At 42.0% G+C, this 288,358-nt stretch overlaps 1 protein-coding gene and 3 long non-coding RNA genes across 6 annotated transcripts; 2 read left to right on the plus strand and 2 right to left on the minus strand.

The window, feature by feature from the left end:
* Positions 1–2,970: 2,970 nt before the first annotated feature.
* LOC128076338 (uncharacterized) lies at positions 2,971–24,248 on the minus strand. The gene is made up of 4 exons (XR_008204355.1): positions 24,015–24,248; positions 23,147–23,208; positions 3,406–3,589; positions 2,971–3,201 (listed from the first exon to the last, which is right to left on the minus strand). It is a non-coding gene; the product is annotated as an uncharacterized LOC128076338 (long non-coding RNA).
* A 172-nt stretch (positions 24,249–24,420) lies between these two features.
* On the plus strand, positions 24,421–34,308 carry ETAA1 (ETAA1 activator of ATR kinase). Its single transcript, XM_052673814.1, has 6 exons — positions 24,421–24,692; positions 26,264–26,401; positions 26,994–27,070; positions 28,586–28,704; positions 29,040–31,111; positions 33,057–34,308. Exons 1-6 carry the CDS (start codon positions 24,464–24,466, stop codon positions 33,176–33,178), a joined length of 2,757 nt encoding a protein of 918 aa, XP_052529774.1. The 5' UTR covers positions 24,421–24,463; the 3' UTR covers positions 33,179–34,308.
* LOC128076344 (uncharacterized) lies at positions 26,328–192,730 on the minus strand. 2 transcript variants are annotated; one of them, XR_008204357.1, is made up of 3 exons: positions 95,347–95,578; positions 53,554–53,642; positions 26,328–26,433 (listed from the first exon to the last, which is right to left on the minus strand). It is a non-coding gene; the product is annotated as an uncharacterized LOC128076344 (long non-coding RNA). The 2 variants fall into 2 exon arrangements; XR_008204358.1 differs by lacking the exon at positions 95,347–95,578 and adding an exon at positions 192,645–192,730 and having other exon boundaries at positions 26,329–26,433.
* Positions 120,967–124,223, plus strand: LOC128076329 (uncharacterized). 2 transcript variants are annotated; one of them, XR_008204351.1, is made up of 3 exons: positions 120,967–121,095; positions 121,903–123,545; positions 124,044–124,223. It is a non-coding gene; the product is annotated as an uncharacterized LOC128076329 (long non-coding RNA). The 2 variants fall into 2 exon arrangements; XR_008204350.1 differs by having other exon boundaries at positions 121,903–124,223.
* Positions 192,731–288,358: the final 95,628 nt, after the last annotated feature.

Raw genomic sequence — 288,358 nt, forward strand, 5'->3', positions numbered from 1 at the left:
GAAATTCATGCACGGTTTTAAGCTAAAATTCAAATTGCTATTCACAGATCAGCGTCACAATGATGTTTATTAACTGCTGCACAAAAAGCAAATCTTCTGAATTTGTGGAATTGAAAAAGGACGCGAATGAACAAAAAACACACTTTCAATTCTATTATAACTTACTGCAGAGCACAGAAAGGAAATCAGCACGTTTCGAATGTTTGTATTTATGCACCTGCAGCTCAGAAGAGTTATGAATACAACAGGGATTCTCCTGTTACCCTTTTTACTTTCATCATTCACACATTTGCAAACACAGACCTTTCAAACCTCCAGGGCAATGACAGTGCTTCCAGCTGCACAGGATCCACCGGTTTTCTGAAGGCCATGGGGACGGACAAAAGGGTCAGCCAGGAGCTCTCCCTCAGCAACCACAGAAGTCTCTGACCTTAGGGCTCAGCTCTGCACGTTCTAAAATCACAAGGCACTTAGGGTTCACAGAGGCAAACACTCGAAGGATGATATCAAGTAAAGGCCTCCGAGTGAACAGAGGCACATGAACAGAAAACAGCAGGTAGACCCCTGCACACAAGTCACCCATGTCTGGTGGTACACAAACCCCACCAGTGCACATTACACACTTTGAGCATGTGGCACTCACTGCTTATTCTGCTCAGACACAGGTAAAGTAGGCAGAACTGACCAGCTTTCAGGACATTCCTTTCTCCTTTGGTCTTCAGACACAGCACTGCACTCTTTCCTTGTGATCTTAAATGTGCAGCAGCACAACTGCACTGACTGGTACAGAAAGCACCCAGATCTCTTCTTTGCCTCCTCTTTCTGATGAGGAAGCAGGCAGTGCAGCAGCAGGGGCTTCTCGTGTGAGCTGGGAGATGTAAGTTTATTTCCTCAACACTTAATTATTTCCCAGACACCCCAGCCTCAGATGGGGCATTTTAAAAGAGTACCCCTTTTGTGCTTCTTTCATCACATGGCTATTGGTATCTATCAAGCTGTTGGAGGCTTCTTCTGAGTAAAATCTACAAGTTCTGGAAAGTACACAGGACTTCTGATGGTCTTGCTAGCTCCTTTGATGGGATTCTGCTTCTGATACGCTCTCTAGCCACCATGCAGGTGTGTAGCACAGGGCCCTGTTCGAGGAGGCATGTGCCATAGCACCTTTCCTTTTCAATGTACTTGTCTCTGTCCTGATTCCTGGATCCCCTGCCCCTAAGCACAGGCTTAAGCTCAAAAAGGACAGCATAATTTCTTCCCTTTTCCTTTCCGTTCATACACACTGCTCTCCTAAGTGAAATATCACGGATCAAGACTGCCTACGACACATAGCACACATCTGGAGCTTTAGAATAGCAAAGTATAAGGCTGGTGCTCTGTAACAAAAGGACAGCTTTCCATGCAAGACAGCATGTCACAGGATGCACGCAGCGTCACAGCATGCTGATATATCAGGAGACTTCCTTCACAGTGGTTCAAAGTTTGATGTGAAAAGACAGTGGCTAACGTGGATTCCGTTCTAACTAAAGTCAGGCTGTTAGCATTATTTGAACATGGGGTTTTTAATGTGTGGTTTAATACATCTCTACTTTGTAAACTGAGCGCTTTTCAAAGAGAGCTCCAGAATCCAACAGAGCTGTCTTTAGGGGGGCTTTGATCTTTCCAGAGCACCTATCTTGTGTGTCTGTAATTGCTCTAGTTTAACAAGGCTCCATAGCACTTCAAGAAAAAAAAAAAAAAATCCTTTTATTAAGGCTGTAAACCTAAGTGACCGCAGTGATGGAATGTGCTGCTGTGGGTACTCCGTAATTCCCCTGGAAAAAAAAAAAAAAGAAAAGAAAAAAAAACACAACAACACAAAAGAAGAATCTTCACAATGAAATGAAATGAAATATTTATAAAACATGTTGCCAATGTCCCAGGTGGAATGAAGAAGCCTTGTGGTATGCTGAAAGGCTTGATCTTTCTAAGTATTATGAATGCGGATTTAAATGATTGGGTGAAAGCTGAGGAAGTTATGGCTGAAATTTTGGCTAAAGATGACAGCTCTGGGTTTCAAGTTGCACAAAGCAGTCTGAGGGATTAAGCCAACAAAACCCACTCAAAGATATCCAGTTTCAAAAAGGGTAATCTTTGTATCAGTGATTCACACTCAGACAATGGTGAGGATTCCTCATTACTCTGACTTTGCCATATTAATCTTACTTTACAAATACATGCAGTGATTTATATCATGTTTAATTAACTGATTGAGGGCTCCTGTGGTAAAATGGCATCACATTAAGCTCTGTCCTTATGGCAAATGCGAATCACATCTTTAGCCTTGCAAGAACAAAATATCATGGGATTCACTGATGACAGGATGCAGGAATCGAAATAAGGTCCCTCCTGTTGTTTGAGAATCCAGTGAGGGTGGTTGCCATATGCTCATCATTTCCAAGGGAAAAAAATGACAGGATAGAAGAAAGGACTGCTCTAGTTCTTCCAATATGTTCAAATCTCAGATGAAAATGATTGTACAGCAGTTCTGTACTGAGGCCAAGTTTTACATGAAAGTGCATAGCAAACTTTCAGAAAGCTTATAATGAGAGATTTTTTAATGTGATTTTTTTTTTTTTTTTTTTTTTTTTTTGTGTTTAAATAAACTGTGAAATGATTCCTTTCTTCAGGAAAAAAAAAAAAAATCAGAAAAAAAATGAGCTGAAAAAAAAAAAAGAGGCTTCTTTGCCAGCAACATAAGACAACATAAAATTAACTTAGCTTTTGCTATGAAGAGTTATTCCCCTCTAGCACTCACAACCTGTTTTTGAAGATAAAAACTACAACTGTTACTGTTTGATAAAATTAGATGGTGTATATAATATGCTGTTACCATTAACAAGATTAAAAGCCTTGTTTATATTATTGCAAAGTTTCTTAAAATTCAAAGAGCATTTTATTTATAAAAGCTGTCGTATTAAGAGACCACACTTTTTACACTAACAATGAACCTTATACCCAGTAAATTCCCCAGCTATTGACAAATTATATTACTTGAAACAGTTTGTTCCCAAGAATTCAGTGGATTTTTTGCAATTTGTTTCTATGGCAAAGAGGATCGGCAGCGGAGTGGAAGAAGCAGGCTTCAAGTTTTGCAAAGATTTGATGAGATTGCAGCAGTGTTTTCATTCCTCTCTTGGACCAAGACTTTTTGAATGTTATACACTGGTATGAGAGAAGGAGAGACAGTGTTTAAAAGCCTGGTAAGTAGAGCAGCTGCTTGGTGCTGCCTGCTTTGCCATTCTCCCATTTTACACAGTGTCTTAAGCATCAGGTTAGCCCGACACATTCTGTCTCCAGATCTTCTGCTAGAGCTGTTCCACTCTGCATAAACAGTTAAATGCCACAGCTAACGTTCAGGATACTCACTCTGCAAATCTCACGTTCAAGTCTCTAGGCCTGAACCTTGATTTTCCACATTCCAGGTGAGTTCCCCGCCGGTGGCGCTACCTGATACTCCAACCTTGCCATCTCCTCCTGGTCGCGACCAGAAATTCCATCCGACGGCTGACAAATCTCTTCTGATGAAAGTGTCTTTGAAATCGATACCTGCCTGCAAAAAAAAAAGTTTCAGTTTCCTCAAACCAGCCTTTGCAATCAAAGAAACGGAAAATTCCCAACCCCTTCTAACCCTTCTGCTGGTGGGTAAAACCACGCCACCTATCTGGATGGGCACATGTGGCAGTGCAGCTCAAACAGAGGGGCACCTGCTTTGCCTACAGTCACCCAGGCAAGCCACAATCCTACAAAACGTGCTCAAGAGCTGGCTGGGTAACACCGTGCTCCTGTGCCCCTCTTCATCCTTTATCAGAAGCCAATGTGCTTCGCTGCTGCTAGAAACATTAGTATGGTTTTGTGATTAGAAAGGTTATATACGCTTTGCAGCCAGCCACTTTATCCTGCCCTTGTTCAGATCCCTTAAAACTGAGTAGAAACAGGGTAACTATTTGCCCTTTACGAAATACATAAACTCTGACTCTCATCATACATCTTTTTTTGAATTCCACCACGTAGCAACTGCCTCCTTCCTTCTCCCTGCCCCCATTACCACATTTGATGTTTTAAAAGGTTTTGAAATTGTTTTCCAAACGTGAAGCACTAACAGGATATAAAAACCAGCTCGGTTGGTACTTACTTAGGAGGATAACTGCTATCCCAATAACGGCAAACAAACGTGTAATGTGTCATACCTTCTGTTCATAATTTTGAAGCTCGCAGTGATTTTAACACCTGTGACATCAGCCCACAGTCAATTGTGATAATTTATGAAGGTACGGGATGTATTTTTAAATATAAAAGGTCATTCAGTAAGTATTTTTGAATTAAGGAATTCACCACAATTCACGACGCCTTTCTGTGAGATAAAAAATGTGTCTCAACGTTCTTCATTCTAACACCACGCCAAAAGCACCTCCACAATTGATGCATGTAGAAGAGAATGCTGATTCTGAATGACCAGATGTTAAGAAACAGGTACAGGCACATTAATGAGATAGGGAATTACTCTTAAAAACTATTTTTAATTGTACTGTTTTAAAGAGCACTTAAATGTTTAAGAAATATTTATATGCAACATAAAATATCCTCAGCAGTTGTGTGATTAATTATTTTTAGACTATTTTTAGCATAAATTAACTATAAATTAAGATCAAATATTCTGGAGGCTGGACCGTATTTCACCTAAAAAAATAGTTTGCATTTGGATTGTGTAATATTTAGAATAGGGCTTTCAGCAGTGTAAAGAGTACCTTAAGCCATGTGAAGGTCAAAGTAAACCTTCATTTTGAATATTTCAAATTGTTATACTTCTTGCTGCGAGATAATATGACATTTACAGTAATTGCTGAAATTCCAATTGCTTTCAGGAAATGCTGCTTCTTCTGCAAGTTGCTAAAACACATGAAGGTGCATAGGACATTGCTGGAGACAGTTTGCAAGGAGATGCAATTAAACGTGAGTTTGATGATACACAAGGTACTGGACCAACATTAAAAAGACTTTCTCATGTTTGACTGTTTACCAGTTTTGTCTTTAAATAATAGTCTTCTTTTGGCATGTAATGTATATCTGCTTGCACTAAACATAATTTATGAATATTTTAACACATGTGTACTCAGTGGGGTGTATTATCATACTGATATAAATAGAATTAATGAGCAGTCAACCTGCCACATGTCATGACATATGACAGGGCAGCCAGAGCATGGGAATAATTCTTTCTGTTTCATATTAAAGCTTCTTTTCCCAGTTGAATTTTTGTTCCCAGATGCCAACAGACCTAATTTTCTAAGGACAATTTACAAAAATAGTAAGAAATGACAAACCTGGACTAATTTATCTTGGGTCACTTCAAAGAATGCTTATTTTAATGTCCTTTTTAATGCACAAACAAACAGATGAGAAGTTTCAGTGAAATGCTAGATTTTTTATACGGAGGGGTTTGATGTCTGCCTCAGCTTTCATTCCCAGGAAGCAGGCATTTTATTTGTTGCTGATTTCAGATTTGTTTCAATGTCATGCTATCTGTTTATGCTGTTGAGGGACTAAAATACAGTAAGCATCTAAATGCAAAGATGACGTGCACGTTCATTTCAGTGCCAAAGGAAATAGAGATGCAGATAATATTGATAATATCACTTTCACCAATGATTTGTTCAAGTTTCAAAGGCTAGGTAACAATCTGCTAACCAAGACTAATCAGATTTCTTTTAATAAAGACATAGTGCAAGTTGACAGAATGTGCAAAATATAAGGCAGGGCCATATTCCTGTTCGGCACTTTATTTTATAAGAGAAAAAAACTGTAAAATCAGTTCTGCTCACAAAATGTTGTTTGTCTCATTAAAGGCCAAGGGTCATAATAAAATGACCAAGTTAACAGTATTGATCAGATTCCCAGCTAACATCTTAATAAAGATAAACTTGAAAAGTTTTCTTCACAGTCAAGAATATTGCAAATGTTCTCTGATGCTGCAGCACTGGGGTGCTGGAAATAAACACAGCAAGATAGGGAGTCTGCTTTTTCTCTGTTTCGGTTTGAAACCACTCTTTTATTCATCTCAGTGCTCCTGAATCTTTCAAGTCATGACTCATGACTCGTTCTTCATCCTTAACAAGACAGTCTCCTAAAGATGGATCTGGTTCAGGTTCGAAGATGTAAAAGAAGTAAAAGAGACTTATCTCGGGACAAGGAGACCCTACAGGTTCTTGTGCCTGGTGATCTTCACGGCGGGGCAGTAGCATCTCTCTTGGGAAATCCAGCTCTGACACACTCAAAGAAAAGGGGCACCATCTAGTGCTTTTTTGGAGGAAAAGCTGCTACTGCTGGTAGGGGTGTAGCGGGGGGAGGGACGCACAAGGGCAAGGAGAAGAAATGACACTCCATTTTTTTTTTCAGAAGACAAAGAAAACCTGTTGGCCTGTTTCATCTTCCATTTTGAGGCACTGCAGTATTTAGCTCCAGGCTGTAAGTAAAAATTGTCAGCTTTCACAAGGTGGAAGGAAAGAGTCCCAACAGCTAAGATAATATATACAATTTAAAAATGGAAGGGGGGTTGGCATACAGGTATTATTCTGCTTAATAGGTATTTCTTCTGTCCATTAATGCACTTTGGCTGATAGGGAAATGTTTTCCTCATTATACATTCTCTCTTTTATTAATCTAAAGGAAACCCTTTTTAAGTCGTTTTTCTTTCATGGGAGACTATGTTGTGCTGTTAATATTCCTGGCAATGTTCTTACAAATAATCTGTCCAGATTTTATCCAACATAACAGAGATTCTATGAAAATAATTATTTGTAACACGAAATCCTTTACAGTGCAATAAGATCAAGTTAACTAGTGATGCTGCTAGGAAAGAGCTTGGGAAGTTTTATCTGATTGGCAAAACTGGATCATATCTGAGTCCAAGGGGGGAAAAAAAAAAATGCCCTTTGATAAAATGTCACAGTAATGAAGTCTAATTATCTGAATGATTTTTGAAACCTCTTTGAAAACAGCTTGGGGGTGGGAGGGTGGAATATTCCCTTTTGTTGTAATTTGGGAATTTTTTCTGAAGATTGTGAAATAGCAGCTCAGTACTGTTTAGCTTACTGTTACCATGAGTTGACAGAAGTCGTGCTAGTCAAACTAGTTACGTGCTTGGTCAAAATAACCACTGTTTCAAAGGTACATCTGCACCTTGGGAGTGGCGGGTCAGGAATGCTTGTTATGAACTGCTGGAGCTGCCGCCTTCTGGACACCCAGAACTACCATAACCCTGCTCTGCACCAAAGCTCAGGACGGCAAAGAATCAAACATGTTGATGCCCTGATCCAAGCAACAGAAGTTGCACAGTGAAGATCAGTGCTCATTTTTGAATTTTCAGGCCATAATTTTGGATTCCCTGGGTACTCTAAGCTCTCAGTCAACTGTGTTCTGATAAAAAGAGAGGATCAGACCCACATGCATGACTAAATAAACAAGAAATATTTCTGCTAGAGTAGTGCTGAGCAAAGCAAATATGTGGCTTGATGAGTAATTCTCAAAGGGAAGCCTATCCCAGGAAACAAAAACAAAAATATCTTTTATGTTCATATAGAGCTTTCCTTGCACAGTTACTCATGCCTGTAATGGAGACGTTTTACAAAAGAAAAAACAGGTGTAGAGTTAAGGGATCTGACCAATGGCAGGCAAGCTGGAAGCAAAATATCACATGGAAGCAAAACTGTCACATGTCCAGATCCTCAACAGGACTAGAAACAACTTGTCATGGAAACCATTCAGGACTGCTATGGCCTGCTGGTCTGACCCGAAGCTGAGGAACCAGACTTGAGACATACTTGCTCCGCAGCCCTCAGTCTTGCACATCCAAGTATGGCCTGACCCACATATATGCTGACTGCCCTTGTCTTCAAGTAAAATCAGGAGCTCAGGACTGCTGCTATTTGGGCCGTGGGCTTCAGTCCCCTTATTTTAGGTACCATATTTTGAAATGTAACATTTAACCCCTCCTTGCCTCGGCTTTCGCATCTGTAAAACTCGATAGCTATGCCTACCTTGCATGGGTGTCAGGAAGATTATTTCAAGTCTCTAAAGAACTTTGAAAAGGAAAAGCAAAACAAACTGAATTTATCTATTATTTGTCATTTTCTATCCCATAAAATGGAAGTCAGATGCAGCCTGGGCTGTGAGCTATAACAAAATGTTCACCTAAGCCTTTGCTATGGCTCTGATGCCAAAACAGCCAATGAATTCAGCACGGCTTCACAGGCAGAAGGCAGCTCCCTCACCTGCTGACGAGGCATCACCCTGAGCCAGTGGCAAGTTAACATCTTAAAGAACCGCAACCCTTACTAACCAATCATTTTATAATTTTTTATTATAGTCTTTATCTAAACTGTCAATACAGTTTACTGTGTATTTCCGATGATTAAAAAAAAAAACTCTAACAAAATAATTCCTCGAGAGGGAGCTTACTCCACTGGGAAGAAAAAAAACCACAATAAATACCTCTCTGGAGTTTTTCTTGGTGCAGAATGTACCTCATTAGATTTCAGGCAGACACAGTCTTGCCTTAACAGGTTTCAGATCTTCTAGAATTGATTAGATGAGCCTATTAGAAAAGTCTACACCAGTTTCTTTCTACACTTGTGCTCGAAGAATAACAGAGGGCTTTGCCCATCATGTCTCTTTTCAAAGAAGCAGCCACTTGCCTCTCAAGCTGGGTACCTTCACCAACTCTTAATGTAACTTCAAGGTTTGTTGTTTTTTTTTGTCTGAAGCTTTCTCTCCATTTTTCTCCACTCTTCGCAGTCTCACTTTCCTGGATGCTACAGTTCAGTGAAGCCCTCTGGTAATGACAGCACTGGAGTGATAATGTACTTTCCCGATTTCCCGTTAATAGTAGCACTTGATCCAGCAACGGGTGCCAGCTCAGTGGCAGAAGGATGCTTTAATATTTTCTAGAGGTAAAAGGACTGGTTCAATTTACAGCCCTGGCTAATTCAGCAGTTTCACTCTGTCTTGGCAGAGAAAAAAATGTTTTAGTTAAAACAAAGCAAAAAAATCCCCCTTATTTCTCTCCATTTCATGCCAAAGAAGCAAAGTACAATTGCTCTTTTCTCCCTGAGGAAACGTGTGAATACTGTACAATGCAATGAAGGAGTTAAAATAACTGAGGGGAAGGAGGGGAAATGGGGAGGGGGGAAGAGGGGGGGGAAGATACAGCAGTATTAAAAACAAAGCAGTTTGTTTTTCTATTTTAATAAGAGATACATAATCACAGACCATCCAACAACACACGTATCCTTGCCGAAGAGCTGCTGATATTCTACATTAACCTTTGATAGCGAGAAGTGTATTACCCCTACTGTTTTCCACAATAAATTATGTTATATCTGGCATCCAAAGCGCTAGGAAGTGTTCAGCCAGCTGGAAGCACCAGATTGGCCCAACATCCCTAACGTTCAGATTATAAATAAAGGGTACCTCATACTGCTGCTATAACAAAAACAAGCCATGAGGAGGAAGGGCAACTTCCCCCCTGCCCACAGAAGCAAAGGGCGTCAGTTGGGGAATGGCAGAAGAGGAATTCAAGAGGGCAGGGTTTCTGCAGTGAGAGGCAGCCCCCAGCACGTCTAACCTGAGGCAAAAGCAGGACTCCAGGCAGAGAACTGAGACTTCTCCTCTCACATCTTTACTGACGATTTGCACAGAAATAATGCCAAGAGGAAGTGTATCTGGATCTGCGCTTGCCAAACGGTGTAAGCACACAAACACAGGCTCACACATATGCGTGTCTGCCCACTCTTTAGGCAGCATTGCCTGTTCTCTTCCAGTCATGAAAATAATTAGCTCAGCCACAACTTCGGTTTCAGAGGATGTGGTGAAATGTGCCACGGTGCACGCTTCTCCCACACTCTCTAATCAAAGGACATTATGGCCAGGGCACATAACGACATTAACATAAAGGATGAGGAAAACCCTCCCTGGTACGGTCTGGAAGATGAAGATATCAAATAGGAAAAAAAAAAAAAAAACGAAAAACAAAGATGGTTCCAAGACTTAAAACCCAGTGATTGAAAAGAGCTGTAAATGGTCCTTTCAAACAGTTTGCAGTGGGTCCAACTGTTCTCAAGGAAAGCACTTCATTAACTTGAGTGGGTGTGTAACTGAACCGGTGCTGGGAGCTGCTAAACCCACTCTACTGCTGGAAAAATTAACCTCATCTATTTATTTTAAGGGCTAGACTATGGTGGTCCCTGGTGAGGATGTAATGGGAAGTCGGACACAAGGAACTGTTCTCCTCACCACTCCTTTTCAGTAGGGGCTGGCCACAGCTGCAGTCCCTGGTGCTCTCCTGAGGGCGAGAATTAGCCCCAAATTGGTATATTCTATCTTCATTACTCCAACTATTACCTAAACAAGGCTATATGCTTACTTACTTAAGCTAAAGAATGGAAAAAAGGAACTAAAATTAAGGTTAATAGAACTGGATAGAGTAATCCCCATTTACTTTGCCCTCACCACAGATGCTTTCCCCTTCTGCCTTCAGTAGATGTTTTCCTTCAAAACAGTACTTCTTTTCTCTCTTCTTTCTGCTCCCTTTTTTATTTTTCTTTATCTCGTGCCCTCTTCCCTCCCATTGCTGTGGCTGTGTAACTTCCCCTGAGTGTACTCTGGGTGCAGTTTGAGACTTGCGAAGGAAGATGCAGGAGGGCGTACACTCTGGTCTGTAACACTGTGGGCAAGGGCTCTGAGGAATTACACTGACAACAAAATATATGAAATTATCAGTGTCTTGTCATGGATCTCACGAACGAAAGAAACTTGAAATCTGACAAAGAAACACTGCTTAGCCTATCCTTCAGTTGGGCCATCCCATATTCTTAAAAATTTCATTTAATTCCCCATTAGGCAACTGAGGCACTGTCTGAAATTTATCAAACCTGTTGGATTGTTCAGACCTGAGAAGGTTGCTGAGATGAAACATATGCTGCAGAATCAATCAGGTGCCCAGATTTAATTCAGGAACATGGGTGTATTTGTGTCTCCCAGGAGGCAGAGGAGAGGCTACTCTAAATGCAGCAGTTGTGTATTTGTTAGTGCCTGTACATCCCAAGTTTAGCCCTTTGCATCCTGTAGGAATCAATGCTTTCCACTGAAAAGGTGGTTGGTTCAGATCCAGTTGTTGGACTCAGTTCTTTCCTGTTATTTTTCTTTGGTTTTAAGAAATGATGCTCCATCCCAGAAAAGGGGCATAGGTTTATCCATTCTTTCTCTAAGACTCGTTATACCAGTATGAGATTTTTGGAAGAAAAAGAGAAAGGTCTGAACAGAAAGAGAGAACTGCAGCACTGCTTCCATGCTCTGTTTTCGCTGTCAGAGACAACACACTGCACAGCTTGTTTAAGGATTCTGGATAGTGTAGTCCCAGCAGACATTTCCTGTACTAAAATGTATTCTCATTAGAGTCACCAAAAGGGAGTACTCAAAACATTACTTATCTGCACATAATCACTATATCACGCCATGTATCCTTTATTTTAATTCCTACTTGCTTGCTAATTACCCACCACGCTGAAGGTCTCACAACTGCTCTCCTTTCAGCAGCTTTGTTTGCAAAGTGTCTGGCAATAATCTCCCAGCAGTGCATTATCATGCCCTTTTCATCACACTATTTAATCAATAGGGTAATGACCTCATATAAGCTAGTTCCAGGACCCAGCCATGCCACGCTAAATAAATGAAACAAACAAAACTGTGGGCTATGTGCCGTCTGATTTACAAATCTGGACACCAATAATTTCTGCAGTAAAATCTATTATAATATATAGAAATTGGAAATTCTTCACATCTCTTGCCAGAAAAAAAAAAAGATTCTGCAGTACTATGAGGATATGACTGGTTTCTTTAAGCAGACATAATTGTAAAACATGTGTGTTCTTGGTCAAACGTTTATAGGAAGATTTATCCTGATAACACTGGAAACAACACTTTCCCCCAGTACATCACGTCATCGCTTGGAAGCGATGGAATGGTGACCATCACAGCTAATGGGATGAAATCTCAGGCAGCACCAAAAAGTAGGGGTTGGAACCTACTTTTCAAAAGCATTTTTGTTCCAATGAGCAGAAGGAAAGCAGCTTCTCTCCATTTCCTGAGCTGTAAACTTACAAAGTGTGGTTCGCTTTGATTTTGCATCCCACGGTTGGATTATACTCTGTCTAATAAAGCACATGTGAGATGTGTTCAGTAATGTGAGAACTCTGGAGCATATGTAGCATCGCTCTAGTGTGGCAATTCTCTCATCCAGGGGAACGGGGGTGATAAACTGGGGCTGTCTGCTCCTCCTAGCCATCAGTTTTTATAATACCAGTAGGAATCTCATTTTAGAAAGATCTTCATCTTTGCATCCTTCTATTTTTGTTTGGTTGGTTGGGTGTTTGGTTTTTTTTTTTTGCAACTAGATAATGAAAAGGGAGAAACATAACTGCCCAGCTGGCACAGAATGACTGCATAACCCATGCTTCCTTAGGAGAGCCAGGGCAAAATCCCCATAACAGCACAGAAGGATCAGCCCATGCAAATAGGATGGTTGGGATAGGAAAATTTTCTTCATAGGTGTGGAAGGGTAATTCAGTGACAACTAAAAGCACAGGTAGGCACAAAGAGGAGTATAAACCACAGTATTGTGTTACCATGGCAGTCTCACCGTGCACCGCTTTCACATGAACTGAGATGTCCTCAGAAGCATCGTGAGAGAAAAATAATGGTTCTTAATCTTGTTTTATCTCAAATATTAACTGAAGCCAATCTACTTCGACTGAGTTACCTTGAGACAAAATCTTTACTGGAAATTTCTCACTGAAGCCACTTAAATTTTTTTGGCACTTTCCTTTTAGGTGTGTTATGAAAATGACAATGTGCCAGTCATCCAAGCTGTCAGCACCAGCCAAAATCTGTTCTGAGGCAGAGCAATTTACACTTGGATGAACACCTCCCAAGAAGTAATCACATAAATACCTTCACATTGTGATGCAACTCATGGCTGGATAGGTAGCTCCTATAATGAGCGTGCCATCGTCCCAAAGACATGAAATGGCTTCAGTGCAAATGTTCTGTTAAGCTGATGAAGAAGCTGTTGTAGTGCTAACTATGCAGCATGCCTGTGAAGCACTTGCTGTGTTACAAGACATCAGTTCTGGAATATAAAACTGCATTTTGCAAAATATTGTCTAAAAATGAATAACACTAGTTTGGCAAAGTAAGAACCTGAAAACGTCAACATTCCCAGCCTCTTAATGAATGAATCTATTTGCCTATCTGGTGATCTGGCCATTGTGAAACTATGATGTTTACATTTGACTGATGCAGATGCAGAAATAGTGGAGAACATTGAAAAAATAAATGAGAAGACTAAATAAGCAGAAGAAAGAAAACACCACATATCTCCAAGGGAGATGAGCTACATGCAGCATAGGCAGTCACACTAGGTGTTAACTGCTTCCCTAATATTTACTGGGAAACTCAAGAGTTACACACTGTAAAATATCACCATTAGGTAACATCAATCTTCCTTTCCACCCAAAATCTGTCCTTGGATTACCCAGGAAGAAGGACACATCACTGACTTATATCTCTAATCCACCTTAAATGAAAATAAATGATTCCTTCCTACATGACACTGCAGCCACAATTTTTTAGGTACAAGAAACTCATATGCACCTCCTGAAACAAGTCACTTCTAAAATGGCAACATCTCTCCAACAGTGGAGTGGATGCACTGTCATGAACTATGACACCTACTGTCTTTCAGGTCAAAATCAAGCAGAAGGATCAAGCTGAGCAGGACAGTTTTGACTTGCCTTTACAGTTCACCACTTTGGTACCAGTTAGCTTACTGTGCTGAAACTTGAAGTGCCACCAGTGGGTTCTGAGTCACCTGGTGACCTAAATAACTCAGATGGAGTTTCAAGCTTCTGGATAGTTTCCTTGGTTCAGAAAGACTCCATTGTGTACATTTTCTCCTATGGAATTTTTATGAGTTGCTGGCAGAAATCCTTACTCCAGAGCATCTTCCTCATGCAAAAGATATTACACTGGGAAAAGAAAAAAAAAGTTGGAAAGTTTGCTATCCTTGCACTTCCTATGTGCAAGAAGTGTTATTGCTTTCCCTTTAACCCTGGAAGTCTCTCTGCATGCTGAAGTCAATGGGAGACTATGGTCTCTCTGTTTACTTTCAGATGTATTTCTTTTACAGAGGAAAAAAAAGAAGGAAGAACCAAAAATGAGGCAACTTTTCTTCAGACATTTAAAAGTGTTCTGAAACATGTGAGTTTAGAAAATAGAGACACAATACATTTACAAGAATTTTCATTCAAAGTGCTGAAAGAAAAAGGCACAATACCCATCCATCACTGCAAAGACAGCGAATGGGCCATATGGATTGTATGGTAAAGCCTTCTGAGTTGTAAGATAAGGCTCTAAGTCATCCTCAGATCTATCCCTGACTGATCCAGGAGAGCTGAAGCACTTCATAGAAAAGCTCACCTGATTTAGATAGGATGGAAACAAATGAACAAAATGTCCAAGACATCACTGCAATACATTTTTCACTATTTGGATGTGTGTCAATATTAAAGTGGAAAAAGTAGGAATTTGATAGAAAGACCTGATAGAAAAGCAAAAGAGGCATATAAGTGATAACTAACCTGATAAAGAACTAAAAGGGATAATATAATTATAGCTGATCCATATGGGTTTCTGGAAAATAGATCTTGTCAAGCTAACTTGATATCGTATTTTGATGTGATTACAAACAGGACTGCTAAAGGCAACCATCCTGATGGATGCCTGTATGAGAACTGGCTCTGTAACACACCATAGTTGGACCAAAAAACTAAAAAGCATAGAAGACAAGAAATCTGTATGTTCCCATTACAGCCTGTGGAGACAAACTGGCATTTTTGGAAAGCGATTTATGACTCTTTGGTCAAGTTCACTATGTCTTCCTGTACAGGTCTCCACCTCTCTCCATTTCCTGTTAAGCACCTAGAAAGCTACCAGCGATTAGCAGCTAATTTTTGGGTTGCTAGAATTTGATGCAATGAATCAGAATGGCTTCTTAAACTACCTACCAACCACACTGCAGATGTACATAACCCATCACTGTATGACTGGGTAAGTCACTAGTACCATAATTGGTTACTGGCTGATGGACTATTTCTTCTTTTTTTGTTAAAAAAAATACCAACAATCATTTTCACAATATTTACAGTGAAAATAGAAAATGGTAAATGATGAAAAAGACAGCTTGGTTAGCTAAGTGCAACCAAATGCTACGCGCTTCAGGACAGTCAGCAGAAGGCCGAGGATCTAGGAACTGCAATAATGAGACAGATTTAATGATGGAAGACTACTCCAGGAGAAAGAGATCCTACAGGGAAGTGGAGGATTGGAGAAAAGCCATAGCAAGTAACCAGATTACTATGAATTTCTAGTGTGGTGCAATAACAAAAGCTACATTGTTTGTACATCGCCAGACGTACAAATAACAAAGACAAATACAGAAGTGACGTTATCTTATTTGCCAAAAGTGAAACAACTGGTAGTTTGATTGAGCTCACAGCATTGTTTTAAGAAATACTGTGAAAAAATCCACAGATTCTGAGGAAGCCAGAAGAACATTTACAGTATTAGGAAACACGTCTTATTGCAAGAGACTCAAGGCACAAAATCAATTAACTTATCAAAGATAAAGTTAAAGAATGATTTGATCACAGTCTACAAGTGCTTACCACGGGGAACAAGAAAATGATCATAGAGGGCTCTTCAAACTAGCAGGCAAAAGTAGAATCCAAGGGCTAGAAGTTACAGCAAATTCAGTCTAAAATAGAGGCATGAATTTAACGCAGGCAGGGAATAACTTGACATTACTTGCCAAGAACTGTGATTTATCTACCAGCATTGAAAAATATATTTTAATCAACAGCTGGCCTTGTTAAGAAGTGTACACTCCTATTTGTAAGCTTATTACTATATTCATCCTGTGAATCCCAGAAGATTTTTGTGGAGAAAAAGAATGAATGTTTTAGGTTGGAAAGCGTTCACTATGGTTCCGTACACAGCCAAGAGATTGCATTTCCATCTGATCACCAAGTCTCAGACCATCTCCTGTGAAGCTTGCCTAACTAATGCACCTTCCTACCACACTATGCAAATTTTTTGATTAATGAGCACTAACTCAAAGTAGATTGCTCTAAAATTACTAAGCAGGAAGAAATCATAATTTGCAATTATCCCTCACAGAAATACTTCAATACAATACTTTAGAGTCATTTTAGGTGTACTATCGTTTTCCAAATGTAAAGGTAAAACACAAATCACAATATGGTAAAGATCTCTTAGTAGGCAATTAAAAATTAATCAGCTAATTAGATCAAATGAACGAGAAAATAAGTCTCAGGAAGACATCCATTCTAATTAACATAATATTAACCTACAAAAGACTTGTTCATACAAAAAAAAAAAGAGATCATCTTTATTTCAAATACCAAACCAATCAATAAAAGGAAACAAACAGTTATTTCTTACCTTGTTACCCCCATGACCAAAGCCAAAAGGAAATGACAGTAATAGTGAGTCAACTGCCTGTGCAACTGTATTCATTTCTTATTTCTAATCTTGTTAACTATTTGAATCCACAATTTGAACGGTCTTGTATTCAATTTATGGAGATTCTACCTATATTTTGCCTCTTCTGCGCTTGCTGTGTCTCTTAAGAATCTCGCAGGTACTTAAAACTGATGAGACCCAAACTCCCACCCAGATTTCTCCTCAGCTAGGTGATTCCTAACTAAAGCACAGGACTTTACTGTAGAGATGGAGGATCTTAAAATAAGAAGAAAGTGGAGAGATTCTTAAGTCTATGTCAGGGATGATAACATATACTCTCAAAGAAGGAAATAACATTATAGGACACCTTATTGAATAAACCTGACTGGTTAAGCGGAAAGGCTCAGGCAATCAGACAAGGAATTGGGCATGGTTGAACCTAATTAGATAAGATTGCATAGATTAGAAATATCTGCAATTAAAGGACAGTTCCTAAAATATTATTTCAAATGTCAGATTACTCCAGCCATAATCGACCATCTTAACCTTCAGTTGAGAGCCACAGGACAAGTGCCACAGACTTGGAGCTCTTTGGGGAGCTTGCAGCTGGAGAGGACCTTGCCTCCCAGGCACTGCAGTGTGGCAGCTGTGTGGAGGGCTCCTAGCAGAGCACACTAGTTCTACATTCTGCATCTCCTTACAGACATCCCATAAATTACCCAGGTTCAGCCCGGTGACCAAGCTAACACAGCTCCCCTGCCCATCTTGGGACACGGGTGCAGTTTGAGACTAATCCAGAACTTTCTAGGAGCTGCATGGAACTCACTGCACACAAGCCAGGCTGGATCAACTGCATTATTTACTTCTGCAGATAAATAAATAAAAATCTTGGAGGATGTAATGGTTTAGAAGCAGGTTGTGCAAACCAATTCCACAATGAATGTATTTCACTTTGATCACCCCTTCCAGCCCATAACAGAATTGAGGCAGTATTTTGTTTTGCAGAAATTAGTACCTTCAAGACCTGCAGTGGATTTATTATTTCTGCTAGAGCTTGCACTTTCTTTCTGATCCACTGCTGTAAAATCCAGAGGGACAGAACAGCACAGAAAATTACTGCGAAGATGTAGTGTGACATAGGAAGAGTCAGACGCGTTATGTGTGAACAATATGACAAAAGGCAAAGCCATCTGAAAATAAATGAAAAAATTAATAATCAAAAAGGGTGTCTAATTCTTATCTGGGCATTTGTTTGCTCACTCTATGAATTAGGACCATCAGGCCATAGCGTGTAAAGCTGGAAGGGATCCTGGGCCCAGAATTGTCCTGCTTGAGGAAATGACCATTTCGGGAAAAGAAATGGGGCCACCCATCTCTGTGGTCACCACAGAGCAAGTTGGAAACGTAACTTTGTTATGCTTCCCTCTTGAAACCAGAGTCCCCAGCACTAGAAGGATGCAGAGCTGCTGGAGCAGAGTCCACAGGAGGGCAATGAAGCTGATCAGAGGGCTGGAAAACGTCTCTAATGAAGAAATGCTGATGGAGATAGCCTTGTTTAGGCTAAAGAAGGCTCTGGGGTGACCTCATGGTGGCCTTCCAGTACTTGAGGGGAGCTTATAAGCATAAGGTAGACTGACTTTTTGCATGGTCTGATGGTGATGGGACAAGGGAGAATGGCTTTAAAGAAAAATAGGAGATTTAGGTTAGATGTTAGGAAGAAATTCTTTACTCAGAGGACAGTGAGGCCCTGGTACTGCTGCCCAGAGCTGTGGGTGCCCCAACCCTGGAGGTGCCCAAGGCCAGGTTGGATTGGGCCCTGGGCAGCCTGAGCTGGTGGGAACAGCCAGCCCATGGTATGGGGTTGGTGCTGGATGGGCTTTAAGCCATTAAACCTAAGATATTCTATGATACTAAAGCTCCACAACTTGAAGCCAAACCTTCATATCCACCCCAAGCTTGGTGTTGTCACAGAAAAAAACCAATAATGGCAGTTAGCTCACACAGCACAGCAGTTCCACAGCGCAGGCGTTGGGTACTGGTCAGAGGCTGTGAATCCTTTCAGAGGCGACAAGATTGCTGCTAAGAGAGAATGACTTCCAGTCACCCCAACATTAAAAACAGCAGCAGTATACACTGCATAAGAGTCCTACATACACATGCACCAGAGAGAACTTCGTTGTTATGCATTTTCATGTAAACTGCGGCTTACACTTAATAAGATACAGGCTCAAAGGATAATGTAAAGGATTTATGAAACAAAAGCCTGGAAAAAAAAACGAAAGAAAAAAAGCATTTTGGTAACAGAGTAACATTAACTGTTCTATAAAGCTATGAACACTTGACATAAAATTATCCAGAAACTGCTGAGTCTGTTGGAGAAAAACAGAGAATGACTGAACTTGGAGAATTTCATAGTAGTTTGATCACTGATTCCTCAGTAAGCTGTTTAGGACTGCAGGCTAAACATTCTCCTGGAACAGATGTATCAATCAAAAGCTAAGCCTACTTCAAATAAGTAAGCACTGTCTATTTTCTTCTCCAGAATGCTTGATCAAAAAGCTGTCTTCTCTGGCCATTGATTGCTTTGTGTTTGGAAGCTGCCTGAATACTTCACTGATTTTAGCAGGTCTAGATCTTCAAAGACAGGTCAGTTTTTGTCAGTGATGAAAGAAATCATCTACAGCATATAAAGTAGATTAATGTTTGTCAGGCATTTCAAACAAGGCAGAAACCTATTCTTTCCTGTTCTTTAAAGAACCTTATGACTTGTTTTCTTATAAGGAAGGGATAAAAAATTCCAGAAACTAAGAGAGCAGAACAGAAACCCTATTTCTCACTCCTTGATAGTCTGCAGTTATAGTACAACAGGATCAACAGATTAGAAAATGAAAAAGGAAAATGTTGCTGCAGTAATTTTTATGAGTAGTTTTTGATCTTGCCCTCATGATGATTGCCTTCACATATAAACAACGAGATAGCAGAGGACACACCTCAGCTGAGAGATCACCCAAGAGAACGTCCTCACTGTACAGTGAACAGGCACGAATGAAAAACAGTAAAAGGTTCTACAAGCTTGACAGCAGGACCAGGTGCAGCAAACAGGTGAGCAGATGGGACGTGGCAGCTTCAGCTCCTCCTGGTTGTTCTCTGGTGCAAGCCAGCACCCGGTGCAAGCCAGCACCAGGTTGAGACGCCTGGGTTACCCGTAAGTTCCAGGGGGAGCAGGCAATGAGGTGCCTCCAGGCAGCAGGGTTCTGAACCTTGTCCAGATAAGATTGAAAGCAGGAGTTCTACAAACAGTGGTGTCTGCAGTCTTGCACCGCTAAGAAGCAGGCCCTCGATGTATTTCACTCTGAGCACCAGAGAAGAGCTGTAGAATTAAGCCTACATTACAACAAATACCTAAGCTGAGGCCCTCCCAGTGGCTATCACCAGCTTTCTGTAAGGGGCATGTACCTCTAGGACTCCCGACAGACCTCTGCAGCTTGTAGCCTGTTCACTGCCTGACCTAATTCTTCAAAATGGCTGGCCCATTTTGGCTGACAATTTACTTTAAATGCCCAGACACCAAGCAATGGAAAATTTCCTTTAAATGCCAGTTAATGAGCAATGGAAAATGTCATCACGATGAAATTATGCAGGTACTTAAGTACTCTGCTGGATCAGGCCTTTGTGAGCTACATTATGCTCTCACATTTGACTAGATTTCCTGAGTGTGATAAATAAAATCAGACGAACCTCTATGATAAAAGAAGAAAAAAGGAGATACATGTATAAATTTTAAAGCTCCTTTGGTTCTTGGTTGGCATGGAGGAAAGAGGAAAAGAATGCAAAATCATAAACTAGGCTATGCTTGTGTAAATTACTCTGACATTTAATAACTCTCTACTAAAAATTCTCAAGCAAGGCTACTTCAGATATTTTTAAGGTCATGTATCATTTACTGTCTAGGTCAATTTATGCATCAGCAAAAAGGGCTGCAAACCCTTCTGGACAGCACTTTAAAAATAAAGGTATGTGTAACTGCTTGGGCCATATTTTCCTCCCCAGTTTCTGCTCTCTGAACATTTCACCTTGGAAAATTAAAGTAATAAGTGAAGTCAGTATGATATTTCAAGGCAAGCCAAGGACAAGCTTTATAACCGTGCTATCAAAATGCTATTAATAAAAGCAAAAATACACGCACGATGCCTGTGTTCCCCCATGGATGGAAAAAATTATTGTCCATTAAGTTAACATTTCAGATACCCTCTCAGTTTTTCCTAAGGTCCCAAAGAAGGCAACAGAACACATATCTCTTTCAGTGAACTTGTATAAAGTATCTGCTGTCATGTAGTGCTCTATTTTAGTAAACACTCCAAGGCTTCTTAAGAGAATATATGGATGAGTAAGATTTCTGGAGGGAAAAAAGGGGTGGAAAATTGTAGCTAGAATTTTTTTATTTTCACTAGAAGTTTTATACCAATACTTTAGTTTATTTTTCTTTGGGTTCAGAGAGCTGTGTTTATTCATATGTCTCACCTTAACCCTTTGACTTCTCTTCACCACAGCACACAACAGCTCCATGCTTATTCCTAGGACAACCATAGAATGGCTTAGGGTGGAAAGGGCCTTAAAGCCCACCCAGTTCCAACCTCTTTACTATATGCTGGCTGCTCCCCACCAGCTCGGGCTGCCCAGGGCCCATCCAACTTGGCCTTGGGCACCTGCAGGGATGGGGCACCACAGCTCTGGGCAGCACTGCCAGGGCCTCACTGCCCTTCTCAGTAAAAAAATTCCACCAAACATCTAATTTAGATCTCCTCTGTTCTAGTTTAAAACCATTCCCTCTTGTCCAATCACTAACAGCTCATGTAAAAAGCTGGTCTTCCACCTGTTAATAATCTCCCCTCAAATACTGGAAGGCTGCAGTGAGGTCTCCCTGGAGCCTTTTATTCTCCAGACTGAGCAAGCCCAGAACACATGCTGCACCAAGAACTGTTATCTACTTCTTACAGATGGGAAGCCAGATACAGTAGGCATAAAGCAGTGCTGCACAGGAGCATCCAAAGCAGCTCTGAATGAGCAAAGCTGCCTGGGAGATTTCAGGCACATAAGTCACCTCATTCAATTCCCCTCTGCTCATCTCCCAGCATCCCTGAACAACACTCTGCAGAAACACAAGGCTCAGAGCAGTCTGTACCGTGCAAGGAAGTGTGGCCAGAGGCTCAGGATCTCAGGACCACTGAAATTTGTTGAAGATGTCTGCAGAACTGCAGATCATGTAGAGTCATGCTATAAACTCAGACACATTTGCCTTTGGTAGACATTTGCTTTTGCATTTTGTTTTTGTACACAACCAAAGAAACAGGCGGATTCTGACAGGTTTAGAAAGCCCATGGTTTTCCTTGCTGCTTGCCTTGCCAGAAGTCTAACTGCAGAAACAGAGGAGAGACTTGACCCATTTATCAAATTTCTTTAGGTACACCATACAGGCAGATTCTCAGCTACATAATCTCTAACTGTTCCTTCCACAGGAGAAAACATTTGATATTTAAAATACTATGTAATTGTATTGAGTCCCAAGTTTGTACCCAACTTTTTAAAGCAAACTGCCCAAGGAACAGATGGCTCAGCAAGCTTTAGTTGTCACCTGGTCTCAAGTGCTCCAATTGCACACACACACACACTCACACACACAGAGACATGGCAATATAAACTGAGGTAAAAGTAAAGGACCAGATAGTTCACTTCGAAAATGTCACAAGGTATTTCAAAAAAGAAAAAGACACTATTTGCCAAATTGAATTACTCATGATACCTTCTGTTTTATGACAAATATTTTCATTGAAATCACTATAATTATTTTGCCTTTTTCTTTAGTTCTAGCAAACATGAAAGATGAAGTATAAGAAACAGTCATTTTTCTCTGCTAGTTAAATTAACTCAAAGAATGACACACTTTGTAAAACCTCACACTACATATTCTTCCCATCACAGAAAAAAATGCTCACTTTAAAGCTCTGTGCTCAAAGGATTTTAGAGGGAAGCATTTTTTCACTCATACCTACAGTATTATAATTACAGTGATCAGTATTTCTTGGGGAATTTCTCATATCTTCCACGTTTGTTTCATTCCTTTTCAAAACTTCCTTCATAAAACACAATTAAAAGTTCTCAGGCAGTTGACAGAACTAAGAACGGAAGTAACTTTATTATTCATTCCCTCTCCTCCATTATTTATCCTTCTTGAGGTGAAAGTAGGACTCACAACTGCAGCACCAGGAGTTTGCTGCGAGTCCCTGGAACGCAGCCTGCTCACAATTAGCCACTGATCCAGCTGCTCGTACCACAACAAGGGAGTGTAAACTCCCTCCTCCTTGAGGCTACAGCTCCGCAGAGAAACCCTTCAACATCACAAACTTCCACCATTAAGTTTCTCAACTGAATAAACAGCATCAGCTCCGAGCTAAATTCTTAAGCTGCAACAAAATAAATACCCACTAAGAAAGCAGCTTTTTTTGGCATCACATACCTGTTGAACTTTTCTGTATGGTGCAGATTTTGGTTTTGGCCTCTTCTCAGTATCCATCTTCCCTGGAAACAACAGGGCAAGTAATTTAAGGTGCACCATTCTGGTATATGGGATAGGCAAGCCATCTTTGTACAAGCGTTGTACATCACAGGTTTTAATTATTACATTGACAAACAGTGGTGAAATATGCCATGCAGACCATTACCATACTTTACACCAATGCAAGGCTCTACCCATGCTGGTGTTAGTACAAGGCAGTACTCACATTCACATCCAGCTATGGATTTTGAAGCCTGATTCTACATCCATTTTTTCAGCCTGCTCTCTGATCTGCATTTGGTGGGTACAACACCAGTGATTACTCCGAAGTCACAACTTTCTGCGATTGACTGCGATAGTTTAGCTCTATGTGTAACAGTTCCTCTGTTTAATGCACGCTACTTAAATTTTTCCTTGTTAGAAAGTCTTCCATTGGCATTAATTATGTCCACAAGGACAGAGAAGTAAAAAAGCATATTGCTTGCCTGAGGCCTCGGGTGGAAAGAGGTTTCCCAGTGCAGGGAATCAGTCTTTTGTGACTTTAAAATTCCTCATACAGCTGATCCCAGACCAAAACCCCCTGCTCAGCTTATAAATGAAGCGTGAGCCCAAAGTGCTCCAAACTGATTAAACAAAAAGCAGGCAGGCAAGCAATTCACAAGCAGGTCTGTCCTTGACCTGTCTGCTTGGTGGGTGTTTATGCATTTACACTCAGTGGGCTGCAGAGGAAATATCCACCTTATGACGTAACACCTACACGTGCTTTCACTTTTAAATAACGATGTAATATCACAGCCCCTCAGGAACCTCACGTCCGTCCCTTACCTACCAAATTTGGCTTCTGGCAGCCTCTGTTTGCCAGCCCCAGCTCCCACGCAGGGCTGGAACCGCTTATTCCTGCCTGATTTTTGTTTTTCCCTCTCTGAGGGCGCTCCCTGCACACCCTGAGGACCTCAGCACAGAGCTGGAACGCACGAGAGAGGCTGGCAAGAGCCAGCGCGGGGCACGAGCCGCCGCCGAGCCGAGGGTGGGCGCGGGACCGAGCTGAAAGCGAGGGCGCTGCTTCCCGCCTACACGGGCTGCGGGGCGGCCGCGCGCGCGGCGCGAGCACGTTGCAAAGTTCTCTGCCGCGTCCGTCGGTCCGCCCTCGCGCCGCAGGACCAATGGTGGCCCGGCGCGGTGCAGCGGCGACCAATCGGCGCTGTCCCGGCGGGCTGCCCGGCAAAATGGCGGCGCCGGTGGCGGCTCGGTGGATGCCGCGCCGCCGTAACGCTCGCCATGCCTGGTAGCCGGCGGAGGGAGCCCTGCCCCAGGCTCACCGCCCTGCGGGGGCGGAGCGGCGGCGAGGACGGGCTCGGCCGGCGACGGCGGCCGGCGGAGCGTCCCGCGGAGGAAGAGGCGGCGGCGGCCGGCGGAGGCGAGGAGGGCGGCGCGGGCCGCGGCCTGCCCGCCAGGGATGCGCCCCGGCCGTCGCCGTCGCGGGAGGCGGCGGTGCGCGGCGCGGCAGGTACGGCGGGAGCGGCCTCGGCTCTGCCCGCCCGTCTGCGCGGCGAGCAGCTCCCCGCGGAGGGCAGGGCCTGGGAGGAGAGGAGCCGCGACGTAGAGCAGCTCGCAGGGTGCATCTGGCGTAGGGATGGCGTGTTCTAGAAGTTTTGCAGGCGGTTCCGTGTGAAGAGCAGGCTGAGGCAGCTGGGAGCTTGTTGTGCGCAGCTGTGTCCTTGTTGTTATCAGCCCCACCTGGAGAGGCACAGAGACGTGTGGATGGTGCACCTACAGGGAGTTGGGACCCAGAGCCTTTCAGGGGCCTGTGAGTGTTTCGACCCAGACCAGTGTTATACAGTCTTTTACTGTGTGAGACACAGAGTGAGGCGGAAAAAAACATAGCTCTACATAGCATTTCATTAACACACAGTACTCCTTCGGGTAAGAAGATAGGCAGTCCTCATATTTAGTGTTAGATGCTGGGCATCCAGCTGTCAGCATCCTGTCATCTGTATGTGATATCACCATCTTGTCCTGCATTAACTGCAGTGGAAAGAACCCATCCTGTAAGTAAAGAACCTCGATGACTGTGAGTTTGTTAAGTGCACCCTCAGTAAGGTTGCAGATGACACCAAGTTGACTGGAAGTGTCGATCTGCCTGGGGGTAGCGAGGCCCTACAGAGGGATCTGGACAGGCTGGATAGCTAGGCCAATGGGATGAGGTTCAACAAGGCTAAATGCCAGGTCCTCCACTTTGGCCACAACAATCCCAGGCAACGCTACATACCAGGCTTGGGGCAGAACGGCTGGAAGACTGTAGAGGAAATGGACCTGGGGGTATTGATCGATGCTTGGCTGAACATGAGCCAGCAGTGTGGCCAACAAGGCCAGTGGCATTCTGACTTGTATCAGAAACAGCACTGCCAGCAGGAACAGGGAAGTGATTGTCTCCCTGTACTCAGCTCTGGTGAGGCCGCACCTCGAGTACTGTGTCCAGTTTTGGGCCCCTCACTGCAAGAAAGACATTGAGGCCCTGGAGCATGTTCAAAGAAGGGCAACAAAGCTGGTGAGAGGTCTGGAACACAGGCCATATGAGGAGCAGCTGAAGGAGCTGGGATTCTTCAGCCTGGAGAAGAGGAGGCTCAGGGGAGACCTCATTGCTCTCTATAACTACCTGAAGTGAGGTTGTAGTGAGCTGGGGGTCGACCTCTTCTCTCGTGTCATTAGTGATAGGACCAGAGGAAATGGCTTCAAGCTGCACCAGGGGAGATTTAGGCTGGACATAAGGAAATACTACTTTTCTGAAAGAGTGGTCAAGCACTGGAATGGGCTGCCCAGGGAGGTGGTGGATTCACCAATCCTGAAGGTGTTCAAGGAACGTTTGGATTTTGTGTTGAGGGACATGGTTTAGTGAGAGCTATTGATGATGGGTGGATGGTTGGACTGGATGATCCTGTGGGTCTTTTCCAACCTTAGTGATTCCGTGATTCTGTGAAAGCATCTCCATTGTGCCTCGCCCTGGGTCTGTTAGATTCTGAGTTTCTTCACCTGTGTGTTTGTTATCGTTTAATAAGGATCACGTTTCTGTTTACACAGAGCCATGTTTACATAAAACTCCAAAGAGATCACTGAGTAGGAAATCCAGAATACCCACCTTCAGCTCACCAATTAATGACACTGATATACAGCAAGAAATCTTTTGGGATCCTCATTCACCAATTGCACGTGGAATAGGTAATATTAACAAAATTCAGACTTCAGGGTGCCTGTCAAGGGAATGCAATTGCAATGTATTAGAAGAAGGGAAAAGACTCTTCAGCAGGGTCTCTTGTGACAGAACAAGGGGAAATAGTTTCAAACTAACAGATGGGAGATTTAGATTGGACATAAGGAAGAAGGTTTTTACAGTAAGGGTGGTGAGGCACTGACACACGTTGCTCAGAGATATCATGGATGCCCCATCCCTGGAGACATTCAAGCTAAGGCTGAATGGAACTCTGAGCACCTGATAGTCCTGTAGGTTTCCCTATTCATTGGAGGGCAGTTGGACTGCATGGCCTTTAAAGATCCCTTCTAAGTCAAATGATTCTGTGATAAAAGTCCAAATTTATTGGAAAAATGCCCCTTCTTGTATCGTGACAGCACCTGGTGAGTCCAGAGGTGTTTGGTTTGATTTTACTTTTATTAAAATCCCCCAGATTCCTCAGTACAGTGTTATATGAACTTCGGACTTCATCAAGTGTAATTTGAGCTATAATGAACTTTATAAATTGTAAAGTTTTGCCATTTTTTAAGTTTTTTTTTTTTATTATTATTATTTTCTTAGGCAAAGGAAAAACCAAACAGCTTACCAGTAGATGTGCAGTAGAAATTTCAGAAATTGTTAATAGGATTGCTCCTCAGGTAATTGTTACTTTCTAAAACAATGCTCTGTATATGCAGTACTGAAACAGAACAGTGCTTTTACTGAAGGCTCCCTTTTAGTTACAGTAGTCTAACATACATGGCAAGAAGCAAGTGTGCAGATAACTAGAAACATGTTTATAAAACTGGCTTGAATTATAATCATAAGCTCAACATTTGACTCTTAAAAAAACAAGATGTATGAAGAAAGTGGACTAGTTGCAGCTGCATTTAGGAAGTTCTACTTGCAGAACTCAGCTTATTGCCCCTGATCTTAGAAGATTTATTGTGGTTTACATATCCTTAATCACTTGTGCATTAAAAGGTATAGTTTCTTCACATACTGGATTTACTTGGCAACATCTGACTCGGATATCTAAGAGAGGCTGCTCAATGCTATAAATGCAGTAAAGCTGCACCATTATTCTAAGTAATTTGTGTTTTTTACTCCAAGGTCCACACTCTTGACGTCTCTTTCTGGCTGTCAAACTGACATCCACAGCCTGCAAAATGAAAAGAAGATAGTCTTTTAATAGGAGTCTATTGTTTGTATTGTACTAGATGGAAGAAGAGAACTTGTCATTCCTAGTACAGTCTGTAGAATGTGGCGTGCCAAAAATGCCTGTTTATTTGACAGAGCCATTTAAATGTATTTGCTATTTTGAATATTTGTGAGAAAGGAGAATTAAAAATCATTGATAAGGGATGTCATTTCCTTTTAAATGACTACAGTTCTATAATGACTATAAATGATATCATACTGGGTTTGCTAATATATATTGCTTGCGTTCTTTTTTTCTTGAAAAATGAAACATACTGAAAACTACCCTGATAGTCAGTGAAGTTCAAATTACCTTTGTTGGCTAACATGCAGTCACTCCTCACATTCAGTATTTGGCTCTGGCCCTGTACTCACTGTACTGCTGCAGTGGTGTATCTCTTGGATTTAGGAATTCAGATCCCAGCCTGAATGTTGAAGCTGTAAAAAGAGCTCATTCCATTTCTAAACATCCTTGATTTCTGTTTAAAGGCTCCTTTCTAAGAGTTGTAATGGAAGAAGTCAGATTTTTTTTTCCATACAAAATATGATCTGTTTCAAATTCTTCCATCTGTTAATGCTGCTGTAAGTGGATAAAGATAAGGGTATCTTAAGTAGCTTCTTACTTGTGTACTAAAGTAAATAAACTAAATCACAGCTTGTAATGTGAATATTGCTGATTATTCGTAAACCTGACTGGGAAGCAAATATAGTATTAGATTTAATCACCAAACTAAAATTCAATTATTTTAATTGAAGTTTCAGCATTAAATTGATACAATTAAACTGATACAACTATCAGTTGACAGTGTTGGAGTAATCTTGCTTAGCTTGTATTGGTTTAGCTCCCATCCTTGGCTTTCAATAGATTTGATCCAATTTAATTGATTTAGTAACGTTAACTAATGCAAGGTGTGTGCCTAGTCAAATCCTTATCTGAAATCAAATTGCTAAGCATTATAAATCTAATCATCCAGGATGAAAAAGCAGCCTGTAATGAAGGCTCCCTTCTGGGGACGTGGATTGGTGAGGATGCTATTCCCTGCACACCTGGAGTAGTAAAAGTGCGAGCCAGGACAAAGTTGTGTTGTACAAGGTAAGTCAGAGTTTTGCCTTGCCCATTGTAGCTGGGTTTTCATGTAAAAAGGCTATGTGGTGTTTCAGTATGCATAGTGAGCCATGTGGTTGTGTATTAGCATACAGAAAGATTTTAACTTTGCAGTTGCTATCTTGTTAATTGGGTGGTTATCACTGGGAGTTATCTAAAGGATTGCGTGCATTGAGAGCAGCAGGATTCAGTCTTATTCTCAGTAGTTGTTAAACTAGTGAATAAACAGCATATAGGGTAGCTTAGCTGAACTTAGCAAAACTTTCTCAATAGGTCTGATTCTCTTCTCTATTTTATTTTACTTTTGTGTTTTATTCATCTAGAGATCTAAAAATAAAAAGTCCTGAAGAGGAGCTCATGAAGTTGGCCAAGGAATTTGATAAAAATCTGGTAGAGCTAGATGCTGTTCATGAACAAGAGAAGCTTAGTCATGGCTTTATCCAGACCACCTCCGAGTCTTTAAATGATCACAAAGATGAATCAAAAATCAAGAACCTGAAATCGCTCCTTGATGAGGTTTCTGCAACAAGTACTGCTCTGTCTCTGAAACCAGTTGGAGAAAGCACTGGCATCCCTACAGTAGAGCCTTGTCAGTCTAGCAGTCAAAAGTCTATAGACCTTGAGGCTGAAATAGCCCTTCATGCTCTTTTTGATTGTTCTACCCAGAAGTGTAGTGGACAGTTAAGCCAAGGGCTCTCAGGTATTTCTCTAAATAACAGTTTCTGTGAAAACAAAAGTATCTTGGAGATTGACCACCTTCCTGAGCAAATTAAAAACGTGCAAAATGGCAGATCAGGTGCGTGTCGAAAAGATACCCTACGTGCACTAGGAAGTGTGAAACAGGCTTTTCAAAAAACTGATACTCACATGCTGACAAAAAAAAGTTCTTCTTTGAAGACAGAATTGGTGGTCTCCAGTAAGCCTGGAGTAGTTAATGATGATTTTGATGACTGGGATACAGACTTTTTGGCAGATGACTCTTTTGTGATGCAAATAACCCAAAATCCCGAGTTGATAAACATTGAAGAAGCTCCACCAATTCCTATAAATCCATCTGTGCAGGGTTCCAGTGATGCCAGCAGAACAAAGGAAAGAAGTAATTCTACTTCAGTAATTTGTTTGGAGAGCGTACACAAATCTAACAGTTTCCAGTTTTCACCTTTGAAGCATCCTAGTAAAAATGCACAAAATGTTGCAAAATCTCTTTCTTTACAAAAGCCTTATAATAAGATGGAAAACTCAAAGATGGCAAGCATGGATTCTGCTTGGAGAAGTGCCCCCAACAACAATTTTAACTGTATTCCTGTTTCAATGCAGTCTCAAGCGAAGAATGGAAATGGAACTGTTGAGCCTAAAGGTAACCTTGTTCCTCTTTGTCCTTCAAGATCTCATTCTCGTAGACCTCAGACTGAAAAACCAGGGAATGACACACATGTTGTTTTCTGTGAGTCAACCAGTGTTTCTACCAATACGAAACCTAATGTCAATACAGGTCACTTAAATCCAGCTGAAATACCAAAGAAATGTCCTCTGTCATTTGATGACTGGAATGAACCAAAATTCTCTGATGAGGTTTTAGACATGTTTTGTGAATCTGATAGTCTTTGGGATGCAAACTGCGAGGACGATGAATTATTGTATCAGGTATGTGATGATGTAGAAAAGCAGACTCAGAACCACGAAGTTAAACAAGGAATCGAAAGAACTAAAACAATACAAGGAGCCAGTATTCAATCCAGATCAAATGCTGACAGTGGCTTTGCAGCATCTAAACCAGGACTATCTGATCACCCCTCAGCACAACAAAGAAACGCACAGCAGGATGGTCGTTCACTAGACAACTCTAGGAACTTAAGGGTTACACATGGGCTGACTGCAACAGGGCACGTAGCAAACTGTAAAAACGTACTGAATCCTCTAACAGCCACCTCTGGTACTTCAGCGAAGAGTAAATACACACTGTCAAAAAACTATCATCAAGCTGCTTCCGAAGATACTAGAAGGAGTGCTTCAGGAAAATGGCACAGGTCAAACTCTGTGCCGGCAAAAGAAACTAGTTCTGAAGCAAGCCCAGCTAATGCAATAAACATTTTTTGTAGCAAATCGTTAGAGAGCCAGCATCTTTTGTATAATGCAGGAAAGATGCCAAATAACAGTTCTGGTAACAGCATGTCACTTCTGCCTTCAAAGTTTAAGTTTCGAAAGACTGACAGTTCTCAGAGAGCTCTTCATGTAGGGCCTGAAAATCCAGGGAGTCATTCTGGCATTGGAATTGCTCTTCAGGGATTGGAAGGAAGTAAGAATCAGGTGAATGTGACCTCGCACAGCAAGCCTGAAAATACAAAACCACCTTTCAAGAGGCACCTTTCAGAGTCTTTTGCATTGCCTACATCAGGTGCGTGCCTTAGATATTGAATCACTGCTGAACTGCTTTTCTGTTGTTATTTTTTTCCTCATTGTGCACAGGAAGTTACAGGATAAGTTTATACCATGTTTCAACTTAAAATAGATTTCAATATTTATCCATTCAGTTTAGGCAATAGTAAATGTACTAATGAGAATTTGGAAGTTGCTTTCTCCAAACTTAAAACTGTCTTGACACATTTCTTGAATTCCTGTAGTTAAGGACTTTTCTTTCCTATTTTTGTTCCGCTTCTCAGAAATCTTCATACTCCACAGGCACTCAGAACCACTAGAATCAGGTATACTCTGATGGCAGCACTCAGCATACTGTGCTCTGAGTTACTTCAAAGCATTTTGGTACTCAGTGAGTGCTGTAGTGCAAGTCAGTGCTTGAATTAGCAGTATGTATTGGGAAAAAAAATAAAAAACATTAAAAATTATTTATCTCAGCCATGATTTTAAAACCCCGGTTTATGGTGAGGCAGGGAAAAGGCAGCAAATGATACAGAATGCCAATTTCTTTTTATTGTATGCCTGGAAATTGGAACCTCGAATCATTCTGAAACCGAGGCGTGTATTGTTATTTGCTCTGTGACCAGAATTGCCAGTGAAATATTCCTTGTGTAATCAGCCCAAACACTAACGCTTCCTTTTATTTACCCTCCCAGATGGTCACTAGACCAGACCATTTTGAAGTGGTCTGCAATATTCTAAGCACTGTTATTCGCTAGAGGGATGTGGAACAAGCCAAGTTTCAGTCAGTCCTCACTTTCTCTTGACCTAATTGCTTGGTAGAGTATTTATTAGTACTAATTTTGATAAAATGGGCCTTTTGAAGTGTACTGTATCAACCTCAATTGCTAGGAAGTGCTGTTATAAAAACAAAAAGTAATTCCTGGAAACCATCAGCCAGCATTATGTAAAGAAGCACTATTTTATCTTTTCTGTACCCAGCAAAGAAGTAGACAAATGGAAATAAACCATTTTGGATGGGAGGGGGGGGGAGTTAAATCGTCATTCTGCAGAATGCTTTAGAGAATGTATTTATGAAATAGAAAGTGCTCTCTTAGCTTAGATTTTATTTCCAGAGAAACAACAGAACTTTCCTCTATCTTAAGCTGTTTGTGAAAAGACCTTGCTGCAATGGAAGGCTGGGTATTAAGCAGTCATTGCAAAAACTAATATGTAATGGACATCTGTAAATCATCTTTTCTTAAGAATCAAATTGAGCCTTTGTTGTGTTTATCCAGTCTGGAAAACTACTTATTATGAATACATTAATTGAAAATGGGTGCATAAAAATGGTAAAATTCTTGACCTGAAGAATGATGGGAGCCTTCCTGTTGGTTCCAATGAGGTCAGGATTTTATTGTACAGGAATTTATAGTTCTGTAACACAACATATAAAATATTACGTTTAGCTATCATGTTCTTGTCTCCTTTGACAATTTTTATTGCTCCTTCTGACCTTTTTTCAACCTTTCTGGTTTTATTTGTGTGACACCTGTACTATATCTGACCCTGTGTCTATACCATCTCGATGCCCATCTCTCTAACTCACTAAATTGTAGAGCCCTTTTCATTCCAATAGCCTTAATTTTCTTAACCCACTGCCGTCTCCTGTGTTGACTCCTCGTGTCACAAGGTTCACTTGAAGGGCAGCCAACTAAAATTTCCTTGAAGCAAATGTCTGCACCCCCCCCCCATACCTTCATTGTGAGGTAGTAATCAGCAGCACTGCAAAGGTCATGCATCTTATCCCCCTTCTGCCCTGGGGACAGGATAGATGGGCTTGGGTGCCTGGCATGTCACAATAGTGTGCTCTTGCTATGTATCTTCACACACTGAAAACAGATGAGTTGAAATAAATATTGGAAAAAACAAAACAAACAAAACAAAAAGTTGTAGGGTCCTAAATGTATGTTTTTTATTTACAGTGTCTATGGTGGAACAGAAACACAGAAAATGTTCTCAAGAAGAAATTGAAAGAAAAAAACAAGAAGCTCTTGCAAGAAGGAAATCCAGAATGCAGGCGTTCTTAAAAGATGCTTCAGTTTGACTGGAGTTTCTAAGTTCTTGGGAGGGCAAAGTTGTAACGATGGAAGGCATTTTAAACTGCACCCACGGTTGCTGACAGCAAGCTTTTCTTATTTCGTGATGGAAAAAAAGATCCCGATCCCGAGCCGTTACCAGGATATCAGTGGCATTTAGTCTTAATTAAAACAAACCTGTGGGAAACGTGTAGTCCCACACTGTCCTCAAAACAATGAATTTCCAGGCTTTTTGAGTTCCCATTCTGTTAGGCATTGAACTTACATGCTCTAAAAATCATGACCACATGAAAAAAATGGTGCACGCTAATAATTAAGAGGCTTCAAAAATGGGCTGTATGTATTTTGGCTGCATTTCTTTCACTGGAAATATTTTAAGCTAAAGGATGACACTCAAAGCACACGCAGACAATGCAATGCTTGTGTTTGCTCTCAAGGGAAATTTCTAAAGTTTGAGTTAAAATAAGTGCAAACTAAAAAAGTCATAGAAATGAATAGATTTTGGAAGCCTTGATCTGTTTGTTACCTTTAGGCAAAAATAGTGCATGGTGAAGAAAGGGTTTTATATACAAATTTCATGAGGTGAAATAACAGCAAGGGAAGAACGCTTTTGTTTTTAATTTCCTCTACGAAGAGATGGAATTGTCCTACCTAATAAAGCTAGTCCATTTTTGTTTCTTAACGTGTGTTACAAGCTAATTAGAAAGGGAAGCCTATGTCATTGTACCAAGCTGTAAGCAATACAAAATACACCAGGTGAAATGTCACCAACTGAGAATCAGTTCAGCATGATGGTTATACATATTCTTCAAACTGAAGTCTGTTAAAACATAATAATGCAATGTCATGTCAGCTTAACGGGGGCTGATAGAATTCTCAATGTGATAGATGGGTGCAGAGCTCAAACTGCAAAAAGTGCCTGTGGGTAAGCTGTGAGATGTTTTTTAACTGAGGGATGCTTACATGTAAACATGTGACACTATGAAAAGTGACTGTGATTTTCTTTGTAAATAACTAACTTTGAAATGTACCAAAGGTCAGATGAAGCTTTTGGTTTCTGTTAAATGTACCATTTTTGTAACTTTGGAAAATGTAAGTATTGTATATTTGTAAATTGTTATTAAACTTCTTTTTTTTTTTAATATTTCTCTAGTGTGTTCTGAAAAATACTGGAGAAATTGGCGCAATGGGAATTCTCTATTGACTTTACCTTACAGTTTTGTGTTTTATTCAGTTACTCTACGCCTCACTTTTCTACCTATAGTGGTAGCAAACCACTTCCCGTGGTCAGTTTAAACTAAAAATCCTTTCCATAGGATGCTTAGGTGGTTCTAAGCATGACCATCTGCAGTTGGGTCCTGGAATAAATACTCTGCTATGTTGTTTTTCAAACTACTGAAGGTGCTTTTGTATTAACCACCATCGTTGGTGCTAATTAGTGCATTATAAAAATCAAATCCTGATGTCCACCAAAGATCATATTGGTGCCAAATGAGCATTACTTGCAGTTTCTGGCTGCAGTTCCCTGTCCTGCCAGCTCCAGCCGTTGCAACAAATGATGAGTTGGATCAGCTTCCTGAAAAAGTTAACCCAGAAAAAATGGTTTCAGCCTTTCAGAAAACTTCACCACAATGACACACTTAACAGATCAGATAACATAAAATAGCGTGCTGTGGAACCTCTGCTGGCAGTGTTCTAACAGTTCAGATTTGCAGGTCCATATGACAGACACATGAAACCCAACTAAGTCATGGTTGCAAACATTGTATTTATCCCAATAAGAGTTTGATGATGAAGGGATCTCAGGCACAGGCAATAGTAAGGCACTGGGGCTGTCCTGAAATGATGCTGGTCTGACCCAGCACTTGCTCATCCTGTTACTGATCTGACCATCCCACTTGTCCTTGGAGCTGCAGAAAAGACCTTAGTGCACAATGAGGGGAATTCTGTTCTTAGAAGAGATATGCGAAGAGCCCTTTGCAATTGGAGGAAGATGCAATCAACCTTTTGATGAATTACTGTCACTTGCTTACCTGGTCACTTCCTATGTGCTGCATAACCATGATTGAAGGGTATTTGCTAGTAAGCGTGAAACATCTTTTTGACAGTTTACAGCTCGTGCATCTACTGCTCTCCCCCATTAACATAATCATTACAGTCGGGCTTTGACTTCTTTTCATAAATACCTATTTTTTGGCATAGATGCTCCAATGCAAGGCCTTTAATTTGGCCATTGTTAAACACTGTTTTCCAAATAGAAATCACAAGTTTTTTGGGATCGTGGTTTCTTAACTGCTATCAAGACTAAATAAGATTCTTCTGGTCACACCCTTACTATCCCAAAATGCCCTACTGTATCATCTTCCAATTAACAAACTAAAGAGTCTTTTTGTGACTTCGTGCTATTAGAAACAGAGAAATTGTTTCTTGGTTTAAAATTAGAACCTTTCTATACCACTTTTATTGGAATCTCTGGTCAAAGTGAAAAGCAATTACAGTTTCATTGGTGGACTCAGTGAAGGCAAAAGCAAGACTCATTTTGGCATAGGAATAACTACAAAGAATATCAACATCTACAATATCAACAGCAAAATTCCACCTGCTAGGTACTTTTATCTCAAAAAAGAAAAAAAACCCACCACATTCATATCCTTCCTAGAATACTGAACACAGAGCAGCCCAGCAGGCAGAGCAGTGAGGGCCCTGGGTTTGCTCAGTGCAGAGCAGAGGAGCTGAGGGGAGGCACCATGGTGGCTGCAGCTCCTCACAGGGAGTGGAGGGCAGCAACGTCGGGTTTGGGTGGTGCTGCATGGAGCCAGGGGTTGGACTCAGTGATCCTTCCAACTTGGGATATTCCATGATCTTAAGACATGGCAGTGGGCAGGCAAGAGCTCAACCTAGCCTAATCCCACATTGAACAAACAGCATCGTAGGGGTACAGCTACCCCAATGGGCACAGGCCAGACAGAGAGGGCAGCTCAGACTTCAGGTGCCCAAAGTGCCTTTCAGTTCTGTGCTGACAAAACCAGCCATCAGCTGAACAGAAACTGCAGGGCTGTGGTGCTGGGCCCAGCCAGCTGCTGTGATGTGCATGGGCAGCTTGGAATCTACGTGGACCAGATGAGAAGCACAAAACCTGCATCCTTCCTGCTTGCTGCCCTGGTCCACCCCTTCTGCTCACCCTGAGGAAGGAAGGGGAGAAGCAGCCCCACAACCCAACAGATTCTGCACATTTTGCTCGGCACCCTTCTTGGCAACCCATCCATACTGCGTGTGCCAGCCTCAGTCATGCAAGCTCTTGTCTCACTGCTTGCAGGAAACAACAGTTCTTCATTAGGAAAGTATCTACATGATTGCAATTAATTAATACACATGTACGTGTAAAAAGTTTGGTATTTCAATAGCTGGCATTCCGCTATGAAGCCACATCTTCCTCCAGGCAAAAAGGACCTATACGAATAGTAACAACAATCTTAAATACAACCCAAATTAAATTATGACTGTCATGTTTCATTATAAATTAATTTATGACTGTTTGCTTAAGGACTCATCTTCATTTCATTCAGAGCACAGTAATTTTTACATGAGCAATCAGAAGGCTTCAGTTTAAATGGAAATGGAAATCCTGTATGTCCCCATACCTGAGTATAACTTTTATTTCATGGGCTTTGAAATAATCTTGCTGTGAGGGATGTTTCTCACTAAAATACAAGGATTATCTTTTTCAGCTAAAACCTGTGCTGATTTTTTATTTTACATAGACAGGTATAGTGGAGTAAAGAACCTATTCATCATTATTCTTACCTATATCTAAAATTGTATATGTTAGAAAATACATCTATTCATACACAACCTTTCAGTTCATGCTGGTGAATGGACCCCGTTTAAAGCATTTGAGAAATTTGGTGACTTTTTTTTATTGCGTTATTTATGTCAGATTTTCAAAGAGGCAAGAATCCAGCAGCTCTCAAAGTTTTGGTCTACAAAGCACAATTAATCTTGGGGCTGCACTTCAGGAATGTCAATGTAATCTTATACTATGTGCACCACTTATTACATCTAGACCTTTATACCCAGAGGAATAACATAGATGAATTCATTGATTATATCTTTTTTTAAGCCTAAAAAGAGCTACAATTTGTCAGGAAAGAATAGCTGGAAGCAACAGATAGTGACCTAAATAGTAGAATTCCAAAGATAAAATAGAAGAAAATGAACACAAATGCTTCATTGTTTGAGAGCTGCATTGTTTGTACCACACTCCAGTGAATCCAGTGTTCGTAGAAGAGGCCATAGCAGATAGAATCTGTGGAGCTAAAAATGACAGCCTGAGTAAGTAGCCATCAAGGATGAAGCCAGGAGGACTCCGGCAATTGTGCTGTAAATCATAACTGCAATATTTGCTCAAAGCTCCGGTTCCTACGCATGCTTGTTTTTGTCAGAACAGTCAGAAAAGTCCTGCCTCATAAAACACTTAGGAATACCTAATGTACTGTTCTCGTGGAACTAAATATAAATTTCTTTGACTATTGTCTGCGTGTAACGGCAGCATGGCAGCCTGCAGACCATTAAGGGCCTGATTCTCCTCCTGCTGCAATTTCCTTCCAGCTCTGGAGGTAATGGAGTGACTCAGGCAAGCAGAGAATTGAGCCTATTGCATTTCATTATTGTAAGTAGTTCTTGTCTTTAGCACATAAATCTACTAAAACAGCACTGCGTTTATCAGAAATTGTTTACGCACATTTTTTGAAGTTTCTGATGGAGAAAGGTTGCATTTATAATACAACTGTTAGGAATCTTGTCCTGTTAAGGCTTCCACGTCAGACTTCTTGCCCCTATACAGAAGATTGGAGCTATCTCCTAGGTTTCAAATTTACATTCACTTCTGGTTTAGTTTAGTTCTTAAACTCAGATATTTTCTACGGCGTAAGTCATCCACTCCTGACATTTAAGGATATGGCATTTGATGTGGTAAGGCTGTGCAATCTGTAATCTGTAGACGTTGAGGGGGATATCTGGCCTGCCTTTGAAGGAGGCGTGCAGGGTGAATGAGAAAAGCAAGACCATATATGCTGTACAACAATCTATGCATGTGAAATTTATGAGAGGCTCCACATCACTGACAAAAATTTATAGAGATAAAGAAAGTTTGAGTAAACTGCATTAGAGTGTCAAATCCTGATAATATAACTCATTAAAAAGTCTATCTAAGTAACAGTTTTCTAACAGATAACCACACAGATATGAAGAAAAGTTGGAGGACAGCCTGCAGAAAGAGTTATGGAGGTGAGTGGAAAGAAATTTGGAGATGGTTTAAGATAATGTCAATCAGAGCAGACCAGGTAATGACAAACCCTTTTTTCACTTTCTTGAGAAAGTCTGAGGCTCTAACAAAGCTACATAAAACACCTGTTAGTTATAAAAATGTCAAACAAGCATACATTTGGGAGATGGAGAGACTCAAACAGTCATGCAAGGAGAGAGAGATTCTTGGAAGACGCATCGGATATATATGTCATCACAGCAATTTGCCTGTCCACGTTCCAGAAGAATCACAATTGCTTTTGTGAGCACTGAAAGTAATCAAGCCTGATTTCTTACAAACTAATTAAGATTCTAAAAGATGAATGTTGCAACTGAAGATTCTTCAGCTGAGTCATTTATAGCATGAGAATGCAGCATGGATACCCAAGTGACTGGTAAGAAGGAATGCACACCTGAGCTTTTCTGGAGATAAAGGGATTTTTTGAGACTTCCTTTTCCATCAACTCTCTCTGTTCCATCAAGGTTCTAAAAACCATCATTGTTTTTTATATTCTCTAAAGGACTCCTATCTCCTAGTCTGCTAGTGAGATTTCCCTATTCCTTTCATTCAATGGTAGCGTTGCACTCATGATGTCTTCAGCACATAGAAATAAAGATTATTGCCAGCCTCCAAATTTGCCCAATTTTCTTTATTCATAGGAAGTCTAGGGGTTCACTAGTTAGTAAAGAAATCGGATATTATCTTTGACCTAGGAACAGGAGAAGGAGGGAGAGGGCCTGAGGTTTCCATCCCCCAACAAGCCTTGTGCAGTACCTTGTGCCTTTCTCTGCACTTCCCCCAGCTATCTCCAGGCTGGCAGAGGCTGTTGTCAGTCTGGCTCCTCCATCAGCTGAAACCACCAGCCCAACCCTCTTATACGTATGCATGCACATTTTAATTAATTTTCCATTGCTGAATATTCATCAGATAAAATGAAGAAGTAAATCTAATTCTAAAATGATGCTGGCTTCGATACTTACTGCAACTTAATGACAACTTTAGACAAGAATTTAATTATGCAGAGCCAAAATGCAACCCACATTGCATGAATGTACCAGGTGACTTATTTTAAGGAGTAATTCAGAGTGTAACTTTTAGACTGCTCCTCAATATGCACTTAAATCAAAACATTTTCGATGATGGAGCACATTCTTCAAAACTGATTACAAAAATAGCCACCTCACTAATGGAATGATTTTATGTGTTACAGTATAAATAACCTGTGAGGACACTCTTGGGAAGTTACACTGTAATTTAGCACTGTTACAATCAGAAACTGCTAAGGAAATATTTTTTCTTTGACTTGGACCTACTTTTTCTCCTTTATGTTACTTAGAAACAGTTTTGTAAAGGACAGTTTCCATACCAAGCCCAGAAAGGGCATTGAAATCTCATGCTCTGTGACAGCACTTCAGGTGTTGTCTACATGCAGCTGCTGTTTAACTGTAACAAACTTCTTTCAATTTAAAAAGTGGCTGTCACTATGCCCTGACTAAGCAACTTTAAAAACAAATAAGTTGGCATAACACACTTGGGTGGATGAGGAACTAGCTTTGTTCTGGGACCTCAGTGCTTAAAGAGACAGATGTGAAAACACAGTGATCATTCTATGATTCTGCAATTCACTATGCAACTATCCTGTGTGGTATCTTTTTAGTGGGCACAATTTGCATTTGGAAATCTTCATTTAGGTAAAAGTATTTGTATTACAGATTATTCCAACACCACTGCGAGGTTACACCAGGCATATGCTTAAGGATACTTCCACTTTATAGATAGGCATGCCATCTTCTATGAGCTCCAAAGGCATCTAAAGAAAGATTTACACCCACCCTGTGTTGCAACAGCTCCAGAGGAACTCTAACTAGCCAAGAGTAAATAATGCCCATAACTGAAAACGCTGAGCAGCACCTCAGCTGGTGTAAATTGTCATAGCTGCTCTGTGGAGCTGGGGATGCTTTACACGACCAGAGGATTTGTTCCTCTGAATGCACAGGACATCAGCCTCCAATACATGAAATGACCTTGTGCAGCAGGAATGCACAAACTTTCTTTTGAGCTCAGTGGGAAGCATGATTTCTAACTCCAGCCCCACAGGTGTGCTTCACCTTTTATTGCTCAAGATGGGTATTTGCAATGGCCCATTGGGTAGCAGAGAGATGTCTTTTTAAGGTCCTTTCTAAGGCACATTCTGAATGTGGCTGGAAATATTTACTTGCTGCTGGAATTGCACAGGGTAAGCCACACATATTCTCAGAGCTCATAGATAAATACAGCACTGCGTGGTCATCTGCTGCACTGAAGGGGTCGTGAGCCTTTGATTAGGCCTGTATTGACTTAAAGGCCCTTCACTCTTAAACAGAATCATTTCATTTCCTGTAGAGGGAAAGCTTTATTCACTTTCAACATTTTGGCACGTTGTACTTGAAAGCAGGCTGGGAACCTGGATCGGACCCCTCCAGTCATGTTTCTGTAGCTCTCACCACTTCAATTCTTCAGCTCTTGACCTTGTCCAAACTGTATCACGACCTTGGTGCAACAAAGTCCTTTGCAGAATATAGGATATATCCATCTGACCTGAATTTCCAAAGCCAAGGGCAGCCCTGAAGGAACTGGAAGGTGACTCGCTTACCTGCAGCGCATCCACACTCTTGGCTCACAACTTAGACAGCCTCTAGATCACGATGCTAAAGTGTGCCACATGTTGAAGCAAGAGCTCTCTATATCATTATATATACTGCCTATACCAGAGGGATTATTTCTAATAATCTCACTTAACAGCCCACACATCATTATGTCTGTCCTAAGGAGCTTAGCTGTCACCCCCCCTCCTTTAAATTCAGCTGGGTGAAATTGGTAGAATAAAACAAAACCCTATGCAAAAAAATCGTCCTGCTCTATAAAAGTCCCTGAGACTCTCTTTCTAACTCCAATATAGTCATAGCCATAAAATCTCACCCAGTAAAACCCCAAGTTCTGTATAACAACTTCTTTCCTCGTCACAACAAGCAACTGTGAGTGCCAGGAGCTCCTAGCTCTTAACGGAATTCTTTCTAAACAGTATAGAGATAACAGGTTAGTTGTATAGCTGGCAAGTCCTGCTTTCAACTTTTCTTCAGGCTTCACTGCATGAACTTGTTTTTTGCTTTTTTTCCTTCCCCTAAATTGATGATTTTACATCCATACACCCCTGTAATGTACTGCCCTGAGTACCTCCCACACACTACAAATGCAAGGCCTGCGCTGCTCTCTCATCTCCACTGGTTCCAGTTTGCAAGGTGCAGACATCTGACTTCTTCAGAGCTGCTACTGGCACAAGAGAAGAGATTGCACTGAGTGCCCCTGGCCATGTCACATTTCTGGCCTGCTGGTGCGTTAAGGCCTCTGTCTGACTGAGAAAAAGGTGCACTTAGAAGTTTAGAGGCAAGTTTTAATGAAAGATTTCAGAAGCAAAAGAAAAAATTGTTCTTGGGTGACATTAAAAAATGCCTCCTTGTCTATGGAATGGCATCAGCAGAAAGTGCAAAGAGAGGAGAAATGAGACAGAGGAAACCTGTAAAAGAGAAGAATGGGAGAAGCAGTTGGCTAAATGGAGTACAAATAAATAACAACAGAACTTCAAGCAATACATTTCCAAGGGTTTTTTAATAGCTTGAATTTGTTATAGCAGGCAGTGGAGAATCTAGGAAGCTGCTGGCTGCGGAGTGGTACTGTCAAGCAGCAGTGCAGGTGGGAGGGAGGACGTAAGGAGAACCTGCAGACATCGACCTTCAAAAATGGGGGTGGCCACAACATTTTTAGCTTGGCAGCGATGAAAAAATCGTGGGAAATAGAAACAATGGCAAAAGGGGCAGCAAGGTGTGAGAACTGAGCATCCTGGAGACAGCTTAGGAGGTGATGTCACAGAACTGATAAAGGAGATGGCATCTGAAAATCAAGAAGAAATGCTAAGTAAGTGACCTTAAGAATTCAAATCACTACTGAAGTGACAGTGGGATGTATGGCAGCAGATGGTTATGAAAGCCTGGATAAGAGCATTACTGGCAGACACAGAGAGAGACAGAAGGCCACGTGCACTGGGGACTCTCACACAGGTACCTCTGCTTGGGCAAAGAGGTGAGCAAGTAGCAAAGGGAGCACAAAAAATCAAGGAGCCATCAGTAAGGATGAGTCTTCAAAGCAAAATCAGAAATGAAAGAAGAGAATTACAGAAGTCAAATGTTGGGAGGGAGAGAACAAGATAAAGATGGCAAAGATTGACCTTGGATGGCACAGGAACTTGAAAAGCTTATTTATTATAAATGAGAGGCAGCTAAGAAAAGAGAAGGTATTTAAGATAATGGGAACAAACTAAACCTCTGTGAATATGAAGATGAATGGCAGGAGGAGATCAGTGGGTTGTTACAAAGGCAGACTGCATTGCAGGAATTTTTCAATATTTTTCAATATTTGAATGTTTCAATGTTTGAAAACAGTGAAATATTTTTTCAAGACAAAGGAGCAAGAGCATACTTGAAAGCAGAGAGTCTAAAAAACAGAGTGGTTAAAAGAAGAGAATAAAAGAAGAACTGACAGATCATGGAAGACTTTTGCACTGGGTCTGGAAAATCATTGTGAAGAAGTAGGAAGAAGAGAGAAGGGGAGGATAGAGCAAGAGGAAGTGGAGATCTTCTCTGGGCTTATTTACTCTGTCCTTACAAAAGAGGACTTGATCCTGGCATGGGAAGGACAGAAGTTAGCAGCAAAACATTTCATTAGTCATGAGCAAACACAGAGGGTTTGAAGCTCCCAACCCAGTATGAACATCTGCATGAGGGGCGGCTCAGTCTCTGGAAGAAGCCCTGACCCTATTAAAGTCAATGACAAAACTCCTGTTGCCTTCAACAGAGCCAAAATTTCACCTTGTGTCTATGGCCATTCCACTGAGACTTCCAACATGAATGCCAATTAGTGCCAGTTTCAAAGGTGACATTCGTGACACGGATACTCGCTCCGCTGGGAGATGAGCTAAGATTATCACACTGAGTTTGCATAGACCAGAAAAGGTAAGTGTGACATTCCCTGTCCTAACAATCAGCTGAGGCAAACAGATGCATGCACACAGAAATAGCTCTGATTTTTAGTATTTCCAAAGCATCCTAAAAATCACATCGTTATTGATTTCAAGAAAAAGAAATAAATATGTATGAATTAGCAGCTCAGCCTCTGTGTGGCAGGTCTAAATGAATCCATTAGTATGTTAAAAGCCACACATAAAATAATGTTTAATTTATTTAAAAAGCAAGGGGTGAGCAAAAATTCTAAAAGGTAAATTGTCTCATTCTTTAAACTGAATAAGCAGATAAAAATGAGGATAGTGCATTACTGCTTAGAGGCTTTCAGAAGTTAGACTTATACAACAGCCACTGTTAGCACCTTCAGATTAACAGTTCAACAATCATTGGAATATTAAACTGAATGTGTCATTGTAATCTTGTAAAATACACGTGTGAGCATTTTCTCTAATATCTGGATTGGTCAGAGATGCAAGCAGACAGCATAAGGCAGTTCTCAGAATAGTTACTTTCACATGTCTAGATCAAAGCCCATGCAGCCACCCTTACGATTCAACACACAGTATTAATTCAACCTCCGGATAACAGCAAACTCCTCCCATTTTTCTGACCTACACCAGTTCTACCAGTGACTGCACTGAGTCAGACCTGCAATTTCCAGTTCAACTGTCTCACTTACGAGAGTAAACCTGGACTAACTAGAGGAGAGAGCCTCACTTTTGTATTTCATCCCAGTGCTACGTATATCAGAATGTTTCCTACTGGGACTAATCTTGATCTCCCATTCTGCACCATCATTTCCATCTAAATATGTCACCTGCACCATTTAGGCTTAAAGGAATAAAGGAAAACCACACCAGTATACCAACAGCAGTAATATATGATGAGGAGCAGATCAGCCACATTTCAGACCCCAGGAGACTGCTGTTTCAAGGCAAATCTGTATCTCATTCTAAGCCAGCTTCTGATTAAATATGTGATCGCATCAGGAAGTCACCATACTGCTCCTCCTGTGCACATGTTTGCACGCAGGCATGGCCTGTGAGCAGCTGACAGAATGCCTGGAGGAGCCTGAGTCTGGCAGAGCCCAGGGGCTGCAAATCCAGCCTGAGAGTGCGCTGGCAGCTCTGCATGTGGGAGCTTGCACATCACCTGCTTGCACTGTTCCTAGCCCTAGGAAATGCACTAAATCTTTCAGACTATCCATGCCAAATTCATCAGCAGCTTTAAAACGGAGAAAGAAAAACACAGAGCATATATTTACTGTTCCCATTATGTAAAATGAAAGAAAAATGAGAATGCATAACAAGGCATCAACTCACTGCTCTTCTGCCACAGTGTGGAGTAAGGCTTGCTCAACACCTCAGTGCCATTTATGTGTGAGCCTGTTGCAATCACGACTAACATGAGATGAGCCATCACCTCAGCCTGCCTCACACTGTGCCCACGCTGCTCTGTGTCTGCTCAGCACACAGCTCTTCCCCATCTCATCTGCAGTCTTCTGCAAAAAGCAGTGGTAGAGTAGAATCGATTGATTTGGTGTTGTATCAGTGTCAACACCAAACCAAAGGACGCCAAGAGCTGAACACGAGCCACTGCAGTGCTTGAAAGTCAGGCTCAGGACCAGGCCAGCAGAGGAGGGAGAAGGTTAAGCAGCTCAAGAGCTTTTCCTCACAAAGCCTCGGGCTTGGAGGGTTTCTCTTATCAAGACATGGAGTTGTCCATTCCAGCAGAGGGGTGAAGGGGGGCTGCTATGTTTGTGTGTTGAGTGAGGAGGAGATGGGTTTCATTAATCTTAAATGCCTTTGCAATTCAAGAATTGTAGCTCTGGATCAGTTCCTGTACTAACATGATTAGCAAATATTGACTTTTGAGTACAATAATAATGTGTCATCTGAAACCCTTGATAAGTAACTTAAGTACTTCCTTAGCTTGCATCTTATTAAATTAGATGAGGTACAGTTGAGACACATTACACAAAGCCATTGAAATGAGAAATCAGACCTAAAGATTTTAGCAATGATTGATTAAGAAAAGTCCAAAGTTACAATACAGGTGAAACGCTGCGGCCCATATTCTGATCTCCCATCCACCACTACAAATACAGATTGCCTTGCTCTAGTATTTATACTAATGCTAGTGAGCTAATTGGCATCAGGCAATTTGTTTCAGTATTTGCTAACGTGGGTATGTTTTCTTTGGAAATCTCTGGCTTGAGGTGAAGTCACTTTTTTCCATTTTTGCAATACCGTAATTCTCATCATTGTAACAGAGGTAAACATTCCCTATTTGTGACTTTTTGACATGCAATCCATCATCTGATTATACACAAAGGCCATAGAATGTCAGTTTTATGGAAGGTTAACTGACATGGGTTTTGAGCTTTTGAAGTTAATATAAGGAAGAAAAAGAAGCACGTCACACTTGCGTGCCTGTGAATATGGTAAGTATAACATACTCAAATCTGTTCATAAGGTTTAGTTTAAAAATGTGTACAGCAACTCAACCAAGAAAGGAGTTAAAAGATGTGATACTCCTCAGATGCAACCTGACAAATCTTACTTTATTGATTAGTTTTCAAAGGCAGTGCAGTGAGAGCACTACACTTACAATAGACTTTGGAATGAGGAGGGGGGGGAGAAGAAAGCTCCAAATGTCATCAAAGCAAATGGTCTGTGAATGTTGCTTCAAAGCTAGTCATTAGTTGCCAGGGTATTTTGCCACAAAGCTTGTAAAGAGGTTTTCCTGGAGGGGAAGGTATGACAAAATGCACTTCTTGGCAAGATGACTTCTGCTTAAATAGCAGGACACATTAATTCTTGCTTGATACATAAAATTAATTAGAGGATTAACATCCTTTATGAAATTTTGCCAGAGATTTTTTCCTTTTTACCAGGAATAGACCCCAGGCCTTTTCTGTACTCTAATGAAATTGCAAATTGACTTGTGTTCAAATGATGCTTGACTAAAATGAATAATTAAAAATGTATTGCTAACAATGAGATGGGTCAGCTGATCTTTTCAAGGATTAATTAGTTTCAAGAACCATCTTTCTCATGTAACATAGCAAAGGCCACTGCCAGAACACCTTTTTTTTTTTTTTTTTTTTTTTTCATACAGTAGTTCCCCTCAAAATCAATGGAGACCCCTTCCATTCCCAGCTACCCAAGGTTTTATTCCAGATTCAGTCTGCAGAGAGTGGGCTTTTCTTTACGGCAAAGCAGAGAGGGGCTACGCCTGAAGGAGTTGATCTGTTATTGTATCTAAAATCCAATGATCCCAATTCCTCTCTTTATTACAGCCTGATACAAAACCAAGCTGAACTGGTGGGAGTCTCCTGGTTATCTTCATTATGTTTTGTGTCATCGCCAGGAAAGTGTGCTACTCTAAGTCCCAAATACCTCCACGGAGATGAACAACGGCACAGATCTCTACAACTGAGAAAGGAGGAAGGATGAAATTTTCCATAGCTCAACAAATAAATGGAAGAAAACTAAGACTCAGGAGAATAAGGAAACCTGTGATGTACGCGTGCATGGTCTTTCATAAAATATGTTGGGATTTGCTGCTCTCCGACACGAACAAGGAGGTTCAGGAGCTAGGAAAAATGACTCAACATAAATTTTTCAGAAATAGATCAGGAATCCAATTCTCAAATTTTTCAAAAGTTTGAAGCATAATTTCCCATAATATAATCTCCAAACGCACCTATGCCGCTAATTACTTTCCATTTTCACATCTGCCATGAAAAATCCCACTGAATGTCTACCCTTTTCTCTACATGCCTTTGAAAATTGGCTCCGGGTACCATTTGTAAAAGTGACTTGTATACTGTGGCATCTCAGCCTGGCTGAACGCCACACAAAGCAACGTTTGGAGGTTAAGAGCAAGAAGTTGGAAAAAATGCATTGCTGCCGTGATTCCATCCTTTTTGGTTTTTGAGTTAGTTCGTTTTGAGCTGATTTGGGTATATTTGTGCAGTGCTGCTCTATGCTGCGTAGAAATTTTCTCGGGTACTTTGAAAACGTAACCTTTAACTTCACGTAAGGCGAGACTTACAGAGACATAAAGGTGCAAAGGGAGCGGACGATTACAGCTGAGGAGCCAACTGGTAACTTGCTGCTGACAATCTTTTTCTGAGGTCTTTCACTTTTAAAATATGAAATGCCTGCGTTACTTCCCCAGTGTGTGCAAACAAGCATGTTTCATTTCTTAAATTCCTTAATCGCCTCCTGTGTTTGTAAAAGGTCCCTTTCTGCGATGAGAATTTTCTTTAAAAAAAGGAACCCTGACATTCAATTTCAGTGTTTTCTCAAAACACTTTCTAATTCTCAAAACGCTTATTTCTACTGTACATGTCTCTGAGTTCCTGTCTCCGATGGATTTTTCAGATGTGTTTTATGTTGTGTGATGATGTTTCTAATTTGGGTGATGAAAGGTTAAAAGATACGCCTGTATGAAATTACCCAGTGGCTCCTGTGAACTAACATCATATCTTATTGAGTATGATCACTCTGTCATTTGCTTTGGCTACGGCCAAGGTTTCAGATACAGTAGGAGTACACCAGGATCCCCAGAGCCTACTGCAGAATTTGGAGGGGGGCAAAACCACATAGTTTCCTTGCCTAAGACTCGCTAGTCATGTGTAAAGAGACGATGCTCTGGAAAATGTTGTTTTTCTTTGGCTGCCCTTTAGTCAGATCTTCTCACTGCTGGCATTGTGCAGAGTCAGCTTAAAAGGTGTATTTAGCATTGAGGGATTTGGTAAATACTGCTTTATTGTGCTTCGTACTCCCTACAGGGCATTCTGAAGAGATGAATAATAAGTGTGAACAGGAAGAGCAAGTTTCCAGTCCTGTCAAATTAATTAGACCAGTGTAGACTGAAGCGAGGCTTGCCGTTAGGTAGGTTGAAAACAGGCAAAGGGAATCACTCAGGCATATACAAAAGTGTTACCCCACTTCTATCATTATTGTTTCCTTTTGAATCAGATACAAAATGTAGCTGCGTTTCGTTACCCACAACAAAACCACTCTCAAATGCTGGTCACATAAATAAAATAAGATGGATATGCAGAGCTGTGGCAAAATCCCCCTGCTGTGGCAAAGGCAAAACTTGCCAAGCAATGACGCTGCCCTTATAGCTGCTGTTTGAGAAGTGTTTCCTTACGGTATTAAGGGAATTAGCAACACCCAGACTTAATGTCATTTAATTCTGCAAATACATTTCAGAGCTTGACTCAGCTCCCAGCTATAAAGTAGTCTCTCTGATTTGCCAGCCGTGATCTTCATGATTTTTGGAGACTTGCATTTTTCCTTACAGCAGCCCAAAAAAGCCATTCTTAGCCTCATTCCTGGGCTCCAGTCTTTTCCTAAGTCTTCTCAGACAGTCATCAACATAGGAGGTAAAAATGGGTCTGATCCAAATCCTGGTTTAGTCAGTGGAACAGATTCCTGCTGAATGAAGTGAGGGCTGGATAAGATCAGTAGACCCTATTTTTTCATTCCCTGCCTCGACAGGAAGGATCTCTAAGTGCCCTTCCAAGCTCTGGTATGAAATGACTCAAAGCCTGCTTCTCCTGGAAAATACTCCCCAGACCAAACAGATCATATGATAAGAAAATTACTTCCACCTTTATCACAACCCAACTTCTTTCCCAGGTTCCCCTGGAAAGCCCTAATTTTGATTCCCCTTCAGTTGTTTGTGATAATTATCCACGTAATAAATTCCTCCCATACTTTGCGTGGGCACTTGCTTTGGTGCTTCCATACATCCTTGTATCTAAGTCCTTCCAACTGTTTGAGCATTTTAGTACTCTTCTGTGATTTCAGTACATAAATGCTTCTTTCACAAATGCAGCACATCTTGCACAGAGATGTGAACTGCTTTACTCAGTATAACACAGCAGCTATCTCTAGGGACAAGAATATTTGGGTGGGATTCACTTGATCCTTGGCATTAATCTCTCTGCACTGCTCTTCAGCAGAACAAGATGGCTCTGGGAGGCTTCTAAGGAAATCTACAGTGACTGTGAAGGCTGCACCAAAGACATCTCTCCTTACATGATGGGCATCAGGCCCTTGGAAATGGGCATCTGGAAAGGGAACAAATTACGTGCCTAACAAAATTAAAATGTTCTGAACAACTTATTGTTCTGACTTCTTTTTCAGGGAGGTGAATAAAAATTAAGCGTTTTTATAACCTTGGAAGCTCCCGTTTTGAAATTTTTAGAATGGAGAACTGTGGTTGTTGCTGCTGCTGTGTTGAAAAGTGTTACAATGAAGACGCACCAGATTTCTTAAATGAACCAACAAAAAATTCTGCTGAAACATGAATTAGATGTTTCAGTGTTTCATGCAATCCAATTTTCAGCCTTCGGTTTCTAATTTTGGTTCATAGAGAACTTCGGTCTTCTCCTGCTCACCCTGCTTTAGAACAAAAACATACCTTTCATTTGGGATTTCCAACTAAATTGAGACAGTTAGCTCCTGCTGCATCCTATCCTTCAGACACATCCTTCCTCAATCTGCATCTTGTTTTACTCTTTTAGCTTTCATAGAATACACTAATATGCACTCACAGTTTTGCTCCACTTGCCCTCTGGTTATGAAGTTGCCCCATAGGTATCAGTGCCAACCTCTGATAAGCTCAGCTTGTTCTCCAGCTCCCCATGCACTGTGCTTGACCTCATGGGTGTGGGGAGGAATATGGAAAGTCAGGCTGAAAATCTCATCCTTCCACTTTTCGGTCCAAAATTAATTTGATGTGAGCCAGTACTGCTCTGCTGACTACTATTTTGTGCCTCTGAGCTCACATTTCACCATGCTATGTTCTCGTGCCACATAAAACCAAAGTGAAGGTGCACCGCTGAACGCACTTTCCTTTATAGAGCAGAGCCATGGTTTAGGAGTTAAATTTGTCAGCTCATTGAAAGAAAACACAATGAAAAGGTGCTCCAAACTCTGTGACAGCCCTGAAAGCAGACTGTTACCACTCTCTCAGCTCCCTTATTTCAGTTTTTGGCTACTGGTTCAGAGCAACAATGAACTTCCACTTTAGGAACTACAGAGGGAAGATGGTCCGCAAAGAGAATAGCTTGGGCACTGGAGACAATAAGAGGTCTGGGGCCTGAGACTTAGAGGCAGGCGCTCCCTTCTCTGTTTTAGAGAATTTCAAAATACTTTGGTTTTCCTTCCAAAATGGAAAAAAAACAGACATCTTACAATTGCAAAACTCTCCATAAAATGGAATGATCTTTTTTCTCCCCACAGTTCCATCTGAAACAGATGGAATTTTCTTCAGTGAAGTGACCACTTAATTAAAAATATGGGATACCAAATTAATACCACTTCAGCAGGTACCGAGGGGACAAGTGAAAATTGTCCAACCTTCTCCAGGTGTTTAAGTCAGCTGTTTATTGCTTTTTAAGGTGTTTGGCAGCTGGTAAGTAATTTAAATGACGCTTGTCGGCTCCCAAATAGAAGAAATAAATGAACACAAAAGAGCAAGATTTCAATTAAAGTTCATCATGTAAAACAGGCCTCATGCCTTCCCTGACCACAGAGATTAGCTTTTGTGTCTGGAATTGCATTTCATAAACCTCCTCCCTCGACATGGAACATCTGCTCCCTTTAGGACTATTGTTTTACACCCATAAATAAAACATAAAATTACATTTTTGTCACTCTTCAGGCCAGATCTTCAGCTGGCATAAATCAATGGTGAGCAGTCAACCTCAGCAGAGCTCTGCTGACTTAAACCAAATGAGAATCTGGCCCTTGATGCTTTGGTGCTGAAGAAAATAATGGGTCTGGGCAGAGCGTGTGGGACATTGTTTATCGGAGAATGTGTGTGAAACTACGTGGAGCAAGTAACCATAAAGCATGATTGATCTCTCCAGCATATTTTAGCACTTTTTTGTGTGTGTGTGAGTGTTTACTGAAACCTTTTAGGTAGTGCAGTCTTCTCAGACATCATTTTATGTTTGAAAAGCTTTCTAATTCATAATGAAAAGTTACGCGTCGCTCCAATGAACCCCTAGCTTCAATTACTTGCTGTGCAAATGGTTGGCCTGCATTTTGACCAATGTTTATGGTGTTTGGCAATTTTTCAGTAGCTACTTTGCCCTGATATGATTAATTTCTTGCATAATATGAGGTTTTGCATGTGTGGAGCTGAAATAATCCTGCTAGGCAAAAGTGAAATAAAAGAGCTTGTGTGTTTCAGCTTTAGAAACATTTGAAACATAACATCACAATTCTAAGCGTGCCAATGATAATACAAGTTAGCCATGGATGAAGACAACCACAAGAGACATGAAGTTCCTGATGGGATTCAGCGGCATGAAAGTCATTCCTTGGCTTGTAAGGTCAGCATACTAGATCATAGCTGGGCAGCCCAAGAAGCAGAAAGCAAGAGACAAGCCTTCAGCACATCGTACGTGACTGCGCTGGTTGAAGTGAGAATGGCGGCTGTATCCATTTTCCTTCCTGAATGCCAAATCCCACTCCAAATGCTAGCCTCCCTTTGCACCAGAAGTGCTAACATGCATTAACTACCCTGAAGTAAATGGAGGTAGAGCTTGAACAAACAAATCTTCATTTAAAAATACATTTAGCTTTAAGCACCTGAGAAATCTCACTGGAGTCATGCTAGAAAGCCAGGTCTGTGTAACAGCTTCTTTATTGGATCAGAGACCTAAGCGGACTTTACAGTTGATGACTGGATAGCAACATTTGGATCTATGCAACCCTAAGAGGACAGATTTTGCTGACAGCTTTTTTTCAGTGGATCTGAGGAGAATGAGATACCCAACTCCCATTACACTCTACAGCAGAAAGATGCTTCCATGGAACCTGGTGCCCAGTTCTCTTTGGGCTTGATGAACAACAAGGGAGCACTAGCTCCCAAGCTGTCTGCCCTGCTACTGCAGCCCATAGATATCTCTGCTCTGATTCAGCTCATCATTTAATGTCTTAATGCAAGCACGCCCTCTTCACTGATTTAATCTAAAATGTTGTGCTGTAAACTCAAGAGGCTCTGTGGTGGGCAATAACTCCCATACTAACTCAGGTATGTAGAAAGTTATCCTCAGCAGAAGTTGAGAAGCGGATCACTGGAGGTGGTAACCTCTTAAACTGCCCTAGGAAGAAGCCCTAAGGTGCCTTCAAAATCCCAACCTCCATATTTTTACTTCCTACAATCACACACTTGTCACCTTAATAGAAAGTACGTCTACATTGCAAATTCCAGTATAGCAAAGAGGTACTCAGGCTGGCTATAAATGAGCTAGCCATAAATGAGCCTGCTTTCTGGCAGGATAAATTAGCCCATATGGAGCTAACACTGCCAAAAAGCAGGGTAAATTAGTCCTCTCGGTGTTCTCTGCTGTCTCATCTAGACTGCGTCCAGTATCTACAATGGTTCGTTTACAGCTAGCTTGGGTATTTCTGCATTGTCATGTGGACATACTCAGAGCAATATTATTATTATTGTTGTAACATCTACAAGAGTGCAGGAACTGAGCCTAATGTGGGTTAGTTACCTTTTACCTTTGCCTTTTAGCTCAGTGCAGAGGCTGTCGGATGTGAGAGCACTGCAACATGATTTCACCAACATTTAGGAGTTACTTTTGCTCACGTGAAAGTACACAGATTAGACCGTCATCTTGAGTTTTAACAAACTTATGGCCACAAAGATCCCTCACAGAGAAGACTTTTAGCTTGGGATTTGTTTCTGCCATTGAACCTTTTTTGATAAGCCAGCCTGTCTGGACCACTTTCTGGTTAAAATAAAAGAAACAAGAGATAGCTCATTGATCTGTCCTGGGTACGTTTGCTCAGCCTGTTTGGTCCTTGAGGTTCTAAAGAGAGCTGAGCTAGAGTAGCATTATTTAGAAAGTAACATTCTTTTTTAATGCCTACTTTATCTGTGGATCTTAAAAACACAGAATGCTTTTGATTGAAATAAAGTTTTAAAAAGCATTCAACAATTAAGAAGCGTGCAAATCCTGCCAGAAAATTACCTGAATTAGCTGAAGTTGAAACAAGTCCTGAGTACACGAAGCAGCATCTGTCTCTGAAATCTGGAGCAACGTGGAACTTCACAAGGCACCTACATGGACAAAAGAAATGGCAAATTGAGCACAGATCAATCTATACTTAAAACTTCCAAATACATTGGTAGGTAGACAACTTCTCAATAGAGACACACTTCCACTGCCAGGGAAGTGCTTAAGGCAGGATGGCTTCGTGCAGGTAGGTGAAATAAAATTAGCAACGCTAAGAAAAGCTGCAGCAGTAAGTGTGCATCTGACAATTAGCACTCATACCAGCACAGCTATCTGGCAAAAAATCACATCCAATTTAATACACACATGCCAGCAAGCCCTCTAACACCAGCTCCCAATATATCATGTTAACAGAAGTCTTCACATTTCAGAAATCCATTTCATCCAGTAGTGCATAATTTTACAACCAGATAGTACAATACATGAAAATACACTTTAGATTCCTGTTTGACTTCTGTGATCTTAATTAGTACCATGCAGAATGAAGAAGCCAACTTTAAAATGCCCCAGCGCTATCCAGTTTCTCAGTCACTGTTCTGCCTTGTCTGGGCTTTGCAGCAAAATGGAGCAGAGCAATCAGCATGCGATGAAATCTCCTTGGAAATGTGAATGCAGCCCTTTCTTTTTCTGTATTTACTTACAGATCAGCGTAGCCCCAAAGAACTATAAACAGCTGAGAGCAAAAAATAAAGGGACCTCAGAAAAGTTTTATGTCCTCCAACTATAAATGTCAGGTGGCAGTATGGGGCAGTTTATTTTTCTGTAGAAATATCTAATTTTTTTTTTTTTCCATGAAAATATTTTTCATCTCTCTCTCAAAAAAAAAACTAAAATCCACTTAAAACAACCTAGCTCAGATGTCAGAGGATGAACGAAAAGTACCAGAGCAGCCACACACCCAGAGATCTCCATAAACACCCAGATAAGGCAAAATCTTGGTGGTGTAGCCAAGAACCACACTGGGCTGGGTGACTTGAGTGGCAGCATAGGCCAGATGAAGCATCGCCTTTGTAGCCAGCTCCGGTACAAAGCGAAGCGCTGGGGTGGAGCACGTGTGCATGACTGGGGGGCAAGGGGCACACGCAACGTTTTCCAAAGGTCTGATTCCTCACGACTCTGCTTTCCCTCCCCAATTAAGGGTTGAAATGAGCCACTGGAATCTACTGTATATCCTGGGGAAATGAACGCCCTGGCTGCTTTCCAACTCCTATTTCTCTCTTTCTACAGCAAACAAACAATAGGCCAAGTAGGATGTTGTACACAGCTGAGGAAAAAAGGGGGAAAAAAAAAAGAAAGAGAAAAAGTGAAGTATTGATAAACTGAGATTAATTTTTACAAAAATGTTTATATCAAGTGCATATGCTTTGCCTCTTGGCCATTATGGAAATGTCAGGGGTTTAATTGGCAGCTGTGAATAGCAGCACCTGCAAACAGCTCAGGGCTTGTTCCTGTGGTCTGGCAACATTCTTACTTTATGCTTTAAATAAAGGCTTACTCACTGAGACAGAAATAACTGACAGTGGATGATTGATGATTGCCCATCACGCAATGGCTGACATCTACCATTCACTGAATCCATTTACAATTTCACTTCCAGATTTCATTAACAGGGCCATGACATCTAGGAACAGGATTGATACAGATGGCAGCTCAGTTACAGAGTTCAGCTGATGCTGAGCGTATGTTAAGCATGGAAAATAGATTACTATGAGCTCCAATCTATCTCATGTGGTACATTTTGGAAACCCTATCTGTTTACTCCAGGTAACCTTTTATAGTTCTATTTATCCTGCCTAGTTTCAAACCAGATAGCAATTTTCCATAGCGGAGAATTTATACTGCCATTTGCAACGTGCATTTATAAAATACTTTGGTGAAATATTAAGACAAGCTTTTGGCATTCTAAAGGTCCCCCCCCCCCCCTTCTTTTTTTTTTTTCCCTTTTTCTTTTCCTTAAGAAGGAAACAAAAAACACTAGTGCATAAAATCGGTGATTTCCCTAATCACAAATATCCTCTTCGGAGCAAAACAAATGGCTCGCTCCCACCACGCACCTGCGGGTGCCTCAAACCGCAGTGGCCGTGGAGCAAACAGCAAAGTTTCCAGCCGGAGGGGCCAGTCCTGCTCTGCTCAGCACTCCTGCTGACCTTTGCCTGCCATGGGACACCGCGTCCTGCAAATTCTTGTTTTCATCTCCGACGCCTCGCATTTGGCACGGGCTGCTCTTCAGGAAGGCTGAGGCTCAAAATGCAATTTTCCGTTTTCATTAAGAAGCTGGGCCAAATATCTGAATTGAGTTTTCAAACCCCAGAAAGCCTGGAGCTGCTCAGACACAGGACCTGAAGGTGGCTAGTACTTAGGGTCGGGGAAACCTCTGTAATTCAGAGCTGTCTTCAGAGCGAGGGCTTGGGACCCTTTCCTTTGGGATTTGTGTGGCCATCAGCACAGCGGGAGGTGGGCATATTTGTCCTGAGCAGCTCCTGACTCTTTAAAAAGTACCAAGCAATCATAAGGGACGCTCCTGAACCAGAATACTGTTTTCTAAAAGTAAGTAGTCCCAACTTAATAAACTCATACCACTATGATCCACACTGATAACAGTCACCACCCAGCCCTAAAGGCACGGTAAAAACCTGTACAACACCACACTCGAGTAAGAGCCTCGCTTCAGGGCTGACACAACTGCTCCTGGAGAAATGCATGCTATGCTATGCAAGAATTGGTTTTCCACCATTCCCAGACATCACAATCTGCTTCCCAAACTCGGACTGTGAGGCTCTCGCATCAGTCCATGACCTGCAGCAAGCTTTCAAAATCCTGCAGACACACAGCAGGCCCCTTCTCAGCTCCTCTGCCCTCTCTTCTTCCCTTTAAGCCAGTGGACCTCTGCTCTGTCCCACTTTGCTCTCGGCAGCATCTTCCAAACCCCCTACATTTGTTACTGCTGTTCATACTCTCACAGCAAATAGAGAGTGCAATGGAGATTGGTCTTACTGCAGCTCTTCAGCAGGTGCAGAGATAGCCGGTTTCCAAACTGACACTCCTAATGGCTTTCCAAAAACAGCTCTGTTTCATCTCAAAATTGGTGAGCCAAATCCATTCCTTCCGTACTTAACCAGCCTTGTACATTTAAGCCACTGCTTCAGACTCTGTACGTAATTGCATACAGTTCTTGGAAAAATACTTTTTCTTTATTATGATTTTTTAAAGCGATTAAAGATGATCACGCACAACCTCTAGAATTAACTTTGTGCAAATATTTATACAAACCTAAAGCTGTGGCTTTTTTTCCCTTTCTAGGTGAAATGTGGAAGAGCTTTTCCAGAAGAAAACAACTGCAATGTCTACTTTGACTGAAGGCAGTTGCAAAAATCAAAAGCATGAAAAGCCTCTGCTTCTTTTGCACTTGAAAAACAGTGATGCTCATTGTAAAGAAAAAAAATCATCCTTTTTCTGTACCTTCTCTTATGTGTGTCATTGACGATGGTTATAGATGACAGTTAGGGAAGTTCCGTAGGAAATTCCCCTTAGTTGCAAAAAGTACCTTTCTGTAATATGGTTGTATTTGACAGCGCAAAAAGCATTTTTAAAACTTGCCAAAGACAGATGAAAAACACAGCAATTGTGACAGAAACAGATATTCTGTGCTTTGGGGATGAGGGCCCATGTGCACCTCTGAAAAAAACTAATGTTAGGCATCCCATTTTTTAGTACTGCTACTGCAACTTTGGTCCAGACAAATGGATCTGCACTGAATTTTCTGCAGTCTCGCACACAGCTGGAGACAGTGGAATATTTTCTGCTACTCTTTGTAAATACCCCATAAAATGCACAGTAAGGAGCTACTTCAGCCTGGCATCAAGGCAGGCGGTCAATGTCACCTCCCTGCAGCAAGGCCTAGGAGCACCACTTTGAAGCAAAGCACGGGCCCTGGTGCTCCGTTGAGTAAGGGCCCAAAAATCTGACTGACACACCCCTAAGTCAGGAATAATAGGATTCCATCCCTATTTTATATGCTGAACTGCAGGCTTCCAGCTCAGATCCAGTCACTGGGGCTCTCTGCACAGCAAGCTGACAGACATAAGTACAGTAAGGGCATGACTCACCCCCTGCTTGGTTTGGTGTTGGAAAGAGGTCACACCAACCATGTGCTGTAAGTGTGTGTTTCCCCATCATCATTAAGTTACAGCATTCAAGTGACTGGATGAGACACAGACTTCTACTTCTCTGGCACATAAAACAATATGAGACGTATCACATTCAGAACAAAACAAAGCTTACAGAGAAACCTTGGGATCCGGGAGAGGAAGAGAAGCAAGTCTACAGATCTTTTTTTTTTTTCCTCTTCTTTTTTTTTTTTTTTTAAAGTTCTGCATGATCCTGCTGCATCAGTTATCAGGCAGGAGAAAGATGAAAGAGGAGTATGGAAATGCGAAATAGTGATGGGAGTGTCTCTGCTTCTGCCTTGTTACTTACATGATCAATGAAGCCTAGGGATGCTGCACTGTGCTGTATTCTTGTCCCCAAATGTCCTTCACTGCCCTAGGATAATGAGGCAGAGACAGATGCCACAGCCTCCACTTACACCCATAATTATTGCCTTCTCTGACATTCTCTTCAGAGGCACCAGTGTTCTTGTACAGAATATATGCTACCCAGAGATTGTGCTTAGAACTAAGTGCCTACATCCATGCATGAGACTTTGGGACAAACACACTCCCAGGGCTATGACTGAAGAGAAAATCTTCACTAATTTTAGTAAGCTTAGATCTTGCAAGAACAGGCACTGTGGGGAAGTTTGTTAAAGAAAGAGAAAAGCCACAGCTTATTTTACATAGATAAGAAAGATATATAATAAATGAAAGCTGCACTCGGTGGCAAGCATGCAAAAGGACTGTTGAACTGCATTTTTGGCCATCCACCATCCACCTGGTGCTCTCAATCAGGCACAGATTCTGTGTAAAAGCAGTAAACAGGTAATAAAAGATCAAGTCAAAACGCATTTTTGGAAGAGAGAGGTGCAAAGGTGAGGCAGACCCCACCACCACGCTCACCACATCGCTCCCTGGTTCCTGAGCTTTTCCTTTCGCAATTGGGACATTCCTGCAGCATAATGGGGAGTCTGGCATGAAGCTCTGCACAATGTGTTTCTTTATGATTACCTAGCAAAGTATAAATGCTGTGTTCCCAGAGCCAAAGAGCACCTATAATTTCCACTGAAGTCAGTAGAAGCTTCGGTATTATTTTAAATCCCTGACAGTAGGCTTGCTTAAATTTTCCATTTTAATTCTCTCAAAATGTTAATAGCTAACTGAAGATAGCATAAAACCATGTAGAACAGCACTGTAAATTGTGCACAAAGTTTATTAATGGACATTGGCTAAGGTGTTACTTTTCAGACAGTGTCTCCAGTTGCATCAAGAGTTCCAACTAGCTATTATAGTTGTTTGCAGCTCCTTATTTTATATTTTATATATTTTATATATTTTATATATTTTATATTTTATATTTTATATTTTATATTTTATGTTCAGCTCTACATTATTTTCCTTTAAATGCTGCATCCATACATAACGTAATAGAACACCATGTGATCCAAGGTATCCCCGTAAAATGAAATGTGCTTTGGATCTGATCCTTGTTGTTATATGGATGGTGAACATTTGATCTGCATTTATTGCAGTTGGGCTGAAGATCAGAGACAAATAAGTGTCCTCAGCAGGGCTGTTAACTGATCTTTACTTATAATTTTTAAATAGAGCCTACGTTCCCATGAACGGTGGCTCAGTGCAGCCAACTAACCATGGTCCTTCTATCATTCCACTAAAAGAACTCTCTTTCCTTTTCTGCATGGCTGTGTTGAATTCTCAACAGGGTTATCTTTCCCGTATCTCAAAGGTGCACCGTGTGGCACTCAACTGTCCTTTGGAAATGAAGGAGAAAATTGTTTTCTCCACTCCAGAAAACATCGGCTATATATCAACCCTTTTTGGGACGTCCAAGGAAAAACTCTCAATTCCCTAAGGTGGAAGGGGAAAAGATACAGAAGAGAGGAGAAATTAGTGGTTATATGACAGCCTCTTAAAATATGGTGAATTTCCACTGATTTCAAAAAATTTGACCCCAGTTTGATTCTAGGATAACATCTGACTTGAAAGGAGAGGAAGCCATTCCTCCTCTTCACGTCCTTTGTTTACACAGACTTATTGTGCAACTCATCCACGTCGCTGATCCTTTTACACTGTGAATCATGACATTTGCTTGGACCATTATGATAAAAACTCATTCATTTCTGGCAGATAAAGTCTCTGTTTTCCATGCACGCCGGCAGACAACACAGTAATAAGAACACAGGTCCAAGAGCAAAACTCTCAGAAGCTCTTCAGGACGCGCATTGAAAAGGAGGAAAAGCGTGTCAGAAGTGAAAAGGGGCCACCAAATGGGTGTAGATAAAATTCTGCTGCAAGGCTATTTTTCACTGCCAAGAAGGTGTAACAAGGCCTCAGAATTAATGAGAATTGAGGCAGAGAAGACAGTTGTTGGCTCACAGCCCAAAGATAAATTAATGGCAGATAGTGGAGTAGACAACACAACAACGTAACTCAACTGATTTTAATACAATAGCCAGAGAATGTGACACCAGAGGCCCTTTACCCAGTATGAACAAGGTGGGAGCAAGGAACCAACCTACAGGGATGGTGGCATCTGCTACCAGGTCAGCCTGGGTAAACAACCAGCTACTCAAGACAAAAGCTTCCTCGTAGTGAGCTCCTGATACTTTCCTGTGGATGTGAAAAACACCTTGTGTCTCAGTTCATTGGAAAAGTTTGTGGATGACTTATCTGTGCTTTTGCTTAACTCTCTAAGAGTGATCCTCCTGCATAAACTCATCCAGAGCAGAAATCAATAGCTCTTCAGGTGGACTGGATGTAGGTTTCAATTCTGGAAAGAATGGGTTTACTGGGATCCTTTACAATCATATGCAATCCATCCTGGTCATTTGCACACAGTCATATGCAAGAGGTTCACATTTTCACTCTTGTTAAGAAATAGACAGCTAAAGCAGGTAACCAACAAGAGCTAATGATAGAGAAGATAGAAACCCACCCAGGGTTTTTCTAAGAACTTTCCCTGCACAGAACATCATCACAAGACCTCTCCTCACAATGCCTCTGCTTTAATTGCAAGTCTCAGCATCTGCCCGGCAAGCAACTATTTTTTTTTTCCAGGGGTTCATAACTCCAGTTTAACAGATTGCTTTAGGCTGACACATGGTTTCAACTTGGGAGCGAGCATTTCTTTTATAAACAGCTTTTTCTTTTCTTTTAAATGGTGATTTCTTTTTGTGTTTGCTTGTAATGTATGTAAAATGATTTGGGATGCTTTTTGCACTTGTGTACAGTAACTCAAAAGCAGCTTTCATTGGAACAGTGGAATTTGGCAAGTGAACAGTCAATATTGCCCTCTAATTGCTTTTAGCGTCTTTGCAAAAATAAAAACGTCATTTAAAATGGCTGAGATATTTCAATTTGAAAAGTGGCTACTGAACAGGCACAATAATGGCATGGATTTTTACTCTGAGTACGTAATGCACATATTCAGCATAATGTGATCCCTAAAATATATATCTCCAGATTAGGGCAGTACTAATCATTGATTTTTATTTTTTTTATTTTTTTCAGTTCAGTGGCTGAAAAGGAAAGATAAAATCTGCTTGGCTTAATCCAAAACACTCCTCCTTTCTCCTCTTCCTCCATCAAAATCCAAAACATATTCCAGCAATGGTAACAGAAGGTCTGACTCAAAATATAATGCAATATCTCAATTTTAGGGGTCCAAAATAAAAAGTCAACTAAAAAAAAACAAAAACAAAAAACCATAGAGCTACATTAAACAACCTCAACAAAAAAAGACAAGACGGGCATGATCACATCCTTCTTCCTGTCCACACTCTAGATCACACTTCGCAGACATATGCACTACTGTGTAAGCCTTTGCATCAACTTAAGCATATATTGGTTGATTTGGAAATGCCTCAAATACGAGACTGCCCTATACCTTCAGAGGACGTGGTCCATTCACTATCAGTCTCATTGGTTTCTTAGGGCTATCAGGAGATAAATAACTCTTTACTTAAAATGTGAGTGGTTGAATTCACATCCAAGTTCTGAAGATGGATGGGAAGACATGCCCTTTCTCCATTCTGGATTAGAGTTTTATTGACGCTCTCTGTGATCCAGCAAATAACAAATCCCTGCATCTGCAACAGCTTTGATGGCAGAGCTTTGTACCAGGACAGTGAGAGCAGCTGCAGGGCAGCAGAGAGCAGCAATGTCCTGGGGCCAAGAGGGAGATCTGTGGAACTGCTCCACAGAAAGCAGGCAGCGCTGCCTGCTTCCTTTCAGCATTCCAGATGACCTTGAACAAGCCCAGCCTTTACCAGAAAGCAGCAACAGAATGCCTATTTTGTGTCCTTACACAGGTTGTGTAGACATCCACAGTCATACACATTACTTAGCAATTAAATACCCGTAAGTGGCTGTTCTGGGAGAAACTTACATACCACAAGCCTCTCTAACAGCACAATGTGGCTTTATGGTGCTTTGCACCTCTCCAAGTGACCATGTCAGCCCCTTCTTGTCAACATGAGACAAGTTTGAAGAAGTTTTTAGAAATATCATGTTTATTTTTATTTGCCATGTATTGTTTTTAACAGTCAAATTGGCACCACACTTTCATCCTTGTCTTCTACATTCATGTAGATCAAAGCCTTCATTTATGGTTTTGGGTTTTTGTTTTAAGTTTGGTGTTGTTTCTTTTTTTCCTTTACAAGAAGCTAGGGATGAGTCTATATTCATGTGACGCCAGAGCCTGAGGCTTTAGAAATCATCACAGGAATCTCACTAAACATCATGTGTTGACAGCGGTGCAAATAGCGAACATTCACTTGTCTAGCAAGATTGTATATTGATTCAAGACCGTAAAGAATCACGACCATATTTCTCTAAAAGGCAACAATAAGGCAGGGCTGAACCAGCAGGGAGAGAGCTTTGGACAGGCAGGAATTGTTCAGACCCACCCGGCTGCACCTCTGCCAGCCACCCCTTGTCCATGCAGATCCTCCACCACCAGCAGCAGGCAGCTCACACCTGGCACTGGGGTACAGCGTGCCACCGAGGCCTTTCTCTGACGGGTAATCCTCAGCTCCATTCATCCAGATGGAGTTGATTTGGCTGAACAATGATGACTGGGGTGATGGATTTTCAAATATAAATGGCACCAACACAACTCTCTCTGGCAACAAAGTCATCCTATGTTACCACTTCCACCACCTCTCCCCCAAGCCTGCCTTATAAGGAGCAAGCTCTTTCTACTGAGATTTGTGCCGCCATCAATCTACTTCTTCTTTCAACAACAAAAGAAATATGGAATGAGATTACCAGGATGGATGGCCTGGTGCAGACTAGAGAACACTCTTTTTTAATAGGGATTTAAATTTGACATTGCTTAAACGTCTTGTGCCATCACATCTCAGCTCTGTTAAGCAGATTCTGGACCGCACCACCTACTTGGCTGGGAAAGTTGAAAGCTGTGAAGCTGAAAGCTGAAAGTTCCTTCATCTCCTCACATTAGAACTGATAGGAGTTGTTTTCCTTCAAAAACCTCAAACCAAAAAGCCTGAGACCTCAGGCAAGCCTCTTCTCTAAGTCTGGGTGCAGGGACTGCTGTTTCCATTGATAGCAGATAAAGCGCAGTGCATTTTGGCTGAGGTGCTCATCTCTGGATACTGGGAAGCTAAACGTAGATTTAAAAATAGGAATCTCCTCCCTCATGAGATGTGCATGTGTTAATTTTCTTCTGCTAACTATCTGCCTAACACTGTCGATCAAATCTTGGATTAAAATAACATTAGCAACTGAGCCTGTGAGTCAGGGAAGCAACGGAGTGAGGTTGGTTCAGACTTACAATAATTTGGATTTCTTAAGTGCTTTGTGATAACACAGTACCCTGAAGAGCCAATATTTGCTCAGTAAGGGCATGCAACATGATTCTCTAATTTCCTGCCCCCCTCTCCCTCACATGCAATGACTGCTAGATGCTAGGACATGTTTTTGTTGTTTCTCAGTAATACAGAGGTAGTACTGGGAGTTTTCACAATTTCATTGTGTGCATCATAAAGAAAGCATAATTCCACTGTTATTTAGAAGATACATCCTCTGAATAGACAAAGAAGAAAAATATGGAAAAAAGACCAGCAAGGAAGTAAGTACTCTCATCTTTAAAAATGCCACATCATCTTCCACTTACAATATGCACTGCAGTAACGACTAGCTGCCATTATATTAGGTGCTGCATATTCACTGAGCAACATATATTCCCTCTTCAAGAGTACAGGAGGGAAACAGGATCAGGAAATTACCTTGAAGCTTGGTGGATGGGCTGGGAAGTCAACAGCTCATTCAGCAGCTGATTCCCAATCAAGCTGCCAGCAATTCAAGCAATTCACAGGCAATATCTTGGTCTTGGTTTAGACACACAAGAAGAGAAAGTGTCCACAGTTCATAAGTAGGGATCCAAGAAAGTGAATGATCGAAGGGATGACGCGGGTTTTTGTCTCTCTAGTTTGAAGACTCACCAAGGGCTGCACGAAAGGAATGGAATTTGAAGAGGGGCTTGAAAGAACGTGACTTTGCTGCTTAGAAGATAAACAAGGCATGAGAGCTAGTAGTAAAACATCTTTTGGCTTGTAAGAAAATGCAGAACCTTCTACCAAGTCTTTCTTACTCTGCAGAATCTCTCCTGCTAAACCAGAAAGGACTCCTCCTCATATATTTTCTTACTTAATGATCCCCTCTTGTTTGCTGGCTGTGATGAGAAGAGTATCCAAATAAAGGCCAAATACAAGGATCCAATGCCAGGTGTTACATGATCAAAGAGTAATGCCAAAATGTCAGTGAAAAAGATTATGATCAGGCAAATCAAGAGCAGAGAACTGAAATTTTTGGGGAAGTTACTCATTCCCTCCTGCCCTTACCAGGCCACATCCAGCTTAACTCACAACCACAGCTACAGAAGCTGGGTTTCCACAAAATGCTTGGGCACTCTCTCAGAAAGATCAGGGTGCCTTGAACTTATTCAACATATTCACCACTAACTGTCCAAGTTCCTATGTTCTAGCCTTAAATGACTTGCGCAGTTTCACTTCCACAAGCTTCACTCATTAGGACTGTATGGAGTGAAGAACATTTCTCAGTCTAAAGAGTTCCGAGGAGAAAATTATAGCCCCATAAACACCACTGCAGAAAACTGACCATGTATACCCAGTGTCACCCAGCAGCTACCAATGCACTCTCATCCAAAGTAAACCCCACTTTTAAAACTAAAGCCATCTTAGAATGTAGGGATGCTTTAGCTGTCCTAAATATAAAACATCGCAGGTCTGGGTGGAGTTACATTAAAAGTTACATCCATTCATAATGCCTTAAGAGGAAACTATTTCAGCAAAGATAGCAAGAAATTACAGCTCTGGGAAACAAAATAGAGCAGCCCACATCTTTAACACAGATACAGATTACATGGGGAAATATACAAGCAGAAATTCTTGCTGCTGTTCTCTTATTTCTTTAATTCTCTTTTCAATTCTTGGGATTACCCTGAGCTGCCAGCATTTGAAGATCCTAGAAGAGAGTGATACTAGGACAGCAACATACGGGGGACAGAGCTTCAATCTATGTGCCTGTGGCCAACTGTCCAGACATCTTGCAGCCCATCAGTGCAGTAGCTGAGTATCTGGGCTGCCAGATATCTGAAAACCCCAGACGTATAGATAAAAGGGGCAGTCTGACAGCAGATAGCCTGCAAAAGATAAGGCTTATCACTAAACATGACAGAATTATTTGAAATTATATTCCCTGAGTTCCTTGCTTGCAAGGTCAACAGACCTATGGACGTTTTAGAAAGACTGACCTGAGGGATAGCTGAACAAGTATCTTAAGCTCTCGTACTGTTCCTAGGGAGCTGGTAATTGTGATCCCAATGGCTTTGTCACGTAAGGGACTCATCAGATAAAACGCCCACTACTGGGAAACCACCTTTACCCACATCCAAAAATAAGCATAGTCTTCGAAAGACAAAAGGATAACTACAGCTTAAAGATAGGAAAGAAAAGCATCCTTCAAAAACAGTCTATCTATCTGTCTTCTCACTCATTTCCATTGTTTGTTATTGTCATTATTTACACTCGTATTTAATTTCCGCTGCTGTTAGAGAAACAGGTTTGTCTGCTGAAATGTAGTGGCATTTAAGAGGTAATCAAGATCTCAGAGAAGATGAGCTGCATTCTGAAAGAACATTTCACCTTCTGCTTTTGATATCCTCATTACATGAACTGTAAGACTTTATCCACCATATCAAGGAGTAAAAGTGTTCCTTTAAAACCAGCCCTTTTTAATTGCTGAAGGCTGTCACAAATGCAACATGGCACAGTCTAGTCCTGCATTTATAGCAAGTGTCTACACCCTTGGGCATTCACTGGGATTTTTTCCTCTGATATAAATACACATACAGAGGCACACACATCACACACACACATATATCTATAAATCCATTCAGGCATAGGACTATATTTATGATACAAAACGATTGCTTCCTTTTTTATACCCAGCTCATGAATAATTTGGGAAGACTGAGGTATTTTCCCCTGCATTACAAAGCTTAATTGTTTGGCTTCTTCACTTATCTTTGGCTCTGATTTGTAATTTATGTCTTTGCACAGCTTTCAGATATAGAACACTTCTTTTGTCCTTTGCCCATAACATTTAATTTCTCTCCCGCTGATTATTTATCTCTGTAATTTAAAGCTATATTATTTAATACTACAACCCATAAAGTGTTTGGGGATGCCGTTTGTATGAAAGATGCTGCACAAAATAGAACTGCATTGTCCTATGATTCCAAGCTCTTGGTACATACAGCACATACTGTTTCACAACTCTAACACAGCCATGCATTCCACATCAATACATTGTTTATTTTTTCAGGATATCAAACTGTACACGCTTTGTAATATATAGAAACAGAACTACTTTTTTTTTTCCCCCCCTCCCTCTCGAAGCGTTTGCTCTTCAGTGACTGAAGGGAAGCAGAAAAAGCTTTTGCTCAAGTAGCAACAGTGACCTCTAGTGTGCTTTTAAAATGCCTTCCATTGTATTCACATCCATTGTTCCTTTAACCTTTAGGGCATTATTTAAGAACAATTTTCCGGATAGTATTTGGACTAATTTTCTTATTGACTTAAGTCTATACCAGAACGCGATTCTTGGGCGATCTTCTTTTATCCTCATAATCTATGGGTAAAGTAAGTGTGTCTTCATTAATGACTGTAATTATCATATATAAAGTTGTCATTTAAATGAGCAATCATCTCTCTCACACACGCGCGCACACACACACACACACACAAAAAAAATTGAGCTTTATTCATAGCAGGAATTGAAATTTGGCTAAATATCCTATTTAGCTTTAAGCAGTAAACATCAGGAGCACAGATTGCATTGGTTGACAGAGTTTGTCAGCCAAGACCACAGGTTCCTCCCCCCCCCCATTTTTTTTTAACCATACTAGCCTATACCACGCACAGATTGTCTTTCAAATGAGGAATGTTGCAAGAACACTCCATAGTGCATACAACTGTTAAATTGGCACTGCTGTCACTAAGCCTATGTCAGCACTTCCAATCTAAGCTGCTATTTTCAGGAGTTTAAAATTCAGTTACATGAGCCGTTATGTACTGGCAACTTTGTGCACGTGGCCCTTCAGGGAAGAGGGTTATTCTGAACTAGGGAAGCATGTGCTGGCATTATGGGTAAATTTTAGTGCATGCATTTATGTGTGCGTGTGTCCACACTTCAGCATGTTTGGAAAGCATGCAAATTTCAGACCTCTATCTGCTGAGCTTTGTTAAACTACTTGAAAGGCAGAGATCTACTTACTTATTACTTTCCTTCCTCTTTCCTTAGACGTCAGAGCCAGCCTTTCCACATAATAAAATGTTTCTCTCAGCTCTGCTGAATTTTAAGAAGAAAAGTGAATTGTTTGTGAAGCTGGTTAATTCTGAGAGTCATTCCATGGAACTCCACACAGCTTAAAGAGAGCGGATCTGGGGAAACGTTTTAAAAGAAAAGCATCTGCAGCCTGTGTGCATACTGGCAAGCAAAACAACAGACACCAAGAGCAGCTGAGCCCACTTACACTAACAGCATCTATAACCTGCATCCTACTTCACAGCCATCGCCTGGGTGCTGATAGTTAAAGTGGGACCCTGCTATTGTTTATTCTTCAGCATTCACGTGGCACTGTTTCCCAGTAAGGCTCTGCCTGGGCCACAGCTCAGCCAGCACCTCAACCTCAAGCAAGCATTCTCAGTGCAACTGTTTGCATGCTTAATGGAGGACACATTTCAATTGGCTTTCTGCAGCTCCTATTTTACACCACCAGCCAAAAGGCATCTCCTATGTCTTTGTTTCAGAGGAAAGGATCCCTGTGATCTATCAAATCACTGAGACACGTTTTTTTAAGACGAGAACATGACAAACTGGGACTCTATCTTTCAGTCATGGTGCTGAAGTCTCAATTTTCCTTCCCACAAACGTGTGAATTAGGAATGGTGATGGCCTTAATTTGATTCCTCTGGCTTTTCTCAAGCAGTGACAGCATCCCAATGCCGTTTTTTATTTTAATTTAAAGGGTGTCTGGATCCATTCAGGGCTCAAGTTAAGGAGAGGGAAGGCTTTGTTCACGTATTTAGATGAAGAAATGAGTTTAAGAAATCCAGGAAAAAGATGTGAATGGAAGGAATTATAATTTGTAGACCTTTGATGTTTCAGCTGCATTGCTGGGGAGGAAGAAAGTCAGATTTCTGCTTGTCTAAGAGCAAAAGAAAGAAAAAAGAGCAAGAAATACAAGTTACAGAGGTCCAAGATGAGTCTCATGGATGGCTTGCACCTACATCCCTTGGACACTTGACTCCCACTGATCAAAATTAAGGCTTGGCACTGAACAAGGAGCGGCAGAGAGCACAGCAGTTCTGAGCTGGAGATGGCAGTTGTGCTGTACCTGCAGCCCCATGACTGGTCAATGGAAAACACCACCCTGCTTTTGGGCATGGCAGCCTGAAATCCACAAAAAGATTTCCTGACATTTGGGAAATATGAACAGGACGTCATGGCTCCAAAGTACTTGGGAAAAGAAAGGGGGTTTTTTGTGCCTGGCCAAACTCATGTTAGCCCAGGGAAGCAGATGAAGGCAGCTGCAGATGATCGTAAACCTTGCTCACAGTTTGGGGCAAAATTAGCTGTGATGCAAACCCTTGGCACAGGCTCTTCTTCACATCGGACTTTCTTCAGGGCACTTTCCCAAGCCAGCATCATACCCATCCGTAGTTTCTTTCCTGAGAGCCCTCTGCTGAACAGGGCTCTATCTTAATTGAAGAACATACTGCTTTTGGGTCTGCCCTTCCTCCCTAGCCACACAGAATCCTGTACCAGGCTGAACAACACCGTCTGCTGAACACCAGCTTCTTCTAACAGGAAAGCACAGCTCTTAAGAGTTTTCAGTGCTTTTCTTCTTTTCCCTTTACCCATCTGTAAACAGCATAAATTAGTAATCAAAAAGATACAGCCCTCTAAATCTTTTATGATGGTGTGAGTGAGAGTAAAACTTGCAGACCAAAGGCTCTAATACACACATAGTTGTAAAGGTCTTTGTTTAAGGATAAGACTGAAAAGGCTGGAGGCTCATCCCTCCCCTCACCTGCTCTTTGTGAGTTAATTACAATCTGAATGAGCCGCCTGTCTCAGGGTCTTTCTTCAGGGCACTTTCTCGCACAATGCCGCAGATCTACATCAATTATCTCAGCAATCTCTTTTATTACTTAGTTTTAAAATACCCACTTGCGACAAAGCTATGCTGTTGCCTCGCATAACTTGCTAGGCTGCTGGAGCACAGCTTTACCTCGTGATTTTCTTTCCTTTTTTGCTCACCTCTCAGTCAGCAGATACACGTGCATGTGTACAAGCAGATCTGGTACAACATCAAGCAGATCTGTACATGGCCAGGATTCATGCTTTAGCGCCTTGGACCACATCTAGGATAAATAATTTGGTTCCACAAAGAGGAGGGAGGGAGGGAGTCCGCTCAGTACTTTAGGAACCTTATGTCTGGACACCATTCACCTCTGCAGCTCCCACTGAGGTCAAATGACCTCTGAAGGTGGAGCTGTGCCCAGGACTAAGTAGATTTTAAGAATAAAGGACAACAAGGATGTTACAAAGAACACAAAGGGTAACAAGGTACCCAGGATGCTCTGCCTGCTGTCTTATATGAAAAAAGAGCCTGAGCTTCTCCAAACTAGAAGCCAGGTGGTTGTGCATAGCTGCAGTGCTGCACTCAAGCCCTGCTCAGACACAGGCCTGTGCTACCATGGCTTCCCATCTTCTCAATGCATCAGCAGCACAAGCAGCTTTCTCTGTATAAACATGCCAAATCCTGAAATTCTGTCTCTCTTTTTTTTTTTTAATCATTTATGGGAACCTTCCTGTCAGAGTGCAGACCTGTGGATGTCAGCTGGACTTGGTCTGACTTGTGGTTTCAATTTGTTTGCATTAAGAAGGGCTATTCTGCTTCAAAACAATGTTTCCACACCTGGTAGCAGCTTCCAGCATCTCTCAGTGATGGAAACATTAGGGTCAGGCAAGCATAGTCCTCCTCTGTCCTGCTTCCTAAAAGAAAAAAAAATCAATGGCTCCAGAAGTTTCTGAACTGGAGATTCCACTCAGTTCATTAATAACCACCAGTGGAGCTCCGCTAATACTGGGATTAGGGAATTTTATTTTGTTTTGCATCAGATTTATTCTGGTCTCCTCAGCATCCTGTGCCAATGAGTAGCACAGTTTCATTATGTACTGCGCAAAAAAGTACTTCCTTTTAAAAACAAACACACACACACACACACACTGCTTTGGTCATTCTATTCACCCTCTCATTTTTGTATTTACTAATTCCCAAGCTGAATGAGCCATGGAACTTGATTGGACCAGGAAAGCTAAAAAAGAGCACCTGAGTAGAACCACCGTAGCCCCAGAAACACATCAGCACAAGCATTGTGGAAGGAGGAAAATGAAACAGAAGTGGAAAGCAAGACAGCTATTATAACAAAAATAGCCTCATTTGCACAGACGTTTGAGTTACAGTGCACAAAGAGCTGAAGAGGTACTTCCCTGGCTTATGAAGCTATTTCTATACTGGCATGAGGTCCACAAGCACACATACTAGCACTACGTTGAAATAATGGGAAGCAGAGATGCAAGTTACTGGCCCAAAGTTAGGTAGCAGTAAAACAGCACTAGGCAGGGTCCTGCTCTCATCTATACTTGTGCAGAGCAAAGGAGCATTTCTCTGGAAAGCACACACGTCTGCTGCAGAGCTGTGAGTGCCCAAGAGCCTGCAGTGATATCTGACAGGGGAGAACTTCCCTGAGTGTCAGTGGTTTACGTTTTTGAGAAGTGGAGTGAAGTCTATATCCTTTTCTTCGTCCTTAATAATAATAACAATCTAGAAGACAATCTATTTTAACTTCATAATTGGATTGTTCCTCCAATTGGACAAAAAAGTTGAGGAGAGGGTGATGAAAAGTTCGGTATTTTAATGGAAAGGGGATAACGGAAGAATTGGAAGTCTCCTGTCCGTAAACTCAGAATGGATGTATTAAAGACTATTATTTTTCTCTTTTTCCCCGATATATGATTTTTTACCATCACACTGAGGCTATGGCTTTGCTCAAGTTCAGCATGATTTTTCAGAAAGCCAGACTTCAGTCACTTTCTAAGTAAAAAGAAACGGTATTGGCTGCAAAGGTATCAATATTTCATCAGGTCTTTGTTCAGCACTGGTTTTAGCTTTTCTTAATGGTGCACTTTACCAGGCAGCTTTTTCATACATCATTAAACAGCAGCTATAGCACTTGTGCCCTGTTTCTGATTTACCGTAGATAGTAATGTTTAAGATCACATTAAACACCACACATGCTCTCAGCTATTTGAGCAACATCACAGTAATGAACAGTCAATAGTCTTACTAAATTAGTACCCTTTGGAGCTCCCATTACTGAATCAAGTAAGTATCCTTGGTCCTCTGGTGAGGCTATTCTAATGTGAAATAATGAATTTAGTGCCTAATCAAAACTTAGGGGGTCCTTTTCCCTTCTGACTTTCAAGAGTAAATTATATCAATTATGTAGAATAGATCTAATACTTCCAGCGCCCAGGTCCTAGAAGATGCTGCTTAATGATCACCAGGAGTGATTCAAATGCCAAGGTCCAGCCACACGCTAATAAAACCAGTGAGGGAGGCAATGGGAGAAGAGCTGCTCTGATGTTAGGAACACTTAAAGAGAAGAAAACAGAGTATGAGTTCTCTTTCCAGTTCTGTCAGAGTCTCCTGACCAACTGCCATGAGAACCATTTGTATTTCTGCCTCTTCTTTGCAGAGGGGGAACACCACTCCTTCTTAACCCTAAGAAGCTCTGTACAACGCTTGTTCAGAGCACAGGAAAAAGTTTTTTACAGTAAGGCCCAGCACTGTGAAGCCTTCACCTCAGCTGATACCTAAAGTCGCTGCCGAGATTGATTTCTCTTACCTACGTGGAAATAGCAATTAAGATAAGGTATGCCTGACCAGTAAATGACTTGCAGACATTGGCCAAGACTTTAAGAACACAGGAGACCAGTACCTACCTCCCTGAATCTAAACATAGAGCACAATTCTCACTGCTGTCTCACAGTGACACCAGTTCCAATGTCTCAGTATGCATTTAGATGCCTAACTTCACATTCCTGTTTTATTTTTTAAATCATAATCCCTACATAAGCGTGGAGAGCTAAGATTTTCACTGATCTCCATAGAAACAATACAGGGCTTCGAGAGAACAAACTGCACCACATAATCTAGGAAGCAGACACTTTAGGAAAGCTGTGCTATTGGCCAATGGGACAATAGTAAGAGAGGTAATAGAAAGTAATGCCAAATTTAGAGGAAATTGTATTTGCTCTTTTTTGTCATCCATTTGCAAAGCGCATCACCTACTAATAACATTGTTAGTGTTCCAAAGCACTCTATGATTTCCTGCAAAGAAAATACACTATTTTCATAATGAAAATGTGTGTTTCAGAACAGCTCCACATTACAGCCTCAGTATTCTTTGCAAGCCACCATTCCTTTTGTTAATACTGTAAATATCTTAATCAGGGTGGCCCAGTATCACATCACTAAAAAAGTGGCACAAGCATTGCATTTCCAGCCTACCTGTAACACTACAATGCCGTGGAAAGCACAGCAACAGCAGCAAAGTCCTGGGCTGCAGCAAGTGAGGATATGCCTGTAAGGCCTCAGGTGGGCAGCATCTCCAACGAAACCCTCTTGCCTCCACTGCCAACCCTTAAATGAGGCCTGAGAAGAGGTGGATCCTGGCTCCACACCTTCTGATCGCTCAATGCCTTGCACTCACCTGAGCTCCCCTTGGTTGGCCCTGCCTTCCTACCAGGTGCTCAATGACTGGTTCAGGCTGTGACTTAGCATTTCTGCTAATGCCTGAACTGTGATAAATTCATATCACGGATTATTTTTAAGTTTCATCAGAGCTGATTTCAGTTCTAGTGAAACAATTTATAAATCCCAAAGTAGGTCCTCTGCTGCTTTCGAGAATCCCCATTTTTGTTGATACTGACGGGGTAGAAACACAGTCCCAGCAGATGACAAATTGGACGGGACTACAACTGGGAGCTCCTGAATAGAACACTGGTTCTTAAAGCTAATCTCTCAAACACAGAAACTCAAAATAGCATGAAGAATGCTGCTCTTCATTCATGCTTGGGGGTTCCTTATAGCCCTGTATGGCAAAGCTCAAACTGCATCCTCAAGTTTTCATTTCCCACAGCACTGTAATATACCAAAGCTACTGCTAGCTCTCTAACAGCATTCAGGCTACAGATACCATCATGCTCTGAGCCCCATTACCACCCCACCAGCCCATAGCTTTCAAAGGGGATTTCAAGTGTGGCTGAGCATGTTGCAAACCCAGACTCCTCTGGAAATCCCCAGCTTTGTTAGCAGTTATTAAACACGTAAGATAGCCGTATCCACTGTATGAGTCTACGTTGCTGTTTCATAGTCCACCTCATGTTCAGGAGAACAGTCAGAACTGTCATACATTGATGCTTTGATAACTGCTCCACGAGTACGTAAGTGTAATGTCTGTCCAGCCAGGATTTGCTCTATAGAAGCTATGTGTATCCTTCAAGTCAATCCAGCAGCTTGTAGTGAGTTTGTTCCACATACGCATACATAAAAGCAGCTGAACAAACCATGGATCAGAGTTGCTTCAAGATACTTCAAGACACAGCAAAACACAGCAAGGAAATACAATCAATTTATTTTTTTTTCCCAAAAAATTTTGTTTTCTTTTGTAAGAAAAGGGACAAAACCACACTGCAATGCAGGGGAGATCGCTTTTTTGCAGTGACTCCTGCACACATTGCAGCTTAGTAAGCAGCTGGCATTGATACTTCAGAAAACACCCTTGAACACTCATGTTTCCAGAAGCATTGTGGAGAGGAATGGCAATAGACACTGGTTGGACACAGACAACAGGCTGGCCATGAGCCAGCAGTGTGCCAAGAAGGCCAGTGGTACTCTGGGATGCATTACAAAGAGTGTAACCAGCAGATCAAGGGAGGTGATCTGATCCTCTCCTTCTACTCTGCCCTGGTGAGGCCACATTTACAATACTGTAAATGTCCAGTTCTGGGCACCCTAGTTCTAAAATGACAGAGATCTCCTAAAAGGAATCCAGCAGAGGGCCATAAAGATGATAACGGTCCTGGAGCATCTCCTGTATGAGGAAAGGCTGAGAGACCTGGGGCTGTTCAGCCTGGGGAAATGAAGACTGAGGGGGGGATGTGATTAATGTTTGTAAATATCTCAAGGGAGGTGGGAGAAAAATGGATGAAGCCAGGCACCTTACAGTAGTGCCCAGTGACAGAACGAGGGGCAATGGACACAAAATGGAACGCAGAAAGTTCCATATTAACACACAGAAGAATTTCTTTACAGTAAGGATGACAGAGCACTGGAACAGGCTGCCCTGAGAGGTGGTGATGTCTCTTTTTATGAAGATATTCAGGACCCATCTGAATGCCTACCTGTGCAACTTGCTGTAGGCAACCTGCTTTAACAGGGAGGTTGGACTCAATGATCCCCTGAGGTCCCTTCCAACCCCTGCAATTCTGTGATCTTCCAACCCCCTGAATTCTGTGAAGATGCTCCAGATCCTGAGTGCAGCACAAGTTACAGGGTGGCTGCACCACTGCTCATCATATGGCACAGCTGTGCCCAGAGCCACACAGCTGCAACCAGCCACAGGCTTTCACCCAATGTGCTTTGAAGTAAAGAGAAATATTATTGATCACAGCAGGCTTTGGATGAAGCCAATGCAGAGGAAACAGAACTGATACTTATCAGAAGCAAGGAGGCTGTTTTTCTTTCCTGGTTTTGATTGATTTTGTCATTCACTTGTGATTTCTTACTGCTTTCCCCCACACAAGTCTTAGCTAGAGAGTCTCAATGATAGCAATTGATTTGTTTGTTTGAATGGAGTTACTTTTACGTTTTCTATGGGCCCTTGTCTTGGTTGGGTTGAACAGTGATTCCAAACCCCTCTCATGCCCAAATCCTGCAAAGACATGTACACTGAACGTTGCAGGCAGTTGTTTGTCAGCTTGGGATTCAATAGGCATGCAAAATATCTGTACAAGTCTTTGCACGTTTGGGACCTGCAGCACTCACGGTTCTATTAATAGCAATAATTAGCACAGACAAATCCATGAAGAGAAATCAAGCCAGGGCTTTGATTCAATTGCCTTTAATTGTAAAAACAAACAAACAAATCCCTAACAACACACTTTATTACCTGAAGGTCTCATTCCTTTTCAGGGGTCTCCTGGAACCACTTCAGCTGTTTCTGCCATGCAGAACATCAATCGTGAATCCCTTTGGCTTATGCAAGCACATCACATCACTGGAGAAAATATAAGGGTTCCCTAACCTTTGTTGGTAGGAAGGTTCCTGTTTCCTTCATCCCAACACATAAATCCATATTTGCTTTTCATTTGACAAGTCTGTGAAGGGCTTGTATATCCTTCTAAACTGTCCAAGGATCTACATATCTCTCATCTTGCTTAGCAATCCCAACTGTACACAACTGTTAAAGTTTCAGATCCATCAAGCTGTCATTCCTGCTATCCGCATGTAGAGAGGTTTTGGCTTGGGTTGGAGGTTTACAAGCAAGATTAAATCAGTGCTAACATCGGGTTCACATTTAATTCTTTAGAACAGCCGTGTTCTTAAAGGATTTTGACCTCAATACGACAAGAACTCTGGGAGATGAGCTTTTCTCAGGAGCTTTCTGAGATTTGTAATGGTGGAAATCTCCTAAGGCACATCCTGACATTTTATGCCATATTACAAACACAAGACAGAGCACTGGGGATTCTGGTTGTGTCGTTGAAAGCTGCAGGAACGCATGTTTACAAACTTAAAACATCTACCCCACAAAATGCAGGAAAGCACTGAATTTTGGGGCCCAGGCCAAGGTACCAGCATTTTCATGGAGAGTGTGATGTGTTAGCAGGTTACAGCACACTTTTTTCTTTATCAGCTATGAAAGATTGCATCTGATTTAATATACCTTTTTATTATTGGTTGTGAAATGTTGTTCAAAATCTTATTAAAAAGCAAAATCTGAAAAGAAAAAAAATGCACTTCTGAGCCAAGTTCATCTGAAGTATGAGAGAGACATCTGGGAGGTTACTGCAAATACTTTATAGCAATATTCATTCATTCCAGTTTTAAAGGCATTGGATTCAATTATGTTTTCACCTTTTCTGTGTTTTCTTCCTGTCAGTGTTCTAGTGAACACGTTTGCTGGCAAGAATGCTTTCAGAGCGACTGACCCCATAGGAAGCACAGAACTGTTAGGAAGTGTTTGCAGTACATTTGATGTGAATATTCAGACTAGATGCTTGCTCCCAGCCACACAGCAGAGATGCCTCATCGACAGACAAAACCAAACAGCAGACCTTGAGCACACAGCAGGAGCAGGGCACAAGGAGCTGCTCCATCACTGCCGAGGGGACAACTTCTGCCTTCCCCAATGACGCAAACAGCGAAATCATTGCTGCCATCAGGGAGACAAGGAATGTGCTTTCAAGAGCACGGAATGAAGTGGCAGGATGACTCAAATCTATGCCCAATTATTTAGCAAAAGCCAGGCTGAGGCACGTGTGAGCATGAGCCTCCTTGTAGACTTGTGCTGCGTGCTGACAGCATTGAAAATCTGCAGCAGGCAGCCAAGGAGAGCTGGCTGTGCCAGCAGGCACCGCTCCCACGCACTCTACTGCAGAACATGGCATGCTTGCCCAGATTCTGGCTAGCCCAGGGGATTCCTATGTTGAGGTGCGCTGGGATAAACCACAACAAACTAGCAGACACCTTAGCGTAGGAGCTGTGACGCATGCAGCAGAGCAAGTCACCCCGCTAACTTTATGGCCACATCTGTAACCTTTCAGGGCACTGCAGTTCCTTGCCAGATTGCAAAGATAGAGGAAATAATGTACTGCACATGCTCGGGTCACAACAGCTGAATGTACATGCTTACAGGATTTCAGTACAAAGGGCCAGATTGTCCAGCTGGTGTGTATCAGCCTAACTCCGTAATGAGGTTCTCTAGTCTTCTATCTGTCCTGCTAATGCTTACAAATAAAGCTCAGAACACATTTCTCGGCTCAGACTATTCACTCTCCTGATAAGAATGGGAGGTATGGGGCTGAATTACCCAAAGGAAAAGAAGATTTAAATGTGTTGTTGCTCAGTGATATACACCACTGTATCACAGTTACCTCAAAAGGCATTTTTGGGCACTTCAGTCCAAAGCACTGTTTTCATTTCTTGTCAGCATGGCTAGACTATCTGCTTAGTTGGAGCTATCATAAAATCATAAGAAAATGTCTAGGGAGAGGTTGGTCTGGTGGGATCCAGGCACTTCCCAGCAAGAAAGTATTAGCCACAGAAGCCAGTGAGACTGCTGGCTACAGGGAGGAGTCCTGGAATTCGTCTGCTGAATGAAGAGAGAATTTTTCCATTTCCTAAGCAGTCCTTGTGCAGGACTATTCAGGGAACGGACTATCTCAGATGGATGGGTAAAAGAGAAGACACAGGTATTACAACAGCTATGTGCTATTTTAAGAATCTTTTACCTGGAGAGCATCTACCACTACCACATCCATCATATCCAGGCTTTCAAAGCACCTAAGCTAGGCTCCCATCCTGATGGGTCCATTGGACAAGCCTTCCTCTTTTCCTCTTGGACTGTACAGACCCCCTCTTGCCCCAGAAGATGGATAAAAGCTGGCTAGCAGCCCAGAAAATATAGCATCAGCTTAGTTAGCTCTGTATCTCTTCCATCAGCTGGACAGATCAAACAGATATTGCCGGACAACTGATTTCTGTTAGCAAAGATAGTGTAATGCAGGTTTGCATCCCTCCTCCTTTATCCTTAGATAAATGGCATGACAGAAGGGAAAATTGCTTCCTGTCCTCCAAGAAAACCTAATGGGAGGAAAAAAATCGAATATGTTCATATCATTGCCAATAGCTGTATTAACTTCAGTTGCAGCAATATGTTCTGGATGAAAGGGACAAGAGATAAAAGTAAGCAGAGATATTACCCCTCCACCTTGTGCCAGATGGATAGAGGCTTTTCTCAACCCATTCTGCTGAAAGCAACAGGCATGTCTGCAGCTCACTAGAACAACCTCAGTGAAGAATATGGGTCTGGTTCACCTTGCTAAGTCTGGGTGCATGCAATATAGGCATTAACCTCTGAGCTGTACCAAGAGACTCACTTGGTATGGACTGTCCGAAAGCAGACATCTGTTTCAGGTTGAACTGACCCTAGGAGTTCCTGTTTCTCTTCCTTGCATATAAAGGAAGTCTAGACACAACATCCCTGCTTTCCAACAAACATGCCCAAAGCTAGGTGAGAATGATCCTACTACAGGCCTTATTTAGGTGTGGAGTTAATGCTCACAGCTGAGCCTGCAAATTTTGTGTGCTGTCGTTTGTCACAGTCGCATCAAAAGACAGAATGCCAAAGAAGCATTTCTCATTCATAAAATAGAAGCCCAAAAGAAAGCATTCCTAGAATTTTCTCTACCAATCACACTTTGGTTCCCTCTTATTCATGGCTGGGCCAGAAATAACTTTTTTTATTATTATTATTTTATGATGCCTAATTAACCTCTCTTAGGATATCATTGCTTTTGATAATGTCAACCATACAACTAATACTGTGTTGCTTCATGGCAGACCAGAGGTGGCCAGGAAACACAAGCAGAGATAAGGAGAGTTGAACACTGTAACTGTGACCATATTCTCAGACACGAGTTCTCAGGTTCCTGACTGAATTGGGTTGATAAGCCACACCACTACTTTCCAGGCATGAAAAAAAGAGGGCAAAACGGTAGCAACTCAAGCTGCTAGATTTTCATTTTAATTCTAAATGTTACTGTCTCTCATTTCTCAATCTCATTTCTCTCCCTGGCAGCCAATTTCAGTGTTTTGCTCTTAGAATAAAAACAACTGCCCAATTTCACCCCAGTTTCATCTCCTCCAAAACTGAAGAATTAATCCCAGGGGTGAGTTCTGTCCAGTGACTTCCTGCTAAAAATGCAAAGTGTTTTGCAAGCTTGGACAAGGACTGCTAAAAGCAACAGGCCAGATTCACCTTGGCATTGCTCTATTCCTACGCTGTCATAATAGTGCTTTAATCAACAAGCAGAACTGGCATAAAGCACTGATGCATCAGGCCCATCATATAGAGTACACCCACTTAATCAGGTAATCAACTTAATCAGGACACTTCCCAAGGAACCAAATTAAGCCTAATGACACCAAGTGGCAAGGACTGCTGCTTAATTGGGATAGTAATTTTGCTTATGGTAATTGGGATGCCTGCAGGTGATTAAATGGTACTGAGCTAAGAAGAGAATCTCTGTGATGCTCACAGACTGGCAGTGATCTGTCTCTCTTCAAAAGGCTCTGTCAACAGTGGATCAACAAAACATAACTTTTACTGTCCCCCCATTCAGGCACTGTTTGAACAGAGAACTTTAAGATGGAAATGGAAACACTGAAACAAAAGGGAAAATCTTGAGGAACTTTTCTGGTTTGTCCTAACCCAAAACTAGATCCTGATGAAAACATAAGAAAACAGAAAACAAAACCAACCCATACTGGAAGATCTTCGTAGTTCATTAGAAGCTACTTTCTGCCAACGTGTGTGCAGCTGTGGGAGAGATGTTTCACAGCAGAGCAAGAGTTAAGAGAAAAGGCAGTATTCACACTGGGGGGGGAGGGAGGATTCCATGCAGGTCGAGAGACCTGAGTGTAAGGAGAACAGGAGAGCTCAGAGAGCTGCTTCAAAGTATAACGAAAAGTTGCCTGAAAAAGTTTAAAAACATTCTGCATAACAATGTCGTTTTTAACAACTCTAATTGCTATCCAGAGTAGGCATTAGGTTTTTTTATGGTTAAACCCATCCTTCAATTGAAATAGTTGAATTTGGACATCATAAAGTTCTTTTGAACTAGGTTGCTGATAAAAAGCAGCTCCCAGGGGAGCCAAGAGCCATAGGAAACAGCAGTCAGGAGCCAGGGGGGACCCTGCACTACTTTACCTTTGGCAGCTGCCATCACTTCCTCGTAACCAGAGATCAACACTGAGCTGTAGAGAAGGAACCATATACATAATGCATTTTGATGGGTCCTAACACAACCCCATGTGAATGTATGTGTACGTGCTACCTGGTTATCACAGCCACTCTCACTGCTGCACCCACTGAATGAAATCCTCATGCTGCGTTCACCATATTCAGCAATTGCCTCTTTGTTATGGCTTCCTGGTGTCCCTCACACACAACACTCCACTTTTCTTTCAGAAAGACAGATTTGCATCCTGCTACTGGTCTACAGCATTTTTTTCTGGGTTTTGCTATGCCTTGCTTTCATCACATACTTCATGATTCAGTGTGCTCAACATACATCTGTGTATTTTTGGGTAGGCTGTTCTCTACATGACACTTAGTACGGAACATTATAAAGGATAACTCAGCCTTACCTCTGTAAGCATTTAATCTATTTGTTCCTGATTTATTGCCTTGTCATGTTATTAGCTTCATTAGAGGAACAAAATGAGTAAGTGTGTGTTCAGTGTGAGAACAGAGGGGAAATTCAGACTCCTGTTCGCCTTTATCCAGCTGCAGAGATTCCTGTAAGAGGACTGGCAAAGGAAGAGGCAGGAGAACGAAGCCCTAGTGGGGGAATTCTTAGGTCTCTAAACACCTCCAAATGGACGGATCTCTGCCCATTTATGTTTCTCAGACTGTGCTTGAACATCCCCAGAGGACCGCCAGCGGGGAACAGCCTCCAAAGATGCGGTATTTTTGTTTCCTGCTTCCTACTGCACGCTCCAGCAGGAATTTCCCCTTCATTCCCCACCAGTTCCACAAAGCTGCAGGAAGCAGCCGGGCAATTGCAAAGGTAATTGCTCTCAAGGAAAATCTTCCAGCACGGTCAGGGAGGCCACGAGAGCGCTATTGCAGTTGTGTTTGCTGAGAGATGCCATTTGCCACGCGAACTCACCAACTCGGTGCTCACTCTCTCCCCCCATCTCTCCACTTTTGCCTGTTTTGCATCACAGACGATGAATCCAAAGTTGCACAGCAGTTGCTGGTGAGCCCAGCGAGATGACCCCCCTCCCCCATTACCGCTCACAAAACACAATAAATAAATTCTAATAAATATATCTTCAAATCAAAACCATTTTGAGTTGCTTAACCGAGTGCATATCTAGTCCTTTGTACACATATTTGTACAAAGTGTTGCCTGTAATTTTAAAGATGCTTGCCTCGGGGAGGTTTCGTTTTTCCATTGAAGTCCCCTTGATTTACTGTACGCAATATGTTACAGCTTCCTTATTTGCTCCTTTGGGACAGTTACTGACAGTAAATCTCTATTAAAATATTCTTCCATATGGTTGCATGAAAATTTTATTGCAGTGAGCCTGAGGCTGAAGGTCACAGCTGAGTAGCTGCAGTTAAGTATTGCAGTCTATGGACTCCGAGGTACATCTGTTCTGGGAGCTGGAGCAAAATTAGAATTTTACTGTCAATAGCAGTTCTCCAAAACTAGTTCCATTTGTTTACTGTTGCAGGCCCATAGCAAGGCAGTACCCTCCATATATGTGTTACAGGCCATTGTGGCTACATGATTTAAGTCTTCAGCTCCAATCCAGAATCTGGAGGTCACTGGAGAGTCCCTAATGTATATTTCATTTACGACACATGAAAATTTAATTTTTTCTCACATGATTCGACTCTATTGCTTGCTTACACCATTTTTGGCACTGGCTTCCCCGTTCATGGAAAGCTTTCCTCAGCAGTACAAATCACACAAACTTTATAAATGTTACAGAAGTATTATTTGCAATCAGCAATTCACAAGCAAGCGGCCAGCTCCAGGAACACCTTGTCCTTCACACAACGGGGTTGAGAAACCCCCTAATGCCAGTTGCCCATGCATTTTGGAGACCACTGATCCACCGGTCAGCAGGTCAGGCTCCTGTTGTAGAAATGCCCACGTTTTGTTCATCTTGGAAAGCTGTTTGAAAACAATGTTCCATTGTGGAAGACCACAGAGGATCAGAGTGTTAGATTGCTCTAAACATTACATTTAGCAATTGCTGCCAGGGTCAGCCAAATGTTAATCTACTGCTTGTATTTGTTTGAAATAAAAAAGGAAACATCTAGGCATATTTCTAAGCCCATCTTGTTTAGCAATATGACATCTATCAGAATGGCTCGGAGCCAAACCAGGCCTTTCCAATATGTGGCGTAATTTGGAATTTCTAAAAGAGAAATCAAACCTAAAATGCATCTGTGATTTTAACCTACGTTAACAATGTTTTTTAAAAGGTTACAGCATCCAGCTTGATGGCGTTGTGGAAAACTGCCAGCTGAGAGATCTGAGAAGGTCAGCAACAGCGAATTTTTGAGACATTGAAGCCTTTTAGAAAGACAGCGATTTGGAGAACAATCAGCCCAGCTCCAGGCCCTCGGGGACGTGGGCAGGAGGTGTCACAGAAGAGGACCGCAGTGCCTGTACCACTCATGCTGACCATGAGTACTTGGATAGAGGTAATTTTTTTAACGCAGCCACGAGACCAAAAGGTTGGCACAGGAGGAGATGGGGAAAGTGTAATTTCTATGTCTAGACACAAACTCTAGTCTCCTCTGAAACTTGGGCTATTGCATGCATGGCACCAGCATGAATTCATAGCCTAACAGTGTAACTGGATGCAAGGATATCATGAAAGCCTAGACGTATTGGCATTTTTTTGTTTTGTTTTGTTTTGAACAATGGCTATTTCTAGATCAACGTATATACAAGAATGTACATATACTACAAGTACAGCATGTGACACAATGCCTGTGTGGTATAAATGGCAAACTCTGCACAGCCAGAATTTCAATTTCTAGCATTGCTATTAATTGCTTGCTTAAAATTGTGTGAGAATTAACCAAGGGTTTGAGCTGTGAAGGTGCTGTCTTTGAGCAACTGCCTGGCTCTCAGTTACTGGTTCCTTCTACATTTTAAACAATGTGGAAATCTATCTTGTGCTGAAGACACCTATCATGTTTTACAGGTGAGAGTTAATACTAATTAGACATTTTGGTACTCACAGGCTTAATTAGTTCACTTGAATCTTGTTTTTCAAAGTAGGACAGACATAAACTTGCCATAATATTTTACCAAAATAGACAAGTACTGTAAAGAAGTGAAACGAATTCCCCACTGCTCTCTCCCACGCCCTGAGAAGCCGATAAAAATGATATTAGGTGATTAAACATAGAAATAAAAAAAGGAGGTAGACATAATGATAGACTGTAATGAAGTCAAACAGCTGGCAGACTCCTTGGTGAATTTGCCACCTGATGACTTGTACTAAGATCCAGGCAATGCCCCCAGCTCTCCGATCAGACGGCAGCCCCTGGTATACATGCTGAACACTGCCTCCCGTTTATTAATTGGCTTGATGGAAACTCGCTGTCTTGCTATAAGGACAAAAAACTCTACTTCATATGTGTGCGTCTGGGGAGCAAAAAAATAAAGCGACCACCTCCAGTGCTCTAAAAAACCCACAGTAATGTAAAATTAATGATCCTGAATGAATTTCGGCTAATTTGCAGATTGGGATTAGACTTGCAAACACCAGTCTCATCCAGAAGAGGTAAAGGCTTTCCTTCTTAATTTGAGAAAAATGTGTTTCAAGATCTGATTGTTGAATGCAGGAACTGCTTTCAGAAAAGGTTCCCTCTTAGTGAATTCCTGCACAAGGTGAGGAAAAAGAAGCTTCTAAATCTGCTTTTAAGGGAGGAGGGAGGACTCACAGGTGAGCTCCTGTTATCACCATCCAACCTCCAACTAACTCCCTGTCAGTGTTCAAGAGGCGTCTGGATGATGTGCTGCTTGATATGGTTTAGTGTTAGTGGAGGCAATGGTGATGAGGAGATGGTTGGACTAGATGATCTTGTAGGTCGTTTCCAACCTTGTGATTCTATGATTCTATGACATCTAAAATTCCATTTCTGTTTCTTATTAATAATAAATACGAGTCCAAAGCCAGGGCCATCTTCACTCTGATCACTGGCCATATTCCCATCAGCTCCTTGCATGCAGCATGCACACAGGTCTTGACTGCAGAGCCCCCCAGATGTGCTGCAAACAACCAGCTGTCCTGTCCCCGGGACCACTCAAAGCAAAGCATGTCCTTAAAACCTTTGGAGGGTCAGATGTGGCTGATGCCCATCCTTGCTGTGCTGTCTCTATTCCTGCTCCATGCAGGCTGCAGGCCTCTGTGCAGGCATTCACTCTACCGAAAGCAACTGGAAGGCAACAAGATCCTCAATGGCTGCTTATGCATCTTTACAAAGCAGAAGTGTGTTATCTTACAGCTATCTCCCCTGTCTGCCAGAAACAGCTTTCTACTAACTGGTAACACAATGCTTGGTGTGAACTATGAGTAAATACTGCAGCCTGCAGAATTTTTAAAGCTAGCTCAGTGCAAAGGTCTGTGTTACAGCCTATGCATATGCCTGTTTACCCATGTTTTCATTTCTTCATCTCTACACCTTTTTACACATAACAGTGACATAGGATGCTAGCCTCAAAGTGGGGAAGAACCCTATTCTCTTCTAAAATTATCCACTTTGTTTGTCTTTCTCTCTTTGAAGCACATTTTGACAAAGAGGGATGGTTTCTTGTTTGGTATTCATATTTGCCATGTTAATGATGACAACTGCTCACAGACCAGAGGAGCTTTATTCTGAGTACCAGCAAAAACAAACTAACAACTCCACACCCTTAATTCCCCTCTCAAGTTCCCAGCATCTACAGGAATAACATTTGAACAATCTCAGAAAGCACACTTTTGCCTCTCTCCAGAATTCTTTTCCTTTGAGACCAAGCCTGCTCTTCTCTTTCTTGGGACCTGCAGCTGGGAAAGAGCTCAGCCTGCAGCCAGCTCGTACAGCAGCACTGGACTCTGCCCAACAAGTGGGGCTTCCCCACAGCTCAAATACTTTTATTATTTGTCTCTGAATTGTTTTTTTTCCCTCAAGCTAAACTCTGAATCTTCCCCTTCTACATTACATCCTTTTCCCATCTGCTTGGCCCCTTGCCTAAAAATTGTTTTGTTGTTTACATTTTATCTACACCAGTATTTATTTTTACAAGTTCTGCTTGTTCCCCAAGTTCCCCAAATTCTGCTTCAAACTCTCTCCCATGCTCATCGTCAGGCTTCTGTTCATCCACCACCTCGCTCCTGTCCCTTGGCTGCCTCAGTGGCCTTTTCCTTTCCCACTCCTCATCTTCCTTCTCCACTCTCTCCCTTTTGCCCCCCAAGTCCCCAGGTCACCCTCTGTCTCCGACTCCTTCATTTTCACACCATGGACAAACCCTCTGCAGGAATGTCTCTGTCTCCTTGCCCTCTTCCCAGCATCATTCTCATAAGCAAAAAATACACACGGTTGCAGAGGGGCTTTATACATGTGTTTTGAAAGCTTTATATACATAAATAAAAGCAAGTTGGTGACTTATTTATTTTCTCAATATCTATTAAACACAGCATAAAATGCAGTGGACATATTTAGACTGGAAATTAGAAGAAGGTTTATAACCACCAGAAGAAAGACAGCCTCTCAGTAGGAGTAGTGAGGGCAAGAAACCTAAATGGTTTCAAGATGCAAATAGATAAGTGTTTGAAAGGCATCATATGATGTGGTTGCCTTCCACAGCAGGGGACAGGACTTGATGACTTAGGAAGTTCCTTTCAGTCTTAATTCTTATCTTCTTGTGTGGGCTGAATATCACCCACAAGCCTGTGCTCAAGCCTAGGGGATGGGGAAACATGGTGAAGGCTGCTGCAGGCCTCAGCGGGCTGCAGTCACTCCTGTTACAACCCAAGGGCAGAGGGTACGGGTAAAGGGCTCCCAAGTGTGTTTTAAAAGGGTGATGAAGAGCCTAGGCTGCTCACACGTCAATGTAACACGCTGCCATGCCTTCTCTGCTTTTTCTCCAGACAAAAGAGGACTGCAGCTAGGATTACTTTTTTCCAGTTTCTGAGAAGTTGCATGCCTTCATCTCAGACCATCAGGCTCTGCAGTACTCACAGAAACACAGAATTATAGGGATAGGAAGGGAGCTTGAGAGAACCCAGTCCAGAGCAGGTTCCCTGCATTAGGTTACATGGGAAAGCACCAGATGGGTTTTGAATATCTCCGGAGAAGGAGCCCCTGCCACCAATCTGAGCAGCCTGTTCCGGTGCTCTGTCACCCTCACAGTAAAAAGCTTCTTTCTCATGTTCCAGTGGAACTTCCTGTGCTCCTTTTTGTGCTCATTGCACCCTGTCTTGTCGCTGGGCACTAGTGTAAAGAGCCTGGCCCTATCCTCTTTACTCTTTAGATATTTACAATCTCTCTGTACTGCTGATCACAACCCTCTGAGCTCTGTCAATCAATTGGTTCTTAATCCACCTCACTGTCAACTCATCTATCCCAAAATTCCTAAGCCTATCTAGAAGAACATTATGGGATACAACGTCAAAAGCCTGTCTGAAATCAAGGTAGACAACACTCGCTGCTCTATCCCCATCTACTGAGCTGGTGATGACATTGTAGAAGGCTACCAGATTGGTCAAGCATGATTTCTCCTGCATGTTAATGGATATATGCTCTGCGTATAGGGTTTCAGATCAATTAACATGCTAAAACACAAAGTAAAATTAAACTAAAAAGCAAAATCCAACATCATCCCCTGGTCCCTGTACTGAGGCTGCAGAATGAAGGCTCACATGACAGCCCAGGCCACTTTGAGAAGACATCTCCCCTGCTGGCCAGCAGCCCCTGCTCTGAGCTCAAAATGTGATGGCTTAAGCCTCCACTGGAAGATGGATTTATCATTTTCAGCAAAAGGAAAACATTTTGTTTTGTAATGAAGGCCAGCTATGAGCGTTCGCCCAGGCACTCACAGCAGCTCTACTGAAGGGAGCTGACTTGTTAAGCTGTTTTAATTCACCTGCCCCAAAGTGCTGCAAGCAGTAGCAGCTGGGGATGACATGGTCAGCATCAGTGCTTGCAGGGCAAGTTGACATCTGCAAATCTTCTAAGATCTACATAACACAACCCACAAAGTCCCTTCATACTAGCTCTGTCTGTCATTTATTATTTGTTCCTTTGCCTGCAGCTCCTTTTGAAGCTTTAAAAGCTTTTGTTTTTGATAGTAAAAGGATATTTGTGCCTTGACTGTAGAAATGTCAGGCCCTGTATTGTTCAGTCCACAATAAAATATGTTTCAGTTTGATTTATTGCTCTCAGTTTACTTTGCCTTAAGTTGGCAGCATTTCCTGGTTTGGATTTTGCTGATGGCTTTACAGTTCCTTTTTCTGTATTAGGGCAGCCAGTTTTATTTCTGTTATTCCTACTCCAGGACTATATTCAAAATGACTAGAAGTTGTAGTGTTTGAAATCTGATTATTTACAGCAATCCCTAGACTTGTGAATGCATTTCCAGTAGAAGTTGTCTGAAAGCGGACACATGGACTCAATTGAAGACATGTTTTTAAAGTTACTTGTCAGAGGAATGAATACTTCTGGCTGCTTCAGAGCTTTTAAGGGCTTGCTTTTTTTATAGTCAAATTATATTTAGGGAAAGAAAAAAAAAAAAGCCAACAACAACAACAACAACAAAAAACCCACAATCAGAAAACCACAAGACCATGCAGGTTTCAAAATGCAAGCCTGCTCTGTGAGCCAGCAACAGGGACAACCAGGCCTGGGGTGAGATGGTCGCAGGCAGAGCCCTGTCACCTTCCCAACAGCTGAGCTGCACGCATGGGTCTGGGAGCTCCCTATGGCAAACCCAACCCTATGTAGTTTGTAGGCAAATCAGCCTGCTCGGATCCACTTAGCATCTTCTCATATCTTTCAAAGTGCTTATCACATGCTTGCAAGCCTTCCCACAGCCCACACAGCACTTAATGAATAAGTTGGAGAGATGCTGTCTGCCTGACCATTCGAGGCATTCTGTCTTGTGAAGTTTACTTCCCTACCTGTGCTGCAGGACTGACGACATCGTGCTGCACCCAAGTGAGATCTACAGACTGGTGTGGAAATTTCCAAAGGAGATAACCACCCTAAAATTCCACCTCAAGTCTGTCACTGTATTACCATTACCTTTTTAAAAGCACAAGTCTAGATAGACTCTAATGAAACACAGCCAGCAAAGTCCTCAGTAGAAAATAAGAAGCTTGATGGAACAGCTGGCTGAAAATACCTCTAATAAAAATGAGGCATGTGTGAAGTTTCCAGGCCAACACAGGAACATTTTCCTACTGAGACAATATATGGGACTACATCTTTCTGAAAATGTGATGTAAAGTTTATTGAAGGAAGATGTTTGTTGTTTGCTTTAATGAGCTTTAAATTGACTGTTAAAGCTGTTTCTTCAAAGCACCATTCCTATGACTGCCGCTAGAGTCAGTGGGAACTGATGGGGCTCAGGGTGGGGCTCCGGTAGTGGAAACTGAATTTTGAAAGAGATTTTCATTAAAACAATCTTCAGTTTGCCTGGCAAAGTCATGGGATACATAGCCAGGAAAAGGCATAAAGCCTTGAACACATAGATAGAGCAAACCAAATTTAGAAGGATGCCAGATTTGTCAAAATACTCCCAGCAGACTCAGGACAGAGCCAAAACCAGATCTCCATCCAGCCTTTTCATTCCCGGAGCGGATGGTGCAAGCCCTCACAACAAAAGTTCCCAAACTTTCAAAGCACTCCTCTTCCAGAGGAAATGAACACCAGACCTGTGCAAAACAAGATCCCCAAAAAGCACGGTTACTCTGTCATAAGCACACCTTTCTGTTCTGAGCCAGTGCACCGCTCCTTGTCCCAGCACAAAGCCCAACAAAGAAGCATGGTGTAGGGTGTACTCACCTTGTTTTCCATCTCTATGTTTGGATGACATGTCTTCTAACATTCGTTTTTGCTTTCTCAGTGACACAATGAAGTTACAGAGAAAATGGATAGAAGTAGTAGAGTGATCCCCCAGAGCTGTCATGGGCACTTAAAAATGCACTACTTGAAGTCACAGAAATCTGCTTTCGCTATGTCAGTAACAAAGACAGTCACACGTAGGTTGGCTCTTGATCTTGGTCTAGCTGCTTTCCTGGGGTCCTTTCAGCATATATTTGACCACCAGGCCTCAGTAACTCCTTTCAGTTATTCTATATATCACACACAGTAAATCATACAGAGCCAACCCATCAATGACAATTGATCATGGTAGCTCCTTTGGAGCACTTACAGTTTATCACATCAATGGGGTTGTCATACATGCCTGCAAAGCCTGTAAGACAAACACAACATTCGTGTTCTACACATCCTTTGCTGCACAAGCTGGGTGGCCATTTTGAAAACGCTGTACCCTCCTCATGAGCACCACAATTACCATCACTTTACACATCTGCCTAACAAACCTCTAACTGCACCATCCTACTGGAGAAACTAAGGTGGGATTACTTTTATCTGTAACCCACAGCACCTTCAGAAGGATAAGGAAGTGTTTTCTTCTGCCAGCATTTATTATTTATGTTGTGGTCACATCTTGGGGTCATGAACGAGAGACTTCCTTCACTTGCAGTTGAAATCCTATCCCGAAGCATTAATATGCTGCATTTTCACATTCCATGCTTACTGCTTAATTTGATTTCAAATGGTGTATGTTACTACAGTCCCACTGAAGTGAATGGAAAGAGTCCAATTTACACCATGTATGAAGCTGGCTCCCTGCCACTGAAAAACAAATAAAATTAAAGTTCTCAGAAAAATTTTATCACCGCGTTCTAAGAGCTTGAAGATAAGGTACCTAGTGACAAACCCATCACAGTGGTATTAGGAACAGCAAGACACACTGTGTGAAACCAGGACCACAACATTTCAGAAGAGAATGTGGGTCAGCATGTTTGGTGTGTGTCATTTGATACAAGATTGATTCTTCAGTTTCCTTTAGAAAGTAGCCTAATTGTCACTACTTGTGAGTACTTTTGTATCTTGCCATGAAAATACCCGCCAGCCCTACTTGCTATCTTCCCCTACCAGGCCACTTCAATCTGAAATGCAGATCTCAGCGCCTGACCTTGGATGCCCACTTTGAAGAAGCTGGATGAAATCTCAAACTTCAAAGCATTTGCAACTTCTGGTCTGAAGCCTGAAACAAATGACTGGCATGTAAACACGCCATAAATACCACCTTCTATAATCTCACCTTCAACTTTTATCAGGACTGAGGACACTCAATACTAAATTGATACACATTTACATTAAGGTAGCAGGAAGCTGAAACTCCAGGCCAAGCCACCATTTGTCTTAAGTAAACGCAGCATGTCAGCAATTCTGTTTACTCAATCCAAGGCTGCTTTCATTTCTTGCTTGTTTTGCTATATATTTATATTGAGGGAACACTTTCTCAGCAGCTTTTAGTCACTTCTTCAATGCATTTTATGAGGAGACAAAGTCAAATCACTATTACTTAATTAACACAATTGTGAAGACTTCACTCCAGCTACACAATAGCTCTCCTAATCTTGCAGAAGGATGCATGACTTCATTATTGAGTATATTGTTTCCTATAAACATATAAAACCCCTACAATAACAATCCCATCAGCTGAAATGAAGTTATCTGAGAACAGAATTAAACTCTAAATGACCCTTTGCTCCACTCCATAGACCCCTATTAATAATTCTAATCTAATCAGTGTGGATAAATGTACTGTTGCAGCCTATGCCAGGCACTCTGCCAGGAGGTCCTACTGCAGTCCACCCGATTCATTCCAGTCCAGAGCTTCTCTGGAGAAGATGCATCTCGCACTGAGAGGCCAATGCCTGATTTCCTCTTTTGTTATCTTTTAGTGGCAAAGTCATGTCCTTGTAACTGATAGACACTTTTCTTTGTAAATAACCCTGGAGTGACTGATAGAGCTTTTGCCAGACAAAGCCTGTAAATAGCTAGGCATTATTCATGCCAGGCCTGAGAACACTGTGTCACGGCTGACAAATTTATGGTAGATATGAGCTCACCTCTTCCACAAATATATACTTTCCCAGCAAATTCATCACATGTTTTAATGGCCCCATACTGAATTTGTCAGCTGTCTGTCCCTGCTCATTGTTTCCTTTGGATTCCTGTCAAGAATTGTTTGTTAAAATCATCTCCCTCTCCTATCCTTCAGCTGCTAGCCCCAGGAAAGATCAATGGTGACACATCTATTGATAATATTTTATATTCAGCTATTCAGGTCATAAATCATTTTAACAATGCTGATATGTTTATTGAGTGTCTGCTGGCATTGCAATTACACAGAAAGTGATGTCACTCTAAATCTTGGCTTTGTTGGATTGCATTTGATTCCTTCCTCCCCTCTCCCACCCCACTTCATAATTAAAATCTGTCACTTTTATTTTTGCAGTTGCCATATTAAAAGCAATGAGAAGTTTGGCATTTCAGAGGAGGTATGGAATCCCTGAGCCTCTGTCTCCCATTAAAACCAAATACACAAAAGCATTTCCCATTGGTATACGAAGATGCTACTTCAAGCCTGTGCAGATCCCTAAGAGTACATAGGGCTGAGTGAGAGAGCAGCAGAAAAATGCTATTTTGGCTCTCTGCTCCGACTCAGCAAACCAAGCAGAGGCCCCTTCTCTGAGCTCTGTGCAGCTGTCCGTTGTCAACCTGGCACCTCACATCACATACCAGTGGGAAGAAGACACCAATCCCCTGGGAGGGCATCAATTCGGCAAGGAGAATTGAGATCAGTTGAGAACAGGCCCCAAGGCATCCTGCACGCTGCGTCAGCCAGGCTGCCTCCTGCTCACACACTCACACACGCTGCTCCCCCTGCAGATCCTCTATTGGAGACACTTACCAGGACAGCTCTGGAAGATGAAGAGAACCATTCCTACAGCTCCTTCAGTTTACATCCTTGCATCTGTGGCTCCCGGAACTCCTAAGCGGTGCTCCCCATTGTGCAGAGGTAGCTAAGTCCACCATCCAGCTCTCTACATTTTTTTCACCTCTTAATTCATGACCACAAGGTTACACAGATATAACATTATTAAAAAAAAAATAAAAATCAATCTAGGACTTTGCAATTTATTTGAGACTGCTTTCCTCCTTAGCAAGCCTCTGCTGTACATATCCAAAGAAAAGACAGAAAGCAGGAGAGTGCTTGGCCAACAGGAAAAGTCACATTTGTTCCTTGAATGCAAAATGTCATCACTCATTAGGGAAGACTCAAAAGCAGAGTTTCTCTCAATGCAGGCAGCAGCAAAGATTTACACCATTTCACCCTATTGCTAATTTTAGTGTCTGCCCTTTTAAAACGTCCTGTAAACACACGAAGGAATGATGTGGGTATATAGAAAAGATTATTTTTTAAACGCATAAACACAATGGTTCAACAAGCCTAAAGCAGTTTTCAGTGGGATGCATATTTTTCTTTATGTACCCGGATATGCAGAACTGATTTTTTCATTACCAGAGATGGGACACACCTCTAAAAATATGTTTCAAATATACAGCCAACTACCTCTGAGGTGTCCCACTAATTTGAAACTTTTATGATCTGCCTTCACAAGCCTATAAAACTGGACAAGAGTGCTGATGAGAATTTCAGGCTGTATAGAAACACACTAACAGTTTTTCCTGTGGTACATTGGCACATCAACGTGTAGATTTAACCTCTCTTGTGGCTTTCCAGAGCGCATTGCTTCTAAAGGCTAGATTCAAATTTCATTCATCCCAGTATAATTTCACTGTGTCAAAGGATATTACTTTAGATCTACACAGACTGGATCAAGAACACAGCCTGCTTGAATTTAATGGGTCTAGAAAAGAAGAGCAGATCTGCCCAAACGAGAAACTCAGAGCTGTACCAAAGTCTGGACTGTGATCTGGCTTCTGGGTTTGCAAGCGACCCAGATACATTTACTGTGTGGATTTTAGAATAGATCTGAAAATTGCAGGAGCCCGAGCACCACAGACAAGCAAAAATTCCTGGCTGATAATTGTACTTTTGCTTTTGCAGGTTGCCTTGTTCTCCCAGTAAATGTTTCATTGAATCTTGGCCAAGTCTCAACATTTCTTTTTTAGCAAAGCCCCCAGACCAGACTACTTTCATATGTTCTCTGCCTTTCTGCAAACATTCTGTGGCTTCATAACTCTGAGAGGTATTTTCCTGATACCAGTGCTTCCATTTTCCTCAGCACTGAATTGTGAGATAGCTTATATCCTCTTCATCTACATCTTAATGGAAATTCTTGTAAAGAAGCGGGAAGCCTAGCTGTTTATGTTGGGAATGCAAAAGAAATGCACTGCTTACAGGGGGCTTAGCCTAAATTTGACTGAAGTCACAAAGAAACTCTCTGACTCTTCTGGCCCCTTAACAACTGTACATTCCATTATAATGACTGCAGGCATAAATCAGTCCTGAGTTATGCCTGTCAGATAACCAGTTAGATATCTACTTAGCCATATTTGCATTCAGCAACCTAATTTATGTACACACTCTTCAGTACCATGTGTACATAGATAGATTACAAAACTTGATACATAAAATTACAATAATCATGTTTTTCACTCTAAACTACCTCTCCCACCACCATGTACAAGTAGAAGCCAAACATTCCTACCTAAGGCAGGCTTTTAAATCTGATTGAGTTGCTAGGCACGGTGTAGATATGGTGGGAATGAGAGAGACCAGGGGTCGAAAATGTCTCCGAAAAGGTCACAGGTCCACCTAACTTTGGGCAGCTAACCACAGTGCCCACTTTAGAAGTCTAAATCATCTTAAACTGCCCTTATTATCAAATGGAGAGTCATGGTCTTTTCCGTGATGATGATTTATTCTAGCTGAGACACCTTTCTGTTCCCATTAGAGTGGTACCTGGCATTTAGGCACATCTTGTAACTGCTAAAAGTCAGATGGGCTGAATCTATACCTACGAGGTTATCAAATGTAATTTACTGGGATACAGATGCCTAAATATATCTAAGGATTTGGGTCAAGACACCTATTTCTCTGTTAGGGCTCCCTTAACAATGAGCACTGTTTTGTCAAAGGGTGTTACCAAAATCAGACAAATGCTGAAGTTTGGTCACTCACTTCTATGGACTGCCTTGACTCCATTCTTATCCATGACACTCATGGGCCAACATGCCTGTACCCCCCGAAGATCTGCCAGATCTCACGAACAGTCCCAGCTCAGGCATCTAACAAAGTACATAGAAAGCATGAAGTAAAATTTTAGCAATGATAATATATACTGGCAAATAAATTTGATATATTATTTGGCTGTATTTATTGTCAGGGGAACACAAATGTCTTTATCACCACAGATTCCAGAATATTTCAAGCACGAATGTGGTATTGTGTTTGTTTTTTGTATTTTTGGGCAGTTTCCTATACTGTAGTCATAGCAAACCCAACTCTCCAGAAGACTGTGAGAAACTTAATTTCCCCAGGAATTGTTTATTTCCATTTTAGCTTATTCTGCTAAACTTTTCTGTACCAGTTGGGGTTTCGACGCTGTTAATGCTTTTGCACTTTAAAATGTAACAGTGACTGGGAGGAGGTGATTCATTCCCACATTCACTTTGCAATAAATTGAAGCATGTGCACTGCACAATACTTGTGCCAATTCCATTATTTTATACACAAAAAAGTCATTATGTTCCAAAGTATTATCATTTCCTTTCTTCCCAGACAGTGACCGTCTGTAACACGTTATTTTGGACAGACTCCCTACCAGATTCTGGGTATTCCCCCACTTCCAGAACCATTCCTTACCACAAAAACAAAGAAGGGGAAAAAAAAGAAGTAGAGGGAGTTTGGGAAATTCAGGCATATTATACCCACAGGTATTGCTCACCTATTAGCTCTAGCTTGATTACTGATTTTCACTCACCCACTTTCCCAGGAGCAGCCTTTAGCGGAACTGGCTATCTTTACACAGCAAGTTATCTTACAGATCTCAAACAACTGCTTACAAATGGGCTTTTCCAACAGGACACAAGCTGTGTTTGATTTAACTCAGTGTATATTTATGTGACAGAATCTAACCAAGTTGGACTTTGTGCCGTAACCATAATGTTTGCACAGTTACACCTGGGGAGGAAAGCCCTCCCACTACAGTACTAACAGGATGCCAGTGGCAAGAAAGTTTACATAATAAAATCATGGCTTAAGGGATTTATACATCTGTCAGTAGAGCAGTGATGACAGTCCTCATTTGTAAGCATGGTACACAACTTCGGTGGAAATAAAAGATTAAGGATAAGGCCAAATAAGATTCCCTGCAGATAACTGCATCCTATCGCATGCCCATGCAAGGACCCTGAAAGGCACTATGCTGGGAAAATGTCTCTGGGGGAGACACCGTGTCCTGGCTGTAGACATGCTCCTCTTATCATCCAGCATGGCCAGATGTGAGCTAGCTCAAACAGAATCAGCAGCCACAGAGCAATGTTTAGCATGGCACTGGCCCATGAGCACCACTGGACCCATGAGCACGCTCCTGTGGTTCCCACGGTGATCTTGGCTCTCTCGTTTCTCCTCCACCCTTTCCTTCCTTAGATAGCCAAAACTTGCAACCCTGAGAAGGAAGAGGAGGGCAAAGGAACAAAGGATGGCATAATTACCTCCACCTTGGCACCAGCAGCAAGCTTGACATGCAGTAGAGCATGGAGCAAGAGCAGCTCACATTGACTCCAATGCCTGGACAAGGACCCAGAAGCAATGCTGAAAGCTCCTGGTTTAGAAATTTGTGGCTAGAGACAGTGCCCTTTCTTTCATCAGCTGCTATCAGACTTCCATGGCCAGCACAGGTATCAGTCAACCGTGTCAAGAATACACTGGCTTTCTGCTTTCCCAGCTGCAGCATAGAGGAGAAACTGGCTGATTCGAGGGCTGGATGGTGCGGGAAGGGAGATGCAGACAGGAGGAAGCCAAGTAAAAGGCTGCTAGGCTTTTGTAGCAAATGAAAGTGGCAGGCAATAAAAGAAGGTTGCAGGAGAGCACTGTGACTCACTTGACTGGCCAAGCTCCTCTGAATCGCCACCTTGGGGAGATGAAAATGCAGGACTGCAGGAGCTCAGTTGAAAGCCCACCTGGCAGCCCAACTCATAAAGTAAAACCGTCTGGTGGTTTCAAAGCTCCGCAGCCAAAAGGAGTATGGGAGGGGAGAGAAACTCCAGGAACCCAGAGGAGCAGCTCATGGAGACAGCAAGGGGGAGAGGACCGAGATTCCGTTGCGGATTTTCTGTCTTTAATGGATCCCTTCCTCGTTCACCCCGAGCAAGGCAGCTGGCACGTGCTATCTCAGCATGCAGATGGATCAGCAATGTCAGATGTGCAGCTGTGCATATTTAACACACAGGGATCTTATTATCTATTTGCTGGCTAGCCAGCAGCAGGCTGATTTTGGAGGAGATTGCTCACAGTTGTAGAGAGAGAAAAATAGAGAGTAGTCCACAGTCATTAATCTTACACAACAGGCTGTGCAGCGTTAGAGCCAGAACTGCTACTCTCCTGCATCTGTCCCTCCCACCAGCACTAAATCACCCTCTGGTTCTCAACCCCTCTCTGTTACAGAGAAGAAAATTGTCTGGGTTGGAATTTGACACCACAACAGCATGGGCAGCCCTGCTATAAAGAACAACTGCTCCGAATTTTCATTGGTCTCAGGTCTCTAACAAGCCTGTGGTCTTATCACTGGCCAGAGGGGAAAAAGGAGAAAAATGAAGAGTTTTGATGTTAGTCATTGACATTTTCAGGTTGGGAATCAATTTCAAGCTCACAATGAGTCCTTCTTATGTTGAGCTGTGTTCCAGGGTGCCTTGGCTGGCATCAGAGACAGAGGTATGCTGCACACACCATCATTCACTAAGCAAAGTCTGAAGTTTTTAGGTTCTCATTTAGAAAAGCCCCCAAAACACGTCTGATTTGATGCATGTGATGCAGTCCTACTGGGAGTCAATTTAAAGTCCAGCCAGTCCTTCAGGGGTTTGCTGAACTGAAGTCTATATGCTCATGCTGGCTGGAGCCTGTTTTGGTTTGTCCTTTCCCTGTATGCTAGAGCCCCAGACTGATCCATCTCCAAATTAGCAAACACCTGCAGGGCTCTCCAGGAGGAGAGACTCAGCAGTGAGGTTGAAGTCTTTTTATGTGCACAGTCTACAAGGTAAGAAGCACTGAGGGGGTCCATGGGGCTGTCCACAGGAGTAAAAGCCAGCTGAGATCAACTCATGACCAGTTAAGTTCTGCATCCCAAACACCAAATAACAACATCAACTCACTTGCCATAAACTCAGCCAATAAAGCTTGTATGCTTTGGGAAGTGTGTTTCAGAAAACAAAATCTCTGTTTTACCTGCTTATTACGTGGTACCCTCAAACAAAGAAGACTGTGTTTGATCTGGATGATAGCTGGCCATGTCAGCTCTGCAGCAACCGACAACTCATGCTCAGATGATGTATTTTGAAGCCAGAGTGCTTAATTGCAACCCATTTAGCTTCATCGTGTCAGGAAACAGGCTTTCTATTTCTAACACTCGACTGGATATAGAGAAAAATTCTCTGCCAAGAAACAGCACCAGGAATGGAGAGACAAGCAGGTATTGTAAAACAGCCACAACACTGCAAACATTCAGGATGTGCTCTCTGGTCTCTCTGGAGATAGAAGACAGCCTCACCTAGAGGAAAATCCCAGAGAGAGAGAAAGAAATTTCCAGATGAAAGCGAGGTGCTCTCGGATAAAATGGACTTCTTTGAAGAAAAAGTGCAATTCAGAAATTAAAAATATGGGTGATAGTAGGGAAAGCTTGGAGCCACTTGGAACAGATTGAACACTTTTAATAGCAAACATGTCCCATTACACACGATGTAAAAGTAAAATCATAAACTCCTGGCAAAAACTTACAATTCCAACTCTAAAATAAAAGTTACCCAAAGAGAAACATGCAGTGAGAGCCTTCATGTCCATAAAGAAAGAGGACTTTAAGCCATATCCACCTGCAGAGCAGCACAACTTTTGTCATTTCCCTCAAGTGCCTATAAAACACTGTCTTATCAATGCTGAAAACTGGCATCATCAGTAGGGCAGAGCAAGAGGGACACTAGCTGAAAGACACACAGAAAGTGATAGAGGGAAAGCTTAACTGAATGAAAAACTACTTTGAAAATAGCAAAAATAAAACTGCAAGGACTTTTCACAGAAACTGAACCAAGAAAAAAGAAAACGAAGGTTTGGAGGTATTGAAGCAGCATCTCACAATGGCATTCTTTTCCTGGACTGCTGGAAAAGCTGGCCACATTGAAAAGGATGTGATTAAATAACTCAGACTTTAATGAAAGAGATTATGTTTCTCTAGAAAGGAGCAAAGCCTCTGAAAGACTCCTTATCAGCCCATACTGCACAATGAAGAAGAGGTCAGATTCAAGTGGTACATTAGTCAAATAATACCACCTGAACATTTACTTTCAGCTCACTCTTTTTGACGAAGGCCACGGCCAACAATTACTAATGGATAAGAGAGGGTTATTTGATGGAGACCCGACATGCATTACAGCAGACACTGGCATGGTTAATTGATCAGAAGCATCATAAGTGAAAGAGTTATGCTGAAAATAATGCTGTTACCAAGCGATGTAAATGTGCTACTGGTCAGCATCTTTTCATAATTAGGTCATTTAGGAGCCTTTTGGGTCATTGATGGTGGAACAGCAGCCAAATCCCCCAAATATGCCTGCTGTGACAGATGCCCATGTTACTGTTGTGTATAAGCACTACAGGTGCTTGGGAAGAAACAGACCTTACAGCCCATAAATATTTTAGCCAGGGCAGATGAATAATAAATTGGTGAGAACAACATAGTGACATGAACTCATGTGAAACTATACCACACACTGTGAACAATATGGCCAACTGCATTAAAGCAGGACACTAGAAAACATCCTTAAGAGCTGGTCATCATTCTTCTTGACCCTGTTTCGTGGTTCCACAACAAAACCTGGCCTCTGTGCAAACACTGCAACCAGTAACAACAGAAGTGCTGGCTCTCTGCATGAGTTAAAGCTAGAATAACCTAATTCCATACTGTTGTTCATAAGCAGCTTGACTTGCAGGGAGCTAATACAGCAGCACCATGCATGAGATTTGACAGAAATAAAGGAAAAACAGCAAAAGTAGCAGGAAATACATTTCTGGTATCATCTGCTTCTTTTCCACTTCTTCCAAAGAAATAAGTTCACAAATGTTAACTTTTTATTGAAAATCAACATAATAATTAGAAAATGCCCAAGAACTTTCATCCTCAGACTTGAAGCACGCAGGCGAAATGGAAGCTAAACCCAAATCAATCCATTCTGCTTCCACATTATAAACTTGAAGTAATACTAAAGATGGCATGGCAAAATAAATGAATTAATAAATAAAAAGTCCCTGATTTTCCCATTAAAGAAAAGAATTTCACATCCCCAGAGCCTGGGAGAAAATATACAGATCGTAAATCTCCATCACTCTTCTCATTTTAAGTTCTTACAAAGCAAAATCTAAGCATCCATGTTCTTACAGCAGCTATCTCTGGTGCCATTCGAAATAAAAAAGAAATCTACCCTAAAACAATAATGAAACTTGATCACACATTCAGGGTAAAAATAATCTTTCTCCCCAGCTGGAAAAAAACTCCATTCTGCCAAACTGATCATCACGCCCGTGTCATACTGTGCCAAAAAGCAGACTGAAATTATTCAGGTGCATTCCACAGCCTTTAAGTGGTTCTGGCTCAAGCTCATCCCGACCCAAACCAAATTCACAAAAGTGAGGCATAGGTAGATGACAGTGATACCAAGCAGAGGAACATAATCACAGGGCCTTTTCAGAAATCATCTGCTAGACCAAATGCTCTTTTTTTTCCCCTGGCTCTCAGATTATAACTCACTGATTTACATTGGAATATTATTTAATTAGATCAGCACCAAATGACTCATCGTATTTTGTCACTTTAATGATTCTTTATATTTCTCCAGTTTGATGGGTTAATCACTGCCTATCACAGTTTATGGCCTCTATCTTCTTTATTGTGTTTTGCTTCCCATAAGCTATCTAAGGTGATGTGAACTTTGTGCTATTGACTTTTCTCACTCCTCTGGGGAGGTTGTCATGGAGAATTAAGCTATTGACAAATCAACAGCCGACGTGCTAAACTCCTTCTTGCACGTCATCATCAGGAATGTGGGAACCAGCCAACTTTGGTTTTGTGCAGAACCAAGCTGTTCCACCACAAAAAATAAATCCTGAAAACCTACATCTCGCAGTCAGCTCTCATTTAAAGCTCTGCAAATCTGAAGTAAAGGAGGAATCTCCTCCTTTAGCTTAACAAACACAATTTAGAACAAGTTTGGGCAGCAGAATTTAATGAATGAATTTCAGACTTCCTCCTATAGTTTTAGTCTTCTCAACAGAGTAGTTTTTGTTTCCAGAAGCGGCTGTCTTCATTAGGTGTGACTGAGCAAATGAGCTAGGCAGACATAATTAATGCAGCGCTAACCTCAAGAAGTGATGAATAACAATTATTTTTCAGATGCACTTAATAAACGTTAATTTGTTCGTTTTTTCTTCTTCGTATTGCAAATGTTGGAACTATTCTTATCATCTAGGATAATTAGTCCGTCAATAATACCTAACCAGTGAGTCAGTATGGTATTACTCCTTAATACAGAACCTCCCATTATCCTAGGAAAGATATAAAAGATACAAAATGATTTAAAAGATTTCTACATGAGCAGAAGCTAAAAAGTTATGACTTATTTGCTGAGATGTTATAGATGAAATGGAAATGTATTCCGATTCTTACTTCAAAGGCTGCCCTCTTCTCTTTGTTGGCATGATTCACTAACTTTTGTGGATACGGAATTCAATTGTGGGTTCAGTTTGAGCTTGTTGCATTCTTCATTTGTCCAAGGGCATATTTTATTCCCAAGCACACCTCTGCTTAGCTGAAAATAGGCCTCTTAATGTACCATTAAATATGTCTCCTTTTGCTCCTCCTCTAATGTTTTCTCAAATTTTAATGAAAATGTAATTTCAGAAGTGTTTTCTTCCCAAGGCTGTTGCACTGCCAAGCTGTAAAAATAAGTCCAGCTTCTTGTTGTTGCTGTGGTTGTTGTCAGAGTCGGTGGTGAGCCAAGGAACTTGCACTATATGTACTATTTCCATTCCCCATGGAGAGCTTCAGATAAGCTCCTCCAACCCAGGTTACAGAGACAGTGCCAGGAAATGCTGTAGGAGCTGGAGGGAGTGTCGGATGGTCTAGAACAGCGGAGGAAAAAGCTCCAAACACAAAAATGAAGTTTTGCAGATCCAAGTCAACTCCCTAATTTTTTCAATGGCATTATCTGCTGCTTAACTTTCAAGTATCTGGTTCCAGCACTTTACAGCCGCACCGGTTATGCCAAAACTCATCCTTTTGTCTGCTTCAAGTTAGCTGCATTCTTGCACTGTCTCCTATTTCACATCAACTGATAAATCATTCAAGCCATCTGATCACATTTGTTAATGAACTGAATTTACTTTTTGACAGCTGTGCTCCATACCCTCCTCCTCCTCTTCTGTAGATTTCAAATACGCTTAAATTATTACAGCATTATAACGCACATCCAGCAGGAGTGAGACCCTTGAGATCTTGCATCAGCCAACTCTATTAATTAAGCTATACGGTCCCATGCAGTGCAAACTTAAAGCTTGTCATAGTTGTGACCTCTGTGAAAGAAATACGACTTCTAAAGCAGGTCTGACTTCAGACACAAAAAAATTAGCAGTCTAAAAATAAGGCAAGCTGGGCTGGTAATGTGGACTCACAGAACAGTAGAGGAAGAGAGACATGGCACCTCGAGAGAAAAACTTCCATGTCTAACTGGATGAACCAGGTCTGATATATCCTCAAGGAGATTACTATTATTATTTTTTAATTCAGTAACTCTTCCTAAAATGTCACCAGAGAGAGTGTTCAACATTAGCTGGGAACTCAGGGTCAGACACGGGAGCAATCGAGGCTCAAGCACATAGGGAGGAAAAAGTCGGCCACTTCAATCTGCAATTTTCTTCTTTCCATAAGAGAAAAGCGAGTCTCTTTTTAAGAAGCAACTCACCAACTTCCCCCTATTCTCAATCTTTTTTTTTTGTAATTATTTCTTTTTTTCCCATTCTCTTTCTACTTTCCTCCACCTTCTTCCTTTTCTGTGACAGCATCCTCTTACCTTCTTAATAATCATCTCCTGTACAGATATCATCTCTAACTTTATTTTGTTAAAACCAAAACAATCCAGATGCTCTGGATATAATAAAAGAAATGAATAAACAAAGTTTATGAGTGGGAAGAGGAAATAAAAGTAATAAGCTGCATGAAAAACATCACCCTGTCCTCTCTGAATAAAATCCCTTTGCCCAGAATGATCTAAAGGAAGTCCCATACAGTCCCAGGGGAGTCTTTCCATTGGCCCTTCTATCTCAGTCTCCCACTTGCCTCCATTTCTAATTCGCCATATTCTCATCTCTTCAAGACAGTGCCTGAGCTTGACTGAATCTGACAGCAAAATGTGTCTCCAGATTTATGGAAGATCTCTGGAAGCAAAGGCTGCTAAAATCCCAGTGAGAAAGTCCAATATTTTGACGTTGGCCTTAGTCTTGAATCTGGTTGAAAATATCAAGAGTTTCATCACAAAGAACACTTAGATCTTGCTATGAATAGAAGTCTCTAGATTCTCTTTGAAAACAAATCTGCAAGGAGACCCTCCACCTGAAGCTGAGGGAAGGCAACATAGGAGAGAAATATAAATTACAGAACCATAGAATAGCTTGGGTTGGAAGGAGCCATGAAAATCATCAAACCTGTTGTGGGGGCAGGGTTTCCAACTGCTAAACCAGACACCAGTTCAGCTTGCCCAGGCTGCAATCCAGCATAGTCTCGTAAGCCTTTAGGGATGGGGTATCCACAGACTGAGCAGACTGTGCCAGCACCTTACCACCCTCTGAGTGAAAAATTTCCCCCTCACATCTAACCTAAATCTCCTCTCTTTTAGTTTAAAAGCATTCCCCCTTGTCCTATCACTATTTGCTCATGTAAAGTCAGCCTCCCTCCTGGTTATAAGCTCCCTCCAAGTACTGAAAGGCTGCAACGAGGTCTCCCCAGGGCCTTCTCCAGGTTGATCAAGCGCAGCTCCCTCAGCCTTTCTTTATAGCAGAGGTGCTCCAGTCCTCGTGCATTTTCATAGCCTTCCTCTGGATCTGTTCCAACAGCTCCAAATCCTTCCTATACTGGGGATCCCAGGCCTGGACATAGTTCTCCAGATGGTGCCTCACAAGGGCAGGCAGAGTAGAGGGAGACAATCTCCTTTCTCATTCTGCTGCCATTCCCCTTTTGATGCAGACCAGGATGCTGTTGGCCTTTCAGGCCACAAGTGTATACTGTTAGCTCGTATCAAGCTTTTCAGCTACTCGATCGCCCAACTCCTTCTCCATAGGGCTGCTTTCAATGAGTTCTTCTTCCAGTCTGTACATACATCTGGGAATGCCTCCACCCAAGAACATGACCTCACACTTGGCCATATGGAATCTCATTAGGTTTGTGTGAGCCCACTTTTCAAGCCTGTCCAGGTTCCTCTGCGTGGCATCCTTTTCTTCCTTTGTATTAACTGCACCACTCAGCTTGGTGTCATCAGCAAACCTGCTGAAAGTGCACTCACTCCAACTATCCAGGCCACTGATAAAGATGTTTAAGAGCACCAGTCCTAAAATGGACCCATGGGGGAAACCCATCACCACTGGCCTCCACCTGGACATAGAGCCATTGAGCACAACCCTCTGGCTGTGACCATCCAACCAATTCTTAATCCACTGAACAGCCCAACCTTCAAATCCCTCTCTCCCCCATTTAGAGACAAGGATGAGGTGTGGAACCACATCAGAAGTGTTGCAAAAGTCCAGGTAGATGACATCAGTTGCACTGCTTTAATAACCTAAAGCAAGAACTGCTGGGAATCCAAGGCAAGCAATAACCCCTCTTCGCTTTGAAATACCTCAGAATGTGCGACGGCCCAAGCAGAGCCACAAACTAGCATTAATCTGATCTGAAAAGAAATGTCACTGAACATATCCAAAACTCAAACAAAAACAGTTTTTCTTTCAATTCTTTGTAGAAACTTTCAAAACAGAAAATATTTGTTTTCTAATACATCATCCCACTCTGATAAAAACACATTGTCACTAAATCCCACACTATCTGAACTTTTTGTTCCTCTAATGCATAACATGAAGTCGCATCTCCAGCTCAAATGTAACTCAAACACAGCACTCTCAGGTTTTGCAGCCTTTGGCAAGTACAAGGTCTTGCCAAACAACATCCATTTCAGCTCTGTCTCACACACAAGTGACCATCTTTGGCTGACTTCTCTGGAGTTGGTCAGCCCTGGATTTGTGCTTATTTAAATGAGTGTATGAACAAAGAAATTACTCAACTGTTTTCCTTCATGTATGAAAGAATATAAGGCAAAAGACCATTATCAAATGGGTTCATCTGTCTATTTCACTTAATAGTCAGTGCAAATCTCAAGCCTTCATCTTCACCCCTTTGACCTACCCTGTGGGTTTCTCCCTGTCCTGCTATTTGGAGAAGAAGCAATCCCTGATTAAAAGATATGCTGAGACACTGGTCAACAGAGAGTGAAGGGTCTCATTTCCTCCAGCACTAATATCTCACTAGTGTTAATTGCAGTTATGGGTGAATAGGCAATACTGAAGAACAGAGAATGTGAGTGCTTTGCCATCACTGATTACCTCACATCACACGTTTAAAATGAATTTGCTTGTCCCTGCAGTCCTTGGGTCAGATAAAAAAAGAAAACTTGGGGGGGGGGAAGCTTGTTTTTACCGACAGCTACTCTTCAAAGGTCAACGATTACAATAGTTGGAGCACTGCAGGTCAGGGTTGATGTGAACCGCACCGAGAAACTCTTCTTGCCCTCCTTGATTCTGGGTTGTAATGAATGTTATCAGTTCATCTCTCTTTATAAGCCTTGAATTCACACTACCAAAAAAACAAAAAAAAAATCCCAAATCAAATAAAAAAAATATTTACAATGTCATTTCTTCTCTGCACACGCCTCTTCCAATCAGGCAGCTATGAGAGTTGTCTTTCTGGCAGCATAAACTACCATTTTTTAACAAGGTAGATGGATGCCTTCATACATTTTTAAGATTGGGACAGGATATATTTTGTGGTTTATTTATAATGACATCAATTACACTTGCTCCTAGGCAATAATTCACTCCTTTATAATTATTTATGAGGTGATTTTTACTTTTTTGAAAGTTTTATGTTTATTGATGTGTTTGGTTAACGAACACTTAAATGACATGGTCAGTTGCTTTGCAGGATGCTGGAGAACAGCAAAATCAATATGTTCTGCACCTGAGAACAATCTTCTTGGTTTTGTAGTAATGATTCCCTGAGCAAGGTCCCAGGAGCCTGAGAGATAATTGCAATTCCACATAGTCAACAATCTGCTCAGATCCATATAATCACCGTCTTCAGCTGCTTCGTTTTGTTTGGTTTTGTTGTGTGTGATCTTTGCCATTAATGTCTCTTTCTCTGTGATCTCAACTGGCTGGTTTTCCCTTCCCAACCCTCTCCTAGCTTTCATCTCCAAGCCTCACCTCTGCTGAATCCAGCCCCCTGTGTCGAACAGAGAAAGCAGTTAGCTAAGAGCTGCTTGCTGCCACTCGATTTTTCGTCGTTGATTGCTGCCTTTGGAGAATGAAAGTTCATAGCGTTCTGGATAAACATTAAAAAAAGGCATAATAAGGCTTAGCATCCCCAGCTGAAGATAACTGATCTCCTCAGTTGCTTTAATATGCAGAGTACAGGATACAGACAAGTGTTAATGGAATAATATATTCTATGGCCCCTCTGTGCTTGGAGGCAGACAGCATGCTGCACAGTGAGGGATGGCAAGCATGGTCAAGAAGCTGGCAAAGAAATTTGTCTAGAGAGTGAGAGTCCTTTGTAGAAGCAAAGGAGAATATTTGACAATATTTCAATCTCCAAAGTGGCCTGTGCTCCAGCTGTGGCATAGGCTGTATTTAGAAGGACATGATCAATGATTTAGGGGTTTTTTAAAGCAGTAATTGTAGCTTTAGCATATTTGTGAAGTGCCTCGCCCAGCAAATACACCGAGGTAATTAATCAAGTATATTCTTGAGTCAGGTTTGAATGCAGAGCACATAAGCCAAGACAGAGCATAAAAGAATAAATCTGCCAGAAAAGCCTAATAGACTTAATTCGTGATCTCTTATAGTGTGGTCCTGCATCATTTGTGATCTGCAATGCCCTCGTAAATACTCTGCAGCTGGTCCATAAAAACGTGCTAAACTGTTTCCACATCCATACCAGAGCAAGTTATTCCATGAGATCCACCAGAGCGTGACATGGACATAAAGTGGTTGGGAACCACTGTCTTCCTGGATTGCCACAAGCGTGATAAAATAAAAGTCTTTTGGGGACTGCCACAGCTTTGACAATGAGGTTTCTTCCAAACATTTTTGGAAACACCAACTCATGCAGATGGTCATCTGCCAAACATGCAACTTGAACTGATCTGTTGCCACTCACAGCAGTTAAACAACTGCATTAGAAACCTCACCTAGAGTAAGAGCATTATTTCAGGGGTTCAACAGGGCTTTCAAGTGCAGATGCTCTCAGAGCAGAGAGAATGGATTTGGTAGAAGGAATAAATAATGCTTGGAATATTTCAAATTGGAATTCAAGCAGAGACACCTGAAAGGGTAGATTTCCACACATTGAGCACCTAAGAGCCCAAAACCAGATGTCACAGCTGGACACCTCAACTAGTGAGTACTTTCAGCAGTCACTTTAGAAAACGCAGTTCTGAGTCCTTTGGTTAATAGAAAACAGGCCAGACATCTTCCCACCACTCTGCTGAAACCCTCCAAACATACTCTTTGGAAAGTTATTAACTGGTAGCTGACAAAACCAATTCTTTCCCTTCATTTACAAAAATAAAAACTGGCATCATTCTGCATTTTAAAATAGCATAGTAGTGATGTTAACATGCATAAATCAACTGGGAAGATGTTTGTAAATCTTTATCAGCCAAAGAGATATACTTACCTGCTATAAAAGAAGATAGCTGACTTTTCTACTTCCATTAACTGTTGCCAATTCTCATAAATGTAAACAGAGAATAAATCCTTTCAGTCACTGAATATGAATATTCTCCTGGGAAATTCCAGTTGACATCCAACTTGATTTACGTGCTTTAAAAAAAGCGTTTGTTTTATACGCCTAGGGTGAGCCTTGAAACGTAAGTTCATGTGTAAAAAATGTAAAGGCTCAGGCCTATTTCAGCAAAAAGCGCACATCCTTTCAGCTGCCAACCGTTCCCCACGCAGAGCAAAGGCTCATGAACTCAAGCTCACGGCATCTGCTCGGAGGAGTCTGTTCAACTTAGGTATTGCAACGCAGACCTCTGGCATCACAGCCCCTTGCCTGACATTTCCTGTGGCTCCCACACTCTGCACTGAAAGTAGAAATCTGGAGCTGAAATATTCACTGTGTTCACTCGTCTTTGCTGCTCCTCTTCCACTCCTCTTCAGGTGAAATGCCAGTTCCTTCACCCTGTCTTTTGCAGATACTTCTAACCCACTCCTTGAGTGCACAATACTTAATAGAAATCTCTCCTTTAAGAATAAACTGTAATTCTTACTAAACATAAGCATAATGAAACATATGGCTCCTATCTATATAGTATTTCCTAAATCTGAGAGGAAAACCTAACTTGCAGCCAACCCATTACCCTTCAGTGACCTGCTTCATTTTGGATGTACTAACTAAATCGTTAAAGGAATACACATCTTGCTTCACATCAAAGCCACATTAGTAAGCAAAATGGGATCACAGTATCAGGAACAAGCCTGCACTTTGGCTGTGGAGGATGATTAGGTGAGCTCTGGATTGTGGAAGGAGAAACATCACGCTGAGAAAGACTTAGGGCACGTGCATATTAAACTGATCATTTCCTTGTGTTTTGCGTCTATGCTTAATTATTTGGTCTGGTAACCAGCTCCCCAACTTGAAGATTCTTTTCTGTCTGCATACATACGAACGGAGACACATGAAAGACACATTTGTTCACTGTGTACAAATGTCCTGTGCCATTTTATTTTCGGTCTTGGGGAAATTGAGAGAACATCGCCAGACGTGTTCTCAGTTCTACTCTGCAGAGGCCTGAACTAAAATTATGACTGAAAAGCAAATGCAGTGACCTTTAAAGGAATCGAGAAGAAGCTATTTCCAGCACATTACTAAATGCTATATTTTAAAGGTTCTAACCTTATTTGCTACAAGTGTATAATATCAGGAAAACCTTGTGAGTGAAGGTTCTGCATTCATCACATAGCCCAAGTCACTTACAGAAGAGATGGGGAAAGTTATTACTTTCCCCTTTGCAGACATTAAAGTTCAACCCCCTTTCCTGTAGTGTTTTGCAGCATGAAATAAGGTTCAGGGATCACTTTAAGAATTACAGGCTCCTCGACTTAACAAAAAATACAGTTTCCTGCAAGCAACCATAGGTGCATCATCAAGCTGGGAGAGCAATTTATAAGATAGGCTTGTCCCACGCAGCTGGGGCAAGCTAAGGGGTGCTGGGTTTTGCTATCCAATAGCACATAGTGTAAACTTCATTGAACAAAATACACTTTTATGAGAATTGTAATAGGAATCGATTTACATGATACAGCTCAAAAGTAGAAGATAGGCCAACAAAAGACATGTCATAAAGTCTTGGGAGGCCACCCTTAAGCCTGGGGTTTAATTGCATCAAGTATGCTCCAAGAGTGCGTGATGGCATGTGTTTCTTCACTGCTTTTTTTAACACCCAACAGTCAACAGAGATGTCAGGTTTTGATGCTTGGAAAATCATAAAGTGAAATGTTAGCTTCACTTTATTTATCATTATTATTTATGGATTTATATCATACTTTTCATATGTGTAATGGTGCTCCACACCAAATAAATCAGAGAGCATAAAGCCTCCGTCACAGCAAATAAAGAAGGAAAGTAGGCAGAACCAGAAACATCAATAAAATGCAGAAGTGGTGAGTAAACAAGCATGGGTTTTATCAGATTTTTATAAATTTGTCTAGAATTAGCCACAGGGATATTGTAGTGTCAAATATTTTACCAGATAAGTTCCTAATAAGAAAATAAAACCTGTTAGGCAGTAGACAAATGGAAGAGGTGGATGATACAAATAGTACAAACTGGAGATACAATGCAGCTTGCACAAGAGCGTATAAATTGAGCCAGGAAACAACACTAAGAAAATATGCAACATTCCTCTGAAGGCACTGTGACATTTGTAATCATAAAGTATCTCACACAAAAATAATCTGGTACTCAAACCTTGCTCCCGGTAGCTGAGTCCCTGGCCCAGTAAACTGCAGTATGGGCTTATCCGAGAGTTTAAAATCAGGTGTATAGTTCATAGAATCACAGCTAGATATTACGTGGGAAAAACAAGAAAGGGTTGAAGAAAAGCTTTAAAAATACTGCACAAATAATTGGGGTTTTTTTACATTTCATTTTTATCAAAATATACCTCCAGTGTAACCAGATCGTATCCTTAAAGAGCTTAAGGAGTTACAGGCCCTGGATGTGCTTTAAAGCAGCACAGGAAATCACAGGCACAGATATGGTACTTGACCTTTAGTGGTGCAATGAAACCACTAAAATATATGTTAGGCTGCAAAATGCTGAGATCTTCCACCGTGAAACAAAACAGATATTGATTTTTGCTATATGCCTTTTAGTACGACAGTAAGTCAAGCACAGTTGGTGCCACATGATTCTGGTTGTTTGAGATATCATGTAACGCGTCCAGTAAAAGTCGAGAGCAGTGAGATTTTAGTGCTTGTGCAGTCTGGTTTTCTGAATTAAATCAATTAAATGAACACACCAGCAATGTCTCCCTGTGCCTCACAGGATATGAAGACCTGCACACGGTCTTCAACAGCACAGAGTTTGATCATAGGATGAGGTTCTGTTGCACGAACACAAGATGATCATTTGAAGAACTGAGCTCTGAGTTAGCCACTAGGCAGGAAACCAAAGGAACAATTCAGAAATCCAACGGAGGAGTTCATGCCTCATCAGAAAACACAACTGAGAATTTTATCTCAGGTGAATTTAGAAAAATGTGCGGATTGGCTTTTGAGATGATTAAAAATTAGCTGATCCTGAAATGGAAGTTCAGCCAGCAACATTTTTGACTCCTTAGAAACAAAAAGACTGCTTAAAAATCTTTTATAAGCTAAACAACATTTTACAGCAACAAACTCAAATGAGAACCAATTCCATCCATCAACTGCAACCCAGAACATCAAGCTGATAGCTGCAGATTCTTGAGGGAGGGCTCAGTGGTTGTCCCTCCTCCGCTCCAAGCTGGAGCTTTTTAGGAGAGGGCTCCTGTTCTCCAAATGTGGAGAAATGCTTCAGTATTTATGACCCAGCCTTGCTACCCTCCTATTCTCAAAATATATGATTTTCAAAAGCACTGATTACATCTGCTCCCATAGCTGTACTGGATGCTGTGTGAGGGCATAAATCTGAGCAGCAAGGCCAAAACTGCTTAGTGGCAGGAGCTTAGGAACTTCAGCTGACTCCACCAGGAGTCCGTGCACAGCAAGTGTGGGGAGTCAGCACCGCCGAGCATGATTAGAAACTGCCGCTGGGCTTCTCCCAGCTAAATCTGCCTCGTCCACAAATGACCACCAGAACATGAAAAAAACAGATGACTTGCCATACCTTAAGTGAAAAAATATGATTGAATAAATCCCGAGCATAAGACTTTGTGCCTAATTAGTTAAATCCCCTTAAGACATAAAAAAAAATTGCTAAAAGTGCTCTCAGTAATTTGTAATAAGATGCTTAGATAATGCGCTCACTATCAAGGGAAGTTTCCAGTTTCACTGTACTCCATTTTTTAACATCTTGGCAAAGACCTTTTTCCCTCTCTCATGCTAAAGACCTCCCATTGACACTGTAACGTTAGCCTGGGAGCAGCTGGTGACTATTTCTGATGAATGGCAGGTGAAAGGGGTTTTCATGCCAAACCAACACGCACGCAAAACTGGATTCTCCATCCCCATTTCCTTCACTTAGCTGTTTAAAAGAAACCTGGGACAAAGAAGGACTCACAACTGCCCAGGCTGCTTGGGAAAATGACACATTCACTCTTGCACAAGAGGTTGGCTTGGGAAAACATTCAGAGGGAGAGCTGCTTGTCCCTTGGCTTGGCATCTGCACTACCAGGGCTGCAGCAGGAGCACCCGTGGTTACCAGAAGACAGATGGATGCCCTTAGACTACAGACAGAAGAAAAAGAAGAAATTTCTCTGGGAGCTGACCCAAAATGCAATGGGCTTTCTTGGTAAAATGAAAAAGTAAAATCAGTGCAAAGGGCAAGTTGAAACATGAGCATTTCTCTCCATGCAGAGAGAGAAATTCCAGGCGAGTTTCTTGTTTTGATCCTATTTCCTTTCTGTTGTTGTTGTTTGTTTTTTTGTTTTTTTTTTTAATTTTTATTTAATTTAGATGAATTTCAGCTTGAAGCTTCATTTCAGAATGAGAAATGTAAAAGATTTTGGCTTTTCCTGTAATTTTTGATACAAATAATTTTGTGGGTTGTTTTTTTTTTTTGTTTTCTTTTTCGTGAGAGTAAACCGAGTGAACAACAAACACTGCCCTCTCCCTATCTACCAACACGAACCATGTGAGGAAACCCAACATCAAACTTCATATCCAATCCTTTGATCAGCGGACAGATTTAAACCACACAAGTTTAAAGTGAAGCTGCATGAAGCTGCAAAGATGCCAGAGAGGAATGTTTCTGCTGACAGCGGTGCTATCGGCCTTTCAGCGTCCTGAGATTGGAATCTGTGCTGGTGACCCAAACGTTCCGATGGGATGGACGAGGAGCGACTGCACAATCTATGGGTTTCAGTTTTCCTCCCAGTTGCTGCACGCCAAGAGTGCAAACACCAAAAAATGCTGAGTAGCCCCAATTCGCTCTGCTTTCAGAAAAATCAAGGGCATTCAGAAACAACCAGGACTGACCTCCCCCCCCATCATTTTTCGTTCTAAAGTTCATCAAAATACATTTTTACATTGCTTCAGCTTTTCTTTTTGTGCCAAGTTCCAGCGATAAACCTGCTTTATTAAACTGACATTTTGTAAGTAGTTAGTTCTGAAATTGACTAAGCCCTTTTGGTATTAGGAAAACCGTTCTGGAGGCAGCTGAAATATTAAATGAAACAAAAAAAAAAATCCTAATGGAATGGCAGGAAATCTGATTAATTTCTTTATTTTTTTCTTTTTTCAGAGCAGTGCTGATGAAGCAAGATGGCCATTTTGTTCAGCAATGAGGTAATTTGTTTGGCAGAAAATAGAAACTACCTGAACGGGGACCGAAAATCTAAACCATCCTTGAACTGAACTTCTGCAATATTTCTGAAGTTCATCTGAACTGTGTTTTCATATTCCCACTATAATTATGACTGATTGGTGCCCATACCACATTAGGATTGGCCACGAGTTGGATGGGAAACTTGAAGAATAGCGAAGTTCTGCCTGAAGCAAAGATGGTGATTCAGCTGGAAGACTATTTTCCGAGGAATCAACACCCCAGCTTAGTTACCTGGCAGATTTGGTGCAGTCACAGAGTGGATATGTGAAACTGAACCTGAGTTATCTTTCCTATGAATTAATTTTATTATCCTCTCCTTAGTCAGCTAAATTCATGCTGAGAATCAAGTTTTTTTAAGTGAATTTGGAAGTGGAGAGCCTTTAAAAGCAAATATTAAATGCATACATCATATGGATATACCACCTTATATCTGTGGGAAGATTAGGAAAATAATAGTGTTAGATATGGAGGTTGGTGGCCCTGCATGAGGCGGGGGGGATGGAACTTGATGATCCTTGAGATCCTTTCCAATCCAAGCCATTCTAAGATTCTATGATAAGGCATGCAAGCTCACATAAACACCATGTAAATTTTTCTTCCCCTTCTGCAGTTTTACACAAAATTTAAAAATTGTGGTTGCACACAGAGAGCAAATAGTCAGATAGGTATCACACCTAATACATATGTATTTTTCAGCTGAATGCAGCATTCTAAACTGTGTGCTTCAATGTCAGATGGACATCTCCAAAGAGCAATTCATTGCACCCAAAAGCCAAGCTGCCCTCTACCTGCTTACCTCTACTGAATCTAGAGGGAGCCCACAGTAACTCAAACTGTATCTAGAACCTTATTTAAGTGTTTGCATTTTGGAGGGCAGAAAGCGGGTCCTATTTTGTGGATTAAAGGCAGCTCTACTTTTGCAAAAATTGTGGGTTTTCATTAACCACCATGACTTTTGATAATTCCAAGGTCAAAAGAGACCGTTTCAGAATGTTAGTTCATCTAATAATATGCAAAATTTTGCCAAGATTTGGTTTGGTTTCTGTAGCACCACAGGTAAGCTTTTCATTATGGTCCTTTGTGATGCCATAGGAGGAAAAGTGATGACCACTATTGCTGCTTAATAAAGCTCAGCCCCTGCGTTACGCTGTCAGAGCAGAAACCCATCAGGCAAGGACGAGCTTGCATTTCTTTCTCAGGACAGATAACACTATGGTTAATAACAGAAACTGAGATTATACTGAATGGAACAAAAACTCGAACTGGGAACAAAACCAACCAATTCAGGGCACTGCAGCAAGCATACTACTATTATGGGTGACTGTTTTACCTCATAAATGAGGTTTTTGTTACTTTTCTTTAAGTATGCTTTTGGAAAAAAGCTGTTTTCTTTCCCTGCTCAGAGAGGATTTTGTTCCCCAGTTGGATTGTGCAGCAGTGTTACATGAATTTCGCCAATCAGTAGATCTAATAAAACAATATACTGAAGTCACGCACACGCCTTCTGCCCTTTAAATCACAGTAGTTAAAACCAAAACAAAAAGAAATCTCTCAGCTCTCAGGGCTGGTATGGTACTGAATCATTAATCTCTCCCAGTGGCTAGTTCAGTCTAGTTTCTACAATGTCATCGTGCACTGCAGTCCATGTCTACATCCAAGAACGCTCACCGATCTGGGAACTCTTGATTTAATACATGTTGCCACACTGCCCTTGACCTCAGAAGGACTTTGAAGTTTTCTGGCTGGAGATGAAAGTTACAGTATGTGTGGCAGAGGCGGGCTGTAGAGTAAGAAAGAATTGCTAACTCAACAACTTGTTAAAACACATATTTCCAGAACTTTTTTTTTTCTTATTATTTATTTTTTTTTTAAGCTAATAAACACACTATTTCCAGAATTTCAGTCCTCTTGTTCAGATTGATTAGATGAGAGATGAATTTGAACAGACAGATAGATTAAATCAAGGGTTATGGGTAAATTATTTCCAGTCCTCCAAAGTTGGCCTGATGGTATCCATTTCCTAGTACTCCTTACGGATTTCTGCTGGAGCGTGGCCTATAAAGCTCTGATCCCTGCACACACCTTCAGGTTAGGAATGGCAATTAGATGCGATCCGGGGATATCTTCACAGAGAGGGCTTTCTTGTTTGGAAGCCATAAGAAGAGACCAGATTCAGAAGCTACTTGTGGCAATGTTACTTTCCAAAAGAATAAAGAATTTTCAAAGGCATCTGATGCTGTGTGACCAAATCTGCCTGAAAAACAAGAGGGATGAAACTCCCCGAGATTATTGTTTGCCTCCCTGTCATATGTTCATGCTGTTTGGACCCAAAGCAGACATCTGTTGGACAGCTTAGTCATGTTGTAAAAAGGCCAGATGTAATTAAAGTGTGTAATCGTTTCTTGCCAATCAAAAGGAGCTGAAAAAGAGCACAAAGCCAGAACGCTGGATCACAGTTTTTGCTTTTTCAGAAGGGATCACTTTTTTCATGAGCAGAAGCCTCCTACTTCACAGCCTGGGAAAAGACTCACCTATAGGCAGGCAGCCTGTTAGCAGAAAAAAAAGCTTTGCCTGATCTCTCACTTTGGAGCAAGAGGAAAGGAATGTATTTTCTTACCAGCACAGAGCAGTGGCGGATCTTCATACTGCTCGTTGGCTGGAGAATATTAAATTTACACCAACAAACAAGGAGATGGGACCAGGCTTATTTCATGAGAGTCAAGGATGAATAAAAGCTTGATGCCCTTGACATGAGGTGCCTAACGCTGAATTAATCTGACTTTGGATAAAGAGGAATCAAGCAGTCACAAGTGAAAAAACAGATAAGACCACCTTGTGAATCAAAGAGTTTGTTATGGGGGGGAGGAGGGAAAGCATACTTTGTTTTATATTTCAGTGGGGTAAACTAGAAGTAAAGGACATAAACCACTGTTGAAAGAGGTTCAGGTTGGACATCAGGAACAGGTTTCTGATTGTATTAGAGGAGACTCTTAAATTAGATCTCCTGCGAGGAACAGCACACGGCGAAGCCTTTAGCACTGGGGATTTGTAGGAACAAGTTAAACAAGTGATCCAGAAAGCCAGGATCAGTTCTGCACTGGGCAGGGGTATGCATTAGATGATGAAGTCACTTGGGTCATTTTCATTCCCAACATCTAAAATTACAGGTCAAATCAAAGGCCTTCCTTTTCCTGCATCTCCTGGAAATCATTCTGTGATAATTGCTACCTCTTCTCCAAATAATCTGCATCTTCTAGCTTCACAGCAAGAGGAGTTCAGCATTGCCAAAAGACTGTAATATTCTTTAAGCAGCAAAACACTGCAACATTGCCAAGTAGGAGAAACATAATGTCATCTCAATGTCTCATCCACCAATTAGAAAAGCTCAGCAAACCTCAAATTAAGCAGAATACTTTTGTCACCCTACTAAAATGTGCTGTGATTTATGTTACTCAGGCACAGGAAACACCAGGGAGAGAAGCAATACACAATCCTTCCTGCCAGTCAGTAAACTCGTTTGTAAACAGTAATTATTTACTGCAGTGATGTCCAGGATGTACTCCACCAAGCCAGCTCCATCATCACAAGATCACAAAGAATTTGTAGAATACATTTTCAGTAACTGAAGTGCTGGCAGATACGTGGGCTGTTTGTCTGAGCATCATTCCTTTGATTCCAATAACCAGGACTAAATCCAGCCTTCGTCAGAACCCCAGAGCATAATAAGTGCACACCAGCAACTCAATTAGCCTTTTTTTTTTTTTTTTTTCTTCACCATTTTATTTTCAAATATTATTCTCAACATGTTCCTGGTCAGAACTATTCCTTACTGCTGGAAAGCACTTCCTACTCCCTGAGTACTTTACCCGGTGTTTCCCATTAACTACCTTTCAGCAGCTCCCTCCTCGGTACCATATGTAGCAGACTTGAGATGTTTCTTGAGGCTAGTGAGCTCAGCACTGACCAGGTAAAGGAGACACAGCTGGAGTTTAGGCCACCTCAGTATAGCTGCTTTCTGCAAGGTTACTCACAGTCATACTGTAAAGGAGGAAGAATTCCTTTAACAGATGTGCACATGTTCAGCAGCTACCATGAGAAGTCCTGCTGGTGCACCTGGACTGAGTGAGATGCTTAAATTCACAGGCAGAACCCAATATCAGTGGCTGCCTTTCTGCCAAAGGGCCCTGATCTCTGTACAGGTACTGATAGATAGGTTGATGAGATTTTCAAGCTCAAGAGATGAACATAATCTAGTACTAAAGCCAAAAGAAAAGGAACTATTTTCCTCCTGTTCTTTCTCACTTCCAAAAGTAAAACTGCTGTTTCCCTCTTCCTACTTGCTATATCTCAGTTCAGATGTCGCCTTAGGTCGCTTAGATGTGGTTAAACAATCTTGAAGTGTTAGTGAACTGATCAAAAAAGTCATTTTTCACACCTAATAAATATGTGAGTAAGTCTAGGCTAGTCATCAAGGCTGCCTACAGCCAATAGTGTGATAGGTATCTTCAGGGTATGATCCATGCCATCCTAAAGGAAATTTCAGAGACAGAACAGATGAATCAAACCACAGAAGTGACCATTTCTCTCCCACCAACTAGAAACAGAGTCTTTACCATTAGAGTAAAGACAACACATTTCTAGGTGCTTAATGTAAATCTCCCCAGAATCTCAAAAGTCAACCTCAAACTGAAGCCGATCTCTTGAGTCAGATCTCTTTTTTAAGGGGGGGGGGGATCAAAGCTGTCAGACTAATCTTGCATTAACATTTTTTCTGCTAGACCTTCTTATGTTACAGGCACAGAAACTGAACACCCTACCAAAACATTCTTGCAATTTTTTCAGCTCTTTCAAAAAAGTTAGAGGACTTTCCGGTAAAAAAAATCATCTTGATTGTTTCCCGCATTTAGGATGAGCCACACAAGCATCCACAAACTCATTTCAGCTCAACTCATAAGTTATTTTAGGCGTAGCCATCATTTTAGCTGTGGGAAAGTCTACCAAATAAATGGCTGATTATGTTTTAGTGCCACTCCCAAATCATATTGTGACACTTAAGTATTCTTTTGTCTGATTATCTATGGGGGAAAGCCAGGATATGTAAAGTGTCACTCTGTATTTATCAATTTATTGAACGACCACGCTGTTCATGAGCACAGAGTTGGGGCTCTGGTTTGATTGTTTTTATGTTTCTGCTCAGTACAAAGATCTCTCACTAAGAATAGCTTTGTATCACTCACGGTCTTATCTGGTCATACAGCAGATTCAGTACATCGTCCTGATGTTACTGAAGTTCTCATTATCCAGATTTATCCTTTCTAGTCACACATGTGCTCTCCTTTGGTGTTTATCTATCGCCTGGTTTTGCCCAAGAATCGGCATCCTGATGGGCACAGCTCTGAATTCAGAATTACCCATAAGCTGCAGGGAGAGATGACAGACCTGATGGGCAGTTAAGGTTAAAATGCCACATTTCAGTTTGTCAAAGACTAGTAACAGATGAAAACAAGCACAAGCAAAGTCACAACAATTGCTCCACATGGCCTTTTTGCTGCCATCTAACAAGCATTAACAATGTGGCACAAGGCATTTCACTAAGAGCTGCAATTACAAGCTTTAAAACTCAGAAACCGTTGTGATATCTTAAGAGTTTTGAGCTTTGAAAACTGATTTTCACATTTTATTTTCCTGGATGCGTGGTGGTGAAAGATCTGATAATATCTCCATGACCTCAGTCTACCACATTTCACAACAAAATGCAACAGCATCTTCATGGTAGGCAAAGAACCAAATGTTTATTATGGGCTTTATGACATCACAGTAAACGTGTAGATTTGAACACACGATTTAAAAATTTGTGTAGGTTAGTTGAACCACACAGGATTTGCCTTCAAAAACCTGAAATTTCCAATCTGTCTTCATATTCTTTTTAGTCCAAGTTTCATCTCACTGCACTTTTCTGTTCTTCCTCAGTCATGATGGCATCTTTTTAAACCACCGATAACCTGTATTGAGTATTGCACAGCACAGGGTCTTAATAAAAGAATTAAGTAATCCATCACCATCTCTTTAAACTTATATTCTGCATTCAGGCTTTTAATCTTGGCTTCTCTAAACGCTTCTCCAAAATGTCGGACCATTTCCAACAAAAAGTCTCCACTCTCCCCCAGCCCTGGCACAATGCAGCAGCTCCATTCCTTCCTACTCTACGTATGACAGTCTGCTAAGTCTGTTTTTTGACCAGTAATATCAGTCATAAGGTATGTCAGTTTCTCAGGTACAAAATTCAAGTTGCTTTCCTGTTACGTGTATTATAGATGAATATTGCAAATAGATGGCAGACTCAGCTTCTTTTTTATGAAAGCAAATCTTGCCATTCCCAGCTCTCAAACACAGCCCAACTCAAAATAGTATGGCAGTTAATAATCGTTCCTGAATTCAGGTACAGAAGGTCATTATGAGTTATATATTAGTAGAAATACTGCTGAAGGAAAATTGAAATTTAGACAAGCACAAAGCTCTCCAAAAAGCAGTCAGTGTGAGGAAAAGACCTCAGCCCCATTTAGTCCATGCTCTAATTTTTAACTAATTGGCTCTACTCCCTGGGTTAAATCTCACTTAAAAGTCTGACTCGCTGAGACAGACAATCCCATTTTAATAGGTACCAAAATGTTCTGAACTCTGCAGTTCATTTGTTGCCACCTTAAAACATCTCTGGATTTGCATCCTTCCAAAATCAATGACTATGTAGTTCTCCTATAGCCATATGAAAGTCAAGATTGTATCTAATCTTCTACACGCTCTCCATAATGGAAACCAAAAGAGTGTTATGAGGATGATCTACCCCATCTTACTGCAGATGTCAGAGGTGAAATGCCACTTCTGGTATTTCCTGTACTTCTCCATTGGCTCATATTCAGTACAGCAGGCTTCCACCAACCAGCATAAATGAGCTCAAGAAATAGCCTCACTCACCAAATAGAAATCCTCCAGGTAAATCTGAAGATGAAAAAATTCTTAATGATCTCAGATTTTAGGGTCACATTTCAAGGACATTGGGACATAGGGAAATGTTTGAGAAAGGTGGCTCTTGGTGTGATTTAGTGACTTAAATTTGCTTCCACTTTGAAAAAAATGCCTCATCTATCTTCTTGGCTGTCATTTAAACACACTCCTTGAAATAGGTAGATTTCTTATGCTTGCTCCTATGATTCTTATGCTAGCTCCTAGGCTATGAAGGAGAAAAGATTATCTGATTCTGTACTGATAAATATAATGAAAGAAAAATGACAGCAGAGAAGGCCATTGTTGGCTTCCAAAATAGTCTCTGCACTTCACAAAGGGAAGAGAAAAAGGCTTATGTGCATGGTAAGCTCCTCTATTTCACGAACACTCTGCAGCGTGGCTGTGGTAAGACTCGTGCCTGATGTACTAGCTGCTTAAGTTAGCTTCTGCTGGTTAGGTACTGCAGAAATCCTGTAGCAGGATTTAAAGTTGAGAGGAATAGGAACTGCAGCACAGACAAATCTGTGCATGTCCAGATCATGTCCTGCACATGACATGTACATTTTACTTGCATTAACTTCAGTGAGTGGAAATAGACCTTTCATCACAGTGACAAAATCTTAACATACATTTTTGGCCATTCCTAAAAAGGAACACTAATCTTTCATTAGCTATATAGAAAGAAAAGAAAAAAACAACTCCAGAATCTTCAGCTCTCTGTTTCCATGGCAGGAGCACACAGCACAAGCAGGTAACAGCCTGAAACTATCAGATCCCAGTCCCTCAGAAGGAGGGAAAACTCTGAGCCTTCTCCCACAGCCAGTCCAGGCTGTGCAGGATTCAACGGCGTCATTCCCACCGTCTTCACCTGTGTCAGGACTTCACGCTACAGCACTGCAGTTAGCAGCAGCTAGCTGTTGCCAGCATTATATTATACGTGTATGTGTGCACATGTAAGAGATAAGCATCTTGCTATAAACTGCTGAAAATGTTCCATTCGCTTCCTGTTCTCACAGCTGTCCTCTGCCCACTGCACTCACAGGTCTCTGATGTTTTTTCAGTGAATTAACTCCAAGAATTTAAAAGAAAGAACATTTCAATATGTTTTTCTGACAGGTAAGAAATTAACTGCATACCAGGAGCTATTGAATTCAGCTTTAATAGTATCAATAAACATTTCTGATTAAATTATGAAATTGATTTTATACTTTTAACCATTATGTTTTTACATCAATATCATCATATGACAGCAAATGTAGTTACTGCTTCCTTATTGATTTTGGACATGGCACTCCAAAGTACTCGTTTGATGATATTACAAAATCAAACTTGATTTCCTGTAGTACTGTAGTAACTTTTGGTCATAACTTGATATGAAGAAGCAATAATAGATGGATTATCAAGTTGTTAAAAGGTATTTCTCCTTAGAAATGCAGCCACGATTTTGCTGCCTGCTTTGAGGACTTCCAGGGCAAGTTTTGGGGCTTGGGGATTTTGTTATTCTTGTGTGCCAAATAATAAAACCTCCTCTTTCTCTTGATGAGCTATCTATCAGGTTTCTCGTGACTCATCTAAGCACTATTTATTAACGAGCAGGAACAAAGTGCTATTTATAATGCTCATTCAAGCAATCCAACAAAAACTCTGAGTTTCTGTAGCTTGGGAGCATTACTCTTGATCTCACCCTCCCCTCTGTCAGGATAATAGTTATGTGTTGGGCCACTCCATCTCCCCATAAGGTTTAATGTTCTGTTAAGAGAATGCATAATTCAAAAGAACCACTGTTGCTCTGATACATGCATAATAGTAAATCAAAGGTGTAATGTGCTGGATATTTATGTCTCAGGGTTAAGAACAAGTCTGATCAGATTAAAGAAATTTCAGTACCGGGCTTTTTTTTGGCTGTTGTAAATTTTTCCACAGGCCCTCCCATGTCTGAACCTTCCTAGGCTGAAGGACTACAAGGCATCTTCATTGATATAAACTGCCGTCATGAAAGAGGAGCAGCGAGTTGAGACCTTAAGCTGTTTTGTCAGATTGTACTTTGGTAATGGATCTGTGGGTCTGCTGCTATGTTACCCAAAGGTGTCTTTTCAAAACAGTCAGTCATGTTTCTTCTTACCTAATTATAGGGGCATCTGTTTCAAAATGCAACTAATCCCTCCAGGTTTTGTAGGCTGAGGAAAGGGGCGGAAGGGGTCAGTTGGAACTTGTGCTCTTATCCCTCTTGCAAGATTATTCCCTAATATTCACAAAAGTATTTAGAGCATTGACAAGTATTTGCCTTGACAAGCCTGTGGAGAACTTGATACACTCTGCCTCAGATAAACCATTCCCTGAAAAAAGACATCAGCAGAGCATGGGAAGTTGCTTCACCTTGCTTTGATTAAAAAAAAAAAATACAATTGGTAATCTCCTTAAAAATATTGGCAATCTAATGCCTATGGGAATGAGCAATTTCTGTAGTGCTGGTTAAACTGGTCTCTGCTCAGGTGGGCATCGTGCAAACTCTTTCCATGCAAAGATTACGGGTCCTGTAACTCTGCTGGTATACCAAAGCCAGCATAGTGTATGAAGTACGCTATGGCATGTTCTGGTGGTGGTGTAAGGGGACCTGTACTCTATTCAGCTCATGCTCTTTCTCCTTCTCTTTCCCATTCTGCCCTGTGTGAGGTCTCATGACGCATTTAGGAAGAAAATTCTGCAGTAGGTCAGCATGGGGAATAGCAAACCGGGAGCGTGGAGCAATGTAGTTTGCTGCCCTGCAAGAGAGATTTGTGTGCAGCCTTCAGTTCTGAGCTATTCCACCATAGCAGCTTTGCTGACTCTTTAAAACATGTAGCCCAAGTCTCTCACTTGTATGACACTGTTCCAGAAATCTCTTTTTATCTTTCCATCACTGACCACTGTTCCAGAACTACACTTCACAAAAGCTTCAACGCTGCGCTCAGAATTCTGCTTGGAAGGGTAAAATTATCATATATCCTCTAGACACTTGGTGCTGGAAGAAAGGCAATAGCTCAGCTGGAATCAATAAAGCTTGCTGGTTTATCACCAGCTCAGGACGTAGCTTCAGCTGCAGGCCCATGCATCTTCACTGAGCCACCTGAATCCTGCACTGGGGCTCCTCAGTCAGCAGTCGGACACCTGAAATCTCCCTGAGAACTCTTAATCTTACACAAGGCAGTGAGCACCCTCCATTTATCACTGCAGAATGGCAGAAGAGGGTTAGGATGTTCACCCTGCAAGAAGCAATTTGATTCGAGGCTTACAAGGGAAAAAGAACCTCTGAAGTCTTGGTAGCAACTTTTTTGATCTGCTTTGAGAGATCAAAAAAAACACAAGTGCTTCCCACCATCTCCTGAAACACACTGCCTGTTACAGGCAAAGATAACAGCATCCTATTAGAAAGGTGTGCCTTTGAAAGTTTACCATATTTATTCTTACAGCGATGAAAAAGGGAAGTATTGTATCCTTGTTCTACAGCAGCAAGCAACTGAGATGCCTGGGGAAAATATGCTGTTCATCTACTTTCAGCTAATGAAAAGCTGTGCATCCCTTTTCAGGTATTCCTCTGTAACTGTGGGAGGGAAATCATAGACTCATAGAATCAGAGAATGGCTTGGATTGGAAGGGACATCAAGGAACACCAAGTTCCAAACCCTCTGCCAGCCATTAGATCAAGTACTAGACCAGGCTGCCCAGGGCCCCAACCAAACTGGCCCTGAACACCCCCAGGGATGGGGCATTCCCAACCTCTCTGGGCAGCCTGTTCCAGCACCTCCAAACTCTCAGTAAAAAAAATTCTCCTTATATCCAATGTAAATCTCCCTTCCTTTAGTTTAAAAACCATTCTTCTTGGTCCTATCAGTATCTATCCATGTAAAAAGTTGATTTTCTTCAACCATTGCATCCTCAAGAAACTGCACAACTAGGATGAAGCGCTGACTGAGGAGGGAACTTTACTGAGTGCAAAGGCAAAAATGAAACTAAATTCTAAATAGTCAAAAGTAGGCAGAATTAATTACACCCTAAATAATTTTCCTCATCTCTCTCACACACAGTAAGCATGCAGCAGAACAGGAAACAAGACTCGCTCTTCTCCATTCTCACACTGACACTTGAGCCACCAGGACATTTCTTCCTCGCTGCCGAGCCACCCTGCCTCTGTCTGTTCAGCATTTATAGCCAAGGGGACGTTTCCAAGGGCTCAGCACACGAAGCAATAAAATTGGCAATTTGAAGTCGGATCATTAGTAGTCACTTGCTTTCTTCTTTGAAACCACTTTTTCCTCCAGAAGTGCCAGAAAGCCTCACTGCCCCAACAAGTCAGGGCATTTGGTAACTCATGGTCCTCTCTGTTCTTGGGCCAGGAGATGCTCAGATTGCCACTAGGCACAATTTATCCAATCAATAGGGAAATATTCTCATTTTTGGCCTCCAGTTCTCTTCCTTGTGGTTTTCCCAAGCACACTACTAAGTTAAGTAAGCACATAACTAAAGAACATAAAATAGATTTGGGGACAGATGGAGCTCAGGCTCCGAGTCCTTCCATTTTCAGGACCCACAAACAGAAGCTCCATTATTGCATGTGCACCAGTGTGCCTCCGATTCAGAAGTGAAAAAAATAGCCTAAAGTTCTCTTCCCGGGTTAGCTGAGGTTAAACAGGTGTTTTTGGTAAGGATTGCAGTTACATTTTGATTACACTAGCCCACATTCTTACATCACATAATGCAATATGATATACCCAAATGTATCTTTCAGTGCCAAACCGGGGCCCCCAGCTTGATGTTGTTCTAATTGTGTTTTTCATTAATCCCTGTGACCTCTGCAAGCATCATCAACCATATACAGACTCTCAGAGCTGAGCACTGGAGTTTCTTCAGGAACTATTTTTTGCATCTTCTCTTTACTTTTTGGTAGAGAAGAGTAAGAGCAAAAAGGATTTCAAATCCAGCTCTGAGCACGAACACCAGGAATTGTCTGAACAAACATATATCTAAAGAACTAGCTTGTTGCAGTTGGATAGTGTGTCTTCCTTAGTAACCTGATCTAGCCTCCAAAAGGAAAATCCTGACTTCTTCAGAGGGCTTTGGACCCAGCCTCCACTACCGGAATGCAAGTGTGAGGCAGTGATGCTGCTTTAGAAAGAAATGATACTGAGAGGGGTGAGGTGAGAGGCCAGTTCTTGATCTCATCCTGGAGTCACTCACACATTTCAAATGAGGCCAAATTCTCTCGCCAGCCACACCCTGGCAACCTCATGTCCTTTATGTGAGCTGCAGTAGCTCTATCTGGGACAGGATTCGACCCAGCACGCCTCCCTCCCTCCTGGAAGGAGCCCATTTTCTCCACTCTCTGGAGAGCTCAGGGCCCCAGCTTGTGGGAAACTGGAAATTTCCATGGAGTTACAGCAGGAAAAGTGCTGGCCACCCCAGTCTCAATATGTTTTGTGCAGAGGAACAGCATATTTCATTAGAAAGCATGCAAGGAGAAACTGCAGCTCGGAGGTGATTCATTGGCAATGCAAAGAGCAGTGCAGCTGAGCGGCTCTCCTGCTTTGTAGCTCTGTAGGTGTGTTTTCATGCACTATAGAAAGGGTTTGACAGATGTGCATTATTATGCACAGCAATAACTGATGTATATTAAAATGAGCTGCTCGAGTAGGGAGGAGAGAAACAATGCACCTGTTTAGGCACCTTCCCATTTACTACTTCTGCTTTACTGAAAAACAACTGCTGATTTATGCTCATCTGCATAAAAGGAAAAGACTTTGAAGATGTTTCTGCTGCAAGGTTAGCCAGGTTGGGCCTTGGTCTACCTCCAAGGCACACGATTTTCAACCTCTTAATTACTCTGCAGTTGGTAAGAGGTCCCACGCCAACAGGAGAGGCACTTTGTCCTGCCATCAGCACAGAAACAAGGTGATGCAGCTGGTCATTGGGATGGAAGACTTCCAAGCAGCCTCAGCCAAACTAGCAGCCCAGGCTGCTTGCTGTACCACAATCACCAGCATGACTGGCAAAAAGTAAACAGAAGAAATGCAGGCACAAGGTCCTCCATATGAGAAAGGGTCTGGCATAAAGCAGGAGAACCCTTCACACATCACTATTTCTGAGAGACGCAGATGAGAAGTTTGCAGACTAGAAGCACACAGTGATATAAATCTGTCTTGCAGTTACCATTCCTGTTCTGCATTATCCCATGTAATCAAAATCTGATTCTTCTGAGCACTCAATATTCAAGCATCACATAAGGGTGTCTGCAACACCATCAGTATTTCTTTTCAGAGCATACTGAAAAAGAGACCCAGACTGCAAAGTATGGTAACCCCTGCCAAGGACCAAGGGTTTCTGCAGAGGTGCCTGTGTTAGCAGAGTAAAGTGCACAAAGTGTTCTGCGACAGAGCCATCCACTGCCATGGCAGAGCAGCATGCCTGTGGTAGCTATGAGCCAATGCATTAGCTAGAGGTGCCCATGCTATCTACAGAACAGAATTTGAGCCTTTCTTATTATTTTTTTTAAATCAATAATCATCTTTTACAATGCAGATTGAAAAAATCCACATCTGAGAAAGATAGTAGAGCTATGCCCATTCCCTTATTTCCAATGAACAGTTCTATATAATTCTGGTACCTTACAGAGTTTATCCCATTTTCTCCCAGAACTGTCACCTCTGCACTTTTATACACAATTGGCTGAAAAGATGTAAAGGGTAAAGCTGCATAGTGGGCAAGAAAACAGGAATGCTAGCACAAAAACGGCAGCAAAGAGTCAGAAGAGAACAGTGTTTTGCAGGCTCTCCCCTCTCCACTCATTTCTTCCTACAGGACCCAATCCTGTACCTTCTCAAGGATGAGCAAGGAGTCACCAGAGCAGTCCCAATCCCCAGAAAGGAAGTCAGTAGGCTCAGCTGCACAGCAGCACGGCAATGCTGACTGCTGGCAGAGCTGTGCTGGGCAGCAAAATCTGAGGGCAGCAGTGGTCAGAGCATCACACGGTTGTCACCCGCACTGCGCTGTGTGGTGTTCTCAGGACAAGCAACTGTCCTGCAGCTCTGCACATATGCTGATGACAAAGATGAATGGACAGAAAACTAAGTCTAATTCCACCCTGAAAGGCAGTATACCCATGGTATGTACACAGGCTCCCTGCACTTCACTCCTCTTCCTTTTTCCTTTGCTATATGAATCAGAGGTGGGCAAGGAAAGAAATCCCACAGCTCGAGTAGGTACCTCTGTTATCAGTAGTAATACTGAGGAGTAAAGCTCAGGGAGGGTGTGAGAATAAGAGCCAATCTGGATCTGTTATTTCATGCTGTCTCCACATACTTTTCTATTTCATCCACAACAGATTATTTCTGACACTTTTAGAGGGCCCCTGGCCCATTTGCTTATTGGTCTGATCTTTACCAGCAATGAAACTAGAAGTCTAGTAAGCAAAGACTTCTGGAGAGTTAAGAGGATACCCTTTTATATTATTCACTGAAATTGCTTCTTGGCTAAAATATTCTCCTGTCAGTGCTTTTCATGTGTTCAGCAACATCTGCAGGATGTGGAAAGAACAGAAACAAACCAGATGTTGCAAAAGGTAGTGACACTGAGAAACATAATTATTACAGCGTCTCGTTTGCTTTTTGTCCTTCTGACGCCTTCATATGCCAGTAACTTTTACTGCTCAGTCACAGACCGACTCATCCGAGTTCCCTCTGAGCAGATTTACAATCATTTGTAAAAATTGACATATTCCCCTCCATTAAAGCCAAATTTCCTTTAGCAATTTCAGAGGAAAAATAGATTAAGGGAATGTGCATATTTATCTCAGCCATCAACATTTATTCATTTAGGCAATTATCACTTCATTACGCTGTCAAAGAGAGCGGGCGGGAAATTCACCGCCGCCCGACCAAGCGCCACGGCAGCCCTCCGCCACCTCCTGTGCTGGCCTGGGGTGGCCGTGCTGAACGTTTGTCACAGCGATGTGCGGGGGCTGCGGGGCCAGAAGTGGCACCGGCAGAGCCGCCACATGGGGCGGATGGACGGACAGACACAGCCTGATCCAACAGCGCCCCCAGAAGCAAACCTGCGGCTGGACAGCCGGACAGCCGGACGCCCGGCATCGCTGCCTACAGCCCCGGCTTGCGCTCGTTGCACAAAGCAGCAATTAGATTTGAAGAGCTGCTCACCCCATTAACAAAGAATGGGAGCGGGGAGGGGGGAGAAGAAGCCTTGCAGCCTTCAGAGCGCATGCCGCAGCACAGAAAGCAGGCCAGGCTATGAGGTTCAGAGCATTTTCCAGCTATTTTAACTCAGACCTCAGGAATTTCGTAGAGGGGGATCAGAAGACCCATAAGCGTTGCCAAATTCTGGGGGAACAAAGTATAACTAGATTAATATATAAATCTTATTAACTAAATGTAGTTGAATACAGTCATTTGTTATCAAAGTCTTTTGATTGTTTAACGAATTGCAACATTTTGGTCTCATGGGCTCCCTGCCAAGTTGAGGCCTAATTAAGGTGGTTGGAAATGAATAGTGTTCTAATTAGTTTAATTACTATATGATGAATTATCAAACTAATTTTTAAAAACAATGTGCAATTAGCCTTTTAGCATTCAACCCCCTGCTTTCCAAGGCAGGAAACGAAGCGGAACAGACTTGTTTTTATCCCTGGGCTGGAGGCTGAGCCATCGGGTCCCGGATGGGGCGAGATGCCCACTCGTGGTCACCCTGCTTCACTCCTCAGGCACTGCCTTGAGTGCCTTTGGCTACGTCTGTGGAAAGCACACTGTCTGGTCCCAGTTGGGTCATCGCTCCTTATCAAATTCCCAACCAGGGATTGTCCGTGTTCCTTCACTTTGTTGAGGTTGCACTGAAATTCCTGACATGCTACAGGAATGGTATGCAAAGGGCTGCCACGCTGGCTTGGTGAGGTTTTGTATTTCTACCTCTCAAAGCAGCGGACGAGGAACTCCATCTGCCCATGAACCATAAAGGTATGCAAGTTCCTACCAACAGCACGTAGCAAAGGAAAGTATTGCCTCAGTAACCACCAAAACTGCACTCCATAATGCCAACTGTACAAACGTTATTTTCCATTTTCTGAGTACATTTCTTTTATATTTGTCCCCCAAAGGCTATTTTCTGCTCTGACTACTGATCCCACTGCATCACTCCCCCTGCCAGCAAACCTTTCCAGAAATACACTTGCACCTGCATAACCTCAGTAATGTCGCACTCTTGGAAGTGAAAGCACCATCTGGTCCTACTGTAGAGGGGTTCATTACGGGAGGAGTGGCCAAAGGTCACCACCTAGCATTAGCACTGCCAGGTATGTAAGTGGAGTTTGGCTCTATTACAGCATACCTCTTTGCTGACCGGCAGACGAGGATGTATTAAAAACACAGGCACCCCCTGAATGGAATGGGATGGAAGGAAGAAGCGCAGAAGTCCACTGTAATGACATGAATCCTTTAACAAATAATCAGGTTAAAAATGATCCACTAGGTATTTTGATGAGAATGGATTTTCTCATCCTGTGAACCAGAAAGAAAATGTGGCAGTAAAATAGCTTTCGGCATGACTTAATTATCCCCAGAAAGACTTAGGAGCCTGCTCCAGGAAAGCACTTAAATGCATGCCGAACTTTAAGCACATGGGCATTCTCAAGGGACTATTCATATATCTGGAGATAAGCATATGCTTAAGTGCTCCAGCAAGACGCAGATCAAATTGAAGTCTCTCACCAGGGCCTGGACTCACAGCTAACACATCTGGCAAGGGTGACAGCGTTTGAGATGTCCCGTCCACCTGGGCACTCACAGAGTCCCCATTATCCAAACTATCTGAGTGACTCCCAGTAAATGAAAATAATCAATCACAGCCTCCTCGCTTCCTGGCTGGCGTGTAGAAAGAGGCTTTGAGTAGGTGCGTGTATCTGTGAATTAAATCAGTTTACTGAGGGAACCAAAGCAAGGAGATGAAATTGCCATATGTTTCTGTTTGTGCTGAAGCTAGTGGTCATGCTTGTTTTTCCTGGAAATTTGTTCCACAACCTTAGCCTGGCTCCTGCCAGAGCCTTCATTTATTTGTCAGCAGAGGCAAGGATCCAGCAGATGAGGCTCTCGTAAGGAAAAAGGACCGCAGGGAGCGCTGACCTCTCCAGCAACTATGGTTGAACCTACCAAAGGCTTGGATACTGACGTGGAGGCATTCAGCTGAAAGCTGTGTGCTCAGAAGGCATAGTATAAAGGTATATATTGCTAAGAACATTTGGTGATGTTTTTGGGCATAACACACAACTAAGATCCGAGAGTTACTGCTTAGAGGATTAGGCTGTGGGCTCCCATAGTTCTGCTGCTGCTCCCAGTCTCTGCCCATCATAGCTATGGACAACCAGAATTGCTAGAGTCAATCCAAAGGGTAATACTTTCAGTACAGAAGATACAGAATAAACATGTTTTAGGAAGAATACCTCTCCTCTTCCTATTCAATTCCTAAGGCAAACGGTGAGCTGGCTCTGTATGTTCCTCTCAGTTTTCCCAGTTAATTTCTGCAAGTCTGCTTCTTGCTGGACCCTAAAACAGCTCCCTGCCTTGAGGAGGACTGGGAGGCCATAAGCCAAACTGGGTCTGTCTGTTCGCTACCACAGATACATTTGGTAAGATGAGAGCTTAAAACAGGTGCACTGCCAGCCACACAAGCTAAAGAAAACACTGACAACAACAGAAAATCATTTCTGGCAATAAAAAGGTTAACAAAAAACAGTACGTATAAGGATAACTTGAACCCGTCATTAAAGAAATTCAGTTATTTAGTCAATTTTACTTATTTACAGGCTAGAAGATTAATGAGTTCAAATACAAACTGAGACAGTAATTAGGTTTCAAAAACATACTATAACACAATCAATCATTGCTGGGGAGTATAATGACATTAGGGTAGAGCCCTCTTTCAGCTGAAGTTATTAGCATGTGATTGGTGAAGACTGGACTTGAAGAGAGAGTCTACCCCAGGGTCCTGTAATAAAATGAAAGAGGAATCTTAAATAAGGAGAAACTATGTCTTTGACCCTTTGTCCTTTGTCTGTAGATGTAGAGATACTGTATTCGGGATTTAGGGCTCTGTAACAGGACTTTGGGGAATGATGGCATTTCAAAAGACAGTTGGTATTTTACTTTAAACAAGACTTTACTTGAGACCTAATATGACACAGATGGTATGTATATGTCCTCTAATCTGGTCATTGAGGCGATTAGCAGCTCCTTCCAAAGCATTTTAGATCTCTTCCTCAAAGTCTTTGCAAACACGTCAGTGTAAAGAAGGAATTCAAAATGCTATAGAACATAAAGTGGAAGAGTATAAATTTAGTCTAAAGAAAGGAACAGCAAAAACCCTACGAAAGTTAAGTTTTGATTTCATTATTGCTGCAAAGGCATCATTTGATTGGACACTGCATTAATGCATTATATCCAAAAAGTCTTTATATATTCCTATTGCAGGGAAGCTGAGTTCCTGGAAGTCAATGTCAGCAGAGTTCACAAATGAAGGGAGGACATGGCTTTTAAGATTTAGGCTAAATTTAGAAGATAGTTATATGTGCATCAGAGTAATACAGTTCCCACAAAAATCAGTGGTAATTTTCCCATTGATTTGAACAGGAGGAAAGTTAGATTTGTTTGTATAATTTTTCAAGTTCCACCTGAAAATCAGATGCTTCAAGTGGAAGGGTTTTTTTTAAAAAAAACCAACTTAGTCACACATTCCAAAATGTATTTAAAATCACATACTAAAACAATGCTTGAGCAGCCAAATAGAAATGGCCTAATTTTCAGAGATGCTGAGTACTTCCAGACTTCAATAATTTCAGTATTCATCAGCTCTTAAAACCAGACTACCTGCTTTGAAGTATCTGTATGTAGGCTTAAGTACCTAATTTGGAGTGCCCCGTTTGAAAAACATCAGCCTTAAACCCCTTGCCATTTCTCATGCATATCCAAGTAAATTCCACAAAGAACTTAGGCATCACCACCGCATCTAGAATGAAATCTTTGTAATTTCTTTCACCTCGGGAGTTCAGTGGCACAGACCCTGCATTTTGCTACTAGCATCATTCTCCACAGACATCTAGTTGCTATTATTTATTCACCGTGGTATTCTCAACCATCCCAATTCCCTAATGAACAATTGAAATGGATTGCAATAAGGATGCGACACACAGGAATAAGAAGCAGAAATGTATTTCCCAGCTTCAACCTCCTAACCTGAGGGAAGGTTATGATGGTTGACATGGCTGGGGTCAACAGCAATTGGTTCTACTAGTTACTGTCACGTAGATACTATGAATACTTCTCATGGCATTTCAGAGCAATCCTAGCAGTTGATAAATCAAATGCAGAAGAACCTTAACTCCAAATGTGTTATAAATAATCTCAAAATGGAAGAAAAAAAACGCAATAGCAAAACTATATTTCAAAGCAAGAGCGTGAAAAAATAACAACATGCAACTCCAGTCAATACAATCAATCCTGATAACAAGAGCAGTCAATGCAATTACATTTTATAAAATCAATGTATCCTCCTAATACAAAAACCAGGCAAGGAAGGAAATGAACCAACATCCCCCTCTCCATCAGCATGTGACAATTACAGTTTCACCAAACACAGCTGAACAAGGAGCAGAGCAAGTGTAAGATCCTGAAACCTTGGCAAAGAAGCCAGCACCACATAAAATCTTCAGTCTAGAGGACAAGATTTTGCCTAGCTGTTCTTCTGATTCTCTATGTATAAATCCATTTTCATCCACTGATATCACAATCGAATTCATCTAATAACATTATTTTTCTGAATGTAGGCTGCTGGGCTTCATTTTTGTCTTCCCATGTGTTAGAATTACAAATGCAAAGTATGACATTAAGCCAAGCCATATGATTTCTACTGCTCAGGTAGAACAACTTGTGGACTATCATCTCAACTTTCCTCATGAATTTAGAGCACAAAAAGCCTTGATGAAAAAAGTTGGCCTGATTTGGCTATTTAAGAACTGTTTTCAGTTGACCAAAAGTGAATTCAAGGGGATCACAAAAAACCTATTAATATCTCCATTCATTTGGTATTAAGAAAATTAAAATGTTCAACTTTCTGTCCTGTCCCCTTCCACATAAGGAACCACTACTGCAGTCAGCACAAGCGCTGCCTATGGAAAGCTTGCAGGATGAGGCTCTCTGTACTGCAAATTCCTGGGTGGTAATTTCAGATTTTACATCATTTAAGTTAGGGATGATCTGAGCCCTGAGAGACAGAGAGGCTGAATTAAGAGAGACAGAGCTGTCCCTAATTAAGAAGCAAGTTTCAGGTTTGAGAGCATCTGATGCACTGGAATGCAGCATGGCAAGGGTAATGGTCACGGAGGGTGAGGTGAGAGAAGAGCCACACCATCTAACCCTGGGTATTTAACGTGGGATTAAGCCCTTCTCCTCTCTCCAGGCAGACATTTTTCTCCAGAAACAATACAAGAAGTTTGACTCCTAGACAGGGCACCTGAGATAGATGCCCACTAGCCATTCAAGTGGTCATAGAGACTGAGAGAAGAACTATCAGGTTCTGGGTAGTAATGCCTGCCATCAGGCTCTGTACACACTTACCCCCATCACCTTCTTCCCAGCATCTGTTTGGGCAACTGTCCAAAATGAAGACGTCGTTGATGTTATTCATGCAGGACTGCAAATTGGCTCTAGCCACAGCATCCTTATGCAACAGTTGGTTGATTATTGTTGTTTGTAAACGATGAAAAGAGTCTCAGAAAACTAAAACAGAACGTATTACTTTGGTCTGTAATGTCATAACTAAAAATACAGTAAACACACTTCAAGTGAGCCATCTATTTTCCATCTGACTAATACAAAAGAATTGCAGATATAAACAATTATTGCTGTTTCATTATGCACTTGCACGCGTGAGAGCTGGTACATACTTCTGCATTTTTCTTTTTCCTATTATGGCAAACATCCAGTCTTAACACCCTTTCTCTTGGAAGAGAAAGCTGCTGCTATTATTTCCTGATATTTCCAGCTACGTACTCCATCTGCACTTTTTTCATCACCAGTGTTTTACATGTGTATGACCAGCCTCAAGTAGTCACACGATGACAAAAGTATTTGTGACTCCCTGATTTGTTACCTGCATACTTCTCTGTAGCATTTTCTCACCAGTTTTAGGATGTGCTCAGGAAATCCCCATGGGATTCTGTGGATCAGATAACATGAAAGGGTCTGTAACACTGACACATGTTGAATTGTGGACTACTACAAACACAATAGTAATCTCTAGGCATCTTCTGAACCATCTATAAAGCTGCATGCTTTGTATTGGAGACTGTTATGGCATGATCTAATGTAATACACTGAGAAAGAAACAAAATAATAAAGACTGAAGAGAAGGAAACAAAGTTGAAGAATACTTTGCCACTCTATTATTTAATATTTACCTCAGCTATATTGAGGATCTAGCCTTTCAGTACCTAAGGAGGGAGTATAAGAAAGAAGGGAACAGGCTTGTTAGCACAGTCTGCTGTGATAGGACAAGGGGAATCGGGGGGAAAAAAAATGTGGGAAAAATTAGATTGGATATAAGGAAGAAGTTTTTTACAATAAGGGCCGTGAGGCACTGGAAGAGGTTGCCCAGAGAAGTGGTGGTGCCCCATCCCTGGAGACATTCAGGGTCAGGCTGTAGGGGCTCTGAGCACTGTTGGAGCTGTCGGTGTCCCTGTTCAGTGCAGGAGAGTTGAACGAGATGGTCTTTAAGGGTTCCTTTCAACTCAAATGATTCTATGATTCTAATAAATTAGTTCTTGGAGGGGTGACATCTTTAGTTTTGACATAGTTTAATGAGTTTCATTCTGAAACTCATTGAACTGGAGCGAAAGAGATTTTCTACATAAGAATATCCAAGTTCTTCAGCTTTCCTGGTAATGCTTGGGTGGGTGTGCAAGGGAGCTGATGAGAAGCAGTGCAGCACCACATGATCTGTGTAACCCACACCATGTGGTGGGCAAGCAGCAAACACCAACCAGCTCTAGCATCCTACTGCCACAGTGTGTCACCTCTGCTATTGCTGTACTAGGTGAGGCTGACCTCAGGGAGACCTGGAATCAGCATATCCCATCTGACTTCAGTGTGCCCTGTTAAAACCCTCGGCCACCACAGACATCGACTTAAGATTAAATGTTTATAACTTACTAAAGAACCCAGGCAACAAGACCGTTCAGCTGCATCAGAAGAAGCTGAAGGTACTCATCTCCAACCAGGTAATGCGCCGCTGTAAAATATGGGCTGTGGTCTAGGTCACAACCATGGCCTGCCTCTGAGCCAGCACGGCTTTACAAAACCAGATGATAAGCCAAACAGCCACTGGGACATACCCAATAGCCATATCTTCCAGCAGCAATTTGTACAGGCTGAAGTCCCAGCGACTTTTGGCAATTCAAGTCTATCGTGATTGCTACAGCTGGGTTCAGCTTCATGGTCTCAGCAAGACCTTCAAAAACGACGAGGGTTTGAGATTGAGCCAAGCTTCTTGTCAGCGCTTCATACTTCAAGGCATTTGTATTTATAATTCCTGTTACTTAACACAACAGATCCTGGCATGACAAATCCTAGAAACTGTTATGCTGGGATCTTCGTTTTCAGGCTCTGCACCAGAGCTTAACTAAATTAGAAAGTATTTGTATGGCATCTCTGTTTGAGCTGCTGGTTGATGTTTTATGTTTTAATGTTTTAAGTAAAGTTTATTATGACAAGTCAGTGAAAGTGCTTTTAGTAGGTCAATAAATCATGGACCTATCATATCACTGGGTGACAGCTATGCAAAGCATAGAAGGAAATTTGATATTATTCCAACAAAATAGCAACTACGGCTACTTCCAGCTTAGCTGCAAATCCACATCAGTCTGTTGATTGTGAATTGAATAGGTAAATAATTATATTTCGGGGAAGGGAAACAAGGTCTTTGTAGATTTTTATCTGTTTGGCAATTCTAAAACTCCCTTGTGGGGAAAAAAAAAAAAAGATTTATTTAATCTAAAATGATCCTCTGGATGCCCACCATGGAGTCTGTTCTATAATTACCTAATGTGGAGGAGTGGGGAAGGGGCTGGAGAGTAACACAAAGCAGATGAAAAAAGAGGATAAAAAGATTTCTGAGAAGTTGAATTCAGTTTTGGCATCTCTCCAACCATATGGAAATCGAAGGGATGTTAAAAAAAATCTAAGGCAGGATGCACAGGACAAGAGTAGGAAGTTTCCCTTGTCATTACTGTCAGGAGGAAAAAAACACAACACCTTCTTATATACAACACAGCAGAACACCTGTCTGATCAATCAGGAAGTGTGACCAATTTTCAGTAGGAAAGCAACAGTGATCCAACCATACTTCAAAATTGTTTTCACCTGATGAATGCACATAAAATGTCTCACTTGGATGAAGCACAATTTGAAGGAAATTTTGCAGGGAGAAACTGCTCTTACTCTCTTCCATCCCACACTGCTTTCAATTGCCCACTACACCTTTTGACAGCAAGCGCAGCTGCCAATTGCCTGGTATGGCCATTGATGTACGTCTAGCCACGGGTCTGGACTCCATGGCTGCAGCATAACAGCTATTACATCACAGGAAAACTCACGGCTGGAAGGCATCAGGAGAGACTCATGTTGAAACCAAGCGTCTAGTTAAAATTAGACTGCAGAATCTACTGTCACGTTGCCTTCAAATGTGAAGGGTAAAACATGTGGGTTTATTCTGGATGCCATTTCTTTTCTGAATATGAATTAAGGGACTTAACAAATACTAAGCTCTCTGCAAGGGGACTGCAGCACTTAAAACTTGCAAACATTGCCGTGGATTTCCCTGATTCATGGGCTAGCTATTGGGTCTGCTGGGCACCACATATGTTGCATAAGACCTGTAAAATCAGAGAAATTTTGGGGAATGTATTTTAGTTGCTTTTTGCCTTATCTCAGGATCCAAGCCATTCAATTACTTGCTACATGTGCTTTCTTCTAAGGAGAGGAAATGCACTCCCAGTTTTAGAAGGGAATCAGAGGAGAAGGTACGATAAGTCTGTGAAGGCAGGTACAAGACAACTGTATCAAATCGACATCTTCAGAGATACCAGTACTTCATCTATTATAGCAACCTTCTTGCTCTGTGAATGAGATCCACCTGAAGTCATAGAAGTTAATGTACAAGCAGGTTCAACTGGTAGAGCAAGACTTTCTAGGAGCAAGCTCAAAATGACATCTACAAAGGTCTGTCACCAGGATTTTGTATGGGATGCTCCAATGCTCTTCCTGTGAAGGCTCAGCAGAAAGGCAACATTGGTCTTGGGGAATATGTGCAAACACACACAGTCTAGGTAAAATTGTGCAAGTTGGCCAGTGGCATTGGCTTATCTTATAGAGTGAAAATGGCAGGCTTGATTGAGGAGAGGATTCGAAAGCTGGCAGCAGGGTTTGCTCTTCCACTGCCCAGTTCAAAAGGCTGAACCACTGAGCTTGTCTGCGCAGACCTACAGTGTAGTGCCACGTCTGCTCAGCCTTGGGCAGATCACTTTCTCCTCTCCTTGCTCCAATGAATACCTTGTCCTTTTTAAAGGGATCATATGGGCCAATTATCATATGTACTCTATTTTAAAGCTACTGGCTACCTTACATGGAGAGCAAGCCTGTCGTAGCAAGTCCCTGACAACTTTTTGCACTCCAGTTGCATTTTCACGCTTCCCCGGGGAGTCAGAGTCCTACTATTCTAGGCTCTGCATACTGGGGAAAGGGCATTTTCTAGCCTTAAAAAGACTTTCTTGGTGTCTGAAACACAGATGAAGATAATACGATATCGCACACTTTGCATGTTAGGGCACTGCTCAAATGACTTGCAGACTCAGGCCTGAATGGGAAGGCTCCTAAGCAGCAGTATCTGTAATGCCATGAGGCTTACAGTTAATAACTAAGCAAAAAAAAACCAAAAAACAACTATGCCTGCAAAACTTCAGAAAATCATAGACAAAATATCTCGCATTTTGCTTGACTGAAAGGCAGAAGAAAGAAAGAGGAGTAGACAGTAAAAGATGAATCTGCACTCTTATTCTTAAATAAGCACCTTTTTCAGCACTAGTGTACTTGCAATGTATCACATGATTGGACGGGATTAATTATAATTACAAAATGAACATAATTCTGCATAAAATATGGAGTCCAGCAGTGGATTGTAAAGATCAGAGGGTAGAGTTGGTGCTAAATACAATAACAAAGGCCAAAATGAGGAATTGAACAGAGAAAGATCCCAGCAGGGGTTAAGATAAATATGACATTTTTTAAGCACATACGGAAGGAGAGCGCAGTGAAGGAGGCAGAAGGGCCTCTTAAAAATGGCAAGGGTAATTTATTGACACAAGTAGTAAGGGCATTGTTTAAGAAAAAAGAATGAAACGGATTCTTTGCCTGTGTGCGCAGAGAGGATAGGGGGACAGATGCCAGAAAGAGACATAAGTTTCCCACAGGAGAAAGAAAAATGTTTAAGGAAATCAAGATCGTGGCAGTGGTAGTGATCAAGAATTTTGGGAAACTGAACCCCCCCCACAAAAAAAAACGGCAGGAACAAACGTGATGTATCCCAAAATCTGAGGAAGAGGGGAAGAAATACTGTGGAGATGCTAAGAACCTGGAAAGCACTTGGCGGGAAGCTGTATGCGCCGGCAGAAACCTGACACTGCGCTACCATATGGTTAAAGCTAAATTCAGGTTATGGATGCCACCCAGCAAGCTGGTATTTTTGCTTCAAAGACCTTTTGGCAGCAAAGGAAATTTTACTAGCAATAAAAAGGCCAGTCGTCTTTGCTTCCTTCTTGCTTGCCCAGTTTCCCTTCCACCACCTGCTTTGTGCAAAGTTATGACCAAAAAAAAAGGGTGCCTGATGGAGAATATTCCCAAGAAGCTGTGTGGCCACTCTGCTTCCCACCAGCATCTCTCAGATCCCCCACGGTGGCTACAGGACTTTGTAGCACTCCTGATGTGCTTTTCTGCCTTTAAGTTGTGGTCTTTAACAATTCTAGAAAACAGAAGACATACCAAAGATGCAGAGAATTTACATCAAATTGCAAAAATCTGTGAACTTGGTCCATAAAAGCTACGGACCCTAAAGGACTTGGCTTGAAGTACATAGATTCCGAAAGAATTTCCCACAAACAAACATTTGAGTACATATGCTACTGACAAAATGAAGATGCAGCAATTAAATTGGGCCTACAGTATGTGTACCATATAGATGGGAACAGCAAACAGAGCAGTAAAAGTACTACCATTTGAGGGAGATGGTGTCAAAGACGTGCACTTAAGCAAAGACAGAGTCAGGCCTTAAAAGAATTTCTGGGGAATTTTGTCATACTAAGAATAGACAGTACTTGGAGCAGCCATGGGGCAGCTGCTATTCGTAGAACTTTAGAATGGCTGTTCTAAACTTAGTGTGCAAGTAGTCAAAGGTGGTAAATACTGAAGGATATGCACAGATGCTACCAGGAAAAAAAAAAAAAGCTGACTGAAGAGCACGGCCAGTTGAGGTGCTGAGTGCCAGTTCCTCAAAGGAGCTATGCTGATCTACACTGGCTGAAATGCAGCCCCTCTGTGCTTCCCTTCCTAGCAGTGAGAGTCAGCAGCTCTGCATCACGCAGGAGCATTTGTCATGGTGCATGGTTAGATGCACAGGGGCTAATCCTGGGCAGCCAGGGCAGACTTTTAAACAAGCCCAAGGGTTGGGATTGGACTTCAGATGAGGGTTTCTAGTCCAGTTAACCAGCATTACTCCTCTGAGGAAAGCTTTAATAGCACTCCCAATCAGCACAAACCGAAGCTGTAAAAGTAAAATGGGTTGTTGCCAAGCGCAATCGGATGCATTGGACATACGTAGTGCAGGTGTGGGGAGGACAATGGGGAGAATTCAGAGAGCCAGTGTGAAACCTCAGTGATCAGTGGCTAGGGGCTCTGCTCTTTGGGTGAAACTCTGCCCAGCAATCACTCAGCAACCTTTGCAGACGATAATGACATGCCTAAAATAAATAGAAGCGCAGCTGAGAAATTTAGGACAAGACAGAAATAAGAGCAGAAGCTGTAACTCTTTGGAAGATTTATAATTTATGATCGCTCCATGGCATGAGTTCAACTGTGACCTCTCAGCTGGCAGCTGTCTTTATGCTGCTTTCTCCTTCCACCTGCCTAGTGAGAAAACAGCCACCGTCTCTGTGAGCATGGATAAATCTGTCATCCTGACTTACACAATGAACTCTCTGGAGGGAGACTGAAGTAGTCCAGAGAATAAATCTAGCCCTGAGAAACAGTAGCAAGGTTGTCTAAGTTTACAGCATCTCCTTTTAACCTCTTTGGTGTGGACCTTATTGGCTATAATTATAGCTGGCACTGTCTGACATGCTGAAGCCGGGAATCTTCGGCAACATGATGGATGTTGTGCTCGAGACAAGTCAGAGCCGGACACAAAAAGCATCCGGGATAGGCCAGTGATGCAACACACAGCTCTCATTTGACATGGCAGCCCTGGGCTTTAAAGCCTTTCCCAAGGACGTCCAGGTGGGAAAAGTGATTTTACAAGAGAAAAACATTTTTGTTGAAGGGCTCATTTCACACAGATAAAGTACTGAGATACATTATCAGATTTTAAGGCCAAAAAGGCATCTTTAGTTTAGATGGATTAACAGGCTCCTTCCACTCCTACCAACCTTCTGATGGAAAGGTGGTAAACATCAACTCAGTTTTGAACCTAACCCAGGCCATAACCACATCATTCTCTGATAAAATCCCTCGAAGGCAAAGCATCCTGGCATGCTACAGCAAAGTACGTCAGACATACCGAATGGTTGGCTGCGAATGGAACTCTGTTGATAAAAAAATAAAAATAAAAAAATGATGTTATTTGTTTTTTTAAACTTCATTTTAAAATAACTTTCACCCATGGTTCCTATTAAGAAACTGTATCTGAATAGCTTAGAGGAACTTAGAACTGTAATTCAACTGTGTTGTGATAGACGGTAAATCTACTGTAACAGATAGCGAATTGCACACCAACGTGGCCACTTATCTTGAACACACCTCCTCTTCAAGGCAGCTGCCTTGAGGACACCTTTCAGACATATTTACAACATGTCTATATCATCTGTTGAGCTGCATAAAAATGGGACCTTAGTACAGAGGCAAGGAAACTGCAGTATCATACAGTGTTACTACTAGGACTGATGCCAACACCACAAAACCTCCACTGGGAAAGCCCTTTATTCTCACTAGGCTTTAGATTTATTCATGCAATTTCCTTCTCTTGTAACTCTAGTTTGCACCCAAGCTTGATATAGTCTCATGAGTGAAGAATGTCATCACATGACACCTGCAAAGACATGTTCAACTCCACCACGTTGTGGCTCTGCTATGGAGGCAGCAACAAATGGTAGAATGAGTGGGGAAGGAAAGGCTCCTAGATCTCTATCAGCACTAACAAACACCTCTCTGTCACCTCTTATCCACACTCTTGCTCCGTATACAAAATCTGGAAAGAACAGGGAGGCCTTAGATGAGATGCAAGAGCCCCGACCTAAAGAGGGGCTCACTTTTCTGAGAGGGTTTCATAATAAAATTTAATGCAACAAACAGGTACTTGGAAGGAGTCATCTTCCAACTATTTTGATAAGCATTTTTGCCATTGAGGTAGTCTACATGAAAGAAACTGTGAACTTTCAGTGTGCTTTTCTAAGGATCAAAAGCAAGCTGTCGCTTCTGTACAAACGTCCCCATCACTGGCATCAAGTACTCTCAACTTCCCATTACCTGAACAGGCGCAGGAGGTACGTGGACACATCCAGCATCACGCAGAACAGGCAGTGAGTAAAACCACACTAACTCAACAGCTTTGCACACAGTTTGCTTTTTAAACATGCATTTCCATATTGCTTAATAATCTGATTTTGAAAGCATTTTGCTAGAAGCTGTGCAAAGCACATTCCAGTAATGGAGATGTACTGTGGTTTCCAAGATTTATTTCATAAAAGCATTGTGGTAAACTTAATATCCCAGAGACCGTTGACAGCACGGCAGTGCAATGTAGTGTAACTGCCTGGTGGTTAAGGTAATGACCAGGTGGCATGTGACAGAGGAAAAGAAGGGAGAGTGAGACAGAGCTAGTGGCCAGTGGAGGTAAATTGCCACACCTCGTTGTTCTCCTGGCAGAGCTTTCATCCTCAGGCTTTTCACTCCACACACTTGCACATTTCAGATGCTACTCTTCTCTTTCCTTGCCTCCCCTCTCACGACAGGACTTGTATCCTCATTTTTCAGCCAAGGGTTTATTCCATGGCCCAGGATTACACCCGTTCCAAACTGATAAACTACACATAACACGGGATGGGAGGAAAGCAGGTGAGATGATGACTTTCCCAATATTTTCATCAGAACAGCAGCAGCAACTGTCAAGGCAGGTCAGAGCCCATTAAGTCCCTCAGGACCACATCCACACTGACTCCTTCAAAATAACTCCTCCAAGAAACTATCCTTAAAGATTAATTTGTTTATTAAAAAACACGCAGTTTTTAGAGGTTAAATTCTAACCTGAACCACAACATATTATATTCACTGTGATATCTACTATGGATCTTCATGCATTTGATGGCATTACACAACATGCTGGCATTACCAGCAGGGCTCCCTTCAGTACACTGCTCACTGTCCACTCAGAGTGCCAGTGCCTGGAGTGATAGATGGAGAGGGCACAGAGGCACAGACTGTGGTGTTACAATTGCAGCAAGCCATTTTTGTCTTCCTTGTCATTTATGTCCGAAAATGGGATATTATTGCTGGGCCTGGATACAGAAACTAGAAAGAAGTCTGGGGAATAGCAATAAGGAATGTTGTTTGCTCAGCAAGATTCAGGAAGAAAGGAAATGATCTATTTTGTGAATTGAAATTATCCCCTTAATGAATTTGGCTCACTATTTCTAGTATAAAAAAAAAAATTTACCCATACTTTATTTTTGTAAAAAATGTCAGCTGTCCAAAAATACTGAACAGCTGTCCTGAAATAGCAGATTTTCCTGTATGTTTTCTTTATGATTCAGTCCATTCCATAATTTTGCAATGAGAACTGCAGACAGTTCTATTTTGCTTGCAAGAAATATGCACAATATGGCATGTGCCTCATAATCTTCTGTGATTAATGTATAAAAACACAGTCAGAACATATTTATATGAAGGCTTGTAGAATTATAGAGATTGATCTTGGTTTCACTCACGGCCAATGGCTAAGGAGTACTTTAATCTGCTACAGGTGAAAAGGTAATGCAAACACTCTTGTGTTTACTTAGGACAGCGATTGGGAATATTTCATGCCATATTTCAAATACAAACACTCTTTGGCCGTCTCTGAGTCAAGGAAATATAAAGTCATTAGTGTATGGTTTTCTACAATCTATTGTAAATATTAAAATTACACAGGTCATTTGACCCAAATTGAGATTTCTGCCTAGTTTCTTCACAACCTTGTCTTCCAGGGGACTGTGAGAGGAAGCAGTCTCCACCATGGCATCACAGTGCCCTAAAGCCCACTCCATTAATGAAGTAGGAATGGTGTTTCAGGATATTATTGGCAGAGGCTTCAAGCCACCTAAAGACTGAGAGCAAGAGCCTGATGCAATTTGAGCCAATGAACAAGTCCCCCTTGACTTCTAAGATCAGTCTTGAACATCTTGAATCTGTCATATTTGACACACAGTTTAAGATCAACAACTGTCACCTGGGTTACTGGATTGACGTTCACATGAGATGCTTTCCCAAGCAGTCTCCAAGGAAAAACCTGCACATGCCAGCCATGATTGGTGTTCAGCATTTTATTTGAAAGCATTCTTTCATGTAGGCTTGGACTTATTTTCAGAGCAACAAAGGAAACCTCCTAGAAGGACATAAGACATGTGGAGGTCACGCAAATCTGCTCCTTGCGAAGAGCTCTTCTTCAGGAAGATCACAATTTATTTCATGTGTTTCCTCACAGGAGGCTTGAGGTTCTGCTGCAATCTGAGCTTCCAAGCCTACAGCTACGCTGTGTACTGCTTGTGCCTGAGCATGCTGAAGAATGACTCTCCCTCCTAATCCACTCAGATGAACATTATGTCAGTTTTATTCATAAGTAACAAATGATGGGGGAAAACCCCAGCAGCATCAATGTCCCCATGCATCAAGAAGCATTCAGATCCCTAACAGACACTTTCTCCTTCTTCTTTTTCCCCCCATCCAAACTTCACCATCCTTCCAAAATCCCCATATCTGCTTAATCTCTTTTTTTCCTGAGCGCCTGGGAGGCCTCAGATTTAGCAGTTTTTTACAGCTCTGATCTGTAAAACCACAGAGAGAGACTGGAAAAAAATGGAAACAAAATGAAATGAAACAGATCAAAACAATCACAAACACATTCTGTGTTTCAAACTGACATTAGATACAAGGGCTGTATCTTCACTGTCAGGTTTTCACAACCTAGGCTCCTCAAGGTAAATTTGGCTCACAACAAGGTCTGAATTAAGATTATTATCTGAAGCCTAGAGTATTTTATCTCAGTCTTGCAGTGATGAGTAAACTGTGTACAACTTATACTTCTTGTTCACTTTAAAAACCCAAGTGACCCAAGTAGTCAGTCAGTCATGAAGAGCTACGTATGAAACTTCAGGCATTTTTTAGTCCAGCGGACTGAAAATGTAGGACAAAGTTTCCATCCAGTAGCAGAAGGTTACTCTGAAACTGGAACTCCAGCAATTCATACAGGTAACTACTCACTTCAACCTAGGGTAAGTTGGATGAGAGTGGCCGGATACTAACGTACTGTAACTCAGGAGATCTGTGTGAGGTACCTGGCTTTAACAAGGAATCAAATTTACCATCTGATTAACTCGAGGTACCTAAGTTAGGAGCTGAGATCAACTCATGCTCAACGAGACAGGCAGGACTCCTGAGGGAGTCACAGAATCACAGAATTGTAGGGGTTGGAAGGGACACTGGAGATCAGTCCAACCCTGTCTGCTAAAGCACGTTCACTACAGGAGGTTACACAGCCAAGACGATCCTTCAGCAAAAAGCCACTTCTCTCTTTGTTCATAATGCTGAAGGAGAAGCATAATCCAACTGTGGCATGGATTTCTCTTGTCCACCTTGCAACTCTATGGAACACAGAAAGATACGAGCGTTTGTTTGTATCATCTGGCAGGGGACGTGAATTTTCACGTGAACACTGACATACGTCATTACACTGCATGCTGATTTAAGCAGAAGAAAAAACTTAGCAAAATGTGGGTTCAGCAAATAATAAATGTGGCACAGGTTTGCATGGTCACTTTACTCAGTCCAGCCTACATCGTCAGTGATTTAAAAACTTTTATAACTGCTGTTTGCTGGGAAATCTTAATCTCCTCCAAGCAGCTAAAAATAATGCCAGGCAGAGCTAACAGGAATGGCCTCACTTCATGCAACACAGGGCACTCTTTGCAGAGGGGCAAAGATGGGGATATCCTTAAGACTCTTCTCACTCACTGAAACATGAAACATACCCCTATTCCAAGAATGTACGGAGGACTGGAAAGGCAGCACATGCCAGCTGAGAGGAGTCACCACCTCCGAAAATAATCTCCAAACCCTTAAGCCTTTAAAAAAATAAATGAATAAATAAATATATAATATGCATACAAAATAAATGCCTTTTTAATACTGTTTCACACGAGTGTCGTCACACAGGCTTCCACAGCACTACCCCACTTGGCCCTGGAATTGCACACTTGTAGGCATTCAGACACGGCGTTGCTATGCAGGGAGGTTAGAGAACAAAGTCAGATCAAAATATCATTTCATCCCTTGGGTCCACGAGCTATTGGCTGTGAATGTAAAGGAATTATCACACGTGAGCTTACTTCTACAGGCAGCCTGGCAGGAAAGCATTTCAATTCAGTTAAAGATCCTTCACAGGGAGCAATAGAAATGTTCTTTTCTTCCAATATCTTCCCATTCCTTTTCAAGCATTTATACAAGTATTCAGGGGCTTAACCAGAAATGAAAGAAATTCATTTTAGGTTATGTGTATTAAGAGGCTCTGGGACTCCTCTACCTGTCTGACTGTGCTAAAGATTTTGTTAGCTAAGTTTTGGGGTTTTTTTAAACCTCTGGTAACTATCAGTAAATCCCAGGGCTGAACCATTCTGCTCACCTGATAGAAACTCTCTTTTCACACTGAGAAGCATTCAAAGCATTTTGAGATGTATGGAATTCAATTCCACATATTTACTCAAGACTTTAGTCATAAGCGCTCATAAACATCAGTTGCATCTCAGCTCAGTAAGTGTAAATAATAGAAATACAATGGCATCAGCGTGTTGGATGTCATCTCTTGGAAAGGAAAAATTGAGTTACATTTCTCTTACCCAGCACTTGATAGCTTAAAAAAAAAAAAAAAAAAAAAAAGTACAACGTACTGCTTGGGGAAGTGGAGTTGATTAATGGGCTGGTCTGTTAAACCATCTGCTCCTGAGGACCCAGTAGGAATCCCAGTGCCCCTAGCTGGGTCAGCACTTTTTCTGGAGCTGAGAAGTGACATTAACTCCTCTGGCCTTCGCTTTTAGGAAGGAAGAAATAGCCCATGGAATTTCATTTGCCTTGGAAAAACAGAAACGCCTTCCCCGATTATGAGCACCAATGTCAGCAAAGTTCAATAAAAGGAAGTACTGGATCAGCACTGCCTAGAAAAAAAAGAGATAATGCTACAACTCAAGAGGATTGAGTTCAAAATATCTTTCTATGAGAGGAGAATAACCCCATCGTCCTCAGAGTGGAGTATCATAAAATTAAAAGGAGAAAAAAAGGGACCTGGGGCTTCTCTGTGGCACACCGAATAAATGTACTTCCTGACGTTGTCTTTGATAGTTCGTATCAGCTTGTCACTTGGGCAAAAGGTAATGCTGGCTTAGCAATAAATGCTGTAATAATGTTCAAACCCTTTGAACTAGATATCACAAAAGCTGGGGGCAGTCAAAATGCCAAATAAAGTTAACTAAGCACTAGAGTGGAGGCTAGAGACAGATGCTGCGAGCTGAATGTCAGATCAAGGGATGAGATCAACAAGGTGCTTTAAGGAGGCATTTCCTGGTGAACTCAAGAATCCCCAGCAACCTTTGTAGTCTTTCATCCAAGCCATATTAAAAGAACAGAGCGTGGGTTTTATGAGGGACACAGCGATGCAAATGCACGTCCATTTGAACTCATCATATTTAACTGAAATTGGTTTGGCTAGCTGCTCGCTCCAGTTCCATATTTCAGTTAAAGTTATCATCAATAGGACACTGTGAAATCAGAGGGTTCAGCTTTGAAAAATTGACTTAACATTTAGTTTCTTGTCTTCAGTGTCAAGTGTTTTACTACATAAACATTATTAACAACCACCTTTTTGCTCCCTACAGAACTTACTAACAATCTTTTCATCAGGAGGAACAATTAATTGATAGTTTACTGCTATTTTGCATATGAAAAGTGCAGGGAGAATGAATGACAATCATACAAAATAGGGTTCACTGCCATCTAGAAATCAACTTCACAGTTAAATACGGTCTGCATGATAATAGTGGCAAATCCAAGCTACAACAACGAAAATGCAGCAGCTCTAGGCAGCAGAGGAGCAACAGCTGTCCAGGGTGCACAGCATCTTAAGCACTGGCACGGGACATGAAAGACTTGAGGAAGCCATGGAGGTGAGACTGCTTGCCCCTAAATCCTCAGCTCAGCAAGGAATCTCCTGTGGCTTCCACTGCCAACATACTACTGTAAACACCTGAGTACAGTCACCAGTGACATCCTACCATTTTCCAGTACAGTTCTTTGGCTGGCTTCCCAGTATTCTGCAAAGGGGTACAAAAAAAATAAAATAAAAAAAAATAATAAAAAAAAAAGGTCATAACTTTTGTGTAAAGCATTATTCTGAAATTCCAGGAGGTCAGAATTCAGATGAGGGCCTTCCTGTTACCTTTTCAGGCTCAGTGTTTCTGGGCTGCGCTAAGTCCATTACTGCAGCTCCATCACAACTGCTTCAGTGTGCAGGCTGCAGAGGGAGCCAGGATCTGGCAAGCTGGAAGATCAAGCAATCTGAATGCTTTTTTCTTTTCAGAGGCATAAATATTACGTGTTTGTATGTAAACACACTGATTTTTCATACTTGCTATTGTCACGCTGCCATGCTGTACAATAGAGACAGCAGAATAATGTAGATATTTCATTATATATAGGCAGATATATGTACATGTTTGTGTTAACATGGTACATATGTCAGACAAATCTTATGAATCAGGCAGCATTCTCCCAGATGGGAAACACCAGAAGTGGCAGTTTTTTTTCCAACTTGAATGCAGTCATCATAGTCTTGCCGTGCCTTTCACAACACTGACAGCATCGGGATGCAGTGTTTTCAGATTAGAATGATTAGCCATATGTGTTTCACCAAACACACTGAGCCAGATACCACCTCCAGTGCCCACTGAAATCCATACTGCATCAGAGCGAAAGAAGAGAAGACTCTGCCTCCGTTTACTGAGATAGATGCTTAAAGTGATAGTTTGTGCTGTTGGGAGTACAACATCTAACACTCTTTTATGGCATATCTCCCCCTCGTAATTCCTCTACTCTTGAAAACAGCATGAGACATAAGAAGAGAGAAGCAACAAAACCGTGCTGTTCTCACCTCTCCTCTTTCATGTGCCTACACATGCTGTTGCTGCCTCTTGCATGCACTGGTCCCTGTTCCTGCAGTTTTAAGTGAGTTATAAGGAAAATCTCAGCCCCATTGTGCTGGGTTCTGTAGAAATGGCACTTAAAGAAACAGTCCCAAGGAACGAGTGATTCTAACAGATGACATAAAAAATAGTGGAAAGGAGAAAGAAGAAGTACAGATGGGGCCAAGTAATAAATGCCAGAATTAGAGGAAAGGAGCCCAATTCATCCCACACAGTGCATTAATCTGAGGGCACTGTGCAGGCCTCCATTTATCTTTTGAAACCAGGGCAGAAGATAAGCTTGAGCAGCATTTTTTTTCACTTTGAATGGACAGGAAAGGTTAGAAACAAGCATTAATGTGTGGCATCTGACTGAAGTAGTCTTGATATACTGAACAACGTAGAACATTAAAGTAACGTCAATATTTATTATACAGATGTGTATTGATTGTGCAGTAAAATGATCCAAAGTAATATATGCTATAATAATAATTGAACTCCATTCAGAAAAAGAGCACTGACATGCAGAGAAGGAAAAAGAAATTGCAAAAGGATATATCAGTGTATTAAATTGGTTCACGTGGGCATCTGATTACTGAACAAATAGATGTAACTATACTGCACTAGAAATCATGCATGAGCAGAACAGAAAGAAACTGGGCCAAGTTTTTAAAATGCTCTATTGCAGCTCATTGGGTTTTACCAGTTTAGAGCAGCTGAGAAATTGGCTGTGGCACTCAACAGTTCAAGCTCTGTAAGGATCCCCATTTCCATTTGCACCCATTTATCTTTCTTTATGAATGACTAACAAATTTAGTTGTTCCACGCAACATATCAATGTAAAGACAGTGCTGTAGGATAAGGCCAAACAGCTTGCTTTGGGATTTTCATTGTCTCTGGTGAAATTGGATCCATTTAACTAAACTGGATGTATGTTTAAGTCTCTAAGCTCACAATTTATCTGCACAGTCTTCCCAGGCATCATTTCGCCTTGCTGCTGGTAACAGTTCCATCCATAGGACTGCTTAGATAGCATATTTCCCACTGCTTCAGCAGATGACTGATTCTTTCTTTCTCTTTACTTTTCACAGAGGAATGATAATGTTCCGTATTGAATTAGCAATGAACTCCCAATTAAAGACTGTGAAACCATTTGCACTTGCAAACATTTTTATGAGTACTTGGGTACGTGGTGTTGGACAAAGCCAACCAGCAGCAAAGAACTAAATTCAGCCTCTTACAGACCTGTCTGCAAATCTGACTCTGTCGGTTCTTGTAATCCTTTGCTATGCTAGTAACCATTTTCCTCCTCACAGGAAAAGCTATGCTAGTAACCATTTTCTGCCTCACAGGAAAAGCAGCAGCGATGTGCCATAGGAAGGGCCCCAGTGCTGAGCCAGTTGGAGCCAGGAAGCAGCCGTCTTGTCCTGATAAATGTTTACAGGCTGACTGTAAACTAAAAAAACATCTTTTTGTAAGCTCCAAAAAAGAATTTAGCACTTTGCAGAGCTTCCCACCACTATTCTGTAGGCACGAGTTCTGTAACACCCACACCTCCAGCCATGTCCTCCAGGCATGTCCGACCTGCAGAAGGAGCAGCCATGCAGCAGTGCCTGACAGCAGCAGCCCATACAGACAGCTGCATGCTGAGCAGACAATCAGCAGCTGAAACGAAGGGTCAAAAGGCATAGAATCAACCTTGGTGGCGTGGCTCTGAAACCGGCAAGCATACAACCCAATTCAACTAATCTTTAACTTTGCCTATATCCAGAGACTATACTTCTATAGCGACAGTACTGAAGGGCACAGTTTGAAGGGCCTGTGCTCAGAGCTGGCTAGGACATATCAGATGCTGCACAGAGGAACATTTAAACACCTTGCTTCTCCACACGGAGTGCCTCTTGTCACCCATCATGATGCACAGGTACAAAACAAATCTGACTTGGGCCATTTGCATATATTCTATATTTCTTGAATTAACAAGAATTCCAACACGTCTGCCCAAGTTGCTTCTACCAGTTAACAAAAAGCACATTCCCAAAGCAGGTAAAAATTTATCAGGAGTAAGTCCCCATTTGCCTTTGCATGAAGTTGAAGGCAAGAGTCAGCATCAAACAGAAGTAGCTCCCCCAGCTTCATTGTCCTTCTTTGTCTTTGTCTGATTTTCATGTCTTATCCTTCAGGCAGAGAAGGAATTAGGCTCGAAGACAGCAGCAATAATAATAGCCCCAACACAGCCCTCCTGTCTCCAAAAAGGACAACTTATCATTGGTATCTCTCCACCAGGGGAAAATGTTAGACTCCAAGGCTAAAAGGAAGGGGATGAAAGGTTATTAAAATAAAAAAAAAAGTACTGAATATCTGGTTTTCTAAAGGCTTAGCTATTGTCATAGAATCATAGAACTGTAGACTGACCTGGGTTGAAAAGGACCACAATGATCATCTAGTTTCAACTCCCCTGCCATGTGAAGGGTCTTTAACCACCAGACCAGGCTGCCCAGAGCCACATCCAGCCTAGAAAGCTTGTCCCATTATTTTTGTTGCATTTTTTCATATGACAAAATGATAGACAGCTAATGATTATTTATTTTTTTTCCCAAAATCTAAAATAGATGATGGTCTTCATGTTCAAAATGCTTGCTTTCATTCTACTTTTTATTACTCACTGGTAGCTCCAAGCTGGATTTAAACTTCAGACCCCAGAATATTTTCCCCAGCAAGAGTAAGACAGCAATCTCCACAAACATCACTAGCAAGAGTCTGCTGGTGAAGCTGACCTAACACAGAAGTTCCTCTTTGCTTTATGCATTTGAGGGAAATGCCATTTTCAGGGAATTTTTTCCTTTAAGTAACCGCTCCAGCAATCATTCCTAGAAACATTTGTGCCCAAGGTCTGCTTGCTCAGGTGCCTTCACAATGAGGGCAAGCCATGAGGTGCAGGAAGGAAGGAACAGTGCTCACCCAGCAGCCATACACTTTGTGCCCATCCAAACAGCACCAATGGATGGAGAAGCCTCATATGGCCCTGCGAGGAAGAGATGCTCCATGGCACTTCCTGGTGGCTCCGCTGCATTTCACAAGTGTCCCAGTAGGATGCTCTAGCCCCTACCATACTTTGAGCTGGAGCTTAGACACAACTTGGTATTTTAAGATGTCACCAAATGTAACAAAAGGAAAAGAAGAAAAGAGAGGGCGGGAGAAAAGCAGGATCTAGACAGAGGAAGGGTGCATGGTCTGTTTTGGTTTTCTTTTGAAAGGTTGTTGGGTTTTTTTCCTCCCCTGAGCCGATACTACTGGCATTTAGCTTGCAGCCCTGTTTGTATGGTGCAGATACACTAATGATTAATGATGTGCCAAGTGGTTCAGAGAAATTCATTTCAGGTCCACAGATACTTGTCAGTCCCTAAGGAATGAGAGCATTTTTTAAAACTGACCCACTAATTACCCATGAAAAGATTCAGGTAGTAGAGCACATTGGACCCTCATCTCAATGGCAGCAGCAGGTCTGATTCCAGGGAGTTTCTTATACTTCTTTGATTTTCCTGGATCAGAACTTGAAAGGCCACAGTCTAAGATCAGCTTCTGCTCCTCAGTAGTTTCCTAAATTTTCCAGATGATATTTTGCACAATGACGTGTCATTTCATGTTGTATCAATCACATTACAGTATGTCACTTAATATAGCATAAGGCAATATGATTGACACAATCTGAGATGACTTGTCACAACACAACACATCAACTGGGACATTTGTATGTTTGGGGTTTATGTACACATACGCACTACCATCAGAGATGGGGGGGTGGAGGGTAGGCAGTCTCCCTTCTTTAAAAGTTTTCACAACACTTTCGTTGCAGGGATAATACACATCTGCTACATACACTGAAGTTTATTCAGTTCTCTCTCTATGCTACCTCTAATAATAAACTGCCAGAGCTTGAGTTCATTCCAGCCCCTTCTCATACTGCACACCTTCTCCTGACACAAAGTGCCCTGTTCCCAAGAACAGCCTTATTGTTAGGGAGTGGTGTAACACAAAGGCTCGTTACAATTAACCACTTGTCCCTCGGTGGCATCTGACGCTAATTCAGCTCCCAAACAATTAATTTAAAGTAACCTCACAAAGCAATCCCTAAGCAACAGTAATTGGCTAATTCCCCTCTACTTATGGTTATGCTCATTATATTACAGACAACTTTAAATCAGGCTGTCATCGCTAGCCCTGGCTGTCACTGAGGCAATTCAGAGGGATGAATTACTGCACCCAGGATCACTTGTAATCCGTCTGCATAAGGACGCTCCATCCAGGAGCACTGGGAAGGTGGGAAATCCCAGGCTACATCCTGCAGAAGTTTGACTGCAATTCCTAACAGAGAATCTTTTCTCAATGCAACATTTAGGAAGCATGTTTGCCCTAAGATCTCTGGGCAGCAGGAATTGCAATGGTCTGCCAGAGAACCCCGTAGCTGGCCACTGTGATTTGAGCCATGTTTCTGTGTTTTCTGTGCTCTTAAAACGTGGCTATACAGCATGGCACAGACAGCTGCCAGCTATCCAGACCACGAACAAAGTTCAGTCGTGCCTGCACCTACCTCCACATATTGTGCTGTTGCCCCATGCCTCAAGTCTCCATTTAGCACTGTACTTCATAGGGTTGTTTTGAAGATAAAACACACAAATGGCCAGAAGATGCACTGAGGTTGTTGAAAAGCAGAGTACAGCAGGATTTCACGAGGTTGTTAAAGTAAATAGGATCCTTCTTGGACTGCTGCCACTTTTTGCATCTGGGGAAATAACTTAGAGTGGCAACTGTGCAGCCAGATGTTACAGAACTAGTATTTTAAGTTCTTTTCTGTGGCACATTGTGGTGCTGCATAGAGATATCAGAACGTTTGCTAAATATGCCTGCTCACGTACCTGCAGTGTCTGTTCTGATCAAGAGAATTCTGTCTTCAGTCAAAAGATGTAGCAAAAGCTCTGTGATTGGCTTAACATCTCCTGCACAGAGATGAGATGATTCTACCCTGGCATATGGTGTACCCTGACCTGACAAGCAGCTGTAGGGCAATCAGAAGTGCAGGTATCTGCAGATATGCCATCTCAGATCACATCTGAACTGTGTTGCCTGGCCAGAAATGCGATATCCTGCACTTGTTCTGAGACTGCAGAACTACATGGAGTGAAGAAGGAAACAGTGGCATAAAAAAGAGGGGAAAACTCTGTATAGCTGAGACTGAGTGGACCTCACAGCTTTCTGTAGTATTCCTAACCTGAGGAATCACAGACCTCAGAAACACAGACCATAAAATGGGAGAAGAGATCACATCCTTGGATTGTATGTGTTGTCACAACTCTCATAACATACAGCTCAGCATACTTAGCATATCATAGACACCAAATACAAAAAACATATGGAGCAGTACGACAAGCTTTCTTTTTCCTCGCTGAAGAATAATCAAAAGTTCAAAGGCAGAGATATCAACACTGAGAACTTCCTGACTTCTCCCCCAAAGAACTCATCATCAGTCCTTTCTGTGGGGCAATGCTCACTGCTCTCACTCTCTCTCTACCCCTTGGCTCAAGTAAGCTCTGTGCCACCCAGACAGAGAAATGGAATGGGACGTCAAGACAGCTGCTGCTTTCACGAGGAAATACTCATCATCTTCCACAGCTCCTCATTTTATGCAGTCCCTGCGTGTTGCTTTGCATATTAGGGAGAGGAAAATAATCTTTGGCTGAATTGCAGAAACACAAGGGAAAGAAACAAGAGGAAAAGGGATTCTGTGTACTCTGTGAACAACAAGTTAACAGCTGTATAAAGGCCACGGCACCAACAACTAAAGCCACACTGCTCTCCCTCCACACCTCCAACCCTACTGCAGGTATATCGAGTCCTTTCTCCCATAACCTGGAGATTCACAAGTTCTCCTGCTTATAAAGTGAGGTGTAAAGGAATTGTGGGTTCCTCTCCTGCCTGCCCAGCTGCATCAGTTTCCTGAGTCAGTTCAGAAAGAAGCACTGGCTGAGGGTAGACACGAGCAGCATTGAGCAGAGACAATCCAGCATCTCTGGGAACACATCTACATCCCTCAACATGCAATCACAGATTTCCCTGGGCTAGGTGCACGTTACATCCCTTTTGGTGCAGGGACTGGACATTCGGTGAGCTCTAGCAGCAGCCTTGGTCTGAGATAACAGATTCCTTCACGGCTCTTACAGAGCTGGCCAAGGAATTTAGCATGTTAAAAATAAAGATGCGAACAGAAACAGTAACTCCCCACCCCTAGCACTTGTGTTAAATATAATCTAAACTGTTATTGCTACCAGGAAAACACTGTAGATCGTCACTGTCAGGGACAGCCAAAATCTCTGGGAACTGCCAGCCAGGTGTGACCTGAAGGTTTCATCATGACAGGCACTAAGAAGCATCACTTTCCCCTCCTGTCATGTGAGTTGAGTCCACACAGAGTGCATCTACAGAAAGAAACACCACCAACTCTCACTGCTACAAGTAACCTGCATGCAAACACATGCAAATACATATGGAACACAAAAGAACCCAATGCTGTGTTGCCCGTGACGCAGTTCCCATTTATCTCAAAGGAGAATGTGGCCAAGTTTGGTCTTTTCAAATGCAATCCCAGCCACTGTGCAGCTAGCACCAAGCACAAAGCCAAGTTTCTGCAGAAGCCCCCAAAATCAGCTTATACAACACATTACACCAGTGCTGGAACAAATTTGCTCAATAAGTTGTTCCAAGCCAAGTGGTTTCCCACCCACAGGTTCACCTCACTGGGCTGAGCAGCCACTTACTTCTCCAGGGACATGAAAGTTCTGGATCTGAAAAATCTCAGAGCCAGAAAGTACACGGCAGAGCCAAACTCCAGACCCAACACAACAAACATGTGAAACTTGATTTGAACTTGGTGTGAAGGCTTCCTTCCATCCACGTGGATTTGCAACCCTTGAGTTTCTATTTTGCAGTTCTCATCAGAACAAGCCCCAGCTCTCCAAGCAATCTTTGGTCAGAATAGTCAAGTTTCACACCAGTTTCTCATTAAACTGTCACACAGAATTCCTAATTTGGGGTGACTGTAATGCTTGCAGTTACTTGAAATCGATCTCATGCACATCAAAAGTGGGTCAACGCTCCTTCAGCAGAAGAGTATTTAGGAAAGCAGCACTAATGCCATGGCTTTTGTTTAAGCATTGGTTCATTTTTGAGTTGTTAATAGAATCTTTGCAAGTGCTCGCAGGTTTGACTGCCAGCATCCTGCAGGGTTTTAGCTGAACTTAAGCGTGGCTCATTATTATATCCATAAGTGTAGCACATGGTCACAGGCTCTGCAGTGACCTCAGTAAAATTACAAATCAAGATTCAGCCTTCCATGAATTTTTCTACTTGTCCGTATTAAAATGCTAGCATCACTTCAAGGTCCTTCATATAGTTTAATTATACACCTTCAGCCTGGCATAGATAATGAGTAAACGTATTGCTATTGATGAGCGAGAATTATCACTAATATTTCATTTATACAATTTGAAGGGATAATGGAACAATAAATTCTTCTCCCAGTAAACGCAATAAGGGACAGCTCTTGATGTTGCTCTCAAGAAAGGAAAAGACTGTTCTGCCAGCAGGAGCAGAATCTGCTCCACAGACAGCTTGCTGGCATGAAAAACTGACTTGAATTAAAACAGTTAACTGGAGTGATCAAAGTCACTCAAAGGGGAGCTGGCTGGAATGATTTTTAGCTAAATATTTTCTTGATCAAAATATGCTGTTTTTGTCAAAGCGGGAACATTTCACAGAGATATCTGCTTCAGCAAAGGTTTCAAAAGGAAGATCTCTGAGGTCTGGGCTACACTGCTCCATCACTGGGAAGGAAAGAAATCATAAATGCTATCTCTTTCATAAAATTCTCTCCTGTGAAATGCTCAGCAGCCCTCACCTCTCTTCTTATGTTGGAGAAAAACATTTTAAAACCTCCAAAACTGTTGCAAATGCTGTCGCTCTCTGGCTGGCCCCACACTGAAAGCACTTGCTGACTCTGTCTGCTAGCACCGAGTATTGCAAAACTTGCGGTCTGTAAGGCAAGACCACCCAATGATGTGAAATCTGTATCTGCAACACAAGCTTCAGTGAGAGCATTAACATCACGTCGTGCACAAAGGGAGAGCAAAGGATAACATTTTCTTACTTATAATGTAAAATATTGTTGCTCATTTCCTTTTTGATAGCAGCCCAACACAAGCAAATCTAGCAGGTGTGGTACGAAGCTTAGCAGGGGAAAAGCCACAGACAGCGGCCCTACTGGTACAGTGAGACCAGCTACAGCAAGGTAAAGAAAAAAAAGCCACCAAAATCCAACACATAGCACATCTTTTAGTTTGGTCTTTTAAGCACCTTTTTTTGAAGCGTAACAGAGTTGACACAAAGGACCTGGAAGGTTTAACGTAGGAAGCAATGTTTGCACAATCAGAAAAATGATTTTGTGCGCTAAGAGTTGCAGTGAACTTTCTCTTAACGAGGTCCTCAAGGGAACGTCCAGGGGAGTCCTGGAGATAGCACCCATTTCTGCTCTGCTCCCTGTCTTCCTGCTCTATTTCCCTACCATACCTCCTTCGGCCTCTCCCACCGCACCGAGGAGCTCTTCAATCCTCCGGCACTCTCCAGTGACCTTTCAAGCATCGCCCAGCTGTCTCTGGAGCTCAGTTCTCAGGCTTCACTGCTCCAGGTTTCCCAAGCTACAGCATGAGCAGTCACAGGGCGCGATCTCATCTGCCATGTTTCATCACAAAACAACAAGCATTAACACTTGCATGAGCTTTTAGGCATTATGCTTTCAACAAAAACATACACCGCAACAAGAACACGGCAAAAAGCAGCAAACACAGGATTTGATGGCACACGCCACCAAGGAATAAAGCTCTCAGATACATCTGGGAAAAAAGAAAAAAAAAAGACACTATAGAAATTTCAAAATGTTAACTGAAGCCGTTAACTCATAATGCATTCACTAAACCTGGACTTGTTCAGGCTGGCGGAGACGCACATTGCAGAGGCACACAAAGCCATGCTGTTAGCTGCAGGGAGAGTAATCACAGGGACCCAACAGATCATAACTCCCATGATAGGGCATGAAGTGGGGGTGGGAGGGAGAAGCAATTTTCTCAGCTAACCTTGTCCCAGGCCTTTAAGGGCTTAATAAGATCATAACCAACACCTTGAATTATATCCTGAAATAAACAGGTAGCCAGAACAGAGCACAAAGCTCGAGATTTATGGGCTAATAGTGGGTGACCTTCAAGAGAAAGGTTGCCATGGGCTGTGCTCGCTGAAGTCCTTTGCAAGAGCAGCCCCGAGCACGGAGCGCTAACCCCGAGGTGATGAAGGCGTGGAGCACATGCATCACTGGGAAGCCATCTCTGCTTCCCCAACAACCATAAATGAAAGAAATAGTACCGTGAGGATTGGAACTAATGAAGTCTGGTTTCTTTCTTATTTGGTTCTTGCGGTTGATTGACTTCTGTGTCTGAGACTGCACAAATGTCTGACTGAAGGTTTTCTGGCAGCAGAAGTATTATGAGATTCCTTCCTGTGTGGATTCTCCAGTGTTAAATAACACGTGAACTCACACTGAAACCATGCTTTCAATAAAGGCTCTGATAGCATGTCTCTTCCCTATCCAGCTCTTACTTCCTCCAACGTTGTGGGAACTTGGTTACCTTTGAGCTTAAAACTTTTCTTAAGTCTCAGCCTAAGAATGAACAACACTAGAGTTCTACATAAAATGAGATATAGTGGCACACTCTATCTCACACAGTGCAGATCATCTTCCTTTAATGCTACACTAAGATAACTGGATATATGGGAAACATTTCTTCTCAGCAGACAATGATTATGTTATCTGAACAGAGGAACAGGTTCATCTTTTAACCTCTCATGAGTGACCAAGGGACACCAGACCCAAAGGCAGCTAGACACCTGTCTGTGAAAAGATCATGAACTAAAGGCAACAGACACAAATTTGCTACAAAGACCAAACAGGAATTTCAGTTGTTCATACAGAACTAAAATACTTGTGTCCATCTCCACAACGCAAACAAAGAAATGCTAATGCTGCATTATTGTATTATTTCATTACCCATTTTAGCAGTTAAACTCAGACAAGGTCCAGAAATGAGCTTCCCCTCAAGCAGTGTCCAAAACTCCTTCATGTTAGGAAGGAGGATAAGAAATGGCAGAGCAAAGTGATATACTGGTGGTTTTCAGGAGCTCTGCTTTCCTGAGCTGAATCACAAACCACCTGGCTTGGTTATGACTATGGATCTTATGCAGAGGTAGGAGATAACACTGCTCAATCCCAATCCCACTCTCCTTTTACCTCAAGTCATCTGCAGACGTATCGGTCCCAAAGGCCACTACATGAAACCTCCATTAACTTTTCTGAAAAAGAAAACAGCTCAGTATCCAGCACCATCTTTTAAAATACTATGAGGAACACCAAGGAAGCGGTGAGAGAAGTAACAGACACATGTTTGGCAGGTGGCTGAGTTTTATTTAATCTTAAACCTGTGCCATAAGGAAAGATGAAACGCAGCCCATTCTGTGTTGCAATTAATCCCAAAGGTTAATTTTGTTGCAGGCACACTGTAAACAAAGGAGATATTTATTTCAGAGTCCAAGTACATCGCGGCAGAGGGAACGCAAAGGGAAGGGCAGTTTCCATTGAGGATTAAGAGAAGGCTGCAAGACCTGGCGAAGCCAGTGCTGACAGATTCGCTTATTAAAAACTGTAGCCTTGTGGAAGGGCTGCCATTGATGGCTCTGACGTGGCCAAACTTCAGAAAACCAGGCACAATTGGAAGACTGTGCTGTGGCAAAGACAGTGGGGCGAGGGGGCGCTTCTAATTTGTCAAAGTTGTATCTAATTCCACAGAACAAAGTTAGCAAAGAGAGATGAGCAGAATCCACAAATTATTGCTCATTCACCAAGCCTTGATGGAAAGATAGGCCAGCACACAGATTGGGCTTTGTAGAGTAACTTGATCTGCTCCAATCAACTTTGGATAATTCTGCCTTGTGGGCATAACAGTTTTCCTTGTTTCTTCTTTAATAGGATTATTCCTCACAATATTAAAAAGATAACATCAGTGTCTTTCAGTGTGCCCATAAACTATTTCTAGGTATATGAATGGATGCTTCAGGTGGTTTTGTTACTACTCCTGACATATACTTAGGAGAAGATCTAAGAGAAGACTATGATTCAAGCCTGACATTAATTTTGTAAATAAACTAAAATCTCAGACTTCCTTTTAAAAGACAGAGATAGTTAAAACTGATACAGTAAGAGCAAAAAGGAGGAAAAATTATCGCACTGAATATGACTGTGAGCCACTTCCTGGACTCACTCTACTTGTCTAATACAATCAAAGAGCAGCTTAGCTGTGTTTACTGGAGACTTTCCATTTACACCTAGGGATGCTGGATCAGGCCTTCGAACAGCCAGCTCTCTGACAAGAACAGTAATTAATGCAGATAAAAAAAATCATTGCCCAACACTAAGACAGAAGACTTTCTGTCACAGGCTAATGGCGTTTTCAGAAGATAAAAAGAAAGAAGGCAAACAACTTCTCTGTTCCCTCCACTCTAAGGAAAGAGAATTTGCTATAAAAAAAGCATCACAATATTATTGCATCGTCACCCAGGAATGAGCTCCTTTTTGCCCTTATTTCAGTGCTGCACTCCACTGACACCACCTGAATGCAGCACTAAACAGACTGCTGGTACCTTAATGCAACAAACCAGGCAACCAGAGCCAGCACCCATTTTAAGTCTATCAGAAAAGGAATGGCATGCAGCTACCTGTTGCTTCCATGAAATTAAGTGCTAGAGAGTTTAAAAACTTGGCCTAAAAGATTCTCTCTGGAGTGTTTTCCATTTATAAGGTACGTTATTTGGATGAGCCAATGCATTATTCTTCACCTCGCTTAAAGTCCAGCAATAGCGAGGCGACCGTTTAGCTTTGAATTTGTCTACACCTGGATCTCATACAGATTGATCTAACACAAATCTGGTGGGAGAAAATTACTACTTACTGGGAGGCAGAACAAGTTTTGCCTGGAAATATGTTTCAGATCCCAGTGCTATTTACAGGTTTTCAGCAGCCTCTGAGGGCCCTGTATTCTCCCTACATCAAACAGACCACAGACCGGATTCCTGGGATGCTATCCCCATGAGGATGACATAACAGCCTCTGCTTGATGCTGTGATTTTGCTCAAAGGTGGTGTCCACATTTTTAAGTGTAACTAGTAATTTCAGGTGCCTGTTTACACACCCTTCAGCTCGGGATATTTTCAAGTTAGATGAATTCCGCTGTGTGTCATGCAACCAGTCTCACTTAAGGAGCACCAACTAAACAAACTACAGTTTGAAGGGACTAACAATCACAAATGAATACATATACATAAACATGCACACTTTTGAAAAATAAAAATTAAAGTTGATAATGCCAGGAAGCCTCTGGTAAAATAACACATGACAGTCCACCTCTAAAATTAATCAGCCCCTCCTCCCCCCCCAAAACAGCCGTTAATGACTGATTAAATTAAGTATGCTTCTAGGAGGAAGTCCACCTCCAGCCAAGCCTTTATGCATGCACACAAACTCCCACTGTCTGAGAGATGAGGGCAGCCCTGCTCCTTCCCTATGCCAACATAGAATATACATATGATGGCGCAGTCTTCTCTTGGCTAAAGTACTAGGGTAAATTAGGCTGTAAATCTGTTTGGGTTTTGTTTATTTTTAATAAATACATGAATTTTAAGGCCAGACAGGACCATTTATCATCTAGCTAATCATTTGACCTTCCCTCTAACGTAGACGAAAGAATCCACCTCAGGGACTTCTCTCATTCAGAAAGTCCTCATTTGAATATTCAATCTATCACATCTCTTGGGAATTTTCTTCCACTGATGATTTAGCTTCAGTGCTAAAAATGCGCATTTTTCTTTACCCTATATTTATGTTATACAGCCAGCTATTTGGACCTTCCCATACTGCTTCCAGATAAATCAGTAACCTTGGGGTAGGACACAACACGATGTGCAATGCGTCCACTTACAGGCTTCCTGCTACATATGTATGCATAAATTCCTAAACTCTCCATTGAAGTCTATAATTTCTTTCCCCGCCCTTCCCTTCACTGCATGTTCTACAGGTTTAATACATATATATATATATGTGTGTGTGTGTGTTTTTTTCTCAATTGTAAAGATGATCTAACCTTGTGTTTCACCATTTGGCACTTCACTGTTTGCGCTCTTGCTCCCAAGAGATGGAATCCTGCAAACATCAGGCAAAATTCTCTTCTGTAATTTTGGGATTCAGCATGCCTGTGACAGAGATGACTGATGATTACAGCAGCTGAGGAGCCTCTGTACTTCTGAGCACTTTTCCTACATGGCAAGAGTACGATTTGTACAAGCTGGCACAAACAACCAACACCAGACTTTCCAGAATGTAAGTACGAGGTGGTCTGACAAAATGGCGTCAGACATGGAAGCCTATGAAGCAAACGTGTGCCACTGAATTCCTCCATGCAGAAACAATGGCATCCGTTGACATCCATTGACACTTGCTGAACATTTCTGGAGACCAAACAGTGGATGTGAGCACAGCGAGGTGGTGAGCGGCGAGTTTCAGCAACGTAAGAGATAAGCCATGCCCAGGCCTGGCACCTTCAAAGAAAAGCCAGGTGTTCTGAAAGAAGGGTTCAATCCCACATCCACACAACATCTGTAGGTGCAGGAAGCTGCTGATTGCAGCACGGTTTTTGGTATTGTCCTCATCCCCATTAAGCAGTACAATAAAGAAAGCAGTCACATTCCCTTCACTTAAGCACATTTTTTGGTAAATTCATTTTCAGATTTTCATTATGTTTTTTTCTGTAGTATAAGTTTATCATCTGATATTGCTTTATCATCTGATACTGCTTGCTAATTGCTCACAATGAAAACTTATCATTAACTATTATATTTGCAGTTTATTTTTTAAAAAAAATCATGTTTTCATTACAGCTGTTTGGAAACCTGGCTATTCTTCCAATTTTATGTGAGTGAGCTCTATAGACTGCCTGGAAAAGTAACCCTGATCTGTGAAAAATCCTATTTTCCATGTCAGCAAACGTTTCCGAGCATAATCAGAAGCCCTTTAATACTGCTTAAGGAATTTTGCTGTTTTGTTACAACACATCTACAAAGAACGGTCATGGCACAGTGATATCTCAGACACCCATATCCCATGGGGCTTAAGTATGAGAAATGAAACCTTCAACCTGATTCTGAATTCAATGAAGCACAAAAAGAGAGCACAGGGGCAAGAGATGAATTCTTAATACAAAATACACTGCCTTGTGTTATTCTGGTTTGGGTGGGTTTTTTGTTTGGGTTTGTTAGTTGTTTTTTTTTTTGCTTTATTTTTGTAAGCACATAACTGTTCCTTGTCTTTCCTCCATCTTATTTTTGCAAGGGTGACAAAATTGAAAATACCTTCTGTATTTTCATTTGAAAATGACACCTTGATACCAAAGGAAACTATCTGCTAGCTCAGGAGTCTGAGCTGCTTTCCATTACCCAGTGTAGACATGCCCAGTGGGAAAAGCAGAACTCTTCAAGGTGAAGAAGATGCTTTCTACACACTCTGAAAAGTGCCAGGTGCTTCCTTGGGTTCTGTGAAACTAATCAAGTATAAAAATGAATCAATTGTACGAAAGGTGTTGAAAACATTCCACTAGAAGACAAATCTCTGCTCTCTTTACACTCCGAAAGCCTCTGAGATGGTTCTGTGTTGTAGCTCAAACACAGAGGTGCCATTTTTCTTTTAAGTGCCATCCACTTTAGAAAGGAGAATGAGGGATTCTGACATTCCCTGAAGACTCAGCAGCACGAGACAAAAGGGATGGTGATACAGAGATACATTTAGGGAAGTCACCAGTACAACCATAATTTCATCGGCCAGCTTGAAAAGCCCTTTTTGGGCAGACTTAAAGGGTCCACTGAGCCCTGTCAAAGGTTTTTACACAAAGAAATTCATCAGTTTACTAGCACTGGAATTAAACTAGATGCCGTATTGCCTCTGCTGAAATCTCACTACAAACAGTAGCAGTCCATTTATTTATTGGTCTTTTGGAATTGACTTGGGAAATGCAGACCCTCAGGAGAGCTCACAGTGTGGTAGAAGCATAGCACGGTAAGCACAGTAGTTTAAACATGATAAGCAATATTTTCTTGATTTGAAGAGGTTGTATGAGGGCTAGCCTTGTTTTTCCTCATACTGAGTAAAGTCATTTCAATGGGGAAATTTCTTTTTTATGCTTCTCTACTACTTAATATGCATTAGATAGCTGTACTCTATGGTTTGTAATGAAAGGGGAGTCAGACATCATCTTCACCAGCCAATATTGCTGCCACTGGAACAGAGCTCAGTGCTCTCACCTCCATTCTTCTATAGCAGCCCTGCTTCAAGCATCAGGCATTACAAAGAAGAGGCAGAAGTAAAGTCCTCCAGGTCACCAGGATTACTCAGCAGAATGAGGATTACTTGAGGAAGTGCTTCACTGTGCAAACAGCAATTCTTAACTAACGATGGAGTCTGTTAGCAGCAGAACAGGCTGTAAAAGATACTTAATCCATGCACAATGCTGGATTCACCACCTGCAAGCTGGTAATGTTTCACATTGAAGATGAGCATCACGTACTGGGATGGCTCAGTGAGCAGGTGTGTTTTTGCCCAGGAGACTAGAGGGCAGAGCCTAAAAATCTCAGCTTCCACTTCAGAGAAAATAAAGCTTCTTGGCCCCTGCAAAGACAAACTCATAGCCTGAGAATATGCACAAGTAACTTCACAAACAGAATGGGCCCAGAGGACAGATAAGTACTCTGGGGACTTTGAGAATTCATCCTGCTGCATGTTACCTCTGAAGCCTAATTATGTCTGTTTACATGCCATCACGGTCAGCTCTCACTGCTGATCAAGTCCCGCAAGAAGGAAAGATGTAAGGGCACTCAGATTTGCACAGCCTGCCAGACGCTGGTCGTTATGGCACTGAGGCAAAGCAAGACTTGGCAGAACGCAGCCGCTGTCCTGGCTGTCAACCTCACAGGTTCCCAGCTTCATACACAGGCAGGTTAGCATTCACATGGAGTTAGTATGTACGTGGAAATACAAAATTAACACCCCTAACAAAAACAACTCCAAGGCTTCCATTCAAAAATATGTAAGCTGACCCACCCCACCAGCTCACAGCTACTCCGGGAAGTAACTCAGGAGCAAAGCAATTTCTTACTCCCTACAGTTACCCAAGTTCTTGCAATGCAAAGGTCACACTATGTCCTCACCCCATTGCTTTTTTGGGGGTACTTCTCCCAGAGACTGCTCGCTGATCTACAGGTCACGTTCACAGCACTGGTTTCCATTCTAAGTTCTTTGCTCCTTTTCAAGTTCCATCCTTCTTTAGCACTGGAGGGATGGTGACTATCTGCAGTAATGGGATTAACATCCAGGTCAGTGGCTATCCAGGTAGTTTCAACCCCAGAAGTGAGCTTAGGCTCCTCCAGTATTCTTTGTCAAAGCACTCTCCTCTCCCACACCTGAGCAGCCATCAGATTTCTGGGCCCAGCTCTCAGTTACAGTCCCTAGATATTTGTAAATACAAATGAAAGCAGTAAAAACAATTTGTGGTACCCTACACATTTTGTTGTGTTACTGTTGTTTTTTAAAAACACGCAACATGAATATGATGGATGAAGCTTGTGTTATATAGGATAAACACACACATGAATATACCATTTCATCACACATTTCTACTGTAACTATTAAACACAGCTGCTGTGAACATTTCCTATTGCCTTGCAGTATTTTGCAGTAAATCAAAGTAATCTGCGTTACAGTACAAGGTTTCACTGCAATCTCAAGGAATTTTTCAATTGCCTCTCTTGCATTTCAACTGAGATCATTTAGCTGAAATTATGAAACGCGCATTAGCGATTAATGCTTCCAAGATTCCACATTACTGTCAAATCACTAATACATTACCTTTCATAATCTAATTTGTTCACACACTAAAATACACAGAACATGCAGAGCTTAGCAAATGGCCTGCTAAAATGTCACTTTTTTTTCGTGTTGAATTATTCCTTAAAGGGAAAAGAAACACCCCTGCAAGCATCTAGAAAATCGTGTCAGCGCCCTCTGCTTTGGGCAATCTTCTTTCTGCCTTTTGTGCATTGGCTTTGGGGTTGGAAAAGAGTCAGAGTCACATCTTGCCACTGGGAACCTTTGCTAGACAAAATCCACTTGCTGTGCCAGAAGCATCCCCCCATCTCGAACCATAAAGAAATCCTAATGAACAGAACTAATCCACCAATCCAGACATAGAAAAGATCAATCAAAACTGCCATACACCCCAATCACTCCCAAAGTGAGTGTTTAGGAACCATTATGATATTGTTCCATCTTTTAGAGCAAAGAAGCACGTGTCATAAACTGATGTCCCCGTTCATTGCCGGGAAGTTGGACTAGATGACCTTTACGGGTCCCTTCCAACACAAATGATTCTATAATTCTATGGTCTGATGTAATAAAATGCTGGCAAAAAGAGGTTACAGAAGATGAAATGAAGGATGGAGCCTGGGAATCAAAGGTTAAGAGGGTCTCATGACTAACACAGAGAAAACAGCACAGACATAGCATTTCCTCTCATTCAGCAGAGCTTTGAGCAGCACACTCTCTGCTTCCCTAGACAAGAGAAAATCTACAGTCATACTCCTCAGCACCAAAAAAAAAAAAAAAAAAAAAGAAAAATTGTAAAAGCTCCAACATCATCTCTTGAAAGCTCAAACCTTCTGCTTGAAATGCTTGAAGGTCTCTCAAAACCTCAGAGCCCTCCAGATCTACTCTCTTTATTCTCCCTCAGCCACCTTCTCTCTACAGATGAGGTATGTGTGGTTCTTGCTCTTTCCCCAATCCTATCCATTGCTAATACACAGGGATAATATTCCAGCTCTTGCTCAGGTGATACAAGTGACATTAACTCATGGCATGCCAGCAGCCCAAGCTATATCACCCTTGGGAGATCTGGAAGAGTGCAGCTGGACATGTGCAGCTGACTGAGACGTAAGGCTACCAATCCCCAATTCAGAACTCTGCGCATGAGTAGGAGTGACCTGGATCCTTTACGAAATGGAAGGAAAGCCCATGCCACCACAGCCCACCTGCTTTTAGAGCTCCCTTGCACACCTCTGGTGACCAGAAAAACACAATTCTGAGATGTGCCAAGGTACGCAGTGCTTCCTGCACGTGGCACTCAGCGCACAGTCTGGTGCAGGAAGTGAATCTTGAGCACAAAATGTTGTAAGAGATCTAAAAACAAACAAAACATTGGCAATACTCCTACTTCTGCCACAAGCTGCTCTGACCCCAGCTCTCACCACCCACACAAACCAAGCTTTGGCACTGCTCTGAGTATACAAACATCACTGCTGGGGTTGCATTTTCACACTACACCACTGTGATGCAGTGGGATGGGATTTTTTCCTTTTTTTTTTTTTTTTTTTTTTTTTTTTTTACCAGAGGAAAGCTGGATATTCATATGCCTTGTCTCACTGGGATGTCATCATTTCTGTTAACAGGGCACATCGATCCAGGCCACGACTGCACTCACAGCCCTGGCACGCTGCAGCATCCTTTCCCCACACACCACCCAGAGTCCTCTCGCTAAGTCACTTTGGTTGGTTAAAATAACAAACATGGGATGGAGGCCCCAACACCCCTTGTTTTTGTGCCTGTTTGCCCTCATTCTGTAAACAAACAGCAGGACCTGAAAACGAGTCCTTCAGCTCAGAGGATGGATAACTTACAGCATGGAAGGAGACTGGGCTGGGCTGTCAGCTGGCGTGGATCGCCACACCAAGGAAGGACTGGGTGCAGGATTGGGACCTCAGTCCTTCCCTTCATGGCAGTGCTGAGGACAAACAAAAGCTGCACTAAAGACAGTGAAATACTGCACTAAACTGACATCGCTGCGGGACGGAGAAGTAAATGACAGCAAGGGATAACACAAGACAGCCTGTAGGAAATAAGCAACTGTCAGCACTCGTATGAGTGATAAAGATATATATTTTTAAGTGTGTATTTACACAATCTCAGATATCAGAAGTTGGAGCTAGACACCACGCCGGCTTCACAGTTGCTGCAAGGGAAAAAAAAGCAAAATGCTCTTTCCTACGGCGAGAAGGCAGGAGTATAAAAAGACTCACAGCATTTTATTAGCTGCATCAGCCTCGCTATAGCTGGTCATCCCCTGACCCAGGGATATTTGTACCTAATGTTTTCAGGGAGATAATTTTCACAGCATACCTCAGCTTCTTAGAATGCTCTCGGAGAGCAAAGTCAATCCTAGGTCACTATTCCAGTGTAGTTTCCTTTGTACTAAATCCTACTTTCAAGAAAATTCTCGCCATGGTTCAGTGGTATTTAACCTATCATATAATATCCAGGTTTACTGTGTTAGAAGAAGCAGAACAGTATTAAGCTTTTCCCACAAGCCTGTGATTGCATTTGACCCAGTAACCTGTATTAGATTAACATTTATTCTACAACTCCACAGCAAGCCTTGGACCTGGCTGAGCAGCACTTTATAGAGGACACTAACCATTTTTACAAGTGGAGCAGGAAAAGGGAATTGAATCTGAGGGAGTAATTCCAAGCAAGTATGTTGCTGCAGCGGTTAAATTGTTTATACGAGGAGTTGTGGAATTACATCTGACTGACCTCTCTTTTTATCTGCTTAAAAGACAAAGTGCAGGTCTCCACGGCAAGTGCTAACTCCTGGGGAATGCGGTATAAAAATGCATCATGGCAATAGAGCCTCAATACCCACCAAGGAGAGAGACCTTCAAAGGAATGCGAGCAAGTTAAATTCACCGGGATTAGAAAGGTTTTCACGTTAGCCAGTCTACAAACAGGTTCACAAGCATTCCTCCTAGACTTGCCAGACAAGTTGGGAGTGCAAGGGGGGGCAAAGGGGGGAGCGCGTTGCTTTTTATTTATTTATTTAGCTTTGCATTAACCTTAACCTCATGCTAGTTTAGGCAGAATGGGATTGTTATCGTCAGCATTTACAACAGAGAGGGCCAAATCCTCCACTCCATTGACTGCCTAAATCCTCCGAGGACTTAAGTTCACGCAGTTGAAATAGCTTCTAAACGCTATTGAAAACAGGTACTGTCTTTAAAACGAGGCATTAAAATCTGGCAGGAAAAGCACTGTAGAGGGTTAGGCTGCAGCAGGAAACACACACAGGTCTTTCCATTTATGAACTTAGAGGGTCAGAAGAATTAGTACAACCAAACTCCATCTCTTATCAAGTTTTCAATATAATTACACTCATTCTGTTTGCCATAATCATCTCATTTGCCTCCTATCCCACCACTACTGTACAGCTAGTAGACGTGTTAACAAAAAATGCCACATTAGGAAAGGAATTACATGAACTCCAATCAAAACACATTCACCTGACTGCAAAATAAAGTTTGCTCCCTGAAAACTACGAAGTATCAAGAAATGCAAATTCAGTCTAGGAGACAGGTGGGAAGGAAAAGGAAACCATCAGCATCAGAATTTGTATTCGTTCATTGAATCTACGAGTCACTCCTGAAGGCAACAAGAGGAATATATTAACCAAAGCACACTGTTCTGAAGTGCTAGCAAGCTAGAAAAGCAGACTGCTTAAAGAAACTTTTGTTCCATGTCCCTCTGCCACCCAAAGACTTCAGTTTGGGCAGGTTGGTTCGACTCCAGTTGTGCTGCTGCTTTGCAGCAAGGAGAAACGTAACAGGAGATTCACTGTGGGAAGCTTGCCTGGGGCCAGGCTCACTAGGGTTTCACCTACCTGCTTGGTGTCCTTTTGTATGCTCTGCCCAGGACACAGACAGGCACTCTTTGAAGTGCTTAATCATAAGTCAAAACAAATACCACTTCCAGTCAGGGAAAGGCACACGTGCTGGAACTGTGCATAAAGCCTTGCATCACTTTTCTGTTCCTCTAAGCCAGAGCACAACATTTCCAGAAAGGCCGTAAGTCCCAGATCCCGTGGAATTCAAAAAGGATACAAATTGTGACCTGTTTATGAGATACTTAGCTCCACTCAGCACGGCTGTTTAGACTCAGCAGCACAGCTCACTCTGACTGTATTCCATTTAGGAATGGGCCCAATTAGAGGCTGATGGAGCCCTCTCTTACACCACAATCAATAGGTGCAATTTGGCAGCCATCAGCGCTGTGCAACAACTCGGCACCGGAGAGACTGTCCCTCCTGCAAGGCTTCGTGCCTGTATGACATCAAGGGCAGGTACAATTGGAGGCTTAAGCCTGAGTGGCTGATGCTCCTTGCCCAAAAGATGCAGAGCCCGGGCTTTTCAAACCATTCCATTCAAAACAACAGAAGGAAAAAAAGCAGGGCCGCGAGGGGATGGAGAAGAAAAGCAATGCCTAAGTGCACCTGGGAGATGTTTTTAAAGACTGAAATGGAATAGGCCTGGGTCTTGGATAAGAGTGGAATCTGCCCTCCGGATGCCACCTACAAACAGGCTTGAGCACATTGATGAAACTGTTCAGCTGAAGTGATTCCTGTCAATACAATGAGCACTGGCTGGAAAGAACAGTGTGTACAAATGCCCTACTTTAAACCCTCTGTGCGAGGAAGACAAAACAAAGTATTTTTAAAAACAAAACCAGACAGTCTCCCCTATGCAGTCCTCATCCTTCCCTCAAAGTAATCTCCTTTTGCTCTTCCTCTTCCCATGCCTGGCACTCAGTGCAGGTCAGCGTCCAGAAGCAGCTAAGAGGGGAAGGAGTGAGGTTTTTGCATCCTTTCCCTCTGCCTAGGTAGAGGATGGCTCTCAGGCCTCCTCCGCCTTCAGCTGCTTTTCTTTTTATACTGTACTGCCCACAGAGCTGGCAACATTTGCCTGGACCTTGTAGAAAAGTGACTTGGTCCAGAAAAGAAATTAGAAGTTAAAAGGGGAAGATGGCAATAGAGAATAATCTCACAGAGAGAGAGCTGCCTTCTCTGCACAGTCCTTCCTGCTGTGGAGATGCTGCCTAAATGGCAAAAAGTCATCATTCTTCTGCTACACTCATTCAAGGTCTGATCCTGCCCCCTGCAAAGCTGATGCCAAACTTGCCATTGCACCACTGGGCCCTGAGTGATGGATGTATTGTGGTGGTGATGGATGCAAATCACCATCCTGGAAACGAGTGGAAGAAATTGGTTCCGATTTCGCCTGTTCAGCATTAGTGGGAGTCGTAAAGCATCAGGAGAGTGCTCCTGTATACAGTGTGGGGGATTTAAAGTTCCTGTTAGAGAAAATGTGCTCAGGTAGAGCCATTTAGCAGTAGTCAGTAGCATTAATTACCTGTGTAAGACCCAATATGGCATCTATGCAGCCTTTGGATTCTGTACCCCTCATTAACTGTTTCCCCATTAACCTTGACTGGAATCACATTCTACATCTAAGCAGTAAGATTTTTCTTTTTATTTGTGAGCATCCCCATTTCATCCTTGAAGCTTCTCAAATTCTTATTCATTGTAAATGGTCCTGCTTGTAATAAAGTGCTAGTGGAAGTATTTACTGTTTGCTGCTTAATTTTGTCCTCGTGGAAGTCGACGGATGCCAGCTCCAACAGTAGTTAATATACCTTTGAGCACATGCTGTGACCTTTCTCCAACTCATGCCTGACTTCATTCTCAGATCTCATTAAACAGGAGAAATTATCCTCTGAAAGAGCAAAACCTGAAATGTGCAGATTTGCCGCAGAGCTACAGAGGACAGCTTGATTTAAAATGCACCATGGTAAAGGGGAGGGAAGGCAGTGGGGGGAAAGCAAGATATGTGAATATGTGTCTCATATTCACACTAACAGTCATATAAAAATAAAGCTGCATTAAAAAGGAGCAGCTCAGAGAGCTGCTGTGTTTGAGTTCTTTTCACCTTATTTCTTGGATGGATTTGGTGTTTTCTCTCATTAATGCAAGAGCTCTGAATGGAGGAGCCTAGCCACTAGGATGCCAGGAATATTCTACTTGTGCTCTGGCTCAAACATTGCACTGTCTGGAGATGCCTCTTGCATGTTTAGCACCTGAGGGCTTAATGTCACATGTGGGCACAACACACTACTCATATAACTCCCCACTTCTCCTGTTGCAGAGCTTTATTCTCCATTGTCTGTTGTGGAAGCAAAAACCCAAGCAATCCTGCTTTCTACAACTCAACCAGGCAGCTCTCCAAGATTTTCCCCTTTCAGTGAGTACACAGGGGTAGCAAGACACTATTTATGCACTGTCTCCCTGAAGCCTTCTAAACCAAAATTACAGTTTAGTTGCTGAAAGTCGAGTGTGCCTTGGCAGAGATGCGACTCAGAGCATTCCAGCAAAAGAAAAAACAGATTCACAGTACCCTGGTCTGAGAGAGTCCACAGGAGGACTGTGAGAGCCTTCAGAGAGCCAGAAAGCAGGGTCCTGGGCAGTGGTGGGGAGATGCGAATTGTAGGGGCAGGCAGGGACTGCCTTGTGATGAATCAAAGGCTGCTGCAGATAAGAAAACAATAAAGTCTTTTGTGTGTCCTCTGAGGATAAGGCAAGAAGCTAAGGGGTTAAGCTACAGCAGGGGAGATCCAGGTACGTCCTTAGGACAGGTTTTCCAGCAGCAAGAAGAGTCTCTGCTTTGGCAAGGATTGCCTGAGGAAGGGTGTCCAATTTCTGTTACAGGAGGTTTTTAAGAACAGGTTTGCTGCATATCTGTCAAGGAGGGTTAGATCTACTTGATCCTGCCTTGGGGAAGGAGACAAGGCTAAATAACTTATTGTCCTTTGTAGCCTCATTTGCTAGGGTTCAGTGACACATCTTGCCAGACTCATACCAGTAAGCTAGGTAGAATTTTAAAGAGCACATATTTCTACTAGGGCAGACTTAAACTCCTTGCATCTAGAAAAAAAAGTTCAGCATCACACCAAGGAGAAACATATTCTACAGATCCTGACCTGGCAGACCATAGGAGCCTCGATGCTACAGCAGGTGAGAGATGAGCTGGCTGTGAACACCAGGCTGCCTACTTCTGTGCAGAGCTGGCTGCTGACACTCCTCCCCAGCTTCCAATTTTGGGCCCCAGTAGCAAGACTGTTAGAGAAAAGGTGCTGCCTTTGAAGATTTCCTATGCAAAGAGGGATATTCTTCACTATCTGTATGTTCAAGGGTAGCTGTAACAAAACAGGACACATCAGAACAAATGCTAAAAGCTAAAAAACTTCAGTCTTCTTGGTTCCACACTGAGCTGAAGGAAAAATTCTGATCAAGCCCACAAATCAGCATAAGTTCCTCAGAGCACTGCTAAATTGGAATTACCACATTTAATATACTACTTGTATCCACTGCAAGAGTCAGTTTTTCCTGACTACTTCCTGAAGTTTCTTTTTTGCACATGTTTTTGTTTTTAAATCACTTTTACACCCTGCCAAATAAAGTGGAAAGCTGTGATGGATTGGCAAACCACATGTGTAGGTAAGTATTCACCTCTAAACACCTGTGGTGTCCCACATTTGGAAAACTATGGGCCAAGTTTCAAACAACGAAGCCAAAGGAATCATTTGGTAATTTTTGCTGGTTCAGACATACCTTAATTTTGTATTTTTGCATACAGAAGATAAACTTCTTATTGTGCCCTTTAGATACCACTAGCTTTTACCTATTATTTTCAAATTGTCTTTTTGGGGGTGTTTGGGTTTTTCCTCCCATTTCTGATTCAACCTCTGCTTCCAGCCCTGCTAGATCCACAAAATACCTACAAAACAGATAGACTCTCTCACATTTCCACTGAAATACAGTGCTCATGTTCAACACTGGAGAACAGCTGAGTATGAACAGCTCAATAAGAGCTCCAGCACCTTACCTAGCTCAACATATTTGTCACAAAAAGGGCCAAGTATATTTTCATTTCCATACCATTAGGGCACTGCCTGCAATTGATGAATTTGTTCATCTGTAACACTGGGACTTTACAGATAGACAGTTTGGACCACTTCTGTTTTTACCTAAGAGGTGGACACAGTTATGATTTCAAGTCATCTCAAAAGAGCCAGAAAGGTGCCTCCTTGGCTGTATTTCTGTGAAGCAATAGCTACATCCAGTGGTCACTGGAGCTAATTGACACTGGGCCCTAGCTGGTATCTGCGGAGACATGGGGTCATGGGGGTGGGAGCTGTTCGGGCTTTTAATGCAAAAGGCAGCAGTCACTGCCTCTGTCCTCAGGGCCTCTCCTGTCCCTGTGCTGTTCTGGTTTAACTACAGAAGACAGCTCTAACTGCTATAAACTGCAGTACTAATGTATTCTGCTTCTAATCACTCTTTCACGTAGGAGAAAAAAAAAAATCAATTGTGATTTTAACAGCCTTGCAGCACATACCTGAAGAGCAGGTGTCTGTGAGTATTACACATGCCAGCTCAGGGAAACCCAGTGGTTGCTTATTGATCGTGCAGCATCTCCCAAAGACGTCACTTTCCCACCCAGGCAGGAGGCCAGCAGCCTGTTCCCAGGTTGGGCAGAGCTACCCAGCAGAGTGCCCAAGAAACCCAGCGGTTACAGCCACTTTCCCACAGCTGGGTTTGTATATTTAGTTTGCAAAGTTTGGGAAGGTATGTAAAGTTACGAATTTGCACTGCTTCCCAGCATGACAAACATAGAAGCTTCCTCAATTTGGCCTGTAGCATTCATCCAAAGAGCCCGACAGTGTGTTTCATAGCAGGGGTGAACACTGCAAAAGTGGTTCAGAAGAAAGAACTTTCTTGTCATTGTTAATCATACTCATTCTTTCTAGAGGATTCTGCAAGAGAGTTTAAAAAATTAAGAGAATATTCTCCATCCGTTCACTAGATCCCTCCCAATTTGAGTCAAATGGAGGTTTCATTCCCCCTGTGCACCACAAAGCACATCTTAAGGATCAGAGCAAGTCTCATGGCTGTGCGTGAAACACTTCCCACCAGCCTTCCAGGCGAAGCAAAAGAAAAGCTGCATTCCATCACATTTCTCATCCACAGCTTTGTCTCCTATGTGCTCTGATGCACCAGAAAAAAGCAAATGGGCCTCAAGGCTGCAAGAGAGTTAATTAACTCTTTGAGCAACGACAACAGCAAACCTGTCTGCACAGTTTTGCTGAGATGATGAGGATTTCAGAGGTGGTAGGAGAACAGGGAAAAGATGTGGGAGAAGAGGGAAGAAAAAGTGCACCAAGGGAGGATGGACATGCACCAAGCACGGATCAAGTGCAGCACACTGCTGATCAAAACCTGCTATATCAGCTGGTGTCAAAATCCTTCAGCCATCCTCCCAGCAGGGCAAACACTCAGGTTTTAGAGGCCAACTGCAGTTGTTTAGTCCCTTTTCACATACTCATGCACAGAAGTGGTGTTGGTCAGACCTGTGGATTAGCCCAACACCGCATTGGAGTAAATGGTGGGGCAGGAGGGAAAGCATATAAAGATGTGGTAGGCAGAAAGTCCTGCCTCAGACTGCAACCCAAGGCAACAGCATTGCTTTGTACTGACTTCTTCCACAGAAGCTCAGGCAGTTTGTGCTGCTCACTGCATTAACAGAAAAGCATTGAAAGATTTTTAGGAGCTAAACACAGACTCTTGAAATAGATCAGAAGTATTTGTGGCTACTTCTGCTCAGTCACTCCGTGGAAGATCAATTTTATAACATTAGGTAAAAAACCCTCCCTATTACTGAAAACTGTTACCCTTCTCAGCTCACATAGCAGCATGTTTTCCCAACATGGATGCACAGTCACATCATTTTGCCAAGGGGTGCTTCCTGCTCATGCTCCTCCCTCACAGCAGACCCCTTTACAAGACCCCTTTACAGCATTCCTTTACAAGACTACTTTTCCCACTTTCCCCAAAGGAGCCAAACAAAAAGAAAAAAAAAAAATGCAATGGTGAGGCAGCAGAAGACAGACTGGTATTTTGGTATACAAAGCTGAGCAGCACACAGCACAGGGACAGAGGAAAAGCACTTGAGTACCTGAGGGCAAAAGGCGGGCTGAGCCCTAGGAGCCAGCTTGCATGCTTATACCTGAACTCCCTGGAATCTCCACTTACTCACAGGCTCCAAATTTCACAGCTGCACAACCTCTGCCACCGGTGTGAGCTGCACCAGGGCGGCGCACAGTGCACCATCTTTCCTCCATCATCTCCTGAGAGAGGGGAAAAACGTGGTCCCCATCTACCAGTTTCTGTCATTATTTCTTCCTGATTTGCCCACTTGGGGATGCTTACAAGTCTGAAGAACAAAGCAAAGATGGCACTCTATTGCTAGTCTGAGTGTTTCTACGTCTGCCTGCCTGGTGCTGTTAGGAATTGAAAAGGCTTCAAAAGTTTCAAAATACCCATGATACCATCAAGCCAAAACATTTAAGGAATCTAAATAAACCTCTAAGGTTCCCGAAATCAGCTTTGTAGTTGTGCCAGCCACAGGCTGCCAGCAAAGCCAGTCTTCATCAAAATCAGAAGAGCTGGAATCAACATTTGCTGTGAGAGGGAAAAGAAAAATCAAACCCAGTGTTAACTGTTAATGTATCTGCCTTCAATAAATAATGTCAAAAGGATGCAGCTGAGTAGTTCTAGGAAAATGGAAAGTCGTTGTTTTGCCTCTAAGAGAGTGCTCAAAACTAAACACAAAGACATTTTTGTGCAAGCAAAAATATTTCACTCAATCTGAAAAATGCAAGGGCTTGAGAGCCAAGGCGGTGTTAATTGGAGATAGATGCACTCAAGTAGCTTGAGAATTTGCCTCAAAGCCACCTCTGCAAGGCACCTGGGGACGAGGAATAGAAATAAATCTCAGAACTATACTGAAGGAATCCCTTTATCCTTAAAAAAATAATAAGAGTGAGGGAGAGTATTGGTCTAGAAGACATTAGCTGCTGCTGGTGCATGCTGGTGCAGTAATGGTCACTCCTGTAGTGAGCAAGCAGTCAAGGCTGCTAAAATTGGGCTATAGCCAAATTAACTCAACAACACATGAGGCAGCAGCTCTGCCAGTCCAAAATGCTCACGTCTGCCCTGCCTGACAGAAGACAAATGCCCCTGATGTTAGCTTTATCTGGATGTATTTATTTGAGAAAATAAGCGCGCTGTGGTTAGTTTGTTTTTTTAATATCTGATTTAATCAAGACATGTGGCTACAAAGAAAGCGCGGGACTTTAAAAGCCTGAACATTTCTGCATTTATTTGGCGTCAGACAGACTACAAAGAAGGTCAATCAGCTGTCACGATTTTACCATTCCTGACTTCTGAAGGCACTCTCCCCAGGAATATAACAGTTTTCATGCAAATGAAGACAACATAAGATCATCACCCGAAACGAAAATGGGGGACAATGCTGAGCAACAGACTCTGGCAGGTAGAAACTTCTCTGGACAGGACTGGGGAGGAATATGAGATGTAGATTTGCAGATTCGCCAACTGATAGAATCCCTCACCAAGAAGGTAGCCTACAATATTTGGCAATTTTCCTGAAGCTTTGAATGACCGAAATGAAGCTGTTACAACTTATGTTATTTTAGAAGACATGTTTTCAGTTGCCAGCCCCAAAAGGAAAAGGCTGAACACAAGGAAGCAGATGTTTTGTGGAAGCACAATGCAGTGTATAATCAAGGTTGGAAAAGACCTCTAAGACCATCCATGGCTGATGCTCAGCTAGCTGTAAACTAACAGCTCCAGATCCTTTACTTCCATGCAGCTTTCCAGCCACGCTGCCCCAAGCTTGTAGCACTGTATAAGGTTGTTGTGACTAAAATGCAGGATCTGGCTTTTGGTCTTGTTGAAGCTCACACAATTGGCCTCAACCCATCCATCCCATCCTATCCAGATCCCTCTATAGGGCCTTTATTGCCAGTTCATCTTACAGCACATGGGGATGGCCTGCTCCTGCACTTTCAACATTTCATTCTTGAGGAATGTCCAGACTCTACTTTTCAGATCTCCCAAGAGAGTCTTTCAAACAATGTCCTAAACAGTCCAAAGTCTTCCCTGTGGATATCCAAGGTAGCAGATACCCACAGAGACCCCTCTCCTGTCTTCACCAAAAATTGAGAACTCTAACATTGTGTGGTCTCTATGTCCAAGATGGCTTCCAGTCCCCACATCTCCCACAAGTCCTTCTCTGCTCATCAACATCATGTTTAGTGGGGCCACCTCCCCCACTAGGCTCTTTAACAGCTGCTTCAGGAATTGATCTTCCACGCACTCTAGGAACCTCCTAGACTGCTTTCTTTCCGCAGTATTGTATTTCCACCAAATGTCAGGTAAGTTGAAGTCCCCCACGAGAACAAGCGTTAGCAATTGCGTGACTTCTACCAGCTGCTCACAGAATGCTTCATCTGCCACTTCATCCTGGCTGGGCTGTCTAAAACAGACTCCCAACAGGATGCCATCAGTCAGATGGAAGACCAACGTCTTCCCCTTGATTCTTACCCATAAGGACTCAACTTCATCATTCCCAGCATTGAGCTCTACACCATCAAAACACACCCTAGTACACAGACCCCACCCCACCACTTCTTCTTCCTTGCCCTCCCCTTCTGAAATACTTATAGCCATCCATTGCAGCATCCCAGACATGAGTGATCCCACCTTGATGACATCAAGTGTGGCTCCAGGACTTCAGTACTGTGAGTTCCTGCTCAGTTCACAGGTGTGGTACAGGCCAGCTCTGAGTTTTGGCTGTATGAAACTGGGGAATATCAGCTACATTTTTTACACAGGCTGCTTTTCTCCCTTTCAGTTAAAACGGAATTGAGCTCCAAAGTTTTTAGATCCAGAAAAGGTATTTTCTCACCAGAGCTTAACCACTCAGTGCAGAGCTGTGCTGCCCACTGACATGTTGGTGTTACATATCCACTTACACCAGTGCACTGCAGCCAGAAGGAGCCTTACCAGAAGGCAGGCTGCTGATTCCCTCATTCCCTTCCCAGTCTTAACAGCATCCTTTTACCCAGAGCAACAGCTTTCAAACTATACGGTTACTGAGCCCAAGAATAGGGCTGTGGAGGAGGGAGCCTAGGGCACCAAGTTCTGGAAGGTCTGATGTCCATCTATGGGTTGGAACTGAGGCCTTCAGAAAATTCAGCAACAGCAAGAGAAGCAAACTGAAAATGAGCAAATTTAGCACTAAGCAGTTATTTCTTTCCTTAACATTAGGGTCAGTCACATCATCTCATCAGAATTAAGTGGTTCATTTAGATTCAAGTTCCTGATTATTTTGGAGTCCTTAACTGAAGAACAAAGGTTAGAGCTCACAGTTCTACCAGGACAAAAAAGCATGGCATTTTTTTTTCTTTTCTTGCTACTGCAGTGGCCAAGATTTTTTTTTCAGTATGGCCTGTGACAAGAGGAAAGTAAACACACAACCAGTTTCTACCCCTAGAGTTTAACTTCATTGCTTTTGTATGTGTAAAACAGGTATTACTGTATGTGCAAAGAAATTCCACGTATACCAATTCCAAATGAAGCTGGGCTACCAGACCTTGGTGCAAAACCCCTCAGCAACTGAGTAAGCAATATTCATGGCCATTACAGAAAACATGCCAAGCCTATTGAAATTATCATCCCTCAGGTCATGGCATCATTTCTTCATCTTCTCCTAATTCATTTTCCTCCTTCGACTTTTATCTTAGCCTCATTTTTTCCACTCTGAAAGACCAGTCTTTGCTCAGAGCTGCACAACGCCTCATTATTAAGCCATGTGTTCATTTGGCTAATCTTCTAATTACCAGCTTTAACATCTTGTTTAAACTTCAGTAGTTGAGTAATAGAACTTATTCTAAAGTTCTGCATCTGCTCAAGAAAGGAAGAAAAAAAAAAACAACCACCATCACATTCTTTTATCAAACAGGATTCATAAACCCACGATTAGCCTTTCCACCAGCTTGAAAGGGAAGTTTACACATACTAAAGTACAGATCTATCCAAACATATACACAGCCGTCGGCATAGAAGATAACACAAGAGACAAGAAACACAGCTTGCACCGAGGTCATCTCGTGGCTATTTTAAAAGTGGGATGTTCTCTCTTACAATTTTCTTACCAAAAATAAATCAAGACCAATTTTAATTCTGAGGATGATCAGAGTTGTTTCCCTAAGGAATAAAGGGTAGCTTCTTGGCTTTACCTGATGTTTCTTTGAAACATTTTATCAGCTGTATTACAAGGTCTCTACTTTTCCATTTTTAAACCATCAAATTTATTCTACCCTACCATACTTGAAGCAAATTCAGGCCTTACACATAGAAGTCCCACTAGTGTCTGCAGCACAAACAGCAGCAGGGATACAAGCCCCCCTTGGGGTTTTTCTTTCCTTCCTTGGACCAAGCTGCAGATGTCCAGAGCAGATGTGCATAAGGCATTGCTGCTTGCATGAACTCTCAGACAGATTCTGGAACAAATGCATTCTTTGTGACATTAATACAAAGGTAGGACGTGTAATACACACTTACCACTGATTTACATGCATCCTGCAACCTAAAGCAGCTCCTTGGTTATGTTCGCAAAGGCTTATTTTACTGGCTGAGCTATCAGGTGCAATCAGACACCAGCCTGCACCACCAGTCCCGTGATTTGGATTCCCCATGCTTAGTCAAGCCTCTGAACCCAAGCAACATTCAAGCACTGTCAGCTTGACCTCCCTGGCACAGATGCTCATTGTTTAGTATCCTTATTTTGAAATGCTGGACCTACTGCCTATCCATTGGAAGGTAGAAGTGTGGTGTCAAATCCCCAGGTGCCCCTGTAACACAGACAAGTGCTCCACAGAGCAACGTTCTCATCAAATACCTTGGTTTGTTGTTAACTCTTCAGTGCCCTGCTGAAAAGCATCATCTGAGCAACGCATTTTGCTCAGAAATAAAGCACTAGATTCATGGACCTGGGCAAGAAACAGCAGGCGCTGACCTGTGTCCATAATGCATACAGTCATTTTGTCTGTATACAATGTTCTTTGAGCACCCGTTTTATTTTTTAGAGTCACAGAACCATTAAGGTTGGAAAAGACCTCTAAGATCATCTAGCCCAACAGACAAGCCTCTGGCCAAGGAGTTTGGCCTGCAGACAGCTTCCCGAGTAAAACACCTCGCATACAGTCAAAATAACTATGGCAAAGTACATCAGAGCTGGCAGACTGATGTAGGCAGCACAGATGCATATTAATTTATCACAGCTTGTGACATAAAACAGTAAAAACCCAGAACGTCACGATGCGGCCTACGTGCCTCCCCTTTGTGCATATAAGTCTCGTTAAAGTTAATGGGAGCTGTGTGCCTACTGCATGGGGAGCATAAACTGAATGACAAAACGCACCATATGTTTCCCAACATTTACCAAACAATTGATGCTAGCTCCCATCCTTCTTGAAAACCATCCCTGACAGGATCCCAGCACACAGGGCCTGAGCTCCTACTTACACAGTGAGAACTCCTCTTTGTACAGTGACTGACAGGAGCAAGCAAGGTGCAGATGGCTTACGTTTCCTGAAAAGTCTCCAGGAGTTTGCTATAACTTGGAAAGAGACAGGAATACAAGTGATGTTTAACTTCCTTTCCCCCCTCCATTTTTATTTCATCCTGCCCCTGTGAACAGAAACCCAAATCCTAGAGGCTTTGCATCAAAACCCATAAAGCAGTATATTCCCCAAAGCCATTTCTACTCCATAAGGAAAAAATAAATGTGACACGACATGCAAAGTGAAAGATATGCAGTTCCACCTGCTACTGACATTATTCTGCTGGTAAAAGGAAGAGCTCATCTTTCAGAGCCAGCATAGCATTTACTCCTAGGTGCTCATAAAGGCAGGAAGGTTGGAAAAGACTGTAATGAATCACTTTCAAGCAACTTGGGGTGGGGGGAGTTAAGCCCATTTTATCAGCAGCATCCCAGAACCAAGGATGCTGACTGAACGTTAGCCACACAACTTAATGCTCAGATTACAGAGAAAAAGTTTGCTGGGAAAGCATCTGCTGCTTTCTTCCAGAATTCAAGATGCAAGCTACTAGATAAGCCTTTGGCTTCCCAAAAAAGTCAGCAGGTATTTGCAGCACGCAGGAGCTCTGCCTGCTCCTTCCTTGTTCTACCGATTCTTTACAGCAAAGTGTTCCCATTGTGCTACAGCTTCTCAGAGAGTGCTTTCTACAGACGTCACTATGAATATGGTCAAGTATTCATGTATTCACGTTAAATGAGTGTGAGGGGAGCTGGAAAGATGCCAGGCACAGTGGAGAACTCCTCGCTGGTTTGCGGAGTTTGGGGAATAATTCTGTCAATTGCTACTCAGCAGAACACCAGGTATTTGTGCAGCACTTTGTTATTATTTTCATGTTTGTTAGTCGTACCACTCAGCACTCCGCTGACTCGTTGTCAATGAGCGAAAAAAAGGTAAGTGGACAATCAACAACCTCAAATAAGTATTAAGCCTTCCCTCCTTTCAGGATAATAAAGAAATAGTTTGATCGGGCTTCAGGTCTGCTTCCAACACTGAGAAATAGCTTTCTCATTCTCAGCCTGTCAAGCAGACTTATTGATTGTGAACCAATCTAGTAGGACAATTCACTGAGAACACCATTCGGAGCATGTAAAATATGCTGCCTCTTGCATAGAGCACTGACAAGAAACCAGCAATTTTGATCTCAGAGTACGTATACTGCAGGAGGATGAAATTTGGAGTTTATTCCACAGGAAATATGGGAAAGCCCATGTTTCTGTGCTGTGTACATGACATACCGGGTTTTCTGTACAACATCTGGGTTTGGTAGAGGCCTTGTTAAGCAAGGTATTGGCAGTCAGTACAAGCCACATTCCCCCATTAGCAGTAAGTAGTGGCACAGAAGAAGTCTGCAAAATTGCATCCTCTCCTCCATTTCCCCCTCCTCATAGGCAACCCTGCATACATCCACACAAACCAGCATCAGAAACTGCAGAAGCCAAAGGAAGATGAGCTGTTCATTACCTTACCATTTACTGAAACAACTACTTGTTATGAATTGTCCTCCCTTACCTGACTTACAATGAGCCAAGTCAGGAGGGAGCACGATGACTCTGCTAGATCAGATCTTCAGTACCTGGTTAGAGCAGCCAGCCAGCACGCACGCCTTCTCTGCCCTGAGCAGGACCCTCTCAGATGTACCCACGGTATCAAGAGAGGTTGCAATACCTCCTCCCTGGCAGGGATACGGCACAACATAGAGCAGGTTAAGAGCAAGATTCTGGAGCCTTAATGCTTGTCAGGGTCCTTTAACCAGATGGAACCTATTTCAATACTGCCTCCAGGAGTTCCCAGAGCCGATGGGAAGCCAGTGCCATTATAAGCACACAGGTCAAACCCACAAACCAAGCTGGTGATTTTTCATTTCATCTCACCTTTCCTGCACTTGGATTTATTACGATCTATTTTTTCCCTCTTCTGGTGGAGCTAGAAGTGGTCACCTACACCACAGGGATCACCCACCCACGGACACTGTCCCTAGGGAAAAGAACTGAGACAAGCCCACTTAAGTTTGGGGAAAAACAGTTTCGTAAATTTAAAACAACACACACAAGGTAGAAGTGTGACCACGCTTTTTCCATATAAATAATGTCATACTTGTGAGGAGGGGGCCCTCGGCGATATTTCCTGAATGGGCTCATTATGTTGCACCTGACCCAGAGACATTTCAATGGCATTTTTATTTATTTTTTTTCTTATTTATTTTTGCCTGATGAGTTGCGTATAATCAAATGCTTTACGATGCTAAATCTCATTAAGACGCTTCACTCTGCAGGAGTGTAACATCAGTAAGTTTAATCACTCTATAGGTCTTTGAGCAGGAAGATCCCACTGTGATATTTAAGCATCAAGCAACGCTCAGAGCAAGGGAGAAGGGAGCAATCCACACGTCTTCTCAGAGCCTCACAAGCTCAGAGTCTTCAGAATAATTTAGGCTTTGCTTTTATCATCATCATCATCCTTTTACAAATAGAAAAGTAAGAATTGCATTACCAGGAATGGGCCAGGCTCCAGATAGAGGCCCTGTGGAAGAATTTGCACAGAGTCTAGGTTAGCTCAGATTCGTATCAGCCTCCAAGAAAAACATTCAGGAGAAACATTAAATCCTCTGAGGGGAAATATTAACAGATAGTCATGAATGGAAACTGATTATTAATTATTTTTTTTCCCCTCTCTCTTTCTCCATTTTATATTTTTAGTTTAAAATGTCATGTAAAGTCTGACATTGATAAAAACGGCAGGAAATGTTCCTTGCTCAATTAAATTACCACATAGACTGGCTTAACATCTGCTTGGCAAACCCTTCATAAATGCACAGCATTAATATTTAATAAAAATATCTATAGCTTTGGTTGGTACTGGAGACATTTCACACTTTGCTCACACATGGTGTTTCATATAATTATTCTCTACAGGCTGTCGCTTTAGTCCTTTAAGCAAAATAAAAGTTCCAAGGATGATTAAGTGTATGAAGTGCATCTCCTAGGACACCTTCTTCCCCCAGAGACCTTTCCCATTGACTCTGGCATTATATGGGAGAAGCACAAAAAGGAGAAAGTGGAGCCAAACTGGAGGAAAAGAAAAGAAAGATCTCAGTGCTTTGGCCAATCTGATTTCCTCCATCACTCCACCACAGCTTTTCCAAAGCACTGCTCCAGGTAGCTCATCGCTTCCCACAAGCAGCCACAGATGACGGGTGAAGGCAACGTCAGTATTGCATTTAAAGCTGCATGTATTTGACGTTCATAAAAGTTCTGGAGAAGAAAAAATGAAACAAAACACAAAGCTTCCCTCCACCATCTCAGATACCTTGAGCATTAGCTAAATATGCCTCACTCAGTAGATCTGTGCTGTCTTATACAGATTCTCCAGCATTGAAAATAAAAACAAGCATCTATATTTAAAACAACAACAAAGACATACAGAAAGCCCCATCTCAGAGGGCTTCCTTCAACATCAAGGAGATCTGTATTCATTCATGGCTGGAAAAAAAATAGAAATTAAAAAATGACAGCACCCAATCTCTCCTCCTGGCAAAATCAGAAGCATTTCTGTGCTTTGCTAAGACATGGCCATGGTAAGTTAGACTGAAATGCCTGCGAGAGAAAACAAGCAGCCTCTAGCAGAGTGGTCTTCAGCCCCGTGACAGGGCAATCCATCCCAGATGCTGAAGAAGGGCTACAACTGAAATCCCATCCACCTCATCCAGACTCTCGAGTGCATTTGGCAGCATGCTCTCAAAAAAAAATCACTGACTAATGAAGTTAGGCTGGTGTTGATGGGCTTCTGTTGCAGAATTGATAAAGATATAAATTAACCCTGTAAAAGAAGATTGTGAAGATCTATTATGGTTACCTTCCTGGCTGTGCTCATTACTATTCTGTACCTACCTAATGCTACAGTAGAATCTACTACTTGTAACAATCAATAGACAGATTACTGAGAATGCTTGCTTGAAGCATCTATAGCTATTGACACTTCTCATCTCTTGCCAGAAAGAGGAGGGCAAGAAAGCAATTTCCTTACACATTTGGGAAAGGAGAAGCCTCATCTTAAGTCAAGCCCTGCATTCTGCCTCCTAAAGAAGAAAGGTTGTTTGTTGTTTTTTTTTTCTGTGAATGCAAAAGATTTTCTGTCAGCTGGCTCAAGGAAGTATAACTAACCAGAAGTGATGGGATGAAACTGAGCATGAGGACAGGGGAATGGGGAAGATGGATATCTGGAAACATTTAGCAAAAGTAGGTATATTAGGTTGTGGAATAATCTCCCATGGGAAATGGCAGAGCCCTATTGATTGAGTCTTTCTGAAACTACATAGACAAGGAATGCAAAAAGAGAATTACTGCACGGTCAACTCCCACATCTCCCGAGACCAGAAAAGATGGACTTCAGTAAGCCTCTTCTACCTTTCATTTCTACAGCCCCCTGTTTTGCTGAAATCCCCATTGATGGAAATGAGTTCTCCTTTGCACTCTGTGGCAAGAGAAGGGGCAGCACCAGAACCCCATGAGACCCAAAAAGAAACAATCCAGCAGCCTGAAAGACCTGCACCTCTCTGTCAGGTTGCCCAGGCAGAGGCACAGACCACAAGGCAGCAGATGCATTTCACTGAGCAACAACTCCCTGACTCTTTCCTCAAAACAAAGATTGAGACAGAATTCAAAGAATAATATGAAAGAATAAAGTATTCTAAAGCGTTAGTGCCCCCTTTGAATGTCTCAATCATTTATTACTAAGTATGGACTTTACTGCCCCATAAGAAAGGCTACAGGGGAATACAGAACTCAAAACCCATTAAAAAGGCTTATCGGATCGGAGCTTGCTCTGAGGATCTTTGCAATTATGAAAACACTGCCATAAAACCCTCTGAAGAGTAATAGAAAAAGTAGATAAGTTGTAATGGCATAAAAGTTACAGACTACATCTTTGACCTAAACAGATCAATGTAGCTTTCTCCAGTCAGTGGAACCACTAGGATTTGTATCACTGAAAAAAATATCAGACCCTGGCTCTGGAGCCAATCCTGTCCACGTAGCAGCCTTTGTGATCTGAACATAAAGCTATCCTCAACATACTTCTTGCTATCTCTCTTAATAAAAACATAAATGTATATATAAGCATATATATACATATACAATAGATACTAACTGCTGGAAATGAAGCTGTTAATTCTGCTGCTTGCTTTACTTTTTGTGGGATGTGCAGTTCAGTATTTCTGCCCAATTCTTACATTTGCCCACAGTAATCTGTTAAGGCCTGACAGTATGCACAATTACACAAACCTTTGGGCCTCATTCAGTACAATCATTTTTGTTATGCTCACCTTCTCACACCAGTCTAATCTTTGGTTTGTATCCCATGCAGATTTGCAACAAGGAAAAGACTGGTAAATATCATCCAAAGTACTGAAGATATACCTTAAATCCATCTTCCTTCCTAAAAAAACAGTTTGTCATGTTAAAGGCCAAAAAATTCCTGTTTTAATCAGAATTAGTTATAATCACTGAGTAATAGCAAAGGTTTTGTATAACGTCGCTCACCGCTTTTCTAGAGCCCCTTCAACAGGGAGACAACCTACAATAGCTACTGCTGATTAAAATGGCATTTTATAGAACTAAGCATCTTGCTCAGGCTTATGACTATTTTTCACTAACACTTTCTGCTTCCCCAGCTGCATTTCCAATGTTTTGCATATGGCCACATCAAAGCTCACCATGATTAAAAGTTAACATTCAAAAGAGCTATTACATCCTACAACAGCACGCTTGTAAAGTGGATGTAAATAAAAACTGACCTTCTATTTAAAGTTTATGGTTTCAACTCCGCAGCTCACAGATAAATAGAAAAAAATACATATTCTCAGCCAAGCTGCATTAAAACAAAAGCCAGTAGGAAAATGTACATAAGCAGGGCTGCAGCACAGGCAGGACTGCAGCATCTGCAGGCAGTCTCAGACGTGCAGGAGAGAACAAAGTACTGGGAACTGCACAGACCCATGGAGGCAGGGGGCTGGGGTAGATTTTCTCTTTTTTCCTTCACTCTGCTGACCAAATCAAAATCTTCTACTTCTTTTCTGGTGAGGAGCAGGGCTGGCCCATAGCTTGCCAGCAGCCCTAACAAAATTTGGCTTAGATCCACAGGTGTTACTGCAAGTCCTGCCATGCCTCCTACGCTCATACAGTTTGTTACAGTGCTTTGAACTGTCATTTTCTGCTTGGAAGTTGCCTCAAATTTGTTGTGTTTCACAGGGATGATGGCGCTACTTTTCCAAACATGGAGCCAGTATGAGCAAAGCAAATTGCGACATATCCCTTAATTCTAAACTCTGCAACTCAAATCACGTTCATCTGTCCACACCGGTCATTCAAACTTTGGCCTAATCTGCTCCAAACTCATCTAAATCACTCCAGATTATACTTCAGATGTACCTGGCACCAACTGAAAAACATCACCAGGGATGGGCTGCCAGCCCATATAGCCCAGCAGCCCTCCCACCCCACCATGCCCACATCCCTCAGTGCCACATCTACTGTTTTCCTTAAAAACTCCAGGGACGGTGACTCCACCACTTCTGCAGGCAGCCCGTTCCAAAATGCTGTCCAAACAGTGTGCACCACTGGCAGCTCCAACTGCGTTCTGTTTGCAGACATTCTGTAGAGCCTAAGAAAATGATATGAAATATAGCGTGCTCTACTGGGCACCCCCCCACACACAGATGTTTCTCTTGTCTTCTTTCCCTCGAGTTTTCTGTCCTCCTCAAAATGGACAAGTTCTCCTTGTGCTATTGCTTCCTCGCCATTCCCCTCTGGCAGATTTTCAGCATCTGACAACATGCTGTTTTTCAAGACATACTTTGAGAAGTAGTACACCATATACTTGTTCTAATCAAAGTATTAAGGTATCAGCAATGACATCTTTTGTAGGACATTTCCCAGCAAGGTACTTAATGTTCACATTTTCAGTAAAATGATCAGACAGTAAGTCCAATATCAGCAGCATCTCCTCCTCAAGACTGCTGGTTGATTCCCCAGGATAATGTTAATGTAATTCTTTTGCTAATTAGAAGCCACAGCACATCAAGAAATGGCCTAATGCGTTCCTGGCTCATAAAACATACAACAAATTCCTAATGCACTGCGATGTAAAAAGGCAAGTCACAGAAAGCTGACAAGGATGGAAGGGAGAAGAGACACAAGTTGGTTTTCAGTCAAGAATTATCCTCAGAGAAGGCAAAATTGAACTTTATCACACAGAGCACCATAGCTAAGTCAGAGAGAAAGAGCTAAAATTTGCACCATCCTGCCAATAAAGAGCAGCACAGCCACCTGGCAGATGGGACACGAGGTCCCTGTGGTCCTGCTCCCCATGACATTGCTTCTGTCCACTCCCACCTATGGGACACGCTGTCACTGGCTCTGGCAGTCTGACAGAGGCAGCAGAGAGGGGCTGCCAATGGCTATAGAGCTGCTAGGTGGCTCAATCATCCTGGAAGACATCATCTACAGCAAAGGCTCTTTTGTCGCTTCTGTTTTTCAGCCCTGGAGATGTGTCTTTCTGAGCAGGCCTCGTGCCAACCCCATCTATACAGACTGTAAGGATCAGACGTGAATACTGCCCATAACATCAGCCCCAACATGACATGTCAAACCCACATCTGCTTGCAATGTCCTGTAATGCCAACACAAAGCTGCACAATGACGTGCAGGATAGAGACTACAGGACCAGTCCCAGGAGGGCTCAGTATTAAGTTTAGCACCACACATCGATTTAGTTGTACAACGAGCATTTTGGAAATAAAAGAGGGACACAGCTGCAAGGCCTCTGGATAAACAGCACTTTTTCTAATGAAAAAAGCTCACCTGTGGATGTTCAAAATTTAGGCGATTGCCTGAGGAACTGTACTCTGCATAGTCCTAGCTGTTGATAGGACCAACATTTTGGAAATAAGCCTGGATGCCTTGCTTTTTTGTCTTGCCCTTATTTGCAGAAAAACCAGAGGCAGCACACGCTCGCCAACAAGGTGCAGTAAAACTGCATCAGAGCCAGCAACGCTACTGCCTGCTTTCCCACAGCCCTCACTGCAGAATTTGACACAAAGAACACAATGTGTGAGGTCCCGGGGTCACAGAGACCTGTGCACTAGGGAGAGGTGCTGTATAAAATCTGCTAACGTGTAATAGCAGAGCATATTGAAATGATAAAGCCAGAACTGTCTGGGGCATCATGCTACTGTTTTCTAATGGTTATGGATTCCATGCAAATGCTAATGTTTGCACTAAAAGCCCTCTCAGCAATATTTTGCAGCCTGAATAAGTCTTTATTTTGAATTGTTTAATTACTTAATGAGGTCGGGGAGAAGTCCATCTTAGGGATCATTAGTTAAGACTTTAAAACACTGAGATTGAAGACAATTAGCGTCTGAGGGAACAGCAAAACTTTGCCACTTGTCGGCCAAATGCAAAATTACACCAAGTGCAAGAGCTGCACCAGCCCTGCTGGAATCAATGCCCAGTCCCAGGTCAAGCAGGGTGCAAGGTCTAGTTATCTCAGAGCTGGGTCTCCCTTGATAAAATCTTTCCATTACGAAAGTGCAGCCATCCAAAAGTGAGGCGTACCTAAATAAGTGGTTACTCAGTGCTCAGAGATCTCTGCTGAGCCCCTGCTGCAGGCCAGGCTGTTTATACCTGTAGCACTTCTTAATTATTAACATTTTACAAACTATTTACAAGCAGGGCTTTAATATAAAGTACAAATCTAAACTCCATGACAGGAAGAAATGTAGAGTTCCAGGAGAACAGTTACTTTAAGAGTATAATATAATATGAATCTGCAGTTTTTCTAAAGCAGCTACTTTTAATGAAGTCTGTACTTAGGCAAACACACACCGCTGGTTTGCTTTTGCTACCATCAGATACAACCACTCAATAGCATGTACTGAATCACAAGAGACTCACACTCACTTGCAGGTGGGTCTCTTGAGAGGTTGTATGCAGAGGCCACAAACTGTATGGTGGACAAAGCACAAAGCAGGAGTTAACGAAACTATGCTACTGTAAGGGCTGGGTAAGCATGAGTGGTTCTCAGCCAAAAACTCCAGTGAAAACACAATGAAACTCAGCTGGAAACAGACCCAAGAAAAAGAAGAAAGTGACCGGGGAAGAAAAATACTCACCGAGCAGCTTGAAAAGAGCATTGCTAACATCAGGGTTCTTGAACAGCAAAACTGTAATAAGACTCAACACTGGGATTTAATTCAATCTCTTGTTTTCCCAGAACAGACCTGATGGCAGAATTAGGTTTTTGTCTAAGCCAGAATACAGAAATATTGCAATGAAAATCAAAGAAAAATCTTGACACCTCTGTTTTGCACAAGTAAACTTGCAGAACAGGCTCAAAAGACAGCATGTTGAAATTCAGATAAAAGCCTCACCTTTCCTTTTTTTTTTCTTTTTTTTGCAAGCTAACTGAGCTTAACATCTCACCAGGAGTTTCTCTTCAAAGATCTGGCCCCAGTTTACTATTCACCCACTGCAACTAAGATACCTGCCACACAGCATCAAGACAGAGTTTTAAACTTTCGGGGGAAAGATCTTTCTTGAAATAACATTCGTGTTAAGCTGCTTTTTGTCTCCTTCTTTCCCAGCTTTCCACATAGCCCAGACAGACTGTAGCTTCTCCCAGCTTTATTATCTCCATACCTCCAGCTGAGGTCCCTGGTGTCTCTACTCCAATATCTGAACTTCCTCTCTGACACATGATGTCATTTCTTACGCTACCAGATCTTCCCAGAAAGCTGCCTCCTTAATAAAGTGACTAAAAGGAACACCTTTATAGTGCTGAAACAAAACAGTAAATTCAGTTTCTCAACATTTTGGCTGTTTCCCATCCCCTCCTCCAGGTCTGAGCAAAATCTCTCCTTACAGACAGTAGAGGAAACCAAATGAAGCAGTAAAAGTGCCAGGTCATTCTACTTGAGGACATGAGAAGATGTAGCAACAGCTATATTGCATCCAACCATTGCAATGCTTTTCTTAGGAGCTATATTAAAAGTCTACAGAAACAAAGTTTTCAGCACTACCAGAAAAAACCCTCTGTGGTATTTACACTAAAGGCTGGGGGTGCTGAAGCCAAAACCAAGTTTACTTGGAGGTGAGACCAACTAGCATTGCTCAAACTGAAGTATATTTCGGTTACAGTCCTACTGAAATAATCAGGCTACTCTCAAAGGGAATTAAAACTGGAATTCAGTCCTTAATGTAATTTTCATGTATGTTTATTTGCGTAGTTGTGTCTCGCTCTCATTTCATTCCATGGATCAAAATACGATCATCAGGAAGATCAGTTACTCTAAACAGGGCTTCCACTCCGGTTTTAGAGCATTAGCCAAACTTACCTTAAAACAGAAAGCAGCTTTTCTTCCTGCACTTTGACTGCCAGACCTAGTTCTTCTAACAAGTTGTAACTACAATAGGGTTTTTTTTCCCACTATTAACCATGGTTTCAAATAAACAAACAAAAAAAAATGAATCCATACCCACAGCTTAGCTGTGACATGTAGAACACACTAGGATTTGCTATTACAGCAAACTGCATTACTTCAGATACTACACAGCAGAAATTGAATGACCTATTTAGATTAGAAGTTTGGGGTAATCTATATTATACATAATATAATCTATATAAAGAATCCTGTTTACATTTTAATAACATAATTATACTTTCAATAGCATTTCAGTCTGGGTATTTAGATCAGCGCAGTTAGCTAAGCAGGGAATAGGAATAGCTACACCTATAGACAAAATGTCAGAGGATTTAGGATAAAACCTATTAAAGTCATTGCAATCCTTCCAGAGTTTTCATTCAATTCTGGATGAAGTATTTTGTCTTACACAGAGCAAACCACGGATCTTTTACAAATCACACTTTTGCATTTTTCAGAAGACTTTTTCTCCAACAAGCTGTCAGGTGCTGCTGAGTGAATCGTTTATTTTCTATTTAGCAACTGAATGAAAAGTAAAGCGAAAGAAAAAACAAAAACCCTTCAGCTCAAGCTGAATGAAATTTGATGGATTTTAGTTTTATCTCATTGAGCCAACAAAATCAGACTTCCAAAAAACCAACGTCATTTCACTTAGACAGACATTTCCACTGGAGAAATGAAAACAAGGTATAAAGACAGCCCAGACTTACAGTGACGATCCTTTTCCTTTTGCTGCCCAGTACAAGCAGAGAGGAGTCACCAGGCTGGAGGGCACAGTCCCACTTTCATCCATGCATCCATGCTTCTCCTCCAACTGCATCATAACAAAACACATGCAGGTGGTAAATATTGAGCTCACTGTCCTCAAATGACATCATTAATTACAATGGTACAACATCAAAATTTAAATAGTCCTGAGAGCAGGGCCTAAAAACAGGCTATTCTACGTGCCCACACCCCGCAATATCCTTCACTCTTTAGAGATCAATCATAAAAGCATAGAACAGCTTAGTTTGGAAGGGACCTTAAAGCCCATCTAGGTCCAGCCGCTGCCATGGGCTGCCATGGGCTGGCTGCCCTGGGCCCATCCAGCCTGGCCTTGGGCACCTCCAGGGATGGGGCACCCACAGCTCTGGACAGCAGTGCCAGGGTCTCACCAACCTCTGAGTAAAACATTTCCTCCCAACATCTAACCTGAATCTCTTCTCTTTCATTTTAATGCCATTCCCCCTCATCCTATCATGATCAGAACATGTAAAAAGTCAATCCCCTCCTGTTAATACGCTCCCTTCAAGTACTGGAGGGCTGCAATGATGTCTCCCTGGAGCCTTCCCTTCTCCAAGCTAAACAAGCCCAATTCTCTCAACTAGGGCTGGCCCTCACAAGGGCAGAGTAGAGGGGGACAATCCTCTCCCTCTCCCTCTTGCAACCCAAGATACAGTTGGCCTTCTGGGCTGCAAGCACTCACTGCTGCCTCATGTCCAGCTTTTCGCCTACCAGGACCCCAAGTTTCTCTCACGCTATACATACGTATCTGGGATTGCCCTGCCCTAAGTACAACATATTGCACTTGGCCTTGTTGAACCTCATGAGGGCACACTTCTCAAGCCTCACCATGTCCCTCTGAATGGCAGCCCCTCCTTCTGTCCATCGATTTATCAACTGCACCACTCAGCTTGGTGTCATCTGCAAACTTGGTGAGGGTGCACTCAATCCCACTGTCTATGTCACTGATAAAGATGTTGAAAAGCACCAGAAGCTGAAGCTCTTTTTTTCTTTTTCTTTTTAAATGTAGATGGAACTCCCCCAAGAAGAGACTCAGGCCAAAGAAAACTGTCATCACAGCATCAGCCTCCTAAGGGCACTAATAGGCGTGAAGTGCCCTGATATGGGCTTTATCCCTGACTCAGAGCCCTTAGAACCTCCTGCTTTCAGCAGATGGATTAATGGACTGACTGTATCTCTCATCCTAGCTCTGCCTCATATTTGTGCCCCATGTCACCCCGTAAGCCCTTGTTGCTACCTTATGGCCCAACGTGGGAAATTCACCCTGCAGAGGTAGCCACTGCCTCCAGCCCACATTTATGGAGCAGCCTTTGTCTGCCATCCCAACCCCAGGACTTTCCCTCAGCCCAGCACTATGTAAGGTGACCCCACAGCCCCTGGAACATGCCCAACAGCTCCAAGTAACTCAATAGACCCTACAGGAGAGCGTGGCCTAGGAAGGAGGTGAGAAGAAGGGCTGACACTATCATGGAAAATTAAGTTATGCTGTCTTATGCCAGAAACTGAAAACAAAGAAAAAAAGTAGTTATTATAAGTCTTCCACTCTACAGAGATTATATCCAGCAAGTTGCCACTCTACAATTTGATTAGAAAAGTTTAGAAGGTCACAATAGACACAACATTTGCAAAATGAGTCAGTTTAGAGCAAGGGCTACAAATGCTTTGTTGAAGCAGCCAGTCTTTTTTGCACCTAAGACATGAGAAACTATGGGTGGACACATGGAGTTTTATGCCTGTAAAGTGTTTTCTGAGCTAGCATAATTATATTTGAAGTTGTAGCATGATATAAACTGCTTTTAAGCCCCATAAAAAGCTTGTGGTGGTCTGCACAACAAATCTCTCTAGTGCTATAAGCCAGGTATTAGTAAAGAAAAAATGTTTTGTTTTAACCTTTCCCATCAAATACTCCAAAAGTTAATCAAAATCACCCACTTTTTTCCACATGCATTTTTAATGTCGAGGACACGTCGCATGTCATGGGAAAAAATCTGCTGTCACAAATTTCAACTCGTTCTGGTTAAGAGCTATTTCTCTAGGAAGAAGGGCCCCAACAGTGCTGAAAAAAGACCTAAATATAGCCACGTGCAATAGTGAAGTTTGCTCCTATTACTTCAGACTCCTGGGATCAAGACATCAGGTTAGTCATAAACGTTCTGTGACGTTACATTTTCCAAAGACACCACAGTAAAATATGAATTTATGAAGATCAGAAAACCCCAGCAGACAGAACTGAATCTTTAGGTTAGCAGAGGTAATTTCTGTGATATCATTTTATTAGCCTCTTACTATTTTATAGCTCAGTAAGCAATGAAGATCCAAACAGAAGGAGTAACTCCACAGCAGAAAGGATTTTGCAAAGAACTGTGTGAGCAATAGAGAAAAGAAACACCAATTACACAAAGCTAAGTATGATAAACTCAGCCGTCCCTATCTCTTTTTTGCAATCATACATCTTCCCATAAAGCTTCTGACTCAAAGAAAGACAAAAGAAAACCTGCAAAGCACCGTGTCATGACCTGGTGATCTTTTCAGCTTAAGGAGGAGATGAAAGGCAGAGGCAAAATACACAAAACAAGTACAACCACAAGGGCAGTAAAAAGCGTTATAAAGCCGGAACGTGCTCTTGTGGATGGGACAAAGATGCACTCCCTTGCCACAGGTGGGAGAACCTCCCCAAGGCACACTCTGGTGGGAGCTCACCACCGACGGACAGCAATGCAGCAGAGGGGCTGCACAGCAGCTCCTGGGAAGGGTCATTTTGCTGCAGGTAATCTGCCCAAGGTCCCATTCTGCTCCTGCCACTGCAGCCCCGCAGGCAGCCACCCAGGATGGGCTCCTCGTCTTTGAAAGACAGTCACCAAATAAAGATGCTATCTGACCAGCAGTTAACAACCAGCTTGTTAGTTAATAGCCTGAGGGAATCTGAGGGCGTTCTATGCTCTAATACTCTGTTCATTAACTGTAGTAACAACCAATTTCAAGGTGATTATTGCTATTATAAGCTATGATCAATTTTTTAAACATGATTCCATTTTTTTCCCAGCCTAAAGCTGGAGCATTAGAGCAAGGGGAGCAGCTGTGTTGAGAATTAGACTTTTCCCCAGATTAATATCTGATTTTCCATCAAAGAGAATACAGGACACATTCTGTTAGGTTTCTAATTGTTTCTACCATAAACCTCCACCACACTGAAATATGATCTCTAATAATTTTTAGTTTGAACTTCCTATCCATAATCCATCTGACTAGATGGTCCTCAGCAAAAGCCGTTAAAGCAATTTGTTTCACTTACATAGAAGAATAAATCAGTGCTTAATTATCTGTGGTTTATTATTAACAGCGCTGGTAAGCTGACCATATGCCATGACTTCATCTTTTCACACAGAAAAATGAGAATATACTGATTGTTTTTATTATGTCTTTCAACACTCAGTCAGCGGTCCAATGAAATTAAGACAGAGAGTTTTGCAGTGTTGTTCAATGACAGATAGTATTATGCTACGTATCTTTGCCCTTGCTTTTAGGATTAACCTTTATACGCATGTTCCAGGGAATACTTGTTAACATCTTTCACTGCAGAAGACGTAATTATATAAATTATGTTGTTTCCAGAAGATGTATGGGATGTATCATAGAGCGTTTGTTGGTTATTTTTTGGCCTTCAGAACATGGCATACATTCAGCTCCAGAGTACTTGAGATACGGTATGCATTTATTGTAAAGACCAGAAAGACACACCTTCCTGATTTTTCAGACTTAATTGAGTCCACGCTACAAAGCCTTCTGAATTCAGAACAGTACCAAATAACACGGGTTTTGATCCGCTGCCAGGGCAACTTCCACTCCTTAGTAGACGTGGCAGCAATATAAAACTTTCTTGAAAGCATTACAGATTGATGAACTGCTTTGGAACGAGTCCAACTGCCCAGACTTTCTCCACTCCAGATAGACCCAACATGAACCAGCGGTTCTGTGAGATGCAGGCCCTGAGCCACAGTGGCAGGCAGAGGCACAAACTCAATTGAGCGAATAGCAGGTGTTTTACATTTGTTGAAACAGGAGCAGAGATCCTTCAAACTCAAAGCCAGCTATGAAGCTGTTCCCTCTTGGGAACAGGAAAAGACTACCTTGTACCCAACATGCTTTTAGGGAAAGCTGGGGAATGGAGGTTTAAACAGAAACATCAGACACGCTGAGGAGATGCAATGTGCCCACTAGCCAACAAGGCCAAGAGTATCAGCAGGTTCACATGAAAAATCCACACAGGAGCCTGTTCCTTTGCCATCTGCGGTTCAGAATCACCCTGCTGAGTCTCCCTCCCTGCTCCAGGGCTTAGTGGGCTTTGGTGGACAGTCTCCCACACAGAAGCCAAAACATCATCCTTACCCCTTTATGTCCATCTGTCGTACGTCAGGCAGCTAAGAGCCCTGGGCTGGGTGGGATTCCCCTGACAGCCAACTCCTTTTTGGGTAGGAATGGTATTTCTGGGCCTTACAGAGACCCTAATCACAAGCAGGCAGGCAAGATCACTCTCCTTACAACCTATTTAGAATACTACTTGCTTAGGTCAAACTATAGATTAGGAAGTCAAAACAAAAGCTCTGCAAATCCACCAGTTTTCCTGAGATGATGGAAAGAGATGGGAGTTCATTTCAGCATGGAAAATGGAAGCTTTCTATCTGAACTTTCTCAAAACCTTAGAACTAATTTGGTGCTACATCCCCAAACATGGGAAGAAGGTGTGATGAAATCCTATAGCTCTGGGAAAACCATTCCCTTTCACACATTTTCTGGCTGTCTGTTCCCTATACCTTCCAAACAAATCCCACCAGCTTACCGCATCTCCAATGCGAGAGCCAACATCAAGAGGAACAGGAACCACATCTTTCTCCTCTAAAACCTTCAGGCTCCCTTGTCCCATGGTTGTGTAGGCAAAAAATATAGTGCTGCTTCCAACTCATTCACTCCCATGTCACCAAACAGAGATCCTTCATCTCCCTCCTTGATGTGTGTTTCATGGTGCGATCTCCCACTCAGGTGGAACCATACTGACACCACCTGCTCCCTTCTCACAGTTGGAGTGCAATGACTGGTTCAGCCTGAACCAGCACCCAAAGGAATTGCTCTCCTTGTTAATGCAAGTTTGGTCAAAGGGACATCAAGGCAATCATCAGGACTGTTTGTACAGCTAAGGTTCTTGCTTCTCCAGAGAAAGGCTGATTTCCTCCTTCTTCCTCCTCCTCACAACACCAGGCAGTTGCTCGCTCACTCTGAGCTCTCTGACCCCAAAGGGGTCACCAGTGAACTTGGTTGTTTCCAGATCTGAAGCAATAACATTCCCTCCCCACGTAGGATTCTGTGAATGAAACATCTTTGACAGGGCAGGAGTGAATGCAGCTAACTTCTTTTTGCTTTCTCAGGACTGCTGAGCTCTCCACATCCAGTACTATCTGTCTACCTGTGGCCAGTTTTACACACAGAGGGCTGCAGAGACATGTGCCAAACCACTGCTTTTGCAACAGAAAAGGGGCAGGAGCTGGACAGAACATTTACACTCTCCTTGCTATTTTTTGCCCACCCTACATTACCACATTCAGGTCAGGGACACGATTGTTCTTCTCATCCTCAGGACAGTAATATTCCAATCAGCCCATGCAGCCACAAAGCTTTGAACCAGACCCCTTAAATCAGCGTTCTAATCAGGATGTAGATGAACAGCCATGTGCATTGACATCTAAAATCTCTGTACATCCAGCCTGTTTGCTGTCACAAGTCATTCATTTGAGGCTTCTGCAGAGACTTAAAGAACCATTTGCAACTTATTTTGTTGCTCTTTTTTTTTTCACCCTTCTTAATTGGCTCTGGATAAACTCTCACTGCCTGGGCAACTCCAGCCTTGTGACAAGGGGAGGAATAAGTTAGCTCTGTCTCTGGGCACGGCTTTACTTTTGGACAGGAAGGCAAGATGCGACACAAACTTGCTGCCCGAGTAGCAACAGGTTTGAATTTGCAGGACAGTGGTAAACCATCAACCCTTTTCAACTTGTTGAAAAGATCTCGCTTAAAGGAAAGAACACAATTCAACACCAGTAAAAAATAACTTCAACGGTGCAGCCAGATCATCCATGGATCTCAAATGGCAAAATGAATGGGGATGAAATACAGCATGCTAAGACATGAGATCCTGAAGGAGGTCCTTTACAGGACATGGCTAGTCTGAACAATAAACTAAGACCAGACCATCACATGGCTTACCTCAAGATACTGCAGCTCCACGAGAACCAGTGTATGTTGGGCCTAGCAGAGCATTTAAATATTTCCACTCCAAACCAGCATTACAAACAAGATCTAGAGGTAGGATCTGCTCAGGAAAGGGGAAAGGGATCTATGTGTGACACAAAGAGGTATTATCCCTAGCGTCAGGTGTGTGTAGACTGTTTTGTTCCTTCCAAAAAACTGTCCTCTACCCATTATCGTTAAATACTTCACAGATCTTTTAATCATCACATTCATCAGCTGTTGGATTTCACCTCATTTTCCGTGGCTCTTGGCACCCCTGGGTAGTACTACCCACTAATGGCAGCAGCATGTTGTTCTCAAGCTGCCAAGCACTGCTGGCCAGCACCCTAAACTTTTGGGGTACCTTCCCTCTGGCAAAAAGCACAGTTTCCAGTGTAATCAGGTCATTCATGAACAAGGGAAAAAGAGAAACAGAGGCTGTTAACACATAGATGTATAGGAGTGATATATCAGCAAAGAAAGGGCGCTTAGGCCAGTTCTCAGCTGGTGCAAATCACTGGATCATCAGTGCAGACCACAAGGCTACCTGATTCATGGCAGCCTGAGACCTGGTCTTAATTTTCCCCAACCCAGCTTCTATGATTTACACTTGTGCTGAGCAAATGACACAGGGTGTCAAACGCTATCAAGCTGATTGATACTGTAAACCAGGAATAAACGTGCACAAAATACAAAGCCAGTGAAGAATCAGGCCCTGTGTATTCATGAGCAGCCGTGCTTTGCTTGGGACAGAGCTGATTCTCTGCTCCACACTTCCAAGTGCAGGAAACTGCTCGGTGTCATCTCTGCTCCTACTGATCACCCCCAAAGGAGTCTGAGTTTGTTTCTCCTTTTTTCTTTCTCCCCACAGACTGCCTTCTTACACTCTTGTCCACAGAAAGACATTTTACAAAAGAACCTTCTCTCACATGCAATGGGCCAAATCCTGCTAAGAGCAGAGCCTTTGCCAGCCCCGTGTAATCAGATTTGGCCTTCCTTCCCGCACAGAGAGCATACAAAAGCAAAGGTGGTTTCTAGCATATCCTTGCAAAGCGTGCCCTTTGGTTTGCGAGAGCATCCGCCAGCCAAAAAGAAAATCACCTCTGGTATGAGGCTGAAAATCCCTTATCTGGTAAAATTCCACATGACAACACTTCAGTCAGTGTAGATGGAGCCATTTACTCCAGGTGAGTGTCTGGCCCACTATGTACAGACTCAGCTCCTCGCAGCCACAGATCCACTAACTCCTCTCCCACTTCCTAGCTATCCTCTGATCAGCTTGCTTGGGGCTCTTTTTCCTCCTATAGCAAAGCTTGCTGAAAGTGCCTCAGTTCCAGGGCACTCTCTTTGAAATATGTCTTAGCTTCCAAGGGTAATGAACTCTTTTATAATAAACGCCTAGCTATAATATGAACAATACTTGGCTTCCAGGAACTGCCTTATAATTACACGGCTTGGTATTGCATGTCAGAGGTTTGCTCCATCTTTAATATTTTATGAAGAAATTCAGATTCTGACAGTAAAAGTATTTAACCCAGAGGACCTAGAACCCTGGCTATTATTTTGTAAAGTAGCCATCCTGCTGCACTTTTGTGCACCACCATTATCCCTGGTGCATACTCACACTCTTTGATACTCTCTAAGTAGACACAACCACATGCTGTCCAGATGGAAACCTGGCTGCATCATTACATTATATTGAAATAACCCAATACCACCTGTTTCTGCTGGGGTTTCTGCCAACGTTTTCCCATAAAACATTTATTTTGCTAATATTTTAGTTGGTCACCACAGAAGGACACTTGAAGCTAAAGATTTACCATGTGTGCAGCCACAAGAAAAACCCTTTGAAAAAAAAAAAAAAAAAGCAATGAAGCTCAAGAATAGCTAGTGCCTATTGTTCAAAATGAGGATGTTCACCTAGGCACTACGTAAGAACGCTCTATAGAGACCACAAACCAAACACAGGTTTTGGCAGCATTCATCAAGCGAATTATCATAACTGTGTTGATACTCACCTCTCATATAACTAAAAAAAACCAACAACCTCTCGTGTGGAGTGGAACTAATATACAATAACACTAATGAAAACCTGTGGCTTTTTTCTTTTTTCAGATTAGCCTGTGATGTTATAGAGCTACCACTCTCATCTGCCTCCTCTCACTAGATAAAACTGGTTATTTCTCAGTAATTTTGTAGAAAGCAGAACCATTACAATTTCCAGCCTACTGGGGATGCTTAAAGTACATATTAAGTACCCTATAAAAAACAAGAGGATTGGATTTCTGATCTGGATATTACATTTTTAGAGATATTTTACTTAAAAAAGAAGGCAAGAGCCACTTCATTTACCAAAAGCGTTTGATAAAAATCTCCCTGGCACGTGGTCACTCTGGCACGTACCTTTGATTCTTCAACGTTGATCTCCATACAAATGGCCAAGATGTAGCCGTGCATCACACAAATAGCTCTATCTCACATGCAAAGCATTTGTGGAAAAAATAAGAATTAAGACTTCATAATTGCCAATCTATTCATAGGGCATCGCTTATTACTATCTCATTTTAAAAGCTTCTGTGTTACAAAGGGAGAAGTAAAAATGCCAAGTAACTAGGATGACCAACAGAGTGCCACAAACAATGAGCAGCAAACCAGCAATGGAAAGGGAGTCCTAAAATACAGAAGGTCAAACAGACATGAATTATTTGGCAAATAGTGGGCACATCGATGGAAATAAGGATATGATCCAAAAAACCAAAATCTGCAAACAAGGAGGAAGTGCATACTGATGCGGTAATTCACATCGACAAACGAGAATGTCTTCAGCTGGATGAAAGCTGTCTTACAAGAGGGGGAAAGAACAAGTTGGAAAACACAGAAAGGTGACAGTTTTGCTGGAAACATTAATTGAAATATCAGACTGGAAATGTAATGGATGAAAGTCCATGGTGGAAAAAACTAACAGAGGGAAGTGGCTAAAAGCAGCTTCAAGTTCCCTTGCTTGGATCAGCTCTGAATTTAACCCCAGCCATTCTTATTACATCTGAGAAACAGAATATTTTTACAGGTTGTAAAAGAACAGTACAAGAATTGAAAGACAAAGGGATCAGCCATGAGTTTGGCCCCGTTTTGTTTGTTCCTTTTTCCTTTTTGTCTTTGTTCCACATTCTGTTCCCAATAAAACAGCCATTTATAACCAAATCCCTGGCTGATGGCACACAAGTAATTTAAATTTTTGCCTATTTTTAAAAGCCAACTTATAGCCTGCAATCATTACAGTAATTGATTAAATATCACAAGCAAAGCAAAGTACCTATTTGACAGCTTCTATTCATGGTCACATACCTTCCCTGAAGACAGATAGTTATATAATTAAGCGATCCATTTCTCTGCATATGTGCTATATACAAAAGAAACTGACACACAATGAATCCTGCTAAGCTTTTGTTCAACACATGAAATAGTGGATAATCACCTTTTTTATGAAAGCACTTGACCTTTAAATTGATATCCCCCCCAAAAAGATGGTAATCACTGCTCAAAGAGATATTGAATGCACTGCTGCTAATCCAAAAGATCATTGCCCATTAGTCATTATTAGATTTTTTTGAATCTGAAGGTGAGCATTTGATTATAACAAAGAGAAAAAGCAAACACTATTTAGGTTGCTGTGAATGCCTCTGTTTTTCCCTTTGTAAATCACAGTGACAATCAGAGTTATATGACTGACTGTAACATGAATATCATTTATGAATTTGATCCCTACTCAGAGAGCAGCTTTAAAAGCCTTGAATGACATACAGCAAGATTATCAGTGACAGAGCTTTTAAATATTATACATGTTGCCTGTATCACAGGTATCTTTCTTTGGATGCTGATAAGTGTTTTCCTTTGTATAATACTTTGGTAATGTTTATTTTCTTACGTTTGGAAAAACCATACCAAAACGTTTAAATGCAACAGATAGACTGCACAGCCTCCTGCAAAAGAAAGATGTAAAAAGCTGGGTTTTTTTTCCTTCTATTGCATTTTAACAGTTTCCCTGATTGCTTTACACAGCATCACTAGCCATACGCTGCAGCCCCCAGGCACAGGCAGCAGTGTGCCTGGGCAGCGTGAGTGTGAGCACAGGACAAGGGACAGTGATGTGCATCCCTCTTTGCTTAGCACTTTGTAGGCTGCATCCTGATACTGCTTCAGTTCTTCCCTCAATAGGATTCCTATTGGAAGAGACATCACTAAACAGGAGCAAATTCAGCAGGGCTGAGATGGTCAGGGCTTGAGATCCTTGTCCTGCAGAGACAGGCTGCAGGGCTTGGGCTTGCTCAGCTCCAAGGGACCTAACAGCCACCCCTGCCACTAATGGGCTGCCATCGAGATGATGATTCCAGGTTTTGGCAGCTCTTTAGCTAGAGACTGAGTTGGGAAATAAGGAGAAAATAAAAATAAAAAATCAGACCATGCTCCTTAGCCACAGTGTGTTGATCATGCCAACCCCTGCTTCCAAAATGGGCTAGATGATGTTTAAAGGCTCATTCCAACTGTAAGAATTCTATCATTCTATGATTTCTTAAAACAACTGCTAGGTATGACCATCTCAAAGATACAGGTAGTGTGCATGTTGTTTTAAGATCCTAAATGCAACCACCCAATCCCAGATTTATCCTATGTCGTTACCTACAGTGCGAGTTTAATTGTCCAGGGCTTCACCTATCTCCTACAGCCCCCTCACAGGTGCAAGCAGTTTCAGAGTGATCCAGTGCACATAAGAGAGGAATCACCTTCTAAGAGCAGATTTCTCCCCAGCTGCTGTGTGAGAAACAGGGACTAACAGCTCTTCCTGGCTCTTCTCAGGCAAGAAGCTTTTATCAAACAAGGATGAATCCAGACCTCGATCTGAAAACACTGAGAAAATGGATACTAGCCAGTGAACAGTGAAACATTAAAGTATTTAATTTAGCCTTACTTGCAGTATCATTTTACAACAAGCACTATATTCTGTATTCCTTCAGTACATACGGTTTCCTACACAAAATATATAAACAAGAGCAGATCAGAAACTGTATTCTTGCAGTAAAAAGCTCCTCTGAGCAGAAAATTGAAAAAATCTTTATGAAGAAAAAAAACCAACTCATAGTATGCTTTTATATTTGTTTATTTTAAGCCTTTTGAACTGCATGGCTGTTTCACAAAGGTATGTGTGATGGATTACCTATTGTTTTTTTGCATTAGAGCTTACATTTAACATTCTTGGGTTTGCAGTAAAAATAATTAGGAAATTCTTTACGTATAAGAAGACAAACTAGATAACCTTAAAGGTCTGGCCTTTACATCTGGTAATCTGACACTTTTCAGGCCGTCCCTTTCTAATCAAATACTCTTCATGACTGTTGGGCTAATGCCTGTGTCCACGCACGCATCGATCAGTCAGACTCTGGTCAGACCCTCTGCCACATTTATATGCAAGACCTGACACCTGCCCAGCTGTTGTTTGTAACCCATAAGGCAGGACGCAGCGCCTCCAAACGTGACTCAGTTTTCCTCCAGGATATCATTTGCTCCATCCCTCCCAGACCCTGACTTTAGGCTGTGCTGAAACACTCCCCACCTGCCAGATCTCTCTGAGTTGGTCAGAGTGGGCAATGCCATAGGCTGCCTCACACAGAAGCCAAATGCCTCAGTAGCTGCTGGTTACAGACAACACTAACTTGCTGAGCTCCTTCACAAATGAAGGGAGGGAGACAGGCTCTGACAGGGGGCCAGCATGTCTACTACTGGTGACCTACAGATGGCTCTTATCACTGAGGATAGGTAGAGACTGTACAGCCAGATCAGCTACCTCTCCTTAAACAGCCAAAATTCAGTTACTGCTCTGTCCCAGTGCAGGAGGATTGGCTGTGCTCATACTGCACAGTGTTGTCAGATACTTCACCCAGAATTTTACTCCCTGCTCTTGAAAAGAACTGGCAATCACACAAATGAGTTTCCTAAATGAAGCACTATTGCTATGTAAGAGCAAAATCTAGTGAAAGATTTAAGTACAAAGACAGCATTGTGACTCCAAATCGAGGTGTCTTCCCAATAGAGCTCAAAGTTTCCCCTCGTATCTAAAGCTCTGCTCCTGGGCCTGTGTAGGCCTTCACCATTCAGAATAGCTCAGAAACTCTCTGAAAGCCATGGAAAAAAGCCATCAGACATTTTTCTGGACTCATACTGTTAATTTGCTGCATGAAAGGTAATCAATATCCAGAGATCCAAAGAGCACCTGGCACCATTTTGCTACAGCTGTTAAGAGTTCACCTTGAAGATAAAGCCTAAGGTGAAAGACCCCACCATCATTCGAAAATGATAAATATTTGTTGCATAGCCTCTTTGCAGAACTAATCATGACTGTAATTGCTCTGCTCTGGCTCTCTTTGCTCTCTCTTGAGCAAGAGAGCTTTTTGTCTATGGCCTTGCTTAATCTTGTAGAGCTTCTTGCCTACCTCCTCCCTTCAAGATATTCGTCATAACTTTTTGTGTAATGTTTCTGTGGAAAACTGCTGCCACACAGACCCTGGAGCAGTTGATGCAGTAGGTTTTTGTAAGGCTCCTATAAATAAAACACTGATCCTATTTCATTGGTGACATCACTGAATCAAGATCTCCAGGACTAAAAAATTGCTTTAGCAAACTCTGTCATTGATTATCATTACTGAGGGCATAACCTAAAACTGGGTAAGGTTATGAACAAAATATCAGCACCTCTATTATTGTTTACAATCGCTTGTTTCACAAGCTTAGACTTGTTTCACAGCTTAGACTTCACACACATCAGCTCAGTTTTTGCCTGGAAGAAGAGCAGAAGTTTTTATCTTCTGTATGATGTGAAAAGGCCCTGGAGAGATGGAAGAGGTGTTTCAAGAAGTTCCACAGAAAAGCAAAAAAAAAGAGAATCTGAAACATTTTAGTTTACATCTTTTCTTACATCTGTTACATCTTTCTTCAGGTACAGATTGCTCTTGCTTAGACCCCACCTGAACTCCTAAGGGTCAGACCCCTTCCAGCTCATAGCCACAAACATATATTGAGTGGAATATGGAAACAAGGGAAGCAGGCGTGCAAGTAGTCACAGTAAGAAGCACTCATTAAACTCTTCTGAGTGAGCAACTCAGATGCTGAAAACACTCACAAACACTGTTTTGTTTGGAAAAATCAGCAGAATTGAGAGATAACGATGATGTTTTAAATGAGAGCTACATTTATCTGTGCATACAGCTGGGTTTCCTTTAAATTTTTTCAGCTGCACCTCACTCAGCTGAGATGTAGAATTATGTGCAGTGATATGAAAAAATAGTCATTTCCTGTCCCCAAAGAGACCCTTTGCATTTAAGAGCAAAACAAAATCACCCAACCATGTTAATTTATTATTTACACCGGTTTTTCAGATATTTCTCTATTTGCAGAAAAGAAAAAATAAACATTGCTTTGTTTTGATACTGAAACACTTGGAAAACTTAACTGAGAAAACACAGATTGAATAATATTCCTGTCTGCATTCTGATATCACTCTGTGACAAAAAACGTCACGTGTTTGCAGGAGAGACGATGACGCTAAGGAAGGATTGTTAATTTTAAGGAATAGGGAGTTTTCCAGTCCAGATATGTAAGACTGTCTCATTTTCCTTGTATGCTTAACAAACAACTCCTAAAATAAACAAATGAATGAACAAACTCCTCCCACAACCTTCAGATCCTAGATACTTGACTTTGAGTGGGATTAATCCATTTTTGGCGATGCCTTTTCTCTTTGTGCTGACTAAAGCAAGTCTAAACAAGTTGCTTAGGTAGCCTACCTTTTCAACAGCTGAAGCTGGAGGAAGAAATCCCAGCCTGAACAGAGGAGAAGGTCAAATCCAACTAGCAACCAAAGACAGTAACAACACAAATACAACACAAACAAGCAGGGTTTGCAATATATGCAATATACAATAGGCAACATCACTATGCTTTCCACTTACACAGCCCTCCAGCTACTGTATCTTGGCATCTAAACCTGAGCTGGATCACTACAGGAAATCTTAGCTTTGTATTTGCAGAACAGAGAAAAAGGACAGGCAGATATTTTCAACAGCACACAAGCAAAAAATGAGTTAAACTCTCGGTTCCCACTGATGTTCAGCAATAGCAGAGCTCAGTATGACTGAGAAAGATGCGACTGGAGGCAGTCAGCAGTGTTGCTGCAAGGTCCAGCCCTGTACAACACACACAGCATAAACCAAGATCAGCACAAACCAAGGACATCCTTGTCCTTACGTAGAACAGCAAACAGGTCTTGCTTTCTAAATTCCCCTCAAAGCAGTCTACAGAACTAAAAGTTTGAGAAAGAAATAGAACATAAAACAGTTTCCCCAGCCCCAAAATATGGATTTTTCCATCAGATCATCAATCTTCATCCTCCTCCAAATCCTGCTTGCTGGATGACTTCTCCCATAACTAAATTGGGTGTTTTAATTCCAAAATATGGAAACACTGAACATGCGTGCATATACGTGCACCACAGATACATGCAGATACATACAACAACCAAATGCCATCTCAGGATTAAGAGTACCAAAATATACAGTTGTTCTAATAGCAAATAATGCTGATAACCCTAGATCAGTGGCTCTGTGATAAAAATCATTAGTCTGGCTCCAATGATCCAATCTGTAGTTCCTTTAAGGTCAACGGCAAGAGAGTAACAAAATTTCAAAAGGTAGGGAACTCTAAGAGGCCTCTTTTAGAGGCCTTAGAGGTGCAGCTTCAGTTTGCTTCTGACCATCAGATGACTCAGAGTAAAGAGATCCAACTATGGAAACACAAGTTATACAAAAGGTTTTGGGGAATGAAAACTGGATACCACTCTTCTCATAGAACAAGTTAAATTAAATCCAGAGAAGCCACTTACTGTTATTATTACCGTTATTATTTTGTACAGCAGCTGGGATACGTAGGGCATTGCTGACAGCAGAGCCATCCATAAAACAAAGGGGAGGCACTGTGAGATGAAGGGTTCAGGATGCCACCAGAACAGAGGGATGCTGGAGGACAGGGGGTGAAGGTTAACAGAATAAACGGGAAGCGAAAGACAGCTAAGGATAGAGAAGTACTGTAGGAAGTAGAGCAGGAAACAGAGCAATTACAGGAAATGCTCTGGATACAATATGAAATACTTATCTCTCTGGTTCTTCTCATGTTTCCACATAGACTCAGTAATCCAGACCAGGAGCCTTTGGTTTAGATGTTATTTAGGGCACGGTAATGAAAGCAGCTGATGTAAACTCTCCTGTAGCCTTGAAACACAATTATCGAATGTAAGCAGAAAAAATAAAAAAATAAAAAATGTGGCACTTAAAGAGAGGCGCAGCAGGGCGGTTAAAGGCACCGTATAACAAGCCATGGATTGAAAATTGCTTCGTGTTAGTAGCTTCACAGAGGATAATGATGCAGTAATGTTAATAATAGATCTATTAGGAATTCCCAACTGCAAATGCACAGCCCTACGCTCTTCTGCTCCTGCTAGGGCATTCTCAGCTGAAGAAGGTCTTCCCAGCTACACACGCAGCCCTCCTTGCATAGGGCAGGAAAGCATCCACACAAGACATAGGTTGTGTGATTGCTTTGAAGCATTTTACAGACTACCTTTTCCAGGGCCCAATCCTGCCCTTAAATGATAGTAGATAGTAGGTAATAGATGCAACATTACTGGGAAAGATCAGGAAACAAAGGCCCTTAGATGTGTTTATAAGTGCATTCTCATAAATGGAAACACGCTTTAAAAATCTTCTGTCCTTTGGCTTTGAACAAAGAGCCAAGACTTCCCCCCACGTCAACATGTTCATGTCTGCAGAATTTGGGCTGACGTTACAACATACATGTGAACACACATGCTTAAGAGAGTCCCATTTCTGACCCATTAGAACCTCCTTTATTCTGCAGGACCAAGCTCTCCCCTCAGCTATGCTGGTGTACCACCAAAGTACTCAATCAAGTTCAGTGGCCACATACTGCTGTCATTACTAGTGCAACGCAGGAAACATATAGAGTGAAATGTTGCTCCCCACTCCCCTTTTGGAGAATTTATTAGCTTATTTATTGATGTGCTAGCTATGGGGCCAAGGCCGTCATGAACGCTTGTACGGAGTCAACACCTTTCTGTAACAGCAGGGTGAACGAGGAAATTCCTGGTTGTTAAACAGCCTACATCTGTAATACCAGACTAAAACAATCTCTCAAGTAAATGTATTCCTTGATCTAAAAACACACATTTCACATCATATGAATCAATTGTCTTCACTCTCCAAACACAAACGACTGTGTCCTACACTCATTTACAGTAGCGTTAATCCAAAGTAACGCCACCATGTCAGTTGAGGTACTCCAGATTTACACTGGTGTGAGTGAGAGCATTTGGCACCCAGTACCTATGGTTGTAGATCCTCAGCTGGTGTAGATCATTACAGTTCTTTCAAGTCAGTGCCTCTGAAATTAATGTAGTTATGCTGATTTACACCAGGTGAGGATCTGCCTTGTGGTTTCTGGTTTTAAATTCTCTTCCTGTCAGCCATCTCATTCCAAAATGGTTTCAATAGACAACTTCTAGCCAGAATTTCCTCTGCTATTTATAGGATTATCTCAAGAGTTTCTACGATAATCCCCATATTTCCATCTTTGTATCAGAGACTGTTCCAGGGTTGTATTACAGCCAAAATATTCACATATCCAGATGACACCGTTCCTTCCTCCTCTTTTCCCTTCCCTATTTGGGGTGATTATATGGAGGGGAAATGGCTCTCATGGCCAGATCCTCAGCTGGCATAAATCAGCATAAAATTGACATTAGTGATTTACATCATTTAGCAATATAGAAGAAAAGACAAAAAAGAAAAAAAATAGTTTTTACCAATGCAGTTTAAAATTAGTAACAGTTCTTTATAATAATATTGAAAGAATATTAAAATGTAACCCATATGTACACCTTTGATGTGTGTTTTATTGGCTCAGCTAGGCATCATTTCCAGCTTGGATTGACAAAGCTTCTTGCTGTTTTGTTTAATAAAATCCTCAGTGATTCTGTCCCTAAATAGTCCATGCTTATTCAACATACTTCACCTCAAGTATAGTTAAATTACAAAAAATAGGTCTTTCACAAACAAAACCTATTCTTTCAATTTCACGCCTCCTTTTCATCCAGAACAAGGTTGAATTCAACCTGTTGAAATAGGTCAGGTTTAACAGAGTTTAAACTTGCTGCACAAAAATGCCACAGGGGATCTATAGACATCACTTCTCATTCACACTTCAGTAAATAATTTAATATACAATTTCCTATTGATCCATCTAGTCTTGCTCTTATCTGTCATTTCCTAATGCCCATGTCCATTTGCAAATATTTTACTCTTCTGCTGGAGATCTAGACTTCCTCTGTGCTGAGAGCAAGTCCTTGTAAACTAGCAGGATCTGCTCAGCTGTGATACCCTACACAAAGATCTTAATTAATAAAACAAAAATGTGGATCAAAAGAAAGCTGCACACACAGTGGAGAGAGTTGAAAAGTAGAATTCCCTGCAGACGGACTCAGAGCTGGTGCAATCCTTCAGAGAATCAAAGCAATCTGCATCACAAGCACATCTCCACCCGTACAGAAGCGCTTGCAGGAACTGCCACTTTCTACAAGTATATAAGTAAAAACAAAAGAAGCAGAGCTGACTATTGTGATTTCCATTTGTTAGACTTGACATCTTGACGCTGTCTTTGGGGGGAGATCTGACAGCTGGTGGCAGAGAATTAAGTACATAGGAGAAGCTACGCATTACGAAAGGCAATATTGAATGCAGACTCCTGCAGCTCTCACAGGTCAGCAAAATCAAAGACTTCCCCTACCACCACAACCACACACACGGTTCCTTCCCCAGGGCCAAGCAGGTTGGACTGACATTAGGCACTCCTGGCCTGGAAATCAGTAGTTATGTGTTTGTGGGGGGCAGAGGCAGGGAATTATGGCAGATCTCGTTTCAAATAAATATGTTTCCTCCTTTCATTTCCCCTCGGTTTCCACGTAAGATAACAAACCAGGATATCGGTATTCAAAGTCCACGTTAAAGATTTAATTTTGTCCAGCTTATACTACTTGAAACCAGGTTATTGCTTTATCTTTATGGAGATGAATCCAAATTGAAAACAGAAAAACTGGAGAAACTGTGTGGATGCCAGACTAAGAAGAGCAAATATTTAAGTGAAAACGGGGTGGGTTCACACTTGCAGTTTCTTATTCAGCCTAAAGAGAAGTGAGCCAGTACTCAGTGAAGCTGACAAGGAGCAGCCCACACAGTGCTATGGAAAAGGCATCCATGGTCTCATGTTTCCTCTTTCTGCTCTACCATCGCAGGGTAACCTCATCTTCCTTTCACTTACTGGGACAAAGTCACTTGTTCTGCTGACTTGATTGGAGTGAAACTAGGGATAATTAGGCCAAAAAGTGAAGAGAAAAAAAAGGCAATGACACACAGCAGGATTAATTCAACCGTGGCTGCTTTCTGAAAAATGTGTAACGTGAGTCAATAAGGAGGCGGAGCTCAATATGAAAATTCAATGTCATTTTGGATAAAGTAATAATATATAACACAGTATGAGACAGATAGACTTCATTTTCAGGCACTTCTCCTTAGATGCTATTGGGTAGCTCATTATAATAGGTAACAGGATACTAGGGATCAAAGTTTGAAATCAATAAAATGAATCCAGTGTGGAAGATGGGCAAGATAGAGTGATATTGCCATCTTAAGTGTTTGTGTCAAAAGAGTTTGCAGAAAGGAGATCTCCAAAACTCCCTGTGAAATAGCTTGGGAAAAAACTAGGCTGGAATTTGCGTATGTAATTTTGATAGAACGTGTCATCTCCAAAAACATTGTGGGTCAGATCTTGATCCCACTTCAGTTAGACAGACACTGACATCAGGGAGCCAAGAATTCATTTCACGATAAAGGCCTAAGGTAGACCAATAAGCAGAGTTGTTAAAATCCCACTCTTTGTGTTCAAGGAATCAAATAAAAAGCCTTCTTTTCTCTGAATCTAAAATTAGTTCTTGGAAATGCACAAACGGCTATGACTAGGTAGACTAAGAATTCATTTTCTAGTACTAAGTGAATAATTCATAACAAACATTACCTCAAGTTCTAATGCTGGCTCTTTCTACCGGTGAGCAATGAAGATCTGTCTGGATGTGTTTAGTTCCTGCCACTTCTTCTAGCAGGAGGCAATCACACAATTCATGGGGTATTCCTTCTACTCTCTGCTTGAATAAGCAGGTAAACATCAAAACACAAATCTGCATTAGGTCATTGGAATTGACCTCCCCATTCATTAAACAAGGAGCCTAGATGGACTGGCCTTTTAATTTTCACACCTGTGAAAATTTTTGCAGCAGCTTAAGGAGATTTTATCACGCTAAAGATTGCTTAGTAGGAGAAGGAGTATTGGATAGAAAGTTGCTGAATGAACAGCAAAATTTGGGTTCCCAATTTTTGGACTACTTGCCCAAATCTGTTTTTAAGTAATCACTCATTCTTCAACACACTCACATAAACAAAACACAGAGCAGGAGAGATACATTTAGCAACTCTCATACTTAAAATGGTCTTAGGAATATTTACACCATTTATTGAAAGCGCTCAGAAGAGGTCACAGTGGAACAGAGGAACGAGGATGAACACAAACCTGAATGTCCAGACAGATCTTCTTCATTGTCAACAGCATTGTTGTGCCACAGGTTTGCTAGAATTAAGCAAGATCCAGCATAAATCCTTCTTCTTCCTCCACTTGCACTCTTGCAGACTGAGCAACAATGAACCCAAAAAGTTTATGTTACTTGTGATTAGTTTGGGCTCTTGTTGTCGTTATTTTGCTCCAGAGTAGTGTCTTGGACATTGAGAGACTAATAGAATGCACCCAAGCTACAGAAATAAGTCTATTAGCTGTGCAATGAGCACCTCCACGTGTCTGTGTACTTGGGATCCATGTCAGAAGGCTTTGAAATGAGCAGACAGCACACGCAACTGCTCAGCCTACTCAGTCACCTCTCCTAGTGCCCATCTAATTAATACCTGTGGTCAGACCAATACTTTCCCTCAACCATTCTTACTGTGCACAACTAAGCAAGTCACAGATTTGTTTTCTAACTGCAAACCTCAGTGCACTTTGAGAGAAGCAACAACAATCCCAACTGCTGAAAACATCTGGAAAAACTTATACCAGGGACAAAAGCATTTTCTTTCTAACAAAAAGATGAAGAGCTTCAGATTAAAGCACTTAAATATCTGTCAATATGCCGATCTGAAGAAGCACAAGTAAAATTAAAGCAAGTGCCTGTTGCTTTACATAATCACAGACATGAACACCAGAAGCACGCAAACACTACAAATAACATTCTCCAAATAACAGGGTCTGATAGAAACTAATTATCGTTACAGCTTCTTGAAGTAAAAGGGATTTTCATGTTTATATGGAAAAAACGACAAAAAAGCAAACAAATGCAACACCTGACCAAATGGAATCGCCTCAGAGAAGTGCCCAAAGGGATACAGAGGACACTAATTCAGGCCTGGCTGCTTCCTAGATGAAAAGAGTTAGGGATTCCAGTGCAAAACCTGAGGGACTGAAACAACAGCTCCCAAGTGACCAGGGGAAGGGGCTGGTCTGAACGACACCACTTTCTGCAGAGTATTTCTTAATCCTAATTGCAGCTGGATTTCCTTTGTGAGTTTCTGCTAGATAGCTAACAAAGGGATCTTTGTGAATGTCCAGCACTTGAACTGGATGTCGTGGTGCATCAGCCAGTGTCCTGGATCACATGGCACCCATATTAGAACCGCATAAAAACTGTGCTATGAAGCCAGAAGCTATTCTAGCATTCTTGCAAAGGAGGAATAGCCCTGACACGCTAAGAAGAAGAATTTCTAATTAGGACTGGTCAGGAAATATTTTTTTTTTGTTGTTCCAGCCCGCTTTTTTCTTTCTTCCCTTTTTAATTTTCCATGAAAAAGTAACAACCCACATGTTGAATTATTTTTCACTCGGGTTTTTGTTTTTCACCACCGATTTGATGAAAAGCATTTTTCATTGAAGAAGACATGTCAGTTTCCTTGGAAAAAAAAAGAAAGGACAAATTCCACTTTAAAGGCTATTTCTTCACACGGTGCCGTCTCGTGACCTTTGTAATATCTGATTGCAGGACCTACGTAATCAAACTACCAACTCAAATAATACAAATCAATGTACATAGCATTAATTGTGTCCTTCATGAACAGTCCTGCGAATAATACGCAGTCATTCCAATGCTGGTGGAATGTGTGCTGAAAAAGGCAGATTTTTGGCCGCTATAAGCCAGCAGAACTTCGGTGAAGTTTATGGAGTTACACACATTTAGACTAGATTAAAATCTGCCCTCAAGATCAAATCACACATGAACACAAGCAAATCAAAATATGCTTTTTGAAATTCAGTTGCTCTGAAGAGAACAAGTATTTCCTCCCTTTGATCACATTAAGTAAATGCGGTCCAACAAAACAGAATATTATTTTCTTCAGCAGAAAATCTCACAAATTCATCAGCACTGGAGGCTGAGCTGAAATTCTCATTGACTTTGCAACTCCTAAGTGGCCATTTTTAACCTTTCAGAGTAGCTATTGAGATGCTGCTTCAATATGCCCTCGTTACCTCTGCATAAGGCAACTAAAAAAGAAGAAAATAAACACAACCTGGGCTGAAACAAAAGGCAGTTAAACACTCACTCCTCAGTTCATGGCATTACTGAGCTGGTCAGGAAATGAAACCATTGCCGTAGGAATTTGAAGTGGTGAATGTACAGGGAAGGGGGTCAAGGTTTGGGGTGGCTTCCTCTCCCTTGGCACTGGGAAACCAGAACCTTGTATCACTGACCTGGCTCCGGATGCTGGGTAAGTGGCTGGTAATGGATGGAAACACAGGAGAAAACAGCACTTCCTAAAGAACAACTAGAGAAAATACCACAAGAACGTTTCTTCTTAGGGCGATCCACAGCTGTATTTTGTAGAAAAATATCACAGTGATGGAAAATTACCTCCTTATATTCCTTCTTTTTTTTTTTTTTTTTTTAAACTGCATGTATTCAAAGTCAAAAATGAGAAGCTTCCAGGAAAGTCATGAGCCAACCACAGAAAAATGCACTTATGGATACATATACACCCCTAAACAAAACATACTTAATGCCCTAAAAAGATGAATAAACATATCCTTATCTAGGATAAAGTCATTCCTGTAAGAATATGAGAAATGTCACATCATAATGAAAATGACTGGAAGAAATATGAAATGCAGTTACGCTGCACCTCGCACACCTGCTGACCAGAGACTCAGACACACAAGTTCACTTATTTTAGTCATTTCCTTGGCCTTGATCCCACAGTGGGACTGAGTAGGACAGACAGCTGTCAGCAAGTTGGTTCTGGAAAATCAGAGCCACGCAGTGCAGGCACCACGATTCCCTCCTGCTCAGGCAGGCAAAGATTTTCCTTCAGCTGCCTCAACAGGTTCCCACACAAAATCCAGCACAGCCTCACTTTTGGGGCTGCAATGAGCTTGCATCATTTCCAGATCCATTCTCAGTGCCAGCCACGCTGCTGGCTTTGCAGCAGTGGTACGCCATCTGTAATGCAGGGAGAGGGCTGTGGGAACTGTAGAAGATGTATCCACCCATTTCGTGCCAGACTTCTACCAGATACCCCAAAGCCATTGTCTTTGAGCCCCCAGGATGATGAGAATAATTGCTGGTTTGGACTTCCTCCATTTGCTTTGAGATCACCTTGGGCTTGTCTCTCGCCTCAGAGGCATGTACTGGGAAGAAAAGGAACGCCAGCCTTTTCTCCTGTCCTTTCATGCACCCTAATGCTGCCCTCTCTTTTGGGAAGACAAGGAGCCAATCTCTCCTCTCCATCGGATTCATGCAGCCCATTCCAAAAGCAGGAGGAGATGGTGTGCTGCCCAGCTGCCTAATACAACAGTTTAGCGGAGCTGCACAACAGTGGAGGCAAGCAGCAAAATGTGCACAGATGGATCAGGTCCCTGCATACATTAGCATCAGGGCCTCACTCACACCCTGGCCCCATCATGGCCCTGTCTGGCACAAAGCAGAAGAGCTGATGGGCCCCACTGAGCTGAGCTGATAACACTGATCACATCTGAAAGGTGATGGGATTTTGCCTACTTGTGTGTGTGCAGCTCCTCCTCCTGACAGGCTCTGTCTGTTCACAGAAGGTATTGATGAGAAAACTAACCATTGCCTTTCTGCTGCTGGAGCACTACAGACACTTCTCACCATCCTCTGGAAAGCTGCATCACCTGCTGCAGACCTTGCTCAGGTCAAAATCTGTGTTTATCTATTCAAGCTAGTATATCCCATCTCTAGAAATTGCCCATTTCTTTAGTATCCACGTCTCCTCTCCCCTTCTCTTTGTTGCTGTGGAATAGAGGCAAATGGGCATACAGCAAACCGTAACAGAATGCTCTTAATAGACATCACAGATCCTAGGAGAGGCATATATACAGCAAAGGACTGATTTAGTATTAGCTCATATATGGTTTGTGAGACCACAGAAGGGCAGGAAGTCTCATTTCTGAGTTTCAAGAGGAGGAAAAAGGCATTCTTGGACAGTACTCACAAGGATACTGGGTTCAAATCCCTGTATTGCTACAGCCGACCAAAACACACTTTAGAAAAGTCTTCTAATTAAACCCCATCTCAGTCACTCTGCTGTTACATGGAAATAACAATCCTTTCTATATCTGATCTCAATAGAGACTCAGAAATGCTTCTATAATAAAGCCCAGACAGCCCAGTCTGTGCGTCTTGCCTCATGTCCACACAGTAAACTATTTTCCCAATGAGACACAGGCAGAGCTTGCCCCCCAGATCCTCTACATACTGATCTTCCAAATGCAACAACTGTTGCTTAGTTAAACTGGGCCCTCACTGCACCTTCCTGGGAAAAGGATGTATATCCCAGAAAGTTCCACTGAAAATCCCCAACACTAGCAGCTATAAGGAATTCCATAATGTCAGAGTTTACTAGCTATACAAACTGGCAAAACAAATGTAGTCATCTCCACTGTCAGGATTTTTTTTTTCTTCTCTGCTTGCTCTGATTTTCTGCAAAAATACAATTATGATTAGAAGTCTCACTGATGATTTTGACCAATCAGCTGGAGAAATTTAGATAAATTTGGCTTCTCATGGACTGCAGCTGTTGTTCTTTCAGTGCCTTAATGCAATTTATCATTCAAACATGTTGGCTTAGGGATGCTGCTCCAGTTTTCCTCTACCTCCCATCATTAATCCCAACAGTATGAACCCAAGTTCAAACATTTGTTTCTTTTGTAACGTCCCACTTTTCTTCCCCTTGGTGTGGGCTGCGATGGGGAGTTACAGCGTGAGTCAGCTGCCACCTCTCTGCAGCTCTCAGACATTTTTGACAATAAATGGAAGATCTTTCACAAAGATATTTGTCATTGTGTGGTTTTGTATCCACTTCAGAACTTTGGCTCTCATTCTTCTGACTTTATTTATTTATGCCAGGGAGGAAACGAGCCGTATTTTCTTTTCTAGATAACACGATACCTACAACTAGTTGCTTACAAAACTTTCATAGAACTGTTGTGCAATCACCAGTGGAGTCCCTGTAGCCCTACCCTGTGCACCACAGGGGGAATCAGGTCTCTGGTTCCTGTTTCACGGGTTGACTTGTTCAGTGCAAAGGCTTGAAAGGAAGCTGGTGTCACCAGCCTGATTTTCAAAAGGCAGCTCTATGACAAGCAAGAGAGCTTTCCATTCTCTGCATCTGTCCGTTCACGTTTCTAAGCTCAAAACTCAACATTTGTGTCTAGATGGAGAACTGGAATACCATGAAGACTGGCTATGTTTAGTCTCAAAGTCCCCTCCAAAGCTGCCCATGAGAAGCAGAAAGGCCCCCACTCCCTTTAATGGCTTTTCAAGTTTTCACATTGAAGATTCTGACTTGGAAAGAACTTCACGGAGATTTAAAAATATCTTTGTGACTCTTTCTGAATCATTATCTTAAAGAGCTCGCACACTAATTACTAAGCAGCAGAAATACAAACTCACATAAGAAAGGCTGTGCTTGAGGTGTTACTGGTCCAGGCAGACACATAAGGAAAAGGAAATTTCATAAAAAAAAGTCTGAGGTTTTTCAGAGCAGTTGTGAAAGCAGAAGTTCAGATAGCCTGGATGCGGTTCAGGTAAAAATTAATTAGGTGAGCTGGAGCAGGAAAACTCTCTTAGTGCAAGCTGTGTGAACGGGGCGCTGTGAAGGAAATTGCTCCTGTGCCTTAACAGAGGCTGGGAAGGGAAGTCTGCCTTCCGACCCATTCATCCCAGCTGCAGCTGAGCACTGAGCGTATGACTTTTGAGGGCTCAACACGGAGCACTGGACTCTTTCAGAATTGCCTATCTTTTTCTTATCTGAAACATGCTGCTATCAGTAAAACATTACTTATAAATGGGTCTGTTCCAGGATGCCTAGATCCAATACAGATTTAAATGCTGAAGTCTGCAGGGGTCCATTTGTGGTTTTCCCATTATTAGCATCAGCTATTTTATTCCTCAAACTAAAAGTAATAATAATAACAATAATAATAATTTCTGTAAGCCAGAGTGGGTGAGATTTCCCTGGTTTCCTAAGGGTTTGTTCTTTATGGTAAGGTTCTCTCTTGCTCAGGAAGTTGTATGCTCTGATAACAGCTTCTTCCAGCTTGAGTCACTCTCAGATGGTCTTTTGTGTACACACTCTGGGACTTATGACAGCATGAGCTCAAGCACAGCCTTTTTCCCACTGTAGATATTAAGTGTCCTACGTTGCTACCCCTATTCGACAAGGCACGTAGGAATAATATTTCTTTGAGACCTCTTTCTGCCATATTTCATTGCAATTGTCTCCTAGGTTGTTAGCAGAAGGACAGAAGATACACTCTCTGAAAAAAAACAGGATTGCTCCATCTTAGTTCTCCAAGCCAGGTCTAAAGCTGTGTTAAGAATAAAACTTCTAGCACTTTTGGAAAGTCTTCCTGAAGGCTAGCCCGAGCCAGACAAACTGGTCAGAAAAGATGGTAAACACCATGGCTGCACCCACTTCACTCAGCTAACGTTGGAGATAGATCATGGGGAGAGCATGAAGCCCATACAAACAGCCATCCAGAGTAAGAAGTGTTTGCTTAGCTCTAGACTGATTAAAACATCATACTCCCACCAGAAGGACTACAATCATCCTATCATCCTTCCCCTTGAAGGCAAAGGTTACAGATTCCCAGGAAAAAAAAAATGAAATGCTGCCAACAGTCTGCTATTTCTTACCTTCCATTTTTATTAATAAAATATTGGGCTGGTTAATTATACGAAAGCCTCATCTTAAGTATCCTCATATGGTATTAGGAGTACTTATTACTGCAAATTCTTGAAGTCTGGGATCATCCTTTCTGTAGACATATGGTGCTGATGTTAATAGCTCCTTTCGCCTAATATAGAGATCTGAAAATTCATGTTACCAGTCCAAGAGACTGTCTGCAGCCAATGCAAAGAAGCACCTACATGTGGGTAGACTGAATACATAGCTGTCTAGAAGTGTCAGTTTCTGCAGAGGATATGCAAAATGGTTATAAAGCACCTGTAAGTAAAGCTGAGGGCAGCATGGAGGGTCCATGGGAATGGACATGAGCACAGACACAAACTTAAGTGTTGTACTAAGGAAATTGCAGAACGACAGTGAAGGTGAGACTTTGCACTCAAAGACAGAGTGAGCCCGCCATACCATAACTCCCTGTATGCATTGGGAAATGAAGAACTAAAAATAATCAAGTCTTTACTGTACCTCTGCTTCTGATACAGCTGAATATAGGTCTCCCCTTCCCGGTGGCATTCTGCTAAATGATTATGGGGAAATAAGCTGCATGGTATTTTAGCCCCTGTCTTTGACATGATCATACTGGTCCTGGAGGCCGAGCCTTGAAGCCTACCAATGGGACTTTCACCTGAGCAAGGACTGCAGGCTTAGTCTGTACCCCTATAGGTGAATGACCACACACCAGCTCCCCTCCAGCTCGCTGGTTTTCAAGGCACAAGCTATGAAATGTGAAAACAAACCCTTTACAGCTGCTTTCTTCATGTCCCCACTGCAGCTGCAGGGAGTGGCTTTTCGGCTCTGCGTTGCTCTAAAAGCACTTCAAAAGGAGGCCAAAAACAACTATATGCACTTTTGTTAATTTAAAATGCTCTCAGTTGCGTTATCAATCACCAGCTGAGGATGTGTACAGACTGTCAGTCAGACTATGCGTTATAAGCTTTGTGCCTGCAACTTAAGTACACCCAGCACTCTGTGCTGGATGTCTTTCCCCCCATGTGCTCTTATACTAGAGCCCATATGCTACTTTTCCTATTTAATTAGCATGAAATATTTCTGCGTCCTGTTATTTAAAAATCTATATCCACAGGCTGGGGTTAAGTTAGCTGATTGTTAATTGTACAAATGAAAGGATTGATCCCTGCATGCAAGAGATCAACAGTAGAGAAAAGCTTTAACAAAAGGACTATATGTAATTCACACCATGAGCCCTTTTTATGTCACCACTTATATAAAGGGCCGTAGCATACATAAATATAAAAAGAATAAGAATCAGCCCCATGAAGACAGATTCTTCACAGATGGATGGTCTCACTGGGGCATACTGGAAAGAGGAACTGATTTCTCCAAGTCCTGGTGTTAGCTTATTCCTCCCTCAAATACAGAAAACCCAGCTATCAACAAACAGGAGACTTCTCCGGTAACAGAAAAGAAACGTGGTTTTAAGCCTATGCTACTTAGTCTCAGTTTTGACATTGGCTGAGAGGAAGCCTGAAACGCAGAGGGAAGCAGCAGAGCAGCCCTCAGCTCGCTTCAGTCAGCACTGAAAGCAACGCTAACCGAGGATTTTCGTGACAATGCCAAAACAAACTGCTCTGCAGCCAGCTAAGATGGTCGAGCATTTTGATATGCCCAATAACCTCCCTAAACGATAGCACAAAAATGCACTGCTAAGGGTATTTTTCATTTGCAGATGCAGGGTAACTGAAATACACAGCCTCCACTTCGCTGTAATTGCAGAGTGTTAATTCAGCAGACTGCCTAAAACCAAAGAACTGCAGTGAGTTGGGGTGTTTTCTTCACTAGGACGAAACTAACATCAAGAAACAGCAGTTTTGCATGTGAATATCCACATTCACATGCAAATAAGTGTAGTCAATCACAGAATGGTTTGGGTTGGAAGGGACCTTTAAGATGATGTAGTTCCAACCCCCTGCTATAGGCAGGGACACCTCCCTCTAGACCAGGTTGCTCACAGCCTCCATTCAGCCTGGCCATGAATGCTTCCAGGGAGGGGGCATCCACACTCTCACTGGACAGCCTATTCCAGTGTCAATGCTCCACTGTGCTTGCTGCAGACTTGACGTTAGTTAGTTCTGTCACCCAGTCAGTGCACATTAAGCAGCACACGACCTAGACAGCCATATCCAAACACAAGCCACAAAAAGCTGCTCACCAGAGTGTGTATTCTTTATACGGCTCAGGATTCACTTTCCTAAATTACTGGACAGGTATCTGTAAACAAAGAACACGTTTGCAACTGTCAAAACTAGCTAAGAAATAAGAATAGGTCGCTAAATCAAAGGGTTCACTGAAAAAATAATTGATTTACCAGCTCTAAAAACACCAAAGATGACGTTTGCCTGTCTTCAGGTGGAACTGAGTTTTAAACCCTGAATAAATACTGTTTTAGTTCTAATAGTTGGAAAAGAGGCAGGCAAAGTCTGGAAAGTGAAATTCACTCACTGACTCTGATTTCTTACCTCTGCCAAGCCACTAGGCCTTTGCATACACAGCCATCCATACAGCGGTTATAATAACAATTGTTCAACTGGAATGAGGAGAGGGATGAGATTTGTCTCTTTAGCATATGGAGATTTCTATGGGGATTCCCTGATCAAGATATCAGCATAAATAAAAACTGCCGTTGTTCCCTTTATTAAGAAATATCTTCCACTTGCTAAATTAATGAATGAGGTAAATAGTTCAATCAGGTTTTAGATGTCTCTGCTGACACCTTGATGCAGCTTGATTCTTCTCAGCAACCTATCCTCACCGTGCAGGCTCTCCTTTTGCATATGGAGAAAAGGAGGAGTGTGCAGAAGCTATTAGGAACTGAGCTGACAGCGTCCTTTGTTGTGAATAAACTGCATGAAAGTTTTCTCTTTTCCCAACAACACAGGGTTAAAACACAGTTTGTTGACCAATGGACAGATGTGAAGGTAACCCAGTCAACACGATGCTTATGAGCTGCTCATTTTGAAGAGCCCATATTCAAGATCTGTGAAGTCTGACCGGCGCACTGTACTCACATGGATCAGAATGTAGATGCTGTATAAATGACATCATTCTGTTTGAGGGGTTTACATTAAATTTCTGACCAAACAGCCAAGTAGGAAGCCTCACGTTTATGCGAAGATGCATCTACTTAGGGGGACAGCACGGACCCTCTGCCTACTAAGCATGACCAAAGATGCCTGCAACTAATGAAGAGGAAAGGCAACTGCAACTGCTTCAAAGGACCCAACAGAGATTGACTGAGCATACAGGCCTTTGCTAGTTCTAGCCAGAAGCACCGACATTAATATGTTGCTCTTTATTGCATGTTTCTGAGGGCTCTAAGAGATCCTAATGCACACAAATTAGATTCTTTCCTCTCCTTTTTTTAGTTTAAAAGACAATCAGCCAATCTATCTCATTCCTGCCGTAAATCAGCTTGTCTCTCTCTCTCTCACTCACTGTCAGTTTACCAAAGCACATGGGAGATGCAGGTACAACAGTGGGCTGGGAAGTCTTTTCAGCCAGCAGTGTGTATGCTTAAATTCTCCCTCAACTGAAGCTCACTTTTAATAAGAGGAGATGAAGATGGGCCACATCGGAGCAACTTGCTGCGTTACAGGCAGACACTTCAAAAGTCTACACTTAGCAAAGGAAGGAAAAAGGAAACAGAGTAGACCTTGTCAGAGTTCAGAAATGAAGGGGGAATGAAGAAGGTTTGCAGATGCTTTAACTCACTGTAGGTTGGCACTGCAAAGCCGTGCCCTGCATCGGCACCGTCTGCCCCAATTTAAAAGCAGACATGTGTTTCACTCCGATATAAAACGTTCGCATTACCAGAGCAGAAAATGTCCTTTTTCATGGGAAAAGCAATTGTTGATGCTGGCAATTGACTGAGGCTTACAGCCAAGGGTTTAACATGGCAGCATTCTTTTGCCTTAAGTGGATTCTTGGACCCCTACTCTGTTGCAAAAGAGGTCCGCGTGGAATATGTGCTCTCCAGCCTAAAAATGGAGCTCTCCTCCCTCCTCCTGCACAGGCCGTACCACAGACTCTTGCTTAGCTGCTTGAACAGCTGGGACACAGCACAGGGTCCCTACCAGAATTTGATCACCTGAAGCGAAAGTGTTAACATGTACTTGGAAGCAGGGCTGGTATTTTGTTATCTTTTTGCAAAGTGAATTCTTAGTTATGAACCAAAAGCATTACAGGGAAGGAAAAGGCCACTTGGCCTAATAAACTTTCCCCCTTTGGGGTTAGCTGAACACCACCTCCTTCAATCCCACTCCCTCTCTGTAGAAATAAAATATGTCTCCTTTCCTCCTGAACTCATTTATAAAAGCTTGATTTAAGGGCCTAACTTGGCAACATGTTCCATATGTCTGTTATTCTAGGAGCATGCAGGCAGTGGGCCAAACGCAGAGCTCGTGCAATGGGCACAATTCTCCCCGCTTGCTATAGGAGTCGTACCCGCCTTTGCCTGGGTTTAATTGGCTCCAGCTTGCCTATGGTTACAGAAGGGAGCTGGGGATGAGGAAAGCTGAGTTGCGTTCCCAGCTCTGCTAGAGGCTTGCCGTGAGACCTAAGGGAAAACAATCTCTTGGTTTTGTTCTGCCTCAGTTTACACAGGCTCTAAGCTACTCACCCCCTTCACAGGAGTGCTGTGAAGTTTAATTAAAATGGCAACTATCAAGTCCTTCAGAAGACAGGTCAGAAATACCATGCAGACTATTAGCAAAGGGACTACCTCAAAACCAGGGCAGCTGCCTTGCAGAGACTCGTAAATACAAACTCTTACTAGAAAGGACAGGTGTTTAAAATCAAATTAAGTTCTGGACCAAATTCTGCAGACTCTGAAAAGTACAGGTATCTCTACAAGCACAAACTGTCCCATATTAAGATAGATAAAAATATTCATGGTGTTTGCAGGAGCAGGTTTTACACGACTGATCCTAACAGCATAGAAGAGTAATTACAGAAATTAAGCTGGTAGCATCAGATCCTGGGAAGAGAACTGGCTAGTAGTGCATTTAATGGCAGCTTTTGTTCTTCTGGTTATTGCAGGAAGCAAAGAGCAGCTAAAAACTTTACTGATGTAAATTTCAGAATTGAAAGGATCAGTGCTTTCCCCCAGCTGATGTTCTTTTGTAAGGAGCTAGGATTGAGCACCAAACCCCCATGCTTTGCAGATCGCCAAGAGCACAAAAAAAATGATGTCCAGCCACAAGTTAGCTTTCCACCTCTGATATAAGCAAAGTATCACTTGCCTAGATTCTGTGCTGCTCTGTTTTGCACATTGTGCCCTGCCTCCTCCTCACAGGGGATCTGCACCCTTGATGGCTGATTACTTTGGCAGCACCCCGCCTTGGGTACCTGGATTCCTCTGCCTACCTCGAGGCACTGGCAAGCAGCGCTTGGAGAAGCCACCCCAAATTGCTGTCGCATTCATTCACTGCACAGTGAAGTCAAAGCCGTTGTGGACGGACTGAAAATCATCTCAACTGTCAGCAGAGGGATTTACACAACTTGCTGCTCCCCCTTGAAGAGTGACTGCAGCAAGAAAACATGCTGTTCAGCCAGTAGTAGCCTTAGCTGTTTTCAAACAGTGGGAGCTGGGGGGGAATTAAAAAAAAAAAAAAAAAAAAAAAAAGACTCTTATAAAGAATTTCTTTTAGGTGAAGCCAAATAGACTTTTACTGTAAATCCAATAGAGCAGCTTTGCCATATATTTTTTTCTTTCTCCCCCTGGAACTCCCTTCCCACAGGTGGCAGATATTAGACCCGCGCACCTCCAGCAGGCGCAGCATCCCTTCACTGCCGGTCTCAGACTGCCCTCTACAGTTTCCTCACCCGACCAGCTCGGCACTGATCCCCAAGCTAAAGACCTGCCAAATCTGTCACAACTTGTGACATATTGAAGATACCAGAGTGTCACATATCAGGCAGATAAGCCAGTAATAGCGAGCCATCCGCTTGGGGAAACGGATGGCTCAGAGAGGGTCTCTCCACTTGGACTTCTCCAGTACAAGAGATGATCCTGCAATCATTATTCATTACTGTATCTTCTGCTGACTGATTCCTCCTTCGTCCTTAGAAAGGCTGGAAAAGAGAGTGCAGATCACAGCCAACCTCGACAAGGCAGAGTTCCCTGAGAAGCAGCGACTCATCTCCTCACCCACTCCCACCCCAAACAAAAGGGCAAATCCTTTTCCCCACCCCTCCAACTCACACACACACAGCTAGCACTTTTCTGGCAAGTATTTCTCCCATTGTTAACTGCTCTCCCAAACATCTTCAGGTTGAAGTTTGTGTTTAACAGGCGCCGAATGCTCGCACTGGCCTTTCACATTGGTGACTTTCAAAAGCTACTGCTATGTCCCCTGATATTGCCTCATGCTGTGGCGTCAGGTTAGTGCTGGCTGGCAGACAGGAGTGGGCAGATAAGAATGGAAAGATGCCTTACAGTTTTTCATTTCTAAACAGAATGGATAAGGCCACACATCCTCCAATACAACCTTACTGCAGGAAGCAAAGTGTCCTATAATGGGGACTCATGGAAATGAAGTGAGAAGTAAAACTGTAAAACCAAGCCCAGATACCACAGGCTACAGATAAAAGAAAATACATATATATATATACACACACAACACGTGTGTGTTTGTATATGCATATAAATACACACACCATGTCTTTATTTAACTCAGTTAAAGTTTGTACACCTTCCCCGTGGTGACTGGCAAGAGCTTGTGTCCCAGAAGAATGGCTTTAATCTCATTTCAGACTCAATAATATAGTGCCAGATGTTCTTGGAAATCTATTTTGCCCCTGTACATTGTGCAATTAACCTTTCAGTTTCCCAGAGATCAAATTAGAGCTGTGGAAATGTTTCCAAACCCCTCTCTTAACGAACCAACCACTGAGCCATTTTCCCAGCCCTCTGCTCCTTTGGATGCTCCAGGAAGAATGTCAGGCCAGCTAGAGATGCCGTTGTTTCACTTGCACCGAGGAAAAATATAAATAGTCCAGGCTAAAAGTATTTTATCAAGTTTCTGAGGCTGGAAGCTCAACTATTAGCAGTGCAACTTGGACTCTGTTTCCTTTGATTACAGAAGTTTCCTACAAATTACAGGCAAATTTTTTCCAGAAGGAAATGTAAAGCACAGCATTCCATCCAGAGGTACTTAGTACTCCCACAGCTCTGTGTGGCTAACAGGCTATGATGCTGGGGGAGCCCATGGCCAGCGACTTGACAGCTTAAGGTCCTGGTCCAACAAGCAGCTTTTCTAGAGTGGGATCTATCTGTGAAAAGCTCTGCATATATCAGGTCACTGCTGCAAGGTTTGCTCCTGATGCCTAACTTGGTACCAACCACCTGTCTCACCTGCGGCCTCATCCAAGGGCAGCTTCTTACCTCTCTGATGAACTGAGTCTGAGCAGAGGAGCTGAATTTTGATTTGTGTATTACCCAGGCTTCTTTAAACTGCTGAGTGACTTAGCTGCTTTTGCATCCTATTTCTCATCATAAAGATTGTATGTAAGCTGCTGAAAACAATAAGGGGCTTTATTTACCCAAGAAAATGTCGAAGGACTTAAACTGAACTACAAGAAATTTCACTATTGTGCCCAGTGGCCAAATTTGATCCTCAGATACTAGAGATGTAAAAGACCCCTGACAAGTAACTTCTTAAGCAGCCAGAGACATTAAATCTCTCTATCAGCTACTTAATTCCATCACCTGGCATTTGCAGCCAGGACAAGCTGCAGAGTAAATGGAAAGGTAGCAACAGCTCATGTGCAGACAAAAGGTTGCTCCATCTCAGACTTTTATTTACTCACAGATGCTGACAGGTTGTCACACCTCCACAGCTTGAGAGAAACAGTTTGTGTGAGCAATTATCTATTGGTTCTTCCATACTGACCCAGCAGAACCTCACTGTCTTCATTCAGAACTTTCACTATAGAATACATCAATAGCAGATGACCTTGGCATCGTGCAGAAAGAGAATTTTCATCTGACATGAAATTCAAAAACACAAGGAGGTAGATAAAATAGAAGAAGCGGAGCAGGAGAAAAAGAACTTGTCCTTTACAAGGCAGAACCAGACAGGCACGCGTGCCCCTGTTTATTTATGAAGCTGCTGCTACTGTTTTAATGCAAACAGGATCCAAAGTCCACTGGCAGTTGGGAGGGGTCAGTCAAAACTCCATCAAAGAAAGCTCCTTAGAAAAGAGCTGTTCTATACAGGGAAGTGGATCCTGTATGGTAACTGGAGTGCTATTGAAAAAATAAACATTTTTACTGCAAGATGATAAAAGGGACTGAATAGAAAAACTGGCCAGATATGGAAACAAACTTTCACATATAAGGGCTTTTGATGCATATGATTTACCCCAATGACACCACCCCAGTCCTGAGGCAGAATTCAGCGCAGAGTGATTTGGATCCAAGATCCCAGAGAGCCAGGCTTTAACTGCACGAGGACTGAGCCACTGCAGAAAGTACAACATGAGCCTCTGCTGCCAGAAGTGGCAGTAAGTCAGCAGGATTTCTGTGCCTACCACACATACGTTCCACCTTAGGGTCTCACGTTTAAACCGCAAATGGGTACAGAAAAAGGACAGAGCCCTGGTATAGGCCACCAAGGCTTGCTTTCGTCAATCTCCTAGAAATACTGTTTGCAGGAAGGGTTAAGAATAAGTCTAACTTAGAGAAAACAACATCAGCGTGTAGGATGGAGGGCCCCTGTCTGCATTAAGTTATACGCAGTTATTGACAAAGCTCTACGACCTCCTTGGCTCCTATGGGAGAACGACACCAGCTGACAGCACTGCAGTGTTCACAGCAAACCTCCAAGCCACTTGAGATTAATCTCATTCACATTTGGTAAAGTGCTCGGTAGCAATAGGAAGCCTTTTGTGAGGAGATTTAAAATTCAGCCTGGTAAGTATGGGCCTTGTTTTATACAGGACAACCCCAGCTTTAGGACAGTAGTCACACTTATTCAGCACCTCTAAAATGACACAACGTATCATTTTCAGGGGGGAAAAAAAAAAGGACAAACATCTTTCCTAAAGGAATACTTTCAGGGGCTACCACACTGTGCACCAGTTACTGATGTTAGTATTGGTGATGCAGAATTACTTCCCCACGGGGACATACAGACATCCCTCCATGGGCAATACTGAGCGTTGGAAATGCTCACACTGGTAGCAGCCTTGCTTGTGGTCAGGAAGGATCTTCCCTGCCCTTCTTTTTTTTTCCTGCTAAAGAGGATCCCTTGGTTCAGGGCTTCCAAAGCACTTTCCTGAGCTGAAGGACTCGCAACGTTTAGTCACAGAATATTAGTCACAGCAACAATTTAGTGACAGATTATTTCTTTTCCTGACAGAGAAAGTCACGCACAGAGCTTTAAAGGGAAAAAATATTCAGCAAGTAAAAGAGATCTTCAAAAAGTCAGTTTTCATCCAGAGCTCTGGTTTCTGCTTTTAAGCAGATCTTTGGAAAGGCTTCCTAATACAACCCATGGGCTCTCCTACTCAGACCTGTGGCAGGATTGCCACCTTTTTCTCCCATGGGGGGAAGAAAAGCCAGCAGCTGAAGCCAGCCCTTCAAACATCTTCCTGATAACGCATTGGAACCCCAAATGCAACCATCTGGCCAACACCATCCGGCCCCCCATGCACAGGTTTATTGGCATATCTCAGAAGAAGCCAAGTTGCACACAGTGGGACAACTAAGCAGTGCTCCTCATAGAATGTCCCAAGTTGGAAGGGACCCGTAAGGATCATCAAGTCCAATTTCTGGCTCCACAAGACTACCCATCCATGAAGCCCAAATTGGGTTGTGTAGAGTATCTCCTTCCAGAAACTTTCATCTGAAAGGGAAAGCCATCTCTCTGTATGTCTTTCAGCTGGTTCAAATGCAGCAATAAGGTACTTGTGAGAATCAAACCTTGTCAGGAAGGTAGAGGGCCAAATTAAATGAAGAATCAGAGCTCTAGGTGAAACCTGAGTAGTTATTCAAAAATATCGTAACTCTAAAACTGGATGGACTGTCTGGGAAAGTCAGGACACTTGGAATCAGAGACCCCAACTCTACTGCCATCTAACAGAAACACCCCTGTTAGTTTCAGTGTACCTCTTGCAACCTAAAAGAAAGTGCTAATTAAGAGATAAAGTGCAGGTCAGTCTAATTACAAGATTTCCTCACTTCCTTAAGAAATATACATCGGTTCAAGGACCTGTGACATCTGAGTGACTCCTCCACCTTAGCATCCCTGAAGAATACACTGGTGGTTTTCAAAGCCAATTGAAAAAAAAAATATTGAAAACATTATCAAGTTGATACACTCCTTATACTGACAAGCATAGGTTCTTTTGAGAAATCCCAGCCTAAGTAGGCCATATTTAACCCTGTATGTAACGGAGATACATTTGCAGATACATTTGTTGCACAACAAAAAGCCCCACGCTCTTCCTTCTTAGACAGGAAATTATTAAAATGTGGAATAAATTATTTGTATGTAAATTATGTGAAACCTTGAAGGACAGCCTAGAGAGAAGAAAGAGGAAAAAAGAACACGCGTTTACATGTGCTTCAGTCCCAGAGCTGCTGAAAGGCTGCACAGTGTAAGCCACACATGGATGACAAAAAGCAGATTGCAGCGGCTCCAAACAGCCCAGGATAAATACTTGTGCTGTGTTTGAAACTCCTGGATTCAGTGGGCTTTTACTTCTGAACGGGAGCCACGCATCAGGGCAATTAGTGCATCACATCAGCGACCACACAGGGTCATCACAATTCCTGCTGCTTACTAAGAAGGAGCTGCTTGCCCCACATGTCACTCAGGTGCCTGGCAGTCAGGCTCCAGCAGATCTCAGGGCAGCAGCATCAGACATTTCTGCCCCAGATCCACAGGAAATGCTCATGCTGTGCAGGTGGCAGACCAGGGTGTGTGATGGAGCCTCAGCTGCTCCATGCCACTGCCTGTCATGGCAGCTCGAACCCTGAAGGAAAAGGGACTTGTGCCAGAGCACATGGCTGCAGGCTGAGGCTGCTGAAGTGGTATTAAACACCCCCCATTCTACCCACTCCGAAAAGCATGAAGACAACCAAGGCAGGAGATGCAACCCTGGAAAAACACTCCTGCTAAATCCACAGATACCCAGCTTTCAGACCCGTACATCGCAGAGTCACTATTTGTTCTCCGGTAGAATTCAACCTGAAATTAAAACTGTTTTGCCCATGAATTACGCCTCTTTTATTTGCCCACAGATGGATTACACAGACATCACTCAACATCGCTGTTATTTATATCACAGTAATTCAAACAATTTCCATCAAGATCCCCGACCGCAGCTGGTAAGTAGCACATCTTTGGAAATGTTTGACGTTGGAAGTCTGAATGGTTTTGAACAGACACAGATACTCAGATTGAGGAGCTGAAATTTCCTCCCTTTGGATAACCCCCAATATTTATTTATGTTTGCTTTTTCCAAGCACGTTTGCCAAATTCATCACCTGGTAGTAGTGTTCTACTGAAGTGAACGTAAGAGGGACAAACAAATGTGGTTTGTTTGTTTGTTTTAATTCAAATTAAGGTGTAGATTGTAAGAGTTTAATGTTGTTATTTATGGAACGTTATTTTTTGTCCTGATTTGGTCATAAAGAAGTCCTGCAATCTCAGAGCAAAAGAAAATAGGGAATAAAATACACGCAGCAACCTCAGAGCATTCAGTATAGTTAGCAGACTCAATGCTATCTTGTCTACAATGCTGGGGTTTTCTCCTTTGGTTTTCACAATACTAACTGAAAATAAACTGCAGTTGTGTATAGGAGAAACAGAAGTGCTATCAGCTCTTGGTTATCCCTGGATGAAATATCCATACAGGGAATTAACTGAGCTATGAGAGTAGACGTGCAGTAGTTGGCTCCTCATGAGCCAAAATAAGCCTGGAAGCACTCTGATCACATAGGTCAGTGTGCTTTAGCTATGCACACTTATCAGCTCAGGTCAATACTGGACTTCTACAGTTTATCTCAAGGATGTTCCTTTTCTCAGCTACATCGCTGCTACATGTTCTGAACTTACACATATCTCACGTTGCATGCAGTTTGCAGGTTATTCCAGCTCTTTCCTGCATCTTGTCCCTGGTAACCAAGAGCTGAGTGCAAACTGACAGGGTACTTTTGGCATTCCAGAATTTCACATGCTTAGATTTTCATATGAAGAAATTATTATACTATCAGGAATCAGCCACGCTGCCGAGAGCATCTTAAACCAGGGCCCCCAGGGAAGGTCCACAAATACTCTGTGATGCTGCTTTTGTTAACTGTGGTCAGAAATTCTGCCTAAGCTCTGGCTACATAAGCACCACAATCTCTTCACACGTGATCTCAGCCTGTCTTAAGGCCTAAGAAGAAAATCAGCTCCAGCAGGAGCATGCTTGTAGTCAGCTGAGTTTTCTCAGTCCTAAAAGTGATGGATCCGTTCTGGGCTCTCAGCATGAAGCTGCAAGCCCACCCTTTTATGACTTTCTACTCCTTTCCAAAGTGCTGAAATATTTATTATGCTTCCTTTGTATTTGTCCTGGAATAGCACTTAGAAAATGGATAAACATCCTAATTAAGAGAAAAACAGCTTCCTAATCTCAGCAAAACATAACAACACCTCTCAAAATAAGATGATTTGGTTCTTTAACCATATCACCCAGAAATTGGCTTCCTACCTGGAGAAGCTCTACTCTTCATCAGCAGCCCCCCAGACAGGTAACTAAGCTATTCACTGGGTGAAGCCAGAGCACCAGTTCTGCAGGAGTGCTGCCAATTGGCAGTGACTGCAGTGTAACACAGGACTGCCCAGTTATCGAGAGCAGACGAGCTCCCTACAGCTAGGCAGGAGTCAAAGCTTTGTGTGATTCTTGACCTTTCCAGCAGGCCACAATTTCTCAGAACTACTGCAGTACCTCATTGCACATCACACAGCCTGCAAGGTGAGTGAACAAGTCTCCTCTGCAGCCTCAGCACCACTTCCTAGGACATAAGGCAGGTCTCAGCACAGCCACCACCTGCTTGGCCTATTTGCAAACGCAGCACACCCATGCAATAGGGAAGCAGAGACTGACACCTCAGCCAAGGAGTCACCTCAAACCTGTACCTGAGCCAGGGCTCCTTCCAAAGCCATTGTAACAGTCCAGGCTAAAGAGGGAGTTTAGGCAGAACCGTAAGTCACTAAGAACTATCCACTAAGATGCTCCAGTGCTACCAGCTTGCTCTGGAATAGCATCAACTAGCAAGTGTAGAAAGGGAATCCCCTTCAATTTAAAAACAGCCTTTTTTTTTTCTTTTTTTTTTTTTTTGAAGTACCAAATATTCACACTCAGAAAATAAACAAGAGCCTTTACCGAGGACCATGTGAAAGCTGGAGAAGTCAGTGCTGAAAAGCTTTCTATCTGGACAAACATCAGAAGAGTGCTGACTTCCATGTTAAGAAGGACACAGCCTTATCTGCAGCATGACAGCAGGCACAACCTTCACTTGACACGCCAACCTGACAGCAGCCAAGGGAAGCACAGCAAGCTTTAAGAAGTTCCTTCTGTCAGACGGTGAACAGACCGGACTTCTTGTGAGACTTCAGCTGCAAAGTGTTAATTATATCATCCTAGAGTATGCCATTATTAGGACTGCAGGGTACTCAATTAGCTCTCTCTTCCTTTTTATTTAATGGCATTACAGTGTGATTGGTAACACAGACATCCCCACTGGCTGCATTGGTTGTACTTATCCCACATGAAAACCAGAAAATTTGTAACATCAAGCCTGGCTCTTTGCCAGATTTCTACAGGGCATTAGTAACAAACTGGTGAAGCTCATTAAAAAAAAAAAAGAGAGAGAGAGAGAAACCTATAACCATTAAAAGTCCATTAAGCAGCATGTCATTTTGTAAAGCTAAATAGCCCACAGTAATCAAAAGCATATGAACCCCAGCTGGGTTACCCAGCGAATTGTTTCGATTTAAGGGAGAGAATTCATCAAGAAAGATTGTTCCTAGGATTGGGTTGATTTTTCTCCTTCAGTTGCTGGCTCCATGTCCCATTATAATTACAGTGATTGATGCACCTTGCAGACAAAGGTGAAGAGTGACCACAACAGCCCAAACATCTGCTCAATCCAAGCCGCCAACACGGATCTCTGCAGAAGGGCGCATCACGTACAGATATCCCACCACTGCTCACCAGCTACACAGGAAGCAATTTCTTTCATGTTTTCCTCCTCACCTAAGTTGCACAGGTTACAGCTTTTACCATTCCCATGCCCTGTGTAAAACGAGAGGAGCCGCTGTCATGACAGCTTGGCATGAGGAAATCACTTGCTGATGGATTGCTAGTCAAGGAAAAAAAACAAGAAATTAAAGACTTATTCTCTCTGTTGTAACTGCATGTGCACCTCTGCTTCCAATGACAAAGACACAGAGTCACTTCTTGTAAACTACAAGAGCAACACCTGTAACTCACTGCTTGGGGTAAGCCAGCACAAAGAGCAGCACAATGCAAACCAAGCATTGATTTCACCCATCCCTGCACCTGATGTGCTTTGGTTTCTCTACAGGTATCTCTAAAAGACTGGTCCGTAGGTCTCAATTCAGCTTGCATCTCAGTGCAAGCATGTTCCACTGAGACTGCTGAGGTATCATCTAATAGCTTGCTGAAGCAGGATTTCAAACCTTCTACTCCCAGCTGTGTAACAGAAGTAACACCTTTCTACCTCATGGGTATGTAATATAAAGCCAGATCAGTACCCAGATGAGAAGGGAAGAAACTAATTTATCAAATGACACAGCTCTGCTGCAGCTTCATTTTCAGATGGGTCACAAGGCTCTTCTCAAGAGGTGAATCTTTAAAGTCTTTCCATTCTACATTCTTGGGGTGTGGGAAGCAGGGTGATTAAGAGTCTCGTCGAATTGCAAACTCTGGTTGACCTGCCTGAATGTACAGGAGCAGCACGTTATTATTTACATCCAGGGTTTTGTGGAACAGCTGGACTCAGACGTTCAGCCTGTCCTGAGAACACACACTTCTAACTCTGCTGAAAGAAGCAGCAGTTTGGAAGTTGTTACTTTATGGAAAGTTCACAAAAGATAGAGTCAAAACACCAGCCTCTCCATCCCAGAGAGTCACAGCCTTCTTAAGTGTTTTTACAAGACAGCTTTTAGAGCCCCCAGTCATCCAATGGCTGAAATGCGTCATCCCTATCTAAAGATGAACTTGACAATCTGCAGCGTCGGTTTCAAAACCATCGCTTCTTTGTGAAAAGCATATGCAGCCCTTTAAGCACTGTGTTTATTTTCAAACGACATCTCAGTTAAGCTGGACAGTTTATTTACAACAGAGTCTGCTGCTGAAGGAGAGCTTTAGATGGTACGTGGCTGAACAGACAGTGCTCAAGTACAGCAGTAAATCATCCAACTGCTGAACTCCTTCCAGTGCACTTCTCCTTACGTGTAACAGGATGCAAATGGAAAAATCAGATGACATCCTACGACCAGGAAACTCAAACAGCATCTGCTTCAACTGCTGGATGTTACTATTGTAAAGCATACACAGATATGTTTCATAAACGTGCACAAATTGGCCCACGGTTAGGAATTAACAAGCAGTAAAGCACTACAAGAGCCGCTCAGTCCTCTCTTCTTCGTGGCCTGATAATGTGCAGAAAGACCTGAATGAAATCAGAAGTTTTGACTGTAAAGATCACATAGTATCATTTTAGAAGGGGTCGTTTTTAACCAACCATTTCTATCCATTACACGGGTACTTCAACGAATGCCCACTTGGGATGCGTAGGGATGACACAAAACCCAATTATTTGGCCAGCGCCTCATGAGGTCCTTTCAGTGCTTCAACAACAACAGCAGAAAGAAAAAAAAGCGTTATGAACAATCCTGGCTTTGAGTTTTGCTGCGTCAAAACAACCTGCGACAAAACAAACGGCTCATTCAGCATCAGCGCTTTGTTCCAGTGGACAACAGCCCTGACCCCCAGCACTCACGACGACTTTCTACAACCCCAGCATCACTCCGTGCCCCCTTCCAAGCACACCGTGTGTCAGGCAGGCACAAGGCACCACATGCGATGTAGCTGGTGTCTGCTGGGTAGCACTGTGCTGCTTCCCCTTTCTTCATCCGTTCATACGCTTTCCCCTATCTCCTGGAAGCTTCTCCCTGTGAGGCCTCTGCCTCCATCATAAATTAATAGGGTTATTAAGTTACCAGGGAGGGATTTGCATACAAACAGATGGGGGGACAACTCAATCACAAACCTCATTTTCATAATGAAAGAAAACAACAGGAGTATCCTCTATTTCGGTCTAGAGAACGTGAAGTTTTACAGTCTATTTTATTAGCTATTGAGGGAGGCAGTAACTAAGCTGTAAAACTTGCAATGAATGACACTAAACTGGTTAAAAACTGTTTGTTATAGGAAGCACACATATTTATGCATACATCTGAGTAACCCAGATTTTTTGCTTGTGCAAAGCTGCAGTGGGAATTCCATGAGTATAGGCCTTATTATACCCACTCAGCAACTGAAAAGAAATGACACTCAATAGGTCAAGTGTAAGATAGGCTGGAATAACTAACTACAAAAATACAAGGTGGTGATCAACTGTTAGATAGCAGATTTCAAAGAAACATCAGAGGGCCGGAGCTGATCCTAACCAGGATGTGCTATTGTTCCTGGAAAAACAAAAACTTTGTACTGGGATTAATAAGCAGAAATCTAAGTCCTAAGATATCTAGAGTAATCTTTCTGTTATGTCTCTGCTTAGTTCTTCATTAAGAACTATGAACTGTATCTTAAGATACAGATCAACTGGGAAGGAGCCAGATTTGGAATTATTTTTAACTAAAGAGTAGAATACTCAGGAGAGATATGATAACATCTTCAAGTCTGCAGCACATTGCTGCAGAGAAGAAAGAATCATTTGTTGCTATGCCTTTGGTAAACAATAACAACCAGTGGGTCTACATTAGTATTTACAGTAATAAGCACAGCAAAGCACAACAGCAGAAGCTCAAGAAATCTGTAGGGCAGCAGCTCCTGGGGATCTTTCAGGGAGTTCAGACAGACACATCAGGTGCGATACAGGTTTAGCTGATCCTGCTTTGAGCTATGAGAAATATATGTAAATTCTAGAGGTCCTGCCCAACCATCCACCAGTTTCAGTACTGAATCAAAGAACACAGTAAATATGTTTGAAACCTTTCCCCTTCTTCATTCTTCTTTTGCCCCCCACCACAACTTGCCATTTAAAGAGTAGATGACTGCAACTTTTATTTGAATGTCAGCCAGAGTTTAAGATTTTACTTGAACTGAACTGACTCTTCTCCTTTTCACAGGATGAAACCAAGACAGCTGGCAGTATAAAACAAATGCTGCAGCCAAACGAGGTTTACAACATACAGGATCTAGTTCTGCACATGTGATGCAACTTCACACATAAGTCATGCTGCTGGACTTGCAGAAAGGTATTTGTATTGTTGCACAATTACAGACAGGATTTCTGCTTCCTCTAGCAGCATACAAATGGGCTTCCAAGGCTCATCTGAATTCTGTACATAATCAGAATTTAGCCCACAGCTTCACTGATTTGTGTGTTTTATGTTCCATAGTTGAATTACCTCTAGGGGTTTGTCACCTAATTCACTGAACAAGCAGAGATTTTAAGATAAGTTTGGAGAAAAATACAACAGAAAATAAATGTTCTCCCAGTCCACAAAGAGTGAACACCAGTAGAGGAAAATGGAACAGTAAGACAAAAAAATAAAGGACCAAACAGGGTAACAATGTATTCTGAAAGAGAAAAGAGAAGCACTGGAAGATTCTACATGAGCACCCTAATACAAACACGATGTTAAAGGATTATTTAAACAAGCCGGGAGAAGTTAGCACCAGTTAATGACGAGTTTGTTAGCTAACAGGCTGTTAACACTCAAACAAACTGGTCATTAAATGTGGTTACTACTTATTTTAATGGGAATTTATTAGAACCTTTATTTAAAGATTTAATGGGAAGGAGAGCTCCAGCACGCACACCTGGACTCCCACAAATCTAAACAACACAGATGTCAAGCTGCTTTGCTGGGATTTGAAACAAAAATTAGAAGTAAGACTTTTCCAGCATCAATGACCGACTTTACCCCAGCACTGTGATATTAGACCAGTTCCCATTTTCTGATAGCTTCACATCTAACAAGGACCACTTGAATCTTCATTACTCTGTAGTGCCATTACGGTAAGTGGTTGTGAACCCTGTCCTTTAGAAGCTCATTGCAAATCTGATTATTATTATTAGACAGAACTTTGATAAAGCTGCTAATATCACCTCTCATGTCTTCATCCCTTTGGAGTATAGCAGAAGAAAGAAGGAGAAAAAATAAAAACAAATTATAAAAGACTGAAGGGGAAACAGAAGCAATAAAAACTCCAGATCTCTTTGTTTTATTTTCACTATGAGTTAAAAAGTACAGCCCACTCCAGAAAAAATAGGAAGTCATCCCTAATGCAAAAATGGCTACTTGTACACACTGTCAACAAGAGATATAGCTAAAAGGAGAGGACACGCCATCTACTGAAAAAAAAGCACGGGATTCGGCCTGGTAAAATAATCATATTCCTAACTCTGCAGCTGACTGACCATAAATTCATAGAATCACAGAAGAGTTTTGGTTGGAACAGAACTGACAGCCCCAGCCCCTGCCATGGGCTGGCTGCCCCCCAACAGCTCAGGCTGCCCAGGGCCCATCCAACCTGGCCTTGGGCACCTCCAGGATGGGGCACCACAGCTCTGGGCAGCAGTGCCAGGGCCTCACCACCCTCTGAGTAAATAATAACCTCCTAGCATCTAAACTTCCTCTCTTTAAGTTTAAAGCCAGTCCTCCTTGTTCTACCATTATTCCCACTTGTAAAAAGTTAGTCTACCTCCTGCTTCTCTCAAGAACCAGGAGGCCACGATGAGATAAATTAACTCATACACTCCCACTGTCCTGCTATTTCACCTATCTAGATTAACCTGACTCTCACGCCACGAAGGGTGCAACTCCACTGCCTGTATTTGTTTTCACAACTTCCTCTGTGGTCCTGGTTGTAGAAAAAAAAAAAAAAAAAAAAGATCTGAGTAGGAGAAATAAAATACTATAAACTTCAGACAGACCAAGAAAAGATACGAAAGATTTAGGTACAGTGAAAATGATCAGAAAAATCTGATTGAGGTGGAGATCCTAACTTAAAAGCCACCAAATCGTTCCCTGTAAGCCCATCCCTCCCCACTGGCCACAGAGGAATCTACAGCACACTTGTGCTAAATGAGAAGCCTGAAATTAAGAGGTTTATGATTATCCATTATACGCCTATGCAGCAAATCTAAACAAAAGGACCTCCAAGCTCAGGTGAAATCTCTACGCAGATGACAAACATCCACCTCCTCAACACAGCATTTTCACACATATAACCCTCAGCTTCTAAATCTCCTGATTAACAAGAAGGAAAAATAAAAAGGCACGGGGAAGGATTTTTTAGAAGCCCAAAAGGCAAATACATTCAATGCATCCACAGATTTTTGAGTAAGTAACTCGAGGCACTTCGGATTCAGTTTTCAGAAGAGCTGAGCGTCTGCAGCTCTAATTAAAGTCCCTTGCTGCTCTGGGCTTTGAAAAAGACTGAGGACATCGGAGAGGACAGGATCTGATTACTGGACACGCTCAAGCCCTACGAGACACTTCAGGAATCCCTGACTAAAGAGGAGAAGCAAGTCCATAGCAGAGCTGGGAACCAGCCCCGGGAGCTCGAACCACCCCGCCTGCAAAAACCTTTTTTCTCAACTTGCCATTTCTGTGATTTGCTCTCTGTCTTTCAAACATTTCTCATTTTCAGCCTCAAGGGATCTGACGGCCTCCTGTCTGAACACTCACATGTGCCAGACCCATTGTTAATATTATTTCATGAGATATTAGGATTTCAGATGCATCTCCCTTGCCTCGTTTGCAAGAGATTTTCAACAAAAGACTACGGACATGTCTAAACTCCTAATATTTGCTGTGATAATACCATTTAAAGGCAAGTGGGTTGGGAATGGGAGAGAATAACTGATATTTTCATTTAGCTGCTGATGTGACTGGGATTTAGAGAACAGTCTGATTGATGTCTCGGCTTCATTTACAATAAAATAATTAGGCTACTAAAATCTGAAAAGTATATTTTCATTTTAACTGGTCTGTGTGCTCAGCCCAGGCTCCAAGAAAGAACATGGAACGTTACAGGAATGGAAATGAGGGGCTGGAGCAGGAGAAATGATATACTGTAAATTAGAGGCAGACGAGGGAAGGCTATGAAAAAAGGTCTGGCAGAATTAAAATAATCAGGAACTAAGAGGAAAAACCAAGAGTTCAAAAAAAGTGTAGAGCATTCCATTAATCATCATTGTGGGAGGTAACAGAGGGTGGACAACAATATGAGAAGGCGACTGAAGAAGCACAACTAAGACACAGAAAGCAGTAGATATGAATAAAATGGGTGTAATATTCATATTTTTCACTGCTATTTCTAATAGCATTCAGGTCCCTGCTTAATAGGAATAGTGAAAGATTGGCTAGGGGAACAGAAGGCTCCCACCTGCAAAGAAGCTGCAGGATCAGACATGCAGAAGCATTTGGGACTTCAACAGCTTCCATCTTCAAATAGGTGCCCTTTTTAGAGACCGATCCTCTGCATCGCCCTATCATTGTACAAACAAAGCCAAAGAACTGGATATAAACAAATTCCAGGGAATTTTGTACGTGGGTTTGACCTCTTAATTCTGTGAAATTTCAGACAGATTTCAAGCGTGTAAGAGCTCAGAAATGCAATCACATGCACCAGCTGGACAGTCCTCTTTATACAAATACAGAGACTCTGACAGCAAGAAGTGCAACACAACACACTTTGTTGAGACAAGAAAGCCTTTTGTTTATGTGAAGTCAAGATATGGTACTTTACATCTGTATCACATGGAATACAAGACCACAGCTAACAAGTTAATCCTGCCGCTCGAGCCAGGCGCACAGTGAGAGCGTTACAGCGCTTGCTCCAGCGGCCAGCAGCATCCTCAGCATTGCTAGGAAACATAATATAAAGTTTCCAGAAGCCAGGAAACTCAGCCAACGAGCTCAAAACAACTTGAAACAAATCAAGTAATATTTCCTTTGAATCTTTACAATCGCTCCCATGGTGTGAAAGCCTCATCTGACTGCGACAGGAAAGGGACTAAACGTTCCTTCTCTGCTGTAGTGATTACTCCATATAACTCAGTTTCATGGTCGCATGGTCTTTCACACCTACCTTCCCCTGGAAGCCACTCACCCATAAAACACAGTATATGAACTGCACTGTATTAGCTAGAGAAAAATGAGGCACTAGAAATCTGAGAGAAAGCTGAAAGAAATTTACACTAAGTGAATATTGCATACCCAAGGGACAGGGGTACTTGGCAGAAAATCTCTTTAAAAACAGATTGTTTTCCCCCTCTTCAGAGCTCAGGGTGTTGCTGTTTTATTTTAACAAAACAAAACAAAAAACAAAAAAACACTTTGCTGTCCCCCATCCTCCTTGTTCTCACTGGTTCCCATCACAAAGTGGGGATTTCTTGCCACACTCCACCTTGCATACAGGATACATTGAAGTAGTCAGGTATGATTTTTCTTTCCTACTTGTCATCAGTGAAAGAAGTTGAGTTTGGGGTATCCGATTTTGGGTGCTATGCTACAAGAAAGGCAAAGATCTATCAAGAAAAAAAAAAAAATGTAAAAGAACAATCCTAGAAATGAGCCCAAAAAATCATGCCTCAAAAAGGCAGGTACAATTTCTTTCCATCATATTTTCCTTCTCTGTTGTATTCACAAAACCAGAGTTTCCACAGTGTCACTGGACAGGAATAAGGAATCCTTGTGCCTCACAGTCATCTTCAGCAGCCTGCACACGTAGGTGTCTACCCTGCCCAGCCTTAGGACTGAACTAAGCACTGAACAACTTGTTTTGTTGCAGGAGGTCTGAAAATTTCTCTGCAGAATAACCTTTTTGTGGTTGTGCCATTAAGGGTCATCAGCTGAAAGAAATCATGATTAGAAGAGAAATGTGAAAGTTTATTACAACGGTTGTCTCTTTACCCTTTGCTCCTACCTGATACACAAATTTGAACGAATTATTGGTGTTTGGGGCTGTATCTCATACAAGCAGAACAAAAAAAATCTGCTTCTGGCCTGGCCTAACACGTTTGGACTTGTCACCCTATTCACTCTAAAACAATTCACAACAGGTCAGAAAACCTTAAGCAGGTACAGCAGAGAAATGCCATGCTAACTACTCTGTCTTTTGAATAAAGACAGACTTTGGTTTCCTATTTGCCAACCATTAGTGGTGCATTTAAAAAAAAATAGTGATCAGGACTCTGAGAGTTTATATGGCTCAAATACTGTATATTGATGAACCACATTGGAATGGAAATCAGATCAGAAGTATTCCTGTAGTGGCATTTTAACCTAAGTGTTGACAGATGGAGAATAGAAGCAACATAAATGCTCTCTTTTTGTGTCAGCACTATAAAAATGTCTGACTAGCCCATGAAAGATGGAGATGAAAGCTTAGGCAGCCATTAGAAACTGTGCCTTACCTCAAGCAATAACTCATTCCCATGGTATTATGAAAATGGTTTTATTGCAGAGGATTACTTCTTCCCCTTCTGCAAAAATTACTGCTTATCAGCAGTGCAGAAATAAAGCCAGAAACTCCCAATCTTTTAAATTCTCCTATGCAATCTCCTTCCCAATGGTCAGGAATTTAATAAAACGTAACATTTTATTAAACCGGTTTGCATGCCTTTCTGAAAGTGACACCATTATCAGAAATACAGCACTTTCAAGTGTTCTGCCATTAACTCACAGCAGCTTGATTGCCTGTTGCATTTACTTAAATGAGTATTAATTCTCTGCAAACTGTCTTGATTGGAACCCAGGTCTTTTGGCAGACTCGAATTGAAAAATCAAAAGGAGGTTGTAAGGGCAGGAAGTAACTCAAAAGCGGTGTCAAAGAAGAGAGTTTTGTATGTCTGTGTTCTGGGGGGAGGTGTATCTTTATGCACAACGCACTTTGGTTACCATTTGTTCCTAAACAGCCCAGCTTCAATTGGGAAGCAAAACAACATCAAGTGTATTTAAATTCAAATACTCAACAAATCCAATGGATGCAGGATCTTCATCACAAACACAACTGGAAGTTGGATCAGCACATCCAAAACGCTGAATGTGGCTCTACACAGTACAGCAATTCAGTCTGACGAATGACACCTCTGGATGTGCGGCAGCAGTAACGTGTCAGTATGAGACCCTACAGTCCCCCCATGCTATCAGTGTCCACCAGAATGTGCAGCTGACATGTCGTTGTGGCTGCATCCAGATCTTGCCTGACACTCCAAAACCGCTCTGCTGGCAGCCGCTTCCAGGAATCCCTCATATAAACCTATGATGATGGAACGACCGAACCTCGTGGGATGGCTGCAATGAAAGAATGCATCCTCACTCGGTTAAAATATCCTTTTAGCTTTGCTTTCTTTTGTATTTCAGGAGTCCTCACAGCCAAAAAAAATCTAAGCAAGCCTGGCTTCAAATGGTGCTGACAGCATGTTGGCCAGGCTACTCCCCACACTTTTTTCAGCCAGCAGTGCACGCATGTGCAGGAAAACATGCACTTAGAAAGAAATGCACTGGCAAAAGAGAGAGATTCAACTCTTGTGCACGGCTACAACTCTGCTGTGCAACTCCAAATGACAAAACAAACAGAAAACTTGTTCTACAGGCTTTGAACAGCCTTGGCAGAAAGAAAGAGAGTTTTCTCAGACTTAAACAAGGACTCAAAGGAAATCCCTACTGGGTAATTTTATGACCGTTGTCACCTTTCAAGTAACTCACTAGAAGAAGGTTGTGCATGCTTTGCTGAGGCCTTTGGTAAGCCTCCTTCTACACAGCAAATAGAAAGGCTGGAATAACTTCCAAACGTCTGCAAGACTCAGCTCTTTGTTCCTCACATACTGGGGTGCACATTTTCAAGATGGTTACTCTGAAACTTTGGAGACTTCTGAAAAGCAGATCCATTTTTCCTACAAAACATCTCTAACATCACACGCATTTTTCTTTCATTCTTTCAAAGGATGCACACTATGTGTGCTATTTCTTCAAGGACCAAACTGAAACCTCGCAAAGCAATTTAACTTTCTACTCTTATTTACCATTAAAGCCTTTATCTAGAAGAGCAGCAGAGCTGCACTCCATATTTGAGAGGTCTCATTCTCATCAAACGCTCAGGAACATTACCCATTCTATCTGATTTTACTTCAGTTACACAGCTCTGAACTGGTTTTCCTGAAGCTGTATTTTGGCCAGCCAGGTGGCTTCGATTATTTTGCACAGGAAAAGTGGGGAGTTCATAATCCTGTGCTCGAGCCTCTGATGTCTTTTTATATGAAAGCTTAGTGCAGAAGGTGAACATCAGCCCTGGAACAGTCATTTTCTCCAAAACTATGCAGCCAGCTGAACTGACGACTGAGGTGTGTGGAAATTGACTGATGTAGGACTACACACACACACACATCATTTAAAGAAAAATGTACCTTCCAACTATTGCACACGCTTACTGTTTGCCAGTGCTTCCTCATTAAACCACGTCCTCCCCCTTTTCATCCAAGTCTTCGCCATCTCAGTGTACAAATTCTGTCTTAGAGACAAAAGTTTTCAAGGGAAAGGAGAAAATATATTTTCATTTCTCATCTATTCATCCCACAAGGGTACTCGTTAGCGTAAGCTCAGCAAAACAACATTCATAGAAGTTTTACGTGTTCAAGTATTTATTTAAATCAGTAGGGACTTCTATATTCAGTGCGCTGCTATGCCTGGCCCCTATTAGATAGCTTTGCAGAGGCATTAGCCACATACACAGACTGCATTTTAAATTTAAAATGAGAGTCGCTGATGTTGAAAACTTGGTTACCTTGCTTGTACAGTAATGTTCTTACAAAAGTTTTTAAATGTGCTTGATTTGCATAACACCATTATGAGTTACCCCTTCGGAGACTCATTTAATAACAATGCCATGCTATGGATTGACGTGATAGCTTATTATGGCTTCAAATAATATGTAAATAATATTTAAATGGCTTCTCTCAGAGCCATTACTGTCAATCAAATAAATACCTATATTTTGGCTTCTCATTTTTATGTCCTTAACTAACATTAAGAAACAAAAAAGCAACTTATAGACAAAACCATAACAGGTAGTTATTTTGCTAGCAATCTGGTTTTAACTGCCATGAAAACAACACAGTGGCAGTGCCAAAGCTCTATTTTGGGCTGCCCTCTTGCAGTTCAGTCCCACAGAGATGAACATTAATTTTGTGGGTAGGGAAAACCACTATTAATAGACTTCACAGCAACAAGACATAAATGTATCATCAAGTGAGGAATTCCAGCATTGTCTATAATCCTTACATACTTTCAATGTACTGCATCCCAAACCCCAGACTGCAAGGTGCTTTACAAAACTGGATGAGGGATCACAAGCAGGGTCAGCTGTACTGGGGAACAGGAATCGAGAAGAGCTCAGTTCTTCTGCCCATTAGAATCTCACGATGCAGCAAGCGTTCTGCACAGTTTTTTGGGGTTTTTTTTTTGGCAGAAGGAACCTAGTTCACTTTTCTCACCTGCTACTCCAGCCCTTAGAAAAACTTTGCTTCCTCATATTGCAGATGGAACAAATCACATTCACAAATCAAAAGGACAATTCAAAAGAGGCACAAAATCAGTACCAAAAGCAGGAATCTGGTCCTCCCACTCTAAGCAGGGGTCAAGGGAGCAAAATCCCCCAAAAGAAGAGCAAGTCCGAGACTGAGTGTGTACAAGTCTATGGGGCAGGACAGCATGCATCCCAGCGTCCTGAAGGAACTGGCTGATGTTGCCAGACCACTCCTCACATGTTTGAAGAGTCACAGGCAAAGTCTCTGGTGACAGGAAAAAGGGAGCCATTACTGCCGTTTTTAGGGAAGAGAAAAAGGCAGGCCCGGGGAACTACAGCTTGCTAAGCTTCACCTCTATGCCTGGGAAGATCTTAGAACGGCTTAGGTTGGAAAGGAACTTAAAGATCACCTAGATCCAACTCCCCAGTCATTAACAAGGCTGCAGATTATGGAGAAAGAAGCTATCGTCCTCTCTTATGAAGTTCAGTCACAGCTCCAACCTGGTCACTCGGAAAGAAACTTGTCTTCTACACTCAGAAAAGATGGTTTTACAGACATGCCTCTTGGCACATTCCCAAGTAGGAAGAGAAAGCAGAGGTGACAGGCTCCTTACACACATAATAGCTGCTCAGTGTCTTTTCTGCCACACGCATATGTAAAAAAAATATACAGAAGTAACTTTGAGCAAACTACTTGATACCTTGTACTTCAGTTTTCCACCCAGCCAATGGCCTCTTCTATACAAAAAAACAAGTTTCAGGTTCCATCACTGACCATGAGATGCTCAATAGCCATTTCGTGAATGGCTGTATATCAGTAATTGTTACTATCTAGCTAAGATAAAGTTGTCTTTATTCCATTGCTCTCTTCCTGAAACGCCTGCTGTAGCAATGCCAACAAAGCTAACCTTTCTTTATCAAAATAATAGAACCTGCAAGTACTATTATACCTGGACCAACAAGACTAGAATGAAACAATTAGGAAATGCAGCACATCTCACATACATCCTTATATAAGAAAGTCAGCATTATTAGCATAACCACAATGTGCTCTGTTAGCATTAGAATTAAAACTGAAGAGGGGAAGCAGGGGGAGCCTGTTGTTAGTTCAGACAATTCAGCCAGACAACAGTTGGCCATAGTAATTAGCAAACAGTGCCACTTTAAGAGCTTTCTTTGGGTGTCCCCCAGGGAATTTCAGACATCAAGGCAGCTGATGTATTTCCCCCCAAAAATCTGGCAAGAGCTAAAACCTACAAAGCCAAATACCTCTGTGCAAAGAACCACTATCCTGAGCAAGTACTATGCTGAGAAAAGCCTGAGTTCACTCACTCATGAATATGTTCCCAGCCTGCAGGTTTTACGGCAGGTCTCCTAACACTTGTGTTTCGGTTTGTTCCTTACTCTCACTCACTCTCATTTCAAGCTCGGGCAAGCAGGTGATTATCAGAAATGACCATCACACTCTTTTGGGGTTTTCTGGAGATGTTCATCTCACACCCTTTTAAGGAAGAAAATTGGAATTGTGAACTTTACAAGGCCAAGCACTTGAACAGAATCAAATAAACCTGCTTTATTCTACTTATGGAGCTTGAGCCACTCAGAAATATTTGGAGAGGAAAGGAAACTGGAACTTTGGAAAGCCTGGAATCAAATATATTTTCTGGATATCAAAAGCAAAACTCCTTGCGTATCTGAAGGATGTTCCTCACTGCATCTCAATTCTGATGCCCAGCAGCTTGAAGCCAGCCCTCACCCTGCCACAGTACAGCTGCTGTGTGCTGTTCAGTACAAATTAACAAGCATGCCAGGCCTACAGCAGCTCCCCAGTGTCTACTTTTCAACTTAGAGGAGATTAAAGTATTCTTCTGGGAGAAGCTGTGTACTTCTTACTTCATTACACTTACTCTGGCCCATGTTAGCATATTTAAAGCACTGTTAGTAACTTAACAGAATGAATCAGTGAAGGTCTTCAATGAATTTTCTTGGAAGACAGAAGATCTGCTCTCCTGCACAGAGAATTCCAGCTGAATGGAGTCCACGAAGGCCACAGAGAAAGCTATGCCTAAAGCACAGTGTACCAAAACAATAACCTGAAATGTTGAAAGCATATCAGTGCACTTCACTGGAGGAACCAGAGGATCTGGAAAGCACTGGGAGCCCTACCACATGATCATCATTTGATAGGACACTACGTCCCGATGGAGGGATAACTCATGGGGATTACAGCTGCTCTATTTTCATTGGCAGGACTGACAGTCAGCACAGGGCACTCTGACAGGAGGAATTTGGTTGCGTGAACAACTCCTGAGTAATTAATCAGGGTCAGGGCAGGATCTGGTTTCAGAGAAGCCAGGCTTGTTACTGGCACTGTGCTCTACTCTTTGGGCCAGGCAGTTGTCCCATTTCTTCTGGTTATACAACTCAAAGCACCACTGCCTGCTGCAGAACACGGTGGATTGAAATCATTTATTCTGCATACAGACTGCTATGCTCATGTTTCATTTTTGTCTCGCCCACCCATATGTGAATTGTTAAACGCTAAAGCTTCATGGAAAGTAGGAGGGGCGTTTGGATTTAAACACGCACAGAGGACGGCTCAATGGCTGCACAGTCACTCTGAATCCAAGGTTCAAGCACAGGGCTTGAGGAAAAACTGGCAACAACCCAGAGATTTCTCACCCAGAAGACAATTCCTTATAAAGAGGTTGGACTATGGCTCCTGCACAGAGCTCTGCATCTCCAAGTTACAGTGGCAAATGGTGCCCCCAAAAGCCTTGGAAGGTTATGCAGCAAGGAACACAACAGCAAGTAAGGTGTCACAAAAGCCTGATTGTAAATAACGCTGTGCTGGAAAAAAGCCCAAAGTCCCTGTCTTCATTCCACCTTATGACACACAAGCAGAGAGAAAGATCAACGCATCGAAAGTGAGAAAATACCAAGAGAGAAAAGAAGCAGGAATTGCTCCTGTAAGCACATCAAAACCTTACTGCCACAGAACGTGAAAGCAGCCACAAACTTTCCACAGTTCACAGAAGAGTGAGACACTGATATGTCTAGTGAGCGTATAGAAAATACAGCACAGTGGGTAAAGCGCTAATGTGCATTTTGGAAGGGAGTCACAACCTCATGCTTTAGGGTTTAAGCCAGTGTAATACTGTGTCCTGACTTGCATTCTAGGTGTTGTGCTGTACACGTTCTGACATTTCAGTGCCTAAACAGAAGTGTTCTCCTGAGCTTCTGGAGGCTTACAGTTCGGGTTTGGCTTGCTCCATAATCAAAGCAGAGGCAGAACAAACTCATTTTATTCTAAGCCTCTCACTGTACTGAGTGTGGCACTGAACCTCTCCTTCATGTATTTCTGCAGAGCAGAACACTCAGGCTTTTAAATTGCTTTATCCTTCTGTTTTCTTCTTTCCTGGAACAGAGGATGATTGCCCCTTACACAACATTTCTGCCTTATTATTTCCATACTTACTCAACTTAGAAATGAAATGCTTCCAAACAAGCAGCGTAAGGGTTTTTCTTTGCTTCTTCCTAAGTCCTCATTGCATACATTACACAGCAAAAACCAGGTGATGCACACTCTTTAGCTACTACTGTAACTTCTCTGTGAAATCAAGACTGTAAGCAGCTTTCCTAAGTTTCACAAATATACATTCCCACACACACATATATATGCATGTGTTTGTGTATATGTGTGTGTGTGTGTGTATATATATATACACACACATATATCTATATAAAAAACCTTCCTGTGAAAGCCTTGAAGCTTCAGAACATCTCTGGTTAAGTGTCCTAGACATTGCCAAAGCACAGCCTTACACCTTCCTTCTCCCCCAAGCCACCAAAACACCTTAATTAGAAATGTATCTCTTCCTTCCTCATCCTGACATCAGCTCATCCCCTCCTGAGGCCTTCTGACCTTCAGAAAATCAGCAGCTTCTTTGCACCACCAGCCTGCAGCATAAAGCCCAGATCTCCTAATTGCCCATCAATGATCACATTTATCTCCCAGGCAAGCCAGACTGTAGTGGTTAATAATATAAATGGTATCTAGAGCAACAAGGACTGTGCTTCTGTTTATGTCATAGCTATCTAAATGGGAGTCTGCATTAGCATCAGTAAGCTGCAGATATTGTTCACACAACTTTTTAAGCTTATTAACATAATTTATTGGAACTTTGGGTTTCTGGACTAACAGCTAACTGAGATGAAGTGATAAAGAAGATAGCCATCATAGCCAGAATGAATTCTACATACAGTTAAAGCAACTGGCATGATCAAGTGGGAGAAGGACAGCATAAGGCAAGAGTTGAAAAAATAATTAAGGTTTTAACTTAATTCAATTACTGCAAAATGTATTCTTAAAAAAAAAAAAAAAAAAAAAAAAAAAGCCAAAACATTTTCCGGTAATCCTGATTCACTTCAATTTTTACAGTATATAAATAACTCTAATTATGGTCATATAAGGTTAGCTTTCCTGCATGCAGGCATTTAGAAATATGTTAAATCAAATTATCTACATGCACTGGAAATGTAATACAAAGGATTATCTGAAAAGCCAGGAGCAGCAGGCCAACACGAGCAAATCTCTTATGTAATGTCTGACAAAGCTGAATAGGAGCAGAGAAATAGAGCTGACGTTTTCCTGGGAACCATTCTTTTTGTGGATGAAACATTTAATTATGAATTTGAGTCCAGAAATAGACTCCTCACGTTGGAAGGGAGAAAGGAGGATCTGATGCAGATGCGCCACTGAATTAACAGAAGATCCTAGAAGAAATTTATCAATGTCACAGGTGATTAATTATAACTCCCCATCTACAGATGGGGATGGCTATGTTTATCAGCCAGAATTCCCAGAATAGCAGGTGGTCAACAAAGAGCCCAGTGAGTTCTCCACACATCTACCTATTGTGGCTTATCTGCATTACAAACACATGGCTTTAAATTATTCTCGTTGGGCCAAAGAAATTCATTGTTGTCAATTCTCATGTTTATTATCGTAAGATTTGTGATATCCGCTGCTCTTTTGTAAACCTGCTATTTTGGCTGTCGTGGGATTACACTTCTTATTTTTAAGGCAGGCTGATTAACTTCTAATCCTCAGTTCAGATAATAGCGTGAAAAAGATTAACTCGGAAGATTCAAACATGAGAAAGCAAGCGGCAAAGAATCCAAGATGTACTTTTCAACTTTCACCAATTAAGCTTTTATGATATTTTGGGGATACAATTAATGTGCAAAATCTTTACATTGATCTTACCCAGCAGACAATATTTGCAGAGCATGTGCAGCTTATATATATATATACTTACACACAAGTTTTTGAGAAGACGGCAAGCATAAGTGTGTAAACACCAATGCCGTGTGCATAGATCTGCTCCCTAGAAACCTTTGAGAACAAAATCTGCCTATTTTTTAAGGTAAACACCACCCCAAATTTCAGAACAAACAGGATAGGACTGTTTCTCTTGATGTGAATGAATTCCTTTTCTTAGCATATAAACCACTGGTATCTGGGACTGCTTCGGACTATATCATGGCTCTCCAGTGGTCTTGCATAAGTCTTTCAGTTCCTTATGCGTTACTCTAAAAATCAAAATAGTGTCATAGCTTTACATGGAAAGCTAGTTAGCCCTTGTGTTTTCCCCATCTCATATTTATAAATAAAACCATTTCCTACTACTGGTGCTCTCAGCAATAAACATAGGCTAAACTCTGTGAATGCAACTCAGATCCACAACTTCCTGACCAGAAAGAGAGGCACCAGACACTGCAGCATTATAAGATGCAAATAACATTTTAAAGTGGCTTCAATAACCACTTCTGTCATATGCTAAAATGATTTTGCCCACCAGCAGTACACAGAAGAGCTGAGACCATGCAGTGAATGGGAGGGTAGCACTTGGCATTTCCCAGAACTGCTACCTGAGAACCCTCACGTATGCTCACACACATAAGTGGCGTGCTGAATTCAACCTGGGCACCTACATGAGTTAAGCAGAAGCCCATGCATTGGCAAGGTCAAGGTCCCAGTTACCTAATTGCCATTAGGAAAGCCTTGAGTAACTTGAAATACAATTCATCAAACAGAAGCATAATGACAACCGGAGCACTTACCTGGTCTTTCAAGGCTCAATTAATTAGCAGATATGGTCATTCACTTATAGTACTTTATGTCTGAAGCTGATTAAAAGAAGAAAAAAGAAAACTCTGCATAAGAGCTTCATGCCAGCAGAGACCTCCAAGACAGATAATAGCAATACACATTAATTTCAGGTGCTGATAACCACCAGATATGTGTAGGCCCTTTATCTAATATTAAAGAAGTGTAATCGACTTAAGTGAGACGTGTATTTAAGAGAAAAAAGAAGCACAACCAAATCTAGTGAATCAAGGATAAGCATCCATACGAAAAGATTTCTGAAAGATGCTGTGACTTACGTGCAATGGATAACATCGTTATGCTTAACTCTTACTCATGCATCTTCAGTCTACCTCAGGTGCTCAGCCCTAGAAACCCCCTGATGCCCAAGCAGCTCCTGAGATCTGATAACTAATGTCCATTGCATATTTGTAAGAAGTTTGAAACTGCTCTCCAATTTCAAGATCACCTGTCCATGCTGAAGATGAAGCAGGGTCCTGTGGCTCACCAAATGAAAGAGCATAGGGAGGCAACCAGGGAGCTCCAAAAAATGTGCGGTTTCAAAGTCAAGACAACAGGTGTGAAGCGAGTTCTAAAGCAAGCAAACTTGCTTTAGAAGAGCAAGATGAATACCTGGCTTTCTTCTATCCTGTGAACCAGTTGGATGGCTCCAAACCCAGCCCTACTTCAGGAAACAAGTTTGTGGTTGGGTCAGTATGATTCTGACTCCAAGGCCAGGCCCAAAGACATCTAAGCACAGCAGCATGAGGGCAGCTGCTGAGAGCAAAATTTTGTATAAAACATGGAACAGGACAACTGGGAAATTTCAGCACAGGTTATGTGAACTGTCTTCCATTCTAAGGCAGGGCAAAACAAAACCTTGCCGTAACCCACCGAACCTCACCCTGAGCTGCCTCAGTCAGTGATCAGTAGCAGAGAAGTGCAACTCAGGTATGGCATGCCTGCTTCATGTTGCAGAGATGGAGGGTGATTGAGGCTGCTCTGTTCTCTTCATCCAGAAATGCAAGAACATAAGGACTCTGCCTGTACCTGGTGACTCACAGGATGCACTGGGCCTTAAGAACAGAATTCCTCCAAAATGGTTTTGGGATGGTGAGGGTGAACCCAGCATCCTGCCAGGCTGCCAGTCCACCCCCTAATCTCCTGTGAATCTGTGGGCTCCCAAACATCTTCCTATCAAAACAGTGCCCCAGTGTGAACATGAATGGTCTTTAGAGGAAAAGTGTGACAGTGAAAAAGCAATAATGGCAAAAAAAAAAAAAAAAAGCATTTGCCTAATCATCCTTTTTGTACATGTATATTTTTTAAATACATAAGTGCACTTGGGAACGACATCAGAGCCAAATCCCTTGCCTAGAGGAGCTGCAAGTATTAAGATTCTGCCCCTTTTCCTCATCCACCCCACTCCTACATTGAGGCCAAGACTGCACCAGTGGCAGAGACCATAAGTGCTGTTACAGTACGAGTTCAACCCTTCCTTTAACTAATAAGGCAGTACTAGAGCACTGTAGATCTCTCAGCTTCAAACATTAATTTGTATATTATTGTATAGAGAGGTCAACTTCAGGCAAGTATTAGATTATTTATAACTTCAAGATATTTTGCAAGCTCGTTTGCCAGACTTCCATGTGAGGCAGCATTTGATAGAAATATGGAAAACGGCCTGAACTTTAAATGACAAACAGATGAGAAGGTCTGACGAAAATCAAACACTTTTGAAGGCCATGTATTTTCATAGGGAATATAAATGGGATTTTTAATTGATGTTGACTTCAGCTCATGGTAACATTTTGGGTGATCTCGATTAGTGAGGTTACAAAAAAAAAAAAAAAAAAACACACAGTAAAGCAAGGAAAAGAAAGGAATCTGATTACAGCTAGCCTTGGAAAAAGAGATGTGCAGGAGTCCTCCCCACATTTCTTAATTCAGGTAGTAATCTCTTCTAACTACCCACAGTTAACATAACCTTGAAGCAACCAGGCACCGTAACGTGCTCTTAATGCCAAAGATGCTGAGATCCTGTTATCTTTTAATCAGAGCTCCCCATCAACACTTGTTATGCACTCTCAAGTCACTTGGCTTCTCTGGAACTCAACCCCCCAAATGCACATCCTTCTCTTATAATGAAGAAGAATCTGTTGTGTGATGTTCTTACATAATATATTAATGAAGACACTACAAGCACGCAGAAAAGTTACTGAAACTAACTGGCATCTGCCTATAAGTAACCAAGGTTTACTGCTTCTCATTCAGAGCTCCAGTCTGATCATCAAGCAGGATTTCAAATGGTGTTTTAAAGTATTTCCATTAACAGAAGTATGGTTTTTCCAGCTCAAGATGGATGGGCAAGATTGTTTTATTGCACTGTTAGAAAATCCTTTGTGCAGAAACAGTTTCTAAATGAAAACCATCTTACCAAAGTAACAGCTTGCACACAAATGCACCACAGAAGAGAATTTATTTATTTTTTTACCTATAGCAGGACAGTCTTTTGCATCAGTTTGAACATATGACAGCTGCTCCAAAAGTAACACCTCCTGTTTTCTTACACCAGCCTACAACATCTGAGGCAGACGTTGGTGGGATGGCAGTAGAGGCTGAACCTTCCCACCGATATTCCATTATATTTCGTTGCCGTGTGACAGATGGCAGAAAAGCAGTTTGACAGAATGGGGTCTGACATAGGAGTGCATGAGAAGCAAAGGTGCAGCATCAAATTCTTCCATGGAGAAGAAATTGCACCCACTGACATTCTTCGATGTTCACTGAATGTTTACAGAGACAAAACAGCAGATATCAGCACAATGAGGTGATAGTCAGTGTTTTTCAGCATTAACTAAAGCACAAGTGTCCAAACTTACGTCTTGCCTATGTTAAATAAAGAGGAATTGTCACGGGCTGCATATATGTAAGTTGTTTTAGAAGTAACACCTCTTACTTCCATGGAAACTACAATAGATACAAAGAGCACAATAACACTATTTGATAGAGCAAATTCTCAGCTATAAGACACTATTTTTCCACATAGGCACCACCATTAGCTATGCATTTTCACCAGGTATGAATGCAGGCTATGAAGCCTGCATACCACATTCATAAAAAATCAGCACCTGTGGAGGTGACCCACTGTCACCACTGCTGAAACACAGCACCCATTGCTTCACTGTGCTCACATCCACTGTTTGGTCTCAATAAACATCCAGCAAGCACTGATGAATGTCAGTGGGTGCCATGTTTTCCACATGGAGGAATTCAATGATACTCCTTTGTTTCATATGCACTTCCACGTCAAACACCATTCTGTCAGTATGCCCCTCTGCTGCCATCTATAAAACAGCAACAAAATGTAACATGATACAGGCAGAAAGGTTCCGTTTCTACTGCCATACCACCAATATCAGCACTATTGACATTGTGGGCCAACGTCATAAAACCAGAAGCGTTATTTTCAGAGCAGCCCTTGCAAAATTTACAGTATCATTATCTGATTGAAAATTTGCCGGTAATCTATTGATATCAACTGAAAACAGTGTCACAAAAATTGTTTTTGAGGCAATCTTGAAGCTTGTTCTCAAACTCCTTAAACAAAACAGAAAGCGTGGCTGTGCACTCCTTGCCGCTCAGCTCACGTATCAAAATGCATACAATTATTTGCCATCACTTGAGTTCACCATGAGGTTCTTCCTCAAGTTCTGCTGTGCTCTGCAGCCAACTGCAGCCTGCCTTCAAAGGGGAGCCACTCACATGCCAGTGCAAAGCAAGCAGAGGCACACTGTCACTTCTGCTTTAAGATAGGCCCTGCCAGCCATTGTTTATTTCAGACTGAGAGGCCTGTCACCAGTTTACAAGGCTGTGGAGAACTGCAGACTCTTCCTCCACACCGAGGACTTGAGGATGACTGGAAAGGGCAATTTTGCAGCTTACATGCATCAAAGCAGCTTGTTTCCCCTCTTCACCCCATCTCATTTCCCTATCATAGATATTGCTGGGTTCAGGAGAACCAGAGGTACACTCACATTTAACAAATCCAGCAGTTGTGGCTTCAATAATTGCTCCATTCCCTCTACATCTTGCACAGAAATGGCAGTCAAAAAGTCTTTGAGGATCTTTTAAAAAGGGGAGGAAAAAAAGAAAAGCAATAACGTTCTTTCTCTTCTTGCAAAAGAATTAATATTTACTGCCTACTGAAGTGCCTAAAGAACTGGTAAGAAATCCAGGAGCAATGCAAGTGTCCCTGTTAAACACAGTCTCATTCGGTGATACAAACTTTGGACTGGCTATTAATGCAGCTAATGTGTCTTCACAGCAGATCCCTTTCTTTTTTTCCTGAACTTGAAAGCTAGGAGATAGAATATCAGAACACCAAAGCATGGTGTTCTGAAGTTATTTTTCTCATTAGGTTGCATGCTCCAGGATATAGTTAGATCCCCTAGAGGCTTAGCGTCTTTTGTACGACAATCAGAGGCCTTGAAAGGTGTGTAAGTATTAGTTTTGAAAACACATATGGCTCAGAACAAAGAGAAACAGGCTGATCAAACAGCAGGGGCAATGTACAGGAGTTAATACAAAATAATTCCGAGCAGCGGCCAGTTTTCACAAAGCAAATATCTCAATGTGGATGCCATATTGTCAATTAGAGCCAGTCATTTTCAGATGTAATGGGAAGTGGAATACAATATCTACATCTGATGTATGAACACAACTGTAAAGAATCAATACCATCTGGCTGCAAAGCATTTGGTCTTTTAGTCAGCAAAACCAGGCCGTTCACACAATAAAGAACAGTTCAGACAATATGGGAACTCAGACTTTTCAGCAGTATCATTTGCAGGGCAATTTTTAAAAGAGGAGACAAAGTTTCAGCGGTGCTTTACCAATAAATCTGAATGTAGGGAATAACCTAGACAGGGGCCAGGGGTTGAGGTGGAATCTGTGTTCCTTCAGGAAAGGTTTATGCTTTCACATGTGTTACATTACAGTCCAAATTCAGAGCCATGTAAGCAGGTCCAGTGCCAGGTCTGGGTTTGGCCCTGCATTTTCTCATTATGCTTGTCACAAGACATCAGAAGTAATCACACCACACAGCATTATGAATGCTAATAAAATAAACCAATGATTGATGAAGAACTTTATCCAAAAGCATCAGCTATCTTAACTTGTATTTCATGGGTACCGTGGCACTAATTGTTTCCATACTAACTGTTTTCCCAGGAATTAGCACCAGTTCTATTTACTAAAATTATGTTTCAGTGCCAATTCTTTCTCTTTTTCCATTTTTTCCTGAAGTCCTAGCTTGACTATTTACATTCACTTTGAAAGGCTGGATAAAAAAAGCTCCACACTTCACACTGCTTTCTCCAAGCTTTCCTACTGGCAAATTAGTCTGCGCTCTTAATGCTTTAAGGGAGCTAACAAGCTCTTGAAAACCTGGAAGCAGGTTTGGGTTTCTAATGATGTGTAAATCTAGGGGATGAAGGAATTGTGTCATCAAGATGGAGATTTTCCACAGTGGGGAAGAAGTAGCTGGAGCTCCATTTGTCCTGTTTGGCACATAACACTGCCCTAAGTTCTAGCATGCAGCTCGCTCCCAAGAATTCACCTGGATCTTGGCTCTCAAACAAGGCAGCCTCTAGAGACAAAGGGCAAAAATAACCACTGTGGATAAAAAGCCAACTAGTCAAATTTAGGAAGGAATGTCTAAGTAATGTAGGGCATGTTCACACAGAGCCAAATACTGACTTACTGAGAATCAACTTGGCTCTGGGGAAGCTCGTTCAGAAAGGGCAATTACATAAGCTAAGGATCTGACCAGTCCAGTTCTGAAGGCTTTTCTGTTGTTGTTGAATGGAGAAAAATAAATGTAGGAATTCATACATTATGTCATGTACCACCCACACATCTCAATAGAAGGACTCTGTACTCCAAGAAAAATACAAAACATAACAAATTAGGTAAATGTATTGGCTGGCACACAGCCTGCTGAGATCCAGGACGCAACCCAAATACTCCTGATCCAATAGCATCAGGATAGACTGCACAGCCAGCTCTGTAGGGTGACCTCAGGAGTTGAGTACTGCACAGTGCTACCCTGCTCCTCGGTCATTACCAGCAGTGAGGATACTCAGGACACAGTAAGGAACTTTTATTTGCCCACAGTTACAAGAAAAAAAAGCAAATGGCCTTTTCTGCTTTCCTAGTCGGTAGTGCTTCACTGGTTATTCACTTATATTAGTGCTTCACTTATTATTTTGTCAAGTACTAAAGACTGGTCTTGTAACATATAAGCAATGCATATGTATTTCCATATCTCCCTGTGTGAAGCAGTACATGCTCTGAGAAGTTTGCTTCTTCTCAAATTTTCTTTCAGTTCAGAATTTCACACACTATGCTGCCATGCACTCAGATGACGAGCAGGCAGGAGTCAGGCCACTCGCCTTCAGGAAAATTGAGGTGGAATCTGCGTTCCTTCAGGAAAGGTTTACGCTTTCACATGTGTTACATTACAGTCCAAATTCAGAGCCATGAGTAAAAAAAACAAAAATAGTTGACCTGCTTTCCTCCAACTCCCAAATGGCCTGGCTGCCTGTCAAACACGGCCCCATCCCTTCTACTTCTTTCAAGACCTCTGTCATACAGGCACTGAGCACAGCCAGGCTTCATGATGCAATGGAAGCCAAGAGAAAGGCAAACTTCTATACCATGGCACAGGGTTGTGTCCCACCCCATTGACTTCAATAGGCCTCCACAATCTGTCCCATGAAACGCATCTGGCTGCAATTCCTATTTTTAGTTACGCCTGACGAATCTTGAACTGCTGATATCTGAATTTAAAGAAATACATGAAAAACACTATTTTCCTTTTAAAAAAAATCGTTCTCCTGGGTCTCCTAGAGATAATAATTACTGCTCTGCTCAGCTAGTGCTGTCATTATATCGCTCAATAAAATGGATCATTTTTAACTCTCAGGAGCATTGCGAGCGCTGCTACTTCCTCATGTGAAAGTAGGAACGTGTCAGTTTTGTTTAGCAAATATAACATTTAATGTCTTTGCTCCTGGTATTCAGGACCAGCACCGAGCCAATAGCAAGGATGCAAAGAACATCCTGAACAATCAGACTTTTAGAAGATATTAAATGTTTATTTAAAAATTAAAAAAAAAAAAAGAAAGTAAAATGCAAGCCTAAGATGAAATTTCCCCGGGAACGTGTAACACACAGAACTCATGGCAAAGGCTACTTTATGCACTCTGATTCCATGTTGTGCCATCAGTAATTCTGCCCAGCTATTGAATTTGCAGCTTACAAAGCTCTTACTGCAGTTGTAGATGATATTGCCAGATCTGACCATTTCTGTGTTGGTTCAAGGTAATAGCCCTTACCCTACTGACAAGTGAGAACTGTTACAAACAACCTCAATGCCCCTTCTTCCAGTAATATTTATCATTTTTTATTTAATATTTTATCATATTTATCATTTACCAGTCAACTTTAGCAGCTACACCGTACACACAGTAATACAGGGGCTCAGACCTGCAAATCATCACTGCAGCCACCTGCCCAAGGCTGATGACTAGCAAGGATTGAAACACAGCTCTACAGAGATGGCACCCAGACTCTGTGTCAGTACAGAAGTACTGACCTGATTTTTGTGTCATACTTTCTAATCTAATCCTTTAAATTCTCTCATTCGTCCAAGTAATTTGTCATCCCATAACGCAGAACCCAGAAGACACCACATCTGTCTAGCCATCAAAAGAAGTCAGAACAGTTTCTTTGTTCAGAACTTGAGGCCCACTTATCACCACCACATTATATCACCTGCCATCCCTCTGCACTCAATGCATTTCACCTGGGAGTACATATGGAGCCTGACTAAGAGCACAGAGGAGCCTTAGCCTCTTGATACTGGAGGCTGAATTGGCTTTTATGTTCTAAAAAGCTATTTGTGTACAGCATCTTAGCTCCTAAGCTGCAATATTGATTTAGTTGCTGTTTTAGAGTACGTAACTTGTAGTACATGTCCTGGCAGAAAGAATCAAAAAAATTCTGAATGTGAAAAGAATAGTAAGATTGAAATCCAAGAGCAAACCTCAAGGATCCCCCCTGCAAATTTCTGTGCAAAATGTCTTAGTTTTTTTTCCCTGGGGAAAAAGCAAAGCCTTAGGCTTGTAACTCTGCTCCATCCCTAAAGGTGTTAAAGGCCTGGTTGGATGGAGCCCTGGGCAATCTGGTGTAGTACCAGATCTGGAGACTGGTAGCTGTACCTATGGTAAGGGAGCTGGAACTTGAATGATCCTTGGAGTCCCTTCCAACCCAAGCCATTCTATGATATGCATTAATCTTCAGCAAGCATCCCCAGAAAATGTACCTCCATGCTGTTTTCTCTCCTCCTTTTCTTGGAGCACACACACCAGCAGAGCTCAGGATAACTCTATCACTCAGCAGAGACACAGGCCACGTATTTGGCTTGCCCAAATTAGTGACAACGCATTTTTTACAGAGCCTTCCCACCTGTCACCATTTCCCTCTCACTGGGGCTCTAGAAAAAGTCCTCCTCAGAAGAGAGGAGGGTGAATAAAACAAAATCTTGAGAATGAGAAAACCCCTCACTTCCTCGCTACCTCTCCATTCTTTGCTCAGACTTAGGGTATAAAATTAAATCTCTTAACAAAACAACCCCCCCTCCTCAACGAATAAACTAACACACAGAAGAGATACACACCAGCTGCTTTACAGATCTTTCACACCATGCTCCCCTATTTATTCAAAACTGGTGTGCAGCACCTGAACGCAATTCTTCAGCCTGATGATGATATAAGCAGTGTACTTTCATGCCATCGGTAACCTGATCCCACCCAGCTGGGCTGGCTCCCTGACAGCAGAGACATTTCATCTTGCTACAGAGCCATACATCTCCGAAGACAAAGAAGCTGCCATAGAGGGGTTCCTGACCATAGCAGAAGAGAGTTGGAGATGGGGGAATAGGAAGAAGAAAAAAAAAGACTGCATCCTGCTGCACTTAACCTTCATGTGAACGCACACATGCACAGATAATGCATCAAGAAGATAAAGCAGTTCTCAGATAGGGAATCTTGCTTGCTAACATCTTACAGCCTGAACTTCTACCTGACAAAGCTGCTGCTTGGCAACAGAATGCAGAGGGACCGAGCCCTGATTGCCAGCAGAAGTGCAGCTCTGGTGTCACGAAGCTGCATTTTCAAGATTAGTACAACCAAAAATAGGCTCTGAATCATACTGCAACTCACACAAGGGTTTTACCCAACAACTGAGCAAAGAGGGTCACACAAACAGGCATTGGGGGATTTTATGGAGTCCCAAGAATGTGAAAGAGGAGAAAAAGAGGAGTTTATTTATTTATTTATTTTTTTTAATCCTTTTGTTATCAGGAAGTGTTTGGAGCTTTGTTTGTTCGTTTGTTTTGCTCCAATGTATTTCTGCAGCTTTGAAAGCAGAAAGGATCTCTACTTATTTGCAATGCCTAAGCACCTATAGCAACATGTCAGGCTTTGTTTTGGCAGTCTGGAAACCTCCAGCTGATTTTTTAACTTAAGTACATTGTAATTTGTATCTCACCTAAACCACCAGTAAATTTTCAAAAATTGCTCATGTGTTTGCAGAGATAATTTTTTTTAACGAAGAAAATAATTTTTCCATCAGCTTATCTTGTTCATGCTATGGTGAGAATCCCAGTCCTGCAGATCCTCTGTTGAACTCCTGGGAGCGTGCCTTTGTCAAGGTACAAATGAGAGGGCAGAGAGAGAATTACAGAAGGGAAATCCTCCACTGCCCAGATACAAACAGACATCCTCACCTGTCAGGTCTCCGCAAACTTCAGGGAGAAAATGACAGTAGACAAAAGGTTTCATTAGCAATGATTTTCTGGATCTTTGTATGCCAGGTTCTCTGGAGCTCATTGAATGAGAGCACTGGGTGCACTAAAAAGCAAGACATCCCCCTGCAGAAGGGAGGGAGGCTGTGGCCCACTCACTGCAGAGTTTCCTGTGTTCATTTGTTTAGAGAGCAGAGTTGAGGTTAGTTCAGAAGAGAGTTCCTCATTTCCTCCTCCTCCTGCCCCTCTCCCTAACCAGATGTGACAATGTTACAATATTATTATCCTGTCAGCACCACGGGGGAAATACAAATAAAATTCAGGGTGAAAGGAGAGCCAAAAGGAAAACAGATCTAAGGCAGCACCTTTCAGATTCACCAGCCCATCTCAGGAACTGGAAACCTCTACAGCTGGGCTGCGGCTTCATCTGAAATGCTTGTGGGCAAATGATTAACAATAACTTTTTGAGGTCCTGCAGAACATCATGGTAGATTCCTACTGAACACCCAGGAGCTACCTACAGCCAAAGGATGAGATGAGGACCATTGGGGCTGACAGGAAATCACGTGCTATACCAAAGGAACAGCCCCAGAGGGTTTCACTGTGTCAGTGCCCTTCAGCTTCTCATCCCTACACACCCAGACTGGAGTTTTGGTTTACAAACCATTGGCTTACTGGTTTCCTCTGGCAAGTCTCCTGCCACTGACAAGCATGCTTGGCTTTCACCTAGACCTGGGAACCAAGAAAGGGTGCACAAAAGGAAATATATCCAGCAAAGGAAACAGAGGAAGGAGATTGTTCAAATAAAATAACATTAAGCCTCAAGATTTGTACTCCTACTAAAGACTCCTACTAAAATAGTCAAGATACCACATTTTAGGGCACCCGTTCTTTCCCCCTCGCCTTTCAAAGAGTTAATAGTCACAAAATTAACCACCACTGCATTCAGTCACTACAAGTTGTGGCCAAAAGCAGATTATTCTTCTACAGTGCTGTTATTGGTGTTCCCCCAGCTGAAACACTGAAAGACACATGCTCATTAAAAAAAAAAAAGAAAAGACTACTAGCAATCTGTAGACTATTTTACTTCATTCTTTTTCTGCTCCATCAAAGGACAGGGAAATAGAAAAACTCTTGCCCACAGAAACTAAAAGCTGCCTTCTATAAAATAAAGGCCTCTATATTTATCTTGCTCTACCCTTCGCTTTTTCAGCCTGAACATTCACCAAGGCATGTTTCTACCTGCTTAGGAGCAGAGGAACTGATTCCACCAATTCACATAGGAGCAGGACATGCTCCCAAGTTTCTAGAAAGGATGAGAAGAGCTTTCAGTAAGCTTATGCAACACACTGCTGAGATCCAGAGGTTTGTTGTGATATAGGCAAAAATCTTTTACATTTTCCATCCAAACACGCATGCTTAGGAGGACAAGTGTGTCCTACTATGATGTCCCCAGAAGGGCAGCACTGTGATCTTGTTTAGTAATAGTGTCTCCAGGTGAATCTCTACTGGGGCTGATGAGGAAGCAATTGAATTCTGAGTTAATGTTCATTCCAGCTCTCTGGGACTGAACTACAGAAATAGTTTCAAGCCTAACATGGTTCACATACCACTGCAGTCCTTTCATGTGTCAGCTCTGCTAAGCCACTGATTATGAATCCTGACAGACTCATTAATCCTCAGGTTATTTCACACAGGAAATCATCCTGTTTCTCTAAGTTGTAAAATAAAGCATTCCCTTTTGAAAGGAAAGAGCATCATCAGTGCAGCCAAACATGACATAAGCAGCAAAACTTTACCTGGAATGGTTTTGGTGGAATACAGTTTGAAAGCAGAAAGCCATCCGGGACAGTCAGCTGAGCTGCTGTTTAGCAGGAAGGAGACATTAGTGCCAGCAGACCTACTGAAAATTAGAAACTTGCTTTGACAATGTTGAAGAGGCAAACCCAGATGATCTCTGAAACCATTCTTACTTGGAGGAAGAATAACACTCCATGACGACTGGAGTCAAGCCTTAGAAGCCCAGCATTTCCAAAAGCTAAGCCAAAATAGCAGTATCTATGCACTGATAACAGATTAATCAGAATACGTAGGCTGGATTCGTGCAGAAGGCTCAACTGTTTCTTGATGCAGACTCAACTGCATTATAAGTGCTTTGAATATAAGACCAGCAGAATCAGCTAGAAGTTCTCCATTGCTCTGAACAAACATGACTAGCTGCAGGGTAAAAGCTCTAGCACTCAGAATTCAATGTCCTACTGCAAATTTCTGCCAGATGTTGTACCTCCTCTCTTTTGCCTCAAGACAGAGGAAGCGCAGATGTACCTCACCCTTCAGAAGAGGTACACACAGCGCATTGCAACCGCAGTGGTGCCAAGCTGCCATCTGATCACCAGCATTCTCCTCTCCCCATAGCTTTCCAGTGCTGCCCTACAGTTTGTGAAGAAAGCCTGTAGATGAGGAGATAGAGCACAGCTACCAATAAATGCTCAGAGTAGTTTGTGAGCAGCTGTCATTAATCAGTGATTTCATGCAAAATAAAGTTTAAGTTAGCCACAGAGAAAGAAAAAAGGTCAGTGTATTAAGTAGAAATCAGCAAAAATGAATAGGAATGGGTATATTCCCAGAGAAGAAAGCATGTTGACTTTCCAAAGTGTTTAACAACCATGCTGGAAGGAGAGGCCCTCTGGAGCATGCCCTGTACAGACTTCCCTGCTGTAATCAACATGATTATTTGTCTGGTGTTAATACAGTAACATGCTGCGTTGCTGAAAAGTCCCTGGCTGCCTTTCAAGCTCTTGAAAAGACACCAAAGGCTTTTGTTTTGATTTCAAACTATTTTTCAGCACCTCTGTGTTAGAGTGCCCATGGAGTCATTTGACAGGGCAATGTGACTCAAGCACTTAAAGGAAAGAACAAGTGTTAGATGCTAACACCTACATAGGGAGTTTAAAAATGGCTTATCCATAGACTGCCACATTTTCCAGATACCTGCAGTTTACTCTGTTATTGCTCATTTTATTAAAAGTTTGTCTTAACCTCAATTTTGAATGAAAACATCACCATGGAATCTATTGCTATGGCAGTGCCGTGCAAACATCACTTCCTAATACTGAAGTGAAAGAAGCCACAGAGTTGTTTACAGTATATATTCATAAAGTGACCACACTTGCATGGCTTCAGCCAGTACAATGCAACTTTCATACAATGCAACTTTTCTGAGATGCAAGTTCTTTCTAGTCTCATCCCTTCCAGAGGAAAGCAATTATTTTGAGTTTTATTAAGATAAGGTATTACACTGAGCCTATGCAACCAATGTCCCATGCTGCTGACCCCTGTCAGCAAGAAATCAGGCCTGAGATATCCAGCTGAGAGAATATCCCTGCACTGATCTGCCACATACTGGTAACACGGCTGTTTTGGTTTTGTTTGCTGAGCCAACACCTAGCCTAAGATTTTCTGGGAAGTCTAAAGATCACCACCAAGTCCAACAGGAATTCAGCACTTTATCACCTCTTTATTCCTCTTTGAAAAACTGCCTTGGCTACACGGATATACAAGAATAAGAAAATGGAGTCAACAAGCAGTACTTTAAGTCTTATGGAAAAGTAGGTGTGTTTGGGATGGCCCAAATGCTTTAATCAGAAAGAACGGCTCATCGTAAGCTGAAAGAGGCTTAAAAATCAGGAGAGTCCAAAGTACCAATTCAAATAAATGCTTGAGGCGCTGTATTTATTCTTCAGCATCCTGAAAAAAAGAACCCCTCATAAATCTGACCATCTTCCTGCTTTAAATGAAAAGATAACAGGGGGTAATTGCTGGTTTTGCTAATGGCATTCATTGAGGGTATTCTGAGGTTTGCCTTACAGAGGAGGAAACTGAGTCAGAGGGATTAAGTGGAGGGTCCAAAGCCACAGAGACAATTCATTGCCAGGACCCAGTTTGTTACAAGTCTCCTGCATACACCTGACTTGCAGTTACATGATGTCACTCTGTGGTGTGTTAGAACTACAATTTCATCTGCTGCTGTAAAACAAGGATGAAATCTGTCAGCACTTCCAGCAGGGATATTCCATAAGAATTCCATAAGAAACACAAACCATTTTATCATAGTATTTTTTTGTTTTTTGTTTTTTTTTTGAAGCATTCACACACTTGCACAGGGAAAAACTGCAAATCTATCAAAGGGAAATATTTTTTTCATGCAAACCAACGTAATTTTTCTCTATCAAAATTCCATAGCTTAAAAGTCTATATGCATGCCATCTTTCAGCAGAGACCCCTACAGAATAGGACAGAGCAGTTTTATAGAAGCACCACGTTTTGACTCCCAGTTTAGCAATAGCTTAGAAGTGGTGGTACCATGCATCAGAGCTAAAAACGCAGTACAAGCACAGGATCACAGACAACAGGGTAAAGAAATGTCACCTTATCTATCATCTGGCCTCTTGCCAGGACCTAGGCCTGAAATGCCCTTTTTTCATCATTCGCCTGCTGAAATCTTCTTTCAGAGCCCTGCCACAAAAAGCAAGTTAAACGCCAGCTTCCCTTCCAAAACAGCTGTAATGCAACTCTTGGAGACCTGTATTGCCAACAGTGTGGCTCAGCAGTAACAGAGATAAAGACAGTTTGCAGAAATTTGAATTCCATGGGCAAAACGGAGTCCAAACTGACATCGTTTGTTGTTTAAGTGATTCTGAAATCTATTCACTATTTATGGAATAGCTTGAAAGAGACATTAAATATCCAACCCTCAATGTAGTCAGGGCTACCTCACACTGGATTCATTTTCAGTGTTTAGCTGAGCAGTCTCCCTTCGTGAAAAAGGAGCCCAATATATTTCCACATCAGTATATTTCAATTTCAAATCAGTAAATTTCAGTTTCATGAAGAATGGGGCTGACTGGATTTAAAAGATTTAAAACAATAGATGTTTCTTACTAAAGACATTTGATTTTCTCCAGTTCTCAGAATGTGATGAGAGCCTCCAAAACGCAATGCTCTATCTTCTAAAGAATGGAGAGTGTAACACTGTAACGTGATGGGAAATGCAACAACCACAGCGTGGTAGCAACACCTGTGGCTGAAGTAAGACAGACATGCTCAAAGGCAACAGATACAAAACAAAAGAAAGAATCTGCTTACCTTCAGAAGATCTCAAGTAGGCAGGGATCTCCAACAAAATCCACTTGCCTCCACTGCCTTATGAGGTCCACCCTTAATGAGGTCTGGGAAGGGGCTGATCGTGGCCCCACTCCCTTCTGGTCACTCAGATACATTGCATGCACCTGAGCTCCCCTGGGTTGGCCCTGCCTTCCCATCAGGTGCCCAATCACTATTTCAAACTGTGATTTAGTGTTTCTGCTTCAGAGAGCAAAAGTGTTCTTAACAGCATCGGTCAGAAGGTGTAAGATTGCTGGTCTTTGAGTGATGTGATAAAATGGCACAAATTCTGATGGGGGATTTCTGCTGGCACCCTGCAAAAACAAAGCTTTCAATACCTGTGTACCATCATCTTCTTCATGGAAATTTCCACCCTGATGCATTCTCCTGCCACCCACAGTACCCCACCAAAACTGAGGCCAGGTCACAGGTGTTTACAAACTGGTCCATTTCCATCAGCAAGTTTCCAGGGCAGAACATATTTGCACATTTTTGGAATTTAGGAAGTTCTCCAGCACATGCTTTGCTTAAGAAAGCAGTTAGTCCATGCCTGTTCCCTGAGCCACATTAAAAAATACATTCAAAGCATCCTCAGCAGATTTTTGTCTTTTCAACTCAGGTACCTAAGATACTTATCTAACCTGATCCAATACTGTTCCTATAAAACCGGAGGAGTAATGCAATATGGGTATGACATACCTGCCCTTAAACCTGTAGAAAATACTCAAAGGGAAGACTGTCAGACCTGGAATCCCAAGCAGACAGACAAGGGAGTTGTCACTTACTACAGCTGCAAGTAATGCAGCCAAGCAACCAAGTATCTTCACTGAACAGCAAAAAATTATCAGTCAAAAAGAAAGATAACCCAGATAGGCAAGCTCATTCTCACCATGCAGAACTCATTCCAACACATTTCCTATTTATGCAAGTACAAGCATTGTATCCCCTCAACTTGTTCTAACTGCCTAACCTAGACCAGACTATGTAGTTGTTTCCTTGTATTTAGTACTCTCTGCCTGTAATTTCCAACCAGGTGAAACACACTTGTGTTCTTTCAAAAATTAATTCTATTTCCTGGGTAGATTCCCCAGAACAGTCCAAATTGATTTCATAGAGTTTTCTGCTTTTGTTTCTCCATTTTTGACTTAGCAGTGGAAATTTAACTCTACAGCAGAGACAAGCCTCTGGCATGTTTAAAATCCCAAAGCTTTTTTGTGCATAGCACTGCTCTGTGTTAGTGAATTTGCTTGCAATATAGGCTATCTCCCTAGTGACCCATAACAGCACAGCCCCTTCAAAGCATAGGGGAACAAGTGAGAAAGCAGTCTTTGTCCCTCACTGTTCCTTAGTTTACAGTCACCTGCGCTCAAATCCAGGTGGACCTACTTAACCAGAAGCCCTCCTATACTTTTAACAAGTCTAAGGTCCCCAGCAGTTTCCCTAGCTCCTTATTTTGTGCTTGTAGTTCCTGTTTTCCTCTCTGGAGGAGCAGTTTATTGGGCTGTCCATCAGCACAAGAGCCATCACATCAAGTCACTGCAAGTGACTGCCTCCTATCCATCTCCAGTACTGGCCAGCAGAGAAAGCCTACACAAGAACATAAAAAGGAGGCCAGCACATAAATAGTTCCCTACTGCATTCTCCCAGCCTTCAGAAATTTTCAGCTCAGGAACTTCTTGTGCCAGAGGTGGTTTTAGTTTTAAATGCTCATATTGAATTTTTTTTTACCCATGAGTTGGTTCAGGAGCAGCAGCACCAATCACAGTTTGTACCACCTCTCCTGTGTTAGCTCACAAAAGTCCCAGATCCTTCTTGCTTCCCTCAGTTTGCTGGACTAGTAGTGATTAATGAAGCCAGCTGGGCAAGCTTCTCCCCCGCACTGCAATTGAATATGACAGATGAACCTAAGTAGCCTGCGTGATGCTACACAGCACGGCTGGCAAGAGCACAGCAACATCAGTCATGCACCATGACCACCTCACTCCTAGCTCCTCTTGCTACCCTTCAGCCACATGAAGAAATACCATTTGAAAAGACTAAAACTAGGGAAACTTGCATTCATACCCCTGTTCTGCAGCTGCTTTTCTGTGTGGACATCAGCAAGGCAATTTGCAATCTTTTTTTGTGAAAAGACAAAGACTTCTACATAGTCTGAGTCAGAGCAGACTCCTACTTGAATTTCTCCTCTCAAAAAAATGCTTTTCTCTTTGCTGAGTTACATCACAGAGGTGATGTGGAAGAAAGACCTTAAAGCTTGATGGTGTTCAAGTACAATGATGAAGTCTGTATACAGAAAAGATCCCTCGCGCTTGTGGCACTTGGGCAAAGTCCCTGGGGACTGGAAAAAAGGAAATGTTACTCCCATTTACAAGAGAAGGAGAAAAGAGGACCCAGGCAACACAAGCCGGTGAGTCTCACCTCTGTGTCTGGGAAGACAGTAGAACAGATCCTCCTAGAAGACATGTTGAGGTACATGAGGGATAAGCAGATGATCCAAGACAGCCAGCATGGCTCTGCCAAGGGAAGCTCGTGCCTCAGGGAGCTTGGAACTTGATGATCCCTGGGTTCCCTTCCAACTCAAGCCATTCCATGACTCTATGATTCTTAGAGAAGGCAGCATCATCGTAATGGGAAAAGCAAGGTGGTGAATAGCATCCTCTCTCAGTGAAAACTGCTGTTCTTTGCTCCCTCTGTGTCCCTAACACCACGAACAAAAGAGCTCTCCCACTATACGCTGAAGCCAAGAAATTTGTAATTGAAAAAGCCCACCTATCTGATCGTATCACAAGTGGCTTGACTCATGCTCACACCATAAAAAGTCCTAAGGTATCACCCTTCCACCTGTGTGTTTGTCTTTTCCTTGGGTATGTACAAAGTTGCAATAGACATGCCATTTTCCAAGCTGGGGTAGGAATGGGGAGGGAGGGGGTTAGGGAATATAGGAGAAGGCTCTTGCTTTAAGCTCATTTCTCCTCATCCCTAGCACTGATGGAATTGTATTCTGCACACATGCTGAAACATTAGCATCGGCTGATTTGGAAGGAATATTGGAAATGAAGTGATAGCAGAGTAAATGTCAATGCATTCAGTGTGACACAGTGAGCACCAGATCTTAAACAGCTTCATCATTGTGGCATTTACTGTATCCTGAAATAATATTAATTCCACTGTTGTCTTTCTTGATGGAATCATCCATGAATATGGTTTATGGGACTGGCCAAAGTGCTAATAGGTTAAAAGAACAACCTATCCAGTGTTCCACTAAATTAAGGTCGCTTCATGGGATTTAATGAAACAAGTACTGCATGGGGTTTCAAAGGACGATCCTGTAATTCATGTCTATTTAGGGCTCCTGCTAACCAGAAACCTAATTTCTTTGAGTAAAATAGGTTTTTGTGAAGCCTGGCCAAGTGAAAAAAGCTTTAAAGGGCAATAATCAGAAGACCTCATCTGTAACACTTTGTTATTTCGGATCAGTGTTTTGAAAGTTAGGGGGATGGAGTAATATCCAAAAAAAAAAAAAGAAAGAAAGAAAAAAAAAAAAGAAGAAGCCACACTGTAAATTAATCAGAACAAATGTATTGGTGTTACCTGTCTCTCAGATATGCTTAGGTGGCTAAAGTGTGACCAGGAGACTGGACACTATTAAGTCATAAAAGGTATAGAGGTTTAATTAGGCACAGACCTGTTTCATAGACCAAACAAGTAATAAGGCTTCTGTTTGCACAGGGAGGAAGTGATGCTGTTTGCCCACAGTCAGGATGCAGCCTCAGAGAGAACTGTATTTCTTTCCCTAGTTGCATATGCATCACATAAAATACTGATTTCAGGATTAAATATAATAGAATAAAGATGTCCACTATGGAATAAAATAGTACTAAATTCCAATTAATTTTACAATACTAAATTCCAATTAATTTTCCTAGTTCAAGGTTCAGTTTCTACCTATTTTTTCTTGTACCTTTGGTTCAGAGGCATACATACAGTACCTTCCACAAAACTTTGGAAGCCCCCAAGCATGGATGGGGCCCTGCACAGTGCAGCTGACATCACTGATCATCCAAAGGCAGAACTTTATCTTAGCAATTTCTAGGTCCTTAGAGAGAAATGCTGTACCTTGCAATTATCACAGCTTGTGACCATGTTTTCATTGTACCAAAGCAAGGCTTGTACAAATTAAAGAGCAGCTCCAGCCCCTAAGGATCTTACCATCCAGACAGCATTTAGGCAAATCTTGACATTTTATTGTGAAACAAAGACATGGTGAGGATTGAACAAATCTGACTACCTGTGCACTGATCATAATCCATGAGGCTTCACTGGGAATGAAGCACAGCAGCAGAGGGAATGGGAGACCAGAGAGCTGTGTTTAACAGAATTAGAATTAGGCCAACAGGTAATTCCCTGCTTCTGTTCAAACTGAATCTATAAAAATCACCACAGGTCAAAGATTTGATCAAAGACGTAAGTACACAGTTGCCTTAAAAAAAAATAAGCCTATCCATACTTTGGAATGCTACAGATAGTTAGGTATCCCTCAGAAGTTCAAAACAAGGCAAATATCAATAGCTACACTACATTTATGACTCTTCAATTCACATCTTGTATCCGGTTTCTAGATTCTGGAAACAGACTGCTGATATCTTTACTAGAGCCAAGGACTAATGCTGACAGGTACTTGGCATCGATCTGCGCTGTCAGAAAAAGAGGAGACGTCCTGCTTGCATTTCCTATCTCAGCTACTCCTCTCAAGGGCTTCTTGCAAAGGCAACGTTGGCAACTTTGACTATTGCATCAGAATTCTGCAAGCTGCAAAACAATTGTAGCTCCACAGCAGTGTGCCCATTGCCAGAACCTGGGGCCATAGCATGGATTCCACGGCTATTGTGAGAGAAGCTACAGTGATAACAACTATTTCCAGGAAGAAACATTAACCTTCTACCTGCAGCAAGGAAGGGAAGGCTTCTCTTTGACTTTCCAAACATTTTATTCCCAGCTTCATCCCGCCACAGCACTGGCCTTTCAGTCTGTGCAGATAAAAGCTTGCAGTTCATCACTTTTGAGGTAGTGAAGATGAATCCCAAGGGGAAGATTAACCCTCCATGTTTTCCTGGAGGAAAAGGCAGATACAGGACCTCACAGTATTACTAGTCCTCGCTACACATAGTTATAAGCCTTTAGGCTGCATTACCACCAATAAATTATTGAAATCTAATGTACAGTGTAATTTTTATTTCCAGTAATTCAGTGCTAACCAGAAGCAAAAGCACCTACAAGATCTTGGTAGCCAAAATCAATGTTCACATCTGTATCTGGAAGAAGTCTCTGCAAATACAGCATGCTCTGACTGCCGCACAAGCAGGCTGTGTGCTGAGCTCAGGGGTGCCCTGCATGCCACATGGAGATTTGAAGCAGCTGCTGGCTTCTTGAAGGAGGGTAGCTTGTCCGTGCATACTGAAGGGACAGCCTGCATGTAAATTTGGTTTTCTCACCTTAGGAAGGAATATGGATCCCTCAGTCTGTCACCTGAGCGTGGGCTCAACTATAACAGTAGTGAGGCGTAAGGGGTTAAGGGAAAACACTGCAAAAATAAATAAATAAATAAATGCCATTCCAAATCATAGATTATGTTTGAATTATCTCTAGTATCCACTGCAGAGAAACTTTCACCCTAACAGACATGATTCAGACCTTGGAGCTGTATCCTATGAGGCAGAGACTGACTGGAACTGAGACCAACATCTATCTTTTCTCCATGACAGACCAAAACACACACCCACTGCAAGAAGAATAAAACCCTCTCTTGAATATGTCTGCATTGCAAAAGAGAGAGGGGGGAGACTGATTTATTTAAACAGTACTTAACTAACAATAAACACTATCAAACCAAAGCAAACTAATGCTCAGCCATTAAAGCGTCCATTCAAAAGCCCATCTGTCATATTGTTAAGACCTTTAGAAGTTGTTTAACAAAATGTTAAATAAGATGACATTCAGCAGCACAAAATGCTTGACTGGCTAATGCAACAAAAAGGGGCTGGCCTGCTGGTGTTTGATATACTGCCCTGTGCTGCAGGCTGAAAGCTCCAGAGTGCACAGGGGGCTCCCGAGCTGTCGCTTTTTATCTCAGTGAATGGTGCCAGCAGAGCCCAGAATCCCCACAAGCTACAGGCCAGTGTCAACAGTGTTTTGCAGCACAGAGGACGAAAATCCCAATACAGATAGGAAAAAAAACTGTAGAATGTAAAGAGAGAGAAAGCGAGCAGAAAAAAAAAAAGTAGCCTGTGATAGTGAGAAGGTAGAAAGCCCCATGTTTTTGGTGACCCGTGCCTATTCCAAGTCCAGATAGTTTTATTCTGGCCAACCTCCACCTTTACATTCTACATTTGAAAGCAAAGTTTGATCCAGTGAAGAATAAAATGCTGCCCTTTCACTACAGACACTTCACAAGACTCCACTGGACAGCTCCAATGTCACATATGCTGCTCTCAAGCCCCAGATGCCACTGACAAAGAAATGAATCTCTGAAAAGCAAATAGCAACATGTAAACTACTGTAAAAAATAAGTGAAAATATAATTTTCTATAATTTAAATTGCTCCACTGGCATTACAAGACCTTTTAAAGACTCAAGGCTTCACAGCACTACAAAAAGTAACCCTTCAGTATACGAGGATTCTGTTTCCCATGTTCCTCACCAGCACATTTACCAAAGCAGAGAAGAGAGATCCTGGGAAGACCAGCTAGCAGGTTCAAATTTCCCTGCAGTTCTGCACTGATGGTAGGTACGGAGGTCCTTGGAAAATTAATATCACAAGCAGAGGTACCCAGTAGCACAGATCTGCAGGTTTTGCTTCAGCTTAGTGATAGCTAATAAAAGTGCAGTACTAGCAGGCAGCATGCAGTCAGTGCCTGGATTTCCAGGTAACTCACTGGTTTGGAAAGCATTCCCTCCAAAAACATTCTTTCAATTATTACATCAAAACTGAGACACAGTAAAATCCTAAGGAAAGAGAAATCAATACATATTAGCAAGCGCAGATAAACACCAATTGACAAATACATGGTTTGTCTTGGCTTGTTAACAGATATTAAAATTGCAAGCCTTGTTCATGCTGTGACTGATACACAGATTTCCTATCTGTTATGAATACATAACTAAAAACAATGTTTTCTCTTCCTGAGGATATACTCTTAGAAATAAAATAAAAGGAATGCTATTCCAGGCTGGCTTTGGAACCCAGTAATGGTGCTATTCTCGCATGGTGGCAGTGGCACGGTAAGCATGAGCTAGATGTGGACACAGCTTCAGCTTAATAGCAAAAGTGATGGAGAAACCACACAGCCCATTTCCCTCTCAAATGCTCTTCTACAGTCTGTTTGGGCTTCTGCAAGATCTACTCCAGATGAAAAGGACCTGGGAAAAGCAAGCAAGATCACAACGGTGTTCGGGTGAGTAAATAATAATATATAGATTCACTCCTTTCTCTTAGCTGAGCTGTCAGTAGAAAATACTTACAGGAACATCCCAGAATGATCGTTTTCCAAACTAAGAGATCTAAAGGTCAGTTTTTCAGTTACAACAAATTCAAAGCTACCGTAACTGTGTCACCTCTTGGGAAAGAGAGAGGATTCTTTAGCAAAATATATGGCAACAGCAGTTTATTTTATCACACTGCTGTTTTGTTTTGAAGTGAAGGAAGCCTTGCAGGAATAGACAGTACCTTTTATTAGACCATCTATTACTGTTTCTTACCTGCCCTTTTAAAAGTAGTTTATTTTATGAGCTAGGGGTGACTAGAGCAGAGAAAAGAGCTCTGCTGTAGTATTCACAGACAAATGAAGAGAACAGATCAGGAGAAAAGAAATAAAGAGAAAAGGGAAAAATAAAGAAGAAATAAAGACAGGGTGATTCACACAAAAGCTGGCACACAAGTGTTTTATTAGAGATACATACTGTCAGGGTGTGATGAAAAGAGAACAAAGAAATAAAAACAGAAGAAAAAGACTTATCCTATGCAGCTAGGTCCGGGCTGCAGACAGACAGAAAAAGCCATCCCAAAACTCCAGCTGTGTCAGTAGGAAGATGGTCCAGGAGCTCCTGTATGTGGTTTTCCATTACTTATACATGGATGAGAACCTTGAAGTGAGAATGAGGAGGCTGTGCCCAGTTTTAGGCTTTGTAAGTCACAGTGCAAGTATGTAGAGGAAAGTATATAGCTGCTTTCTGCATGGCAAATATGTTAGGAGTAAAAAGAGTGTTTTTGTGTGTTATTTTCCTCCATAATGGGAGATAAAAAATGCACTGGCCTACCTCCTTAGATATGCATGCCAATGAAAGCTTTCCACCTGTAAGCTTAGCTGAGAAATACCAGCAGAGTGCCAGTATGTCGAAGCAATGTTGTTACAATGCCAGGGAGGTCCTGGCTCCCAGGGCAGATTTTTTGCTCTTTGCTTCAACTCAAAGAAGCATCTGACAACCTTCCACTGCACACAAAGAAAACTGAGATCTTTAACAAAAAGGAGTAGGATGCAAACTGTACTCGGGTTCTGGAGGCAGCTATTTCCCAATAAGTGTATCAGAGACCAAACAAAGTCACCTTCACCTCTGTTCACAGTTGTAAAATACCTTCAAAGATTTTAATTCTGTTGGAAACACATTCCTCCTTTTATGTCTATTACATTGCTCTGAAATGTGAACAAAGCTTCTGAAACTTGAAACTAAGGAAATGTACTATCCTACAAAATGACAGATTTGCTTCCACTCTTTGGTATCTACATAATATCCTTTATTCCTTGTCTTCATCGCAATCTTGCTCTCATCAAGTGTTGTCATTAACTGTACCTGTGTTTTGTTTCATTGAAGGGACAAGGTAACACAGTGTTACAAGATGTGTTAGAAATAGCACTAATATAATAGTTCTGCAGTTGTGGAACTAGGCATGTACCCAGCACCTTTACTGTAAATACTATTTTCAGAGACCTGTAAAGGGGATATTAAGAAATAAAACAAATAACTCCTTTGTAACTGCCAGTTTCCTGAGCCTCCCTCAACCTGCTCAGTGGTTTATCGATACAGTTATGCACTTTATATCAATGGTTTTCAGCCTTTAGAGAGAGAGAAGGAGCATTTATCAGGCTTAGTTCTTCCCTAAATAAATCAAGAAATTGGGTTTCTAAATGCATTTGGAAACTATTCCTTATAAGTATGAACTAGAGCAGCTGCACTGACATCCATAGAACCACACCTATTAATAATAGCTAAGGATCAGGGCTATAGAACCGTGCTATTAAGGGCCAGTAGGTCTCATCAGTCCTTTGTGAACAAAAAAAAAAAAGAGAGATTGAAATATAAAAGCTGAAAACCAGCTAATGCGACTGCATCGTCAGGTTCATCTTTCAGGCAACTTACGTGTGATTGTTTAACCTAGAGTGGCCTTGGATTAGCATGAGAGATCACAAAACCTTCAAAGCACATCGTGGGTCGTTCCTCCACGAGCCTGTTTGATTCACACAGTTTCCGAATTAGCAGAACACATGCTGACTTGGTACAGTGCCTCACCGTAAAGACATTAAACCAGATGTGCAACAACTGACCAAGAATGCCTTTTTCCGAGCACGGTTTTTTTTCCTGCTGAAATATTTGGTAAAGACGTAGATCTGCCAAAAGGTTATTGATCCTCACAGCTAACACCAAGGCTCGGAGATGGGAGCTGCATCTCTGACTGCAGGAGAATTCCTCGGATCCACGCTGAGCCACAGAGAAGCTGTGCTGCTGTTAAACGGCTGATTAGTTTGTTCTGCCAAACATCTGAGAGCATAATTAGTTACACAAATGGCTTGAATTATGATCAAATGAGCTGAGTAACCTGCTGCCATGAAACTCCATGTGAATCCTGTTTTATCAGATCCCAACATGTGTCGCTCAGTGCGAAGCCGTGTCTCCTGGCTCCATCTGAAGGCTCATCCAGGCCAGGGTTTAAGAGCCCCCTCTTCCCAACCTGGGACCACCTTTCCTACAGGACTGTTTTACCTCGAAATTACTTCAGCATATATTGCCAGCAGGCAAGAAGCATTAACATGGCACTTTTTCAGATACCTTTTGCTGCTGCACTCCCACATGCTCTGTTTGAGAGGAGGTACGTTGATGCTCTGCTCTTTGCTTTACAAAAAAACACATTTCTTTGTTCTCATATCTTGTTGATAGCACAGTGGTGATGGAAAGGAATTAATGAGATGTTTTCCTTTTTGCTAAGGCAAGCCCAGGCTGTCTGTCCTAGACCACAGAAAGGCTACTCTACACAATACCAGCCATAAGATTTACTGCTCTCTTTCCCTTTCTGGCTTCACCTTTGCAACCCAACCACTTACAGCAAAGAAACTCTGCCATAGATTGAGCTATGTCAGCTCAACCTAATTCCAACAGCAAAAAATGAAATGCTGATATTGTGAAGCTCCCATCCTCTGGGCTGCTCTTACTTTCAGGGGCTGACACCTACTTTGCTACCACAACATTTGCAAGATGAGTAAATCCCTGCGTTCCAGCAAATGGGAAATTCTTGTGCAAGCAGGACAGCCCCACCATTCCCTTATAAACCATCAGTTCTCTATTGGGTATGTAAACTCCTTGCTCAGAAAAGAAATGATCCAGCTTGTATCATTCCCAAGTGTGGGAATCACCCATTTATTTATTTTAGTTTTGTGGGCTAAACAGAAAGTGGCCTGCACAAAATCTACAGAGAAAACAGTGCTGTTTTCAGTCCAGAGACAGAAACCTTTCATCTCACAAGAGAGAACGGTGCTTCGAAGCACAATTTACCACAGAAGTACCACTTAGACAGGTATCAAGAAATACAAAGAGGTACTGAGGCATAAGTCAACGTTCTCTTCTTTCTTAGCTTTACAACACTCAAAATTAATTGCTTCACCCTCACCTCTGAGAGTAACTAGTTTCTAAAATCTGAAAGGAAGAAATGCATCACACAAAAGCCACCACTGCCACCAAGAACTATTACACTCATTTAGCCATGATTGATCAATCAAGAAGCTCTGCAGACAGCGCCATGCCAGCACTGTCAGACAAGAAATCAGCAGCGAGCTTCACCCCTGAGATCAGCAGACACAAACCAGGCCCCATGCAGTGCACAGAAACCTGTGTGAAAACAAGCAGTTGGAGGAGGTACAGCACTGACGGCTTGATTTTCTGCATCTCCTGGGACACGTCCACTGAGTGCACTGCTTTCTGACTGACTGCAACATGCAACATGCCCACTTCCAGCACGCAGCGGTGTGCAAGGAGGCTTGGTGCTGCACTTTGAATGGCAATACAGAGGACTGAGAGCATTCATTTTGCTGTTACAGTGCCACGCTCTCTCACACACACAAAAAGAAGGGATGCTCTGCACAGCTTCAGCTGTAAAGGTTCTCCCTCTTGTTTTAGTAACCCTTCTCATGCTGAAGGAGCTCTGCAGCAGGCCAGGAATGGAGAAGAGAGAGCATTCTGCCTACATCCAGAAGTACTTGGCTAATGAACACCACTTTGTACTTACCAGGTGGGTTTTACATACAAATGAGTGAATCCCTGCCAAGTGCACAGACAGAATTACTGACCTGTCTCGTAATTACCTCTTCATTTCTGTTTTCAACCAGTTCAAAAAGAGAGCACCTGGACTGTACGTACAGCTGAGCTACAGCAAGCACCTGCCGAAACACTGCATGATATGTGGGATCATCAGATAAAATTACAGTAAACACTATTAGCTTTAATGAGTCCAAGATTTAATCATACTGCTCTCATGTGGCTGGGAAATTTCCAACAAGACCTTCAGGTTCAAGAAGAAGTTTCTACAAAAACAAACTTTTCATTCAGGAAATTCCTATTTATTTCTTTTACGATAGTCAGAACAAAACTATCCAGTTGCAAGGCAGATCAACACTTATTTGAGTTTGCTTGACTTACTGCACTGCCTCGTGATGTTTCAGCTTTTATTTGCTGACCACTGATAGACCACGCATGCAATGGTAACATATTACAGTGGGAAGTATATTAGTGTATTAATAATAACAAATACAATATGAAAATATCTGTTTTCTTCCATCTGCCAGGTATTTTTTTGTGACAAAAATATGCCCACAAATCATAGTTAAGTGCAATATCCTTACATAATGCACAGGGAAAAAAGTAACCCGTGGGGTTTCATTATTATTTTAACCACAACAGTCCTTGCTGTATGAAGTCAGAAGGCAAAACCTCAGTGGGATTGTCATGCCTAACAGCTGTAGGCTCCCAGCCCTTAGCAAACTTGCACCTGTCACTAAATCAGTTAGCTCATTTTCTGCTTCAATATTTGCACCAGATCTGACTAGGATGTACTTCACAAAAACCAAACCACAGACCTCCATTCTCTGAAGCACCACAACTCCCATATTTTGTGCTGTTGCTGGGTGTTATTATAGTTTGGGATTTACTTGGGCTTCTAAGGTGATAGCTGCAACTCAGCGTTATGAAATATAAACCTAGTACAGTTTCTTTCTCCTGAGCAGACTGCAGTTCTGTACGCTGCTCCTCCAGCCTGCCCTTGCATCCCTGTAGTTACAGGCAGCAGCCAGCACTTCTTTTTTTCTGCAACAGTCTTAAAGAAGTCTTTGTTCCAAAGCCTCTTAATGGAGCCTTAAGATATGAAGGCATTTTACCATCAGTAATTTGTTACTGCTGGAGGCCATATTTTTCCTGCATAGTGTTCTTTCGTGTTTTCCTTCTGATGCCTCTGAGTGACCTGGAGTAGCAGGCCGGCTCTGAGTCGCCTTTAATAAATTACTGTCTGTGCAGGGAACACAACGTTGGAGGAAGTTTTGCCAACAGAATCTCAGCATATCATTTTTATGATTTCTTTTAAATTCTTTTTACTCTTATAAGAAAGCCTCCTTCGATTTCCAAAACATCAGGTGCTCTTTTCCAAGTGCCTCCTTTTGGTTTGGCAAATGACCAGAGTCTCGCTTCCTTTTTTACCTTCTACTTTCTTTAGGCTTTCTAGTCTGTGTAATTTCTTACACAGGAAGTTTGAAAGAGCAGATTTGAAAGTTTTGAGACCACTTTTCAATTGCGGTAATTCTACAATATAAGCTGCTCTGTAAAAAGAGCAGAAAGAGAGGCTTTAGGCTTTTTAGGGCGCTGGGATTTTACCATTCTCTAGGACCCTACATTGTTTTTCACAAAACATTCGTACTTCCACCACCTATCCACAACTCATCTGTCACCACCAGTCTGTCCAACTGTGCTCTCAAATGCTTTGTTCTGTGAAGTGCTCATCAACTAAACTTCTTGTCTTCATCTCACACTCTGTTGCACAAAAATTACAAGTGCTTGTGGGCGTACTGAGGACTTCAAGCTTATCGCTATCTCACCTACATCTTGTCTCTCCCACTTGAAAACAAATGTTTCATTTACCATTCCTTTTCTTTTCTTTTTTTTCCTAGAAGGCATTTTCAAAGGGATTTTTCATCTCCACCAGGGATTTTGTTGAGTAGTGAATCATAAATGACATCTACCTTCTCACCCACATAGTGCAGCTTAAGTTTAGATTGTTGTTTTGGTTGCCAGTTTCAAACTGCTGCCAAAAGACTTCCGAGCAAGCTTGTCCACTACTGCACCACTGTCAACCCATGCTTCCCCCATCCCTCCAAAGACTCCATGTTGTGACTGCACACAAGGAAAATGCTGTACTCCATTTAGGCTTTCAATCAATTTCTCCCACATGCCATTTTAATGTATTTTTTTCTTACCAGATCTTAGTCAAGTTTATTTCCATCTGCTTCCCCTGACTGTTTTATGTAGCCTGCCTACTGCATGCTTTACGACTTCCTCCTCTTTTCACTGCAGACTTCTTCACCCTCTTGACAAACTCAGGCTGTGTGAGTGCAGCTTTTATCAAAACGTGACCACTTCATTTTTTTACTAGTTTCATTTGCTCTCAGCAAAAAGACAAGCATTGTACATCCCATACATTGACTCCTCTCAAAACAAAACCTCTTAGGAAGTCTGGGCATCATTACTACCCCACATCGTGCTATCTGGGCAGAGATTCTATCCACAGTCAAAATGTGATCTGTTGAAAATGTGTGCGCATGCACTCACATGCAAACACACACACATGCTATCTTAATATCTGTGGATTCCAGTCAGAGTTCCCAGCAAGCAAGCAAATAGCTTCAGAACCCACTAAAGAAGATTCCTACCAATGTGGAAGGATGCTGCCCATCCTCAGCCACTCTACCTCACCTCATTGAGGGGAAAGGTACATGAGAGCAATCCCTGCCTGTGGCAGCCACCTATGTTTCACTCTCACCATCATCAGGGGAAGCTGATGGTGCCTGGTACTTCTCACCAGCTGGAAGTATCACAGCTAGTCTTCTTTTGCCCTCTGGTTTCACTGAGGTTAGTCGTTCCACTTTCTGTTTCTTTATGCAATATCCGGATCTTTGACCACCTATTTCATTTTTGTATTTTTAAGATTTTTTCACAAAAGTAAGAGTGACCTGATTTGCAGAAACCCAGAAGTCTTCCAGCTGCCTTTTCAATTCCCCTCCAATTGTGCATTCATAAAGCTGATGTTTAAGTCTTATTCATCAAGCTATGCGATGGTTTTACGGACTTCATCTGGAATTTTTTTATTCCTGCTTTGACAGCACCTGCTAAGGAAGAAAGTCCATCACTGGAAGAGTTTTCACCTCAGCATGGGGGTGGGGATGGGACTGGAAGGATTATGTAAACAACTTGCCTGTCTGGAAAGAGGGGCCTTGACAGGTCCCATGTTGTCAAATGGCAATTGTGACTTCTTGCATTTCAAAAGTCACGCTCAGATGGTTTCATGTGAAACCCTCTGGGTAATAGTAGCCTTTTGAGGTTATGATATCTCTGGATGGAATTCAATAAAAGAAATTCGCTTTCAATTGAAGCCCTGGAACACCGCCAGACAGCCCCAACAATGCGATTCGTCTCCAAAGAAAATTGGACTGATCCCCCCCTCCCCTCTTCTCCTCCCTTTTCTATTTCTCTCTCCATCTTTATTTGTGCGTTTAACCTTGTTTGTGGGTTGCTTTTTTGATATATTTCCTCCCAATAAGCTTGGGATGCTGAAGCCTTAAAAAAAAATAAACACATGGGACTGAAATGGTAGTAGCTAGTAATAGAGAGACACAGGCGCTCACAGCAGCAACGACAAGTCGCTCTCAATAGCTGACCTTTGCCATATACGTGAAAGGAAATAGAATAGAACCCCTGCTCTGGGTGAAGGGGGAATATTATTACAACCACCAGCTTCCTAGTCTTTGTTAATAAGGGTGGTTGATGTACTTATTTAGTTAGTTAGTTTAAGGCCAAGGGACGGGAAATGCTCACAAGACCTGCTTGACTGCCAGAGGCAAAAGTGTTGGCTTTTGCTTGGATTGTCACTCCTTTTGCCATGGATTATTTTCCCCCCTTATTTTGGCAAGAGCTATTATTGTCTTTCTTCTTGTATGTGATCTCCTGAGTAGATTAATGCTTGTGTTTAACTGGGAGGCAGATGATGGTGAAGATGCACCAGTCTTATGAAAGCATCCATTTTTCCAGTATTTTCTTAGTGATCCACCTCTTACATTGTTATTACTGCATGTGATTTTCTTTTGGTTTTCTGTCAGGTCAAATAGGCATAGGGGCTGTACTATGAAAATACATCAGTAAAAATAAAAGCCACCCCACGGCTTGGAAGCAGAGTGCAGATCTATTCAGCAGATTTTGTGCTGAAGTTTCTTGTTTACATTTGATTCACCTTGGGTTGTAATCCTCTTTTTCTTCCTGTCGCAAATGCACAATGATTGACTCCTTCCACTAGGTAAAGATTTCAAAATTAATACAGAAAGAGCAAAATAAAATAAAATAAAATAAAAATCTAACCTGCTTCCTCTTCCTACAGAGTTACCTGTGCTTTCACCCCTCCAAAGCTCACAAGCTACACATGTTCAGGTCTGCCCAGATGTCAGCTAAGAAAACAGGCATAGGGGAAAAAAATGAGAGGGTCACTTGTTCTGTAGGTTCTCTTTTCTGATCAGCTGCTTCAGAAGAATGGCAGGGGATGCACAAGCACTGTCTGTGACAAGAGGTGTTGAACCCTGTCTCACAGGGGTCCAAGGTATCCACGTGCACTTTCAAGAGACCCATCTGATTTCTGGCATCAAAGCCAAATCTAGAATGCAACCTTCCGGGCTACAGGGTGAGAGCCAACTCTCATTTCAAATTACTTTTTAACCACATTTATCTCTGTACATACTGTTAAATAGCTGTGATAGCACTCATTTAAGACATTTTATAACGGTGTTTGCATCCAGAGCTCCTCACAAAGACTTCTCTTACACAAATTCAGAGTGTCAGCAATAGCATTAACCATACCTGATCCCAGTTACTTGGAGAAAATAATTCGGGTGCTGCAGAAGGAAGCAGATGGCAGCTCTGGATAAATTTGCATGCACAGATATTAAAGAGGGATTACAAATCCCCTTCTAACACACAATATTTTCCCCCAAAATTCTCAAAAGCACAAGGAAATTAAACAAGCCCTCCAAGCTCACCAAACCACTCAGAGCAAGGAACAGAAAGCAGGTCTTCTCATCTCCTCTCTCACACCCAGTCCCCAAAACCCATCACCTCCCTAGGGCAGAGGCTTGTTGTAACAGACCTTTCCAGGGACTACGACATTAATAAGGTACTAAAATATTTAGGTGCGTTTACTGCATCTCATGATGTTAGATTAAAAAAGTCCTGCTAGCTGGCAGTCTTTATAGTCTCACTGTCTCAAGTTAATACGTAAATAAAATGTACATGTAGGCCTGAGTGCAATGAAAGTTCATGGAAGTACATTCTGTGGCTGAGATATTTGCTCTGTCTTCATTCCCCTGGGCTCAGGGCTTAGATAATAGCATCCATTTGGATTGAGTTTTCTTGTCACTGAATCCAAGTGAAGGAAGAGCTTCAGTTCCTCTCCTAGGAACATTTATAAAAACAATCATCTGTTCATTATGGAAAAACCATCCCTATCCAAAACATTTTCTCCCTCTTTCTTCTTTGCAGGAATTCACGTTTTCTCACACCTGAAAACATATTCTAACTGTCTCTGCAATGCATACAGATGTTTGGATACAATATTAGAAAATAGTTTAAAAAAAATCCTTGCAGACCTGCTTCTCAAACACAATTTTTGAAAGATTCCAGCTTTGTTATGGAGTTAATAAGTGAAAACTCTCAAGGTTCATGAAAAACTCATCCACACTCAACCAGGTGTTTATCCCCTTCGGAAAAAAAAAGGAAACCAAAGAGTTGTAACCAGTTTTCAAACATACGAGGCAACAGATTTCTGGTTTTGAAGCAACAAAGACATCTACAGTCTGTGAATGTATGTTTTCCTGTAGCACTAATAGAAAAATATACAACACAATATACAAAACTCAACATAAGGTCTAATCTGCAAGAATAGTTGCAGACAGCCTTTAATTTACACTCAAAGAAGACTTTAGTCCTACAGCAAAAATGGGAATTTTCCATTGCTTCCTTCAGTGCCATGATCTCAAGGTAGCACATGATCTTACTGATTACAGTTACGCCTGTTCATGCACTTAGAGGCCATGCTGCAATCCCAGTTGTGGTGATCAGCTGTATCTGTGCTAGCACAAACCTGGGCAGGTCAGAAATCATTAAGGGCACCAAAGAGCAATAGGGCTTTTTTAGGCTGCCAAGTAAAAAGACAGAATCCTGACCTGGCTTGTGTAGATAAACAGAGCAGATACACAGCTAGCAAAAGTAAACTACTGCAGGTGCATTTACTCACACTGATAATTCTTGGACATAGATATTGGATAAATCCTTAAGTTTGGCATCAAGCAATGGGTAGACGCAGCTGTACGTACTGAAATGAGGATATTCTCTTCTTTTGCCATCTTTCTTTTTCATTAGTTAATCCTAGTATGTTCTAACCCTGGTTTTACTCTGTGAGGATCAAGGCATTTTGTGCCCAGCACAATTACTTTTAATCCCAGTGGAATTTATTTTGACTGTCGCCCCACGTGTAATACAAATCAAAATAAACCACACACTTACGGCATCCACATTGCTGACAGTTAAAATCACAACATCCTGTAATGTTAAAAACAGAAAGATCTTGAAGTTCAGGCCAAGAATCTCATTTTTACTTCCTCCTGCCTTCCACAATTCAGTTTGTTAGCAAACAAGTTATTCTCATATCTGGGAGGAATATAAAGACTTGCTTGGGATGTATAAGTTGTATTTCACTTCCACAGGCAATAACAAGTTCCTTAGGAAATCAGAGCTAGGAGCTCCAACTTGTTCAAAAACAGCACAGAACATTTTCCTTTAGAGAAAGGAGTCCATGCTGACTCAGTGTCCTACACAGAAGTATTACTGACAGCATACAATAGTGTCTTAAAATTTAGGAACCTGGGAATTTAACAGTGAAGTGAACTTACTGGGATATTAAAGCAGGGTGTTTTGGCAGTGGGCATTAGACATTTTATGCGAAGAATTCAGATCCATCCTCTAAAACTTTGTGATACTCTTTCAGGTGATTTTGCTCTAATGGACTGGATTATCACTTTGTGAGCCATAGGTTTTCCCATTCTCTTAAGATGGCCACTGCAGCATAGCGCTAAGGAAGTTACTTATTATTTGACAGTAATGCAGAGAGTGCCCCAGGAGACCAATATTGGCACAGGGATAACAGGTCTGACTCCAATCAGCCCAAGGAGTGGGAGTTCCTGGGACCATTTCCAACACAGACCTCCTCCTTCCAGTGTGAACGCTAGGGCTGACACTGTTCCAGGACCTAACCTGCAAAGGAGTTAGTAAAAGCCTACAATTACTCTTGTTCAGCCTTTCAGAGTCATTGTGAAAATTAACCAGATCAGGCAAAACGTCTGCTCCTACAGCACTGATGATACTAAGTGATACTAAGTGATACACAGTGATACTAAAAATCTAGATACACAGTGATACTAAGAATCTAGAGAACAAAAGGAAGATACATACTCCTCAAACAAGCAAGCATGCAAACAAACTCTTGCAAAAAAACCCAAAAAAAAACAAATAAAACAAAACCCAAACCCACTACGTACCATAAACACGTAAGACTTCTGCAAGACTTCATTTTCACTCAGATTTTGAAAGAACTTGCTCTACCAGTAACTTCTTCCTCAGGTACAAGAAGATCTTCCTAAAGCCTCAAGTCCTCTGGAGCCAGAAGAGTTAAATTACAAGGTAGACATGCTTAGAAAAAGAAAGCACAGCCACTTTCATCGGAAATTGTTTTCCAAAAATCCCTTAGCACTTCTTAAATTTCTCTCCCAGATGATGATTCATCTCACCACCTATACAAAGCTCCATTTTCACTTTAAAATGTATTAATCAATCCTCCCACTAAAAGCTGGAAGAAAATTTTCCATGAAGTTTTTGCTGTTGTCATTGCTAGAATATTCTTTGCAGAGAAAAGATCTGATTCTAGTTGAAAATGGCAATCTGAAGGCCAATGCAAACAAGCACAACGCGCTGGGATGAAAACCCAATGAATCAGAGAACAAAAAGCAACCAGCTACCTGCAGTAGTGGCTTTACATATCACAGCCCTGATCCTAGAGGACAGCCTACAAACTACCTTCAAGCAGATCAATCTGAAAACTGAAATTCCCTAACAAAGTGGTTACTGAAGACATAGAGATGTTCCTTGAGCTTCTCTGAAGTCCCCATGATGTCTCATACAGCCAACCTGCCTTGCTGTCTTGCCAAATGACCTCACTGTTTCTCTTACTTCCAATCTCAGTCACTGCATCAAACTGTAGATCCACTAACATTAAAAAGAAAGGGTAAAATTTGTCATCTTCCAAACGGCACTTTGCTTGAAGCTGGCCATTTCTAGCTCAGCTTTGAAAGAGAGTGGTGTGCATTTTTTGTTTGTTAGTTTGTTGGGTTTTTTTTTTTTTTTTACCCTTGCCAGAATCTATTCTGCTTTCCTCCACCACCACCACCCTCTATATAAGCTAATACTGCTACAAGATATCCGCTCTTCCTATAACACAGAATCAAAGCAAGGTCTTAAAGTTTTCCATCAAAACAAACAAAACAAATCCAAAAAAGCAGAAGCAGATCCATCAGTTTAGGGGATCCCAACAGTGCTCAGCGTCTCTTGAGATAAAACCATGTAGATCAGAGATGTGCATAGAAACTTGTGTAGTAATTGTGATATCTTTTAGACCTCAGAAATTCACTCAGACCTCTGCACGCAGTCAGTTTCTAGGACGAGTTACTAATTGAATTCTTGGGGCACTCACCTATTCTCTGCTCCTAACATCAGTGCACTAAGAAAAGGTGTACACATGTGACAAGAGAAGAGTCTGGCAAACTGTTTCCAGCACTTCTGATTTTCATTCTGTTTTCCTCTATCTTCCCCCACCTTCCTCCCACCCTCAGATCTGAGCCACAGGCACAATGCGTCTGGTAGGGCAACTATGGTCTGCAGTTCATATGGGTGACTTCAAACCAGGGCTCATGGGTGGTGTGAGGAGGAAGGAGGATAGGAAAGAAAAAAAGAAAAAAAATCACATGGACTTGGAATGTAAGCTGCAGATGAAAGGTTATCCATCCCTATTTGTTATCATGTTCCTTCAAGGGACCCTGGCTTTAGTTTTTGGCTGGAAAAGTCCTCAAACTTAAGTTTAGTGAACTCATAAAACACAGCCCTAGGGATGATACAATACTCTGTGCAACCACCAAACAGCAGGAACAACTAACACCAAATGACAAATAAAAGGAAATTCCACCTAAACTGTCTACTTGTGACAAAACATTCCAGCTTGGCTGTTAAATAATATCCCAAGCAGACCTGAGCTCTGGACAAATGGGACAAAGACAACTTTTTCTTTCTGATTGTACTATGCTTGCTTTTAATCACATTTCTGTCAATCAAAAGCTGTGTCAAGAAAGAGATCTGCATTCAATCTCCCTGAGGTAGCTCACTGGTCTCACAGTTCAGATACAAACTGAAAAGTATTGCTTGGATCCCAGTTCATTTATTGTCAGCATTACTAGCAAACCAGTCTGAAAGAAAGAGCCCTGAAACTCTTCAAGATACTCCTGCAAAACTCCACCAAAAAAAAAAAAAAAAAGCCTCAAAATAACCTTTAAAGGCATGGCTCTTTTTACAAGCAAACCCAGCCATAAATACTGTGCTCAAAACAAGAATCAAAACCAGAGATCTCTTGAACTTCTGCCATGAAACATTACAGAGCAGAACGCAGGCACAGACTGCCGCACATCCCTGACATATCCTAAAGGTGTTGAGAGGGGCGAGATTGGAAGCATCCTAGCATAAGTGCTCTGGTTTTCTAGATTAAGATACAAGGTGCCAGAACAAGATTGCTTCCTATCCTCTTCCCTATTTTACATTAGAACAGATTTTACCATGCCAAATTACCCCTGCCCAAATACTTGAGATTATCTGCACCTTGCTGGTTTCTCTCCCATCTACAACAGGCCATTGGGAAAGAGAAAATAAGAATATAATCTGAACTGGTAGCCAACACTGCTTCAGAATTCATGGTTCATTGAGAGCTATGTGGTGCTGGGGGGGGACAGCTACACAAGTTCTCTTAAATCCTGGGGCATGGATTGTCTGGGGGCTTTCACTGCTATTTTTGGCAAGAAAGATCAAAATGGCACAAAGTCATGCAGACTGGGCCCTATGTGTTAGAGACAGCAACATCAGCCCAAGAGATATGGGCAACTTGGAAAGCACTACAGTCAGACACAGCCCTACAAACCAACCTGACCCGCGAGACAGAAGCAAGCGCTCATCAGTGTACATCCAGCA

This window comes from Tympanuchus pallidicinctus, unplaced genomic scaffold (genome assembly GCF_026119805.1).
Source record: "Tympanuchus pallidicinctus isolate F22 unplaced genomic scaffold, pur_lepc_1.0 scaffold1, whole genome shotgun sequence".
NCBI lineage: Eukaryota > Metazoa > Chordata > Aves > Galliformes > Phasianidae > Tympanuchus > Tympanuchus pallidicinctus.

Coding starts and splice junctions, on each gene's coding strand:
- ETAA1 (XM_052673814.1), top strand. CDS start 24,464: ATGCCTGGTAGCCGGCGGAGGGAGCCCTGCCCCAGGCTCACCGCCCTG. Junction 26,402..26,993: donor ACCAATTGCACGTGGAATAG/GTAATATTAACA, acceptor TTATTTTCTTAG/GCAAAGGAAAAACCAAACAG. Junction 28,705..29,039: donor ACAAAGTTGTGTTGTACAAG/GTAAGTCAGAGT, acceptor TTATTCATCTAG/AGATCTAAAAATAAAAAGTC.